At 34.6% G+C, this 243,793-nt stretch overlaps 1 protein-coding gene across 1 annotated transcript; it reads left to right on the top strand.

The window, feature by feature from the left end:
- The first annotated feature begins 2,136 nt into the window (after nt 1–2,136).
- Nucleotides 2,137–187,161, top strand: LOC145668325 (glutamate-gated chloride channel-like). Its single transcript, XM_081736062.1, has 10 exons — nt 2,137–2,252; nt 68,543–68,645; nt 139,635–139,750; nt 146,562–146,632; nt 148,000–148,069; nt 151,479–151,632; nt 162,896–162,978; nt 163,247–163,381; nt 164,278–164,708; nt 178,639–187,161. The coding sequence occupies exons 2-10, from the start codon at nt 68,572–68,574 to the stop codon at nt 178,870–178,872; spliced, it is 1,368 nt and encodes a 455-aa protein (XP_081592188.1). The 5' UTR covers nt 2,137–2,252; nt 68,543–68,571; the 3' UTR covers nt 178,873–187,161.
- Nucleotides 187,162–243,793: the final 56,632 nt, after the last annotated feature.

Genomic DNA, 243,793 nt, shown 5'->3' with positions numbered 1-243,793 from the left:
AAGATCGATAATATGTCTGAAAAAATGTTCCGGTTATTGACTTTCCAAATTAGGCTACGCTGTCCGTAGGCGGAATATGACTTGATTTATTTGTATTTACATTCTTTGTCAGTAGTGAGATTATATAGGATGAGTTCGAAGTAGGATCCGAATCGCTGTAATAAGTTTGATGCTTTCCCACCGTCATCTCGCACACGTCCTAATCACTAGAGAGAAGGGCTGAATGGCACTTTCGTCGTCTTGTATAAATATGCATCTTCCTCATTTCTATGTGTACGCACTTTATGGCCACTATTTAGTCAGGGATAAAAGTGAATCTGAAAAGATAGGGGACGCATAGTTAGATAAACACGGTTGCCATTTCTTTCTTTCTTTCTTTCTTTCTTTCTTTCTTTCTTTCTTTCTTTCTTTCTTTCTTTCTTTCTTTCTTTCTTTCTTTCTTTCTTTCTTTCTTTCTTTCTTTCTTTCTTTCTTTCTTTCTTTCTTTCTTTCTTTCTTTCTCTCTCTCTCTCTGTCTCTCTCTCTCTCTCTCTCTCTCTCTCTCTTCAGTTAATCTACAATTTTCTTTCTTATTGTGTGCATTTTCGTATATCAAAGCATTGCACTGAAAGATAATTACAGGATGTACCAGAGTATAGAAGAAATCACGAAAAAAGGGTATAGAGTTTCCTTAGGAGGGATGGTCAAAATTTAATCCAATAAGCCTGCAAAACTTATCGGGTAGAATATAATAGATGCCACTGGGTCCAAATAGTGTTTTGTTATATCATTTTGTATAATCTGTGTTCAAAACCACTGCATTACTTTTCAGTATGGAGAGATGAATAAAACATAAAATTATATTGAGATATTGAACTCATAGCACCTTGAAATGTTAAGGAATGTCACAATGACAATCGCACACATGAATATTCGAACTCGAATAGTAGACATCCACTACTAAATTTTGCAGTAATGATGTAGAACTGATATTCTGACTGCTTCCTGTTCATCGAGTCTGTCTGAGTTACAAAGTAAGACCAGGTCTCAGAAGCTAGAATCAAACCAGAGTGACTCAAACGAAAATCGTGACTCAAGTGACCCAAGTGACTCGTGACTTGTGCCATCGCTGCCATGCTTGCAGATGGGCCCCAAGATTGAAAAGTACAGATTAAGAAGGTTAGTAACACCTGAGAGACAAACAAAATGTTTATTGAATTCTAACAAGCATACTAGTTTAGTTTCTTTTCTTGTAATCAGTAGGACCAGGGTTTAATTTCCAGATTGTCATCTTTCTATATTAAATTCATTGCGATGTGTTTTCGAATTCATTGATTACATTCTTTGATAAGGATGTAATATCAAAGAAAGTTCTTTTCTCTCCTATCTTTAGCTACGGGTCTTCTTCACTATGTTTGATCAAGTTTAAAATTTTAGTGACTTATACGTATAAGACTGGAAAGTTGAAAAATAAACAATTTAACATAGATAACCTTTACTTTTATTAGTAAAAAAATGGGAATCATCATTATGTCTTTTATTTTAAAGTTCATTGCTAATTATAACATCCTCTCAGATATATTCCTTCTATTAGAGTCAGCTTCATTATAGGTCATCTTAGATCCGACAACCTCAAAATGTTCCCTCTGAAAGGTGATCGCCATTCACTAATAAAAGATGTTCTATTTTTATCAACACCGTTTGACTTTTCTAGAGAATACATGGTGACGTTTATTTTCCTTTGACTCTTAAAAAAAGGGAGGAAAACAAGAAAAACAAAGCCTCATCATCACTCGTAGTAAACAAGATCGATCTCACATTGAGCTGAACTGAAATATTTGGAAAAAGAAGGGAAAAAAGTGCGTGTTTTCTGTTAAGAATAAGGGACATAAATACGTCCCCTTTTATGACATAGTAGAACCCTTCAAACTTGTGGATTTCAAGGTAACTGTGGAAGGTTTTGTAGGATTCCAGGGTTTTTAGGGTGGCGTCATTGGAAAACCGTGCTGCAAGCGGGCGAGACCCCTCTCTCTAACCGAGGTAGGTCTCTCTCTCATAGCGAGCTCCTGCGCGGAAGCTGAGGGAAATGTTGATTGGAGGGGCAAGATGTGACGTCAGGGCCCGTGCGATCGATTCCGGTGATAGGTAAACGGGAATGTGGGGGAGGGTATAGGCAAGCGAGCAGTTTGTTTGTCCGAGTGAAATAGTAATGTCCGGGGATTGTCGATACACCGTACATCTTACACAATCAACATGTAGTTAGTTTATAACCGGTAAGCAGTGCTTTTCTTTAAAAAAAAGTTAATTTTTGTTCAGTAAAATTCTCTGAATGTGTTGTGATACTAGTTGTTTGGTGTATGATTATGTTTACGTAAATTTTTCGTAACAAAATCACATATAGAAAATATACTACAAGGAACTTTTTTTTTATATTGCACTGTTATTATTTTTTGGGACAACCGAACAGGTGGCTAGTAAATTAGAACTCACAATTAACTCTTTCTGCCTAAACAAAGCATTAAGAAGTATTGCAGACTTCAAAGTTTTCCTTCTTTACTTGTTTTCACACGGATAGAAATATTCTAGCTGTGCCTGAATATAAAGTTGTACTACGCTAATAGTCGCTGATACGCACCAATGGTAATGTTGAGTTTCTTGTTAGTAGTTTCTCATGGGCAAAAAGTACTTTAGTTTCTTAATGTGTATAAATTTTGGTTTGTTGAATGATAATAATAAACGGAATTTGAGAGCTTGATTAAAATAGTTTATTATTATTATTATTATTATTATTATTATTATTATTATTATTATTATTATTATTATTATTATTATTATTATTATTATTATTATTATTATTATTATTAAAGAATAAAGATACAGCAGAATCCAAATCCTTAAATTTAATAGAAGAAAAAATATGGAGCAAGCATAATGTTGGATTCTACGTTTGGAATAAACATAACATGATCTCCATACTTTTTTTTCTTTTTAATGGAAACTCATTTCGTAGGAAGTAAATTGTTTTATGGAGAGCATAACGTGTTCAGCGCGGTAACTGTGATGTTCATATATTCCAAAATGCTGTCAAGGGATTTGCGAAAGGCAATTAGAAACAAGGTTCGCTTAGCCTTCTCCCTTCCTCCTCGTAGCATTCTGACGTAAACAGTCGAGGAGATTTACACCCTTGATGGCAAAGGCGGGAAGCCATTTTTCCACGGAGTTTCACTCCATAAATATTCAAAAAATCTTATTTTAAATTCATGCTCAAGAAGAGTGGGGAAAAATAAAGGATAAAAAAATAGGTTAACGTCTGTTCGATTAGTGGAAATGTATCGAAAAATATACCTATGGTCCAGAAGGATAAAATAATATTTGGCATAATTAGTTTATTTTATCAATTATGGTGTTATATACTAGACACGAAACTATTGAACGAATTTGATGTACCGATATCAATCATAGTATTTTATGCTATATTTTATCAGTTGTGAACATAATATTTTGAGTTTTTCTTTTAATCAATGACGTGTTAAGATGGATATTTCAAGAAGAAAATCCATTGGAGCGAAGTGATGAAAATGAAATGAAATCTTTAAATTTTACGTATCATGCTTATGCTGGCTAGGCTAAAGGAGACGTTGATAATGAGAAATGAATGAAATGGTAGAATGAAAAAAAATGGGAGGAAACAGGAGAACCCCGAGAAAACCCACTCACACGGTGTTAGTCCACCACAAAGTCCACTTGGCGCGAGCTGGGATCGAATCAGGGACCTCATGCACCAAAGGTGAACGCTCTACCACTGAGCCACCGCGGCTCCCAAAGTGACTTAACATTTGTAAAGTCTTGTGTTTGAAGTTTATGTATTTTTTTTCAATGCCTTCTAAATTACACAATGATAGTATTATGCATGTTGAACAAACGACTTATTTGTTGGATTTTTTTTCTGGAGAGGAAGATAAACGTGTCGTAGGGTAATATTTTTCTGTACATTATGCAGAAGTTAGGATTTAGATTTCTGGGCTTTTGGCATATATGGCCATGTTAGACAGTCATGTTTGAGGGGTGACGTCCCTCGGTGATCATACTGCCTGCGGAATTGAAGAGGAAGAAAGGATTGGAGAAGGGAGGGAGCGTCCTGGGACCTATAAGTTAGGTACCATCCCGCATTTGCCTGGTGTGAATGAAGAAAACCCAGGGAAACCTCATTCAGCCATCCTGAAAAAGTTTTTCTACACTTTTTTGACCGAGCGTTCCCACGGAGAATCGAACCTGGGACTGCTCGCACCGAAGACTAGAGCGTTAGCGACTACATGTACATTGTGTACAGCCAATCAGAAAAGTTGTATTTCAGTTTCTTTCGCATATATTTCTTCCTTTTAGTTTTTTGTATTTCTTAAGTGTTTCGGTATGTTCTTCATATAGTTATTATGTTTTGTACAATTACATTTAAAAACATTTCCCATATAATGTTTAATTATAATCGACTAATTTATACAATTATTGATAAAGTAAATGTATTATTGTAATGAATGACCTATCTGTCACTTGATCGACTTATATAAAGTAATGATAAAACAGCATGCATTTGTATAACTGTTTCCATGCTGACATACAGTAATAAAAAGCAAAGTTCAAGACCGAGAGTCATTTATTTAAAATTGTAGTTTCAGGAAATTCTACACAAATCTTTAGTTTTTGAAAGTCTTTTATAAAAATAATTATTGATGATGTTTATCGAAACATAATATCTCTCTTCAGCACCGAGGCTAAATGATACATGGACTTATAGTTTGAAGTGGAATCAGAACCAACGTAATGTGTTCAAGTTTTAAAGCTCTCCCATCGGGAATCGAGTCCGGAATCTCGTACATCAAAAGCACGCATCTTAGATATTAGTATAATGGGAGGGAGTTATATAAAAATAATTAGAAAGAATATTTTTTGAACTTGGGTTTATCTTGAAAACTTTGACACCGGGGCACGGTGGCTCAGTAGAAGAGCGCTTACCTCTGGCACGTGAGGTCCTTGGTTCGATCCCCACCCAAGTAAGCTTGTGGTGGACAACATCGTGTACGTGGGTTTTCTCAGGGTATTCCACTTTCCACCCACCAATTCTTCCATCATCATTCACTTGCCTTATTTATCGTCTCTCTTACTCTAAAGGGCATAATTATGGGACGTTAAAATTAAAGATTTCAATTCAAAACTTGAGACAGCTGATGAAAATCTCCGTTGTTTGATTTAATTTCATATATAAATAAAAGGAAGAGCTCTCTTGTAGATGGATAGTAAGCACTAGCACGTTTGATGCAGGCGAGTGTAAAAGTTTTACTATTGCCAGGAGATGGCAGCACACTCTGCTATCCTTTTTTTTTTTTTTTTTTTTAGCTAGTGACAATATTCAAAATAATCCCATCAAATTCAAGAGATGAATATTCAGACTTTGTCCAAAGACAGATTGAATAAATAATCAGAGAACAATCCGTCCAGTTTTTAATTATTTTCTTTTGTTTGTTGATTTAAATATATAAACGGATAATTTTGGGCAAACTTTAAATATTTAACTTTTCAATTTGACTGAATTGTTGCGAATACTATGGCTACCAATTAAATACATTAGAAACATAAGTGCTGCAATCTATTGCTTCTTTAAGTTCAACTGAAGAGAAGGAACTCTGGAAATTTCGATACTGAGCCAGTTTCATGAAGCAATTGATGATGTGCTTGAACCAAGAAACAAGAAAGTCTGGTTTAAAAAGACAGAAATGACAATGACGGAATTGGTGCTGAAAAGGGTTGCCAACTTTGATAAAAAAAAAACATTAACGGAGCAATCTTTAAATCGTCAAAACAAATGAAAAATAATTGTATCTGAAACCCTAAAATAGTACAGTTGAGCCTGATAAAAACATCAGCCAGTTGGCAACCCCAGGTATATTATCTAGTCAGTCATTTATGGCGTGTAATTCCAGGAAGTATTTGAGTAGATAGAGTTTAATTAGAAGCAGAATATTTCGATTTATTACTAAACATAACGTATATAAGTTGGTAAATAAACGTTTGTAGATTATTGTAACTAATTTTATTTTTAAATATTAAAAAACTCTTAAATTCTCTTAGAATTGTTTTTATCATCATCCAAAAAGTAAGTTGTATATATGCTATACACTGTAACTGAAAATCTACCATACACTGATATATCGATCACTGTGGTTTAAAAAATTCAAGTGAAAATTTCTGCCGCTAAAGAGAGAATCCTGAATTAATAATGCTAAGTAGACAAATGAATGGCTTCTCTTTCAGTTGATCGACGTTTATTAACTATGTCAAAACTGCGTGTTTCCATGTTGGAGTCGAGTTTCATTATGTGCGATTCGTGATCTTTATTGCATATCATTCCTTCATTCAAGTGTATCCATTAAACATAATTCATTAAAATGATCATTCGTCATATGTCCAAGTTACATTAGCAGCCTCTTTGACTTATTTATACAAATGTAGAGGATAATACTATTATTATATGGACGTGATCTGAAAATAAGGTGTTATTTTCCAGAACATTACGTACTTCAATCATGTGGTAAGACCCTCCTTATTTAATTTAACCATATCAACTATTGGATTAAGGACAATTTTGCATAACTGAAAATCTACATTAATCGATATTTAATTAATATTAATTAACACTTGAAAGAATTTTCAGCTCCCTGAGGAATGGTGTTATTCATCATCTCAAAAAGTATCACTTGAACATTATGGATAATAAGACAGTATATAGACTCTTATTTCTTTTTACGTAAAATAAACACTAAAGCAAGTTTTTGAAACTGCTCTGGTAGATAAGTTCAATTTTGACCAGCACACTAAAATAATATTGTCTTCGTTAATATCAGTTATTACATTAGTTTCGAAACTTCGGTTTCTACTCTCCTGTCTCCTTCTTCTCCTAAAACCTTTTCCCAGTTAGCTGGAGTCGTCTGGGATCACTGTCCTCCATCTGTTTTTATCTTGTGTCATATCTACTGAGACTCCAAACTGCACCACATCGTTCTTCATACAGTCTGTCCATTTCTTTCTTGGTTGGCCTCGCGCTCGTTTCTCACTCAATTCTATAGCATCCACTCGGCGAACGTGTACCGATGGTGTCTTCTTGTATATCCAAACCACTGAAGTCTACTTTCTCGCTGGCCTCGCCGTTATTGTTGCTCGGATCATTTCATTTTTAATCTTGTCCTTATGCATCACTGCACTCATCCACTGCAACATCTTCATCTCAGCAACATACAACTTTTATTTCTCTATCTTCTTTGTTATCCAACGTTTCGATCTATGTATTCAAGTTGAGAGAGAAGATTCCATTCAAATGATAGCATATTTAATACTTCAAAATTTGTAAGAAAAATGGGGAAAATTGATTATTCTAAATCAAGAAAGATCCTGGCCGTTCAAATAGAGCGCTTTTATCAGCGCAGAATATACTTAAAAATACAAAGGGAGTTCAAAAAGTTTTACACAATGGGCCATAACTCTTTCATGGCTAGCCCTAGAACTTTTTTTTTTTTGCATGTACGTGTATCTTTTATGCTGAAGTTGTATGACACATTTCCCCCCTCTATTTACAGATGTGCTCACATGAAGAATGAAGTAGACAGCCAACGATCGGTCATTGAGTTCCTGTACAAGACCAGTGATTACTCAGCCACATCCATTCGACTCAAATTCCTTTTTCGTGTATAGGGATGAAACATTGGACAACTGTAAACTGGACAAACACGGTACGGCATCCCATCAACTGCAGTAAACAACGTTAACAAAGACCACATTGACAGATATGTAGTCACAAGGCAGCAGGTGTGGCAGACTGTGGATAGAATATAGTCTTTAGGTTACAGGAAACTTTGTTCCCGTTGGGTGCCACACCTGATCACAAAGAAATAGAAACAATCAATTCTGTCAATCACACAGAGCAGAAAATCAGAAATATGGGATATTAAGAGTCCCTCAACTCCACTATGGTCCGGATCTGGCCCCATTCGACTTTATTCTGTTTGGTCGTTTGAAGGCCCAACTTCGTGGTAGACAGTTTGCTAGTGACCAAGATCTCATTGCGTGTGTGAAAGAGTCGTATAATAGTGAGCGTCCGGGGTTTTACCAAAGTCAGTATGGAAAGAGTGGTGGGCTAAATGTGCTATAGCGAGTGGAGGGTAACATACGTATGTACATAAAAGACATAAACACATACACACAGAATTTCATGGTCCTAGTACTACTATTTAAAAAGTTACAGCCCATTGTGCAAAACTTTTTGAGTACCCTTTGTAACGTAAATACGTAAACCCATTTCAATTTTCTCATTGGTTCCAGAAAGAAAAGTTTTCCACATCTACTTACATAAATGGTTGCTACCTTTTGGAAGAAAGCTAGTCAGTTTCGTTTAACATTAAGTTATGTGTTTTAGCTATGATCCAAAATGCTTACCGAGAGCAGGAATGGAGGCCAGACCTTCTCTCGATAATGTGAAGTTTACAAGCAGATAAAGTTGAATTATAAGCCACTAGCAGCGTTCACCCCGTTTCGCTGCGGTCACCCCGGAACGCAATAAACTTTTACTTAGATAATTTTTACTTTTTCGCTTTCAAGTGATATGATAAAAACCATAGAAGATTGCAGTAAATGTTAACATTATATCGCCTGTCATTTATGTTAACCCGCCCCGCTTCGCTGCGGTCACCCCGGAACGCAATAAACGTTGTTACTTAGATAATTTTTACTTTTTCGCTTTCAAGTGATATGATAAAAACCATAGTAGATTGCAGTAAATGTTAACATTATATCGCCTGTCATTTATGTTAACCCGCCGAGTGACACGGTCATGCGGGTTGCATATAAATACGTTTATTTTTACCTATGATGAACTAACAAAGGATTTGTACGTTATGGACACTTGAATGGTCAATTATCTCAAGACACTGGTAATTAAAAATTAAAGTGATATGATAAAAACCATCTAGGGTCCAAATCCTAATAACCCCCCAAAAATGAAAGAAATTGGTTCAGCCGTATTAGCGTGATGAGGGAACAAAGGATTTGTGCGTTCTCTTTTATATATAAGATTTTCAATGTATATTTTATGTGTGTCTAAGACAAAGTTCTCCATTCTGAGCATTTTTCTGATTAGAGCTTTGATGTATTGATTGAAATATATTTTTCTAACACAAATATTAGAATCGTAGTTTTTAATGTCAATGTGATAGAAGCCAGTGTATGAAGTGAGGGTTATTAGATTATCTAATAATTACCGCCACATATACTCCTCTGAGTTAAAAATATCTTTCAATTTTCGTACAGCTGCTTGGTTAGATAATACTTTCGTCATACCACAATTATCATCCAACTCATGATCGCTGTCTCCCTTAGTTTCGGTGCATAATCGTGGGACGTTAAACTCAAACGACTCTGTAGCTTTAAAAGCCGAAGTTCAACGTTGTAAAAGAAAAAAATTCACAAGTAGATTCTGTCTTGAGCTAATTCTATTCAAACTGGAGGACTGTTGTTATCTCTCCACATAACATTTTCTGCTTCCTTATTTATCCAGCAAAACAATATGTGCTTTCTAATAATAAGCTCGTATGTACCAGGTTTCTCGTTTTTAAAAGAAATATTAAAGGAATTCCCTAGCATATGAATGATCAGGTCTTATGATACCGATGTTCAGTCCTCCATAAGAAATATATCTAGGTGTATGTGATGTTTGAATTAAATATTAAATTAAAGGTTCAATTCTCATATAGCCCCTGTACCGAAAAGAAACCTTTAACTCCAAGCGAACAAAAATGTCTTATATAAGGCAGTAGATTATATAGAAAATTCTTTCTCTCCTTCTCTTAATTGATTACTATCTTCAGTACACTATCGAAGGATGTCATCCGTCAAACTAAATAATTTATTTTGCTAGAACTGAAACATAACTGTTAGCCTGAAATGTTGCGAGTTGTAAGGAAACACAGACAATAGGTTCAAGATGAATTAAATGATATGAAATGGAATCTTTCCTTTAGCATCCTACGACTATGTCCTTTTGGCAAAAGAAAGACGGATGAGTTTGAAAGTGAATGATCATGATTAATTTGGCGGAGTAAGAATGTAGAATATAACGGGAGAACACCGAGAAAAACCGCGAACATGGTGTTGTCCACCCCAAACTTGCATGGTCTGAGATCGAATTAGAGACTCCTAGCACCATACATGAGCGCTTGACCACTGAGACACATTGTCCTCCCATAATGGATTAAAGGAGATGACATTGTTTTCATTGGCAAATTTTATATTTAGTGTACAGTGGTTCTAATATTTCATTATCTTTGTTTCATGAACCAATCTTATTTCATAATTGTGTCCTGTAAACTAACAATAACTGACTTGAGTGGAATAATAAGCTGGAATTTTATAAGCACTTGTGTACTTGAAAGGGTGTACGCAAAGGAGCTCTCGGAGTTCAACCCGACATTTTTTCTAACTCATTTACTTTAAAAATAATACAAACAGAAAGTGTCTGGTAACGAGTATATGGAAAATTACTTCTTATTTTTATACAACTTTTGTTTATTTATTTATATGAAACAATGATTCAAAATGCAAGAGAGTAAAAAAAACTCATATAGTATTAAAATTCAAAATTCTATGTACATTGTATATTATTCGGTTTTCACATATTTCCTTTAAAGAGAAATGTGTCGACCACAACCTGCAACCTGCAAATACATCACTGATTACTTACGGAAACCAATCTGCAAGTGCAGAATATTTTTGTTTTAGGAGGAGTTTAGTGACTCACGATGAAATTAGTGGACAGAAAAATCACAATAACCAAACTACCCAATGTGAAAAAGTTTAAATATGTTAACAGAAGATTTTTAAAAAATGCTCTGAAACTAAAATATCGAGCAAAACAATGACTTAAAATCAAAGATCATAAGAGATATCATACCTTAATTCGGAATAATTGCGAATAGAGTACAATAAGAATAATATGTTTTATAAACTTTCTCCCTGTTACCAGACACTACAAAAAGATAAGAAATCTGCTTTGTAGTTAAATCAAACATAAGATGAAAGCAAAGTATAATAAAAAAAAAGGTGCTGCGTGTTGCATAACATGTAGGATATTCAAATTTCATTATAAAATCCAGTTGAGAATGCTTCAAGAGCATTGCCAGAACGAGCTTGAAAAGAATCATTTTTTCTTATTAACTTCTATAGGCTTTATACCAATTGTTCTATGCACTTTATTATTATACTCATTAAACAATTCTTGTAATATATCTATCCATTTATAATTTCTTTGAGTACTAAACTTTCCACACGTTTTGTTTAAGAGTTCTGTTAAAACGTTCTACGATATGTTGCTTTACGAAGATACATGCATAAAGTGAGGGATTTAAACGTAAAAAATTCGCAAAGTATCATCTCTCTATGATTTACGATTCCCGAGATATAGCTTCTTAAATCTCCCGAAATCGGAACCTTTTTGGCCAATATCTCGGGAATGGTAAGAGGAACCGAAAACTTTCATAACTTCTTTTAGATAGTTTTTGATGCCCTATCAAAAAGAGGGCTCAAAATTGAAAAATTCGCAAATAACACACACACACACACACACATAGAAGTCAGTAATGAACTTTTTTAAGTTCGTTGATCACAGATCAGATTCGATTAATCCACATATTCAAGTATTGCTCTGCTTTCACTATATCATGAAGAATAAATGGTCTAACTACTCTCATGGGGCTCATAGCACACCGCATTGTCTCTATATCACTCCTTTGAGGCTTTTGGTTCCATTCATGTAAATCATTCACAGCTCCATATTGTCGTATGACTGTCAAGTGTGGCGTGAATTACATTTTTTCTCTTCATTGCATCAATACAACTGAACAGCCATTTTTGTCCTTTGGTCTAACTGTAAGTTCAAAACTGAAAGCATACTTAAAGTTTAAATGCCGTGTGCGTGGGTTTTCTCGGGGTTCTCCCTCTTCATTCCACCATTTCCTTCATTACTCATCATCACAGTCTCCTTTAGCCTAACCGGCATAACTGTGGGACGTAAAACTCAAAATTTCATTTCATTTTCATTTCATTTAAAGTTTAAATGGTTCTGTATACCAAAGTCAAAACTTAGGGCTAAAATGAAGAATAAAAAGCAAAACCTTATAAGCCACTGATTGTTTTATTGTCTGAACCATTAATGAATGATAATAAACAACAAAGTTATAAGTGCAAGTGGCTAATGTTCTTTGCCTCTATATGTGTGGTCCCAGATTTTATTCCAGGTAGCCTCGGATACGTACCAAAATAATAATTCAGATCCCACTTTAAATGATAGGTTTTCATGTTCTCCCTTTGAGGTTTGCCCTTTTAAAATCGGCGATCCACCATAAGTTCTTATAAACGTGTTACAATTCAAGTAATATTTACATGTATTCAATTACTTGCATATAAATGTAGATTATGTAACCTTTCCTACAACTAAGGCCGTAGGTGCATATGAAGAATGTCAGATTTCCGACTAAGCAAATAAGACAAGCTATCTAGGGCTGCAGAATCAGAGGGGATTTTTTTGTAATTTATAAAGGTAACCAAGAAAGTTCTATCGCTTTTTCCCCCACCACCTTCGAACATCCATATGTCATCTAAGACGTACTTGGAAGATCAAAAATAGTTCCCATCAGCATCGACGATCTTCATCCAACGTTCTGGAAGGCCATGGATTCCATCGCAGTAGAACTTGCTGGACCTTGAAGAGAAGAAGGTATTAAGTGTATTTTGCACCTCTACTAGGGGTTGAACTTTCGTCCTCTAAGGTGATTGTCAAAGGAATGGAACAGGTGATAATCGGAGGGCGTAATGTCCGGGAATATGGCGGATGCAATAGTGTTTCTCATCCAAAGTGTAGAATGATGTCTTGGGTGATCCTAGCTACGTGGGGCTGAGTGTTGTGCTGTAACAGGAGGACGCCTTTGCGATTCAGAAGTGTTAGCTCCAGTGTTTTGAATTTTTATTTAACACGGCTAAACAGCTGACGGTACACAGTTGCATTGATGCTCTGACCAGGTGGTAGAAGTTCCCGATGCATGATGCCGCGAGCAGTCCACCAAACACACTGAAGGACCTTCTTCTGGTGCAGTGCTGGTTTCGGCGGACTTGGAATCGGTTCATGAGATGCTAACCAATGATGACGGCGGCTTGGAGCCTCGTACAGGACCCACTTATCATCACATGTCAACACCCTGTCCAGAAATGGCTCCTTCCTCAGACGAGACTCCAAAGAAACACAGGAGTCTGCTCGCGTGACTTTCTGGCCTGGAGTTAAATCATGTGGGACCAATCGATCTAACTTGTAGTGATCCCCAAGTTGATTGAGGTGTTGCCAAATAGTTTCACACTGAATTATAGTTTCAGTTCTTTACATGTCTAGCCACTTTTCGCTTCAATTGCTGCCTGAAGATCTTTATTTTGTACATGTGTTGATCTTCCGGCACGTGGTGCGTCTTCGAGTGTTTCGTCACCTCCCTTAAACTTGTTAAGCCACCACGGCACTCTCCGCGTAGCCACGACACCCTCACCAAAGGCCGGATATATCTTCCGCCTCTCTGCAGCGGCGTTTGACCCCAGTTTGAACTCGTACAGCATACACGCCCTTATGACGCTGTCTGGAGGTCCCATGTTCACTCTGTCCTTAAGCAAGTTCACGGCGTAACTGAACTGCCACAACCAAGTAGTATGTTGGATATATCCATACCAACAACTGACCTTCGCCTTATCTCCATTCGCATTCAACTCACGGTGTGAGGGCCAATTGAACACAGACCTCTACAAAAAGCGGCAGAACTTTCTTGGTTACCTTTATATTATTGTAACCTTGTATGATTTGTTTGGTTTGGTATATTTTATTATCGCTATAAAATAAATCTAAACTTTGTTGAAACGACTACATACTTAACATTCAACACTGGTCATAACACGTTGCGTGATGTAATCTACTAGACTGCTGCCCCTAAAAAGCAAATGTCCTGTAAAACAATCTGTGCCAATAGCAAAACTGTCAAGGATATGCTAGGACAATTTCATAAGTAGACACCTTACCACGGGGTGGTGTAATGGCGGATGATGGGCCTCCAGCCAAAAGTTGCTTAAGGCCGTAGATACCTAAATTCGCTACTGCATATAAAAATATACGCTGTTTACCTGGATCGTTCTCCCTCTCTCCTTCCTTCCTAAAAAGTTATATTTTCTACAAATATGGGTGCTTCTTATTCGTTTTTTTTTTACGTGTTCATACCCACTAAATATACGTCAATGGAATTTGGGATAACCATACTATAGAACATCTAGGTACACCTAGGTACAGATACCTGTCCGGAGCCTCGTTACAATGTAAAAATTTCATAGATAAATTTACAGAAATATGTGACAATCTGTTTGCCAAGCTTCTTTGTAAATCAATTTACACCTATAAAGTAAAATTACTAATATGAAATTGTATAAAATTACATTTTTATCAATAAAATATATTTTCTTATAAATTTACTGCAAATTTGTTAAAAAAAAAAAAAGACAACAAACTTTGTAATTTAATCTAAGGAAATGTATATCAACTTACAAAATGAAGGTTGAGTTGAGTTGATTTTGAGTTTAACGTCCCTTTCAACAGCAAGGCTATATGAGACAGGACCTACTGATTAACGGGAATCCGAACCACATGAGCTCACGCCAGGAGTCGAACCCGGGAACAAAATGAAGGGTAAATGATTTTACATTGATATTTGGTAATTTAAACTACATTTTTTTTCCAGTGTAGGAATGCCCAGGTTACTGGGAAACTTCGCATGTTTTTCCGATTTCGCCAAATTTATGGATTGAAAGGCATATATGTGGCATCAGTCGACAGTTATATTCTTTATAACGATGACATACGAACCATGAATATAAAGTAACTAGGGTACGAATATAAGCCTCTTAAAGGATAGTTTTATTTTTCACCAATTTCGCACTACATTTTTGGTTCGATTTTTTTTATCTTTATGCCTATTACCCGTACTTGTTTAACTGAACTTTTCTTAGAAAATACCCGAATTTCATGACATGTGAATAATTTAAGAATTACAAAATAGAAAAAAATATACCGAAACAAGGGCCTATTTTTAGTACGTTTCGTGGAGATACTTGCACTGGGTCCTCACTCTAAGGGGCACCGATACAGGTTAAAGGATTTTCATTTTCTTGAAAATTCCCAGATAATGCACTAATTTTGCATCCAGTAGATATGTATTTACTATTATTCAAAATCCTAGTTCATATATACAAATCATGAATTTCAAGTACTTATTTCGATAGAAGCAGAAGCTTCTAAAGTGAATTTTTAAAATTTCCTTTAAAAACCATAAGTTTAAAAGGGTTAAGAATTACGTCTATTGCTCGGAATTAAAATTAATCAAGAGTAAGGGAGTTTCCTTAACTAAAGAAAAAACTGCTTGCTTCGACTGTGCCTGGTGCCGCTAGCGTGGAAGATACTAAAAATAAAAATTCATAAAACCATAACTTCGCCTGTTCTGTTAAATGGATGTAGATGTAGATCGATAAAATCACAGCAAAATATACAAGTTTATACTTGCCAGGTTTCCGAAATTAAAGTCTTATGTAAAACATAATGTGTAGAAAATGTGTTGGAAATAAATGAGTGAATATTGTTAAACTTATACAACGTGGATACACGGAGTTTTCGACAAAAGAAATATGTTTCATTTATAATTTGCACGTAAAGCATGCTATTTTCTTTTGGAGGCGTATTATTGGTAAGGATACTAGAGAAATACTAGGGATAATTAATCTAGAGGTATAAGATAGATGGGACACGTTACTAGAAAGAAAAATATAAATGTGACGAGGTGCGCCCTCTGTTGGTATAAAGGTCCCAGATTTGATTCCCAGTGGAAGAGCATTGAAATTAAACTCATGGTGATTTATATTTCATCTTAAATCGTAAGTTCACATCTCATAGAGCCTCGGTGCTGAAAAGGGACACTAAACACCAACAAACAAATAGAGATTACGTATTTAAAATGATTTCAGAAAGACTTTTTGAGAAGGCCGAGAAGAGATAAGAGAACAATATAAAGTTGGATCTCAGTGAAGTGGGTAATAACAGTAATAATATTTCTAATTGATTATTTTTCCCTCAGAGGATAAGATCTATTAGTGGAGTTTGGTTTCTGTGGTTGCAAGCTTTCTTGTTAACTAAGTCATAGAATTGCTCAGCTACTTAACACTTCCATAGACCAGTGGTTCTCAACTGGCGTATCGCGACACATTGCCATGCCACGTATCTTATAGAGTGTGTCGCGAAATTTTAGTATTAAAAAAAAAATCATGAAGCATTTACAAATGAGTTAAAATCAATTCTGAAAGAGTGTAGTAATCGACACGTTCAGTGTTTAAGTGTAAAACTAGAACTTTAGAGAAACGTATAGTTTTACACTTATATTATTAATAATAAATTAATTAGTTTATGTTATTACTAATAAAAAAATTAAACAAGTGTGTCACGACGTCGTGAGCGCGTTCAGTAAAGTGTGTCGTCAGATAAAACACTCTTGTAAACAACGAAATTAGTTCGCAATCATGCCGTCTTTACAAATACACTAGACGCGTAATCTCCATATATAAAAGAAATCCTGTCCTGACTGACTCACTGATTGATTGATCAACGCCCAAACCAAACCGTTTAAGTTAGAAACATCAAATTTGGACAGGGCATAGGATTTGTGATATATGAACCCACTAAGGAAGGATTTTTGGTAATTCGATTGGTTAAGGGGAAAAGAATGGTGATAATTATTATTTTAAAATTTATATATTGCGGAATCTCCAAAGATTAGATATATGAAAATTAGTATATGGATATTTAACTTAACATAATTAGACAAATTTGACCTACAAGGGAAGAAAAAGGGGTGGGAATTACAATTATTATTATCAGATGTTCGTATCCCGGAATCTCTTTTGGTTAGAGACATGAAAGTCGGTATTTGGACTTACTTAAAACAATTAGACCTATGTTTCAGCGTTTTTTTATATATTTGCCCTAGAAGGGAAGAAAAGTAGTTAGAAGGAAAAAGGGTTGGAAATTACAGTCATTATAATAAGATGTCTCTATTTCGGCATTTATTACGGTTGGAAACATAAAATTTGGTATGTAGAATTTTCATTTAAATATATATTTTATATTTTCCCTGCAAAGGGAAAAGGGATGGGAAGAAAAAAAGAGTCAGGGTTCAAGTTGGCCATATCTCGAAATCCCTTAAGGCTAGACATGAACATTGGCACTTATACTTTCAATTTAAAGTAATTAAAGACATGTAACAGATTCTTTTAAACTTTCCTTAGAAGGAAAGGAAAAGGACAGGAACGAGAATAGGGTGGGAAGTTGTAATTGTAAAATTATAAGGCCATGCCTCAAAATCCCTTAAGAATAGAGACATGTTAACTAAAATAAAAAATGTTTCATCCTTCATTTGATGTTTCCCTTAGGAGGGAAGTAAAAAGGATAAAGTGCAATTGTTATAATAAGATGGCCATGTTTCGAAATCCCTTAGGATTAAATACATATTAGGAATATGAGAAGTGCGAGGCCATAAGCCAAGCAAATTCAGGGATCTGAGGACGAAACCCATCTAGTCGAAGACTAGTATAAAACTTTGATCAACGTATGCTTAGTACTTGGTAAATTAGTCTCTCGTTCTCCCTTCCTTTGCTTGCGTGATCAAGTGTTTCTAGTTCTACTTTTGTTAGAAAAAAAAAACTTTCTTCCGCATCATAAAGGTATTAGCTCGATCCACTTAACACAATCAATTAAATGTAAACAAGAACAAAAGTGATCAAGCATATTGCATTTAACCCACAAGTGTGTGTTATACATTGGTGTGCAAAACTTAAGGACGAAAGTAACTTTCACATTCGATGTCATTCTTAAGTGGCATAGATCGATGAAACTTGAAACCATATATAGAAAGCAGTACTACAGCACGATACAGGAAACAACAGAGATAAACACAAGATTAGAAGAACAAAAAATTGTACTTTTATACATAGACATATACTGAAGGTGCTGTGTCTCATGATCTTCCTGCAACGTATTCTCATGCTGCTCACAAGATTAATATTGAGTTGTTATGATATGGAGTTCCATTTCTCCTTTAGCGCTATGATACTGATGCATCGCAACGTGCTGAAAGATGTCTCCCACACTCATCTCACACGTGATGGATGGGATTGAAGTCGGGGGAACGGACAGGCTAGTTCATTCGTCAAATATCCCGCGCGTTATAGTCTTTAAAGATGAAATCGAGCTGACAGCACCTCTGAGAAGATCCACACGGTGAATGAGTATAGTGTCACAATAACGTAAAGAAATAAGTATATTGCGTTCAAAAAATTGGAGGTCAGTATGCACACGCAACATTTTGTCTTCAACACAAGAACAATTGGACCGCTAAAACTATCATATTACTGGGTTCACTGCATGTTCCCATCTCTTGCCAGAAGAGTGTAGATCCAAAATCATTATTCAGACTGAATCTGATCTCGTCTGAGAAGAGAACGCGATCCACTTCCCTTTCGTCCATTCCTATGTTCTTACAGTCACTGCCAACGGTTCCGCCAATTTGAGATGTCAACAAAACACAACGTAATGGCTATCGGGAAAAGAGATTATCCCCTGTAATCTACGTGCCACTGTAGAGCGTGAGATTGGGCTCCTTGCAATCTTGTTAAATATGTTTACAATTGCACCCACTGTTTTACGTCCTTTCCTTCTTACCTATTACACAATATATTGGTCCTCCACTGCTATAGTTTGCCGTAATCGACCATTACATTTTTTTCACACAGCATGGTCGGTGGTCCTGAATGCTCCTCATGCAGACATGCAGGTGAAACAACGATGTGGATAATATCAAAATTCTGGACCACACGTGTCACACTTAGTCTTTCTTCCAGTTCCCCAATGACTGTCCTCTTTGCGCAACCTCCCAATTTTGTCTCCTGGCCATGTTGTTGTGAGTAACACCACCACCAACTTAACAATTGTCTGACTGACACACTGTCTCGCCCCTTTCATTCAGCTACTTGAAGTTGGGTTAGGAGACCCATTCGGGGCTACGATCACGGTGGTGTTAATCCACATAAACACGTCTTGTTTCCTGTGCTCGTGTGGGAAAACTCTGGCAACATACTTCCCGCTTTCATTCATTTCCAGCAACTACGTAAATATTTTATGCTAGTTTATGTATCTCATCTTTAAGTTTTGCATACCAGTGTATTTTAGTTGCGTGGGTAAACCGAATAAACACACCGACCACAAACTCCAAACGGCGATGCATGTACTTCTTTTAAAGACTTAAAAGAAACGCATAACACTTTTACTTCAACTAATAAAGCTAGCGAAAATCTTTATGTGTTTATTTGAAGCCAACATTTTTCTCATAGGACGGTTGCTATTGAGTACAATGACCACAGTTTGCATTATTGTAATGGTTTATTTGTATAGAGGCTTTCGAAAAGTAGATATATTCTCAAGGGATGCTGACAAAAATAAACTGTCTTATGCACAGTATTAATTTCCCCAAACTATTTATGAACTCCCTTAGGACTACATGGTTAGCGTACGTGCTTTTTGCGCGGGCGATCCGCGTTCAATTCCTTGTGGGAGCTCATGTGGTTCGAATGTCTTGTTCTTAACTTGTAGGTTCATGTCTCACATAGCCTCACTGATGAAAGGGACGCTAAATTCCAATCAACCAAACGACCAACTAAATGTAAAAGATTCCAGATAAAAATGACCGGCCCTTGATATAAAATGTTTCTTTAAAAAAAATCTCATTTACTGAGTAGGTAGATTATATTTCCATTTTTTTCTTGGTCAGGAAAGTCAGGAGCTATTTCAGTCTCATTAAGCAAATTTTCCACGGTAATTCTGTCTCTCTGTCACACTATTTCCTACAACATTATCCAAGACCTCAAATCATCTCTGAGTCACTTGTTGCATAATCATCTATGAGAGACACTTAGATAATAATCTTAATAGACTAGGTGAGGACTTGGGATGAACAAGTAGTGGGTAGAGTAATTCGGGGGGAAGTGAACATAGTAAGCATGAAAGTGAAAAAATCTTACACAGAAATAGTACCACGACGGGTTGACAATTATATATGAATAGGACAGACCTTCTGCATTCTGAAAAACAAGTATCGTTCATATCGTGTCTGAAATAATGTGCACAGAAAGAAATGAATCATACAAGATAATTTATTCACTTCACCCCACACGTGGGGGTGAAGTGAATATACATATAAGGTGAAGTAGTGAGAAGAAATATCCTTGACATAATGTAAATAACAAGATATAAACTGTTGTATAATGAGTATACAGCTAACGAAGAACACCTACATGATGTAAAGGTACATGAGCTATTATTGTAGAAACGCTTAAGAAGCAAATAGACATACCAACCCGAGATCGTGTCCAAAGTAATGTCTTGGGGGCATTGAGTTGTTTGATCTTACAAGAAAAAGTATAATACTTGAGTTCCCAATAGGTCTCGAACCCAGGTTTCTCCTATACGAGACTGTGGTTTGGAGGACAGATAAGAAATAGTTAGATGTAAATATGTTCTTTGGTCCATATTGTATACATGGAATGATTAATGATATATAGGATGACCAACAGGACTATTCACATCACCCCAAAATATGTTAGTCACTTCACCCCATCTCATCGTCTTTTTTTTTTTTAAACATTTTGTATCTTTATGTTCGAAATATATTGAGACATATCTATATACATGGGTACCTAATAACCGCCTGATGCAGCTGTGGAAGTATTGGGTACAACACGATTACTTCAGGAAAGAATTGCCCTAGTTTCTTACTGTTCCATATTACAATAGTAACAAAAGAGCTGCAAATCTATTCACCTTCCCTGCTGACCGTGCTCGCTGCATTCAAAAGTTAGCTTCTTTCCTCTGTACACTACATTCTTCTTCAGCCCCAGACTCAATAGTGAACATACAGGGACTTTGCAAGGTCCGCGCCGATCATACTTTGTTGACACATATCATTAATCTTAACTCTATTCACTTCACTCCTATGATAATTTCCCCGAATTACTCTATTGTCCGAAAATAATTCTGAATCGAGTTAGTTACGATCGATCACATTTTTGAGAAACACTAGACGAAAAGAAAGATTGAAACGTATTCAATCTGCTCATGATTTTATTCTTAGCATGAACAGATTGAATACATCTCCATTCCTACCTTGTTTTTCTAATTGGTTAGAAAGGGTTTAAGCTACTTTAAAAAAAAGTACATAGACATATCACTAAGTAGGGCTCGATCACTCAGCTAAATTTTGCTTATCGAATTCGTTGTTCTCGTGTTTATTATGTTATTATCAAATTAACGCTTTACTTCTAGTTCCCATTTAGAGGCCGGGGTAGCTCAATAATTGAACGTTCACCTCTGGCGTATGGGGTTCTAGGTTCGATCCCAGCCGCACTAAGTGAGCTTTGTGGTGGACAAAAACTGTGCGTGTGGGTTTTCTCGGGTTCTCCCACTTTCTTCACTTCACCATTTCATTCATTTCTCATCATCACCGTTTCCTTTAGCCTAGCTAGCATAACCGTGGCAAGTAACACTTCAAAGATTTCATTTCATTACTAGTTTCCATTTAAAGATAATGTAATAATTGACTAGTTACATTGTATTATAATATGTCATACGATATTAAATAAGGTAAAATTACAAAGTTAAAACCAAAACATCTTAAACTAAACATAGAAATTTAAAACATCTTAAACTAAACACCATTTGTAAACAACATAGTCCATAAAGGATCAAAAAACGAATAAATAGCATACGTTAACTATAGAAATTAGAAATTTAGAAATTGTGCAATAATTTTTAACAAGAGACCTAATCCTCAGGCTTAACACATACTGAGATCCAAGAAACTAAGAATCCATAGAAGGGTCAGTAGTTTCAGAACACTTCACTTCAAACATTGGTAGTACTACGCGTTATGTTTTAAACAACAAAACGACAATAACAATTACGAAACCTTGCTAATTTAATATTAACATTTTCAGTCGTATAGATTACAACATAAATTGATGGTCATAGTTGTGACTCTTTAATTCAATTGAGCTCTCCAGCTGTTGTCGTGGAAACCATGTAGTATCCATGACAACTTTCCACAGTAACTGAATAGCGCTTATCCAGACTACAAGTTAATACGTGAAAAAGCTTAATTTTCGAGTGGCATCAACAAATTATGCTGAATATATATGTCTTCCTTCAACATAGGTCTTCCCCTTAACATTTGAACGTGTTTCTTACGGTCAAAATTAAAATAATATAATACTCTTTACAGAATTTTCTGTCCTGCCATATTAAAAAGACAGAGAAAGAACATATTTTAAAATGACAGATTAAGGATTTTGCATATTACGTATAAAAGTGTGGAATTGGAAATGTAAGACTAGCAACCAAGTGCAATTTATGCAATACAAGACCTTAAATCACATTCATCCACTTCGACTGGTTTTTTCGTCGATTTTATGATAAGAATATTGGATTTACGTTAAAAATCTCAACATAATTAAGAAGTTGCAATAGCTGTTTGTTAGAAAAATATTTCTACCCGACTTATTTAGGATAATTCTGCAGAAATAAATGAAGTTCTTTAATTCAGTGTAAGTATTCACATGGACAAATAAGGCATGTCATTAGTTATTCCTATTCATTTAGTATAATGCTCAAAGGGAAACCAAGAATTGCCTAAGCGTGGACTATGTGTTAGGTTAGTGATAATGAAACATCCACTTTGACGTCTGATGAAAAACTCAGCTCAGCATCACAACACAGGGATGAACTAAGGTCACGCTACAACGTCACAAGATGTGTACATCTCTAGCAAAACTATGCTGGGGTGTCCACACAGTCAGGAGCCAGTGTGTTGTTGCACTGGGTCTTATGGAATTACCTAATGGAGAATGCACAATTGCGAGTGATTCTCTTTACAACTTCAAACTGGGATATTCTGCGCAGCAAGCAAATAAAAAAAAGTACTTTTTTTGCCAGAAATGTCGAATGTATGCACCATTCACCGTTGATTTGTCAAATTTCGTTCCAGTGACATACCATTGCAAAATGAGCCCCATGGGCGCCAATCAAAATCATATTCGGATTAGATTCTCAGGAACCGCGTGGAAGCATACTCTTGGAAAAGTGCTCGTGCCATTGCAGGCGAGTTAAGCTTACATCATACTTTGTCTGTAGGTGAAAAACTTGGACTTATGGATGCAACATGAATTGACATCGGCCAACAAGAATCTGGAGATGTCCAGTTCTCTGAATATAAGAAAATACCCGGTAAAGTTTCCTGTATCGGATTGTCACATCAGGATTTGATGGTAAACCGATCAGAACAATGGTGGGATTGTGATCAACTTTCAGGACGACTTCCTGAACCACCTCCCCACCCACAGAAGATGGTTGCTGGTATGATGGTCTTTGGAGAATATGATCCATCATGTCTCTCTCAAGTGAGGTAAAACTATTAATATAGATTATTATAGTGCCGAATTTCATGAAATGCTCCGCAAACTTGTCCAGAAGAGTCCAGCAGTAGTCAACGAACATAGTGTCCTCATGTCGAACAACACTACTTCCTTGATATGTCGCGCAAAAGAAAATACTAAAATTTTCTTGAGTTCGGATATGATTCTTTCTTCACCCACTGTATTCCCTATATCTTTCCCACTGATTACCACCTCTTCTAGCATCTCAATCAATTTTCATTAAGTAAGACCTTCCCTAATCATTAGACGGTGCCCTTGAGGACTTCTCCACATCGCAGACTCCATACATTTCTCGCCACGGAATCCAATCATCGGTTGAAAGATAATAAATATTTAGTACAAAGTTTTAGTAGAAAATGCGTGGTTGCAGATGGTTACTATTTTAATTAACAATATACTGTAGTTTTCATTTTTTGGCCATTGGAAATGACGCATCTGGAGAGGGTATTTGAATTTAATGCAAACACTTAGTACAAAGTTTTTGTTATATACAAATTAGAGTATACTGCCGTGTAAAACTTTGTACCCGAAATTTAATTTCAATAAATATAGTAAACACGAAAAAGATTGATCAAATACTTAACTTCTAATAGATAACATTTTACCACTTATAGCGGTGAGCAGTATTCAGTATTTCATACCCTGACTTACTGAAAAAAGACGTGTATTAAATGACCATTTTTAATAATGAATATTGAAAATCATGAATTGCTCATCAGTTTTTTTAAACTTAAGTTCCGACAACTCAACAGATATCGTATACATACTGACTTAGGTAATAGGTCTATGTTAGGTACAGCACTAATAAGCTATAACCAAAATAACTTCAAAAAATAAGAAAAACAATATTACATTAATCTTATATTTATGTAGGTATCAACTGAATTACGTGCATGTTAATACAAGAGCTCAAATTATAAATTTCGATTGATCTAAAATTAGAAGAAAAAGAATATGTACGTATATGTATTCATACACTAAATGTACGTATATAATTGAGCAGCTCGGAGGAAGACAATACTACGTCACATTTTCTAATTCTAGTAAACTGGAAAAGAAAATTCAACATTTCTATGCAATGCAATGCAGGCACTTTTCAGAAATTAAACTACCTACATACTATTCTGTGATCAAATTCCAACCCATTCCACCTTACAACTCAATTTCACTGGAAGCGGTGCTTACCAATGTCTTCGAGTAGCTCAATTCTCTATTTGACAAAGTGTTGTATTTGGCTGACTGCTAGTACCAAAGAAGTTCTGTATTATTAATTGCATTTGTTTGTTTATTAAAGTTTACCGTCCCTTTTCCGCACCTAGGCTATATGAGACGTGATTCCGCAGTTTAAGGTGGAATCGACACCACCGTAATGCGTTCAAATTTAAATAGTTTACCACCGGGAATCGAATCCAAGACCACGCGAACTAAAGTCTCATGCTGTAGACACTGAACCAGCGAAAAGGGTTATTATTATTATTATTATTATTATTATTATTATTATTATTATTATTATTATTATTATTATTATTGTTGTTATTTCCTTCTAAATTATTTTTTCAATTCGAATACTTTCCTTTTGTTGTTTCCCTCTATTTTAAAAAAACAGAGAAAACAACATTTCTTTTCTTTCTTTTTTTTTTAAGTAACTTCATCTCTAGACTCAAAAGAAATGCAAGTGTTAAGCCTCTCTTTAAAATTATTTAATTCATGGGTAACTGTAAAATGTATCTGGGTTTTCAAACAAACGTAGGTGTTCTTCCCTTCTTAAAAGAAGAAATGAAATACTATTTTATTAAAATTTCGTTTCTTAAGTGCAATTGTAGGCGGGTTTTTTTCCCCTCACTACACAATCTTGAGCTATACCAATATTGTTATGATGAATGTTCTGTTCGCTTTGTATGATTTGTCGTTGGAAATAGGAGAAAAGGTAATAGTAATAATACATTTCCCTCCGATTCATATTCAGGTTGTCTACCTGTGGAAAACCCCAATGTATTGATTTTTCATCCTCTGGCTTGTTTGGAAGTTTTTCTTTCTTTCTTTTTTAATATTTAAGCACACGCTAAATTTAAGAAAAAAACTCTACAAGAAAGAAAAGGTAGTGAAATGCTAGGGAGAAAAGTGTTGTTGTAAGGTGGAGAGACTCTGCAAAAGTTAGCTGCCTTTGACCTTTTACTTTCGTTCTGCTAAATATATGATTCTCTTTTAGGAAGCAAAAACATCTTCCACTTTTAGGTTATTAAGCGTCCCACCCACACGTTTGAGTTTCTGTATCTTGCTAAAATAGCAAGTACTGAAACATAACCGTCTAGCCTTTACAGAATTCTACTTAGAGGACCAGTCAGTATTTTTGGTTATTTCTCTTTGTAGAGTACTGTATCTTCAAAACACAGTGTAGCTACCTACAAACAATTAGGCCAACTATCCTGAGATATGTTTTCCTGGGTTTTCCACATTTATACTAAATAAATGCCGGGATGGTACCAAACATACAGGTTCTTTCCTTGGATAGTGTAATCGCCGAGAGATGTCATCCGTCATACGTGATGGGTTAACATGGCCATAGATACTAAAAGCCCAGAAATCTAATTACTAATTCCTAACTCTATATTTATACTATTTAATATGTATATAGACAATACTACCTCTGTTACTGGTCGATTTCGTAAACAACAGAAAGGAAAGTAATGTAAATTCCAAATATTTCTTACACCCTGTATACTTCGAACTGTTCATCTTATGCGGTTACACATACCTGCAAGCAATGTCATCAATGTCATCAATCGTCCACTGCTTTCACCGGGACACGCTTCATAATAGCAATGTTAGGGTGTCGACTACACTTTTAACTAAAACTGGTTACCAATTTCGAACACACATGATGATTGTTATCAGAGTTATTATCAGGATTTCGTTCAATGGCTTGACTCAAAATGGAAAAGCTTATGATCGTAGAACCACACTTAACTTTGCTTTGAATATTGGATACTAACTCCTGGTGGGAAACTCAGATCACACATATATACAATAATTGCACTATCAGTTGAAAACAGATACGATGTATATCAGTCAACGATGTGTACAGTAATGATATACAGTAATGTATATCAGTCTGACTACGATGTTCAGAGTTTTTATCTACGCTGAGAAATTTTTCAAGTAGAGTGCATCAGGATTACTCTTCTAGCAGAAAAATCTACTTTGCTTTCTCGGGTATGATCCTTCATTTTTCTACATTGTTGTAACGGTACCTACGCTTAGAGATAGGATACCTTCTCCAAATTTCCTTAGTAGTACCCGTTTCTGTTTATGTGCTTATTTACTTGTTTAAATTTAGCGTTTTTTCACCATCGAGAGTACAAAAGACATGGACTAAACAATTTAAATTGGAATTCAGACCATCATAGTGCATTCAAAATTTTTAATGCTCTTTCTCTCATTGAGAATCGAACCCAAGACCGCGTACACCAAAATTGCACACACTATTCATTTGATCAGCCAGGAGGGCTAACATTTGTTTATAAGATTATAAAGGACGAAATCTATGATTATAACTAGAGTCCGGATTTTTATGTAATCTCAACCCCCTAAACAAACATCGCTTAAAAAAACAAAAATCGCTTAAAATGTAAGAAATATGTAATATTATATAAGAATATGCAATATTACATATTTCACATATTTATGAAAACGTGATATTAACACGCATATGAGTATGCAATATTTAAATGAATTATCAAAATAAAAATGAAAATCTACTACACTTTATCTTGCTTAATCAAGTCCCCCAATGAAGTGAAATGCTTGAACAGCTGAGACAGCCATACGTCACTGACGTGACTGATTGTAGGATAATAAAAATTAGACGCGAATGAAGGAAGATGTGACTCTGCTAGAGAGAAACAAGAAAGCCCCGAGGAAAGCAATGCATACGGCATTTGTACGTCAGAAATCTCATGTGGTGTTGTGTGGTCCCGTTTCAAATCTAGAACCTTTTACACTAAATGCGCATCCGTCACCGCGGCCCAATCTTGAAATGAATTATACGCAATATACAAATTTAAATACTAAAAGCAACTTAAGACGAAATGTATTGTTTTATATATATTTATTTCATGAAGGGAAAAGCAGTCCTATATCTTTTAAACAATACCAGCTGAACTAAGATTGAAGAATATTTCCACTAATGAACATTTTTAATTTGAAATGAAGTACTTACAAAAGATGTGCCTGCAGTTCAATTGTGTGTTGTTGCACAATGGGTAACAATGTACGTTTCCAAATGATCAGAAATAAAATTTTGTCGGCGAAAGGATAAAATATTCTTGTATGCAGAGAATGATCTCTCCACATCACATGAGGTAAAAGGAGCTTATTTCAATAGGGGGGTGTAGTTGGGGGAAGTATCTTCAGGGGGTTCTTGTTTCACCACTGAGAATCTCACACACTGCAAATAGGCTGTCGTAACCCGGGTTTCTTTCCAGCACTGCATTTAGTTTCTTTCGAACTTTTTCTCCTACATCTCCACACTCACCTTGCAATAGTCTCTTTGCATCCTCTATTATTTCCATGGGTTCCGGAAGAGGCCATCCAACAGTCTCTAGCTTTTTAATGCTTGTAGTTAGCCAAAGAAAATTGCTGTCTATGTATGCGATATCACACGCTACTTTTGAGTCATTAAACAGTTTCTGAGCAATGCCAACTAACACAGCAGACTCCGATGGAAATGAATGAACAACAGGCTTATTTTTTTTTTTGAAAATGTTCATTGTAGAAATGTACTACCTGTATTCAAGTGCCCCATCGCGTTAGCGCAGGCTCCGGAGGAAGTGGCACGTCTGGTAGTTGATCTCTGAAAACTTAAACACGTTGTGGCACCTTAACAAACATTTTTTCGTGGAAGAAGCTAGTTGATTTACTTCGCAAAAGTTGTATCTCACCTGTTGCTGAAGAGCATGGGCCATACAGGTGAAATGAACTAAGTGAGGGTAAAGAACTGTAAGTACTCTAGCCACTTTTAACATGTACGCTGCACTGTCCCAAGGACTTTTCTTCCTGAACTCCTCCTAGCCACAACACTTTAAGACCATCGTTTACAAAGCAAGCAATCGTTGAATGATTCGTACGTTCCAGCAATTTACTCGCAATATAGATAGGATTTAGATGGAGCATCTTCACTTAACTTTCCAATCACTAAATTTGCTACATAATGTCCCAAAACGTCTGTTGTTTCGTCCACATAAATCCAAATATATGAACTACCTATTTCTGCCCTAATGGTATCTATAGCTTCCCTATAACAAACTTCGAGATAACACTTCGAAGAGTGGATTCGTCAGGAATTCGACACCCGCAGTACTTCTCTAGAAAAGCACGGTATTTTGGCACTTGGACTTTGTTCCAAGGAATGTTTTTGCTGTTGTCATTGCTTGGCACGAGTCTTTGAAAAACTCACTCACTGAAGTATCTTGATGTATTTGTGTCAAGAGTGCTTGTTTTTTTTTCAGTTCGCAAATTTTTATTTCTTGCATAGAGTGCACTTTGTATATGTTATTCTAACTGAGATTTCATTGAACATCCAATTTTTTTTATCACAGACTTGGCACAACACCACTTTACCGTCCGTAGTAAACGCATCATCGATAGTTACCCACGACCGCAATTTCGCGGATAAAGTTAAGGCAACCGGTGCCATTTCTAACTTCGACGGTCAATACAGAACACGTGCGTTTTGCAACTGCAATACTAGAGTACTGTCCTTCTGTCATTCAGTTGAACAAGCTAAGTTCTTTGAAAGCTTAGGTTACCTTTCAAAGTTTACTATTATTAATAATTCGATTACTGGACTATATAAAGTATTGTGCTTTTCAGAGAAGGTAAATTATAATGTAATTTGTCTGCATATTTATTCATGTGGACCAGAACTAATATTTATGCATCGATAATTACAAAAGAAGGGTAATTTTTGGGTTGACTAGAATCTTAAGTTTCGGAGGAATAAAACACTAGCGACGATTAGTTCTCAACCCGACACGAGATGGCATTGGACGAAAACAAACTTTGCACTATTAAACACGCTTCGTACTCTGACATCGTTAACTATAAGCAATATACTATGTAGTTACGGTACGGAATTACTATGAATTTGCATTGCGAATTAATTTACCCATTTAAACTGACCAAAAGAGATGAATAATTACACAACATACACTGTCCGTAAATAAATAAATCATACTTTCACTCACACATTACTTCTACTATCTACGTTTTTTAATTACAGACACACATACTACATCCCCCATAAACTAAGAAAACAAATATGAATACATATCGCTACACATGTTAATTTATATTATAACACAACTCAATTATACATAAATCAAACAAGCACTAAATTTCACCATCCTAAACCGGCTTTATAAACTGGGAAAAGGAACAGAATAATCAGGCCCCAATGGCCCTTCTATGAACTAAATCATGTTTTCCAATTACAGAATTATATTAATGCCCCGGGAGAGACATATTGAAACTATTAACGAAAAAGAAAGATAGATACCCTTCCTGATGGGAAAAGAACCCTCACTAAAAAGCATTCAACCCATTTCCGTTGGAAGCTTTTGTCAATTCAAGAATAAATGAGAGTCACTGTGCTAACTTACACTGACATTACGAAATTCTACTTAACTATGAAGAAGCTTACAAATACCGCCATGTTAATAATAATTTTAAAAAATCACATATACTACATACAAACACAAAGCTATATAAGGACAGGCCTATCGAACCCTAAAGAAAAATTTAGAAAGTGGAGAGGATATCCTGAACGTCAAGACTAAGTTCGAAAGATTACATAACCCAAAAATTTGATGCACTTCACTGCATCCTTATTTTAGATTTCTTATTTTAGATTTTTTGGCTGTTTTAGAGTGAAATTTCGCTCAGTTGAGACTCTCAAAAGGTTTCCTCACTATCTATTTCGTAGCTAAAACATTTTACCTGGATTTTATTGCTTTTTACCGTCGAGATTCCGAATTTTCCAAGAGTGGAAATAGACGTGGTCTTACGTCAAACGTGTCCCAAGTAGAAAGACATGGAGACGCGCTATAATACTAAGGCGTCAGAAATAAGTCCAATCAAAGCAAAGAATTTTTGCGGCGGAAAATATAAAACGAATGAAAAATAGTAAAAACTGGATGAAACCGGATTTTCGGAAGATATTGGCATCTGAGAGGGACGAAAGGAGTCTAAATTATACTGACAAACATCATATTGGTGGATAATTTTAAGAATTTCTATCGAATTGCGGACCTATGTTTTTGTATCGCATTGAGGTGTCTAAATTCAATAATCATCCATTTGAAATACCCATATACAGAGTTTATAATGAAATAATATATAAATAAAAAAAATCCGCAAAATATGTCTTCCTAGATTATTCCGAAGCTCCCAAATTAATTTTGGTTTAAGTAGAGAACAAATGAAGTTACTACATACACCGAAAATTATATATTGAAAATCTACAGTGCACGGTACGTTCTGAAAGAATTGGGTCCCTCCAAACAAAAATTTCATTACCTTGACTGTAATGGCACATTACAATAATTATAACTATTAGGAGAATTGATGCATCTGCATGTAATGCATAAGGATAACTTTCGAAACGCTAAATCAAGATCGATATAATTGCACTTTATACAACAGTGTCGTTCACCATGCAATTTGCATTGCATGTGAAATGAACTTAAGTATCGATGATGCAATGAAGTTAGGACTTAGACTAGATAGATACATTGTTTGAGCGTTTGTTATTGTTGTTTAGAGAATCGCTTCTTTGTTTTTCTATAGCTTCCATTAGATTTAGAGATAGCTTAACGTATTCAATTTTTTTTCATTTCTTAGTACTTCTGTTCTTTCTTTCCCTTTCTACCTGCAACGATTCTATAGGCTCTCAGCCACGTTTGCAAATGGTAAATTACAGTTTTTGGATATTTGTGAACCGACTATCTGAATATCATCAATGACTTTCTATGTTGGTATTTGAAGAAACTTTACTATCCTGAAGCTTATAATAAACCACGTAGCCTTATATATCCGAATACATAATTTCTGCGTACATGGAAATCGGAATTTCAAGCTTGGTATTCCAAGTTCATTGGCGATTATATTCTATTGTATAGTTAGTACAAATAACGAGAATGGAGAAAAAATGTTTTTAAAATCGACTTTCGAATCTTATATATAAAACATGCTTGTTTGTTTATATACTCCATATACAATACAAGTCACACCGTTGACTTGGCATTCTTCTAAATAACTGTTGAGATGAGACTCTAGACCATTTAGAAATACACATACCAGTTTTAAGTAAGTATATACTAGGTTTTAAGCAATAGAAGTATAATTACGTGAACTATATGTAACCTGGAGCACATTTAAAATCTAAAAAGCCTACAGTCTTTTCTCTACGGTTACCTAAAAGTATGCCAAGCAATCAGTGTGGAATTGTATAAGAACAAACAAATAAACATAAATAAGATTAAAAAGGTATCTGTAGAAAGTGAGCCATTTTGCCTTGCGTAGACAACCCACAGAGTTCTACTGTAAGCCAGATTGTCTACCTTTCATATATTTCAAATACAGTTTTTTCATTAAATTTTACATTCACGTGCGAAGAACAGTTATTTCAACTTGCTCTTTATGTAAATAAAAATGGTCGTTTTTCCTACTTGCCTTAATCAAAAGTTAAATATTAGTAACATCGATACATCATGGTCTTGTTCCCCAAGGAAAGAAAACAGAAACTTAATATGCCAATAGCTGGTATGATTTACATGATTCATCACATAACCCAGTGTTCTAGTTTGCTCCCTCGCCCGTAGCAAAATAGTTTGCGTTTCAACATTTGGTGCGGAACACAGTTGTAAAAATTGATATTTAAATTCCATATTAAGCTGTAGTTCCATATCCCACATAGTCTCGGTGACGCCAAGGCCACTGCAAAATTCCAAGCAAACCAACATAGCATACAAAAAGAAAGTGGAAGTCGTAGAGACAGTTCCGAGAAAATACAAAAGGAAGCCATGATCCATGAAACATGATTAGTTTAGTTTTTTGATCCGTAAACAAAAATAATCATGTTTCATACATCGTGGTCAAGTTGTCTTCCAGGACATATTATCACAAGGACCTATATAAAATACAAGAAAAATATCATAGAAAGTAGAAATATACATTTATTCAAGCGTACTTCGAGAGAAAATGAACCTTTTCAAACATTAGCTAACAAAATTCAAACATTCTACGTAGAACACAAAATTACAAGAGAATGTAAAGAGAGTACGATACGTTTTTAATTGTGAGAATATTACTTTTATGGTTTCTGTGAATACCAATAATTGAAATTTGCATAAGAAAATAGTCTCTTACAGATATCGTTTGGTGATTGGGTTACATTCATAAGTCCTAAACGGCATAAGTCCTAAAAATATAGGCACTAGTCCTAAATTTTAGGGCTTTTGCCTTTTAGGACTAGTACCGTTTAGAACTTGTGCCGCTTAGGTCTTATGCCTCGAAATTATTTTTAAGTCTTGTGCAGTCTAGATCTTATGATGTTTAGGTTTTGTACCTTTTTCATTCACCTGCTTTAGTTCTGAAATTCGCCACCACCACACGAAATTGCGACGATGCAGTAACTAATTGGCAATAATGTTACGAACGTAGCTAATTCCAACGGTAACAACTACATTTGTACTACTAAAATTATTATTATCTGTTCTCCAGTTATACATGAATTACATTATATAACCTATTTCACTCTAAGAAATAATTATATAATTGCTTAAGAAATTCGTTTCTTTCAAATGGAGATACTAGAATCCCATAATAAATTTCTAAAAAAGAATTCAATAATATTACCGAGTATATACATTAAGAACGCATACAGTTACTATATTTCTCAGCGTGTTTTGATAGAGTTGATATATATAAGCAAGAAAAATCAACAAATAACGCTAAATTACTAATGTAATACGCAACACAATACGTTTGAAGAAACCAATACTTAGTCATTTAGGGATGTAGCCTGCTAAGTTTTCTAGGGGAACAGGCTTTTTCGTATTAAAAGTAAACCAAAAGTATATTTCTAAATTACGAAAGCTTAAATAAAACATTAAAAATATACATATAAACATATATATATATATATATAAATTATTATTATATTTTCAGTTTGTTACCTTTTTGAAACCTGAGTCTTGCCAGTGTGTGAATTTAAAAGTACAGATTGTGGGAAATGTACGAATAAGAAATCGGAAACTATTCATGAAAGTCCATTTGTTTGACTGTCTTTATCTTCTGTACTATTATATAACAGACTTCAAATAAGTGACTTTCTGGGTATACTAGTACAAGTAGAATCGTTAAATTTTAATTTTAAAAAATCATTTTCTTACGAACGCATCATATAAGAAATAATTTTTGGAAATGTGTATCGCAAAAAGGGTGGAGGAAGATTTTTTAAAAGAGTAGCGTATCTCGCAAATCTCTGAAGCTAATAAAATGAAACTTGACATTTATAAACTTTCCACTGTAAAGCAAACAAAAAAAACTGAAAATTCAACACATAAACGGGAAAGAACAAAGGGTGTACTTTCTTTAATGTTCGAATTCCACATTACTTATTCAGAAAATATTTATAAAATAAAGAACGATTTGCTTAAGTTGGATGCGTGAAACTCGGTATTTCAACTTTCAACTAAAAGTTATAAAAATATATGTTTTAGTATCTTGAAAATTACATTACTAAGAAGGAAGGAGGGTCAATTTCTATAATATTAAAATTTCCCGCTGCTTATGAGATTTGGGCAGAAAATTCTTTTCCTTTAGGTCTGGGCTCGTCCAGTTAAACAAATGAGAGTACAAAGTGGATGATTAAATAGGTTCTTTTAATTATTTTAACATATTGATGTAGTTTAATTTTTTAAAAAGTGTTTCTTTCACATTTTATTATAAACATTATTAATTTGCTGTAATTATTAAGTAAACTTTGGTGGACTTTTGTCCTACTCTTAATAAAATACACTCCTCGTAGTATATATATTGCAATTCTGAATGCTTGCTTAGTTTCAGAAAAGTCTGGTAAAATATGCCGTTTAAACATTTTTATTAAATTCTTTTTTAGAAATTTGTTATGGGATTCTCGTATCTCAATTTGAAAGAAAAGAATTTCTTAAGCAATTATATAATTAATTCTTAGAATGAAATAGGTTATATAATGTAATTCATGTGAGGGATGTAGATGCAAAAGTGGCAATCTCCACTCGGCCGAATTTTTCAGGACGAGCGATTAATTGATATTTCGTAAACCCCAGAAGATTTTAACGTACAGATTCTTTGGCATAATAGATCGTAGCAATATTAGAGGGTTGAACATAAATTTTCTCCAGAGAAAGTCCCTCATTTTTTGTAATTACTGTTTTAAAATTGGAGATTGCAAGTTTTGAAAATGAACGTGGAGATTTTTTCACAAACATTTCCCTTTTGGGGGAATTTCCTCCCCTCAGATGCACGATAGGGATGTGGACATTATACCGTTCGAAAGGCCGATTCATGCCAAAGAGAACGAGGTACGATGCATGATTTTAGGGTACATAGTGATAATACTGTAGATACTTTACTAAACTCATTGACTTGATGTGTGTAAATAAAGCAAAAATTCAAACATTGGAAAAGTTCCTGGCACATTTCTATTTACTCTAGGATCATGATTTGTATCTCGCTTTGTTCCAAATAAGAGTAGGTTTCCAACGGTACCACTTCTATATGTCTATAAATGTCCATGAAGGGAGAAATTTAGAACAAAAGGCAATTTTCTCCTGCAAAACAAAAAACCCTTTTTCAATTTGGGCGGGGTTTTCCCGCTTCTAGTACATAATAGGGAAATTGGAGTGCTACATTTGAAAACTCTGCTTTATAACGAAACCAACGAGGTACAAACTATGTTTCTACGATTAATAGGGATGCGTGACGAATTTTTTTAAAAAAGCTCTAATATTTACCCTTTTCTACAAACCGCCTTCGTTGTTTGTGACGTCACTGTCCCCAGGCATCGCACACGTGACTGCAAAATACCCATAAAACAATCTTCTTTGATGTTTCCATACTTGAATAAATGCAATAAACCCGGTGTGTAAAGCTTTACTAGAGATTTATAAAGCAAATTCCGAAGGTCGACGCCATGGCCTGTATACAGGCCAAAGAATTTAAAAGTTTTAGTTTTTGCTGTGTTAACAATAGAACAGGTGATAGGCCTACGTGTACAGTCACGAACATTAATAAATGGAGATTGGAACCATAAGAAATAATGCCTTCAGCCTCCATTTATTAATGTTCGTCGCTGTACATTTGTGAAGCAGTGAACTAATACAGACTTGTTGACTCATTACAAACTAGTGAGGTAGTTTGGAACGATTCCAGGCAAGCGACACGGTCTCCATGGCAACGTCTGACGCCAGCGGGCCTCTGATTGGCTAAAGTGGAGATTGTCACTTTTGAACCGCACCGGGTAGTGGAGATTGAAAGTTTTGAAAAAAATCGTGATATTCGCCTTTAGTTTTTACTGGGAAGATGTAGGTTTTGATCCAAACAGACTTCACCGCTCGGTCGGGGACACTTAAAACAATGCAGTCCCACCTCTAACTAAATTTCTCAAAAAAAAAAAAATGGAGATTGCCACTTTTGCATCTATACCCCTCATGTATAACTGGAGAACAGATAATAATAATTTTAGTAGTACAAATATAGCTGTTACCGTTGGAATTAGCTACGTTTGTAACAATATTTCTAATCAGTTAGGCATCGTCGCAATTTCGTGTGGTGGCGGCGAATTTCGGAACTAAAGCAGGTGAATGAAAAAGGCACAAGATCTAAATGGCAAAGTCCTAAACAGCATAAGATCTAGACTGCACAAGACCTAAAAATCATTTTGCGGCACTAGTCCTTTAACGGCAGAGGTCCTAAATGACATAAGACCTAAACTGCACAAGACCTAAAAATCCTTTCGCGGACAAGACCTAAACGGCACTAGTCCTAAAACGCACAAGCCCTAAAATTTAGGAGTAGTGCCTATATTTTTAGGACTTATGCCGTTTAGGTCTTGTGCCGTTTAGGACTTGAGAAAGGTTTATGGGTAACGGAGAGGAATTTGGAATACAGAAGATTGTTATAGGTTTATGGGTAAAGAATTCAGTCGCTAAGTAGCAGCACGCCTGAACATTCCTAAGAAGTTATTCTCGGTTGACTTTTAAGAAGAACGGCTTTTGTGTGTTTGTAAATGGCAGTACAGCTCTAAAAATAGAGTTTTTGGGAGGGAGACATGTGTGCCTTCTCCGATATGGGTTACAGTTATATCCAAAGAAGTAAATAATATATATAAAAAGATTTCAGTTGGTCAGAGAAAAGTGATCAATGCCATGTTGAATCGCAATGAAATGAACACCATGCTGCTACTGGGCCCCCCAATATCTGGCATCGTAAGTATCAGAGACCAGGACGTATTTCCGCTTAGGTGCACAATGTGCTTTCCTTTGTGCTTTGAGGGGCCTCGGGTTCAAACCCTGCTCCCGCCAAGTGCACTTTGTGGTGGACAAACACCGTGTGCGTGGGTTTTCTCGGGGTTCTCCCGTTTCCTCCCCCTTTCTTCATTCCACCATTTTCATTCATAACTCATTATCACCGTCTCCTTTAGCCTAACCGGCATAACCGCGGGACGTAAAACTCAAAATTTCATTTCATTTCATTTCCTTTGTGCTTTGTCTATCGTATATCATGGAGAAGAAGATGAAAAGTCAAAAACTGTACGAATGCAAGATGATAGGGAAATTTACAGTAATGGATGAGGCAGGAATCTGTCTTGTGATAGAAAGAACTTATTTTTCTATCGCTCTCGTGATTTCAGAAATCTTCACTGAGTGCGTAATTGTGCGTAAAGTTTTCAACTTATAGTGGGCAAAAAATATAAAATCAACGCAACTTGGTACCAGACGAACATTTTGAAGCCACTATACCATAATAATATTCTATCCTTATATGCCAGTGACACATCTCGCGTTGTCACTAAGACAAGGTGTTCAATCATGCGGTGAAGTTAAAGTGTCGTACAAGGAGCGGATAGCATATGAAATAAGAATTTATGAAATCCCTTTTACAGACATTCCTGTGAATTCCCCTGATAGATCCCCTGTTGTTGTTGTTGTTGTTTTTTTTTTTTTTTTGTAGCTTCCCCTTTTTAAAATAAACTGTTCGTTCATTAGAAACTGAGATGAAAGACGATTGAGCACATCAGCTGGTGGCATCGCAATATTACTTAAGCTTATAAGGCTGCTAAATTCGTTACTATAAACATGAAACGACCTTCTATGTTTTTCATATTGTCATATAAATATAAAAAATTGGAAGACATGCTCATTTTCAGAAAAATCAAAATATTCTTCAAGTATGTTTGCGTGTTACACACCATAAGAATCATGATACGTATGTATTCTCCTATCAATGGCAGGCTCACTTGCAGCAAACAGAAAAACTTTCGTAGGTCTTAACTAACCTCTTCGTTTTGAAATGAGAGTTATTCACGTAAGTACACTCCGTCAGTAGTAGTCTTCGCCCTCCCTTGTTTTGTTCCATGATATTATCTGCCAAATCTCTCAGATTTTCTTTTATCTCTTTAGAATTACCTTCAATAGTTTTGTTTCCTGTTCTACTACTTCTTTTCATTTGTTTCCGACTCCATCGAATTATTTTCTACATATTTTCCAGTACTCAAATTTGAAAGAACTCTATAGTCGTTTCTCTTTCGCAGTATTCTCCATAGAAGAGAATAATGTTGCACATGAAATTTTTATGTTACTTTTTTAACGTAAGTTTATTTAAAAATGTACAAAATACACTTTTCTTCCTTAAAAATGTATCACTACTTTCTTTTGAAGCATCATATCTTCACTAATATTAGTATCTAAAATTTCTAAACTAATAACTTACTGCATTTTCTTATCTCAACTTCCATAGTTAGAATTCTCTATTTTATTTGTTTGCCATTTCTTTAATAGATTTTCTTCAAATTTTCTAACACTCCATTAACTTTTGTTTCTGTTCCTGTAACAAGAACTATGCGTATGTATATATATCATTTGTTAATTTAAATATTATGATAATTTTAGCATTATAATATCTCCGCCCATCGTATGGAGACTTCCGGTCATATGTTTCTCTTTTGTGCTAGCTGAAGCATGTCTCTTATTTACATCCAGTTCTGTCAGCTACAGTTGATTGATCCATTTGTTTTTTAATTTCTCACCCCTAAACTATACTTAAATACTACAACATTCAACTTCTCATTATAATACGTATGCACTTTCATTTTCTCCATCTGTGATTTATTTTATTTCCTCATAGTTATCTTGCACTTTTGTAATATCTTGATGAGAATGTTGAATCTACAATATTTATGTTTCTTCTCCCTTTATTCTTACCATTCTTACCTGTTGTATCATTTCATTATACAATACAATGGAAATAGTTTCTTGCCTCTGGTCTATAGGTATGCAACCTGCCCGATATTTTTGAAAAGTTGGTTGCATAAAAGTCAAGGGTAATACCGTCCATGGCAAGCTTGTCCAAAATGTCAGTTATATCTATGTATATTCTCCAAATGTGCTGAGTGCCTTGTGAGCAGGCCCGGACTAGCCCAGGTGGCTAGGCGGCGATTGCCGCCCAGACAGGGCCCAAATCAAAAGGGGGCCAAATGAAAATTTTAATAAAGAGAGGAGGTCAGGAGGAAGAGGAACAAATGTGGAAAACATGTGCGACAATTAATATTCTTGTGAACAGTTACAGCAGTAATCTGCATCTCTTTGAGCTTTCCATTAAAATTTTGTTCCAACTCACGTCCTCTATAAAGTAAGAATGGACCATCTCAGCTTGAGTCATGTGGGTGCAAGCAAAAATAGTTAAATTTAACACGTTTCCTATCGCGGAATATAAAAGGGAGCCGAAGGTATAGTGGCCTGACAATTTTATTCTTGAGAGTTTAGTTTGTTGGCTCAGGAAAAATAACAATTTGAAACCGAACAGAAAAAGATCAGAAATCACTTTCGTGATTTATGATATCACGGCGTCGCACCGTCGTCTCTATAACAAAACCCCGTGGTTTTGGCATTGTGGAGTCAGTTATGAGTGTTAGCTTAAAAAGGCTATAGACACACACTTGCATGACCAACATGAATGAAAGATTTGTTTCATCATGCATGTTGGAACAATGTGTTGCCCACACACGTATCAACTTGCTCTCCAACTTACTAGAAGAATGAATCGGAGAAAAGAGTCGCGTGATTCTTAGGCTGTCGTGATTGGCGGACCTAAATATAAAACAATCAATTTACATGAACGAGCACATACACGATAAATATGTGTGAAGAATGGCAAAACCATCATGCATGTTTACAGAAGATTTTGAAAACTTCCAACATGCATGAAAGGCCATACACGTTCAACTTACCAGTGCTTTTATCATTTTCCGTGCATGTTGGAAGGTTTCTTCGTGCATGTATCTGCGTGTATGGGCCCCTATCAGTAGTTGCCAATTTTATCAGCCAAGAAGTCGAGGCGCGGTCAGTTATTCAAAGTTTGTGTTACTGTGAGGTAGTGTATGTCATCGTATCGTTTCGAAAATTACCGTGGGAAGGTAGATTAGTGAACGAGTTCATTATAAATTCTGACTTCTTAAATCTACAGCATTGGTCAGTGAAAAATTATTAAATTCTTCGTACATATATGTTTCTTTTAAATAAAATTGTGTATTCATATACTACAATTGCTATTACAGTAAGAACTGGATTTAAGGATAAAATTACGTAAATCGAAATGAAAATTTATTACACAATTTTCCGGTAACAATATTAAGATTTGCTATTGATATTTTTTCCTTATCTATTATCACGTCGCAACCATAGTAGGTAATTTTATTACGAGCACCGTGTAGGTCTATATATGAACATGATTGGCATAAATCCACCGAGTCTGGGTACTTGACATAGTTCGTGGACCACAAGTGCTTACTGATATTCATGTCCTTACGAGAAGATTTTGTCGAGCATGTTTCAAATCCCCTCCAAAAAATACAACGTATTTCAGGATACTTGCAGGGGGCTCTGTTTTGCACCTTATCGTAGCCCTTGTTCACGAATACTGAAATAGCTAGTGCTGACTTTGAATTAGTTTATCCCTAGTTCTTTATCAACAAATTATAAATTTCAGCCATCCCAAGGCGAGATGAAAAAGATATGCCAGTGATTACTAATTTACTTATATAACATGTTGTTTGGTTTGATAAACTGGACAGTTTTGCACACGGTGACATAACAGAATACGAATTCACATATTAGTTTAGCTGATTAGATATTTATATTTGTATATGAAAAGTTGTTTTCCATTTCGTTCGCGTAGAAAGAGATTTTCATTTCGATTATGACAAGGCAATAGAGATACTGCTGCTAGTTCTAGTAAACTTTCTAGAATGCAGAAGTTATATTTCTGTCTGTGTTATTCTCATAAATATTGTTAATAATACATACCCTGTTTTTATATTGCTTTTATGGCATAATGTGCGATGTGGCTACTAAAGACTAGGGTGCTTTTATTGAGGGAAAACAGTGGGCAGTTGGAATAATGATGGTTGGGGGGATTGAGAATTCGGGGCCAACACGATAAGTCAGCCGCCGAGGCCAACTAGTAGCCAGTTCGGCCCTGCTTGTGAGGCGGTGAAAGTAACATAACACAATCAATAAATAAAAACCATAAAACTTTCAGAACAATATTCTTTTTATAAATTGCTCAAAAAACTTTTAAAAAATTATTTTCGTGAGAAAAACAATGAAGAAATTAAACTGAAGATTAAAGCATTAAGAACTATTCCTTTAGTTTATTGGGGAAGGGCTAAATGATTAAGGATATTAGAGATGATTGTTGAAAATAGAAAAGTAACTTAAACGTTAAATCGCACTCAACACTGCTAGTCTTTGCCTCATATCTTCATTTTACCACACAAAAACACACACACGCAATACCCTTTTAACTCTTATACTGAGATGCATATATCCCATAAAAATAATCCAAATACCGTTGGGATTTTTTTTTAAAATTCCAAAACCACATGTTGTTGTCCTATTGGTTAACATGTAACGAGAGACAATTTAATTTACAAAATTGTCTGCAGAAGTTTGGAATTTTGCAGATCAAGGACTCATATATATCTATATCTATTTATCTATCTATCTATCTACATATATATATATATATATATATATATATATATATATATATATATATATATATATATATATATATATATATATATATATATATATATATATTCATAAAATGATCATTACATTCACAAAACAATAATGGAAATCTAAGGGTTGAATGTGTTTTTTAAAAGTTTTTCTAACTTTTTATTTTTTATTTTTACATTATTTCCTTCACGTGCAAATAAGAAAATACTACTATTGACTATAATTTCAGTTGGTTATTTTATAAATTTTGAGCTACTGTTAGGACTATGTGTTCTGCAAGGAGAAATCAAACAACAATATATACAATTTGAACAGTGCATATTCTTTTATAAGTGGTACGCAAATAAATAAATAATCTATTCCAGCAGAATAAGAACTACCAAATACAACATATTGGGAACGAACGACATACAGAGTGTGTCAAAAATTGGGATCCATAATACAACGCCGTTATTAGTAAAGATATGAAAAATGGAAAGAGAGGAAATTTGTAGGAAATAGAGGTGGTTTTCAATATAAAATGATGTAATTGTTTCAATCACACCAAGTCGTTTGGGCCCTACACTGATAAGGCCCTCTATGTTAAAGGAAAAAAGGAACATTGCAAATTCAGAAGGTTGTTCTCTTAAGCCGTCACCATACCAATAATATAAGATTGTTCAGAAAAGAATTTGATAATGCTCTAGTTATTCTTACAAAATAATATGCACGTTTAATGTGTCATTTTTGCGTGCCTTATGTTCCGTCCGAACAGCCTGGTGAATTGCAAATGTTACTTTTTCATTTAACAAAGAGCGCCTTAAGTTTGTGGAATCCAAACGACTAATGCAATTGGAAAAATTCCACCATTTTAGATTAAAAATCCTTTCCAAGAAATTCTGTTCCTTTTAAATTTTTAATATCTTTACTCATAACAGAGTTGGCCTATGACATTGGACCTTTGAATTGATACAGCCGGTACTTGTTAGAAACAGAAAAAATAGTTTCTCTCGATCTTCTCTAAAATTACACGAGATTTTATTCTCAAATACGAGGGGCGTCTAATAAGTTATCTACCCAGACTGGAAAGAGGGGCGGAACACAATGTCGCCTAACACGCACATCAAGGCTACTGGAAAATCCCGCTGAGCAATTTGAGGTCAGTCAGAGCAAGGCAGAGTGTTTGTATTACGCCGCGTAGCGAATGCTTGTGTGACACCGCGAACAATTGATTTGCAGAAGGTTAGGCACCGCTCGGCAAGACTTGTTAAACTTCTTTGAGGAAGACCAGGACAAACTTCTGGCTCAACTGGTGACAGGGGACGAACCTGTGGGACAGCGAGGTCCAACAGGCTATTTCTCAGTAGTTTGCAGGCCATGACAAAGACTAGTTTTTCTCTAAGATTTTTTCATGCCCACTATGACGACGGTGCATAAACCTACATCGAAAAACAGTGATGACCAGGTCAGCCTATCTGCATTTCTTCCTGTCTAGGTAGATAACTTATTGGACATCCCTCATGTGTCAGTTTGCCCATGCGCCCTATCGATTGATAATATCTTATCCTTGGACAATATTGTTGCTGAACAAAAATGAAAGTTAATTATCATTTATGGCTATATCTCATCAATCTACTGTTGTTCCGCTACTGCCATAGTGAAAAGCTTGATGAGTGGACACTTCAATTACAGATGAGTCATACTTCATAGGTGGCGTAGTTATTGAACAACATCAATTTGTATGTTTACAAAAATTTCCGATTTTTTCGAAACACAAGCACGAGGATTTACAGTCCCCAATTGGTCACTGTGGCACAGCGGTAGAGTGTTCAATAGTGCGTGGGATCCCTGGTTCGATCCAAACTCGAACCAAATGAACTATGTGGTAGACAAACACCGTATGCATGGCTTTCCTCGGGTTCTCCTCACACTTTCTCCATTCCACCATTCCATTCATTTCTCATCATCACCGCCTCCTTTAGCGTACACGCCATAATCGTGGAACATAAAACTGAAAGATTTCATTTCGTTTCTCTACATTCACCAATACCATTTTCTTCAACTCTATGGCATCAATTGATTGGTATATGTCTTATCATTACAGACATTTTTTTCGTTAAGATTTAATAATACATATTGTAGAATAAGTTAAAATGCTGTATATGAAAGTGAGTCAATCAACTTTACGTCAACGTAGTAATACTGTGCTTCTTTTCGTTTAACTCCATAGATACAAATTGTATTGTTTTCTCAATCCTTCAGAAACACAAAAGTAACTGAGTTTCAATAGTATTGACGACGAGATTAGACGAGAAATAAGGTTTCCTCGTCTTGTTTCGTACATTTTGTACAACCCTCGCATCGTCTGTTTTCTCAAAAAATTATTTCTTATTTCGTTTCGATTTTCGAAGAAGTGTTTCTTGCCTCATCTCTATGCCATCATTTTTTCTTAATTTCATCTAAGTTATTCATCTTAAGTTATTTTCTTATGTTACGAGAAGTCCACGAAGAATCTGATGTAACAACATTTAAATCGTATTTATTATAGGAATATATTGTGTATCTGTAATGAATTTTGAATCTTAAAACGTTGATAAATGTTGTTCATTGTGTTTGTACACTCACTTTATCAGTTTATAGTTTTTAACTATGAGTCAACAGTAAAACAGTGTTTCAGGTCTAGTGTTCATTAGACTCGAGAAATTTGTCGTCTTGTCTCGTCTCGAAATTTTATAAAATAATCCTTGTCACATCTCTAATCTTATGTTCGGGGGGCGCGGTGACTCAGTGGTAGAGCGTTCACCTCCTGTGCTTGGGGTCCCTGGTTCGATCCCAGCTCGCGCCGTTGGACTTTGTGGTGGAGAAACACCGTGCTCGTGGGTTTTCTCGGGGTTCTCCCGTTTCCTCACACTTTCTTCATTCCACCATTTCACTCATCTCTCATCATCACCGTCTCCTTTAGCCTAAACGGCATAACCGTGGGACGTAAAACTTAAAGATTTCATTTCATTTTTCTAATCTTATTTTCGAGATGAGAGTAGAAATTTCTTGTATAGTAGGCAACACTAGTTTTCGAGCAGAGTCGACTTACCTGGTCCATTAAGATAGGGGAAAAGTAAGGTGCTTTCACCCAAACTTCAACAGTAGTATTTTTATTTATCTTTTCTCTCGTGTTGTCATTCACACACACACACACACAAAAAAAAATCATTCCAATGTAGGTACTGAAGTGACTCTGTTTGTCAAATTAAGGTATCTAATGTTTACGTATATAAGCACATAAGAAAGAAGGAAAAGAAGGTGCACACAGTAGAAGAAATTATTTTGATAAGAAACAAGTTTTCTGAATGGAAATTCAACGATTAGAGAAGTGTTATACTCTGCATAATACACTAGAGAGAGAGAGAGAGAGAGAGAGAGAGAGAGATGATGATGATGATAATGATGATGATGAAAGAAATCACATCGCTCATTTTTCATTGGTCTTGTGTAACAAGAGCGTGCAGTATGACGCAAACATTTGCAAACTTATCAAACGAGTTAGTAAGTTCAATAAACACACAGACAAAAATAAACCCTCACTGTTCCCCTTCAATTTGACTTCTGACTGTTCAATCCGTTTTGGTTCCACTAATGCATTAGTTTAAATCTCACATCGTGTGAATGTGTGTATTTTTTGCATTTCTTTCACTTTCGTTTCAAGGACAAATATTTTCAACAGACCTCAAAGTGGCTCACTGTTAGGGTGATATTGAAACTCACAAAACTGATCACAAGAAGAAAAAGTCTTGTACACCGCAAAAGGTATTAACTAGCTTTGGACCGATTTTAACACAACATAGTAAATTTGATCTTAAATTAGTGCAATTACTGCTTGCAGTATACCTATGAACTAAAAAATATATTTTCAATGAAAACACTAACCCTATATATAGAATAAATTTATAGTATAGAATAGTTTTATATGGTACATATAAAATAACTTTATATTGTACATGTGTATATTTTAATGGTAGGATAGATTCTTACACCAAACGTTGCCTTAAGTTATGTGCAATTGAACAAAAGGGAAGTCACCGTATATAATAAGCATATACTTTATTTCTGTATGGAACAGATGTATAATGTCTTTCTGCTGTACTTGTGCTGGTCATATTTTTTTATGCGCTGCCAAAAGAAGGATCGCAGAAAGATGAAAGCAGGTAAGTAGCATAAAGCATTAGTAGGAGTAGGAGTAGGTGAATTAGAATATCTTAGGGGAGCGAATAGCGGGGTGTTAAAGTGTGTATACTCTGTGCAGTGCTTTCTCTTACAGACAAGGTTATGATATTGACAGTTATAAATAACTCATTGTTTCTATCTTGTATTTTAGTTGGAGGTACGTCACATGTAAAGTTTTCTTTGCAAAGCAATCAAGTTTAAATTAAAATTGTTCAAATCGTTCTCCTGTTTTTCAATCACATTAATTTCTTGACATACATCACGTTTACACGTAGTCATTTTCTAATTTCTTTTTAGGGAGGGAGGAGTGATACGAGTTTAAGATGAAAGATGATATTTCGTTTTAACATTCTATAAAAATACAGATTCTAAACCAATGTGTACTTGACTTTTGTTTCTCAACTGGCTGTGCCTAAAGACATGGTAGCTTGGTATTAGGAGTCCCTGGTCCTCCGGCCAAGTAAGTTTGTATTGGACAACATAGTATTCATGGGTTTTCTCTGGGTGCTCCCGTTTCGTCCCACATTATCATTCCACCAATTGATTCCATCACCATTCACTTGTTTTTAATCATCGGTATCCATTAGCCTAAAGGAAATAATCGTTGGTCGTTAAACTGAAAGATTTCCTTTCATTTTAAGCTCAGTGATAGACCGTTCAGTTCTGGTGCGAGAGATCCCTGATTCTGGTTTGGTTCAGTTTATGATAGACGATATAGTATCTGTGGATTTTCTCAGGGTTCTCCAATTTCTTTCCACATTCTCATTCCAACAATAATTCATACTATTAACTTTCATTAATCATCCGAATCCTTTAGCCTACAGGGTATTAAAACGGGACGTAAAACTGGTTTCACCTTAATTTCATTTTGTTCAATGAGCTGAGTCATTACACGCACAGAAGTTTAGTTAGATTACTTAAGGTTAAGTACTTATCATTTTAGTTCGCTGTTTTTATCTATAAGATTCCCATCGTTCGAATGGCTAACAATTAGCGCGTATAACTTTAGAGCGCAGAGCTCCGGTTTCAATTCCCGCTGAAATTACACAATTTTCGATTTTGACAGCATTATGAGACATCTGGAAGCTGCTAAAGGTACTAAGTAGGAAATTCCGATCTAAGAAGCCAGTGATGCACAACAACGTCACCGTGGATTTTCTCGGAGCTCTCTCGTCTTCTCCCACATTCTAATTTCGCCATTTCTTTCAATTCATCACTTTATTCTAAAGAGCATGACCATGGGACGTCAAACCAAAAATTTCATTTCATTTTACTACTATTACAATTATTATTACTACTATACTACTATACTACTACTACTACTACTACTACTACTACTACTACTACTACTACTACTACTAATAATAATAATAATAATAATAATAATAATAATAATAATAATAATAATAATAATACACGAAATCTACAATTTGTGACATATTTTACAACATAGGCACATCCACACACCAATCTCTCGTATGTTCCATATATATATAACGGATGGTTGATTTGAAGTTTAGCGTTCCATTGTTCAGTACGTAGACCTAAAGCTTAAAGAAGAAACTAAATAACATGAGATCCCATCGAGAATCAAACTCGTGAGCTCCCTCGTGGCTATATGGTTAGCATACGTGTCCTCGGCACAGAAGACCCGGGTTCGATTACCGACGGGAACTCGTGTGGTTGGCTTCGACGTTAAGCTGTATGTCCACGTTTCATATATCCTCGCTGTTGAAAGGGATGAGCTTTAATGCATGCATGGAGGGAATCGAAGTCCCTCGTTGTTTTATGTTTAGCGTACGTAAGTTTAGCGCGGGATGCCCAGATTTCTTAATTTTAGGTCCTCTGCACTGAGGTGTGCGGAAACGTATAGGTAGAAAATGTAGCATATTTGTGGAGTGTATTTATTTTTTTCACTCATGGCCACATGCTGTAACGGTTTGTATCAATGCAACAAAAGATCTCCATTTCAGTTTCCGAATTATAATTGATTTTTACGTGTAGGATTATTATGCAACATCATAACTGGTGTTATGATGTAAAGTCTTCTAGTTTAACTATACACCAATTGTGTATTAGTATGTACCTCTTCTCCTGATGTAGGAGAACATCATGATCAAGTGCTTCCACATGCTATGAGTAACGCTAATCACCAGCAGAAGATTTTCATTTTATGACGGTTGATTACTCTTGCAGATCTGTGGATATTACAACTTCGTTGCCATCTTTCTTTATGATCAAAATCCAGTATTTTTTATTTTATTTATCACACTTCCACGTACAGTTTGCAAAGTTAATTTACACTAGAATTGTTAATGATCTGCAACAATAGCAACAACAATGGGAAAGAAAGTGGAAGGAAGCCGGCTAGCGCCTATATTAAAAGGCATTGTCTTGGAGTTCGTTGTTTAGAATTAAGGACATCCATAGAGAAACTGTCAGGACAGCCGACCACCGGATTCGAAGCTGGGACTTTTGCTTAAGAAATAAGAATGTATGTCACTAGCCTACGCTCGCTGCAAATGTATTTGTGCAAATGCATACAAGATATTTTAGTTTTCTTAAGGTGGATCATTAGGTGTTCTCAGTGCTATGCTAAACGCTGCTTGAATAGTGCTGCGTTGCCAGGTAGTATCGAGTGCTTACTGGTGCCAGATAATAAAAGAAGTAATCATGGAATTCTGTTTGGATACTTACTGAAGAAATTAATTTTCGATCCTTACCGCAATTCACGGCTAAGTTCCGCTTCTCGAACTGCAACGCTAAAATCCAGGAATTAAACGTTCAAATTTGGCACCAACGCATTATGGCGTTCTGCGCAAGTTTCGTCTCAAAATCTATTTTGTTAAATGTAAATTAATATTTAAATAAAATGTGAAAAATAACACGAAAAACGGTCAAACAATATATCTATCGCGTAAGAAAATCGTTACTTTAAAATAATTTACACATACAAATAAACATTTCATAAAATTGAGCACTTCTAGTAAGATCTAACAGCAAGTGCAATCTTGTGTGCTCATTATGAAACGAATCAAGTATTTTCTTTTATTTGATCCCATTTTTCGATATCAGAAGATACAATTAAATGAATCAGTGTCTTCTGTTGTAGCTGAAACATAACTTTATCTTATAGTACAATATTTATAATATCTAACGTTTCATTGCGCAGTAGTTAACGGAATGAGTTAAAATATGTACTGACTTCCGGGTAGTGATCCACCTTAACTTTCTCAAATATCACATTCTATTATTATCACTCAATTATATTTAGTACTGCCGTTTTTTTTTTAATAGAAAGTGTTATCTCGAAGTTTGTTATAGGGAAGCTATAGATACCATTAGGGCAGAAATAGGTAGTTCATATATATTTGGATTTATGTGGACGAAACAACAGACGTTTTGGGACATTATGTAGCAAATTTAGTGATTTGTAAGTTAAGTGAAGATGCTCCACCTAAATCCTATCTCATTGCGAGTAAATTGTTGGAACGCACAGATCATCCCACGATTGCTCGCTTTGTAAACGATGGTCTTAAAGTGTTGTGGCCGGCAGGAGTTCAGGAAGAAAAAGTCCTTGTTCTCTATACAGACAGTGCAGCGTACATGTTAAAAGCGGCTAGAGCACTTACAGTTTTTTACCCTCACTTAATTCATTTCACCTGTATGGCCCATGCACTTCAGCATGTTGCTGAAGAGGTGAGAGACAACTTTCGCGAAGTAAATCAACTAGTTTCTTCCACGAAAAAATGTTTGTTAAGGCGCCACAACGTGTTCAAGTTTACAGAGATCAACTGCCAGACGTGCCACTTCCTCCGGAGCCTGTGCTAACGCGATGGGGCACTTGAATACAGGTAGTACATTTCTACAATGAACATTTTCAAAAAAAATAAATAATAATAAGCCTGTTGTTCATTCATTTCCATCGGAGTCTGCTGTGTCAGTTGGCATTGCTCAGAAACTGTTTAATGACTCAAAAGTAGCGTGTGATATCGCATACATAGACAACAATTTTGTTTGGCTACCTACAAGCATTAAAAAGCTAGAGACTGTTGGATCGCCTCTTCCGGAATCCATGGAAATCATAGAGGATGCAAAGAGACTACTGCAAGGTGAGTGTGGAGATGTAGGAGAAAAAGTTCGAAAGAAACCAAATGCAGTGCTGGAAAGAAACCCGGGTTACGACAGCCTATTGGCAGTGTGTGAGATTCTCAGTGGTGAAACAAGAACCCCCCTGAAGATATTTTCCCCAACTACATTCCCCTGTTGAAATACGCTCCTTTTACCTCATGTGATGTGGGCAGATCATTCTCTGCATACGAGAATATTTTATCCGATCGCCGACAAAATTTTACTGCTGATCATTTGGAAACGTACATTGTAACCCATTGTGCAACAACACACAGTTGAACTGCAGACACATCTTTTGTAAGTACTTTATTTCAAATTAAAAATGTTCGTTAGTGGAAATATTCTTCAATCTTAGTTCAGCTGGTATTGTTTAAAAGATATAAAAGATGTAGGACTGCTTTTCCCTTCATGAAATAAATATATATAAAACAATACATTTCGTCTTAAGTTGCTTTTAGTATTTAAATTTGTATATCGCGTATAATTCATTTTAAGATTGGGCCGTGGTGGCGGATGCGCATTTAGTGTAAAAGGTTCTAGATTTGAAACGGGACCACACCACACCACATGAGATTTCTCACGTATAAATGCCGTATGCATTGCTTTTCTCGGGGCTTTCTTGTTTTTCTCTAGCCGATTCACATCTTCCTTCATTCGCGTCTGATTTTTATTATCCTGCAATCAATCACGTCAGTGACGTATGGCTGTTTCAGCGTTTCAAGCATTTCACTTCATTGGGGAACTTGATTAAGCAGGATAAAGTGTAGTAGATTTTCCTTTTTATTTTAATAATTCGTTTAAATATTGCATAGTCATACGCGTGTTAATATTACGTTTTCATAAATATGTGAAATATGTAATATTACATATTCTTATATAATATTACATATTTCTTACATTTTTAAGCGATTTTTGTTACATATTTAGGGGATTGATATTTACATAAATATCCGGACCCTAGTAATAATTAATACATTACAGAAACTTATAGTAGTGCTTCTACGCTTGTATTGGATTCTGATATTTATATATTCCTTTCTTTTGATGTCTGAGATCCAAGTTCTACTAAAACTTATTAACTTCACGTCTCGTAAAGCCTTAATGTTGAAATGGACCGTAAAACACTATACATACAAACAGGGGCACATCCACGGGGATCAACCGGGTCCGACTCCGCCCAACTTCCTAAATCAACATATATTTGTATAGTTTTTCATTGAAAAGCTATACCGGTACTTGTTTAACTAGGAAATGTTTGATGTTTCATGAACATTTGATCTTGTACTTCACATAGTTGTATATTTTTTTCTGAAAATATAGGTGGAAGTATTTTACACGGATGCAGAATAATATCCGTTTAATTCTACATATGGCTTGTAGTATTGGACTTTCCCCCTCAAAGCTTGGACCCCTGTAACGAAACTTTTTTGGGGGGGTGCACTCCTGCAAATAAATAGAAACACTTATTTATACTCCGTGTAACTTTAGACTTCGAATTAACAATAATTTTTATGGTCTCATACTGCTTCATACTAATGATATGTCGCTCGCGAACGAATCAGATCCTCTGAACGGCTGTTTTGGATGAGTGAGTGAGTTGTAGTTCATCTCTATGGATTCATGGTTCTTTGGGAGTCATGGTTTTTCGGAAGTCATGATTCTTCAAGAGCATAATGTTCGAAAAACGTGGACCTTGATCTCGTATGTCGCGAACCGCTCTTTTACTTCACGATTTTGGTTCAGTGAATTGTAGTGGTGGTTTCAACGCTTCTTGCCGAGCTGGTCAACGGTTCTGTTCAGTAAGTGTGTTTTGCTGTAGCAAATGTACTGTATATTCCTGACATGAATAAAATAAAAATAATACCAATAAAGTAAATATTTGAGACATTGATGTGGCATTTGGACCCACAGTGATACTTTAGATACAAAACGAAAACTAAATCCGTAAACTTTTCAAGACCAATTATAAATGAATTTACAGAGCGGGGGAGTAGATTCAGAATTAAAAGCCCGTAAAGAGCCGGTCCTTTTCCTTTTCCTCGATCTTCTTTAACCGGACGTAGACGAATCGTTTCAGATATTAAACAACGAAAGCGTACATGTGCAGCAATAAAGAGAACTGATTAATCGCTCAGCGTTTATTCATTCATCCATTTGTTGTGCAACTATTTTTTTTAAATAAAAGTACACTGAGAAAAAAATGTATGTGGCGTACATAAAATCGTATGTTACATTTGTAAATTCTGTAGTTTTTGGACTTAACGTACAGCAAACGTATAACTGAAAATGCATGTTTTATAAACTTTCTGTATACGTGTTCCATCTCTATGTACTTTCCGTATGAAACAAGATAGGCGGTCAGGATCTCACATACAAATGGACGTATATAACATATAACATATAGCTGACGAAGGTAACATACATATATGTATGTAATATAAGGAAGACTGTTAGATATCAGACATCTTGCAACGGCATGCTGTAACACCTAAGGGCAGTGCCTATGTAGCATACGGATAACGTATGCTCCATAGTGATTTCTGTAATAAACAAGAGGAATCCGTATAAATTTTACAACATACCGCTGTCCGAAGAAAGTACTTTTCTCAGTGTACGTATTACAGAATTCATAATGAATTCTATTAAAAGAGTATGTAATTAAATAAACAATAAGAAATAGTTTTAATTATATTTTCTAAGAGAGAATCGATCCTTGCTACGACTTAGTTCATTATTTTCTGTATGGAAAAATAATTCCAGCTTGAATAATGGAAGTCTTCCTAAGGGTATTTTGAGATATTTTGTGTAATACATACAAGAAGTCTTACATTTGGATGTATTGAATTGAAAACGTAATTGCCTTAAGGTGTACGTACAAAGATACCTGAATTTTATGGGGACACACACGGTTGAGATGATTGGAGCCGATGCCCCTATATGACTTTGTGTACTTTTCTATTCTTCAACGCGCAATTGTTAATTTGGAATTGAACATAAAAAATAAACATTTACAGCAACGATGAATGCTATTCTTTGTACTTACTCCTAAGTCCTTTACTTTATAGCCAATCAGTGGCCCAAGGGAAATCCTTCCAAGTTGCAAAATTTTCCCCTCAGTCAAAAATCCATTCATGCTTAATGTGGGTTACTAAACATTGTTCAGCGTAAGCTCTAAACTCCGATAAACAAAACATTTGTATCCTTCCACTTGTCACAAATACGATTGGCTAGTAATGTATCACTCCCACTCACCACGGGAAGGAGCAAATTATACACGTGCATTTTGACAATACTGTCTCGTGTTGTCCAGATACTTACAGCAGCAGCAGAAAAGAAACTCGAAAGATTAAAAAAAAAGTATTTGAATTTCGCTCGTAAACAATTGTTGCTTAGTGAGTAAAGGTTTGCCTTGTTGGTGTTTCACCACAACACTCGCGGAACCGGGATTCATGCCAGTCATCTTTCAGACTTTCAAAGCAGAACACCCGTCCACAGTTGAGTTGGCGCCAAAATTACTGCGCATGCTTAGTATTTATTTCTATTGTTTCATTAGCCACACTCGATTGCAGTATTATTAGATAATCCGTATTATATTTTTGTCATTTATAATATTATAGCAGTTTTATATGAAGCTTCATAGTAAAAGTAATAATGCAATCACATGAACTATTTTGCGGAGGAGTACAAGCGTCGGTAGGACAACAGCAAATCAGCGAGATTTAGTTTCACGTGGCTTTGTTTATCGCAGATTAGTGCTTACGCCGAACAATGTATAGTATATGTGCAGTACTATTTTCACCCCCCAGTCCCGATGTATCAAAATCTCCGGGAGAAAACTAAAATCAGCACTCAGCCCAATGATTCTCCAATTGAGGATACTACTAAAATAAATTAAACCAAACAAGTGAAAGCTAGCTAGCGTTCTGACTTTGCAACCGGGAAGTCCTAGGGCTGAAATGTGGTTACTGGGCATCCTGACTGATTTTTCCAAGATTTTTCTTCAGTTTTCTCAGAAAAATATATAGAAATGAAATGAAATGAAATCTTTGAGTTTTACGTCCCACGGTTAAGCCGGTTAGGCTAAAGGAGACGGTGATTATGAGAAATGAATGAAATGGGAATGAAGAAAGTGGGAGGAAACGGGAGAACCCCGAGAAAACCCACGAGCACGGTGTTTGTCCACCACAAAGTCCACACGGCACGAGCGGGATCGAACCAGAGACCCCAAGCACCGGAGATGAACGCTCTACTACTGAGCCACCGCACCCCCCAAAGAATAAAGAGGATGTTACCTTGGAGGAGAGGATGTTACAGTCATATGTCATTTTCTATTGTTGTTGTGGTTGTTACTAATTATCATGAATATAGTGTTAACTGTTCTCTCAATCTGTATCTGGACATTCTTAATAAATCTAATATTAAATGTAAATGTATTTCTAAACCAATAAAGTGTCTAATATGGAAATGAGGATGTTCATCATAAAAAATAAACAAATAGAAATTATAATTAATAGAAGTGACGTTACAACCGTTAATTATAATTTTTATTAGCCTAAAATTTTAACTGTCTCTTTTATAAATTTGAATTTATTAATAATCTTATGTTTTAGCCTAAAATTGAAATTCTGCTTTTTAAAATTTGTTTTATAAAACGCATTTAATCTGATAATACAACTTTAGTTTTAAAATCGACACCTTTCTACCGGTTGTAAAAATATAACTAAACAGCTCTTTTTAGTAAGCAAACCTTTCATTGGCGTCTGACTGGTGAAACGTGTTGCCCATCGCTGCTTCATGCTATAATTCTACTCTATACATAATTAATTAAGTAAAAGATAATTATTGGATAGTAAAAACAAGTTGACCTGCTTTTGGTCTTTATTAGCGGTGGATGCAATTCATTACGTCATTGTGTCAAGGTATAATAATTGTGTTAGGTTTGGCTAAATATAACACGAAACACATACATTTTATTGACATTGTATTCTGTCCGTCTCTTCTTTAGTTTCGTGTGTATACGTGTTTGCTTTGAATTATTTACACGGAGTCGTATGTGATATAGTGCGTGACATGATATATGTATTGAGGTGTACTTTTGTCTGCATTTCTTCCGCTTAGTGTGACACGATATGTCCTTTACTAGACTACAAAGAATCAAAGTATTGATTTTATGTATACATACCAATGCCTCTTACGTTGATATTTATACCAAATACATTCATGCGTGAATCTAAAAGAAGGACGACATTTTCCACAAAATATCGTACGACAAGAGCAAGCCTATGAAGAGAGAAAATACATTACAGTTGCTTCAGAAAAATAAAAGCTATCTCACCGTCAAACTTATTCTCGTAGTGAGGAAATGAAGCACGAACCAGAAATTATATAGAAACAAGTAGCAGTGTAATAATGTACACCACGGGAACGAATTTGGTTTGTCACAGTTTACAATTACTCCACGTAAAAATTGAAGTATTAAGTTTTGCATGTGCCCTTCACCTTTCATTTCTAACTCAAACCATTTCATTTCAAATTAAATTAATTATACTTTAGTATGAATAAATAATTGAAAATAGAAAATATTTAAATCTTTACATTTGTTGATTAGAAAGTCATTTATTTTCATTTTAGCGTTGTTATTACCATGGTCCATCCTAAGCATCATACTAACCCGAAACATAGCTTCATTGGATTCCGTGTTCTCAAATTAGTATAAAACGTGCAATTTAAAATGTATTCAAGCTTGGGTACTTCCATTATTTACATGAATAGTACTTCTTTTCCACTCTTTTAATCCTATAGATAACTATTTCAATAACGTGCCAATCGTAGCTTAACTATATATAAAGAAAATCTTAAAGTTTGAATTTTCTGCTTATAAAAAAAAATAGGAAAAGAATTGTTTCAAGTGAATGTGTTCTGTTTATGTCACATCAATAAAAACCCTTAAGGAAAAATGGCTATAGATATGCAGTTATTCGTCGCAATGGCCAAACTTTGGAGAAACGTGGCATTCATGCAGTGTAATTCCAGCGTAGCGAGGACATTTACGGAGTTCAACAGTTGTTGCTGGAAGCTCAACGAAGGAGAGGAGAGGAAAGAAAAGCACGTAGAAAAACCCTCGGGAGTCGTATCCCCCTTCTGAAAGCCAATGCAACAACATTTTCTGGCCGTATGTACGTGCTCGTTTCCTCTGTCCAAATGATAGATCTATTTTTCCGTAGCGATTTCGCTTCTTGGATTGCAATCAGACCAGAAACTTTTTGCTCCACACACACTTAATAGAACAGACTCTTCTACCCAGTCCCTCTACACACACAAACTAACAACACAAGAGAGAAAGGGGTTGAGAGACGTGAAGGAAAGAAAGACTGCCCTCGGCCTCTAACTAGCGAACAAGAACCATTTGTACTGATTTTTCTATTTAGATTTAACACACATTCCGTAAGGAAGTTGTGTTGGTGAATTTTAAGAAGTTTCCAAACATAAAATGAAAATATTTCTGGTGACTTATCTTTCTTAAAATTATGTCAACCTGAAATTGGTATTTTTTCTCCTGCATGACCCAGTTCTGATCCTAGCGGTACTCAGGATATTATATTTTCATTAGCTATTTATGAATATTGATAACATAGTGAATCCACTAGGTCTTGGGATGAGTTTTTCGACTGTAATATTCGAAGTTAAGTTCTTTCAAGAGCAAGTACGGTTTTCAATGATTTGTGACAAAAAAAAAAAAAAAAAAAAAAAACATGACATGTGGGTTATCCAAATAAATATCTGTTGGAAAACATGAACTCTTTATCACCCATGAAGACATTTATGTGTCAAGTGAGAAGTATTGTATGCTATAGTGAAATTTAGAGATATATCGGCAGTAGTTCACTACCAGAAGGATCACCTCAGCCGAATTAGTCTAAATTGAATAGACAACTTCAAAAGAACTGTATGTATAAACAACACAGAGTCATAGCCTGTTTCTTCCTCTTCTTCTTTATCATCTAACATATTCTCGTTAAAACTTTCAGCAAACATATAAAACCTTCAACTACATCTACTTCTCCTTTGATCTGAATCAATCACACTTTTCCAACCTCGCAACTATCAAGCAATATTATAACGGTAGCAATACACTCTGCTACTGCTACATTAGACCTACACTACTTCAATAATTCATGTTTGGTCAGATCCCAAACGGCACAACTAATTTGTCGAGCTCCATTCTCAACAACACAATATTTGCTGGTTTGTTCCGTATAAATATCCACACCGGTACCTTGGCATACTTTTAGGTAGATTATTTAGAATGGATGGTAGATTATTTAGAATGTTTCCTGAACGTCGTATACTTGGTACAGGTTAACAATAGATGTACTAATAGAAAATCAATACGTCCTGCCTTTTCAATAAAATCAGCTCTTAGTGCCTTCAAAAATTTTATTTTATTACGATACTGCATTTCTCGGTGTAGATTTACTTTCGTATGACATAATTTCTATGACTATAAATACAATGTTTTCTGTGCAAATTCTGAGAAACTGCAGACTTCTTAGAATCTTTCCTGGACAACGCTGGATACTTCAGCTACTAGTAGAGAATATGTGAAAATTATTTCAGGGAAGTTTAATCACTTCGCTCCAAGAGCTTCCTCGTGATTATATGGTAACGTATGTGGCTTCGATGCAGAAGATCCTGATTCGATTTCCGATGGGAGATCATGTGATTTCGATTCCACGTTAAGCTATGGATCCACTTATCATATATTCTGGTGCTGAAAGGAACGCTAAACTCAATCCAACTCATTGATTGGTTCTAGCTGTAGGCTTTGAAAACCTACATAGCAGACAAGCTTATTCTTGTGCGCACAAGTTCTTGAATGATCAGAAAAGTTGGTGCTTGGGCTAAAGAATATATGAGGCAATGTCAGTTGAGCATTTTACCATAAAACTAAACAGAGAGTTTCGTGCGATGATATTCTATGAACTGAAGAGGGTTTAGACGCAAGTATCGTAATGGGCATGTGGAACTAGCACTTGAGGACTCTGAACATTCGGAAGGACAGAGATTTCGAGACCGCTACAATCTAGTGAATGTAGAATTGTTGGTCTTGTACAGAGTGACTTCTGAAAATTTGTTGCTGTTTATGAAACGATCAAAGAATATCTAAGAACAAAAAATGAGAACTTAGGAGAGGAACTGAAGATTAAATCGACATCATTGATCACAATATCGAATGAAATTTACGTGTAAAAAATTTACCCTCTTTAGTGTTACACTTGTTGACAAAGCTTATGTGGTTCGGATTCCACGTTAATCTCTAGGTCCACGTCATATATAGCCGTGCTGCTGAAAAGGGACGTTAAACTCAAAATCAACAACAATGACGAAAGAAGCAATGATTAGTGCAAGTTCATGTTAGATAGATTTGATGACATATATATATATATATATATATATATATATATTGTCAGAAGTGGCAACAGACGAAACAGAATGTACCACTTTAATCTTTTATTTTTTTTTAAAAAAAAAAGCACCCTGGGTTTTTTAGGAAAACCGAAGATTGATAAAGCTAAAGGTGTAACATTCATTTAAAATTTTAGAATAATGAAATTAACAAAAATTGAGTTATGAGTTGATGTTAAGTTGTACGTTCGGACTATATTATAACAGAAGACACTTTTCCGGCAATAACGTTAGTATGTTACGTGTGTGTTGAGTTTGTGCAGACAATGAGAACCCATGAAAGAGATAGAAGCAGATAATATTCCAGTCAATAATTGAGTGGGCAATAATACTTTAAACAATTGAAGGTAACTACTTTAAGGTAACCACTTTAAACAATTGAATATTCCTGGCAAAGTTAAGAAAGGTTAATGCTGTTAAGTACCAAAATCAACTTGAATTTTCAATCTGTTGGAAATAGATACTTCATACAGGAAAGTATTTTTGTTTTCCTTGAAATGAACAGAAATTTTAATAAAATCTACGTAAAATCTCTTTTTTATTATTATTTGATAGAAGTACATATTTCTAAGGAACGTTAGAAAAGATACGGAACAAGTTTCTAACAAGATTCATAAGGCATTAAAAAACGTATCGGAAAGATTAACAACAATGCAAATATAAACAAAAATTATAAGATGTATTTGCAACAATAGGACCTCCAGTGATGGATCTAGCCGGGGGCTGGGGATCCTAGGCCCGCAGTTTTTTGAGCGACAAATATAATTTAAGGTATTATTTACATACGTTTGAAAGTTTATTGAAAACTCATAATATATTTATCATAGTCTAGGTTCTGGTTACCTCCACTAGTTTTTATCTTCTAGATCGGCCACTGACTCAAGGAAAATTATAGTAGAAATATAACTAACCAATACACCTCAAGTGAATTCATAACAACAAATGTGTTTCAACCAACTCACCAATGGAAAAACAAACCAGGAACAAAATATGATTTTGTTATTTTAAAAATGTGGTAGTTCTTGAGTTAAATATTGCAATGCTTATGCATCCATCCTGGCTGCATGGTTAGCGTACGCCCCTAAGAAAAGCAGACTCAAGTTCAATTTCCGTTAGGAGATAATGTGGTCCAGCTCTCACGTTAAGTTGTAAGCCCGCGCCTTACATAGTCTCGATGATCAGTGCTGAAAGGGACTTAATTAATACGATATGTGGCCACTGTTAGTGAAAAAAAAGGCTCCGATTTCTGGTAAAATTGAGTTTTATAAATCATGAATGGTACTAAAAGACCCTTTTCCTTATATAGTACAATACTCGTTTCGTCAGCAAGAATGGCGAAGAATATCTGCTCTAAAGGCTTCGTACAAAGAAGTTCAATAATATTGAGGTCTGGGGATTGTGCGGGCCGGAAGAGATGTTGTAGTCCATTTTGATATTTATGAAACAACACCTCCAACAGCTCTAGAAATGTGAATTGGCTCATTGTCTTCTTCAAAAATATCAAGATTGGTAGGCAACATCTTGAAACTTTATTAGGTCATTTAAAATGTTCACATAATCACTGGTAGTAATGTGTCCTGTGGACTCATGGACTCACTGAATCATAGGACTCGCAGAACATTTGAAACTTTGAGACCTACAACACCACAGAGCCGCTGACGTATTTCATGATAAGAGGATATATTTCTTTGGGAGTCCCAATATATACGAGTAAATGCGACATTATCTTTAAAATAAGATAAAAGACGGATCTCCGATCGGATAATATTACACATTTCTAATATTGGCAATCTACTTTGTCTATTTGCGGTACTATTTACTTTGGGCTATGATCAGGGATTTAGAATTGCAACCAGCTTATGAAAGTTTAGGTTATGCAAATTGCGTAGAAAGGTGATTTTTGTAATAGACTATTTTAGGAGCTGATTCAATCTGCAACCACTTTGCCGCATTCACTCTAATGTTTTTGGTTACAATCTTCAAAGCTAGGCGATCGTTTTCAATGTGTTTTCTTTGCTGTTCACTATTACTCTTCTATGATGTTTTACCATTTCTGGAGTCCATGATCACCTTATACACTGCTTCTCATAACACCCCGGACAAACTGACCACACACTTGCGCCGACTAACCGCGCAATCACAATTTGACCTCTTCAAAACTTAGAGAGGTCTCCATATTTTGCATTACCACCATCTGCCCGCTTCAACATACGCCATCGGTCTACTCAGCCTGACGTACTACAGACAATCACGTAAGACACCACAGGTTCTGCACGCATATTTCAGTGCTAACATCTCACACATCTTATGTGTTCCAAACTACAAGTGCTTCCATTTTTAATAAACATCTGTGTACCAGTATATACACGCAAGGGCACCGATTTCTATGTAAATTTGGGGAGGCCCATTCAGATTTGTGTTTGATTGCGGAAGGCATATATGAAGATTTTAAGACAAATAGAATTCAAATTATGTCAAATATTGCATATTCATAAATACAATGTGGGGGGACATGAGCATTGGGAGGCCCGGGCCATCCCGGATCCCCAAGATCGGCGTCGTTATATACACGTATGTACTAATTTTCAATTCCATTTTCATTCTGAATGGCACTTGGGAGTGTAAATTTTAAAATCATATTAAGAACATTTAATAGTGTACATATTGAAAACAAAACCTTTGGATGTAGATTTGTACAGTGATTACTGTATAATCAAAGAAACAATTAGTATTCTTTATTAATTATTATATTATATAAGTTATTTCTTTATTTCGTAAAATGAATTCAATATATTGTTTAATAAAAGAATGAATAAAAGCTTATACTCTGTAATTGTCATTCACTTGACTTGATGGTGAACTATTGAGGTGTTTTGAAGTTTAGATTAAATGAATAAAACAGAGCATGACAATCAATGAAAATTAATGTTAGAATTATTGTACTTAGTAAGCAGTGAGAGCAGTGAGAGCATGAAACGGATGAAAACTCTTAAACACTTGCGTGAGAAAGAATTTTAATTTATTGTTACCGCGCCGTTGGGAGCAAGTTAACAATGAGTGCTCTTCCGTCAAAAGAATACAACAGATATCACTTAGCTTAATTGCGTCGGCTTTAATTACTTCATAACTCAATGCTTGCACGCGAAATTTGTTCATTTAATTCGTGTTGTATTTCCACGGAAGTCTCAATTTGCCCATTAGGATGCTGTGGACAAGTTTTAATTTAATTGCATTTCACCTGTTACAAAACACTCATGCATACATTAACATTACACAAAGCATGTAAAAGAGTAATATGCATGTAATACCTATTTTATGTGTGTAATTCATAAAAGAACGAAATGTCGTTAAGAAATAAAGTAGTTTACGGCAGGGATGACCAATTTCTTTAAACTAATGGGGCGCATGATAGAAATTTCTATGCGACAAGGGCCGCAATTTCTATGATCCTTTACTTTATAATATACACTCATGACAACCTAGTCTAGAAATCGTCAAATTTGCGAGTGTCTACATCGACAACCAAAACACCGATATTCAAAATGAAAACAAGGAACCACCGACACTCAAAACGCCGATATAGCGAAACTCATATTTCTAACCTAACCGAACCTAATCTACCTTTACCTAACCTAATTTTATCTAATCTAACCTAAACGACATTTTTGGCGTATAGGTGTTTTCGTGTTTCATGTTTCGTTGTCTGTGTTTTAAGTGTCAGTCTTTTGATTGTCGGCGTATTAAATGCAACCCAAACGTACACAATTCAAGATTTTTCTTAGATAATATTAGTTGAAGAAAGATAACATTTATTCCTACATTTCAACTACAACTACAGTTCTAACCACTTCTGTCTCAATGTGAACGCTGTGGACATTCATGAGAATTTACCAGTTCTCCAAAGTCAATTTTGATACAAGAACACAGTCGTAACGAGTCACAGGGGTGGGTTTCTCTCAGTCGAATTCTTTGAGTATATTTTATTGCTTTCATAGAGAAAAATGCACACTCACACATTTAAGTACTTCCGAACATCGAATCGCTAAACTTGCGGAATTGATCACTTCGCACCAGTTTACAGAACTGTAGACCCATCTTTTGACCTTTTGCCTTGATTGCTGAAATGGATCACTTTGTAGCTCACACAACTCTAATTGAACATTTTCACTTTGTTCGGGAATATCACACCTCATGGTATTGTTAATTAAAGTAAACTGAGACCTCATATTACCGAAATCCATAAATCGGTTTGTAAACTACCGAAGATTTGTCTAGGAATCCACTGCATGATGATATGTTACGGTCTCCAAGTTTCTGCTTCGAAGCATTGATCTAAAGTTTTAAACGACTAACGAACCTGTATAGATGTGCAACTAAGTCTGAAATGCTTTGGTTTTTCGTTCTTATAACTTTAAATTCAGTTCACTGAGGTGTTGCGTAATGTCTGTTAGGAACGCAAGATTGAAATTGAACTCCTGAATCTGTAGTTCGACTAATATAGCCTTGACATCTTTGTTATTGATTTCACCAAGGAATTCGACAACTTCCTTTCTTAAGGGTACAATCGTTTGAGACAATTTCAATTACTCAACCAGCGAACTTCGGTGTACAAAATCAAATAACCATAGTCCGATTCGCTCTTCTAAGAAAGAAAGAAATTTGATGGATCAAGATCGGTTTTCTCCTCTTATGAAACTAGCACACTTTGTTATTATTTTCATAACATTTTCCATTTCTAAATATTTGGCACACACAGCTGGATTGAGCTGGCACACTGAGGTTAATAATACAATGCAGAGCTGGACAGATAAATACCATCTTGACGCATTAAGGAAGCCAATTGAGACACAATTAGATTCCTGCATTGATTTATTGAGATGATAAAAGGCGTAAATACATAATTGTGAAAGAATTATTGGGCTGGAAAGTTAATAGAAAATAAAAATATCTTAGACAACAGTATGATTCGGATTATTATTAAGTTAACTTTGCGACTTAGTCCGGGAATTTGATGCTAATGGGCTTGCTCTATGCGAGGTGATACTTATTTGGCAATTGACAACATCTAATTGGGTCCCGCTTCGTTCGGGACACAGCTAAGCAGATTCTGTCATAAGTAATTTTAGCGTTGCATAAGGACGTAAACGGAAAATCAATTTATCAATCAGCGACTGTTGTTACATGACGATATAAACTGACCAGGGATCTATCCCAAGTGGAAATATCAATTTTTGTATGGAAAACGAAATAGTGATTCCGATTTTACTTTCAGTAAAGATTCTGCTTGAAATAACATCCTCTTCTCAACTAAAAAGAAAAAAATCAATAATCAGTCAAGAAGTTATCTGAAGATCCAACTGGGATGAAAACCTACAGAGAGATTCGTAACTAAGGATTTGAAATTGCTTATTCAACATACGTACAACCTTAATGCTCATAGTCTAGGATTTGATTTTAAATAGATCCTCTACCAACCATATCAGGAGGTCCTCTGTGCTGAAATAAAATTGTCATGCAACAAATATTCTTAGTCTGCCCTTTCAGAGTTAAGTAGCTATTCGTGTGCGTCCTCAGCTAGGTGGGGTACTTGTTACGGATAGAAATTCAATTACTGGTTCGAATCTCTCTTCAAGCAATAAGCCTTGTTTTGATATTTCCTCGACGCTAAAAAAGACTTTAAATTACTCCAATAATAATCAATTAATCAATACTTTTAGTAATAAATTTATGTCTTCGTTATCTTTGGAACATAGGCTTCTTCGTTTGTATGATTGATTGACTGAAGCAGTAATAGTATATGAGATGAAATCTATTGACTAAAATGGGATCAGAACCAATAATCGATTTTCACCCGAGACAACCACCTCTACTAAATATCAAACACGGTACCAGTCGTGAAGAAAGTACACGTGTTAAGTGACTAAGTAAATCTTGTTTTAATGAGCAAGGCCCCTCCCAACTACGCTTATTGAGAGTAAACTATAGAAAAGAAAAAATAACTCACAAGATGTGGACGCATTAATTTGAATACCTTAGAAATGTAATAACATATCTAAAATATGCACTCTTTGTTAAAACACATGATGTCTACGTCTTTCCTTTATACCATTGTACACGTATGTGTTGATATATTATACCTTAGATTGAGCTTCACTGACATTAATTCATATGTTAATACCGGATAGTTTTTGCGTACTCTCCGGTTTACTTTCAGAGAGGAAAAATGTAGAATGAAGTTAATGCCTAACTATAACTTTCTATCGGCTGTAGTATCTACTTATTTAATAATGAAATTTATATCATTGATTATTTTCAGGTTTACTTTTCTTTTTGGTAACTTGGCATAATTCTATGTACTACAATGTGTGTGTGTTTCTATGTTAAAACAATCTTTACTCATTTGCTTTCTATTTGTTCACATTCTAAAGTAGGAATGCTGAACAAGCAAACAGACTGAAAAGAAACGTCGTTGCCAAGAGAAGATGAATTCCTTCCGTGTAAATATATTTAAAAGATAAGGAGAGTTATAAGTTCTGTTGATGTACAGTACGAATTGCTATATGTGCATGCGCCTTTAGAGCCCTGGGTACCGAACTTGATTCCCGGCAAAAAGCCTTGACAAATTTGAATGCATTTCAAGTATCAAATAGACTTGGTACCGAAAATTGACGCTAAAGTTTAACCAACGAATTCATATTAAACAAATTAAGAAGTTTCGGGACCACTGTTCCTCAAGCATGGATTAATGAGAGATTCGTATTCTTTATTCGTAAACTTTGTCATTCTTCGGAGTCTTTGTTCTCAACGTCCATTATCTCTGCACGAAATAGATTTTATCAGTTTACTGTTTTTTTTTAATTCAGGAGTTCTACACTATTTTATTTTCAAAATTCAGGAGTTCTACTCGTAATAAGGTTTAGAATTTAGATTTCTGAGCTTTCGGCATGTATGGGCATGTTAGCCCGTCACATTTGAGGGATGACATACGTGGGCGAGCACAATACCCGGGAAAAGGGAAGAAAGAAAGAAAGCTGTCCAGGGCCGGCTCGTCCATATAGACAACCTAGGCGGCTGCCTAGGGCGAAAATTTTTAGGGGCGGAATGACATACTTTTTCTTTACGTGTGGTTTATCAACATTAGCCAAAACGTAGTGCGCCAGCGCCCTGCATTTAGGAAGAAGAAGTTAATCAAAAGTGGGATCATCCAAGATCAATTACTGCTCACTTATATGGAGCGGGGGAACATCTATCTGGCTATAGCATGATTCCGTGTTCCCACTGTTCATTCTATGACTAAAGATCTGGATTATCTGAATATTCAAATACCGGATGCTTGCAGAAATGTCACTGACCTAAAGTTTCTATATAAGGTAGTCAACGGAAACTTAAGGTCTGAAGCTGTATTTCAAGAATTATCCATTCACATTCCTACCCATGTAGCACCAAATACCCACTTCTTTTATCTTTCTTGCCGTAGACTATTCAAAGGTCCTTCTTTCATAGAACACAAATTTATATAATCAGATAACTGTCGTGGACATTCTTTTAAGCTATTCAGCTTTTGACAGAATAATTACATAAATGCAAAATAACTAAAAATGAATTAAGAAACTTCATCTTTGCTTTGTGTTTTTTTATTATTTTTTCCTTTTGTTAATACATGTTTGTTATGTTTCCCTGTGTAAATGAATGGCATCCGTTATGCTATATCTGAGTATCTGTTGAATTAAATAAACTAGGAATGCAATGGATATACCCGATTGCAATGAAATGAGCTGAGCGAGCTTAAACTACGTAATCAGGAAGCGTTTTTCGGTGATTATTCCTCGATGGTACATCGGATTTTTGATTTCGACCTATGTTGTCACTCAGCACGACATACTCTATCAGCGTGCTAAGTTTGGTTGAGATCGGCCAAACGGTCTAGGAGTAAGCGTTTTTCGGTGATTATTCTTCGATGGTACATCGGATTTTTGATTTCGACCTATGTTGTCACTCAGCACGACATACTCTATCAGCGTGCTAAGTTTGGTTGAGATCGGCCAAACGGTCTAGGAGGAGTTCGCGGACAACCAAACGGCTAACCCGAGTATAAGAGCTTCGCTTCGCTCAGCTCAATGAAACAATAAATACGCGTAGACCCGACAGTCCTAGTGAAAGAGTTTGCAAGTATGAAAGCAAGGAAAGTACCGTTAAGGTTATAAATACTGTTGCTAATTTATCTCAAAAAGTGAGTAGGATACATAAAATATTAAAATGTACTATCCCAACTCACGAATTTTGCTTTTTTTTTTTTTTTTTTTTTTTTTTTTTACACTGGTGCAAACAGAACTGATTTTTCTGTGACATTTGTTGAATGTAGATAAAGCTACTCAATCAAAAATTATAATAGCTTAGACTAATTATCAGCGTATAGATTGTTCAAAACAAAGCTGTTTATAGTATACCTCTTAACTTTTAATTTCCTTAAACAGGCAAAAGTTAAAATTTTGAACACATTGAAGTCACTAATCACGTTTACTCTGGAATATTTTTTAGAAAGAATTACAACCATCTTTTGTTTCATATTTTCAATGGACATCGACATGGTTTACAGTACAATAAAACATTAAATTCCTGTTGCCCTGTGGTTATATTAGTAAAATTTCATTCGAAATGCCACAACAATAAAAATGTTTCTTTAAAAAAATAATTGACTTATAGATTACTTATAAATATCATACAGAGGCATTGGGAGTACGTTTTATTTTATTTAATTCTTAAACAAGTGGTAACAATCTGATGATGTGATGAAAATGTCAGCGGTAACAAGGGTTCACTTTGGTTTTTGTTTGAGGAGAACGAGATTATATGGGGCGCATACTTGTTTTTCGCCTAGGGTGTAAAATATCCTAGAGCCAGCAATGAAGCTGCCTGGGACCTATGTGTTAGGTACCATCCCGGCATTTGCCTGATGTGAATGAGAAAAACCTTATTCAGGATGGTTGGCCTGAGAGAGCTTATTACATTTTTCGACAGAGTGGTTCTACCGGGAATCGAACTCGGGATCGCTCGCACCGAAAGCGAGAGCGTAAGCGACTACCCTACTCCGGGGCCACTCTACTTGTAATAGGGAACGAAACTCGACATGAATACATTGTATAAAAACTTGGTGAACAAATCTTAACACAAATGCGTAACAAGTTTGCTTCGCAAAGGCTAATGATACTTCTCAATACCACAAGGGAAATGCATGGATTTCATAAATTCTCTTCAGATTTCCTTCCAATTCAGTAGTGCTTTATGTGTGAAATGACCTCCGCTGTAAATAAATATTATTATTATAAAATTGGTTTGTGACGCTTACTCTTTTCTATTGGTATTTTCTTTAACTTATTATTTTTAAATTTAGACAATGCCGCCAGTACGTGAAATCGATAAGTAAAACCATTAATCAAATATATATATATATATACAGATATGAAAAAGTAGCAATGTGCTGTTTTTCTTGATATGGACTTTTTTTTATTTATCTCACATAGGTGTCTATGGGAGGAAAAATCCCATAAACCTTTCCCATTTTTGTTCAAGGTCGCTGTTTGGGAAAAAGCCTCACCAAAGAAAATAAAGAATCAATCAAAGTAGAGAAACCAATCAAAAACATTCTGTGTACTTTGGGTAATACTAGATCCAATATTTTCACTCTTTCTCCTTTCTCACCCTCATATTGTTTGTTTGTTCAACAGATTGAAAAGACGCCGTGGAGAGTGTAAGCATGGAGAAGTGCGTCTGGCCCAGTGGTGCCATCTATCAGCTCATTTTTCTTATACTTCTTGCCGGGTTCACAAGGTGAGTACAACTATCTGAAGTTCCTTGCCTCATTAACAGCGATATCACAAGCGTTTTTAGACGTGGTTTAAGCCTCTTGAATCAAACTTTAAGACTCAATCTACAGGAAGATGGTGTTTCTTACATAAGCCATAAGTGACATATTTCTTGAGCTAGCTAATCTTGCTCCGTAGTCTACATCATTTGAGTTAAATCCATAAATAAAAGAATTATCTTGTGTTTTGTCAATAATTAAAGAAAACATAAAGTACTTAATCGTGAAACTTGTTTGGATGTATTAGAATCTTACGCAATAGCGAAAGGATTTTCTCTTCAACAAACATATCTATAAACAAGATACAGAGATATACAGCCAATTTTATAGCCGGTGTGTTTCTCTAGTCATAAGAAAAGATGTGCTGTATTGCCATTCAGTTGATATATGATTATGCTAATTGTTACTCAGAATTGTGCTAGAACTATAAATTACTCTAGAAAATAATAGTCTAATATCTTTATACAGTAAAACCTCCTTTGACGGACACCTCTCAATAGCAGGCATTTCCAAAATAGGAATATATCGTTAAATATATATATATATATATATATATATATATATATATATATATATATATATATATATATATATATATATATCATTACGATACAGAACTCTTCCTTTTACGGACAATCGCAGATACGGACACCGATAATCTTTTCCCCCAAAAGTTTTAGTAACCTTTTCACAACGGGCAGGAATTATTCTCAGCTTATATGTAATTTACACAATTAAAGAAGTTCGTCTTAATCTTTGTAGACAAAGACGCCCTCAAATTGATTCAGCAGTTACAAACAAAATTTCGAACAGAAATTCGTGACCGCAGAATATTAGAAAACTATTACAGACTTTTTTTTTAAGGAATGCATGATTAAGAGTTCTATATACCTTTTCAATATTTTATAATAATGTCGCAAGTACTTGTTGCGTTACTTTTAGAAGTCAGAATGTACAGCCACTTACATACTTGATAAGTACCTGGACCTTTGACTGTTATAATTCCATTACTTGGGGTCCAGGTCATTTGCAGTTGTGAGAACGCCTAGACAGATGCAACCCAATTTACACGTAACTTTTCTCGGCACTGACAGCAGTTGGTAGCACTGAGTCAAGTCTTCATGCAAGTAAAATTGCGAGTAGATGACGCACGAGACATTTCTCCATTCTGAGATTAATGTCTCTGGTTTAGAGCGTGTTGTCTCATGAACATCATATGTTAATCTCAATACCGCTGTGTATGCAATGTATTATTTCGTTATATACTGTATATTCAAAGAAATAAAAACACTGATCACACATGAATCAGGAAATGTTTGAAAGCAGAAGAAAATATCAAATCAAGAACAATTGCTGGAAATAAGTTTGTAAATCACTGTCTCCATTGAAGACCTTCTTCAATTCCCCTTATTCCAGCATCTTTTTCTTTCTAGGAAAGAGAAGATCTTGCTTGTCACACTGACTATGCATTGGAATTAAAATTGAAATTGAAACATAAACACTTGAAAAAGTTTCAGCCTGGCAGGGATTCGAACCCGGATCTACATAATAGAAGCTCAATGCGCTAACCACTCACCTACCGCGTCACTTAACCTTCCAGCCAAACTAATACCTAGTTAAAATGGTTTCATGGAAAAATATAAACAAGATACTAATACTTGTGTGAGTGTCTTAATGACTTACTCGATATTTCCTTGTTTAACTCAAAAACAAGTTATATAGACATTCCTCAGTGAGGAAAATATCACGAAACGTTCGTCAAGTTGAGGCTACGTCATCTGTTGCAGGGATGGTCCCGATTTACATTACTTTTCGTCTTTACCATAACTTCTAGTTTCCAAAAAAGGAAAGACGACAGAAATTATTTTCATATTCTTTGAATTGTATCAACACATGTAGAAATAGACAGTTCTATGTTTATGTTCCATAACTACTAGTTTAGTTTCTTATATTCATATGAGGAATTTGTGGCAAATTGAGCCGGTGGCACTAGCCGAGTGATCTCGAGCGTTCAGCTTGTGATCATGAGGCGCAATTTACTAGGGGTTCGAATTCCTCTGAAGAGCTAGGTCGGAATTTTAACTGTCCTCAGTATCTCTCTGTTCGTGTCCCTGTAGTGTTTGGAATGTGTCGAAAGGACATGAGGTGCCAGTGGCGAAAAATACTCCGGTTGGGGCGCTTTGTTTTTAAAAAATGTAAAAGCAGGAAACTCCCATTACAGCTACGTGGGTTCAAATCCCGTCGTGGCATTGTATGGTCATTGTGTTATTCCTTTATTATTATTATTATTATTATTATTATTATTATTATTATTATTATTATTATGATTATTATTATTAGTAGTAGTAGTAGTAGTAGTAATAGTAGTAGTAGTAGTAGTAGTAATAGTAGTAGTAGTAGTAGTAGTAATATTATTATTATTACCAGTGTGCGAATTGAAAAATTTTCCCAGGGGGGGATGAATTTTCACCCATATGCGCACCGTCCTCCCCCCCACACACATATTATATATATATATATATATATATATATATATATATATATATATATATATATATATATATATATATATATATATATATACTAACAAGTACAAAACAGTTGAGATGTGAGATATTTCATAAATTTTCACTCAAGCAATATTTAGGTTAGCTACGCAAAGTAAGAATTGTTCCCTTTTTCTATCTTCATGTCCATTTAAAAATACTCCAAAGGAAAAAGTTATCCCTGCCGGGGATAAAATTTTCTTCTCCAGGGGAGAAGTTTTTGTCAGGGGGGAAATCCCTGGCATCCCCCCCGCCAATTCGCACCCTGATTATTACCACAGAAGGTAAGAAAAAGTAACATAGTCGAAGGTATTCGTAGGAACACGAAAGGTATACAGTATGTCAGCTGTTTCTTAGGCTTACACATGAACGCAATAATATTATTACGTTTATGGATTTACAGATAGAATTATTATTTTATGACAACAAGAAATGGAATGTAAATATTTGTTAACTGATAAGAGTAATACATTTTGTTTCGGCCTTCTTCTAGGTAAAAAGGTGAGGTGATATCTTAAATAGGATCATTCCCGTGACTAGTGTTGTAAGTTCGATCACTATTTGCAATTTGTGCACAGCTAGTAACAATTCATTGGAACTCATTTTTGGCCCATACAACAACAGTAAGGATGTGTTTAGCCCTTATGTATTCACCAATTCTTGTCCAAACACGTTACTTCCCAGGCAGTTACGAATGGAGCTTGATACGGATGACGTAATTTTGTGTTGTTAGCATTTCCTCTGTGAAGGAAGTCGTCTCAACTCTTACACCTAGAGAAATTGAATATTTTTCTTGTTAGTATACATCAGAAGTACTAGTATTGCAAATTATAAAAATTTCCTGAATTGCCACAACCGGAATCGAACTCGCGTCCTCAATATTATGAAACTAACGCTTAAGCCACTACTCTAAGACATCACTGTTCTGGAAGAAAGAAAAGAACTGGATGAATTCAGTAATTACACACTTTTATGATTCCAGTGTAATAATGCTGAAACTTTTTGATTTCAGTCATGATAAAATAGTAAAGTATTATGCAGAAAAAATAGTCCAGAGAATTCAACTTTAAATTGACAACTCATATGCACGGAGGCGCTGCCATATGCTCTGGCCTCGGGCCCTGATTTTTCACGGCACGGCATTGGACAGATACTCATATTGATTGGAATCTGATGTTTCAGTTCACTGATTATTTTTGTAAAGTTAACTAATTTAACGAACTTTCCTCAGTCCTTGTTTCTTCGACAAGAAGCTTATGTTGTACGTAAATACAGTATACTCATTGTTAACCGACCACCATGGAACCTGGTCTTGGTCGGATAACGAAAAATTCGGTTAAAGCGAAAATCACGATTTCATAGCTCCTAAATTGTGTAGCATCCCTGTAATGGTTAAAGAAAGACTTTTACAGTATTAACAAAATCAGAACTTCCGACCGTAAGCTCTTCAGCGACACTCATTTGAACGAAATACTGTATATTGAATAAAACACACTAAACTTTTACACAGACCTTACACTTACCTATGGCATATGTGTATTAAGAAGAAAAACCAAACCGCAAATATACCATTGAACCTACAAAACTGAGTGAAGTACAGTACTATATTATATTAATATTTTGTGTATGTTTATTATTATTGGGGAGCACCGAGCAGTAGGCGGTTAAACTGACGGGCAATTAAGGACAGGGCGATTAAGAGAGATTCCACTCTATCTGTGTTCGAGAACAATATCACTCCTACGCAACGTATAGCGCCGCGTATCGTAAAGAATCCCAATAGTTGTTCGATTTACTCTTCGAATCAGTCCCCAAAGTTTGCATTGTAGTTCTTTTGCAGCCTATATGAAACTATTATCGTGTTTATTTTGTTTAATCAATTGGAGTGACTAAACTATTAATCTTAGTTTCGTCTGATTAATAATTCCTGAATTAAAAATCATGTGACAAAGTTGTAGTTTTTCAAGACTTACGAGGAAACGGTCTTAAGTGTAAACAACCGATTTGGCTGGGGTCGGGATATGTGTTACGGGAGACCAAAGTAGGAGACAAGTATTTTGGCGTTTGGGCCCATACGCAGAAAAAAATTCCGAAATAGGGCCCCCAAAGTAGCCCTACATGCCATAACTAGGAAGCGAATGACTTTACTTGTACACAACCGATTTGGCTGGGGTCCGGATATGTGTTACGGAAGACCAAAGTACGAGACACGTATTTTAGCGTTCTGGCCCATACGCAGAAATTTCCGAAATACGGGGCCCCAAAGTGGCCCTACATGCTATAACTAGGAAGCGAATGACGTTACTTGTACACAACCGATTTGACTGGGTTCCGGATATGTGTTACGGAAGGCCAAAGTAGGAGATACGTATTTTGGCGTTTGGGCCCATACGCAGAAATTTCCGAAATACGGGGACCCAAAGTGGCCCTACATGCTATAACTAGGAACCGAATGACTTCACTTGTATACAACCGATTTGGCTGGGGTCCGGATATATGTTACAAGAGATCAAAGTAGGAGACACGTATTTTGGCGTTTTTGCCCATACGCAGAAATTTCCGAAATACGGGACCCCAAAGTAGCCTTACATGCTATAACTAGGAAGCGAATGACTTTACTTGTACACAACCGAATTGGCTGGGGTCCGGATATGTGTTACGGAAGACCAAAGTAGGAGACTATTACTTTGGCGTTTGGGCCCATACGCAGAAATTTCCTAAATACGGGGCCCCAAAGTGGCCCTACATGCTATAACTAGAAAGTGAATGACGTTACTTGTACACAACCGATTTGGCTGGGGTCCGGATATGGCTATTATAAGCCCAAGTCGAAGACATGTAGTTTATCTTCCGACAAAACCTGACAGGGCGGCAAACTTTACTTCTGCCACTGTGCCCGGTTTCCTGACAACAAACGCCGTATCGAATAAATATTAATGTTCACTCTCTTGCACAAAAGTGCACCGCCCGGTTTCCACACATCCTATCCATAGAGATACAAGCGAAAAACGCAAACATTATTTCGCTCCGTTGACACCCTCATGGTCAGCAGATCCCCCTCGACGGATCGTGCCAGCTGAATATCTGTTCAGAATTGCATGGGTACCACATACGGCAACTTCATGGCCTTATTGAAAATCTAGCAATATCGGACCCTGTACACTCGAAATTCCTTTTTGTGGGACCTAACAACAAACAGAAGTCTCATACTTTTGGATATATTGTAACATATTCCAACCCAAGCCAACATTCTGTACTAGTAACGTCATTCGCTTCCTAGTTATGGCATGTAGGGCTACTTTGCGGCCCCGTATTTCGGAAATTTCTGCGTATGGGCCCAAACGCGAAATTACGTGTCTCTTACCTTGGTCTCCAGTAACACACATCCGGACTCCAACCAAATCGGTTGTGTACAAGTAACGTCATTCGCCTTCTAGTTATAGCATGTAGGGCCTCGTATTTCGGAAATTTCTGCGTATGGGCCCAAACGCCAAAATACGTATCTCCTACTTTGGTCTCCTGTAACACATATCCGGTCCCCAGCCAAATCGGTTGTTTACACTCAAGACCGTTTTCTCGTTAGTCATCAGGTTAATTATCATACTTTAGGTGGATAGAATTTGGACATTATCAATGTGATATGGAATTTTGAATTTTTATTCTAATAACTAAGTCTAGTATGTAAATAAATCAATCGAATGAACAAACAATTGTTTTAATATTTACTCGAATCAACAATTATTCGAAATATTAGTTGTGAAGTTTTATCCACAATACTCATGCTCTTTAATTGTTAGATGGCACCATTATTTGTTCACTTTTCATTTAAAAGATTCCCATTTCAATCTCATATCATGTGAGTTTGTGCTGAACAAACTTATGTCCATTAATTTCTTCAGATTTTCCCATTTTCTTCCATTCTTTACACTATATGAATTAATTCATAACTTCATTACATGCATTTATCATCAACCTTCGCTTACAGGAAATAATTTTGAGAAATTAAACATTAGAAGTTACGTATTATTATTATTATTATTATTATTGGCAGTTTTTAAAGCAGATATTGAGGATTCGTTTTAATGTTGATGAGGCTTAGCATAGGAATCAGAAAAATTGTTTGGAAAGTTTACAGCTAAGCTCTATTGATTGTAAATGAAAGTTCTGTAGAATTTAATAAATATGTGTGGTGTATTGAAATGTCTATCACAAAAAATAAGGAATATTAATTGGTAATTGGGTTGATCATCAGTTACTAGCACATGCCACTAGCATTAAATTCAGATCATCATGAGTTTTGAAAAACAGTTAAGGCTCTGATATCAGTAACATATGATAATTAACATGACGAAAGGAGATCTGAAGAAGGAAATTTGGTTAAACAAATTTGGTAGAGCGACAGCGATAAAGTACACTTAACAGGGACCAAATAATGTATTGATCCAAGTAATGCGAGAGCCAGGCGAATAAAAAGAAGGAAGTGCCTTTTCTCCTGAGATTGCTGAGAGTAGTATTAAGTGTTATGTTACGAAGTCTGAATTCCTGCCATTCACATCTGCACCTTCGAAATTCTAACTTTGTATGTTATCTCCGTATCTTTGTAGCGTCTATGTCTTATCTTTCCGTAATATATTATAATTAGACAAAAGCTAAAGTTTAAGAGTTAAATATAATTTTGGGCTATACCTCATTTAACTGTGTACTGTCGTCTTACTATGAAACTATACTTCAGCGTCAATTTCTTAATAGATGTCGTGATAATTGTAACGTATCAATTTTTAGACATCTAAAAACTCGATTTTCTAAAAAAAAAAATACCTATTAGGATTTTTGTTTATCTTCACGAGATGTATCAATTGATGTGTGTCTCATTTTTGGACATGTTTATCTTGATAAACGACAATAATATTATAGGAAAGTAGTATTTCACTTTCTGAGCTTCATCTTCTTGTGGTTTTTATTTAATTTAATACTCATCCCATTTTAGACGACTGAACTTAGGTGAACGATGTAAATATTGGCAGAGAAAACAATAAAGCAAGAAAAATGGAACAATCAATAACAATCAGTTCGTAAAGGATATGTTTTGTTTCCTTTGTATTATACTTCACAGCGGAGTTAAAAAGATTTACCTTTCTTACCGGACTATTATTGAAATTCTATTTCCGCTTGTGCATCACGCAAACAAGATTATGATCTTAAACTATTTTTTTCTTCTTCTATCGCTTCAGCAAATCGCCATGCACAACGAGTTTTTATTTCCACATGAAAAAAGTAAAATACAAGTTTTTGTACTTCTTAAACAAATAATTTCCGCCTTCCTTTTTCTTTTTGTAAACATTTTTTTTAAAAAAAAAAAGCAGTGTTAGCTGTAGAACAAGGAATGATAATCGTCTTTTCCTATTTATTTTTTCACAAGTACCTACGAAAAATAATAATAAGCTGATGTTGACTATTCCTAGGAAAATTAATAATTATATTATTTTTTCAATCTTATTTATTGTTTCATTAAAGTAAATTAGTAGCTTTCCTTCATCTTAAAATGTATATCCAGGGTGTTGCAATGTTTCCATTACATATTTCCTCTGTTTCTTATACGTTAGCCAAAGAATGCACGTGAGAGAAAATATTTTTCCTGCGTTACAATGTGTAGGAAAAATAAGCTTTGAGACTATATTGTATGATTTTTTTCTTTAAATTTTAGTTTAGCGTCCCTTTCAGCAGGGATGCTATATGAGACATGTACCTACAGTTTAACGTGGAATCCGAATCACACGAGCTCCCGTATAGAATCGAAATCGGGTCTCCTATGCCAAAATCGCCGACGCTAATCGCTTAACCACGAACAAGCTCTATATTGTGTAATGAATAAGGACTTTTCATAAATAAAATGATAATAGAATATTTTAGAGAAATTCACTTGAGCAAGCTAATACTACTCAATTGAGAACGTTGAGAGTGCTAATTAAGGTTTTTTTTTTTTTTTACAATAGAACACCTCGGATAGATTAGACAAATTATTAAAAATCTCTATCTTCTTTTTAATTGGGTACTATTGGCTATTCCACGTACGACTTTCTCAAATATTTTGTGCGGCACTTCCTCTAAAATGAACAGTGTCTTTGATACATATTTCAAGGCCGGGAGCTCAGCAGAAACAACTTCAATTTCGACTTCTTTTCACATGAATATTTTACCTTGCTTTCCCGAGTAGAACCACTTCGCAAATGTTCGAATCCAAGATATATATACTGTATATAATCCATTTTCTGTGAGTACTTACGCACAACTAAATTTTTTAATCATTCCATACCTTTTTCAATTCAATGTCATAGCCACACATCAAGTATCCACTAATGAACGTCTCCCGGTGGTAACATTTCAGTGCCAATAGTATATACAATACATATAGGTGGTAACCGCCTCTTGCTTACCATTTTTACTCTATAGCGATCACCTTTAAAACCAGAAGTAGTTCATTTTCTTCCACTTACGGTTTTAATACATAGAATGGAAATGAAATATATTCTTGGGGTACTTATCACACAAAATAACTTTCTTCTCGCTATCTATTATCGTTTTTATCCTCTAACGATCAACGTTAAGACTAGAAGTGGTTGATTTCTACCAATTCCGATTTTAGTAATGCTATGAGAGTGGGTCGCTTAATTTGTTACAGAAAACCGCTTTTGCTAGGTATATATGTTAGGTTTTTATTATATTCTTTTAATATCTTATTATTCTTTAATTGCTACAAAACATCAAATTTTATTAGTTAAACCACTGGCTTCAGTATGACGGGAACAAATAGCCTCGTCGCTAAGTCCCTATACCCCCTCCCACACACACACACACACACACACACACAATCAACGAATCAATTTTCGACAAATCTTCAGAAACACTTGATAGAGTATCATTAGTTATTGTACTGTATTTATCGCAAAATGTTAGAGTCTGTCTAGAAATATCCAACTTTTCAGTAAGAGAGAATATGCTTAGTAATGACCTCGTTTCTTATTGGTACAGTGAAAAATCATATGTAATTAAGCATTTAATTGCTTTAATTGACAGTTTTGTATTTTGAACGGCAATAGTAATATCCAAATACAAAATTTTCAGAAATTTTCAAACATTTTTCCTGCAATTATTTCCTAAAACGTTTCTTTTTCTGCTTTTTTTTCTCTAGTGTACAAAAAGAATCGAGAGTGTGAGCCTTTGTTTTGACTCTGGCACTGAATTCGTTGAACTACTAATAAGAAAGAGGGAAATGATAGTAATGTTATATACGCATTAAAAAAACTAGATATAAAATTCTATCACTCATTTCGTGGCCAGTAGTAATTGGTTAACATTATATAAGTTACAATAAGCAATTAAAACAATACTATTCTGCTTAAAGTTCATTCAAACTAAGCTTTCATAAACATTATGAAGGTAAGTCAAATTTCAACATATATTTAATTTTACTGTATTCTTAATTTGGTTGATTTGAAAGTACTCCTTGTAGAAACCAAACAAAAGAGAAAACTTGTTAAATAAATTTCTTTTGCGGGAACTTCAAGTTCTAGTAAATGAGCAAATGCAGTAAGTGGATCTGATGCTTTACCGCGTTTAATCGCCTTACGTGCAGAAACCAAATCAACATGAGAACACGAATTGTTGCATAACATGCAAGGATGAAGACAAATTGCCTGACGTTCCACTTCGGAGACGCACAAACTATGATAATATTTTCTAGGTGGCGGTGTTCGCATGGGAACACTGCACCACTTCACTTATTTGCTTATCTTTAAGAAAAGTAATATTTTATGCATGCTTACATGTCTTATGCTTGTTGTGGAATATATGAAGTCATGAAGAGGTATGCACTCATGAGTCAAGTGAGCTTATCTGCCATGCAAGCTACCGGCCAAATTACATAAAGGAAATGTATGATATTAACTACACGGGATGTGAATATGAAAGATCTTTATTCAGGCTGTCCGTTGGTCCTTTCTAAATGCTAACAACTTAACTTACATCAGCCATCACGATACAATATCACGGAATACGAGTTCACAACGCATCATATCGTCGGAGTTTTTAATTCGTAATTGAGGGATGTCGTCCCTCAGCGAGCACACTATCCGAGGAAGGGGAAGAAATGAAGCGGCCTGGGACCTATAAGTTAGGGACCACCCCGGCATTTGCCTGTTGTGAATAAGAAAAACGTCATTCAGAATGACTTTCCCCGAAAAGGCGTTTTACACAATTCTTTATTATACAAAACGCTTAAACACATCTTTATTTTATAAATATAAATACTACATTTTATATCTCTTATCTTAAAGGATTTCGAGATATTGACATCTGATTACAATAATTGCAACTCCACAACATTTCCTCCCATCTCTTTTATTCTGGTGTAGATTAAATATCAAAGAAAGCTCCAACACTGTTTAATTATTTTGAATAAAAAGTTCAGATAGACACCCTATCAAATTTCGTGTCTCTACCTTAAGGAATTCCAAGATGTAGACACTTTGTTTTTAATATCTCAGCTGCTAATCCCCTTCCACGTCGAACTCCAAAAATCTTTCCTTAGTGATATCTTACGCCACAAATCCTATGCGTCACGGGTGCACCCATGGTCAGTCCAGTGGATGCAGACCCTGTTCAAAACTCCCTAACTCAACATGCATTTGTATACTTCTCTCAATAATACTATACTTATTTAAGAGGGAAATAACTGATGTAGCATGAAAATTTCATCTTACACTTTATCTGTTCTCTTTCTGGTTCTATCACTTTTTTTTTCTGAAAATATAGATAGAAATATTTTACAATTAGTTATCGTCTGTTCGGATGCAGAATAATAGCCATTTAATACTACATAGACGTAGTGGCTTGTAGTATTGGGATACTCTCTCCCAAAGCTTGGACCCCCGAACAGAAATTTCTGGGTGCGTGCTTGGTATGCGCTGTCCAAATTTCAATTTTCTCGCAATCAGGACTTCCTTTACATAGAGAAATTATTTCCTTTCTGCGTCTCAGGGGTAAATGCAAGGTCACGCGATGAGAATTTGTGCCTTTTTAGATTTCATTATGTTAATCGCCGGTTCAGTGTTCTGCTTTAAAAAATGAGTAGTTATCCATTAAAGAAATTAATAAATTTTGTATGCAATTGGTACATACACTACATCACATTCATTTATCGATTACCGTATAACTCGTGAAGTAAAATCTATTGAGAGAAACTTTCAGTGTCTCCACTATTTTAAAGAAAGTTAGGGTACAAAAGGATTAATTTCTAACAAGAATTTAAATATTATTACTATAAACAATAAAACAGAACATATTAATATATAAAATATATTACATTAGCGATAACATGTTCAACATTCTAACAGAGAACATTTTAATAATAAATTGATGGTGTGTTTGTTTTCATTAAACTCCCATATTAGTTTACTCAAAGGTTTCCCGAAACTTGAAAAATGCAATAGAAATTTATAGATTAATGAAACATCACATGACACACGTATTGTATTTGTATGTAGCTAGTATAATATTTTGTAACAAATGTTCTTTGTTCTGCTGCTTTTATGAAAAATAGTTGAACAACGTGTTCAAATAGCCATAGCCTGTTCCAAATCTTTTCAAGATATTGTTGTCTTTGAACGTCGAACAGACTGAAATGTATTATACATCATTGCGATGTGCGTTATGAATTTTCTAAAGAAAACGACATTTTTTTAAATATCGCCTTGTTCCACAATGCGTAATGAGTTCTCTCGTGGCCGAATATTTGCATTCTCGTCTTTCATACCACAGACCAAGTTCGATTCCCGATGGAATCACACATAGTTCATTTTTTACTTTACAATATAGATGCACACTTCATATACCCTTAGTGATGGAAGGGATTGAAATGGCTAAACATTCTCTACGACCTTAACGAGGAAAAAATAAAAATATCGAGTGCCAAAAAATTCTAGATCATTATGCAACCTTTTGACTTACTTAGAGACTGGAAATTGGAGAAAAGGAAATCGTTACTCCATATTGTGCATGTATGTGAGAAAGGCAAGGAATGACTTTAGTAGTAATTTCCTAAATTAATTAAACAAAGGCAGAGGAAGATGCATGGAGAATGATTAATTCGGAAGGAAATGGGTCAAGTGTTGAATGTCTGATTAAATATGTAAACTACATCGGGAGATGGCCTTTGAGAAAGAGATTCCACTGGGAAATAGGAGGCAGAAAATGCATAGTCTCTTAAACCGTAATTGTAGGCAGCGCCTGAGAGGAATTACTTCAATTTATGTTAACAAATTGTAATAACACTTTCCATTGTTGAGAGCCCGTGTTGAATTTATTCTCAAAGATATGTAGAAGCATGCTTCAAACAATAAATTAGATGGGAAAAGTATAATTTCTAAATTTAATTAATTTAACAATATTATTAGCATTAAGTGGGAATTTTTGTCGAAAAAAGATACATATACTAATCAAAGATCGCATTGAGGTGCACAAACTATTATGTGTGAGCAGCGTTGCCAGTCCTAGCTCTGAAGTGGGCTGAAAAATAGTACCAAATTAAAACAAAAAGGGCCGAATCCATTAATTTATACCAGTGTGATATATGGCTCTATAACACAAAACTAAAAGAGGTAAAATTGTAGAATACTTTTCCCCGCCCCCTGTTCTCTTCCAAGAGTCCAAATCAAGAAAGTGCTCTTTTTAAAAATTACTTTTTAAAAACATCCAAACAGGAGGATCCCGAACAACCGTGGAAGTAGATGAAACTTTTCTCGCACGTAGAAAGTATAACAGAATGCACTCTATTACCATTTTGGTGTAGAATCTTTGCCACAACACATAAATTATAGACTTAGTTGAGCACACGCTGGTCTTCTTCAGAATATTCAACACTTGATTCAACGTGTATGTGCTCCGTTTTTTTTTTTTTTTTTCAAGCTAAAATTTCGGGTCTCCTTCATGCGAGACGCAGATGCGCCAATCTAGCGTTGTCTTCCAGTGTAGTTTGAATTACGAATTTTCCAAACAAAGTTTGTAGCGTTATGCGATACAACGTCACTGAATGAATATTCAACAGCATTTTTAAAAGTCCAACACACAGTGTGAGTAACGTGAGAAGTAGGAAAATTCTTACTGACACTTTTGAAAATGTGACAAGTATTTGTTAAATGGTGCTGAGTTGGATAGACTTGTACCAACTTTTTCTCAAAAGGGGCTGAAAATGCCAGCGTGGTACCAACTGGCCGATGAATGACAAAAAGGGCTGAATTTGGTTCAATTGTACCAAGTGTGGCAACACTGTGTGTGAGTGTAGAAAATCGAGAGAAACGGATCTATTTTGTAAGTCTCTTCTATACGATAACCATGTCATCTATGAAAATAAAAGTGATACTGAAATACGTACATCCTCATCAAGGTTTTTTTATTATGCACGGGCCGGGCTAGGCCTGAGGCAAAAGGGAAAACCTGTATATACGAGGTACCTATGTATATACCATTTCCTGTATATACGAGGCAAAAGGAAAAGTCATTTCGTCTTGAAATATTTATACCATACCGCAGATAGAAACACGGTTTCCTGTTCGATATGAGGATATGGTAAAAGTGAAACGGTAAGCATTGTAAAGGCATAAACGTCGTAGAGAAACGCGCCGAATAGATTTTTTTGGTCCCTTCTTTTGTTTATAACATATCTTCATATAACCCGGTGTCAGCAAATGCGTAAGCTAATTTGTCGGAAGTAATACAGTACCTAATTTCCCCCCATGATTGGATAGGCAACTAAGAAAAAATGTGTTCTGCTGATGTGTAGCTATTCACACACAACAATACATGATAAGAATATGTTACATACGCGAATTTATCTCTTTTTGCTCTGTATAAGCCTGGCTAACAGACTTAGATAACAGGTGTTTTATTGTGGAAACTTTAAAACTACAAAACCAAGGGTACTCAGTATGTTTTCAAAAATTACAAATTCTGCTGCTATAAATTCCATACAGCATGAACCTGAAGTCCAATTCTTAGTCATTGGTTCGGTCCTAACTTGCGCCAAGTGGGACTTGAGGTGGATTTTCTCCAGGCTTTCCCGTTTCCTCATACTTCCTTCATTCCACCATTTCACTAATTCTCATCATCACCGTTACCTTTAGCCTACACGGTATTACGGTTAGACTCATAACTGAAAGATTCCATTCAATTTTTTTTTCATGTTTTTACTCCACTGATAAGGCTAGAACTCTCTATAGTGGAACAAGTAAATTAATTACTCGGAATATTCACGCCCTTTAACCTAAAGTAAACCCTAAAATCTGAAAAGTGTTTTGTATTTCCTGATTAATTATTCTAACCTGGACAATTTAGTGAGAAGTTTAAAGCCCCTAAACATCAAGCCTAAGTGCTTGAGTATAGGCTACAGCAAAATTCCATATTAGAATTTCTTTTATTTAAAAACATCGAAGAATTTTGAGGCTACTATGTAGCAGAAAAAATCTTTCTGTACTTGTATAAATATATACGATTTGATGTCGGTACTAGGTTTCCATCACACCCCTGAAGAATGAAGATTATTATTGGCTCTTCTAAACTAAGACTTAAGGAACTATTATTAAACAACAAAAATACTAAATCATCAATACCAGTGGCATATTCTGCAGACATAAGGAAATATATGATAGTATGAATGTATTATTACATATGAATTATTATTACAAGTACTGCTGATACATTTGTGGAAATTTGAAGGTCATTGATATATTAGTAGAATTACAGGGATAATCTAGAAAATACTATTGTCTTCGTTGATTTTGGGATATAGGACAATTCAATCTGACCTCTGCGAATAACGTATACATTATGGCATTATATAGTTAAGTATATTCCTTTAGAAAATAACACAAAGTACTGCTTGTTGCTTCTTATAATACACAATTACGGTAGATCTAATGAAAAAAGTTCGTTAGATTCATGAACACCTAAGCTGCAAATTCACTTCGTACATTCTCACTTAGACTTTTCCTCGAGATCTTGGGAACTGTAAGCGATGAGGAAAGGAAAAGTTCCATAATGGTAATTAGAAAATGGAGCAGAAATATCAAGTAGATGGGCCACTACCACTGATTTTGAATTAGTAGATAAAGTGAAATGCATTACAAGGAAAATAAATACTAATATAAAAAAACATTTGTCATTTTACAAATACTTTGTACAGTAGCTGCATATTTTGGGAACAACATTAATTTTAATTTTTTAATATATATATATATAGGCCTATATATAGTGTGTCACATTTTTGTTCGTGCAGGCGAAAATTTTCAAAAGTCAGCAAGAAATTTCACGTTAAATTTAATTATTTGTTCAAAACGACCTGTATTTTTTTTAAAAAAAAGCACATATCGATATTAACTAATAGTAAACAAAAAACAAAATATGTTTTCCTTCGTGCTAATATTGTGCACTAAACAAATACTTCGTCCATTTTATGTTACATTTTTGTTCGTACACTTGAGAATATAGTATCAAAGGGTATAAAACTAAACCCCAACAACTGAAACTTTAATATTTTGTGGCATATCCTCTCGCATTGATGACCGTTTGACATCTTGCACGCATAGAGTTAACAAGGTCTTTACATGTTTGAGCACTGATTGCCTCCCATTCTTGCATCACTACCCCCTTAAGCTCGTCTTTCGACGAAACCCCGTGTTTTCCCACATTACGCTTTAAAGTAGCCCATAAGTGTTCGATGGGGTTTAAGTCGGGGGACTGAGGAGGTGTTTTCAGCAACTTTGGTACATTCCATACTAACCACATTCTTTGTACACCCATTATGTTTAAACTTATTAATTATATACTGAACTGTGGAATGTGATTTCTTTATCAACTTACCAATCTTTCTCATCGAATACCCCTTTAATGCCAAATTTATGATTACGTCCTTCAACTCACAACTAAGCTCTCTTCTCTTACCCATTTTGATCACAATAGATAGACGATATGGGTGGGAGTACGACCTTGATCACACTATCACAGCACAAGTGAGCTGCTAACATTCCTATCTACTGCCTTCTTCTTCGCATCGACGCGATTTGTATAATCAGTGTTGGGAGTGGAGGTGTAGTGTACGAACAAAAAAGTTGCGTAAATAACGGGAGGTTCTGGAAGAATACTTATTGTATTTCTTTCTTACATACATAAAAGATTTGCAATCCTGCCATTAGCTTGCTTTTATATACATTTTACGAAAAGCATAATATTTTAAACATTTTACAAAAATAGATAGACAGGTTAATGTTCTAAACAAAAAAAAAATGTCATCCATATGAACAAAATTGTGACTAATTGTGTATATATATATATATATATATATATATATATATATATATATATATATATATATAATTAGAGATGTACCAAGCGATAGAATTTATTGAGTGGGACAGAATATGCGTCCGTACAAAATATCGTGCGTGATTTTTGATAGAGCGTTCATCTTTAGTGCGTGGGGACCCTCGTTTGATCCCAGTTCGTGCCAAGTTGACTTTGTGGTGAACAAACACCATGTTCATGGGTTTTCTCGGGGTTCTCCCGTTTCCTCCCACTTTCTTCATTCCACCATTTCATTCATTTCTCATCATCACCATCTCCTTTAGCCTAGCGGACATAAACGTGGGACGTAAAACTCAAAGATTTCATTTCATTTTCATTTTTTTTGAAACATATCCTTATTAAGCGTCTCATTGCGACAGTGGAAGACGACGGTACTAAAACGAAATATATATATATAAACACTTCGCTTTAGCCCTGATTCGTTTTACGTATCTTAAAATCACTATGTCATTATAATAAATATACCAACTATTAATCACTAACCATAAATTGCATCCAGATATCGTCGATTTATTCTTCTGTTTTATACGTACATTAAATATCAACAGCAACCATAGCTTTTGTACATATCTTTCAATTTCGTGCGTTTCCCTGCGTAATGAGCTTTTCCATAGCAACTAATAATCTTGTCAATAACAACATGTCCTATCAATAACAAACTAATAATCTTACTCATGACAACATGTCCTGTCAATAACAGCGTTCTTTCTTTTAATTATATATAAGCTATATGCTTAATTATTGCGCCTCTGATCAATGTTGATAATATAGGTACAGATTAATTATAATAGGGATATATAGGGATATATCGCTGTAAATGTCGCCCAGAACGGGAATTCCGTAACAGTATTACAGTGAAGGAAAGAACCCTGGATATTTTCAAAACATTCACTTTTTGAATAGCCCTCGTACTAATTATTATTACATCAATCCTCGTATTAATTATTATTATTACATCAATATAAATATTTTTCTTTTCTCTTCTTTCTCCATATATATATATCAATTCATTTATAACAACATTTTTCTTTTATTACTAATTACGTATCATAAAACGTCGATTCATTACAAATATCATTTATGGGTCTATTCAAAATTATAACTAATTGATGACTTACGCAGAGTTACTAGTTAGTTGTTCCTCTTTTACATTGAACGATAACATCCATATACAAACAACATTATTTATAATTAAGATCGTCATCTTATCAAAACAACAACAAGATCAGAAGGCAATAATTACATTTAAAGGCTTCAATTTAAAATCAATGTCATAGATTTCAAGTTAACATAATCAAATCTCTTTTGAACATGTAAAGTAAAATAAAGGTAAACATAACATTCGGAGTTAATACAAAGATAAGATAAATTAATCACATGATAACATGTTGCACAAACATAAAGTCCAAATGAAGTATTCACAACACAACTCGTAACATCTGAGAGAATAAATTAAGAATTGTTATCCAAATTTAATTTAGTTAACATATCAGGGTTGAAATTTTAACCAGCTTTAGCCGTTTACCTGCTCCAGCTTTTCATATCTAAATTATATTTATCATCAATATTATTCACAAATAAATTAATAGACGAATTTTGCGTTGAATAACCGTGGGAACCTTCGGCTGGTATGGGATTAACCCCAACCATATCAGCGGGTTTTAGTTTAAATTATGATTAACAAATGGGTCAATCAAAGTACATTGAACACCACAATCTTGGTTATTTTCTCTTGATCCATTTCCCGTTTCATTCATTACTTCGGTCCTATTCCGGCAGTTCCTGCCATCTCGAGATCTCCAATTGGATCTGTTTTGAGTCACACTGGTATGCATCACATTGTTACTGCAATTGCGTCTTCCACGAAAGTTTCTCCCGTTCATCCAACTGTTCCTCGGATTATTATAATTCGTTCCATTTCTACCGCTAGAATTGAATCTTCCATTAGCTCCAGTTCCAGTACGTATAATAGATCTTTCACTAATTCCAATGCCAGTATTGTCACGTGACCTCTCATCGCTGCGAAGATTTTCGGTATTTTCATTAGTTATATTCAGGTTTCTGACAGGAATTGGATTGGATGGATTACGATTACTTCCGCTAGGGTTCGGGAATTGATTCTCGAAGTTCTGGACTAAAATTATCAGATGATTGAAGTTTACGCATTGAGCAGACAACAGAATCTGTTGTAATTTATACGGCAATAAAATGCGTACGGAAGCGATTATTCTGGATTCGGGCTGAAACGGATTGACGAGTTTAAGTTCATTATATGCATTGATTGTAAAATCCGTAAGAGATTTATCGACCCGAGGTGAATAGTGTCGAGTTCGCACCATCGCATCACGGTTAGCTAACAAGAAATCATTTTCGTAATTAGCCAACAAGGCCCGTTTAAATTCTTCGTAGGATTTTATATGGTCGCGAATAGCCTTAAACCACAAGGAACAAGGAGGAAGTAACAGATGTGGTAACAACTTCATAAATTTAGATTGATCTACACCCATAATTTCACACTCTGCTTCAAATTTTTCTAAAAACGAGCTTGCGGTTTCGTCACACTTACCGCTGAATTTAGTCATGGCCTTAATTTCACTGACCTTAACATTTATTTTGCTATAGTTATGTTTTTGTTGGCGTTGATAATGGTCTGGAACCCTTTCGCACTTATTTATCTCCTTTCTCCTTTTGCGATCTGGACTTTGGAATCGCCTACTGTGGTTTTCCACAACTAAACCATCATCAGTAGAACTCTTAGAAGAAGATATCCCGTCAGTTTCTATTAATGGAGTTCTCGGGCGGTGATGCAATGTTTCCTGTTGATGATGCATTGTTTCCTGTTGATTGGGAGTACCCAAAGCCTCCTTATACATAGGATTATTGTAGTCACATTCCCTCTCTTGTAACGATCTGATTTCCTCTTGTATGTTGGATATCAGTATGCTATGTGAATTGACCTGGGCAGTAATATTCACTATCTGATTTTTTTGTTGGGCTGTCGTCGATTCCATGTTTTCAACGACTTTCTTTATCGACTCGGTTTCTAGAGTTAGTTGATCCTGTCTATCTTGCCATTTGTTACTAAATTGTTGAAACCTAGTATCAACTTCTCGCGTCATATCATTTGTAATTTTGATGGTAACTTCATCAGCTAATACTTGCAAATTTTCTTTCAAATTGTACTGCAAGCGATCAAAATTTTCTTGCACACCTTGTACTTTATCTGCAAGAGATTTATGCTGCGCTAGTATCTGTTCTAGCTTTTCATCGTACAATTTTTGTTGTTGGTCAAATTTAGTTTGTTGCTGATCAAATTTCTGTTCTAGCTTTTCATCGTACAATTTTTGTTGTTGATCAAATTTCTGTTCTAGCTTTTCATCTAGTAGTCGACTAAACATATCAATAAGATTAGAATAGGAATGTTCAGACAGAGTTACGGCATTTTCAGATATGGTTTCATTTGAAATACTGGGTACTTCTTCAATCTCGGAATCCTGCATATTAGCAATTCTTTGTATTCTCTTCCCACTTCTCAAAATAGTGAAACTCATAAAAAGGTATATATACGTATGCACATAAACTCAGTTCTTACTATTCTTCGGAACTAAATAGTATAGTATAGTCCCGTGTCTTCGGCACCAGATAAAACGAAATATATATATATAAACACTTCGCTTTAGCCCTGATTCGTTTTACGTATCTTAAAATCACTATGTCATTATAATAAATATACCAACTATTAATCACTAACCATAAATTGCATCCAGATATCGTCGATTTATTCTTCTGTTTTATACGTACATTAAATATCAACAGCAACCATAGCTTTTGTACATATCTTTCAATTTCGTGCGTTTCCCTGCGTAATGAGCTTTTCCATAGCAACTAATAATCTTGTCAATAACAACATGTCCTATCAATAACAAACTAATAATCTTACTCATGACAACATGTCCTGTCAATAACAGCGTTCTTTCTTTTAATTATATATAAGCTATATGCTTAATTATTGCGCCTCTGATCAATGTTGATAATATAGGTACAGATTAATTATAATAGGGATATATAGGGATATATCGCTGTAGTACATAGTAGGGTTAATGAGGTATAGAATATGTTTGATAGATTACATCAAACTAAAGAAGGCAACACGCTTCAGGATAATTTCCCATTGTAGTTCACAAGAAAATCAAATAAAACGAACCTTTGCGGCGCCAGAGACTATGCCATTCGTTGCCAATAATAATTAACAGTTTTTATTTTGCTGGAAGAAATTGTTATTTGTATGAACAAAATTCACTATTAAATACGTAGATAGTTGTTTTACTTCTCTTAACTGTGACACACATACTCTTTACCTAAATACTCCTTGGAAAAATTGAAATATGATCAAAATTATACTCTAAAAACAAGTAGGGTTATCAGAACCATAAAAATATAGTTAAACATGGTATGGCCGTTGTAAACATATTTCTTGTTACATAAACAATATTAACATTACCTCCTATGTTACCAGAATCATGTGAGGAAATTCTTTTATGGTACATAAAACATACCATATTGTTGTTGCTTTTATAATTGCACTCATAATACACATAGTTGCACTCATAATACACATAGATGTGTGAACAATATACAGCTGTATGTGTCATTCCGTGTCACGCATGCGCTGACCAACGTGAAACACGAACAAAGATGCCATTTGCAATTTTAAGAATGAAAATCTTAACAATTGTGAATATGTCCGAAGGAATAGGAAAACAGTTATTAAAATATTGATACTGCATGAATTAATAGAGAAATGTGAAGGAAAGTTTAATTACGGAACTTTATGCATTTTCTGTCATGTAAATGAGGATATTATTACAAGCCATGATTGTAGTACAAATAAGCACATGAGATGGCAGCACTGTTACTCTTGTAAATGCTGTCCAAAAGTTCACTTCATAACATTTCTTTCACAAAGGATTACAAGAAATGTAATACGTTTTATCTTCCGTTGTATAATTAAATATATATATATATATATATATATATATATATATAAAGCTTTGCTTATAACAAAAGAGTACGACCAACTTATGAGATACTTCTGATACGGATACAAGGAGTATTGCAATTTTATAAGTAATTGTGACCTCAGAGGTGTTGTCGCACTGTATTTTTGCTTGTTCTTGCAGCATTACAGGGTGTTTGAAGGGACAATACCAGACTAAAGATACTTTTTGAGTTCTAAGCTTATGGTAAGCGCTGCACCAAATACGTTGTTACAATAGCAAGTAAATACGCTACAGCAGCCATTTGGACATTTTGAGTACGGTAAAAGCAACATGTCTTATATTGTTGGGACAGCCATAATAAATCTTGTGATAGTCTCGACAACCATTCTATATGATATTTCCAACTATATAGCAGCTGTATAGTTGCAAGTACAATAATTAGTATAGTTGTTAATATCATAAATATGTCTAGGACAACCATAATTTTTGTTGACCCAGCTAGAGTTTTTAAACAATACAATATTGTACTACGAATCAGAATTCATGCTGGAGCTATATTAACAGTACTGTATAATTACATTCAACCAATACCGTTTTTAGATGTACAATTTAGAAAAATAACTGTTTTTTTTTTTATTAGAATTCCAATCTATGCTATGCCTAAGTGTCGTAAATCTCATAGGACAGCTATGTTCATCTATCCGTCTATCTGTCGACAGGTATCAAAAAATGAACGGTAAAAGATATTGAGAAGCTGTTTTCGCAATCGATTCAGCGTCTCAATAATGCGCATCATCTCCTTCGTTAACTTTTTATTCACACCGGAAGTGGTAGAAATCAACTATTTCCTGTTTCAACGCTTGTTGCCATAGAACAAAAACTTCAAACCCTGCTCCCGCCAAGTGAACTTTGTGATGGACAAACACCGTGTGTGTGGGTTTTCTCGGGGTTCTCCCGTTTCCTCCCACTTTCTTCATTCCACCATTTCATTCATTACTCATCATCACCGTCTCCTTTAGCCTAACCGGCATAACCGTGGGACGTAAAACTCAAAATTTCATTTCATTTCATTTCAGAACAAAAACTGTGATAGTACCCACAAGCTGTTTTTTGTGAATTAATTCAGTATCTCAACAGAATAAGGTACTTGCATCAAATAAGGCCTGGAAGGAAATAAGACCCAATGCAAAATTTCATAGGTTAGAATCACTGTAGAAGAAATCTGACAACGTCACAAGTAGCGATTACTCGCACAATGCCTGCTTGAGAGAGTTCGTCTTCTTGTGCATGGTTAGACGGAACATCGGCAGTGTTGAAGCATCGAGAAGCCAGTTTCCACGTGTTGATACAACTTAGGGGGGCAAAGTAGGTTCATTTTTTTTTCTGTGTAGAATAAAGCATCCCGAAATATCTTGTATATTTGTGAGGATCATAGTGTTTAGTATTTGGGTAATTTAGTAATTTAGCAGGTACTTCGTTTTAGTTTAGAACATGTTAGTAGATTATGATTTATAAAATGATGCGTACATGGTCGGTAAATAAGGCCCATCAAAGATCTACTGGTCCTCAATACCCTACAAAACGTGTATTCATTGCTAAACACTTAGAAACTGGCAACTTCAATGTGTGTTTCTTTGTTATTCTTTCTTGGCCAATACCAGCCTGTGCAGTAGGGCGATCTGTCGTGTTCGTGCCTACTTGTTGACTATGGGGTTCGCAGCTTCGAGTTCTGCGTTGCTGTCTTTCATAATGAAAATCTCAATTTTTAATGCATGCGAATGACTCATACTACTGTTTTTGGGTATGTTCTAAGCACGTTTTCGTGCGGCTCTGAGAGTTCGAGGTATCATTCATTATGCGACAAAGAATGGATAGGTGACATGCGAAGCTGTAACGGGTGCGGTGTATGGTACACGATGAATGCATTGGTTTGGTCGAGACCGATGATGAAGAATTAATTTCCTAACGCGTTATCAAGGTAAACATCATTGAAACTTTGTGTGAAATCTGTTTCCAATAGTGGTTTGTTATTATGTGTCCAAGCTTATTCTTTAGAATTCAGTTAGTTGCTACGACATAACTAACCACTGCATAACACAAGGGAGATTACCTCTATCCTTAATATTTCATATCCATATTGTTACTAAATATCGTTTTATTATTAATGTTTGAAGTGCTGTAAAAATGTTAGTTGTTAAATGAGTTTCTGTGGTCTCTCAGGTCGTAAAATTTTACTTTTCAAACGGTGGGCCTTATTTACCTATTGTGCGAGTAATAAGGCCATTTTGTATGTTTCAAGACGTTTTTAAAACATTTAGCTCCATGTTTAAGTTAAAATTAAAATACCATAAGATAGATAAAACTGACAAATAAAATACATATAATTGTTTGTCTATTACATCATATGTATTTAAGTAATAAAGCATTTACACTTAGGTGGACCTTCTTTGCCGCAAGTACCTTATTTATTATCACCACTCGCAATATTCTAGTAAAACCCGAAGTAATTGAAATTTATTAACACTTCCGGTTCCAATATTGATTTCCATAGATCGAAAACGGTAAAACATATAGGGAAACAGTTTCTTGCAACCGGTTCAACGTCCCAAGAAAAACTTCCATTTTCTCCGTTAATCCTATATTTAAATTGAAAGTGATTAAAATCGACCATTTCCGATTCTAATACTGATCGCCATGGCAAGCAGAAATAGATAGCAACAAGCTGTTATTTGAAATCGATTTAACATCATAAGAATAGGTTTCATCTTCTCCGTTAACCATATATCCAAACAGGAAATATTAAAAGTCAATCATTTCCAGTTTCAATGTTGCTCGCCATAGAACAAAAATGGTAATAGATAGCGGTAAGCGGTTTTTGCAATCAACTCGGCGTCTCAAGACAACATACCATTACCACCCACGACATTCTTCCAAAATCAGAAGTGGTTGAAATTACTGGAATCGAAATTGATTTCCATAAAGCAAAAATTGTAATACAGAGTGAGACAAAAGTTCAGCATTACCCTTTTATTTTTGAAACTACTTGAGGAAAAATGACGAAATTTTGGATGTGGATAAATTGGAGTGGGGGCGCATCAGACGATGACACTTGGCATCATGGTGGCCTTATTGAAGTCCGCCATTTTGAGTTCAGGCCGAATATTTTAAGTAGGAAAGGGGGCATGCGACACACAATTTTAGGCTAAAATTTTACCAGAAATACAAATCTGAAATTATTTTTTTCTAACTTTAATCAATAATGAAATTTTGTGAAATAAACATTGCACGTGGGATCCTACAAGTTATGCTCTATCTGTTCTCCGTTGTGTGCGACACATAATCCAATATGTTTTCCCAGTTCTGACGGACACTAATAATACTTTTGGCGTCTCAAGCGTGACTGATTCTTTGTTCGAGATGTCGAAGATCAGTAACATTTTGTAGATAAGCAAATGCTTTGAGATACTCACAGATAAAAGTCTAAGGGTATCAAGGTCGGGCGAACGAGGTGGTCACTCAATTGGCCTCCGACGACCAATCCAGTAGCCCGGGAATTGTGCATCCAACTACATCCTGACACATAATGCATAGTGATGAGGCACGCCATCTTGTTGAAAGAAGGCAGGGAAGTCATCTTCTGAGTTCAGCAGTGATAAAAATACCTGTTCCTGCAGCATGCCAAGATATCTGTTTCTATGTAGATTCCCATTGATAAAGAGAGACCCGATGATACGAGTGTTTCATATCCCAACACATCATCACCTTTTTCTCACCAATTACTCTCGAGGCATCTATCCATGCTGAGTTTGTGTCCGATCAATAACGGTGATTCTGTTTTGACCTCACCCTTCACATGAAACAGAGCCTCGTGACTGAACAACACACTAAGAGGAAACGTGGGATCCTCATTACACTTCGTCACAGCTCATTCTGGAATTTGAATTCTCTTATCTGGGTCATCCTTCGTTGGATATTGATGTACTTGGATTTTGTATGGATGGCATTTGTTCGTGTGCAATACACGGAGTATCGATCTCCGACTTACACCTGAAACTCCAGCTAAAAGTCTGGTTCTGCGTTTTGGGCTTTTCAGCAAGGATGCTACTTACGTTTTTGTTGCCTCATGCATTGCAGTTCTCGGGCGTCCACTGCATTGTTTGTCGTGTGTTGAAATTTCTGACACGACACTGTGGTATGTGTAATGTTGTCGTTCTTTGAATGCCGAGCAAAGAAGTCATCAGCAATGGTCATGTTACATCACCTGAAAAGACAAATCAAAACCCATTACATAAATAAAGCAATATTCAATTTTACTTCACAAAATTTTATTATTGATTAAAGTTAGCTAAAAGTAACTTCAATTTCGTATTTCTGGTGAAATTTTAGTTTAAAATCATGTGTTGCATGCCGCCTTCCCATTTAAAATATTGGACCTGAATTCAAAATAGAGAATTTCAATATGGCCGTCATGATGTCAAATGGCAAAAACTGATGGGCCCGTACCGCAATTACCCACATCCAAAGTTTCGTCATCTTTCAACAAGCCGTTCCAAAAATAATAGGGTAGTGCTGGACTTTTGCCTCAACCTTAGGTATTGATAAGTGTTTCTTTTTCTTTCTTTCTTTTTCGCAATCGATTCTATGTATTCCTTACGTCTGTGAAGTTGTCCCGCCCACCTAACGAATTTTTCTTTTTCTTATCTACATCGTTACTTTATTGTTAGTTTACGTTAATTTTGCTTAAATTATCGTTAGTTTCGAAAAATAAAATTTTTGTTCAAAAAATAAATGGTAAGGCCAACTTCACGGTTCCCCACCCACAAACGAATTTCAAAATTTTTTCACATCGCATCGTTAGTTTACGTTAGTTTTGCTTAAACTATCGTTAGTTTCGCAAAAATAACGATTTTATTCTAGAAATAAAGTTTCCCGCCAACAATGAATTACCCCGCCCATATTGAATTCTCATAAACTTCCAATTCATATCGTTAGTTTATCGTTAGTTTTGCTAATATTAACGTTTGTTTTGCTTAAATTATCGTTAGTTTCGAAAAATAAAATTTTTGTTCAAAAAATAAATGGGCAGGCCAACTTCACGGTTCCCCACCCACAACGAATTTAAACATTTTTTCACATCGCATCGTTAGTTTACGTTAGTTTTGCTTAAACTATCGTTAGTTTCGCAAAAATTACGATTTTATTCTAGAAATAAAGTTTCCCGCCAACTGTGAATTAGCCCGCCCATATTGAATTCTCATAAACTTCCAACTCATATCGTTAGCTTACGTTAGTTTTGCTAATATTAACGTTTGTTTTGCAAAAATAAAGATTTTATTCGAGAAATAAAGGTTCCCGCCAAATGTAAAGTTAGCCCGCCCAAAAGAATTATCATAAATTTCCATCTCACATCGTTAGTTTTACTAAAACTATTGTTAACTAGCAGCGTTCACCCCGCTTCGCTGCGGTCACCCCGGAACGCAATAAACTTTGTTACTTAGATAATTTTTACTTTTTCGCTTTCAAGTGATATGATAAAAACCATAGAAGATTGCAGTAAATCTTAACATTATATCGCCTGTCATTTATGTTAACCCGCCCCGCTTCGCTGCGGTCATCCCGGTGCTGGCATATTGTAAAAGTGTCTGTAAAAATAAGCAAATCAATTAAAAAATTTTAAACAGAAGATTCAAGCTATTTTCCGCTGTATATCGCCTGTCATTTATGTTAACCCGCCGAGTGACACGGTCATGCGGGTTGCATATAAATACGTTTATTTTTACCTATGATGAACTAATAACAAAGGATTTGTACGTTATGGACACTTGAATGGTCAATTATCTCAAGACACTGGTAATTAAAAATTAAAGTGATATGATAAAAACCATCTAGGGTCCAAATCCTAATAACCCCCCAAAAATGAAAGAAATTGGTTCAGCCGTATTAGCGTGATGAGCGGACAAAGGATTTTGTACGTTCTCTTTTATATATATAGAATAGATTACGCAAAAATAACGATTTTATTTGAGAAATAAATAGGCAGGCCAACATCACGGTTCCCCATCCGCAGGCCTGCCCATCTTATCTTCAAAATTAATTCATTTGTTTAATCAGATTCCGCAGTCAAATAAGTATATTAGAGACTTAATTAAAATCGTGTAGTATCAAAATTAATTAATTCATAGTTCTCGGTAAAAGACATTTCGCTTCTGTCCCACAAAACGTTACGTGTTAGGAGCTTTTTATTATTTTTATTATTTATTTTGTATTCCGGAGTGTTGATTTAGTTAAATTGACCTACTTTCGTGCATTGGTAGACAAAATGTTTAAATTTATTGGCTAGTGTAACATTTTAAGATTCTTGCTTTGTAAAGGGATTAAAGAGAGTTTCCGGAGTACCCAACACCTCGAAAAACTCACTATCCGTTTACACGTCTACCTACTTTAAATTTTTCAAATACTTCAGAAAAAAGAAGGAAGCCTGATCATATCTATCTATCTATCTACTAATCTATATATAATCTGAGTATGTACAAATTTCATAGGGATATGATTATCATCTTTGAAGCTAGACCATGAAATATCTCAAAGAGTACAGTGAAGTCGCTTAATATTTTATTACAAAAAAGTTCTATCTTGCCAAATTTGCTGTAATCTCTCTATACTGTGTTTCCTAGGCAGTTAATTTTTCTACCACTATCAATTACATATGCTACATTGTCTTCTTGCACAAATTACTCCCAATCTACAATTTGTTCACCAATGCTATTCCTTATTGATCCTTTGTGCAGATTCCATATATGACATAACATTTCGGAAATTCTAAGAATGAAATCTTTAAGTTTTACATCCCACGGTTATGCCGGTTAGGCTAAAGGAGATGGTGATGATGAGAGATGAATGAAATGGTGGAATGAAGAAAGTGGGGGGAAACGGGAGAACAACGAGAAAACCCACGAGCAAGGTGGATTGCTTATCAAGAACCATAACTTAGCTCCGATTATTGACTCTGTCTTCTACTTATTCGCAATCTTTGCGTGCTCTATATCTCTCGTCTCGTTGCTCCAAGTCTACACTAATCAGTAAATACTGTTGATTCTGCTCATACTTCCATATTTGGTGACAATTTTTTTTACATCATACAATCTGTTTCAGTAGATCGCTTTCCATTCTAAATTTGGTAATATACTTTCAAAATGAAAGGAAAAATTGGAAATTCCTTCCCGATCTAAACACTCCACCTTACCTATATCTGGAAAACATAGGCTATTTTTTTAGTTTTCTTTGATATTCTTCTACTAAACCATATTGCAGTATTAAAGTTTACCGAATTCATGAATTCACTTAATCTTATGCGTATAAGCAGGAGCGGATTAAGGGCGGAGCCAATGGGGCCCAGGTTCCGGGGCCACAGCCTCAGTGAGACCCCAAAACATCCTTCTCTTTAATACTAAAATATTGCAATCAACTTATTATAGGCTCCAGACCCATGCTATTTTTTTCCCACTCCCTACGCTCGCGGTATCGCTAGAGTTAATTCTTCTTCCACCAGCGTCTTCACGATGCTTATTTTGTGAGGAAGTGAGCTATTTTGGGCCTCTATTACAAACTAGATTATTAGCTTATGATGACAATTTCTTTGAAATATCTCTGTCATTTCAATGTCGTTTAATGACATAATAGAATCCTTTGCAGAGCACAACTGTAGGAAGAAAACTTTTCTAACAATGTAGCCTTGTACAGCTTTACCTATTTGTATATGCTTTTTCTCCTTTTACTCTATTAGTACTTTTGCAGGGACTGTTGACCATTTGGCTTGTATTTGGCATTTCTGTGTTCACTGCAGTATATGAGCATTTAACTGTTAGTAATGAATGTAATTAAACTAATTATTGTAAACTTGGAGCGCGTGTTTCGATAAGCCAATGAGGCTGTGGAAGACAGCAAAGAAAATTTATGCGCTGAAATTATTCGTAATAGGACCCCTTGAAATAGTCGGCTCCAAGGCCCCAAAATTCTTAACCTCCCCCCCGCCCCCTGCGTATAAGTGATCCTTCCTCAACGTTAACCGAAGAAAATGCTAAAAAGTAAACACCTTGTTGTATTTACATTGTGACCGATAACATACCATTCACTATTAACTTTGTTTTAGTTTGACCACTATTATGAACGAAGGCTCAAGGAGTTGAGTTGAGTTGATTCTGAGTTTAACGTCCCGTTCAGCAGCGAGGCTATATGAGACGTGGACCTACTGATTAACGTGGAATCCGAACCACATGAGCTCCCGCCGGGAATCGAACCCGGGTCTCCCACGCCAAAGGCGCGTACGCTAACCGCTTAGCCACGGAGGGGCTCTGGAGGTTAAAGGAGACGCGATGATAAGGTGGATGATGATAGTAGAATGAACAAGGTGGTAGGAACTGGGAGAACCCTAAGAAAATATTTGCGGTGTTCTGTGATAGAGCGGTCACCTCTGTAGCGATGCGTTCCAGACAATATGGTCTTGTGGTAGATAACATTGTGACCGTGGGTTTCTCTGGGTTCTCTCATTTCCTCCCACATCCTTATTCCACCAACTCTGTTATAATCATTCACGTTCATTAGTCATCCCTCTTTTTAACCTAAAGGGCATAATCGTGGAACGTCAAATTACAATTTTCATTTTCTTTACATTTGTTTTGACTGAAACTTAAAGAAAATGGTACCGTAGAATCAGTTTATACATTTAAATCAATTTTCGACTATATATCGATATAATAGTAACAAGTGTTTTGTTGTCAGTAGGGGCTTTGGTTTGAAATCTTTTATGACAGGTGGCCTAATGTTTGTTAAATATTTTATTAGATTTATTACAAACATGTGTTTATTTTTAAGTGTTGACTAATTTTTCAATCACAAAATTTGTCTCCTCTGCAGTTTAATAATGTGTTTCAAATAACTGTAATACATTATGTTTCAGTATGAAAACAAGGAGATATCTAAGCTATACTGTGTAATGTGGCAGATAATAGTGATTGATCTTCAAATATTTTTTTCTTTTTCCATTTGGGTTTCATTGGCTATCATTGAGGACAATTTTAATTCATATTGGCTTCGCATATATCCAACTTTCGGTTACAAGACTCCATATTCTTTAAGTGAAAGAGTTTATTACCTTATATTTCTTAAGATGGTATGAGAATTACAAATGAATAATAGTAGTTGAAAGCAATTGAAATTTATTTCCTTCTTTATTATTGCATATTTTAAAACTTTTCCACTTTTCTTCCTTTCCTTTTATAAAAAATATAATAGAACTATTTGTTTCTTCAAGTTTTAAGTCCCTATAACTTCTAGTTTAAGGTGAAGTTTGAACCACTGTAGTGCGTTCAAATTTTAATGCTCTAGTATAAAGAATTAAACCTGGAACCACGTGTATCGAAGTCGCGCACCCGTTAATCAGAGGCGGATCTAGAAAGTAAAAACTGGTGGGGTCATCAGAACCCAAACTATGATATGTAATATCACGAGTTTACTATAAACTATCAAAAACATATAAGTAATAGCTTCAATCATTTTTGTAACTCAATATATCCGTCTCTGCCGTTAATCATAAACCAGAGGTAAGAAACAAAACTTTAATAGTAGTAGCCAGGTTTGAAAGCTACAGCAACTTATTATCATTTCACAAATTATTTAACTTGTATTTATCATAATCTTATTACGATCACATAACATAAGTTGTTAAACATGTTATAAATTCCACTTAATTTCAAATTGTGGACGACAATAATGGAGTCACTGGAGCACATCTGTTTACATTCTAAAATTAACTCTCCAAACGTGTTGATACAGTAAAGTGTTCTTCTCAATGAAGACCGAGAAAATATTACGTGTTCTCTTTCAATTATCTCTTCGAAGCTTTCCACATATTGTATGTCCTCTTGAAAAGGAGAGAGAGAGAAAACTAAGATTGGCACGAGTAAAAGGAAGCGAGCGAATTGAGCAACAGTCTCACTGGCACTGTTCCAACTTCGCTCTTTCTATCTTTCTCTCACACGCTCATTATGTCGCTTACTCCTGTGGATATGCATTGCGTTCATTCCAGCAACAAATTGTGCCCTGAACTCTCTGCGCTCAACACAGACAATTTTCTAAACCTCACAACACCATTAACACCTCCCTTTTATTCTTGGAACTCTGTTTTTTTATGAATGTGACTTCTCATCGCTGACGTGTTTCTGTGTAGAAAAGACAGAAAGGGAAATGACTTTTCAAACTACTTGAAACGTCAATGATGTTCTCCAAAAATCCTCTTCAGTTGCTACTGGCTTTAAGGGATATACAGAAAAAAAAGAGCAGATTTCACGAGAGAAAGAAATAACAGTAACAGGGTTATTTTAATGATCTCTCTTCCTTATACAAAATGTTCTTTTCAAGTATTCATGTATTATCTAACCAATAGTACGCAATAAAATTACATTCGTGTCTATAACAATTGTAAAACCGATTTATATCCTGCCGTTGGTTTATACCCTGTAAATATGATTGTGTTTTAACTATAAAAAATGGAAACATCGTTAAAAATTATTTGCGTAAGAGATGTTTTATCAAAAGAAAATAGATTTAGTCTTTGTCACTACAGATATCACTTATCAAGCATTTACATTTGTCATAAACTATAAAAATGAATTAGAAACCATTTTTAATAAAATAGCTTAACTGTTTAAAACACTGTAATATGAAAAAACTTGTTGTGCAGAACTATTTCCTGCATTTACGTATCTTGATACTATAAAACATTCTAACAAAATATTGTAAAGAAGTAAGTGAAGTAAAGAAATTATGGAAAACAGGAGTATATCACAAAAACTAATGTACAATAGTATATGTGATATCTCATGTCACCAGCAATCCCAGTAAATAGCGTTTCCTTGATGAGATTGGTAGTCTTAATCTATCATACAACGATTTTTCTAAGATATTTAAACTCCCTGTTTGAAATCAGGATTGTTTGTAATTAGCGGTTAAGTTTACGAGTTATGACAATGTATACGTAACTTCAGGAATGCAGTTGTAATAACAAGCACAATTCTTTAAAAGTACTGCACATTCCAAGATGCACATAGAAATGGTTTCAGCCAGTGTTTCTGTTTCTGGAGAGAAATCTAGAGCTCTTTTCACCCTTTATTGATTTTTTTTCTGAAAAATCAAGGACACTATATATCTTACGAGCTCAACCAAACTCACTCTACGAACATTAAACTTGGTACGGTGATAGATCTTGACCTTCTATATAAAATGATGAAATACTATGGTGAACACGCTTTTGGTTCCCGAGTTATGGCCATCTAATTTTGAGCTCTGACTTAATACAATTTTCGCAAGATAATTTTAATAAAATTGGTTTAGAAAAACAATGAAGGAGGATTTTTTTTCCCGCAACATAGATACTAATACTGGTTCTTGCTTCCGTAATACTCGCGTTTCCTTATTGCATTATATTGGATGTTAGGAATGTCAGAAAAAAAATATACATCTTTCAAGTGCAGTTTTTAAAATGTGGAACTCCAGAAATCACGGGGAGTTAAGCCTAGGGAATAAAGAAAATGATATAACTTTATAATCAATTTAGTGCTCTGAAAACTTCTCAAAATTAGCTCAATATGGTAATTGGTTAGTTAGGTTTACGCCAGTGTTGACATCAGTTCTTTGTTGGGTTTGAAAGACGAAACTAAAAAGATGGTCTACCACTTTTATGTTTACTCATGAATTACCTAACGTAAGTTCCAATACGATTAGCCACTTCCTTCCAACCAAATTATCATAGGCAATAGTATCTGATGCTATTAATTTATTGCATCCCGCATTGGCATACAATAACAGTTAATAATCAATTATATTGTTCTAATTACTGTTAACAACATGGTAAAAACAATTTCTGTTTAGTCGGTCTATATTTACATAAGATCAGTATTTAAATGAACGAACTAATAAACCCGAGTATCATGCATTAAAAGAACAAAAATCTTTAACTTGAAATAGAATAATCAATTTATTAGGCAATAATTCAATCTTTTTTCAAAGAAAAGATTCTAAGTTTTATGGCGTTGATGCTAATGTAACTTCTACCCTAGATCCGTCATTTCCAAAGATCAAAATATGAAAACTAAAAACTAAAAACTAAAAAAATAAAAAAAAAACTCGTTAATCAAAATGTCGCCGCATGCATTTGCATACCTTTGAAATCGTTCAACCAAAGCTGGATTTCGTGGCAAAAGAAGTCTGGAGCCTGAGATGCGAAGAAGTCCTCAAAAACGTGGTAGTCAGTGGGAGAGATATCGGAAAATACAGTAGGTGAGAAAGGTCTTCATACTGCAACTAATGGAAAGCCTGCACTGTACTTTGCGGAACATGTGAGAGAGCATTGCCGTCCAATTGCATTGATAGTTACTGGATACTTACGAACAAGTTTGAAAAGCACTGAATGTATTGGGCACTGTAATGATCTGCATTGATAGTTTCACCTTCCTTGATAAAGACATGATCAAAAAACCATCATAGCAGCAACCATCTTCTATGAGTGGAGAGGTGGTTCACTCATCACGATCCAACCACTGTCCTGACCATTTACCGTTCTCATAAGAGATCCATTTTTCACTTGATGTGATAATCCAGTGCAGAAATCTTTCCCAGCTTTCCTTAAATTCAGAGAACTGAAACCTCCTGACACTATTTTTTTTGTTTGTTAGTGTCAACTCATGTGGCACCCATGACTTCAACTTTTTCAGCTTACCGGTTGCACGTCGCCGCCAAACGACAGTAGTATGGTTTATGTCTAACATGTTTGCAATGACAGGCACTTTCCCAAGAGTTTGTTTCTACGATGTTCTTCAGGAGTTCATCCGAACATGTTGTTCGTCAAGTGACCACAGGGTTCATTTTGCAATACATGTCACTGGAAGGAAATTTGACAAACCAACAGCGAATGGTGCATTCTTTCACCCTTCTTTGCCGAAATGCACTGCTAATGTTTTTGTATGTAGCTGTAAAGAATGTTCCTGCTTGAATTCATGAAGAAAAATCACTCGTAGTTATGTCTTCTTGGTGGCGCACTTTTATATGATCCTGTTCAACAACGTACCACCTGCTGATTGTCTTGCTAAAGTAAGTTTGATGCCAAATGTCAAAATGGACATTTCATTCGCACCATCCTAATTGTTACTTCGTTAATAGTTTCTAATACAGAAATATTTTTATTTGGATTATGACGTATATGTTGTGGAAATGGTAATATTGTGAACATATCTATAAACCCTTGAAATTATTATTAAAAATCATGTTATGTAGTCCACCTTGTTTTTCTTGCCCTTCTAGAGAACATCGCAAGGGAGCATTACAAGTATTGTAAGTGTAGTCAGAATGCGAAATCCTAAGAGGGTTAGGAAGAATTCTCCTAACTTCATATTTTTTGGAAGGAAATTCCCTCTACTAATAACTAACTTATGGATGAGTAAAGTGACACTATTATCAGGAGTTTGGAAATTAATTACAGTAATTCATGTAAAATTAATGAGTGAAATAGTGTTAGCTGTATTCCTAATTTTAATGGTGCATGGTTTATTAATTATGGATGTTCAAATACGTGAACTCTCTAAGTCGAAAAATTCCAGGGCGAAGAATTTGCATTTTTATCACTCTTGTCTCTCCCCTCTCCAAGCACACATACTTGAAATGTTATGATGTAACAGTTGTGACGCACTCTGGGTTTACTTAGTCTCAAAATAATGTTAAACAGAAATTATTGCCGTAAATCCGTTCGGACAAAGTGTCATCGCAATTAATATTCTAACGATTCCTTGTTTTGACTGTTACCTTACAAAATATATTCAGCTCTAATTTGAGCAATAAATATCCTTTTCAAATTTAACCATTATGAAAAATCTTCATTTTGTATAAAAAAAAATGAACTCCAGAATTCCTGGTTAAAAAACTTTTACTGCACTGACACCTAATAAATAAATTATAAACGAATATTAACTTTTAATTTTCTATTTGTAAATTTAAGTTTTCATATCTTATGATACTCTTGTATTTTAATGGCAGGATCATATTCAGTTATAATTTTATTTTCAACGAACTTAAAATGTTCTTTACTGGATTCTCTATGTCTGTCTGTCTGTTATTTGTGATTTTGTTTTAAATTTTGAGCCCTCCATTCGATACAGCATCAAAACCTATCTGAGAAAGTGATGGAATTTTTCACATCACTCTTACCGTTCCCAAGATATTGGCCAAAAACGGCCGATTTCCGGAGATTTAAGGAGCCATAAACTATGGAGACATGATATTGGTGTTGATCAATACCTAAGAGGATGGTAAATGTTTTCGTACCAAGTAGTAACCGGTGGCCACTGTCCAACTGGCCACTGGTTTGACCAATGGTCACCAGTTAATATCAGTACCAAAATGTTTACAATCCTCTTATTTATTGGGTAACATCAGTATCATCTCTCTTTCCTTACCGTTCCCGAAATATTAGCCAAAAAAATAGTTCCGATTTCCGTAGATTTAAGAAGCCATATCTCGGGAACCGTAAGTCATAGAGAGATGATATTGGTGTTGATCAATACCCAAGAGGATAGTGAACATTTTGGTGCCAAATAGTAACCAGTATCCACTGGCCAACTGGCCACCGTTTCCCAGATATATGCCAAAAAATTGAATTTCGGGAGATTTCAGGTGCCATACTTCGGGAACCGTAAATCATAGAGAGATGATATTTTGCAAAATTTTGCGAGAAACAGAAGAGTTGCCGATAAAAAGATTTACTTCTACATGTAGGAGCAATCACAGTTATCCTTTTTGCTCCATCTCTCCTTCTTTTTAAGTTCGTTCCTGGCAATGCTCTTGGAGCATTCTCAACTGTTTTTTTTTTAATTCTAAGCTCTAAACGTATTTTAGTATTACAAACTATTTATTTTGTAAATAGTTGATAGTTTTCTTTTTCTTTAAAAAGGCACAATCCACACTAAAAGACAGGAATATATTGCTGAAAGTGATACAAGAATGTTACATGAAGTTAATTATATTTTAAAAGTACAACCTATAAGCACACAGAATTAAAACAAGAAATGTTATGCTGTCTACAATCAACAAAAAATAAAGAACTATAAATCAAATGGAGTAGGTGTCTGGTGGAGCGGTTTTTACGCATTGTTCTGTGTTTCCGTCACCAACGTTTTTCTTTAGCATTTTTTACTGCACTGAGGCGTTGTGACATCAAAATATCACAAACATTCTGTAATATGTATATTTTTATACGTAACACTAAAAACGGAAAACCTTAAAAACTTATCAAAATCGCAAGTTTTTTTCCTGCATGCAGCACAACTGTACTTTATGAAGAGAATATACTGTATTTACATCCTCAGTTTTTAAGGCAATATATTTTTATTATAATGCACAGTGAGTGCAATTATGCATTGCTCTTATCAGTATGTGTTTGGGTTTTCGGCTTCGTTCTTGTTTTGATTTCTCCCTCGTAGCTGAGTAGTTAGCGTTCGCGCTTTTGGCGTGGGAGACACGGGTTCGTTTCCCGGCGGGAGCTGGTGTTCGGATTCCACGTTGAGCGGCAGATCTACGTTTCATATACCCTTGCTGCTAAAAGGGACTCTAAACTGAAAATCTAATCAATTCAAAATTAAATCCATTATGACAAAATCTTGCTGTCAATATGGAGCACCTGTTCTCTGTTTTTATATGCAACCCAATAATTATAAGTGCGTGTTGGGTTGCCTATCTAGTTAGGGATTTGATGTAATATGATTTTAATGGAGAGAAAAGAATCTAATGTATCTTGTAGAAATAATACTATGTGGTCTGTAGAAGCACCGGTTGCAATATCAAAGGTATGTAGGTACGCGCAAGTGTTCCCCTCCCCCAGAGTTCTTGAGTCTTATCCAGAATATATTCAGGAAATATGAAGAGGAAAGTCTCTTCAAGATCCATTTGTATATACATTTATACTATATAAGCTATTTCCCCCTTTGTTTTAAACAACCACTATCAATATATTTTTATATAGTATTTATATACAAAACTTCTATACTCATGTTATTGAACAAGAGATAAATCGAATATATACAGGGTGTTAATGAACTATACCGACAAACTTTAAGAGGTGGTTCCTCACATCAAAATAAGACATAAAGATCATATGGACAAAAGTGCATAGTTTGAGAGCTAGGGCTGTCCAAAATCGCAAAAAGAAAAAACTAAATTTTAAGAGACCCTGTTTCGAATTCGAGACTGTGGATGGTGCTTCTTATCAGCATAAAGGAAGTCACGCATAGGCAATCCAAAAATGCATATTTCATTAATGTTCAATGGGTGTACAGATTATTCCCTGCAAGGTGAAATTCTCAGACATGCCATCAACCGAATCTTGAGATATGCTCTGACTTTATGACTGGTCCAAAGTAGGCAAACGATAAGCCTTGATAGTAGTGAACACGGAATCCTTTGGCGCGATGTCGGAAGTGTTATGGATCGTCAGCAGCACGGTTTCTCGTAGTCGGGAAAATGCATGGTGCTATGTTTTCTTTCACGCATGGTGCGATGTATGAATATAAGGGACAAAAGGTCTATTTTCAGTAACCACCAATTTTTGGCTGCTGTTCTACAATAAAGAAGCATGAAATCTAAGATTTCTTTCCTTAGAAAATGAAAACAAAGTAGTTTAACATTCCAGCAAATTAGGCTAATGAAGACAGGTTATTAATGAAAGTAAGTGATTTTGAGATTAATCTTTTATGCTCTCCGCCGGAAATCGAACACGGGATCATGTGCACGAGCTAGGTATTAGACTAGTGGTAGGACTTTTTCTCCTTCGAGACATGATGTGCTAAATATTAGACTAGTATTTGGAATGATTTTTCAGTTTTCAATCAATGGGAATTAACTGTAAAATCGAAACCACTGAATTTGATGCTGAAAATACCCTGAATATAGAATTTCTTTTTCGGGAGTGGTAGGAGTATATTTCAAAGTAGAAAAAGGAACGAACTGTGACTGTAAGCACTAGTTATTTCTGCTATTATCAATGTTCGTTTGACTTTATTTGGTTTACTATTCATTCTGTACATCATATTATATGTATGTTTGACTATTGAGTCTTCTTTATTTCAGTTCTTAACCATAACGATGTTTTAAATTGGAGAAATTTTGTGAAAACAAAATCAAGCAACCTTTTAAGCACAAAAAGAATAGGTATACTTCTGTGCATAGTAAGATTATTATTCTCTCAGTGTCATAAATTGTTTCCTAGATTCCAAATTACTTGGAGTCCCTGGTTCGATCCCAGGCTGCGTCAAGTGGGTCTTGTCTTGAACGAACACCGTGTACGTATGTTTTCTCGGGGTTACCTTGTTTCCTCCCACTTTCTTCATTCCAACATTTTATTCATTCTCATCATCTCCTTTAGCATATGGCCATAAAAATATTGATGAGAGATTAATTACAAATTACTTAACTGGGTGGAGTTGGAAGAAGTATCATAAATATTAAGTTATCTATCTATATATATAAAAGAGAACGTACAAAATCCTTTGTCCGCTCATCACGCTAATACGGCTGAACCAATTTCTTTCATTTTTGGGGGGTTATTAGGATTTGGACCCTAGATGGTTTTTATCATGTCACTTTAATTTTTAATTACCAGTGTCTTGAGATAATTGACCATTCAAGTGTCCATAACGTACAAATCCTTTGTTATTAGTTCATCATAGGTAAAAATAAACGTATTTATATGCAACCCGCATGACCGTGTCACTCGGCGGGTTAACATAAATGACAGGCGATATACAGCGGAAAATAGCTTGAATCTTCTGTTTAAAATTTTTTAATTGATTTGCTTATTTTTACAGACACTTTTACAATATGCCAGCACCGGGATGACCGCAGCGAAGCGGGGCGGGTTAACATAAATGACAGGCGATATAATGTTAAGATTTACTGCAATCTTCTATGGTTTTTATCATATCACTTGAAAGCGAAAAAGTAAAAATTATCTAAGTAACAAAGTTTATTGCGTTCCGGGGTGACCGCAGCGAAGCGGGGTGAACGCTGCTAGTTATAAATATTGACTGCATTTATACTTCAGTTTTTCATTAGACAAATTTCCTGGTGTCCCATGTTGGAATTTCCTGATTTCATGGCTGGTAATATGACAATACAAAAAAAAGAGAGAGAGAGAGAGAGAGAGAGAGAAAGAAAAGAAAGAAAGAAAGAAAAAGTAAAATATCTTGCTTGAAAGAGAACCGATACTAGACAGTTCTTGAGGCAGTAAACATTCCTAAAAGCTGCACCAAGATGAGCATAAAATTAAAATACGGAATTCTTTTATATTTTGATAATTCCTCTGTTTTAATCATAATGAATATTTAGGACAACAAACGCTCGCAGGATTTTTCCCCACCCGCAAGTTGGGGAGAGTTAAAAGACCGATACAGGGGGAAGCATCGAATATACATACCTTCATGCAATTGTCTTCATGTAATCAGTGGTAAAAGTGGATCTGAAAAGGTAAGGGGATGAATGACGTCACACGGTCCCCTGTACCTATCTTTGCCCATTGTAATTTTTTAGAAAGTGGAGGGGTGCGATAGATTTTTTTTGGAAGTGGGTTTACGAAATACCCCCGTTTCCCCCTTACTTTTACCCCTGTGTGTAATACAATAATTATTGACGCATATCTCATAACTCATAACTCTATTAACTATATAGTAAATATATTAATTACTGTAGTGAGTGAGTAAGCAAATCTAAAATGTTTGAACATGAATTTCGGAAAACCGAATCTCTTTCGAAAATCCAGGGGTGCATTGGCCCCTTGTTGTTGGTGTCTACGCTTAATACTTTACTATAAAACCATGTAATACATAATCTCGCTTCTCTCAATCAGAAAGAGATACATCTGTGGGCCATTACACCATGTCAAGCCTGCTTGCATTGTTGGTACTAAAGCTACGCCACTGCTTTTATTTTATTTTATTTTATTTATTTATTTTTACTACTACTACTTCCTTCCAGAAACTTTTGTCCGGGAACAGTATCAAAAGGGGCTAGAGTGGATAACAATTCAATTTTCTTAGCTTCGGGGGTAACGCTATCCAACTTTGGGAGGACAAAACTACCACAATATTATGCCTTTAAGAAACTCTACTACCACCTGACGCGAATTTATTCTTTGCTAGTTTGTGTTTTGTGAATAACTTCTTCCTTGCAAGCTTCAATATCTCATTCTCCCTATCAATTGAGCGCTGCCAAGCGGAGGAATTCGTAATTATTACAGAAGCTGACCAGTGAAGCCATATCTAGCATCTTGGTGCTAGACCTAGCATAATTCACATGCATTTAGCACCTAGCATCTTGACTTTAGCATCCTGGCCAAATCTAGCATAATTTCATTCTTCCCTCTGGAGAACAGAAAAAGAGCGAAAATATAGATGGTTCAAGGACCGTCGGGAATTATTCTTTTTAGTTGAAGCAATGGTTGGAGCAATGAAAGCCAGTCAGTATTTCCACAGTTGTAATTTATTGTTGAATTCAGAGAAATGTTCAAAAATAGCAAAATGTGACCCTGAAAAACATATTTACTTACCCATAGTTTTATTACTGTCAACTGAAACATGAATGTGTGGCTATCTGGGATATTTCTGTCCCTTTCAATTTACAGCTTGAGAGAGGGAGGGATATGAGCATTAGGGGACAGCTAGTAATACACTAAAAGAAATGCTTCAGGGCTGTGTCGGAAGCGGCATGTTGTGTATATTTTTCTTAAAATGTCATCCATTCATAAAATATAAATTCGACCATCCTCCCCTCTAACGTGCCATTTACCATTATTACTGACAGTGTCATATTAGCTTTGTATATGAATACAGTTAAAACACTTCGTTAAAATAATGAAGATAAGTAGGGGCGGGGCTTTAAAATTAATTAGGAAAGATAATTTGAAAATCTGGCATAATTTACTAAAATCTAGCATAATTCAGACCCGTGTTTGGCATCATCGCGAGTCTCGAGTGTGGCAACCCTGAAGCTGACTATTTAAAAAAAAAAAAAAACATACCAGTTGCCGTTCAAGGTGGAACTGGAAGTATACAGTAAGGGAAGATAGCAACGATGCAAGGATAAATCCACTTCCCCCATGTTAAGAGATAGTAGCCCGCTGGCGTATTTTCGAAATACACTGAACTCTAGCCATAAGGCATTGTGAACGGGGTTACGCTTAGCAACAATGTAGGAAAAATGAATGACGTTTATATCGCGATCACGAGTCATGACCTACATATAGCGCAAAATAAACGCCAACTGCTGTCGGCCCTGGTAGCCGCGTGAGCTAGCACAGCATGCTAGTAAGGAAAATCGTTGTTAGCGTGGGTTCAAATCCTGCGTTAGGAAAGTTTTTCTTACTATTTTAATTTTTTTATATAATACTTCCTTTGTTATAATAAGATTAAAATAATATTCAAAAACTGATTTAACGATTATTTTTTAAAATTTTCATTAAACTTCTTTCATTAAAATAAGTTTGCCCTTGTACTTTTACAGATCCATAGCAAAAGAAGTAGTAGTAGTAGTAGTAGTAGTAGTAGTAGTAGTAGTAGTAGTAGTAGTAGTAGTAGTAGTAGTAGTAGTAATAATAATAATAATAATAATAATAATAATAATAATAATAATAATAATAATAATAATAATAATAATAATAGTAAGAACGGGTTAGAATGCAATTCAGCATTCGTTTCCGGGCGATGTTGCCAAACCTAATGCCTTCTGGCTAGGGCTTAGTGTATTTCGAAAATATGCAGCGCGCTGCCATATGCTCAATGTTACTGCTTCCAGTGGCAACACTCGCTGCAACTGGAAAGGTAAATCTCTCTCTTTCTTTCAATTTTTTAAATTGATTTTTTTTTAAAGAAATGCATCAATACTGTCTTGTGCTCAAGAGCAAAGGTTTATGTTTTACTGATACACTACTTTAATACTTAAAAAATATATTTAGTATTAAAAAATATCCGGCTGCACAACCATGCAACATATAGTACCAGCTGCCGCTGCTGTATATACGATCACTACTTCAGAAGAATGAATTACGCTATTATTGTATAAGCTGCAAATTAAAGTTCATTTAATAACTGAAGTTAATTAACAAATACTCCTAAAATTATAAATAAAAGTTCTTTCAAGTAACTTTCAATATCCCAGACAGCACATATCATTCCTCGAATGTCGTACGAGATGATAATTATGAATGTGGGAAATAGATATTGATGGCAAAAATATTAAATGTTATTGCCTAACAATATTAACCCTTTCGGGATCCTATGGTACAATTTGTACCATATGCCCTTTTCATGGTACATTGCGTTATTTCTCTTCTATTTGAGCTTTTTCGTCCGGGTTTTTTTTTTTTTTGTTTTCCAAGTCTAGAGTCCTTGTAGAAGACATTACATATGGTTTCAGACCGTCCTGCGTCCAGACATAGGTGGTGATGACGTCATAAGTCAAAAATTTCTCTTCTCATTTTTTAAGCCTATGTTCAATATTTTTTGGCGGACTCATTTTTGAACGTAGAAGATTGAAATTTTGCACAAACATTCAGTCCACCGAGTACTATTTACCCGATTTTTTGTTCCGATGTCAGTGCTAAAACAGGGGGGAACCAGAGGAGAAAAGAGGTAAAAATAGGGATTTTTTTACCCCCAAAATCCCGTTTCTCGTCATTTTCCCGCCTCACATACATGATAGGTCCACGTGAGTCATACCGTCTGAAAGGCCGTTCCATTCTTAAAAGAACGACGGTCGAATTATTATTCTAGGGTAATTAGGGACGTCTCAGGGATTTTTTGAAAAATATACTTCTATATAGGGAAATATGGGGCATTGTCGGTATATATATATTTTTGGCGGGCTTATTTTTGAACGTAGAAGATTGAAATTTTGCACAAACATTCAGTCCACCGAGTACTATTTACCCGATTTTTTGTTCCGATGTCAGTGCTAAAACAGGGGGGGAACCAGAGGGGCAAAAGGGTAAAAATAGGGATTTTTTACTCCAAAAATCCCGTATTATCTAATTTTCCCGCCAAAAAACATGATAGGACCACGCGAGTCATACCGTCTGAAAGGCCGTTCCATTCTGAAAAGAACGACGGTCGAATTATTATTCTAGGGTAATTAGGGCCGTCTCAGTGAATTTTTATCCAAATATACTTCTGTATAGGGTAAAAGTGGGGCATGGTAGGGAAATTTTTTCTGACGGGCCTATTTTTTCACGTAGAAGATTGAAATTTTGCACAAACATTTAGTCCACCGAGTAGTATTTAACAGAAGTTTTTTTCCGATTTCTGCGTAAAAACAGGGGGGTCCAGAGGGGCAAAAGTTGAAAAACGGGAAATTTTGCCCCAAAAAATGCCTTTTTTCAGGAATTTCCCGCCTTAGATACATGATGGAGACATATGAATGGTACCGCCTGAAAGGCAGTTCTATTCTGAAGAGAATGATGGGCGAAACATGACTCTAGGGTAATTAGGGATGTCTCAGGAATTTTTTCCCCTGAGATCATAGTGTTTTATGGTACTTTGGGGCACTGTGGGAATTTTTGATAAAAATTCTCCCGCCCTTACTATTCAAGATAGAAACTTGAAATCTGGCACACACATTCAGTATACTATGTGCTATTTATCAGATTTTTTTTTTAGATGGCTACGATCACACAGGGGGGGTCCAGGTGGGGCCAAAGTTCGAGAAAAAAAAATTTCCCTCCGAAATTTTCACTTTGACATTTTTTCCCGCTTCTGGTATATGGTATGAGCACGCAGGTTGTACCATTTGAAATCCAGCTCTATTCTGAAGAGAATGAGGTATGAACCATGATCCTAGGATAAATAGTGACGATACAGTAGCTGCTTGACTGAAAGTCTAAAAAATGGCCCAAAAAGCCAGGATCCGGAAAGGGTTAAAGTATTTAACTCATAATTTATTGTTAAGGAGTTGAGAGTATAGTCTGTGAAAACAGTTTTTAGAGTTGAGATGACAAAGGAAATTGATTTCATACGCCATCTTTCATTATTTACATCAATTTTTACACTAAAATCACAACATCACAAAACAATCCTTAATAACAAAACGTCAGTGATGAGATCTAGGTTTGTACCTCAATATATGACATTTAATAAAGAAAGAAAAAGAAAAATGAAATGAAATCTTTCTTTACGTCCCACGTTATGCTAAATTAGACGGTGATTATGAGAAATGAATGAAATGGTGGAGTGAAGAAAGTGGGAGGAAACGGGAGAACCTTGAGAAAACCCACGAGTACGGTGTTTGTCCACCACAGTCCCCACGGCGCGGGCTGGGATCGAACCAGGAACCCCAAGCACCGGAGGTGAACGCTCTACCACTAAACCATCGCGCTCTACCATGTTAGCAGTGTATTTTCTGTTAGAAGTTGAGCTTCTAAAGTGATTATTGAACAGCTTGCATTTCACAGTCGATTTCTTCGACTTCGAGTAATTCAAACGAGTCAGAAGGCGAATCTATTGTTTATAACTACACAACTACTCTACCAACAATTACTCATTCTTGCGCCGATTTATTGGACAAATATAGTTTTTTCTTCTTTTTAAACAGTGTTGCCAATTCAACGCGATTTCGTCAAATATTTTAGCAACAAAATTTGGTTCATTTACAATTTTTAGAATAGGGATTTAGAGATTTAAATCGAAACAGAAGTTTGACGGATATGTTTAATAACTACTTTTGTGAGTTTTTTTGTCGCTTATTGTTCTTGTATATCTTTCCTTTTCTTAAATTATAACAAAACACGAATGATCCTTAACCAACAGAATATTATGTTTCCATTTTTCTTTGCTTTTTAAATGGTCTTTTTCATTCATTCTTTCTTTCCTTTGTTTTTTAAATGGTCTTTATCCTTTTACGCGCGAAACTGCAAAAACAACAGAAACAATGCACGAATTAGCTTCTTTAGCCAGAGAAAGAGTATTATGCGTGATGTAATATACATATTTACGTACTGTAACACAGTAGTTTCAGGTCAGGGAGGGGTTTATTAATAAAATAGATTTGCTAAAGGGAGATACGCAGTAGTAGAAGGGGAAAATAAATGACATATAAAAATAGAAGAACCGACTTCAACTTACCATTTTGTGCCCCCCATGGAGGGATCCACATGAGCCTTGGGGGCCTGGGCCCCCCAGTATCGGCGCCCTTGCCCGAACGTACCTAGGCCCGGCCCAGCCCGGGCCCGAAAAGTTTTGGAGATTTTCGGCTCGAGCCCGGCCCGGGCCCGATAAATTTTTAAAGTTTTTGGCCCGACTCCGGCCCGATATTTTTTTTAAAAAAATTAGCTCGAGCCCTAATCTTTCTCAAAATTTAGTATTAAACTTGACCAAACCCTCAGAAACATTTTCTAAACTCTGGTTCACAACCTGACGCTTACCTCCCGAATGGTACCATTGCCTCCTAGAACTTTGCCTGTCATCGAGAGAACAAAACTCCATTTCCTGTAACAAAAATGTAAATTAATTGATTTTTAGCATAAAGTAAAGATGGCAATATTGTTTAGCGACAGGCAAAACTTTCCCACCCCTTCTTGTCATATTTTGGGTTCAGTGAATGTCGAGGTCAGAGCTCAATTTACCGCGCAATGCCTGCAATCCTCTATAGTGAAAGTGGAGCCGCTAAGCAACACAAACTGTAAATAGCTATTGCATTCTTTGTAACATTTTTCACGGGCACACTTCTTCAACGTTTGGCTTTATTCCAATTATCGTTTAACGAAAGTCAATAATTATTAAAGAATTGCAATTAATTGGCCCCAGCCCGGCCCGACCTGAAGAGAAATCAGTGTCGCCCCACCCAAGCCGAGCCCGTGCAGGTCTCTAGTCTGAAGATGTAAAATATGTATTGGTGGATTGAAGGGTTCTGAGTAAACTTTAAAGTAGAAGAATTGAAAATATAGTACATGAAGAAGAAGCTGGTGTGTTTCATATAATACGAGTACTTATAGTTGACGTTCTAGCATTAATAAGTTTTTTTTTTCTACCTGCACTTTTGCAACAACCTCCGCAATTACCCTTAAAAATATAGGTGATTTTTAGAAAATAACAATGTTTACGAACGTTCTGAGAATATTTATTTAAAATTGAAATCTTGTTTCAAAAGTGATTAGACAGAAATATTTGTGTTGTATTTTTCAGTTATAATTAAAGTAAACATTATCTTGAACCATATAACTTTCTTCTCTAGCCTGTTTATCCTCTCTCTCTCTCTCTCTTTGGCTTTATTGTTTATATAACTATACAAATCCCGTTTCAATTCAATTACAATGTTCAGAATTACAATAAGAATGGAGCGTTGATTGAAAAGTAAAAATATAATTTAGTCATTGAACGACATGAACAAGCTATCCACTTGGATCAACGACATAAAAGTTTCAACATGTCACACATATTTTAAAGATTTGGATGCCAGCTCCAACTATCCAGAATAATTCACAACTACTATTTATATATCTTATGACTGTTCCAGTCAATTGTTCAATTTACTCACTTGACATCATCGATCAATATACTAAGCTAATACCAGAGAACTTTAAGGATAGACAAGGAAGAAGCCTTGGAATCAAACCAAGATATCATCTACATAGAGGAGGCGTTTCTTCTTATGAAGAGCCGCCTCCAGGTCCTACAACTTGAACTTAGAACACAAACTTCAATGAAATTTTTATGTTTTCATTTAAAGATTGTGTATCTGTCTGTGTGTGTGTTTATGTGTGTAATGAATTTGACTACAATTGAAGGCCTGAATTGCATAACATCCCAAGTCCACTCTGTTTCTTCGTATTTTGCGTTTTTTGTCTTTTATGTTAGCATCTATGTTTTAAGGGCTATTCACTTGCATAATAAGTAAGTTCAAATCAAAACCTTTTCTTTTTTAAAAAAATACAAAGTAACTTCAGCTTAACAGAATAGCATGCCAAGTATAATCTTCTTGTCTTTCTTCTTCTAAAAATAAAAAAAAGTACTCCGGTGAACTTGGGATGTTCCTCAATTCAGGTCTTCAAATTATTATTATTATTATTATTATTATTATTATTATTATTATTATTATTATTATTATTATTATTATTATTATTATTATTATTATTATTATTATTATTTTGGTGGCCAGCTGCGTTCACAGAACTGGAGAAATAATTGAAAATTTGACTTTCTTCAAGTTACTTTATCTCTCGAAAAATCGTGTAAATAAGTGTCATATCAAATCATGTATATGGTTTCAAATAGACATAAAGATCATAATGCTGTTGACAGCAATTTGATAACTAAAACTACTCGGGGGATGTGAAAAGAATGGTAAAATTTGATATATTACATATTTCTGAGGAACTTTCCAAAACAATTTTTGATTTACTTTGTTTCTATAGCATCAAAAAAAAATACGTTTTGGTAGCTGTAATTACAATAAGTTTTTGTATTTATAATATTAAACAGTATTGCAAACTTTAATAATTTTTACTATATCTCCAAGACGGTTTGAAATGTCAAATTACTGTAAACGCCAATGTAATCTTCACATCAATTAAAAACTAACTATATAATTGAATGAGGTATTTTTCTAAGCTGCTTTCTAAATAAATGCTTTTTTAAAAAAAGTCAAATTTTCAATTCTTTGTAGCTTTGCTCGTATTCATTCGGAATCTGTCATATCATGATCATAATATTAGGGATGAAAGTATTTTGTATGGGCATTCCCTCGTTGGTCTTATTTGCGTTATTATTCTGTAGAAGCCACTGAAATTCGGATATTTGTAACGCCCTTAGTTTGCAACACTGAAAAATAAATGTAACATTCGAAGCTTTTGTTTAATATGTAGATATGAAATATATAATGACTTGACGTAATTCCATTTGAAAAAAGGTAACTTCATGTTAAATTGGTAACATTGTTGAGCTTATGATATCACAAAGTATGCCAAACAATGTCCCCCTGCGATATTTGCATAGTACAAAATGTTAGCATTTTTGACCATTAGTTTAAAAGTTGCAAGGGCGTATTAGAACAAATAGTCCACTGTATAGCTATAGGTTTGTTATATATATAAATGCTAAATATCATATATTTTTTTTTTTTGCGCTGAAAAGTCTGGCAACGCTTCTCAAAAGATTAGAGCAGTAATTTTCAAATGACCGTCGGATCGAGTTTTTAAAGTCTACGAAATCGTAGTGAGAAACACGTTGAGCAAAGGAGGGGAGGGTATCAAGTAGAATGCAGAAGCAAGTGTCGGCAGCGTACGCGTAGCATATGGCTAATATATCTAAAAAACCATCTACTACATTATAGATGTTCATGTTTGCTGTCGACTCTCTTTTATCAATCTGTAGCTTCCAGCCTGCTTCTTCCCCTCTCCGTATGGTTTACTACGAAGAAGAGCAACAAAATGTGACGTCATAAAGCATCCAGTTAGAGAACGATTGCGTTGGAGGGAAATATTTTTCCCCAGTTCGCTCACTGTGGCATACTCGAAAATAACTACATTATAAAATATTTCTTAGTATTCTGAGTTTCATGAAAGTGCCCAACAATTCACTATTGGGGAAGAGGCTTCAAGATAAGCTTGTGATGTTAGCAGTAAGTGCAAATTCTTTGTTATTTAATATGTCTAAATCTATTTTTCTTTCTGTTAGTATTTTTCTCATTGCTTTTACTTGCAAGAATATATTCTTAAATTATATATAGAATATTTTACATTTCTGAATATCTTGTCTATAGCAGGAAAATACAAGAAACAAATTTAATCCCTATTCGCAAACAAAAAAGAAGAAGAAAGAAATATATCACAAAAGCCATACAGAGATAAACTATGTACTACTATAATGCTAAATAATACTCATTGTATTTCTTTCTGATGTGAGTTATGAGAGAATTACGCAATCCTGTTCCAATCAAGAATTTAGAAGTAAGAAGGAGAATCGTAGAAAGGTGTATTTTTCGTTTCGCTGGTTGAAATTGAAATGGGTCCCCTATTGTCAGGAGCCTTTTTTTTTTTCAAATAGCTTTTATAGAACGATTTTGAATCCTTCGTATATGTATGTGTTTCGTTTTTCGGGGAGGGAGTATCGATTTGAGAAAGACGAGAGAAAGAGAGATCGCATGCCTACTTTTAAAGATCTGTGCTTGCAACAGAAGCACGAAACGAAGGAGGAGAGACAGCTTTACTATTTCCGGTTCTTCTCTTCTCACTTTCTGCTATTCTGTTCGTGCATGCTTTTATTCAACAGCAAGACAAAACAGAGATGATACACACACATAAAGGAAAAGAAACAAATCTGTATTTCTGAATCGGTTAATGTAGGCAGCGGCACTGACGATAATGTTGCTCGTGTTATACCTACATCTCTTTGAAGAACGTTTGCATACAAGCTGTAATAATAATTGCATGTCATATACATGTATGTTATTAAGATAATGTAACAGAGATTTGTGTGCTGGGCATATTGACTTATTATGTAATTGTAAGAAAATAATACAGTTTTTTGTAACAATAATAATGTCACGATAATAATATGATGTCACGAAATGATAAGTTACCGAAAAACTCAGAATTAATTATTGTTTGCGTCGAAATATATAATTTTAGAATATATGTTCTTTTTACTTATTTTTAGCTACAATCCATCTAAATTGACGCTAGTTATTTTCCTTTGTTTCATTATACAAAATTCCAAAGTAAGTATATACAGGGTAGTTCAAAAGTGCGGAAACATCCAAGTAAAAGGCAGAATTTCAAAAGAATTGCAAAGGTAACACTGTAAGTTGGTAGTACAGTTGAGGAAAACTTTAAGACATGTGATGTATATGGCCGCCATCTTGAAATTCGCCATTTTGAATTCACTTTCATTTTCTTAAATGGAAATTATATGTGTAATATCTTATTCTCATCTGAAATTTTCTAAAAAATTCAATGCTATGTTTGGTTTTGCTTTATCACTTACCATAACGAAGTTATGGCTGTTCTTTAGTTTTCACAATGTTAGTCGCATACCACATATTTCTCCCCATTAGAGGATATGTTCGATGTGTTGTCCATTCCGCTGAATTGTCAGTCATTATCTTTTCATTCATCCAAAATCTTGGTCAAGGTGTTTTTAGGTATGCTTGCACGTGCGTTTGTTAAGGGTTCCTTTAGGTTGTCAAGATTTCGAATTTTCAATGAATAAACAATAAACTTGAGATGTCTCTAAAGATAAAAATATAGGGGCTGAGGTCAGGGGAACGTGGTGGCCACTCCACAGTACCACGCCTACCAATTCATGAGATGGGAAACTGCACATCCAAATATTCACGAACACAATTTACATAATGCTGAGTTACACCATTGTGTTGGTAGAAGACACTTCAGATAAGTAAGATGGCAAGATATCTTGTTCCAACACTCGACGAGACTCAATTGCTGTTTAAGTACCGTTGATTAAAATAACAACACGGGTCCCCCACACACCACACCATACTATTACTCTTTCAGGAATGGAAGCAAATGTCTCACACCAATATATCGCCAATGGTAACAGTCGTATTCAACACAAATTTGAGCATTTACGCGATGTATTATAAAGTACATTGGGTAGTGATATTGTTTATTTACCTTCATTACTTTGTAAGGCTTCAGAGTTCGATTCCAAAAGTGCAGGTGAAAGTTTGGAATTTTGAAATTTGGAATTCTTTTCCCGAATGAAAGGGTAACTAATGTTGTACCGTTTAAAAGTATATTTTCTTTCCTACTTGTTAGTTTTTAAATGACGCGAATGTCTTCATTATTAACGGATATACAGTATATATCCATCTCCAAAATATTACTCTTTTCTCCTGAGACCTCCTGTATATATACTGTCCCCTGACAATAGGGGACCCATTTCAATTTCAACCAGCGAAACGAAAAATACACCTTTCTACGATTCTCCTTCTTATTTCTAAATTCTTGATTGGAACAGGATTGCGTAATTCTCTCATAACTCACATCAGAAAGAAATACAATAAGTATTATTTAGCATTATAGTAGTACATAGTTTGTCTCTGTATGGCTTTTGTGATATATTTCTTTCTTCTTCTTTTTTGTTTGCGAATAGGGATTGAATTTGTTTCTTGTATTTTCCTGCTATAGACAAGATATTCAGAAATGTAAAGTGTTCTATATATAATTTAAGAATATATTCTTGCAAGTAAAAGCAATGAGAAAAATACTAACAGAAAGAAAAATAGATTTAGAGATATTAAATAACAAAGAATTTGCACTTACTGCTAACATCACAAGCTTATCTTGAAGCCTCTTCCCTAATAGTGAATTGTTGGGCACCTTCATGAAATTAAGAATACTAAGAAATATGTTTATAATGTAGTAATTTTCGAATATGCCAGTGAGCGAACTGGAAAAAATATTTCCCTCCAACGCAATCGTTCTCTAACTGGATGCTTTATGACGTCACAGTTTGTTGCTCTTCTTCGTAGTAAACCATACGGAGAGGGGAAGAAGCAGGCTGGAAGCGACAGATTGATAAAAGACAGCTTACAGCAGACATGAACATCTATAATGTAGTAGAATTTTTTCAGATATATTAGCCATATATTATTGACTGTAAATGTAAAAATTTGACTAAAAAGTAAAAAACAATCTATTGTGTGTGTGTGTGTGTGTGTGTATGTGTGTATGTGTGTGTGTGTGTGTATGTGTATGTGTACAATAGACTTTTTTACTACTACCCTAAAATGTGGCTGGTACCGAATTGATTCCGAAACGGACGAGTTGATTTCCATCTGATGAGTGCGTATATACCCTTAGCGTACGAGTTGATTCCCATACCGTGCGATTCCGATTTCGCATACCGTACCGATTCACGTGTGCCAATCACATCTTTCCTGCTTGTGAAGTTGTAGTTAAGCAAACTATCCTAAATAATTCCAACTTTCAACTTTTGAATAACTCACTTGACAGATGCAAGTTGCAATATAAATTTGAGAAATTTTATACAGTGAACAAACTACAGAAAAAGAAGAAAATAACTTTTGACTCACCATTTCCGCTACTTGGAAGATGCTGGAGTACGTATATGAACTTCATTTGCATCACTAAGCACACCACTAAAATATTTTCAATCACTGAACTCAGTCATTCACTAAACACAGTAAGGGAACATAATTACTAGCAAAGATGCCGCGGGCAACCTATTAAAAAACGCTCATTTTTATTATTACTCTCATAATTCTCGTGCTAAGTTGCAACTGTCAAGCATAAGTAATGAAATTATGTACATGGGAGAAACTTGTAGCAGATTTTTTCGAAGATATTCATAACGGGTAATGGTAGACTCTTAGTTTAATCATTTGTTCTTCTATATAGTTCTGTTTGTCCCGCATTTTGTGGGAGGGGGAGTGGTCTTCTTCTCGCTTCTCATTTTAACAGAAGTTTCAGTCTGAGTTCCTATCAGGTGGAAAATGTTTGGATGGGGAGAGTAAAATTGAGTGTTCAGTTTAGAGTGAAATGCTTCGCAACAGTTAGTAGTACGTTCAGAACTACTATTAAAGTCGGCCCACATTAAGGGTGGGAAGTCGTTGTTTGCGAGAATACAGGTCTCAAGTAAATAATCAAAAAAATCATCCACTTTTTCATGTGTAGGTTTGCAGAAGACTGTAGCAGTCTTCAATTTGATCTGGTGGGAGAAGATGCAGTCCAAACAAGGTTTTGAGAAGTGCTCCTAGTTCAGAGTCTTTTGATTTAGTATCATTTGACAGTCCCAAGGATTGAATTTTTCTCCACCATAACTGACCGAGATGAAATCTGCATTCCTTTATAGTCGTTTGGGGCCAAACGTAAGCAATTGCTTACGGTCTCAAAGTCAACGTATATAATGTCTGGATTGGCGATATTTTTAATTAAGCACAAAATTTGTAACCATCTATCACCAACAGTTGCTTGCCCCTTCATAGGTTTAAATTTCAGCGCTGGTCGTAAACTTCTCGAAGTCGGAAGGCCCAGAAACAATCAGATCCATGACTCATCAGAGCCACTAACTTGGACACAATTATAATGATCCAGATTGACCCATGACCCGAAGTGACACAGATAGACCTATCACCCGGAGACGACGAGACATTGCCGTACACATGGGGAGAATGTGTGACTCTGCTAATATAATTCTCACAAAAAAGATTCTCTCTGTTGTTTCTCTCGAGGGAACATTTTGGTGGGGTAACCAAACATGGTGAAATTGGTGCTCCGTGGCGTCCTGACAGTGGGGAATAAAAGAATTGTGCACTTAAGTACTTTCTAGGAAGACCAACTTTATCTTAAACATGAATTTTTTGTCAATTACCTGGAGTACATATTGTATACGCATTCTCAATTGCTACTTGCAATAGTATAGTGGTACAGATAGCAGACAACGTCAGATCAGAGGTCTATCCACTTACAAACTAAAATGTGTTAAAAGTAATTCATTCTAGATTCGTTTATAGATCACAGCGTTAGTTTCCTTTCGTTGTGTTTTCAATTAAAAGCACAGTATAGAGTGAACAGTAAATATTCTCAAATTCTTAAATACTGAAGCAACTGGCAGCACAAACTTTCATACAAAATTAGACTTTGTCTGTACAGAAGGTATTTCTGTTCGATAATGTTTGATTTGTAGTATTGCATCATGTACAAAAGAATGGCCAAAAGTTCTAGTACAAACTGCGGATACACCTTTGACATTGTGTTCAACAACACCGAATGACAAGGATACTTTGATAGAATAATTTGTTGATTACAAACCAGAATATCATCGCTTATGTCATCAAGTAAAGGTAGAGGGGTGATGGGAGTACTCTCCTAGTCTATTAGTTCCATGTAGGTAGTAGCATTTAGATTGATTTTTAATCAAAGCAGCGTACTTGCACACTGCTCGAAGTCTTCTTTCTTATACTTGCCTCTTCATCAGCAACACTAGCAAGCAACAGGTTCTCAGGATGACAAAAATGAGTTATATAAGAGGACGGAGAGAATTATGATCTGGTCCTCAGGAAGAGGTTTTTGATACAGTTATACCATGAGGTAATAATTCTTTGCACCATTTTGACAGTATGGATGAGAGCGGATATAGAACCATATAGGAGCATAGAAATTTAGTATGGATCGTACTAAACATTTCACTTTCTCTGAAGGAAATTCGTCTGAACTACACAATCGAAGTAGCCGATTAGCTTTAGTTAGACATCGTGCATGGCTTAAGGCACTTGCCTGTGTAGTTTTCAAGTATTGCAGAATACTAGGATTTGAATTTTGCGCCTCTTCCTCAATTAATACGCCTATCCTTACTAAGTACAACTAATCAGAACTTTGACCTTTCGTTAATGGTTCAGGAACATCAATTACAGAGACTGAAATAGGTTGAAACATAGTAATGGGCTTGGTCTGAGGATCAAATAACAGCAGTTTTTTTTTAATACGTCCTTCATGTGTCGCTGGACCAGTTGTTCTTCCATCAAGCACACAAATCATTCTACCAAAGTATCTGTGCTATTCGGTCGATGTTGAACGGAATGTCAAAGATGTATCCGCTGTTTGTACTAGAGCCTTTGGTCATTCTTCTCGACATGGTGCAATACTACAAACCAAACATTCTCGAACAGAAAAATACCTTTTGTGCAGACCAGGCATGTAGCCAAGGGGGGTCCGGGCGGTCAGGACACCCCCTTCGAGACCACAAATGAAAAAAATAAGGAAGGATGAAACAAAATGAAATGAGAAAAAGAAGGATCAACGTTAAAAATAAACTACAGGAAGCTTTTAGTTAATCTTTTTTTATGAGGAGATTTGTATTATTTGCAATACATGCTGGCGAGGTAAGCGAGATATCCTGGAAGAGTCAGGGAATTTGAAATTTCTAGAAAAGTTACGGAATTCTCAGAATTTCTGCTACTACGTAGTCAGGGAGATTTCAAGCTTTCGAAAGCAATAGTGCTTTTCGTCATCACATCCTTGCAGTATCAAACATGTTATTTCAAAAACAATTTTCTACTGTTCCTTTAATCTGTCATTTGGAACAGTCAGTAGTTGACGGAATAATAAAAACAAAAGTTTATGTGCATAGAAAGTTCTGTTAACATTTGATTCAACAGAGAAAAGAACGCAGATATTGAAAAATATTTTACAAGACATTATTGAGTATGTACTTTTTATAATAGTGGATAGTACGTACTTTTTTTTATAATAATTGAGGTCATAATAAAGGAAAATTGTTATATTTGAATAAACAGACGAAGGGCGTAAATATTGTATAATCTTTTTCAATGTTGTTTTCTTAATATTTTACTCGAGATTTCTTCGTAGTTTGTTAATAAAATTCTTATCTACATATCCACATTTTATTGTCCCAACAAGGCAATATATGTTGATTGTAAAGTAGTTTAGATTGATCGAGCTCCTGGGCCTTTAGAATTTCATGTCACCCTTCTTCTCCCCCCCCCCCCCGTTGCGAAATCTTGGCTAAACGAACCAATATATGTTCCAGTAAAATAATTTAGAATGATCGAGCCCCTCGTGCGATGACCATAGTATTTCATTTCACGGACCCCCCCTTCACGAAATTCTGGCTACGTGCCTGTGCAGACAAAGTATAATTTTGTATGAGAGTTTGGGCTGCCTGTTGCTTTAGCATGTAAAAATTTGAGAATATTTACTGTTCACTCTACACTGTGATTGTAATTAAAAATACAACAAAAGCAAGCTAACGTTGTGATCTACAAACGAATCTGGAATGAATTACTTTTAACACATTAAAGTTTGTAAGTGGATAGACCTCTGATCTGACGTTGTCTGCTATCTGTACCACTATACTATTGCACGAGCAGTTTAGAATGCGTATACAATATGTACTCTATATCTGGCTGTAATTGACATAAAATCCATCCGTTAAAAATAAAGTTGCCCCCCCTAGACAGTACTTAAATGCACAATTCTTTTATTCCCCACTGTCAGGACGTCACGGAGCACCAATATCCCATGTTTGGTTTCCGCACCAAAATGTTACCCAAATTCAACCCACCCTAATTATACAGAGTGGCCTAAAAGTAGGTATACAGATCTGCATCGATCAAGTATGACATTTCAATTGATTAAGTTAATGAATTTATTTGCTTTGATTTTTTCTGAGCTTAAAGTATAAGTGAAAAGAAATTAAGAACAAATAATGAAGAAACTATAATGAAGAAACTGAGTTAACTTGTATGGATAAAAAAATAAGTAAATGATATAAAATGCCATGAGCCGATCACTACGGGATTGTATACCTACTTTTGGGCCACGCTGTATATATCATGAAGAACGTGAATCAAAATGCCAATTCTATGTCAATACTTAAACGCTTATGGTTATGAAATCTTGTGCAGAATGTTTCGTTTGTCACGTTTACAAACTCACACCGTTGGCTTGACAGACTTCTAGGTAGCTGTTTACACGAGACTAGGCTATGTATAGTTATCAGTGACTTAGGCAACCCTCAGAGCTCTGCTACGTTTTAGGTTGCCTATCGTTCAGAAGTTTCAAATATTTTTGCCACAAACTTTATGCTTCCAGTGCAAGGAACGGACAGTCTACTAGTTACAAAAACAAGTTATTCCTTCAAGCCTTCGACTTGCCTGCAAATTACCTGCCCGCTAGCGACATCTCTTGGCGTCAGGTATGAGGCCAACGCAGCTAGCGCCTCACTGACAACTGAGACATCTTGCGTTTATAATAAGGATTAAGAATGTAAAAACATTTTCACCTAGATGTTTATGCAAACCTTAAAGTTTGAATGTTAGCGTTACTTACAGATTGATATGTTTCTGAATAATTAGGATTGTATTTGTCTTTACTTTTATAATACTGATACTTGTCAATGTTATAAAATTCCACGAACTTTCATCTTAAACTTAACAATAGCAAAACACGGAAAGTATTACAAAATGTTGGATCATTGTCACTTAACCTAACTTTTGAAAGTAGATCTAAAAGTTGATTCATGAAGCAATTAAATGAACACTTTCACCTTCATTTGAACATAGATGAAAAGTTATTTTACTGTCAGATCGGTGAATAAGAAATAGTTTAAATAAAAATAAATCTGAATGTTTCAAAGTAATTCCCTTAATTACCTCCGTTTTGCATGTCAAAATTTGAAAAAGAAAAATGAAAGCTCGTGTTTGGCGTGATTTAGAGAAAAATGTGCTCAGAATTGGCGTGATAACTCCAATGAGTAATAATGGGAAAAGCCTTAAAAGAAACTACCTTCCAAACTTGTATTGGCATGCAAACTCTTTTCCAAGTTACAGGGTGTTCCTTCTTTTAATGATGTTCTTGTTAATGACTCATTGTCATCGCCATAAATATTCTTCCAGTAGTGGCAAGTTGCTACATGTGTACTAAGATGTTCCCATGCTCTTAACGGTAGCCTCTTACCCTTGACAAAAATTAGTCTTCTCAATCTAAGCAGAACCAAAGTCCTTGTCCTTCCTTAAATTATAGATATCTTCTTAAAGAGCCTTGCTGCTGGTAAAGGACGTAAATACATACATACACACAGAGATGTAATTGGCATACACGAGTCTATACAGAGTATAGTCACCCAAATTTTTTATAGTCCAGTGTATGCTGACCTTAACTTTGCGAAAGAACGAGCGTATATGGGAGAGGTTAAACGCTATATTTTTGTACCATAAAAAAAGTCCAGAATGAGTGAGGGAGTGAGTAACTGACACACATCCAGGGCAGAATAGCGCATAACTATTTGTGATGTAAAGTACCGCTAAGGAAAGAGTTTTGGAAATTCAGCGTAGAAGCGAAAAATAGGAGTGGCGATTATTATATTAAAATGTCCATATCTCGGAATCTCTGGAGGCTAATGACTTGAAATTTGGAATTTAGACTTCTCATTTAAAATTAATTAGAAACGTGTTTGAGTGATTGTTGTTTTTTAATATTTCTCCTAGAATGAAAGAAAAGAGAGAATGAGGATGAAAAGAGTAAGTATTACCATTATTATAATATGTCCATATCTCGGTATCTGTTAAGGTTAGAGCCATGAAATTCATTAATAGGACTCCTCATTTAAGACATTTAGACACGTGTATCAGTCTTTTTTCTTATATTTGACCAAGGAGGAGAGAAACAGATTGAGAAGGAAAAAGTGGCGATGATTAGAATTATTATAACTATAGTCCATTACTCTGACAATAATATATGTGTGCAAAAATTATAGAATATATTTTCTAGGAATATCCTCCCACAATTTCATTCCACCAATTCTTCCATCAACATTCACTTGCCTTAATTACCCGTCTCCCTTAACCCTAAAGAACATAATCGTGGGACGTTAAATTGATAATTTTCATTTCATTTTTCAAGCTTCTCTGTTTTCTTCTTGATTAAATTAGATTTTTTGTAAGAAAAAATTATACATTAGGCAAGTTTTCGTTTTTCTCCTTTTGCTTAAGAGGGACGATAGGAGAAAAAAGGAATGGCGATCATAGAAAAATCAAATTCGAGATTTTAACGATTTACACCTTTCGTGTCCCCTACATGCCGAAAAATTGCTTTTAGAATGTCCGTCTGTCTGTTCTTTCGTCATAATGTATATATTTGTCTAGAAGTGATATTGTTTAACGTATCCCAAACAAATTTAAAACGTTAGGTTCATATAAGATTTCCCAAGAGAATCTTTCGCATTTTCTTCGTATCCCAAAAATAATGGTAGTTTACTCAAGCATGTAAATAAAAGAAATTGTGATTATCTCAAAAACGGTTCTAATAATTTTGTTTATGTTTCATACATGAATATTTCATTAACAACCCTAAACTGTATATAAGCCATTTTTCTGGGAAAAGTGCATAGGTCCTCTTGTGGATGAGTTACTTTTGGGAGATTTTGTCAAAAAGGCGATTTTGTTGATATTTCATAAATAAATATTTAATACAAATATAAATTAATAATCTGACAATGTGGCAACTCATTTTTCCTGAAAAAAATCCATAATTGGTAGTATATTGGGGATGAGTTTCTTCAAGACGATTTTCTCAAAAATGACTGAAGCCATTTTGTTCATATTTCATAAATTATACAATATTATTAGAGTTTAACGAAAACGAAATGTCTAAAGACGAGACATATATCAATCGAAATATTTCATTGAACTGAAGAAAATAATATGCACGAGTGAAAAATTAATTTCGTTTTTTCGGAGAAAATGAAGAAAATTGATTAATTATTAAATCTAAAAATTATGATGCCGTATGAGAACCATTTCACTTATTGAAGTGAAACTGATAGTGAATTCTATTCTCATTGAGGTCTTCATTATGATACTAGGAAGACAACTCAACAATATGATTATTAAGATATAGCCTAAAATTATCATAAAATTAGAAATTATAATTTCTGTTAAACTGAAGCATTATCCAAATATTAAGGATAGGCTATACAGTAGATAGATCACACAAGACAACATACTCGAGAGTAAATTCTAATGTGTAGGTTTCGAGAAAAGAGAAAAAGTAACTTTTGTGGCGCTAAGAGATGTCATTCGTTTCTAATAATAATTAAGAAATTGTTTTACTAAAAGAAATTGTTATATAATTCTGTTTGTGTACCGTATATGTAAATGTTAACTATCAAATTCTTGTGTTTTTCTAATGATAACATATATACTATTTACGCATATACTACGAGTATTTGTAAACGTTTCACTATAATATGACCTAACTTTCTTTTTCTGAAAAGGTAATAAGGAATAATTAACTCTTGGGAGTGAGTTTTCCAGGGTAATTTTCTCAAAACGAATCAGACAATTTTGGTTATACTTTACAAATAAGTATTTCAATAATAACTCGCATAAAGATGCCTAATAGAATGTTTATTATATCTATACACACGTTTTATTTCTCTTTTTCTATTTTTAACATGGATCTACCCTTGTTAATAGGAATATTAACTATAACGGAAATTTTTGAGAGTCCCGTTCGATTCTGCTACAGATAGATTTTACTTTATTTAATTAATATTCCTTTAAACATGAATTTATTTTATCCTAATTTCACTTGAGTCTAAACTTGATTTTATTTGCAGAGTGTATACCTGTATCGGATCAATTTTGTCATTTAAAGTAGATTCTTAGTTGCGGTATCTTTAACTCGATCTATTTACCAAATTTGAATTATTACCAAGTACTCGTGTGTTTCATATATATATTTTTTCTGAACACATTAATATCGGAGCCCATTACTGTAAAATGAAGATGTAATGTAATTAGTATTGTGATAATCGCTTGCTGTTGTAAATGATATTCTTCCACTTTGTGAATAGGGACAACTACAGCGAATGATTAATCGCCTGTCATGCGAACAGCAGAAGTTCATAGACCCTGTGGGAGAAAGGATTACAAGAAACCACACAGCAACTAAGGTCGTATACACACTTATCGATCAGCCGGATATACAGACCGATTAAATGCATAAAGAGAATTTTGTAATCTTTTCTATCTAGAGTTCTGTAATACATTAATACGTACTTACCGAACTACAAAATATTCAAAACAATTTCCCAAAGCTTCAACTCTTTTCAATTCTATAAACTGTTGGCATATCAGTTACCTATGACTAACAGACCAAAAAGTATTGAAGGACCTGTGAATAAGGTATACAATTACATTTATCTCTCATAATGTTAATAATTTGAGCCTATGCTCATCTTAGCTGAATTATTTGGTTTGTATATATATTTGTCTTATATAAATACACACCATTAACTTAGTTGGATAGAGTTTAATCTCTCTTTCAGCTGCGAGGCTATATGAGACGTGGACCTGCAGTTTAACGTGAGATCCGAACCACATGAGCTCCCACCAGGTGTCGAATCCGGGTCTTCCACGTTAAAGACACGCACGTTAACCCAGGGTTGTAAACGCTCACTTCTGAAGCAAGCTTAGCTCAGCTCAAACTCAAAGAGTAAAAAGTGAGTTAACTCAATCTCAAACTCACGGTTTCTAAAAGGAGCGCTCTCAGCTCACGCTAAATTTTTATTTGAGCTAGCTCAACTGGACGCTCACCATAAGGAAAATTACAAATAAAAGTGTCCAATGATTTAATAATTAAAAATATTTATAATAGTGGATATTGAGAACTACCCAGCATACAAATCCAAAAGCAATACGTACAGTTAACCTCCTTTATTTTGTTGATTCATTCCCATTTCAAATACATATTTGCAATGATATTCTCAAGGTCGCGGAAGGGTTATTGAGAGAGGAATGAAGAGTCTATTATATTTGTACCTTGTGCATATGGTGAGATCGTGGAAAGAATGCCGCTCTCTTTAATCGTACTGCGTGGTGCTTAATATAATGTATATTGAAAAGCTAAATTTCCGTACATTTTATCTCATATTTGTAAAATCTCCCTTTTCCCTTTTTAAAAAATATTTCCTAAAAGTCCCTGCGCCGCGGGAAAGTTTCTTGAAACTAGCATCTCTTGTGATTATAGCACTGACACCAATTGATCTTCAAGTCCATTTCAATTGTAAAAGAGGTGTTTTACAGCAAATATTTGTCTTTTTGGTGTATTTTGTTTGTGTCTCAGTTTGTACAATATCTATTTGAAGCTATTTTTAAAATTTTCATCATAACATTTTCTCTAATAAATATTCACGTTTAAAGCATAAAATTCATTTTCCAGTTTGACGCCCTCTTCACCTGGTGCCTCTCGCAGGATTCAAGATCCGGCCCTGTTGTAACCCGATCTTTCTATTTATTGTTTATACATTACAACTTTCTGAAAGCACCAAGATATCTCCACCCATGCAGCACTGTACTCTAGTGGACAAATAGTGAACCTCCTCATTAAAAGCGTGTATTTTGGAGCGCTTCCCCTCCTCGCCCAAAAGAATCCATCGTTTCGGAGGCGGGGAAACTGTTTATATATATGTCTAGGACATTACCAAAATATGTTTCTTCTTTTCAACCATGTAGTCAAAATTCAAATCTTTTTTGCTTCTTCATTTTCCATGTGTGTATTATACGCTTCAGAATTTTAATAAAAGAATTGGACACAATACAATACCATAATATTCGAAATCATTATAAGATTCTGCCCAAGGCGCCCATGTTGTGGTTTCCAAGGGGGGCAAGTATAAACGATATTTCAAATATAGTTTCAAATTTTGCTGTAACTAATGTAAAAATTCTATTGGGTTTTCGATATTCCCAAGTAAAATTTCCTATAGGGCGAGCGCCCCACCTTACCCCCCCTGATAAGCGCCCTTGATTCTGCCATCATTTAGCTGCAAACTCAAACCCTTAATGGTACTCAGCTAAGCTCTTTACTATCATTATTAGAAATACCACAAAGCATATCAGAAATAAGTTAATAAAATTATATATGTTATTTAAAATCTCAATATGACAATATATATTCATTTTTGAAATCTGTGATACGGAGATTATTTTCGAAACAGAAAGTTTACAGCTTACAACAATGCTTTCATTTTTCTTCGTTTCCTTAAACGTGAAGTTTCTATTACAAACAAATGAAATCTTTCAGTTTTACGTTCCACATTTATGCCGGTTAGGCTAAAGGAGACGGTAATAATGAGTAATGAATGAAATGGTGGAATGAAGCAAGTGGGAGGAAACGAGAGAATCCCGAGGAGAGAATCCCACGCACACGGTGTTTGTCCACCACAAGGTTCACTTGGCGGAGGCTGGGATCGAACCCGGGACCCCAAGCACCAGAGGTGAGCGCTCTACCACTGAGCCACCGCGGCCTCCATTATTATAAACAAGCCAAGGTATTTCTTCTCTCTTTTGATCACACAGAATTATCATGTTTCTGCACAAACGTGACACAAACACATCAATTTCTTGATAAATGCTATCTAAACGAGATTCCAAAATGTACTCCTGTTGCCTTGAGGAGCTATTCTTCCTGACCGTATGTTACATGTTTAATGACACTATTAGAATATCAAGTCTCTTCTCAGAGATTGGACAAGAATAAACTTACATATGGCCGATTACAATATTCTGCGAAAATAATAATCTGAATTGAGCGTAGCTTTTGCTCAAACTCACCTATATTTCGAATTAAACTCAACTCAACGCTCACATTTTCAAAAGGAGTTAGCTCATGACAAAACTCACGAAAAACGAGTGCGCTCTAGTGAGCTAGCTCAAATGAGCGCGCTCATTTACAACCCTGCGTTAACCATATAACCACAAAGAAGCTCAATATTGGCTTTGAATGTAGGGAAGAAAATGTAGACTATATAGGTTTTTTAAAAATGCGTATCCTAAGCAAGAGAGAAAGTTCAAATTTTATGTCAATAATAGAGTATGCTAAAGCCTCCAAAATTAGGTAAATGAAACTTGGTATACAAACTCCTTAAATATAAGTTGACACATGCTCAAGCGTTTATAATTATAACATGATTCAAGTACTCGTACGTATCGTAAGCGATAAGGAGGTTTAATTTTTATCGAAATAACATTATTAATAATAACGTCTGCACCATTTTAAATGAATTTAAGAACATATTAGACTAATGGGAATGAACTGTCTGCCCCATGTGCCTCATTTTCAAAGGACAAAAAAGAAAAATTGAACTAAAATTAAAACTATAATACCTCGTTAACCAAAACTGTAGCAATCACACATTTTTGCTATTGTTCAGTAAATTATTGGATTCCGTGGCAAAAAATGTCTTTGAGTTTGGAATGTGAAGACATTCCTAATTGCACAATGTATTATGCAATCATCAGGGAAGGTCTTCCCTCCCTAAATTGGTCGATATGCCGGAAAAACAGGTAGGCAGTGGAAAAAAAAATCCTGGAATATATGGTGGGTGAGAACGACTCATGGAGATCTTTACAATTCTTTGCGTGACATGTGAGCGAGCAGTGCTGTCCAACATGAGAACATGTCTATTTATGCTGGGTGCTTGCGAACAAGTTTGTGGTGCATCCATCAATGATCAACAGCACTTCTCTCAATACTTTTTTCTGGATTGGGAGTTTGAAATCGGGACTATATACACAAAACAAATTCAGTTTTGTTGACCTGACACCAATGTTATGAAAGACGGTGGTACTACTAATGTGGACGTTGAACCATGACTGAAACTTAAACTATTAATCTTCTGTAGCTGGTGATTGCCTTTCACCACCATGCAAGATCAACTCTCGCAGTATTTGGAGTTCCCCCCTTGACTATAGCTTTCGGTAAAAGGGTGAAGGACAGTAAGGCTAACACGTTGTTGGCTATTTTGCTACTTCTAGATGATGAAGAAATGAAATGTATAAAAGCGAGTTGCAGTTTTAGTTATTTGTTAGCTGAACTATCACCAATACTAGATAGTAGATACATTTAACAACTAAAATTCTTCTGGATTTGTATATCTTTGTGTTGTATTTAGATGTTGCTGGGCTGTCTGATTGGCCGCAAGCTATAAGGGTGGTAAACTAAGCACATTTTGATCGCTTCCTCAAAGAAACTAAGTGAAGCATCTTAAATCATGCAATAACTTATGTATAACTAGATAATGTATATTTGTGTATGTATAATAATTCTGTATACGACACTATAACTGGGCATTAAGCCTGTTGTGTTGTCCTTATGAAATAAATAAATAAATAAATAATTTTTTTAAAAAATGAACAAGTTTTCAAATTTCACTGGTTTTAGTACTTCCAAGTAATTTAAATCTTCTACCAGAATTGAAAGATGGAAACTGTTCCCTTATGGTTTCTTATTTTATATTCATATCTACTACAATATGCACATTATTTATCCCTTGTTTTCACCGTCGTCCAGTTTAAGTATTTTATTATGCCTATAGTTGTTACATGCAATCGTATCCTTATCCAGTCCAATTCATCGTCGGAGGTGAACTTGGATGGCGATGTTATTCTAACTAGGTTTAATGAAGTCATGTATGGATTTGCAAAAGTCTTTCAAAGCTACACAGATTCACATTTACATTCGGTAAGTTGTTGTTGTTGGATTAGAGTTTAGTATTCTTCCAGCACCGAGGTTATATAGTATGCAGACCTACACTTTATGATGGAATGCGAACCACCGTTAAAGGTTTAAATTTCAATTATCTCCCATCGGGGATTGAATCCGAGATCCAGTGCACCAAAACCTCTCATGTTAGCCACTAGATTAGAATGGAGGGTTACATTCGGAAAGTAGGTGCAAGTATTTCAGTTAATATACAGTTAATTTAGTTTTTGTGGTTAAGTTTATCGATTTATTAAATTTCTTGCTGTGTTTGTTGTTGTGTGTTGAGGGGCAGGCGTCATTGCCTTATTTTCAGTCATTGCACCATATCAGAGCTCTGTGTTGTTGGGTCTCATTTTATTCCCCCTATAGCAAGAACCGAATTCGCATACTAACTGGAAACTCTTGTATCTGGATCACTTTGTCTGTTTGACTAGAAACTTTATTGGTCTACTGAAAGGAAAAAATGAATCTATCCTTGCATTTAGTAATAGAATAAATGGGTCTAGTAAGACTCAAACGTCATTGGATGAAACTAAACAAGGAACGTAGGAACAGACATCATTACATTTATTCCGCTCTTTTGTTTCTCTGTGTTGTCCAAACTGATAGAAGATGTCGTAAGGTTTCACCTCATAAATTGATTGGCTTAATTTTTTGCGCATCCCTCTTAGATAACGTGTTCGCCAATGGTTTAATACATCAGACATCTAACAACCCAAGAATTTAGAGCCAGACAAGACGATGAGTGCATATTTTTCCGGAATCAAACCCAAAACCTCTCATCCAAAGCGAGTATGTTATTCTACCAAACTCATTAATTGCATATCAATCATAATTGCATTCCTCAAGTTAAAAAAATGTATATATTTAGTAATTGTTAATCTTTTTTTTTAAAACATCACCCCATGTAAAGAATATGGGGTGAAATAAATCTTAGAATGTCATTGTGATTGGAACGAGTGGCCGGTGTCAAATATAAAAATAGAAAGGGAGAAAATAAAACAATTGACTAGTTTTCGATATGTTGTTAGTATTTTATTGCTAACATGAAGTTCGAACGTAAAATAAAAGCAAGGATAGGAATGGTGAAAGAAGATTTAAGAGGAAAAAAATAAATTTCGTGGGTACTTGAAGAGAGTTGTGAAAAAGACCCATAAAATGCTTCGTGTGGAATATTGTACTGTATGGTTCAGAAACACGGACATTTCACAAAAGCGATGAAAAACCTAGAAACCTTCGAAATGTGTGTGTGGAGCAGAATGGAGAAAATTAGCTACGTCGAGCAGAAAGCAAATAAGAAGATGTTAGAAACAGTGGTAGAGAAAAGAACAATTTTAGATGTAATTGAAAATAGGAAGAAAAAATGGTTGAGGCATTAACTGAGAAGGAATGAGAGACGTGCTTGAAGGCACGGTAGCAGGAAAGAGAGAGAGGAGACGAAGGAACTTATAACTGATGATCGGTATCAAAACAGAAAAATCGTACGTGAAAACAAAAAGCTTGCTGAAACTGTGGTGAATGGAAGTTTCTCAGTTGCGGCAAGTGACCTGCCAATAATGGCAGAATACTTATAATGAGGATGATGAATAATTCTTGTTTCGTAACAAAATGATAATATTTCAAAATATCGTTTTCCATTTTCTCTTTTTAATACATCCATTCTCAGTACAAAAAGTGTGTAAGACATTATCAGGAAACTATCGTTAAAAAAAAAGGTACTATCCAAAACAAGTCTCTTGCTGCTATAAATTCAATGTGTTAGTGTAAAATTTATAGGTACAGTCATCTCCTTCGATGTTTGCAGCGACATAAATTGTAAATAAAGTAATTCCTGACTTAATAATGTGTAAATTGATCATTTTATAGTATATTACACTTTGATTTTAGGAGAAGATATGACCATATAATACTAGGTCAGTCAAATTTCATAAATAAAAAACTTGGAACATCTGACTGCAGCCATATATTGCATTTATGGAAAAGATAGAGTGAACTTAGGAAGTCGGTGAATTGGTACAACGTGTTGCGGGAGATTCGAGCAACGAAAATCGATTACCGTCCGTACCCGGCTCTGAGTATGCGTGCCTGCTTGCTTTGCTGTAAAGTTCGTGGTTCATGACAGATTTCTCAGCTTGAAAATATGACGCTTTAACCCCTCTTACAACACAACCCTCCTCGATAAGCGGGTTTTCGCGATGTGCATGAGAGAGGAAGAGAGAGAAAAAACAAGAGACATTTTTTATATATATCATTTGAAGAGAAATTATGTTCTAGGGCTGTTGTGTTCATTTGATCACGCCATGCTATGTTTCATGAACTTTGTGACGTGCGTTCCTTGATTATATATATTAGATGCGAGGATTGTTAATGTGTAGTTTGAGATAACTTTTTTATGTAAATTTACGATGTAGATTAGGAACCTTTTTTTTTTTTTTTTTTTTTTTACGGAAAAGAAAGTTCATACTCTAATTATATCCCGATTCTATGCAAAGTGGACCATTTATCTAGAAACGCCATCGAAAATTTCAACCAATACTGTAGATTGAAAAAACGCTGACACTTTTGAACGATGCAAATATCGACAGGATGCAAGAGTGAGAGTTTGCAACTGTTTTAACAATTATCATTATGAATGCAAAATGATGATTGTCTTTTATTGTCTAATAAAGAGAATATATTGTTTATGTGAACTATGATAAATATATATTCTGAATAATCTGAAGTACGTACTTTTTCATGAGTTAATATTAAGAAATATAAATGAACTACATGAATTTGTTTTGCAACCTGAAAATAAACGTAACTTTGTTATTCCAACACAAAATTAGAATTGTTGCTAATTTAGCTTTTTTAAATTCTATTAACAAAATGATAAGTTTACTTGCTTTTATAGAGAGATTATGGTATTGCATGCTGCAGTCACTGCTAAAGATTTATTATCAGGATTAAAAAAAAAAGTTTACATAAAATTGAAATTATGTTTCTTTTTTCTTATCTTGTCTTTCTTTTTTAATATTGATGTCATAAAACAAATGAAGGTTTTGTGTATGCAAACTATAAATTATTGAAAGGAACTGTGAAAATGTTTTTTTTTTTTTAAAAAAAATAAGTACTTTATACAAAGAATGAATTACTTTGAATAGACTTCGATGTCGTACACAAATAATATCATAACTTGAAAAGTATAACTAGAGAAACATCCTTGACTAAGAAACCTCATTTTGTAATTTTCGATACACGAAAATATATAAATTATCAAAAGATTCGAACATCTACTAAATTATTTGTACCTCTCGATATATTTTTCCTCTCATATACCTCTCTAATGATCACTAATTTATTAATCATTTCAGTTTCGTTGTTTCTTTATATCTTCTATCAATCGAACTCGTTGTAGTGTACCATACTAATATCGACATATTATTATTATTTTAAAGAGAGTTATAAATATGATACAAATTACAATAAGTATGTAATCTGAGCTCCTAACTTTTAGCACACAGTGACACTCATTTTTATTATTCTTTATTTTTTAATGAGTCAAGGCTTCCATCAATGGCTTCTGTGAAAAATAAAGAAGCACTAGCATTAAATTGTATTCTAGCAGTGTTTTATTTTTTTTTTTAAGATTTTGTCTTCTATCTCGTTTTATTATTATTATTATTATTATTATTATTATTATTATTATTATTATTATTATTATTATTATTATTATTATTGCCAAGCTATTGACTTCTGGATTGCTCGAAGTGAAGGAAGAGCATGAACATGCCCTCACTTTGTGCCATGGCGTGGGAGGTGTTAACATCTCTCATTCTATTCTGTTTCACTATCTACTTTTAATTATTTTATATGTAATACACTTTATGGTATTTATTCCGAAATTGGTCGTCCACCTAGTTTTTGGCAAAAAGTGTAATAATTGGTTCCTTTCTGTACCAAAGTTAAATATTTAATTCGCATTGTATTGACGAGCGAGCGTTAGCGAGTGAAAGTGGGTTAGAACCTCGCAGGGCATGTTGTTTTCTGTCTTTATTACAACTAAATGAGAAGGGGAATCTATGTGTTCTTGAACTTTGCCGCCATCTTGGTTATGTTACCGTTATATTGAAAAATATTTCTCCACTTTTCTTTACAGTTATTTGCTTACCGCATTTTCTACAATTTATTTTTAGATTTATTAAGCCATGACTTTCACTTACTTTTAATAGATTTTCCTAATTATCATCAGCCATGTTTACAAAACAAATGCTCATTATATTCCCATAATCTTACCATGAAGTAAACTTGCGTCAAGTAGTTCCCTCCGTTTGCCAAATAGTACCATGTTTAGATAAGAAAATAAACACAACGTTCGCTCTCCTGAAACATTATCAAGCACACGAACAAGAAAATTATTAATTTCTTCCCAGTAAATTTTCAAAATTTTGCTAGAAACGGACGACCAACTTTGGAACTTAACTCCATTTTATTAATTATTATACGTTTAATACACTTATTTCTTACCTGGGGCATTAAAGCGCTGAAGAAGAAGATGCCCTGCAACTTCTTAAAATGTTGTAATCTGGTTCCTCACCTCTTGGAGGTAGCTTGATAAGGAAAACATTTAGCGTCATGATATCACTTCTTCAAGGAAACAAAAACTGCAGCAATATTCTATCCCAATTTATCTGTCCCACTTCGAACACTGAAGCAGTCCTACCTCAATAAAGAATTCGACTATGCTCAAATTCAAAGCAGAATGTGATACAAATCTCTCTTCATGTAAGACAATGGTTTGAGTTATTAAGATTAGGCAAATATTAATGTAATTATTAACTCAGTATATAAGAGAGCAAATTCATTTATATTGAATTAATTACATTTCAGGGCTGCAGGCCAATCGAAAAGCAACTACAGGGAAATAGAAAAGAAAGTATTGGACCAAATTCTTGGACAGGGTCGTTATGAAGTTACAATACGACCTTCAGGATTCAATGGAACAGGTATGTGCATAAAGAAATAAGTAATATTTAAAAATATGTTTAAGGAATTTTGGTAGAAAAGATTCCCTAATTAAATCTATTCTTTGCAATAATTATGTACGAACTCATGTACGGCTCTGAAAAAATGCAATGTTGTCAATTCAATAATACAAGGTGAGGGAAAAGTCTTTTAACACCATTTTATTTTGAAACCTGAGAGGGGTAATAGAAGGGGATTCGCAACTTATAGGGTAATTGGTGGCCATGGTCGTCATCTTGAATACAAAATCGAAGTGGTGGCCATTCCGTTTATTGCACAACTGCAGTCACTGTATGCACTCCGACTGTTCGCGCAGGAAAATGTCCGGTGAGATATGGTCACACACGTACTAAATATGTTCCTACGGGTGCTCTACATCACGAAGTTTCTCAGCATATATGAGTATAATCTGTTTCAGATAGAACTCAAGGAGTAGGAGGTCAGACCAGGTGATATGGGCGGCCATTCCACAGGACAATGGCCACCAATCCACTTTCCTGGGATCTATCCGTTGTACATCTAGCCGTTGACACACACTAGCATCATAATGGGAAGGGCCCTATCGTGTTAAAAGCAATAAGGAAAGTTGCCTGATGATCTTGCAGAAGCCGCCGCAGGAACTGTTACGCCGTTAAGGTAGTGTCGATGAAAAATAGACTACTGATGCGGATGTCATCCGATATGCCATATCACACCGTTACCGTTACAGGATTGGGTTCCATACTCTGATTAAACCACTTCGAATTACTCTCAGACTAGCACAGACGACTGACTTCCCCATCCAAACAGAAATAGTCCTCATTGCTCAACAGTATGCCATACATATATAAACGAAGAGCTAAGTTCGTGTTGGTTAGCAGTCCGCATACAGAACTTTACCAACCAATCTTGGTCATCTTCATTTAGTTTATGTTACATGTGCAGCTTATGAGGATGCCAATAATTTGTACGCAATATCCAGACAATGGAGGGCTGGTTGATACCACTTTCCAGTGAGGGACAAATACTATGTTTGGACTCTTCGCAAACATGCTAAAACCGTCTTTCTCGTATCCTCATTGGTGGCAGTCTTGTCTTCTACTACGTGTGACAGTTTCTCGGAAATTGGCGGTCACGCACGCAACCATGCTGTGCGATACTGGATGTCTGTGTGGCTGCTGTCTGTTGTAGTCCTCTGCAATGTCACTGGAACTGCATTTCTAAGATATTATGAAGATTTTTTTGGTTCCATTTCTGTGGTATCTTAGAGCCCCTGCAGCAATAAGAGATTCTGTCAGAACAATGAGACTCTTCAAAATTTTAGTGTTCATAATGTGCAAACCATAATGAAGTAAACAATTACAGCTTTGAATTCCTGGGCTCACGCCAGTGTTACTTGATATGCGACACATCCCACTTCTCATTTGAAATTTCGATTTTGTATTCCAGATGCAGCCATAGTTGCCATGTACCCAATAAGTTGCGGCCCCCTATATACTCATTTCCCATTAAGAGATTTCTCATTTTTCTCTCATTTTTCAAATCAAAGGGTGTCCAAAGACTGTTGAGTCCTCTGTAGTAGTATTTTATTCACACCGTTTGGACACTGAGTTATATGAGCAACATTTTGTAGAGGCACTTTAGGTGTTATCTGTGTTAAGTGAGATAAGGAAAGAAACGTAGAATTATCCTACTCAAGGGCTTGACAAAAGCGTAGAATTTGACAATTACTAAGGAATAACACTTCATAAGTTCAGTGTCACCATTGTGAAAAGAAAGCCATTGTCCCCTATCGAAACTTCATTTTTGTGAATGATTCTCTTATTCCTAATCATGAAAGTTTTCTGCGTTTTTCTTTCTCGCAGAGGAATTTGATTAAAGGAAATTATTCAGTCATACTAATTGTTTGGGCTACCGTGTGCCTACGAAGTTCCTAGTAGATCTTGTTGTGGGTGTAATGTTTGCTCTTTTTTCCATCGCACCAGGCTTCAGACAGTTTTCCAATCTACATACTATATTACCAACTTTAATTATCGAGAAGATACACCTTTGAAAAATGTATAAGATTTTTGCTAATTCAGAATCATCGTCCAAAATTCAGGAGCAGGTTTCCTAATATAGTTTTAATCTGAATAAAATTCAAAGTTCGATGTATAACAGTCATATTTATATTTCCAAATTAAATTGTTATTGTTAGAAAAATGAAGATGGATGGTTCAGTGACAGACTCAATTTCTTACTGTATTCGTACGTTTTATCGGAGCAGTTTCGTTTCTTGCCACTTGATCACTCAACTAATTATTCACTTGTATGTTCTCGATTTTCTGCGTGCAGGGTTTTGCGGCTTTATATGTAATACGATAGTATTTTAACGCAAGTTAGAGTAGTGTTTCTAATTAAGTAGCTTAATATTTCTGTGTAGCTCCTTTATCGAGACGAATTCTTGAATTTTATTATCGGATCTTGTGTGTAAGTTCTATCATACAGTACTCTCTCTTCGCAGAAGTTCAAAACTGAAAGTATCATATAGGAATAAGTAAGTTAATTAATAAGTTTGTTGTTTATTGAAGTTTCACGATCCTTGTTAGCAATAAAGCTAAATGAAGCGAGAATTTACAGTGTAAGGGGAATCCGAGCTACCCAATACGTTCAGATTTTAATATTCTTCCACCAGGAATCGAACCCGATACTACGTGAACTAAAAGTGCACACACTAAACCAGCAGAGATGGAGGGAATTAATAAGTTTAGCATCAAAATCTAACTTATAAACTGGTATTACATATTATCATACGGTGTTTTCTGCATAGGTAATTTAAGCACACACAATTTCCATATGATAGTGGATCATGGACGCCCGCAGGATTTTTTCCAAGGTGGGGCAAGACACACACTCTCTCTCTCACACACACACAAATATATATATATATATATATATATATATATATATATATATATATATATATATATATAGATATAGATATAGATAGATAGATAGATAGATAGATAGATAGATAGATAGATAGATAGATAGATAGATAGATAGATAGATAGATAGATAGATAGATAGATAGATATAGATATAGATATATATGGGGTCGGTCGTCATTTAGCGAGATATCGACACTCAGGAGATCTCGACACTTTTAAGGTCTGGCAAAGCTAGTGGTCATATATAGAAACATTCAGTATTTGGAAGGTGAGTGTCGGTTCTCAAAAAAGTTGTATATGTAGAGAAATTAATTTTGCCTGCTGCAACGGAAGCAGAAGCCTCTAAAATAGTAAGTAAAGCTTTATTTAAGAAAATATATCCATGTTATAAGTTTCAGTAAGTCAAAAATAAGGTATAGCGGTAATATATGTTGATGAAAGGAGGCAAGGGATCGGTATTATGATAGAGTATACGGTACCCTCTGTATGCATATGTGTCAGGTTGACACACATTGCTTGTTACAATGACAACTCGTGCCAGCTTTTGTTAATCAATACATTTAGGGAATAAATCGATAGTGATTGTAGAGAGATTTCGACATGTAGTTCCTTTGTCATAAGGAAAGTCATCAGACAAACGGACTATCGTCTGGTTCATCTTGGTGTATACATCATAGGTTTAGGTTATATAACAAACAGGCTTTCTCAGCCTCTGGTCATTTAGTCCGGTATAAGCCTAATGGTAAAGGACTTTTGGTTTTAGATGAGCACAGTGCACATGTCAAAGATCCTGATATATTGAAGAAAGCCCCTAATGCTGGTATAGAAATGTTGTCTCTCATTAAACAATACTGGTATTCAAAATGTTAATCCTTAATACATTCTCACGCAGTTTGAAAAACAATTTCAGCTTATGGGAACTTTGTTCGTAGGAACCCTGACAAAATGTGAAAGAAGACTATGAGAAAGTCAGTTTCAGTTGGAAGAAATCAGCCTCTGTTGGATTCTTCCCATATGGATTCCAAAAATGATTGTGTTATATTATGATTTTCGATTATTGATTACTATGGGTAGCAAATACTGAAAACAGTATGTTAGAAAACAGGTGTAAAACAAAGTTCGTTTTTAACGAGCTTTCATTGTTTCAGTGTTCCTCTTGTATTTCAACTCAGGTTCTTGTGAATCGCAACAAAGTTTACAAATAAGCCATATATAGATAATAGCAACTTTACATCTTGTACTTCATTGCGTTTTATGTTTCTTGTACCCCAAAGATGTGAAGGATTTCATTGTTTATGTAGTGTTGACATTTTCCATAGTAATGTTAAGTGTCGATTTTTCCCGCAAGATTTCTAAAACCTACCAATCCACAGCAATCCGTTTATGTGTTCTTGTACTTTGAAATACTACATTTCAGAGGAAGGTTTTGTGTTTCCGAGCTAGGGCAAGGATTACTGTCAAGCATTATCGCTTTTGCGGAATAAAATTATCGTAAGGTTCAGAGTAGTATCAACTTGTCAAAATGTCCCTAAATGGCCATATATTCCTCTCTCTCTCTCTCTCTCTCTCTCTCTCTCTCTCTCTCTCTCTCTCTCTCTCAGAATCACCTTAAGAGACGTGTGCACATAATTCTTCATGTCAAACTGATCAATTATTTTAGTATATAGTATAACTTTATTATTTTAGCACATAGTGTAACTTCACGCCTGCAAAAGAAACAACAAAGAGTGAAATTATCTTTTCAATTCAACTGACGGATACTATCATTCAAGATACTTTGCCATTGCATTCATCAGGCTGAATATAATCATTACTGAAAAAATATAAAACATCGCACGGAGGAGAGAGGTAGGTAAAAATCTTGGGGATTGGTTCGACTAAATTTTGTTATTCCTAATCATTTATTTGAATATTGATTTTAAAAGCAAACTTTCGTCGCCAGAAGAGCCTATAAAAGTTAAAATCTTTCGAAAATCCAGGGAGGGGCAATTGCCCCCTCTTGCCCCTCTGTGGGCGCCCATGTAGGGTATTCTGTATGAAAGTTCACCATATAATAGGTTGAATGGCTCTCTGTTCTTAACTTAGAAATACAGAAAGCTTGAATTATCACAGAATACTTCAGAAAATAATAACCATATTTCTCAATTTAAGGCTTAATATTTCTAGATTTTCGTCCAAAATTAGAAACTGGTCTTGTTATAACATCTATGAGTCTTTGTCCATGTTCTGGCTGTAAACTTCATCTTACTGGCTTTTCTACATATTTTAGGCTGCCAATGACTTGTGTAAGGTGCAAGTATTAGGTGAAAGAAACTTTGACTCTTGTAAAATTATCATTCCAAAATACACTTACTCTTCGAATGTTCAAGAATTAAAATCTGTTCACGGGAGTTACTTTCTTGGAAACAAAAACAAGAATTATGATTACTGAAACATCGATCCTATAGTAAAAATCAACACATTTCCTTCACTAGATATGTTCTTTATTGTATCTTCTTTAAGCATCCTCGGCGACTTTCATATATTGAATCGCAATTGGCGGCAATAACCCCCAGAATTCACTATTGTAGATTTATCTTTTGTGTTCAGATCTTGGTACGCGTTTCGCAGATTTTCTGGGTATAACAGTTCTTTACAAGCTTCTATAATGATCTTATTGAGCAATTTGTCAACAGAAATTTTCTTTAGAGACATAGAAAGGATTACCATGACCAGATATATAGTTTCAAGGTTCTAGTGTACGTAAATAGAAGGAAGATTATGGAATATCTTCGATACCGAAAGTGCTTATATATATATTACTGGAGCTTGCCTTGACATTACTAGTTATATGTGTATGAAATGAACTAATAAACTCTATTTTCTTTTAAGAATATTAAAAAATGGCACTTTTAAATTTTGACGATAAAAATTGGAGGTAAAATATAGACTGACAAAAATACTTTCCCTGATCATTTTATCGTGTTTTTTTCAGAACAAATTGATCAGCAAATTGGGAAACACTTAAAAGTCCACCGTTATAAATTCAATCGATCAATCCATTCATCAATAAGAGTATAATGTTCTATCAAACGATATGATTTTTTTCAGGAAATAAACTGTTTTTATATTATTAGAATATAACTGAATGCTATGAATATCTTAACGCTGAATTCTTATCTACAGAAATTAAGAAGCTTGTATCTGAAAATCATGTTAATGGGCTCTTCAAAAAAAAAAAAAAAAAAAAAAAAAAAAACGTTTCCTTATCTTGATCCGATTTTTGTTAAGAAAACATTAGGAGGTATCTAACATGCTTTCGGAAATCGATAATATATGGATAAAAATATTTTGTTCAGCTGAAAATTCTGCAGTTACCTTCCTTACATTTGGGAATTAAAACGAGGTAAATACATTTAGTTTTAAGTTGAATCGTTTTTAACTTCTCTGATGTCTTCACTTTGAATCATACCTAGTATTTATTAATAAAAGAAAATCTTCTGTATGAAAACATATTCCTGAAATATTGGACTGAATTATTGGTACAAGTTGATCTATGTATAGAGAAGTAAGAAGAAAAAAATCGAAAACATATAGGATATAAAGAGTCTCTAGAGCTAGAGCCCACGAAGGACTCTGAAAGGGCAGAACTCCATAACTCATTCTGCAAATATTGTACGTAAGCTTTCCTTTGGGATACGAAGACCGAGTGCATGGAAACTTTTGATTTAATGATAGTACTTAATGATGGTGATAGTTATGGTAAAACAGAGAACTATAATACCTTTACAAATAAAAGTTTTTTAGACACTAAAATTTTAATGATTTTCCTCTTTAGTTTCAAACTACAATTTATGATTCCATTTCCATCATAGTGAAATTTCTTTTTTCTTACTTCCTCTAGTGGATTCTCCAACAATAGTAACAGTGAACATTTACCTTCGCTCAATCAGCAAAATAGACGATTATAAAATGGTAAGTATTGGTTACATAACCATTTGTTATTCCTTTTATAAAATTCTCTTAAGTACAATATCTTCCTCAGCTAGAAGCCATAAAGATAAAGCGCTGTCAGGTCACTTGAAATACATGCTAAAAATGTATTTTTAAAAAAGAAAAACAAACCGTTTATTTGTATATTAAATATTTTGTATTCAACAGTTTAGAACTGATTAAAAGTTCTTCATGTGTCTGTTTCCATTATTAGATTAAAAACTAGAAAAACATCCATATTGAAAGAAGATCCAAATTTGAGACATTCTAATGAAACAAAATGCGTTTCAAGTAATTTCTAACGGTTATAAACACATTAATTATTAAGAAATTTATCTAGATAATTCACAGAGGAAAGAGTGAGTTTTGTATATTTACGATTTTCACAACGGATGAAATAAAATTAATATAAGTTTGCATAAAAGAAACGTTCAATTTTAGATCACACAATATTCAACACAAATACAGTATTTCTTTATAAAACAAAATTGATAATTCAAAGAAGTATTACTACACGTTAATTCTTTCAAATAACTTGATTACATATTTCTATTGTTTAAGAGAATATTTATGTAAATTTAATTTTGTTCGCTTTAGAACAAAGATTTATATTTTGAAGTTAAAAATTATTATATGAAATAGTTCCAAAATACTTTATTTTAAATATTTTCTGGAAGTGCTGATTTTCTGAATAGATTACTCATATCAATTTATGCCTATTTCAAACTAATAAATTACGGCTATTTTTTACTCAATTTTTTCGTACGTTCTTCACAGCAGTTTCTTTGAATTTAGATTATATTGAATTAATTCATTTATACATCAATATACTTCAAAAACTGAAATACAAACAAAACATTATTATGTAGAATATTAATTTGGCATTTTAGTTTGTTTACTGTGAATACAAATACGTCAAAGATTTCAGAATAGTTATTTATTTTCTCATTGTTTTGAAAATTAATATTCCACAGTATAATGATATTCAGTCTTTTATCGTTAAATGTACATTATTGTTATATTCTAACATCGTTTCTTCTATCTTCATAAAAAAATGCACTATGGTTTGACAAGATTAATGTGAAAAATTATATTCCTTATATTAGTTTCAAACTATAAAAAGTACAAATATTTACAACTATTAATACAAAATGCGTTAATCAAAACTATAACTAAAAAAAAAAGGTTCGAATGTCTTTTTAGCTTCTGTCCTTTATGCTATAAAGTAGTCTAGGCAAGGTGAAATTGTGACTAGAGAATTTTTTATCCTTCATATTCTTTCTGTAATTAGAAACAGATAAATTAATAAATAAGTCATCAAATCATCAAATGACGTAATCTGATTTCAGGAGTACAGTGTGCAGCTCACCTTCAGAGAACAGTGGATAGATGAGAGGCTTGAATTCAATGATTTTGGAGGTGAAAAACTCACATTTGTTAATGTTTGTGATAATGGTTTATTTTTCTTTATTTCTTTAAGTAATCCAGTGAATTAATGTTGTCTATCTTATTTCACACATGACCATGCCATTTCTGTAAATACGTATATTCCATCATTTTGTACAGCTTACTGTTTTCAATTTGTTTCCAAGTAAGAAAGCATTATATTTCAGTATTCTTTTCATATTTTTCTTCTAGAATTATTGTTTCCAATTATGTTAATATACATTTACGCTTAATTATATTTAGTTTAATTGTTTTGATCATCACGCTCGCATGTGTTAAGAAGAATAAGTAAATATTTGTTTTTGATAAGGAAGTATACATTATATTTTCTAGACACAAGAAATCCATGGTGCCTATAACACATTCTTCTCAAGTATCAGTAGTTTCTTGTCTAAAAATATTTTAAGTTTACTTTTATATTAGTGCAAAATAACAAAACTATAACAGCATAAATTATGAATTTTAGGCCATTGAAAAAAATATTAATTGGAAGGAGCATAAAAGAATTCCACGAGTATGGGAAATCATGAAATAGAAACTTTACGAACGGTAATAAAGTTAGTAAATACCTACACAATTTCAATATGTATTCAATATTTTGTACTTAAATAAAAAATGAAATACAAACTGCATGAGCTTCTCTAAGGAATTTGATCAAGACTTGTACGTAATTATCAGATGAACTATAAACAGATAATCTTTATAGAACAGCAATGTTCATACTTTGAAAGTACTTACAACCGAAAAATATTTGACTTTGAATTCTGCTGCGAGTAGTTCCATTATATACAAGATAGAATAATTTCAAATTAAATTAAGTCTACTCACTTCCTCTTAAATTAAACATAAATAATTATCAATTCTTGCATGCACAATTAAGGTATATAATTTTTGCAATACTTTGCAAGTGATGCCAATAAAAATATCAAAACTAATTGCATTAACAGAGGTCACAGATTTACTGTTATATGTGTTTGAAACTTCATGACGTCTTATAGAGAAGATTCAACATGGTGATACTTACAGAGTTAGTCAGGAAAGTAATGAGACTGGATGACTGACTTCCAGGAAATAAAATTTAATGATCCGATTGATACAACTTCTTAAAATTCTTCGAAGTATTTGATTATCGACACACCGCTGCCAGCGCGATTTTCATACAGCGAACGCCTCCTGGAAGTCAGTTTCTGACAATACCTTCACAACGCCTGTCGTTGCTGCTTGGATGGTCAAACTATCGTCAAAACGGCTACATTTCAAGCTTTTTAAAGCTTGATGAATAGAATAAAAGTTCACTCGGCTCACTTCGGGACTTTACGGTAGCTGCAACAATGTAGCAACGCCGATTCTAGCTAGTAATAACGTCATAACGAATACTATGTAACTTTGGCACGTTATCGTGATGGAAAAAATGAAATGAAATCTTTGAGTTTTACGTCCCACGGTTATGCCGGTTAGGCTAAAGGAGACGGTGATTATGAGAAATGAATGAAATGGTGGAATGAAGAAAGTGGGAGGAAACGGGAGAACCCCGAGAAAACCTACGCACACGGTGTTTGTCCACCACAAAGTTCACTTGGCGGGGGCTGGGATGGAACCCGGGACCCCAAGCACCAGAGGTGAACGGGTGGTTATCGTGATGGAGAATCCAAGATTTGGCAATTTCCAGTCGGACCCAATTGAATCTATCTAATAGGCTTTTGAAGACTTCAACATAGTAACCCAGGTTGACAATTTTCCCTTGAGTCAAAAATTCTTCGTGTACCACCCTTTTCTTGTCAAAAAGATAATGAGCATTGTTTTGATTTGGACATTCTTGCCCTTTTGGAGCATGGGGACTCCTTGGTGTCCCACTCCGAATTTTGGTGCATGCTTTCAGAGTCATATTGGAACACTCATGTTTAGTAGCCTGTTATTACGTTGACCACAAAGTCCAGTACACTTTTCATTTGTTCCAACATTTGACGAGAAATATCAAATCGTTTTTCCTTTTGTCTACCATTCCACAGTTTTGGCACCAACTTCGCACAAATCTTTCGCATGTTCAAGTTTTCGCCAACGACTTCGTGCACCAGTGTTTTAGGTTAGATTCAGTTATTCGGATATCATTATCACGCTCAAACGACGATCGTATTCGAAGAGTTCCTTCACTTTGTCGAAATTTTCGTCCATATCTTTCGTCGAAGGGCATCCAAAATATTCGTCGTCCTCCACCTTTTCCCTTCCGTTCTCGAAATCTCCATGCCAACAGAAAATGTGAGCTCTTGACAGGGCTTGGTCCTGATAGGGCTCCTTAATCATGGCGAACGTTTCTGAAGCAGTTTTTTCAAGCTTGAAACAAAACTTAATTGCTTATAGTTGCTCAAGCGAACACTGCATTTTAAGCTTCCAAAAATCTCGACGTCGTTTTTAAACATAGTTTGCAGGATAAGCGATCTTACTCTACCAGAGCTCGGAAGCGACTGATCCGGGTAGCGTTGGTTAGTTAAGACCCATCACCACCAGTCCTGCTCGTGGCGGACGCACTGTTGACTGAACCACCATGCGAGAACTAGTCTCATTACTTTTCGAACAAAGCCTGTACTTATTGCATGGTTACCAGTACTTCCTTTTTGTAACCGGAATTTTCTAGTTCTTAATTCAAGTTATCCCCCAATTGTTTCAAGATATTGAATCAACACCAAAATTTTTGTCCCTTACTGGAAATCGAGCTTGGAATAATTCACTAAAAGTTATGCTATACGAAAAACTCATTTTGCACAATTTTCATTAATATCATTGTGTGACAAATTTTGTTATCATTACAAAACTGTGTATTTTGACCCATACTCAGTAACATTTAGATATCTATTTAAAAATTGTATTCATTAAAAGTTGCTTTGGATTTATCATAAACAAATTTCAAATGTATACCTTACTTCACGCATTTGTTTTAAGCTAATTTTATTTCAAAATATCCTGTACAATCTTTGGCTTGTAGATTGTGAAACTAGCCGTGTATGTCAGTTTTTCCTTTTCAAGGTAGAAAATAAGTTATTTTCTTTAAAACAAAATTCTGCGTAAATTTATTTTTGAGTTTCCAAACAATAATAACACTTCAATGTCTGTACTAAATCGATCAAATTTGCCTCGAATTTCTGCAATTCATTCATACGTAATATTTCTTCTTCATTGCAAAATAAATGTTACAATCATATTTTTTTATATATAATTTAGATGCACTGAAAATATTAGTTCATAGTGTTCCATGATTTATTGCTCTAACTTATAATAATACTCTAACACCATTGCAGTTGATTTGTTTTTCAAAGTTCTGAATATATATTCTTTATTTTATTTATTTATTTATTTATTTATTTATTTATTTTTCGTTTTCTTTTAGGAAAGTTGAAGTACTTGACACTTACAGACGCAAGGAAAGTTTGGATGCCTGACCTTTTCTTCTCAAATGAGAAGGAAGGGCATTTTCATAATATAATAATGCCTAATGTTTACATTAGAATTTTCCCTAATGGATCTGTACTATACAGTATAAGGTTTGTATCTACAACGAGAATATTCGAATAATTAAATAAATTTTTATGCTAAGTTTTGTTGATTTATAGAGACTTCCTTACCCTATTGTTACTATAAAGACTTACAATAATTAGAAGGGGGATATTAAATAGAGCAGAATTTTGTATACACGAAGTTGAAAACATGATGTAGCCAGAATGAACTTTATATACTGGATGCTGAAATAATGGCGTAACGAAAGTTGCCATATTGAAGAAGGCATCGAAACAAGCAAAAACTCTTCAGTAAACATAGGGCGGAAAATACCTCCTTCCACAGTTATAAGGTGCCGAAAAAGACGGAAAATAGACTTGAAACCTATACAGCTCGAGAACTATGGGCCTATCGTAATCGGGTCAAGGAATTACAAAGAAACTAGTATACGTTTTATCTAAATATTCATGTTTTAGAATCCTGAGGTAAAGGCGCAACGAATTGTATATAGGAAGTTGGAGTTCGTGAAGTCACATTAAGTACCAATTAAGCATAAATAGCAAAGTTCACGCAAATGCCATTTAAATATTATTTCATTTCTCTGTTAGTAATCGAAAATGAATAAGATATCTTTTTCCTTTAATGTAATAACAACATTATTTTCAGGAGTTATGTAACCACACACAACATATTTTTAACTATAAAAGAATTTCATAATAAAGTGGAATCAAATTTTGATATTAAAATATAGTTGGTAATATTTGAAAAACGTATTTACTAACTTGCTCTTGCTTAAGAACAAAAATGACTGAAATATCATTAGAGTTACACAATCATTTCCATATGTAAATGTACGTATTTCTTTCGTAAGAGCTACGGATTGTAATCTAGTTGGTACTTAAAAAGTACAAATGTATGAAAGAATGCCGTCTTACTCTTGAACTGGCAGAAAATTGAACCATGTCTCAGATTTTCCGATTCTTGCATTACCACTGAATTATCTTTTTTTTAACAGTGCTTCAGAGCATTGTTTGAAAACTAAATAATTTAAATAATTTGAAGTGTATTCTTTCTACATGTTTACACAAACCAAATCCTTTTGAAATGTTTCCAAAATAGTTTGCTGTGTGTGGAAAATAATTCCGAGACTTGCTAGGTTAACGGTTGTTTATGGAATGGCAACTGACATGGAGGCTTACGGAAGTGTCACTCATCGATCTGAATGAAACTTTGCATACTTGTAGAACATCGAAAATAATCAACACGTATTTTTTTATTTGTGCAATGGTACAGGTTTAAGGGTAGAAACCACTCTTTGAACGGTGGGGCTGGTCTCCAAGCATAGACAGAAAACAATCATTTAATGTTGAAGAAAACTGGGTAGGACAGCTGATGCACAAACTGACGTCAAAATTATAAAATTCAAAATGGCGGATCCAATATAGCGATTATTTAAAAAGTCTGCTGGTTTGAAATGTTCTGTAGTTAGACAAGAACAATCATAGTTGGCAGTGGTTACTGAGAGAAGGTTGCAGACCCATTTGAAACCCCATTCTGTAGGTACTTTAACTGGATGCTTGATTAAAGTGTGTGTCTGCACCTCTCACTTTTAGGGGTGCTTATTTATAGTGAGCCCCTCGTCTCTCACAATTCAGGGTGCTTATTGAAAGTGAGTCCCTTCTCCTCTCACTAGTCGGGTTGTTTTTTAAAGTGAGTCCCCTCGCCTTTCACTACGTCAGAACTTCATATATCCTCAATTGTTATAATTATAAATTTATCTAGAAAATGTTTTACAGTAATAATGTTCAGCAACAACAACAACAAAAAAAAAAAAAAGTGTGTGATGTTTAAACATCGTTTACACCACCACTTATTACGGAAATAACTGTAAACAAATCACAAAATACTGCAGAATCATTCAAAAAATATTACGGGATTTTCAAACGCATGTTTTTTTCTTTCGAAATAACCGCTTTTGTACCACGAATATCTAACAACATTTGCAAATTTGGGAGAAGAAAACTGGTTATAAATCAGCGATTGGATCTTAATTATATTATTACGGAGATCTAAATTAATGTTATATTTCTAAAGAAGAACAATATCAGAAAAATGTCTCAAGAATCTTTTCCACGGCCAAAAGAAGAACACATTAAGAGGTTGAATCCTACCAGTTGTTTCTGCAAAAAGGGATTTTATTTTGGATACTCGTTTGTTCTTAAAATAGGTTCAAAAGTTAATGAATTGTTATCGCTCCATGAATCAAATAACAAAATGGACTTTGCATTAGATGCTGGGAGGAAAACTTTTTGAAATCATGATCTCACAAGACTGAATGTTAATTTTCCTTAATTTGATGCTTCACAAGCACATTTTCAGATTTAAAGAAGTTGTTGTTTTGGACCATAGTCAGAGGCGAGAGGACTTTCTTTCAATAAGCACCCCGGATAGTGAGAGGAGAGAGGTGTCACTTTAAATAAGCACCCCTAATAGTGAGAGGTGCAGAGACACACTTTAATCAAGCATCCCGTTAAAATACATACAGAATTGGGTTTCAAATCTGTTTGCCACCTTCTTGCAGTAACCCCTGTCAACTATGACTGTTCTTACCTAACTACAGAACATTTCAAACCAGCAGACTTATTTAATTGTAATTGTCATATTGGATCCGTCATTTCGAATTTCACAATCTTGACGTCAGATTCTGTATCATCTGTCCTATCCCCTGGCAGTACGTTTTCTTCTACATTAAATGATTTTTTCTGTTTATGCTTGGAGACATCCCTATCGTTCAAAGGGTGGTTTCTACCCTTAAACCCGCACCATTGCCGAAATAAAACAAAATAGATGTGGATTATTTTTCGATGTTCTACAAGTATGCAAAGTTTTATTCAAATCGGTGAGTGACACTTCTGTAAGTCTCCTTGTGAGATGTGGCCATGGTGAGAAGGAAAGAAAGACGGGATCTCAGCTTCCCACAAGATTTCTTCCCCTGCATATCTTATATGTTTATTAATCGTGTTTAATGTTTGAATATTTATATCAAATGATGAAGTTTATTTTAGGTTGGTGCGAATAAATGTCCACCCAGGTGCGTCATTTCCAGAGGTCAGAAAATGTAAACTAATATCTGGTTAATGAAAATTGTCCCCATTTTCAATCACACACTTTTGCCATTGCTTACCCAACGACTGAATTTCATGCTGAAAGAAGTCTGGAGTCTGTGATTCAAAGAAGTCCTCAAACTCACGTTGCACCATTCAATATTCAAGGAAGTTCTTCCCTCCAGAGAAGTAGTCGAGATACCGGAAGAGGCGTTATAGTGAGAGAGATATCAGGGGAATAGGAGTAATGACTGCACTATCCATTGATCGACACCATTGTCGTGCAACAAAAGAGCACCATGTGTCTGTTGACCATTGCTGGATGCTTGTGAACAAGTTTACGGTGCATTTCATGGAGTTGAGGACTGTAACAATCTGCAGTGATGGTTTCACCTCTCGTGAGAAATACATGATAGATCATCCCACTATAGATCACCATGTTAGCAACAAAACGTTCTAGGATGGAGGTATTGTTTGGGAAACCATCCTGAACGTTGATCACGATCGAACCTTGTCCTGACTGTTTACTATTTTCATGGTGGATCCATTTTTTATCTGAAGTAACAATATAATCCAGAAAACTATTCCGGTTATTTCTTATACTCAGAGAAATGCAGACTTCCATACGGCGATTCTTGTTGGCAGGTGTCAAGTCATGTTTCATCCAACTCAATTTAACTTTTATCACTCTACCAATCGCACAGAGCGGCCGAATGACAGTGGTATGGTGCATAACTAATTAATTTGCAGTGGTACCAATACTTTTCCGAGGGTCCACTTTCACGGTGTACCTGAGAAAATATCTGAATATGGTGTTCGTCGGTATCCATGGGGTTCACTATATAATGCTGTCACAAACAAAATTTGACAAACCAACATCGAATGGTTTATGCATTCGTCATTTCTAGTCCAAATGCACTGTTAATATATTTTAGGTATTGCTATGTAGAACGTCTAAGTTTCAATTCGTAAAGAAAATGCGTGTTTTTCATTGTCCAGTTTAATACGATCTGTTCACCAACACTTACCTCGTGACTGTCTGGGTATCCTAGCCTGTTTACTGGACCGTACTGAGTTTGATCGTTTGATATGTGACCTTAGTCCATCCCTGTGTTGTGCTGCCGAAGTGAGTTGCCCATCAGACTCTGAATGCAGACATTTCACTCACACCAACCTACTAATAGAAGCTGAAACATATTTTTTAAAAAATGAAACCACATCAATATGAAATAAATCTTCTGGGCTACAAGACTGATGTTTGCAGATTCACTTTCAATATTGACACGCATCCTCGCGTTATATATGTTCTGTGTTACATAGGTGGAAGGCGAGCTAAACTCTACTTGGATTTGAAATGAAATATTACAAAATACTTCTTTAGATAACTTTCTGAATAAAATATATCAAAAAAATTCAAGGAAGTTAGTACAAATTGCAACTATTTTGAGTAACTTGTGAAAAAAGTATTCGAATATTCCAAGTAATGATTAGTGCAATATTGATTGATCATACACTGTGCTTCTCTCAAATGCCAAGCTGGATGCACATAGTTGCAAATTTATTGCGAGAAAAGAATCGATATTTAAAAAAAAAGAAAAAGAAAAAAGAAAATCGTAGAAAAAGAAATTTATTGTGACTGATATACATGTACATACTTCGGCTACTTTTGGACGTTATCACCATGAACCTCCAGACATTTCTAGTAGTGTGGCACAAGCTTCCGTATACTTTCTGTGTAAAAATCTGCCGCGTGAGATTACAGCCAGTCTAGAACTGATGTCGAGCACTTTATTGTCACTGAAATGGTTCGATGGAAGCCACTTTTTCAGATGGAAAAAAGAGAAAGAAATTCGAGGGGGAAAGTCGAGGCTGTAAAGGAGATGATGGAATAATTTCCATTGAAATCTTTGAATTGTTTCACCGATACGAGCAGCTCTGTATAGGCGGGCGTTGTCATGGGTCAGAAGAACTTTAAATCGTAGCACTCCTCGCAGATTATTCAGTGTTTAGTAATACACATCTGTTGTAATTGTTCGTCCTGGCTCCAAGAATTATACACGAATCACACCCTTTTGGTTCCAAAACACGATTACCATGATTTTGTGACCTGATGCTGTTTGAATTTCTTCGCTTTAGGAAAACCAAGGTGCCACCATTGCATTGACTGCAGACTCGACTTCCTAGTCGCGTACGATATCCAGATCTCATCCCCCGTCACTATGTGAGACAAGAGGTCATCCCCATCCTCCCAATAACAGACCAAAAAATCACGTGCAGTTGTATTTCTGTGCACTTTGTGAACATCAGTCAGCATTTCAGGCACTCACCAATTAGTTACAATATGATGCATTGTTTTTGCAGACACTTCTGAAAACTTGGCGAGTTCAGTTATTGTCAGCGATTGGATGGCACTTCCTCGTTAACAAGTTCTACCAGATCGTCCGTTTGAACACTAGGTCTTCCGCTATGCTCATTGTCATGGGCATTTGAATACCCTTCCCGAAACTCTGTGCACGATTGCTTGACCTTCCTTTCACTCATTATTGTCGGTCCGTAAACAGCACACAATTCCCGATGAATGTCAGCTGCGTTCTTCCATTCGTATAACAATCTCACTTCACATTTGGCGAGATTTTGTTCTACTGCTGCCCTTTCACCTTACTGCTATTCTCACGTACGCCAGTCTACTCGGATGATTCTATCTCTGTGGCAAAGACAGAATATTACGGCATGCTCCTGCGCATGCTCAACTACATCAGTCTTGTCAACCCAGTGTAAAAAATTATCTGCCCTTTTTCTTTTGACGTATGCCTCGTACATTATTATTGTATAAAAGTGAATTTTATGTAATTTTTCTTCATTGTTTTTAACTATGTCAATTACATTCATATAAATTCAGTGTCAAACAAATAAACTTCCGTAAACATTTTTTGTTTCCTTATGGATAGTTTATTGATGCATTTCATACAATTTGTGATTCTAGTATCTCACACTGCCAAGATTTATGTTTTTTTTTCTTTTTTTTTTTAATATTAAGTTGAAGCTATTTCTTAGTGATATCTAGTTTCTGAAGTTCAAGTTTATTAAGTGCTTCCAGGATTCTAATTGAATAATATTAACTGGACTTCTAAAAATGTAAAAATTCAATTTGTTTTATTTAATCAGATTAAAATTATACTAATAACTACTTATATACTAAAGTATCTCCTTTTCGCGTAGTACAGTGCACATGGAATAATACTGTGAAGTGCAGAAAAATCTAATAGATGGAATGAAAACGAATCGAATTCCTGTCTTTCACGTGTCAGAGTTACGTCAGTGAACAAGAGACCCGAGTTAATGTGGTTTTCATCCCTGGTTAAGATGTAAATCCACATCTCATGTAGCTTCGGTGCTGACAGGGGTCTTGAACTGCAATCCAACCTGATTAACGAAAGTGAATAGTTATGAAATTAAAATTTTTGTGTTTTCACACAGGAATCGAACCTGGGATCAACTGAGCCAAAGGAACACGCGCTAGCCACTAGACTAGCGGGAAGTACTGACCACATAGTACAAAATACATGAAATAAGAGTTAACTTTCTGAATGGAGCCATTGTAAGGTAGAATTTAAGAAATGAGCATAGATTATGTGGTCATGGTTCCGTGCGTTTCTGTCACCACGTCATGGCGCGTCCTCAGCTTGCGGATCGAGGAGAGGGCCTCTAGATATAGAGGTTATCTGCGAATATACTGAATAAGCAGTCGCGGACAGACGACTAGGAGTGGTCCTCTAGCTTGGGGGTTCGGGTAAGGCTAACAACCTCATCCTGTAAAAAAAAGCACTTGTTCAGAAACATTCACAAAAGCCTCGGACAAGGACTGATACCTTGGCATGACCTCAGCAAAAGAAAATGGACATGAGATTTGGAACATGGAATATTAGAAGTCTTTATAGGGCAGGCGCGTTAAAATCCGTAATGAGTGAGTTACAGAAATACAGGATGGACCTAGTAGGAGTTCAGGAAGTTAGGTGGGAAGGAAATGGAGCTGTGAATTCCGGAAACTTTGCGTTCTTTTACTGGGAAGGAAATAAAAATTACCAGTTAGGAACAGGGTTTTTCGTTCACAAACGAATATTACCAGCAATTAAACGAGTTTAATTTGTTACTGAAAGACTTTCTTTTATTACTCTTAAGGGACGGTGGTGTGATATTATAGTTTTAAATTTACATGCCCCAACTGAAGATAAGGATGACGATATAAAAGACAGTTTTTACGAAGAAGTGGAACGGATATTTGACCAGCTCCCGCGATACCATATGAAAATTCTATTAGAGGATTTCAATGCGAAGGTAGGACGAGAGGATATTTTCAAACCGATTATAGGGAACGAAAGTCTGCATAAGGAAAGTAATGACAACAGTGTTAGACTCGTGAACTTTGCAACATCCAGAAACCTAATCGTGAAGAGTACAACATTCCTACATCGCGACGTCCGTAAATACACTTGGACATCATCAGACGGAAAAACACATAATCAAATTGATCACGTTTTAGTAGATAGAAGGCAATCTAGCACAATTGATGTCCGGTCGTTTAGAGGGGCTGATTGTGACACTGATCACTACCTGGTAGCAGCGATAATACGAGAGAGATTATCGTTGAATAAAGGTAGTATTCAATGTCCGAAAACGGAGAGATTTAATTTAAAGAAATTAGAAGAGAGCCAGCTAAGAGAGGAATACCAGATTGAAGCTTCGAATAGATTCTCGGTTTTAGAAGATTCGGAGTGCACTAGTGTTGAGGATACTTGGATTGAAATTAGAGATAACATTAAAAGTTTAGCAAAAGAAAAATCGGGACACGCAGAAATACGTAGGAACAAACCATGGTTCGACCAGGAATGCATTAAACTAGCAGAGAAGAGAAAACAGGCAAAATTACGCTGGCTACAAAATTTCGCAGATATCAGGCGGGAAACTTTCAAAACTTTTAGAATAAAGAAACGCGATTTTTTGAAAGCTAAAATTAAGGAACTTGAACATAATAGTAAAAATAAAAATATTCGGGACATGTATAAGGGGATCAGCGAATTTAAGAAAGGCTATCAACCTCGTGCTTATATGTTAAAGAAAGCTGACGGAATAGTTCTCACTGATATGGATAGCATCTTAATAAAAGGGGAAAGATTTCTTTGACGATTTGCTGAACACACAGCCAAAAACTAATGTGCATGGAGTAAAGGAGATACACACCGCAGAACCGTATATTCCAGAATCCAACCGAATAGAAGTAGAAATCGCTATAAAGAAATGAAAGAAACACAAATCTCCGGGTGTAGATGAAATTCCGGCTGAGTTAATTTTAGCTGGAGGCGAAAAGTTGTGAACAAGATACACAAACTCATTCTCCTTATCTGGAACAAGGAAGAATTGCCACAAGAGCGGAAAGAATCAATCATTGTTCCAATTCACAAGAAAGGCGACAAAACTAACTGTAATAATTATCGAGGCATTTCTCTTCTGTCAACATCCTATAAAATCCTTTCAAATATTCTATTAGCAAGACTGATCCCATACGCAGATAAAATTATTGGAAATTATCAGTGCGAATTAGACAAAATCGATCAACTATCGACCAAATATTTACCATTCGCCAATCTTCGAAAAAAGTGGGAATACAATACCCCGGTACATCAACTATTTATTGATTTTAGAAAGGCTTACGACTCGGTTTGGAGAGAAACATTATGCGATTTGCGATTGCTTTAATTTCTATTTATTATATTTGACAATAATGATGATGATAATGCGAATATTGCCTGAATCTAAGTATAGGCCACTTGACGTTAAACATTAGATAATGGAAATGTCTGAGTTTAGAATTATGTAAATAAGTTTAATAAGTAATGTGAATCTACACGTGACTGTCAAAAAGTTGCATTTCAAAAAAAAAAAAAAAAAAATAGACGTTATTAAACTGTCAACATAAGTGATGTTTTTTCTTTTACTAAATTTCTGTAATATAGAGAATATAGCAATAAGGCATGTAGCATGTCTCTTTGTTTTCTTTTTGTTTTTGTTTTATAAGAAGAAAGAAATTAAGAAGCAAAATAATATCAGTTTAAGTCATGTCTTCTATTTACTCTACTCTACAGCATGCACAACTCAAAAAACACTAAAATTTAGAATGTTCGGAGGGATATTAGTGATTAAAAACATACTACGCACTTTGAACTAAATAAACAGTTAATGTCGGTTTTTTAAATCACTTCTGAAACTTTAAGAACTAAAGTGCGTATGCTAATGTTTACTACTTTAATAATACTAATATAAACCCAATAAACGTATAATTATATTTGCTTTATGAATGATATACATTGTTTATCAGGCACCAACTTTTGTTCATAAATGTAATATTGTATACAATACAATACATAAATATAAACGAGGAGAAATCAGAAAGTAAGGCTTCCTAATGCAGATCTTTTGTACTATACCAGGTAGAAATTTGCTACTTGACAAAGACGAAATTCAAATCTTGATTGTGGGAGCAGGCTCAAGTTTCAGTGCCTCGAACATCCTGAATAAGACGTACACAAAATGATTACTAAGCCCTCTGTGACTAGAGGAGGTGCGTTTCTGTTATTCAATTTTTGTGCGCAAAAGGGACAGAACCAACTCAAATTCATAATCAATTGTTGCAAGTATAATGACAGTGCAACATATGTGTGAATTGTGTCGGGAGTGGTGGTCGCGTTACGACACCAGAGCTCCTCCCTGCAGTTGAAGAGGCTGTACAGACCAATCGCCAAGTGTCCTGACAAAGTTGGAAGTATAGTTTAATCTTTCACATGGTAAAATGTGGGATATTGTCCACAAACGTTTAGGATATAAAAGATCTTGCAGCAGGTAGTTCAGTGACAACTGACAGACGACCACCAGAAACACCGTACGGGTCCATTCTTCTCACATTTCCTCAGCTGTAATGAGTATGGGGAGGGTTTCTTGTACCAAATCATTTCTGGGGACGAAATGCGGGTGTACAGCCGAAAGCTAAAGCTGGAGCCAAAAGCGCGATCAATCCAGCGCAATTAATCAAGTGCAATCAATGGAGTATTCATGATCTCGAACAGTCAAAGAGTTCAAGACATTACCAACACGGGCAAACTGATGGCAATGGTCTTTTAGGATACTCATGGTGTTCTTTTGGTGGGATTTGTGCCCGTAATCACATAGTGAATGTTGCAGCGTATCAGGCAACACTGAGGAAACTAAAGAGATCTGTTCCACGCAGAAGCCTACAACTGTTTACAATAACAATGCACGCCCGCATATAGCTCATGCATCAGTGAATATTTCGCAATGGTGTATCTGTGAAAGTCTCCCACACCTAAAATACAGCCCGGATTTATACCCGTCTGATTTCCAATTTTTCCAAAATAAAAGAATATATACATGGCAAATGATTTACATCACATAGTTACGTCAAGCATGAGGTACCAGCATGGCTTCGTGGTCAGGATCCCATCTGTTATCGCCAAGATTTGACAAGATATTTCACCTAGACAAGTGTCTGAACAGAGAAGGAGACTATGTCGAAAAATAGCGGAAGAATGTATCTTCATTCAACATGTAAGTGTTTACCTTTATATCTAGTACCAACCTGATGGACCTGAGGCGGGAACCGTACTTTCTGACTTTGATATATTCCAAGAAATTACCTTCCGTATAAGAAACTATAAACACCACACTGCAGCTATATTTCATGTACAAGGTGTTTCAAAACAAACCGACAACGTTTGGGAGGTGATTCTTAACATCAAGATAAGACAAAAAGTATAGAACAACCTGGGTACACAAATACTTCCTTTCGGAGTTATAGGCTGAAAAAAATGAAAAAATGAACTTTAAAGGTTCATAGCTCCAAAACTATAGGATCTACCGTAGTCTGGTCAAGATTTCACTTAGGAACTAGTATGTGCCCTATCCAAATATCCAAGTTTCAGAATCCTGTGGTACTTCCGCAACAATGGTAGGATATAGGTTATTTTAAAATACAAAATTTATTAAACAGATAGACCTAATCTTCTATGTTCTAATTTTCTGTATGTTTTTTTTTATGTTCTATAAGTATTAATATAAAAATAGAAATAATGAAGCATATTATACTCGTATCTTAAGAAAATATCGCTAACTAATTTCTTTTCATTTTCTTTCTTAGAATATCTCTTACACTTTCTTGCCCAATGAATCTCAAGCTCTATCCTTTGGATCAACAAACATGTTCTCTTCGAATGGCTAGCTGTAAGTTTCTATTTTCTTTCTTATGAGTATGCTACATATTTTCACAAATTCAAGCAAAATAGATATTAAAATGTGTAGATTTTTGTTATACCAATTCTTAGTATTTGTCACAAACAAATAATTGCATCATATGAAGACTGAGCATTACTAAAGTATATTAATTTACAATAATTCAGTTACATTTTGCAACATATACAATACATACAGAAATCATACATATTGTTTAGAATTACCAATTCTTTTTCTAATATTTCTTATATACGTTTAGATGGATGGACCACTGATGACTTAGTGTTCTTGTGGAAATCTGGTGATCCTGTCCAAGTTGTTAAGAATTTACATTTGCCACGCTTCACTCTCGAAAGGTTCACCACCGATTATTGCAATAGCAAGACAAATACAGGTAACTAAACTTTTTCCTTAAAAATACATACAAATAAAGTGTTTAAGCTATATTTGAGACATGTATGAGAACGTTAGCATTGCACTAATGTTTAATATATTTTTTTAACTTTATGTTTCTTTATTCTGAGATTGTAATGCCCTTCTTGTTAAAAATATAGATGTTTTAACATACAAGTTTGCTCAAAGTATTATGAACTACATTTCAACAAAATTTAACATTTTAAGTGGTAGTTTTGTACTAAATCAGGAGAAATTGCAGAAAGTATGTTATTTCTTCTTATCATTTTCAAACTAACCAATCCAAAAAACAATATTAACCCGCCGTCGCACGCGCCGCGGAGTCACACTCCGCGAATAGAGAAATTTTAGTTTTCTTAGAACTGTTTAAAGAGTTCACGCTGTAAACTATACGTGGGCAATTATCAAAAACGTTGCAAAGAAAATATTAAACAATTTAATATCGCTTCAGAACAAAATACACATTAAAATTAAGATAGATAAATATTGCGGAGTGAGACTGTGCGCGCGTGCCTTGACGTTACAATTGATCACGCGGGCTATGGAGGGTTAAAATGTGGAAGTTAAAGCACTTGGAAAATGTTAGAGCTTAGCTCACGAATCTCAACCGCGATTGACGCGAACGAAGAATTAGAATCGCGGCAGAGATTCGTGAGCTAAGCTATATGAAATAATATTTCAAGCACACTGATCATAACATGACATTTTGCCAATTAGATTACTATGATCACTATGATTACTATGATCACGGATTGTCTATTGTACTGTGCTTTTCCATTATGTTGAAAAATGTAACAAATAAATATCATGTTTAAACATAACAAAAAAAGAAACCAATTTTATGTAATTTTGTATTTCTTTCCCTTTCTTTTACAGGCGAATACAGTTGCCTGCGAGTTGACTTGTTGTTCAAGCGAGAGTTCAGCTACTACTTGATCCAGATTTACATTCCCTGTTGTATGTTGGTCATTGTCTCATGGGTGTCTTTCTGGCTCGATCAGAATGCCATTCCTGCACGAGTGTCACTTGGCGTCACTACCCTCCTTACTATGGCCACTCAGACATCAGGGATTAACGCCTCCTTACCCCCTGTCTCCTATACAAAAGCCATTGATATCTGGACTGGAGTTTGCCTAACGTTTGTGTTTGGTGCATTGCTGGAGTTTGCACTCGTAAATTATGCAACTCGCTCAGATATGCATCGCGATAACATGTTGAAACAGCGACGTCAATGGGAACTTGAGCGTGCTGCTTCATTTGAAGCGGCCCTTGACCATTTGGAAGATGGTGCAGCAACTTTTGCAATGGTGAGCTTATTCTGGTATAAATATGTATATTTGCACTGTGATTTATTGAAATTATCCACTGCGTAAATCTTATTTCTTACTCACAAACTTAATTAAAATATAATTATTGAACGCGAAAGGAAATATTAAATAAGATTCACACAGAAGAAAGTAGTACATGCTACAAAGTGGTATAGTGATCTTCTAACATGCAAGAAACCTTCAACCAACGAAGTGGATTAATTATATCATTTTGTTATCCAAATCTTAATTCGTACACTTCTTAATTGCTAATAAATTATGCATATAAACAAAGTATTTACCGGTGCCCATTTGGTAGAGGTTGTTTAAACTCGAAGCCACACCTCCACTCAGGGCCTTGTAAATTACCTACAAAAACTAACGTGTGATTTTGAAGAAGATAACGTGTGATTTTGAAGAAGATAACGTATGATTTGGTGATACTTTACTTAAAGCGGTACATTTTCCAGTTATGCCATAATATGAATGAGACTCTAAAAGCTATCATTACTGTTCGAAGAGCATGCGTTATTTCTATTGAACTAAAAATAATAATTTGAAATAAAACATCTATTTAAAAAAAATAATCTCTTAAGTCTAACTTTTATGACTCTACAAATACTTAACTCCTCTACTCGATTTGAAGAACAAATTTGCGATATTTGATCCTCGAAGTTAACTTGCGTACAAAAAGAAATTATTTCAACCAACGATATAACGTATAGCATTATAGCTTTTAAAAAAAGCATTATCATATGTAAAATTGCTTATAATTGTACCAAGCGGATATAACATTAAACAACAATGCGTAAATTTCATTTACACATAAAAAGGTAGGTGCGTTACCTTGAATTACCCACAAAAAATACAATAGTGAATAGTTTATTTCAATGCACTTGTACAGTCTGTGTCAAAAGTAGTTTCCTTTGTATGGAAACTACGTTACAAAGTTGCACAATTCGTTGTTATTTCTCTTCGATGTTCTGGAATTATGTAAACAAAAAAAAATCGAATTATTCCAAGCCAGATTTTCTTTAATGTGCTATCACATTTCAAGTTCAATATTTGGCACCGATTGTACGCACAAAATACTCCAAACATGCACTCATACTTAAATATATCCCTCCATTACCTGTGTTTTAGTCGACACTTGTGTGGAAACGGCTTTCTTTTAGGGCTAAGTTTCTGCTTATAACTTGCAGCTTCTCGGTCCAGGGGCACTGCCCCTCCACCTAGAGGCAAGGCTTTACACCCTTGAGTAATCTATACCCTTACTTTTCCTCCATTTAAATCCTCATCATGCTCTCAATGGAATTATGTAAGTATTATAGTACTATTACTTCTTTTCAAAGACTCAAAGAAGGAAGACTACAACTGATAAGTTTGGATCAGTTATATTTTAAATGAGATTGAGGAGTCCGAAAGGAAAAAATAGGGTTGAAAAGTGCTGGAATTGAAAGAGCTTGAAATTTCTGTTAACACCGTTTGACCTAAATTCTGTGTTCCTTACGCTAATAACTGTGAATTTTCAGTGTTATCGCAACCTGTTGATTAATATAATTTCATGCGATTTAAAGTGCTGCCATTTCAGTTTTCACCAAAAGTGAACCTTCATAGTTTTTTTTCAGGACTCTTCAATTATAAGTGTATATTAGTAATATGTCGCTTTTCTTAGGTTGAAATACTATTAAATTATTTACATTCACTATTTTCAAATTGAAATATCATCAACAAACTAAGTGTTAGGCACAAGAAATTATGATGTAAGAACTAAAATTTTTGATTTAGGGTTAGATTTGCTATGTAAATATTCGCATAAAGAATTATAAGTTTGGATCAGTGATCATAAGCGGCGCCACAGTGGGTGCAGCTGCACCCACATTAACTTCGATTTTCAGATTTTCTACAATAATCCTTTCTATTTTGTTTATTTACTGTTTCCTGTGTTTGGATATATTTAAGTGACTTCTTAAATCTCTCATAAGTTACTTGCTATCATACAGTGTTTTGTGTGTGTGTGTGTATGTGTGTGTAAAACTTAGGGATTATTTTTGAGATCTTAAGGCTCAATAGTGCAGAGCGTTCTGGCAACAATGTTAGGATGTGTTGGCAGAACGTCTTTGGCGAACAGTGCAATGTAATTGCTAGTTGATTGTTATTGTATGTTCGCACGTCGGCATGTTAATTTGCCCTTGAAGTGTTTAAATCAAACCAACAAGGAACTTTACTTGGGTGGATAAAAACCACATCTTCAACCAAAGCTCTTGTAATTGATGCCATTGCAAAAAAAGAAAAGTACCCCTGTACACTTAAAAATAAAAATTCTAATATTTCTTTGATGGATTCATAACTCACATACACATGTATCCATGTATGAAGTTTCTTTAACTATGCACATAAATGTTTTTATTTCGTACCATAATATTTTTTGCTATGTCTTATCCCTAAGCAGCCTGCACGTACATTACCAAAGTCCTGACGCCGCCTATGTCAGTGATGTAATATGTTCAATTAGGAATGTTAAAACAATAACACTTCTTCTAAACTACTCATTATTAGCATTCTTACTTTAACTCATTACTTAATTAAAATATATGGAATGTTGTTTATATTTTCTTATTTATTTATTTGTATGGTAATATAATGACTATGCGAGTACTCTGAAGAACAACTACCATAAAAGTTAAGAAACATTAGGATCAAACAGATTTCAAATTTTACCATCACATTGACCTCAATATAGGTAACTACGGAGTGTGTGATTGCACATTCTAACGAAATAATTTCGTTCTTTTTTTCTTCAATTGTGATCCATTTTAAAATTTAGTATTTATTTGTATTCTTTGTTAACCGAAATAACGTTTTAAATAATTTTAAATACATTTAAAACCTAATAAAATGAGTACATGATAATATTATGGTGATAGTGATATAGATAGGAGGTCTTTAGTTACTTTTGTGTATACCCATATAAAAATTTCTGGCTACACCTATGGACTAAATCGAAAAAATTAAGAGCAATAGTTGCATTCCAATTATCCAAAGTGATAGAAGTTCTAACACAAATTTTCAAAATTCAACCTAGGAATTTACACCTTAAATTCAGTGTCAGAGTCCAGGCTATACACAAATCTATTGAGTGGAATGTTTTCTACTCTTATTTTAATCGTAAAGTACAAACATTCTTATTAGTACTACCTTCAAATCACTAGCAGCATTCCCTCTACAGAAAAGCATTACGACTAGCAGCCTGCCCTACGCTAGCCAATGATCTGGAAGTTCGATTTGAATTGATATACCCTCTACAAACACATTGTATGATGCTAATTTTGTTCGAATCGGATAATATATATATAAGGTGTCTTTAACTGTTTCAACTGCACTAAATAAATTCAATAAATTAGATTTTAATGAAAAGCATTTATACGAACACCTGACTTTAGTTTGCTGTTTCTTTAACATACCGGTAGTAATTTATTTCCAATTTGACTCCTAAAGATACTTTTTTTTTTTAATATACTGTGTTACATTTCTTAAAATTCTACCAATATTAAGCATCCGTGTTGTATCTGTGTTTCAAACCAGTTGTCGAATTTTATTTTTTTAAGTTATAACAATAGATGTATTTACGCTAAAAAGTTTTGATTTTAGCGACAATAATCGGATTTATTACTTTAACTTTCATTGCTAATAAATAATAAAATAATAGGCATTATTTCTTACCATAATCTTAAATAACTCTCTGATAAAACGTTTTCAGTAATTATTCTGCTCATAAGCAACCTTTCTTGACAATTTGTAATAGATATAAGATTTCATCTTGCGTACGTGTTTTGATAATATTAATCTTTTCTTTTATGATTGCTTTGGAAAATGATGTAATTATTATTTAATAAAACGCATACACTAAGACTCTATACTTTGGTAACTTTTAGTAACGTTCAGAAGCTAATTCTAATGGGTAAATTTTAATTTAACACAAAATATTGCTGACTTCGAAAGTTAAAATCAATTTACTGTTAGAACCATATACAATGCTATATTCAATGTATCATGCTGGAACTCTAAGCAAATGGAATGACAACGTAATATTATTCTTCAACTAAGGAGAACAAAATACTAGGTCATTCTGGTTATCCCAACCTACAGAGCACGCATTAACATAAATATCTAACGCAATCATAGGCAGTCAGACTTTCAACTGTCGACAGATTTCTGATCTAGAGGAAAAGGATTTCCTTTGGTCCTTCCCAAAACTGTATGACTTGCTCCTAGTGAACACTTAATAGCCATTTTTTTTCAAAAAAAGTAAAGAAAGTCAAAAGTCAGATAGAATACCATAAAACTAAGAATAAAATAAAATTAAAATAAACATTATAGACAAGCTACAGCTTAAAACGCAATTGAAATAAGAAAAACAGGTTAAAAATACTTATTACTCACAGCAATTAGCAAAAATAACACTATTGAAGCTCAGATAATTGACTCACGCTATGTTCTGAATACCTTTTCAATGTAAATGATATTGATTCCGGTCTGTGGAAAGCAAAGACGCTCAGAGTAAAGAAAAATGAAAATTCCGAGAGCATCATGCAAGCAATATTATCCAAAAGATCAATATGGAACATTTAATACACATGCTGTTATTATTAATCATCCTGATTAACAAAAATTGGAAAATTATTTCCTAAATAGCTTGAAAATTTTCCAGAGGCTCTTTTATTGTTACAAATCCTCCGGCGAAAATTCATTAAAATTGAAGAAGAAGCTAGTGGTGATGAACACTAATTTTTCTTCCAGCTTGGTCTTGATTTTAATATTTTTTAAATTCCTATTTGTATCGATTCATGTATTAAATATAATGTTTCACTTCATTATTTACAAGTAGTATGTGCATCATTATTAGGAGTAGATGTGTAACCGTTAAAAGAAGATAAATAATAAATGCAAACCGCTTTTAACACAACATTTTTTCACATATTCAGTTCATAAATAAATGAATAATCTGTTTTGGTAGAATAAAAACCATCAATTACTGTTGATCTTTTTACTGCCATGAGAATTCGTTCTTCTTGAAAGATTCACATGAGATTTTATTCTCAAGCAAGTCATTTTGTTGAGCTCGGTGTCATCTATCGATTCATACATATCTCATATTTCCACTATATTATAGTTAAACGGAAATTAAAGCTTAAGAGTTAATCAGAATTAGGGTTATATTTAATGACATACAGTGCATTGTCACCTTGCTAGTGCTATAATTAGGGCCCGGAAGTTGGGGAAAAATCCTCTTTTTTACGAGTGCCCGAAGACGAGACTTAACATGATATATGTTCATTTTGGGTCATTGTAGGCCAGAAAAATGGTGGATTTTAATTGTCTTTTTTTTTTTTTTTTTTTTTGCCTTTTTCGACATTTTTTCTTTTTTTCTTTTTCTTTTTTTTATTGGTCTTTTTAAAAGCTTTTTATAGGTCTTAACGTCTTTTTTTGCATTTCATCTCTCGACAATAAATTTACTGGTCATTAACTCGAATCGCCACACCTCTTCAATATCTTTTCATTAGTAAAGAAAATTCAAAAGATAAGACATTGTTCAGCGACTGGACTGATAGGACCAGATCTGCAACAGTCACAAGTAAAATAAGGAGGCGTAACAATGTCCTCCAGCAGGGGAGCGAGAGTAGGGAAGTTTTCGTATTTTAGTTTGGATTTCAATTTATGCAAGAAGGACAGGCCGTTAACATGCCTAAAATTAAACCTAAGAAAACTTCCTTTTTGCGACAGTTTGTGTCTAAATTTGGAGCAGAAGTTTTTTTTCTACCAATGGAAATATTTTTTTCTGCAAATATTGCAAAATGAAAGTGAGTGCAGAAAAAAATGATTCCATGTCTAATAGCACTTTGGACGTGAAAGCAGCTTCTCAGGCCGCAGAGAAAAAGGAAAAAGAGCTTCTGTTAGGACAAAGTATTAGTGGACATACTAAGTCGTCTCCGTTTTACAAATATCTTTGCAGTGCCTTAATTGGAGCAAATATCCCGTTGGTAAAGATAAACAATGAAACTTTCAAAATATTTTTGGAGCAGTATACAAATCAGAAGATTCCTGACGAGTCGAACCTCCGAAAGGAGTATGTGCACAGCTCCACCGTTTCTTTCAACTGTATATTGTATACTACCAGAATCTTGTATTTCTTGAGCATTATATTCATTAAATATGTAATTATAATTACATTGAGTCGTATTTTTATGTCCTTTTTTCCATTTTAGGTCCTTTTTTTTTTTAGATATTTTTAGGTCTTTTTATAGATCCTTTTTGGTCAATTTTTAGGTCTTCAATTTCCGAACCCTAGTCATAATGAAAAGTCTTATGAGGGTATACGTCAGTATTACTTTTATCTTAACAAGTGACTTGGTAATTGTAGTGAATCATTATTTTAGGTTTACAGTTTGACTTTTCTCTCAATTTTCTCAAAAACTATTCATGAAGATTTGAGCTTATCCATATCATTTTGTTCAACTCAATGAAATCTGTATATTGGTATCTTATCTTTGGGCCGTTTATATATATACCAATAATATTGTAGAATTTTGTTCAATTAAACTTGTGAAATAGATCGCTGTGCAACAAGAGTTCCCTCCTTTCCCATTCGTGACATTCATCGTGCTTCGCATGATCTTCACGCTCCTGTCACCCAGTCTATATTATAGATATCAACATAATTTTTATTTAGTCATTGATTTGTTTAGTTCCATAGGATACTTCGTTTTAAATTGACTGATGAGTGCATATAATGTTTACTATATTGACTAACTATATGTACAAGAAGGCACAAACTAAACATCTTTCGCTAAATACTTCATCAGATAGGAAGGAAAGCAGTAGAGAGGAAAGAAAGGAAAATTAAAGAACATAACAATAGCTGTGAAGAGTCCAAGTGGGCTGTATTTTGAAAAAACAAAGTTACGTTATGTTGTTGTTATTATTATTCATACATTTTTACTATTTTTATTTTATAATAACTTCGTCACGAATTTATAATTTTATTTTTCAGTTTTCTTCCAATATTATTCCATCTCCGTTTGCCTGTTCCACTATTATTCATTCGCTCTGCTGCACTATTATTGAACCACTGTTTCATCAGTTTTACTTTCCTTCTCTAAACTCAACCTATTTTTAGTCTGGCAATATATTGCCACAAACATAGGCAAACTGAACATCTGGCATAATACAAAATTAACGTTACTAACTAGTTTGCAGATTACCTCATTATTTATATAATTGATCATGAAAAGTTAAATATAGTTATGAATATGGTCTGGAAATTTCAATATAGTCTGACAAAATACTTTACTGATTAAAACGTGCTCTTATAAAGATGTGTGAAATGATTTGTTTATTGATTCCATTAACCATCAATCTTACTTCAAACTCTTATTAATGAATAATCCTTGGAATGTCAAACTTTCAACTCTCTCCAGCAACCTTGTTCACAAAGAATAACAGGCGTAAGAGAACTAAATAATACATCAATGAAATATAAAGGAATGGTCTTATCGACGAAGAGCACTGAAGGATGTTGGTACAATTACTCGAAAAGTGGCAGTGCGGACGCTGTGAAATGATGAAGTAAAATTCTGAAAGACAATGTTGCAAACTCGTGTTTGTGTTCTTATTTTTTATTGTGCCAGTATTCGAATATATATTGTAATCACAGTTTCCCATTCGGTTTTCAAGGAATTCTTTTCTAAATTTTGTTGTTTTAAAAGAATAAACAAATTTTAAAAAATTTAAAAAGTATTGAAGATTCATTGTTGACTCCAAATAATATTCTTGAATCTACAATATTGTGTTGAAAGAACATAAACCAGGAGATATGTTTTTACATCTCTAAGATGTTATTTGAAAGGTACGCTTTAATTTCTTTTAGTCATACCATTGTAACCCTCCATCAATTCATTTTGCATCGTAGCCACCACAATATTTCCTTCCTGATTTTATTGGGATTCGTGTAATAGTTCTTAAATTGGATAATAATTTGGTCGAAGTTTTGAAATGTTTCAATGTAACGCGGTTGCCAACCTGGGCGCACAGATATTCCAAACCATTTCTTAACTGCAATGTCAGATTCATTTTTCCTCGATATTTGTTTTGGTAACTGATGATTGTGCGAGTATATACTGAATACACTGTATACCCTCAGTGGGAATACAAGTGGCAAACTTGTTATTGTGTCGTTTAATGTTAAGAATTAACATAAATTGATAACCTTACCCTCGCGTTCGTATTGCGTGTAAATTTTAAGCTAAGATGAACGTAATTTAATTTGCTGATTAATAAGTCCAAATGCTTTTTTTTTTAAGTAGAAGAACAGTAGGTAATCTATTCACGTATAGTCGTGCACAGTATCTAATTTTTAAATATTAATGATTTTACGATTAAAAGTGTGAAGAACCAGTCTGGTCGAGAAATATTCAAGAAGATAAGAAATTGCCTCTGACTAATCCATCCATGTGATGGAATACATTATTCTCAAGGCAAAAATATTGTGTTTTATATCATTCAAGTAATTTTAGTACATCATTAACTTAGGTAGCAGCATGTGAAAGTAAATTAATAACATTTCAATGTCCAATTATTAGAACCATGAGCTACTTGAGATGTGTAAATGTTCCTTTTCGTTTCTAAAAAATACTTCTCTAATCAAATTATATTATTCTTCAATCAATAAAAAAATTAAATATGTTATTCTTCCAACAAAATATAATAAATATGCAGATTCTCCAATCTAAAATTCACAAGTCTTCAGACTACGTGTTAAACTAATGCTATTCTCAAATATAATTCTCAAAGGTTAATATCTATACTGTAAAGTAAACAAAAGGTCTTTAGGTTAAGCGTAGATATTTATTTACATTAAATTTCTTTAATTTAGATTTTACGGATAAAAAATGACTCGCCTTCATCGAGAACCTTAAATACCACTCCTCGAAATTCATCATCATGCTCACTTTCTCCGACATTGATAGCGAGGGCAAGGAGCTCAATTTGTTTATTCGTTCCTATAATTTCTCTTTCATTTTCAACTCTTAATTCTTAGAGGTTCTGCTAACATACGGGAAGTCAGTTCTCTCTCTTACTCTGATTCCGCATTCCATTTTAAAGATTATTTCATTTACTCAAGAAACAATCTGGCCTACACTGCTTGGAAACTCAGCATCAAGAGACTTTTAGTAATAGGAAACTAATTCCAAGAATAGGTAAGGTATTACAGTAGGAAAACAGCCTTCTCTCCTGGCTCTGTTATACAATTACCTTGCACTCAAGGTACTTTATACTCCAATTGGGTCAATCCATCTGAAGTGGTCCAAAGATGGTGAAAATGGTTGCTCGATCATCTCCAAAACTTATAAAAATTGGACTGTGACGAACTGAGTGTATCAGAAGGTCAATAACATCATTCGCTTTGTCGTATGTACAAGTGTTCCTGAATGGCGACCATCTTTGTTGTCGGTGGAGTGCCAATTTTTTCATTTGCAAGGCGTTTACGAAAACTACAGTTGCTCAGGAAGTACGAATCAGCCGAACACCAAAGAAAACGAATGTTTACAGGAGAAACTGGGGTACACGAAAAATATAAACTTTTGCTTCAAAATAAATATACAGGGTTGCAAACAATACATGAAATCACCAGAAAAAGTGCAGAAAATTAAACTTTTAAAGGAGCTGTATTTTGGAATGGTATAAAGTTAGGGGTTCGTAAGGTTTGTGCTGAATACTATTGCATGTAAAGAATCTGTAGAAATATCCACAGCTATGATACTACTAACAACGTAGATTTAAGGGGATTTGAAAGTTGAAGTTTGTGATTTTGATGCCATTTTTGGGGCATAATATCTCCGGAGGGCAAAGTGCTAAAAATTGCTGTTTAGGTCACAAACTGTTGCAAAAAAAAATAAATAAATAAATAAATAAATAAAATAAATAAAAAAAATAAAATAAAATAAATAAAATAATGATTGATATTAAATGGAGAAAAAGGTGAAGATATGGTAAAAACGCGAAGAAAGTACCTCCGTGACGGTCGTAGCCCGGAAATATTTAAGTGTTTGTATATGTTTCATGCTAGATCTCAAAAACTACGCATGGTGCAGCAATTAAGCCCGCTTTTGTTTGTGTTCAGTTGTGCAAAAGCTTGCGAGTAGCTTTTGTTCCGTGTTGGCTTTTGCGGCCTAAGCAGCAATTTTTAGCACTTTGCCCTCCGGAGATATTATGCCCCAAAAAATGGCATCAAAATCACAAACTTCAACTTTCGGATCCCCATAAATCTCATAGTATCATAGCTGTGGATATTTCTGCAGACTCTTTACATGCAATAGTATTCAACACAAAACTTATGAATCCTCTAACTTTATGCCATTCCAAAATACAGCCCCTTTAAAAGTGTAATTTTCTGTACTTTTACTGGTGATTTCATGTATTGGTTTGCAGCCCTGCATATTATGTAGAAGCAAAAGTTTATATTTTTCATGTATCTCAGTTTCTCCTGTAAACATTCGTTTTGTTTGGTGTTTGGCTGATTCGTACGACCTGACCAACTGTAGTTTTCGTAAATGCTTGCAAATGCAAAAATTGGCACTCCGCCGACAACAAAGATGGCCACCACTCAGGAACACTTGTACATACGACAACGTAAATAATGTTATTAAAATTCTCATACACAACGTTCATCACAGTCCAATTTCTATAATTTTCGGAGATGGTCGAGCAACCTGCTCTGGACCACTTCAGATGTATTGACCCAATTTACTAACAGATTCGCATCTTCTCATGCCCACAGTCTAAGTGGAATCGAAACCAGTGCCAATAGATTCGTAATATTCCTTCTCTAAAGATTCAAAATGTAACCTGGGAAAGCAGAATTCACTCATTTCCTGGCTGTCCCTGAAGATTGCTTGTCTTGACCACTGACTGCTTGTATAAAAACCAATCAGATCTACTTGCAGTCTATTAGAACATAGGATCTTGAATAATGCTTTCATATTGTTCTATTCAGTTGTTCCTACCTGATGACTAGCGTTCACTTACTGCTAATGGGAAATACAGATGCTCCAGACTTACTTATCCAAAGTCATTTAATTATAAATCTGAGGAGAAATCTCTTAGACTCAATTCACTCAGTCCATGGTCTCAAGAAACCGACCTGCTTTATCCTAACCAAGAAGGGATTAAGCTACTGCATCAACAACAGACCTCCAGTATTCCAAGGGCTCTCTTTTCATAGTCCTGAAGCAACTGCAAAAGTTTTAAAAAATCTGTTGAACAACCAATGCTTACAAAACACAGAGTTACAGAAGGGTACTCAGAACAATGCACTGGAATTCTTTCAACTACTTCTAAGCCAGATCTTAGTAAAACTTCATAAAAAAGAAGGTTAGAACTGCAAGCTAAAGCTATATTTGAGAGAGAAAAAATATACGTTAATATCAATATAGGAAGTTCTCTAATTTATACACTATCAATTACAATTAAAATATCAAATGAAGTTCTTAAAACTAATATATTCTTAAAACTACTTTTTAAAACTCTCTCAAATATATAATTATATTTGATAATTAATATATAATACTATAAATATGTACTTCAACACTGGAACAATAAAAATAATAACAGCAACACGAGTTTGCAACTTTGTCTTTAAGAGCTTAACCTCTTCATTTCATAGAGTTCGCATTGCCACTTATCAAGTAATTGCACCAACAGATGGGACAAGATATATCTTATTGTTCTTCGTCAGCGAGTTCATTCTTAATATTTCGTTATGTACTATTTAGTTCTCTCACTTCTATTTTATTCTCTGCGAACAAGGTTGGCGGGGGAAGGCCGAAATCTTGAAACAAAAAGTATTATCCAGTAATAATAATTTGAAAGTGAAATGATTTTTAATATTTCTGAACGTATTATCGTAAGCCGTTTGAAGTGTAAACAACTATGAGTTTGGTCAGATATTCACTACAAATAATAATGATAATAAATTTTGGTTAATATAAACTGATGCTAAACTTAACATCCCATCATGCAATAAATCTAACTCAGATTCTTATCGAAGAGAGCTAAAGGACAACGCTAAATCTTTCAAACCAGTTATCATTATTCAGATTTTTATATAATAAAAACCAATGCATTCTCCACACATAGTAATACGGTACATTTTTTAATCTATTGGTAACCTATGTAGTTAGGTTTCAGAATTGAGTTTTAAACAGGAAGAGAAAAATGGTGGGATATCCCTAACATTAGCTCAAATTCAGGTTCATATAAACCATTTAACAGGTTATTTACGCTTTAAGGAAAAAGAATTACAATGCACAATTCATAACTAAATCAGAAGTTGGCCTATAGTTGATTCATCATTTAGAAAATTATATCACAGCATCATTATTAAGTTCATTTACTAGGCTGCCACAAGTTCTTTAAGTAGGTTTGAAATAATATTACCTTAGAATTCCACACAGAATTGCGTTACTTGGTTTTCTAAATGTGTGTGAAGTAACCTAAAAGATTACAGTTACATTTAAAAATCAGCTTAATCAAACATTTCTAATGACGGAAGTAGTGTAATCATGTGTCTCCATAAAAGAATAAAAACAAGAAATCAAACCCCTTACTTAATCAAGTGTCTCTAGTGGCGCTGACTAGACCTTAATCAAGTTATTTTGTTTACTTGTCTTCATCATGTATTGCGTTAAATATTCTATTCTTAAACTAGAAAATGATTCCACCAGAGAGACTGAATATAATGATAGAATGAAACAATAAGAGGTGTATCAACACAATTTTATAATTTTCAACTTTAAAGTAGCTGTAAAAGCCTTCGAAGTTAAAGTTGAGCTTCATATTTATATATGATACATTGAATAACATCTCTGATATACCTGGTAAGAGAGATGAACATATGAAAACTGATTATTTTCATATATTCATTTATAACAAGCAATTTAGAGTTCTTAAATATACATAATGGTTCATTTAGTACCTAACTTTGTTCCATGATTTAATATTCAACTTTAAACTAAGTATGTATACAAATGAGGGGCAACAAAAATGAAAATTAAAGGAAAGTATTTTGAAAGTTATATTACACCCAAAAAATATAATAAGATTTCATATATTCTCTTATATCTCATAAAATGAGCAATGAAAAACAAAAAAAGGCTATTAACATTTCGTCGCATGAGAACCAGAGGAACATAACTCCATTTTCGTAGGTTTATAGGCGAGAGAACAAAAATATTATTTTCTTAGAAACATGTGTTTTTAATAAGATGGCAATTGACCTACATTACAACAGATGATCGACAAGGAGAACAGATGACGCTACGTTCCATTTACGCCAAATGGGGCTTTGAAAATTATGTCCAAACGTGAAGAAAACGAAAACCGCATTTTTGGAGTTACGTTTATCTGGTTCTCATGCGACGATTTCACACAACGGTAATTGAAGAAAAATTCGGTCTGAAATACACAAGAGAAATCATATAGTTCAACGTATATCCAATTAATAAACCTCAATTACATAAGCTAATTGGTAATACGAATCAAATACATGTGAACTACAAATGTAACCTAAGATCCGTAGGTATACTTAATATGTGTTCACTGTTAATTGATTTATTTTAAATTCAAAACTGCCAAAGCAATTGCTTATTTCAATCTTAAATAAACGACTAAACTCCTTAAATAATTTCTTGTTTAATTATTCAGATAAAGGATTGAAATATTTATATATTCATTTGGGTATATATCGCCATAATTTTTAAGAGTTACTAATGATCAATTTTGAAATTAAACTTCTTTAATCGCTACTTAGTACGTATGTTCTTCATGGTTATCTTCTTTTTCTGTACTTCTAATATCCAAATTCTACTTTCAGAGGCCTCTCGTAAGGCAACCAACAGAAGCCATGACTATTGACAAAGCAAGACCATGTGAAATTCACATGCAGGCGCACAGGAGTAGAAATTACAAGAGTTGGATAAGTAAATTTCCAACACGCTCAAAAAGAATTGATGTTATAGCTCGAATCATTTTCCCACTTGTGTTTGCACTTTTCAACGTCGTATACTGGTCAACTTATTTGTTTATAGAAGACGAACCGAAAAAGTAACATTCTCATTATCCGATACTATTAAGAGCATACACATTACGCAAATCTCATAAAAATACTCACACATGGCCATCGGCGCCACATTTTTTATTCGTCCATGTGAAAAGAAAAAACACGAGAGGATGCTAATATTTGGTTCCTCATTACTGACATTCATGGACAAACAAAGGGACTCGTAACAGCCCAAAACTTTCATGAAATAATATTTTTCATGAGTGGTGGGTATTTATTACCACAGCCTTCCACGACAGACTGCTATTCATTTACACCAACATTTTATAACACTTGGAATAAGCAATAACAAGACTTAAAAAAAAGAGGTAAACAGGGTCCCATTTCTTAGGTAAATAGCAAGAGATTTCAGGGTGTATACAGCTCATGTAAAACACAATTATATGCTCATGGAATTTTTTTGTCTAAATGATATTAACAATATTTTGACTTAATATTTTATATTGATCAATAGTGGAACGATGTTATGAATTCTAACAAAATCATGGTAGGCATATTTGCTCTTTACATGAGACAAATTCCTAGAAATAAAACCTCACGTCGAGATGTTTAATTTTGGGTAAGAAATTTCTTCGGTTATTTCGAAAACTATTAAGACATTGTAAAAAGAAATGTTTCAACGTAAAACTGCGGCATTCTCTAAGTTTTTTCCTCTTTTAAATACAATAAGAAACAAAAACACTCAACTATATGAAATTAATCCAATACTCCATTTAAAGAAACAAAGTATGAAATATATTTATTTGCTTTCCTTTAGTTCACTTATCTTGATAACTTATATTATAATTATTGCTCTGAATTTTCAAATCCCTTATTTGATCGTAATGTCTTGACCTGAAGATGCATTCCGGTAAAATTTTTCAATACTTTTACCTTTTAGTCTTTATTAGATAACCTAAATTTAGTCAAAAATAAAAAATAATAAAAAAATATATAATGTATAAGAAGGAATTTGATACAAATACAAAAAATTATGACTTTCAAATTTCATCAGAGGATTGAAATAAAAATAGTAATATATCTAATAATTATATTCAAACATGTTTATATTTACTTTTTTAATTCTCTTTTAAATTATTTGTTCTTCAATTTCTTAAATTACTTTATATATTTTCTCATTTTACTAGCTCGATTTACTGTATAATAACTAAAGAAGATACAACCTGTGATGACTCTGACATAATACCTTTTTTTGTTTGTTTGTTTCAAAAGGTTACACTCAAATTTTGAGACACTGATCCCTATTGAGAACTTGGAAACAGACAACTTAAGATAGATGTAGTTAAAATAAGGAAATATCTAAACTGAACCATTTAGTTTGAAAATTTTATGTACGTTTATTACCTGTAGTAGGTTTTACAGAACTGATTTCAGTACCACTTGACTTGTTACCATTCGAAGGAAATGCAAAATGGACATTAAGATAGTGGACAATATTGAGTATAATAAGTAATATCTATCCTACAACTATTCTCAGCACTTGTGATTATTTGACGCGGCTAGACTTTTGGAGATACTTTGACTTTATCGACTCAAAATTATCTATCTCAAAATCCTTAATTAGACATAAGGATTCGACTATAAAAGATTCTTCGTAACTATTTGAGGCACTTTGTGCATATATATAATCCTATGAGAGAGAGAATGCTGCAGTTCTGCGTTACTTTCATTACAAATTATTGTTAAAATAATTCAGAAATAACGAAGTCCATCATTCTTGATGGAAACCAAAGATAATTTTCAAAATAGTAATTTTACATACGTTTGGATTTACTTGTAACTTTCTTTTGTTTTCTACTCTTCTACATCAATGTCAAATATGTTACCTTCATCTCTTTTATTATATGTAATTTCTTTTAAAGAACTTATTTTCCATGATCTGTAGACACTAAATTATAATTTGTTCTCCCACGCATTGAGAAAAAATACTTAACTCATTTTATACAAGAAATGATGCTATTTTTAACAAATAAAATAATTTTAAAAAATTACACTGTTCACTGTTACCAAGAATGTAAACGCATATATTATACATATATAAATTTGTTTTTATATACAGAACTATATATATACATATAGTATATTATTCGACTTTCATGGATGCCCATTGAAATGTTTATGTGCCACGCAATGTTTGAGTGTTCTGTAACCATTAATCATTGACGTTCATTTGTTGTTCGCAGATGAATTACAAACAAGTTTTAAAATATGGACAAACAAGAGAAAATTTGTTGTTATTATTATCTACGACTGACAGAAAACACATATTGCATATCAAATTTCACTTCCTGTATTACTTCCACTCGCGGTCACGTTTTATCAAATTTCTAATTCAAATTATATATCTCGATAAACAATAGTCATGCTGGAAAAATAACATTTTCAGAGAACTTATTTATTTAGTCAATTTTTAATACATAGCAGAAATGAGAATAATAAAGTTTTTTCTTTACAAAATATTTATATTATACATTTTATAAACTATACAATTTGAAAACCATATGGTGGCACAGATGTAAAACAAAATAAATAATATCATTATTTTTGAGAATCAAATTATGTCTCGAACTTTATTCCCACGCCAAGAAGTTTCACGATATAAAGAAAAGTCGATAAAATAAATTTGAAACACTCATTTAATAGAGTGAAATTGAGTAAAATAACAGTTATTAAGAAGAAAATCTGATCATGGCATAGAGTCGTTGTAAAAATCCACATATAAATGATAAAATATGATATTATAAAATATATAAAAGTAAAATAATGCTGATAATTCATAAAGATACAGTTTTTCAGGGAATAACGAAATGAAAAATATAGAGTAGCTAGTAATCGAAATATTTTCTTGTTATTTGTCCAAGAAACAGAAATCTTAATTACAGTAAGATATCCAAATTAATTGAATTTCAGTGAAGTTGAATACAGAGTTCTCATTCTTTTCTATAGAATCTTATTTCTTTAACGTTGAATACAGAATATTACATTACGAATAAAAACATGGAAAACGAATTTATTCCAACGAAGTATAATACTACTTTCAAAATACATTTACAACTTAAATAAATCTTCTTTACCATTGACGTAAACGAATAAAATATTCACTAAACAGTTTTTTATCTACAGATTATTTTTTAAAGAGAAAAGATTCTTCAAATTTTAGGATCTTTACACTCCACTGAAAATAGAACATAAAATATGTATTCACACTTTTTCATGTCATTTTAAGGTTCTATCTGTAATGAGATATAAATAATTATAGAGCTCTATCCATAATTAGATACACATTTTTATTTTTTCTGTTAGACTATTACCTTAAAACAAACAATCAACAAGACTCATTTTTTTTAACAATTTTGGCACGTTATTGTGTAGAATTGGATCTTTATCTACAAAAGAATATTTATTTTAGTCAAACAAAACTATAAATATGTTATTTAGGACAACAATTTTTTAGATTCTTTACGTGATTAAATTTCTAACTTGTAAATGGAAAGAATTTTGACAATCGTATATTTGTGTGTTTGCAACTATTGTATATAGATGAAACGAACCCATAATAAAAGTCAGTATGATCATTCCTCGCGCAAAAGCAGCAAATATATCTACATGATAAATTGTAATGTACAAATTTCAATAAGGGAGCTACTCATGTACGAATACTTCATAAAATCAGTATAATTTGAAGAAAATAATTTATTATGAAAAGGTTTGTGATTTTATCATATAGAATGTTGTTTTTAGTTACTATAGACCTTATGCTGAGCCGTTTAGAGGTATGATTTGCGTCATACTAAAGGCCTGTCTACTGCAGGGAACATATATTAGTCTAACTCTTTAGAATGTCACTAATCACGCGTCAGAACGACTCTGCATAAGGCCCTATATGTTTAGTAATCCATATGCTTAGGTATATACCAAAGTAAGTTTGTAAATACAATTTTATGTCAGGTGGCAAGATGTGACAGTAAGGGGAATAATGATGCTACCGGTCTCAATATGTTAAACCAATATAGTATTATAGTTATATATATATATATATATATATATATATAATCTTACTTCTCTATTACACAAAATTTCAGATGTTGGAACTGTAACATATTTGGGTAATGCCTTTTAGATTACAATTTCGTTTAAAACATCTGTCAAGAAACTATTATTGAAATTCCCTCCATCCATCCAAAAATAAAAGGAACTTGTTAATACTGTCAAAGTAATTTTGTTTTGATGTAATAAAGGTTTGCGTTTTCGCCCTTCGAGTGAGAGACCCAGGTTTAATCCCTGGTGAAAATATATGTGGTTCGGATTTTACGTTAAACTGTAGGAGTATATCTTATAGGCTTAGTGCAAAGGGACGTCAAAATCTAAAAACAGACAATTATCAAATAAGCAAAAAGTAATTTTAAAATCCGCAGAAAATATTCTTGCATTGCAGGGAAACATGACAATCATGTACTAACGATTTACTTACACATAAAAAACATTCCAAGTGGTGTAATATAATAGAAGTATGTCGTATTTTACTTCTGAGTTAGTTTTTGGGTCCAATGGTGCTTTTATTAAAAGAAAACAAAAAATGAACACGAAGGGATGAGCAGAACTACAGTGCAGTTGGGAAAGATTAAATTCTCCCGTTTTTACTAAAATATATTTTCATACCAAATTTTTAAAATGACTTAATTTGCAGGAATAAATCTGAGTTTGTATTTAACGATTAACTGAATGTATACATAAAATTTTAACTTTATACTTTACCTTATACTTGTTTTACATCACTCCTCTTTTCCCTATTATTTACGTTTCAAACAGAAAGAAAGAAAATATTTTTGGTATGTCAATAATTTTGATATTAAATAATTCTCAACACAAATGATCACAAAATTCAAACAGATACTTGAAATGCAGAAGAGCTGATTTGACCTTTTTCTTAAATATAAATATTTTATTAAAGAAGCATTCAAAGGAACGATCTTCTATTATATATTTGAGATACTAAAACTAAGATATTATTTGTTTATATCATGTCATAGGTATCAACTAAATACTTACCAATAATAAGAAAAGTAAAGTATAAAAACACATATCCTCATTGAAACAGATGTTTCATACATACTATTTAAGGATTTTCAATGTCCTTACGTTAAAGATGTGCGAGTATTCGTAAAAAGCAGTAGAAGTAAATGTAGTTATTGCTTATGAGTATAAAACTGAATGGTTTATCATATGACATTTTCAGTTATATGCTAACGCTGAAGGTTCATTCTGAAGTAATTTGGAAAAAGAAATATGCCCAAAAAAAAAAAAAAAAAAATTCAGGTAGTTGATAGATAGCATGGTAACAATGTTTGAATTGGCAAATTGTATCTTCTTTCTTCTTACTTTTGTACAGCGTCTAAGACATAAATGAGAGTTCAGAGTGAAATTAATACTTTCAAATTTGGTTTATGGTCAAATTTTATTGCAAAAAACGAATTTATTTGGTCATGTAAAATACTCCAAGTGATGTAATATAATGAAAGAGTGCCATAATTTGTCTTTGTATTATTATTATTATTGGTAGCATACTTGAAGTATGTAGTATTTTCTAAACTAAGCTAAAATCTAAACCTAGTATCAAATTCATACTATCCTACAAATTGCTAAGAAGCAAGATGGTATTAAAGCCTTGACTGTTGGAATTTATAGAGTTTTTTTTTTCTTTCTTATATTTTGTAATGTAATTGCAAAATGTAATTGCACATTTCAGTGAAATTTTGTTCTTGACAGTAGTGTGTTAGGGCTAAAATAGCAATCTGGTATAACGATCTTCTCCAAATATTCTACAAAAGGTAGCAATATTCTTTAAGAAATATACAGTACTAAAAAAATAAATATTTACTTTAGCTCTATATCCTTTTAAGCCTTATACCGTAAGCAGAATTGCAGCAAACAATTGTGCCTTTTTTGTTCGTGTTTATGCTTATTTTAAAATAGAGCTTTCTAAAAAGAAGGTAAGTGTTTAAATATTTTCTGAATGTAAGTTGAATCATTTCACATACACATTCATTTAATTTACATATTTCAATACTATCTTTACTAATATACCATTCAATTAATATCTTACCCAAACTTTCAATATTACAATTCAAGCTATAAGAATTTCATTGGTCAAGAACATTCACTAGCTGTTAAAATAAAAACGTAAAATATTTAAGAACCATATGAAAGAATATTTTTATTACCAACGTCTTTAAGGACACAGTTCTGTAGTGTTTAAATCAAATGCATTATCTTTTTTTAAACATATGAATTATTGAAAAAAATCTACTGATTTAAGAGAAAACAGCAGTGATAGAAAATACATTATTGGCGATCATGCGATAATAGTGGTTCTATGTGTATAATCACAATTGACAGTTTACAATATATTTACAAAATATACAATCATAATTGTACTATATTATTAGTCTATGTTCCAACGTCACTCTCATTTCTGCAATCCAAATGTGAGAGAAGGAGATACAATTAGAAATATTTTCGCTAGTTTAAATATAATCGTAAGAATATTATCAAAGAAAGGAATTAGCATTGAGTGGACAAATTTTGAGTGCGGCGATACTTCCAGCAGAGAAAAATATTGAAAATCTTACGCAAAGTATGAGTGCATATTAATGCATACAACTTATGAAGAACACAAGAATGGTGTTGAATATACATATAAACAAAGATATAGAATAAATTAAATCAGTAAACTTTGATTGTGAATGGAACCAACTGATGAACATACAGTAAAGACATAATGTGTTCATATTCACAATCATTTTGCAGTATAGCAGAGTAAATAAATATTGCTAATTAACTAATTAATATATAAAATAAACGATTTTGCCCAAAAAGTTCCTATTGCAATATTATGCTTCGTGCAGGAACAATAACGATTTATATGATTCATTTCTAACGATGTAACCTTAATTTCGCTAACCACAAAAAAAGTACTTTATATTTCCATTTAATATACTAGATTTCTGCTACAGTTGAAACTTTTGAAATGTAATATTCCTTTTTCTTTTTATATCCGAAAAAAATATTGCCTTAAGATAAGACTGCTCAAACGAAATAGAGGTAAATTACAACAGTAAACTTTAAATTTGATGACTTAAAGCTTGATAGTGAAAATAAAGAAACACTTTATAATGTTTATATAGATAGAAGCAGCACAATTTAAAGGCTCGCGAATTATTACCATTGAATTTTCCCCATTAGGCATTCCCTGAGTATGGAAATTAATGAATCAAAGAAATACTGCCCTGAACCTTTCCTTCGCCGAATATGTCAGTTGTATATAATAATTACGATATAAAATATTATTTTGTATTAGTTATGACGTTAACTCAGCAAAGCATATCAATAAATATTTCATATGTTATTTTAAGCAACTGAAATCTAAATTTTCTACATTTCCTCTATTCTTTCGATATCCTATCACGACGAAAACAAATATTATGTATATATATATCTGAAAAGTGGAAAGGATTTTTTGATTGTATATATTGTCAATAACTCCTTGTGCTATTTCCAACACAACTGATAGAAAAACTGTGCCACCATCTTGGAGATTGCTTAAAACTTCAATACTTTGAGGTTTATTTTTTCAAATATATTTATTTAACTGAAATTTTTCTGTTAACTCTACTATATTAAATGAAATAAAATCATTTGTAAGACGGATATGCTTCCAATATGCTTATATAAGGAAGAGGAAAAATAGAATTTTTACATTAATTGCTTCTATGGCTATATTTTTAAGCATAATTTTGACAAAATTAAAAATAGAAATATATTTGCTTTCGGATATTTGAATGTCATTTTCGCAAAAATGAATGAAACTTAAGAATAACATGATGTAAAAAAAATGTTGTTAATGTGAATTAAGAAAAGTAGAATATTTATAGAAGGCAACTTTTACAAAACAAAACATATATATATATATATATACAAATGTGAAACTTATCATATACTCTTGTTTGGTGTTACGTTGTATAAAACTAATATTAAATAATTTATTGCAGAATTGTTTGGTTCTGGGGCCATAAGTGAAAAAATACGCAGTTTTAAAGGCAGTAAGTAAGTTACTGCAGAATGATAGGTTAGAATTAAGATAAACCCTTGTATTATTTTCCCTATGTCCTTTCAAAAGGAATCTGTTGAATGTAATGTCAATGAATTGAAACAATCATATGTATTGTATATATAATATGAAATAATAATAATAATAATAATAATAAAAATGAAAGAAGACATATGACTTTTATTAATCCAAAACTACTGTCATTCTTTTTGAATTCATTTATTGTACAGAAAAGAATAATGGCATTAAGAAGTCGTGAACATAAGTTAATGTTCTCTCCTCAAGTTTCTTAGAGAAAAGGGTTCGGTAAGGACTTAATATAATTTGTATTTAAAGAGGCTCACTATGATATGTAGTAACAAGAATAAACCCTTGGATATTTACATTATTTTATCAAACAAAAAATAATTAAATATTTCGCAGTGCGACTAAACTATACCTCAAATATAAGTTGCTATAAATACTCTCTTTCAATTTAATAACAAAAAGAAAGAATTAAAACAAAGAGTTGCATCTTAATTAAACTATTAAATAAGTCATCCTTAAACATCATCTACCGTTTCTTTACCTTTTTGTATTTATTTTATTTTATTTTATTTTATTTTACTGGAAGATCAGTTTTCGAACGGTAAGGCAATGTGATGTGAGACTCCAGCTGTGTTCATGTTAGTAATTTCTGAAGTCCTATATGGTCCTCATAAATTGCTGATACAGTAATAAGGGAAGAGCCAGTACTAAAGACATATAGATTTTTTAAATAGAAAAGGAACTACTGGTTCACCAAGTAGTGGGCCAGATAGAATTCTCATTACAGTGCAATGTTATAAGTAAATGAAGTATCTTCGTTGAATACTTGATTTTAGTAATATACACTTCTTTGTGTGTCAGGCAACTTAACCACTCAGCGTACTGTGACTCTATATTATAGTAAAAATACATAGTTGATGTTCATCAATGAATTGATATTACCATAATCAAAATTGAGTAATTATAAATATAAAGCTTATAGCATCGAAAGTTAACCACGTGCTGTGATTCGTGTACTTCCTACACTACACACGACTACACGTACCTTCTTCCTTTAAAATTATAATTTTGTTTTCATGAGAAATTAATTATTGCAAACCGAAAAGTATTCTGCGCATTTTATCTACATTAGTACGAGTACTTGCAACGATAACGTTTATATAATAGTAGTGTATATCCGGCTTTAGAGCAAAAAGCGTTACATCATCTAGAAGAAGAAGAAAAAGAAAGTCAGTTAAAAGCTGTATAGATTTAATATAGATTTGTTGATTAATTATAGCAAGTTTGTATGTTGATTTGGTCGTCATGGCAACGAAACACGGTAGCTAGGATACTTATTTATTTATTTATTATAAGAAAAATATAACGACTTAGAACGACATAATACAAGGAAGCTATATATATATATATATATATATATATATATATATATATATATATATATATATATATATATTGAAGATTTAAGTAAAGGCAACTAATGTGTTTAGTAAATAGAGAGTATTAATAATCCATAAAAGTGAAAAATAATCGTACTGTGTGACCAAATATATCGTTCTATACTTTATGCTCAAACTGCAATTCAATTACTTTACATATTACTCTTCATATAATACAAAAAACACCTTAAAATGTCGACACATAACAAGGCATTGCATCATTTTTGTACAGTTTCGTTGATCTGTAATGTTATATCATAGGTAATCTCGATAAATAGGATATACGTTGATTTAATTAAACTTTATCCTGGATGATCTTAGGATCTGAAAGTTATACACTTCAGCTTCATTATAAACTGTAAAAGATAGGAACTGCTGAACTTAACATCATTTTAGAGAAGAACACCATTATCAAGCTTCAAAGCAAAACATATGATAATCAAATTTCCTTTTCAACACCGTAAACATTACCACTTTAATGTATTGAAAGTATCATATCAAGAAGGTAGATGCAAACGATTATTTATTCCCAACGTCATAATCAAAAGTTCCTAGTATCATTTACCTTTAGTGATGTTTTTCCTATACTTACATTTATTATTTTTAATATATTTTGGATCAATGCCTTGGGCTGAAATCTGATTAATTTCCTTTATCAACGTTAAATAAATAGCAAATTGGAACGCCACAAGCAATTTTCCTAAGGGAAAATTAAATAAAGCGCATTTGTAAGTGATAATAGCATGATTATCTTTTGGTTGATGACTAAATCTAACTGGTTTTATCTCAAAGTGGGTAGGTAATAGAATAAATTTAACTTTTTCCAACGATTTTCAAATATGAGAATAAAGTCGAGTAAAGAAAATATTTTCTATCTTATGAGAAAAGAAATTAGCCTCATTTGTATCAAAACAGATGGATTTATATGAATATGGATGGATTTATGGATGGACAGGGCCGGATCCAGGATTTTCTAACGGAGAGTGCACCAATAACTACTATTATATTTTAATTAAATTTGATTTTTTAACACCTTTAGGCATTTGTGATGTAAAAGAGGATTTGGTTAGTGACTCCTTTTCCTTCAACACTCTGAAAATCGACTTAAACTATTGTTTTTGCACCGTTTTCTTTTAAGTTCCAAATGGAAATATGACAGCAGAAAGTTTCGGAAAGTGTTGCTATTTTCAGTGCTAGCTTCTCATTTTAGATAGTGTATATTTACAAGAAAGGGAGGGTGCGCATGCACCAGTGCACTCCTCTAAATCCGGCCATATATATACCTTCTGATGTTATAGTTCAGTCTAGATCACATTTATGTTGTGCGCACGATCACAGAGATTATTGCAGTGAGCGTTTGCTGTGAGAATATACCATGTTCTTTTATTACTTTCATTTTTTCATTTCTCTAATTATTTCGTTAAGCTCGCAGTAAAATGCTTCAAAGCGGAATATGTATGTGTTCTTCGTTATTAATTTGATAGTGTCTCCTACAAACTTTATAATTAGGGAATAATAAAAAATGTTAGGGAATTTTGGTTAATACTGTAGACCAATCATTTCCATTTCTCCAGTGTACGACGTAAAAACAGATTTTACGATTAGAGGCAGGAGAAAGAAAAAAAGTTGAGTAAAAAAGGGGGAACTAGTTAGCTGGAATGGAATAAAAAAACAAAGTTGCCAGTATTCGATTAATCATGAACCCACGAACAGTTGTATCTGCATAAACCATGGACTGCGTCTTGTTTCTTATTATCATTACCTTCTATTAACAGTAGGCTTGCTGCCTTCTCCTTGCTCTCTGTAAGTGGTTTACTGAAAATTCTGACAGAGAACTGTAACGTCATGGAGCATTCAGTTGGAAACGATTGCTGTAGATGCTTTAATGTGGCTCTGCCATGGATTTATGTCAGTGATGTAAAAATTTACCTTTACTATAACCAGTTGGACAAGTATTGATTTTAATAACATACAATCTTGTTCAAAACACATGGCTATCCATCTTTCTTTAGAAAGTTTTATTTCCACAATCATAGGTACAAAACTTTAGTACTTTAGACTAGAAATAAAGATTTCAATTAAATAAAGAAAGATGGGTTGGGAGAGACTAATGAAGATCTAAATTATTTGATTTAATTCCACACATTGACAGAGTACAGAACTTCCTAAAGACAAGTGAGTGGCTAAATTGCTTTTAAAAAGATTGTATGTATAGATATCTATACATAATATATTCATTTTAGATACAATGAACTTATTTAACTATCATGTAGAGTCACTACATACTCGTAATAAATCATGTGCGAGTCTTTATAACAGTCACGAGGTTCGATTCCTGTGATGATGAAACTGCTAGTAACGGTTTAGGGTATTTGTTAGACTTTAACGGTCCAAAAAGGTACGGGTCGCTGGATGTAATGAAACTATAGTCACTAAATACCTGTAGGAACACCTTTTTTTTGTGTAAGTACAAGCTAGTAACCAAGAAGTTAAAACGTTATACCTGCACAACGCTAAACACAGCAACAAAATAGTTATACGTTAACTAGATATTTCACATAACAATTATGACCTTGGGGAGCTGTAAAGAATATAATATCATTGATAAGCATTTACTAAATATATAAAAGATTGTGTTATTACTGAAATATAGTATGCAACTTACCAAATATTATACATAAATACAACAACACTAACACATAAAAATACTTTGATTATTTCATATATTTTGATTATTGATTATTTCATATATTATCATTTTAATTATTTTTCTCTTTTTAATTTATTGTTAGCCCCTTAATTTATAAGTTCGCGTCACGAATGCGAGATTTATTTTCCGGCACTATGTAAACGTAAACGACAAATATTGATCCAATTACGGCACTTTTATTAAGCTACACTGATTTTTCGTTGCATTTTAGAAGAAACACCTTCCACTAATTGATGAATGAAAAAGTACTTCAGTATACACCATGATGAGGAAACTGCGTATATCAAGCTATGCTTATCCTTATTCAGTCGCTACTAACATATTTCGGTTTGTAGTTGATTTTAACTGCAAACTAAGTACATATTGATTATTCTAAACGATATATTTCCACTGTACTTATTTTATAACAACAAAGCCAACTATATAAAATGAAGCTTAAACCCAAATTGAAAACGCATAGTACAACTACATCGGTAGTCTCCTGTTGTAAATTCTGCACTGTCTTTGTTCTTCTCTCCTCCTGACTTCCTCGTCTCCCACCAACTGCACAGTACACAACGGGGGAGAAGAAGGGTGAGGTATTATGTTATTAACAAAGAAAATTACATTTATTCACTTTTCACTGTTTTAAGCGTATTCATAATTTGGGATACGATTAACTGTAACCTTTCGTACTTTTATTATAATTTTATAATAACTAAAACACTGGAAAACTCACTTTGAAGCACTGTTTGTTTTGGACCCATCGGAAGAATCCTGAAGCGTTTTATTTACTCTGCTGTGATGAGAATGGAAAAGAAAGAAGTTATTTTTAGAAATGATCTAATTATAGGATATCATTAGAAACTTTTAATGATGGAATCACACGAGGTTGGTCAAGATGTTGCTTTTTTTTTGTATATTGATTTTTTTTATAGCACAGCCAACGTGCTTCTTATGGAAATCATTTATGTCGGGTTGAGGAAATAAGTTTTTGCAATTTGCGTCTAATTCCTGTTCACTTAATGCAGTAAAGAGTGATTGTAAATTATTTATCGGGTTTGGAAGGTGCTGTATTAAAAATTTATAACACATACAATAACGAATGATGCATGAAAATATACTGTAAAACTTTGTCTCATATAGGCTATAGGTAGAGCATTTAATAAAAAGATCGTCCGGAATTGATTCCCACTACCAGTTTTTTTATAAAATCTTCCACTATAAAAGTATTGGGGCTGGTGGATGTTCACCTTTTTGGTAATCACCCTGTAAATCTACTTCTAGAACCTTCTCTTCAACATATGCAATTGGGGTGTTCTTTACTAATGTTACCGGCCTACTAGTAGGATTTGATATTAATAAAATGAAATTATTCTTAGGTATTTTAGTAGGCAACGTTTGTAGTCCGTATTTGTCCAGCAAATTTTCTAATGGAGAGAGAAAAAAAATATTCATTATATTTTTGTCGATTCTTGACATTAATTGGTAAAAAGAAATGTGACCTGGATGGTATGGTAACCTTTCGAGTTGTAAAAACATCAGCCGACTTGTATTGTTTTATTGTATGCATAGCGCTAGCAGACAATTTTTCTTGAGTGTCAACTTCAATTGGATACTGCGGAGGCCGTGGTTTCTTGTATACCGACAACATGTTATTCTCTAAGTCAATTTTGGTCTGTAATCGATTTAGAATGTCTTCACCGAATAAAGGCAAAAAATCTCCATGCTCTAAAATTCTGAAATAATGAGAAAATGTTGAGCCAATCCTGAACTTAATCAAAGCTATATAACGTAAATTTACGACGGAATTCTCAATTCCTCGTAGATTAGTGCTAAAAGGAGTCAATTTTATTTTTTTATTTATTTATTTAACAATCATCAGATACAGCTCCGAGGCCATTTTACACTGGATATCCAACAACAACAATAACAATGGAAAGCAGTTGGGAAGGTATCGGCCAGGGCCTGTTTAGTAGGTACCATCCCGGCATTTGCCTGATAGGACTGAGGGAAACTCTGGAAAACCGCAGTCAGGATGGTCGGCAGCGGGATTCGAACCCACGACCTCCCGAATGCGAAGCCAACGCTCTACCACTTGAGCTACTTCGCTCGGTGGAGGAAGCCAATTTTTGTTTGGAGGAAGCCAATTTTTGGGCCATAGACTCAATGAACTGCCAGTGTCAATGATTACAGGATATTTTTCTTTATTAATTGTTACATTTATTAATAATTTATGTTCCTGATTTAACATTTTAATGTTCTCCCTTCTATCTGATAACAGAGCCACTGCATAAAGTGATGTATTTGCCAATTTTTGTTGTTCACTTCTTTCCTGATTTTCGGCCCTCAGAACATGTTCTTGAGAGGGTTTATCCTGGGGTCCTCCTAGGCGTTTCCCTGCTGATTGTTCTTATAGCATGTACTGGAAGAATGACCTTTTTTATAGCATGTGCCGCATACTGTAACTGTTTCCAGCCTAGGATTACTATTATTATTTTTAGAACTGTTCTTATTTCCATTTCTCTACCGATTTTGATTACCATTATTTGTATTTTTCGACCTATAATTGTTACGGCCACCTCTCCTAAATTGTGAGTTCTTTATAGCACTTTGAGCTACAAGAAGGGATAGTTCACCCATTTGATTTGCTAATTTAGTGAACTCGAATGAATTCTTTGTGCTAGTATTACTAGATGTGCTAGTCGCGGGGGGTTCGAGAGAGGGATTCGGATTAGCAACTTGGGGGGAAGGATTTGGAGGTATCTGATTTTGTGATGCAACGTGTAGCTGTGGTGCTGGAGGTGTAGGAAAGATTGGGGCTGGTTGCTGGTATTGATTCTAATTAGATGCTGGATTACATAATGGATAAGTCAGTTGTTTTTTATGTACAGGGAAGGAAGCGCCAGCGATTGTTGATGAGTGCAAATTGCTGACTGGTGAATTATGATCACAGAGTGAATATATTGCCTGTTGTAATTTCACGTAATCACGTCTCTTCATTAGGTCATTTGCTTTCTCCAGATTATGTAGATGTGTTCATAAGGCGTGAACAGTTGTAAATGTTTCTAACGCTATCTTTTGCAAAAAAAAAAAAAATCTTTAAACCTAAGGATAAACAATTTATTTTCTGCTCCTCGGTGGCCTAAGGCAAAACTTGACGAATAACTCTCAGTTTCCTAAGAAAATACGCATTATTGGCTCATTTTCACCTTGTTAGACTTGCAAAATTTTAAACTCCGCCCGATATGCCGGTAATTTTGGTCTACTCAAGTCAACTAATTTATCCTTTAATTGTTCGTAATTAAGTGCATCTAATTGGTTCTGGACCTTTAATTGTAGCACTAAATCGAATGCTACGTCTTGTAAGTACATTGGTAACAGTTCTTTCTTTTTCTGCTCATTCCACGAATGCAATAATGCAAGATGGTCGAAAAGCATAAAAAAATATATCGGGGTCCTCCGTAACATGTCTCGAACACTTAGTGAGTTGTGGTATATTAAAAGAAGGATGCGAATTCTGCTCCATATTTGTACCATCCTCCGGGAAAGTGTTCTTTCTTGTTCTTGTTTGAGGCATGCACTAAATAAAGTCAAGTTCGATTCACTAATTGTACACTTAAGAAAATCACATACCTTAAAAAAGAGTTCACTTTCAAGTTAACAAATATTCTGTCCGGTAGGGGAGAATTCAGACAAAAATTGAGCTGGTCAAAGCCTCTACCATGTAAAACTTTGTCTCATATAGGTTATTGGTAGAACATTTAATAAAAAGAGCGTCCGGAATCGACTCCCACGACCTACTTTTATTATAAAATCTTCCACTATAAAAATATTTTTACAAAATACTATACAAAGTAATCTCCCTAATATGAAAGGTTAGAGATAGGTAGTCTTTGACCGTAAGGTCGCAGACAGGATCTTCACAGAGCCCCGTAGCAGGCTAAGCAGAGGTGAATTAAGGAACCAATGCTCCGTAGCAAGCAGAGGCGGGTTAAGTGGCCAACAGAGCCCCGTAGCAGGCTAAGCGGCTGAGGTTAGGATTCCCAGACAGAGCCCCGTAGCAGGCTAAGCCAGGAGATAGGATAGGTATAGTCCCGTAGCAGACTAGAGGCCTGGGGTTAGGTTACTCCAAAAGTCCCGTAGCTGACTAGAGGAGGGTAACCAGACAACTGGTATCGAATTGTCTTCGTCCAGCAAATATATAGATTTCCTTGGGAGACTTTGGCGCTGCTGCTCCGATGTCGTCTTCTGCTCCGTGAAAGGGGCCAGAAGCCGTCGTCTGCATGTGACTGTAGATCCATCTGGTGGGAGATCCTCTTGCCAAACCACGTGGTGGTGTTTGTAAACACTGATGAGTGGAATTGTTTGTTTACAACATCACATAGGATATTGCAATACAGAAACTGTCATAGCTTGAGACATACTGTTCGATATCACCACACTGACACATGTATGCGGTAGTCTACTTCGCTCCACACACTCGAGCATATTTCTACTAATGGTCGTAAATGAAGCTGTATTCCAATCCTGGAGTACTCTCAAAGTTGTTGCTAACGAAAGTATATACACTGTCTTTGACGCGCATCCTAAAAGGAAAAAAATGTTAGATAAGGAGATTTAGGATACCATGGGGAAAGCGCTATCTTCACCACATCCAATCCACTGGCATGAGAGTTCTTCAGATAGCATATAGGTGTGTGTCGTGTGACAAAAGAAAGCCACATCAAACATTTGTAACAGTACGTCTGAAACCTAGATAGTTCATTTGTATTTTAATGTATTAGTCGTTATTGAATGTGTTACACATTTTTAATACAACCCTTTCAAATCCCATGAATAATTTATAACTAGCCTGTATTTTTTCATTCCTTCTTAATCTAATAAACATACTCCATGGTTCTGGATAATTCATCACTATTTCCGCTAAAACTGGACTCAGCTTAGAACAAGTGGGAGAAAAAAGTGACAAAAGAAGCAAAGGGAAAGTTAATCTTCTTTAGCAGGTATGTAGATGATTGTTTAGGCATATGGACAGGGAGTAGAGATCAACTGGAGAAATATGTCGAAATCATAGAAGACGAAGAAAAAGGTATAAGGTTAGAATTAGAAGTAGAAGAAAACAAATCTATAAATTTTATGGATATAAAGATAGAGAAGCAAGGTGAGATAGTAATTACCAGTTGGTATCAAACAACGTGTTGGGCAGGTATTTATTGTCACTGGAGAAGTGATGTAGACAAAGCAACTAAGAAGAACTTCATTAGTAACATGGAAAAGAGGATAGAGAACATCAATAGTGAAGATGAGGGAAGGAAGTTCTATAAAAAAAGATTTGGAAAAGTTCTATAAACAACTTAAAAGTAATGGATATAAGATAGAACAGATAAAAGGAAAGAGAACAGATATAAGAAATTATAAAAAAGAAAGAAGAAGAAGAAGAAAATAAGAAGTGGTATGGAATCCAGAGCATAGGAGAAAAGACGAAAGTAATAAAGAAGTTATTAAGAGAAGGAGGTATTAAGACGTATAGAAAAGGAGGAGAAACGTTGTTGAAGTGTATAAGGAAGAAAAAGAACAGGAGGGAAAGCAATATAGAGGAGGAAGAAGAAGGAGTTATATGAAGTGAAATGTAGTGAGCGTAACATGAAATACATAGGGGAGACGGGAAAAAGACTTATGGACAGATTAAAACAACATAAAGATGATGTTCGAATGAAAAGAGAAAATAACGCTATTTACAAACATGTGAAAGAGACATAGGATAGATTGAGAAGGGGCTAGAGGTTTAGAAAGAGAAAAGAGAAAGATTATTAGGAAGTGGAAGGAAGCGAGAAGAATAAAGAAAGAACAAGAGAAGAACTTAATGAACTGGACAAAGTGGTATAAATATACATGAACAATGGGAGAAATTATTAGAAGTTATAGAAAAGTAAAAAGAAAAGTACATAAAGAATATTAGTGCAATTTGAATAAATCCAAATTTCTGTTATATTACGCGTATTTTATATAAAGATCAATATAATTATAAAATTGCATTGACAATTAACATGTATTAACAATATATTTATATGATATTGTTACATATTATAAATTTAAATTTTTATATAAAAACAACAATATAAATGAATATGCTAACTAACGGCTGAGGAAGATGTATGATTTGCTGTCATCTGTCTTTTCTAAATGTCTGATGGAGAGGGCGTTAGGTCCTTGAAACTGTAACAAAAAACGTATAGTTATTAATATAATTCATTTTGTTCTGGTCAGAACTGTGTTTTAAATGTTCTTAATCTAATAAGCAGTTTTACAGTCAAGCCAATAATCTTAGTTGTGAATCTATACACTGTCACATGGTGAAAAAATGTTACGAATAAGAGTAACATATATTCCAACAACTAACGATTTATATAATAAGATCCTTGAAAGAAATTTTACTTAACACACACACACATTTCAAATTTAATAAGAATTTAATGAATGCTAATATCAATTTCACTTTATAGTGTGTACCTCAAAACACTTATTTCTAGCTAAATATACTCTTTAATTTCAAGATTAATATTTTATTAATGAAACTACAATGTCGAGAAAACATCCTTATATCCTGAATGAAAAACTTTAATAACATTTTTTACATTCACAAATAGGGAGAAATAACTTTCAAAATAATGTGGAAGCATTAAAGTGACAGAAATCAACACTGCCAGTCTAATACATCTGTTGACGAAAAGTTTAATGACGCTTACATTTCTTTCAAAGTCAAATTACACATCCAATTTATCAACATCATAAGTATTCTGCATTATTGGCAAGTCATTCGCAGCAACTAAGAAGCTTCCATGCACCATAGTCTTCAGCTAACTTTTTTTGTCTCATTTATTTTTTTTATACCATCCATCAGCTGTAATCTCATTCGTTTTCTCCTCTTTCTTGTCACTACACCATCTAGCAAGTCCTTCATGATACAATCCCTTCTTAGCCAGTGTCCCATCCAATTTCTCTTCCTCTTTACAATTAAATTACATTGGAAAAGAACCGTCAATCGACCATAGCATCGAATGACGGAAAGTCGCAGAATGACCAAGAAATAACCAAGAAGCATAGCGCTACGTGGAGAATGACCACGGAATGGCCTAACCCAAGATGATCAAGATCGTACTTCCTCGATTGCTTTTGATCCGACTGTCCCTCTGGCATCACGAATGTAAAGATCCGGAAAGAACACCCACATATCGACCTAGTCACATGGAGATAGTCAATTACTCCAAATTGACATAGACAAAGTCCCTAGGCCTCTTATAGCTGACCAAACATCAAGCAGTCAGACTTCGAAACCAAGCTGCTAGCGTTGCTATATGACGAATTCCAGAATCCAGGGAGACGAACTCATTGAAGTCAAAGTACTTACAATAATCAATACTTCCTTGTTGTTGCGTCGTGAAACAGGTAAACAATGGTAGCGAATTATGTCTTGGTGATGATATTGAAACCGGAAATGACACAAATTAACTATTTCCGATTTTCACGTTGATCACTAAAGAGCAAACAGACAGCAAGAATCGTTTTCCTGCAATCGATTAAGTGTCCCAAGAATCCATATTATGTGCTTCCTTAACTCACTAGTAAAACCGGAAATGATAGAAATCCACTACAACTTGAGATTTCAATATTGAACTATATAGAGTAAATTAACTGTAAGAGATAGCGAGAAGCTTTTTTTAAATCGATCAATAAAGTTTATCTGAGTAGTTTGCATTATTATAAAATATTGGTTTCTACATTGCAAAATAATCCTCCGACAATGAAATTTAATACCATGCACATTCCTCGTTTTGTTACTGTAAAATTACCTTATAAGATAATAGGTACAGCAATATTACACCGGAACTCGGTTTTCTCCCAAAACCTTATTATACAATTCCTCTTACATACAATATAACACAAAGCCACTGTAAGTGTGGTCCTTGGACCAATACAAAGTTCATTATGTAGTTTGGTGTAAAAATAGGAGTCCTTTGGTCCAGGCAAGTTAAGCGGAGGTGATTTAGAAATTCTCAGGGGTGCAGGCAAACTAGGCGGAAGTGGTTTAGAAATTCTCACAAAAAAAAAAAAAACGGACATGAATGTGTCATCCGAACATCCAAATTAAACATAGTCCATTCGATAAACGTAACAAAGATATGTTCATGCCAAAAAAATCAGGTGCCACGGATTACGGAGTAAGTTCCTGGGGCCCATTAATCCTGTTAGTATAAACAAAATCGTAGACTCGCAGTGAAATAGCTATTGCATCAATACTGTTCGTTGGAAAGTCATGGCTTATAGTTCACTCTCTTTAGCATAAAACAAGCTTTATAGAGAGGCTATGTATTGGGGGTTCCTAACGTACTTGAACAGAGAAAATTGGGAGAATGTCGAGAAAAATTCCCTCCAGAAATCTCTCCCATCAGATTTGGGCCCCTCTGGAGTGGCCCCGGGTAAAAGCACACAACCCAAATGTATCTCGAAAAATATCATAGGGGATAAGAAGTGTGTGTACCAAGTTTTGAATTGATAGACGGAAAAGATATGAGGGAAAACCTTGTATATCAATACACTCTTTCTCCTCTACCTACTCCGTCTATCAATACAAAATTTGGTAACTAATGGGGTTAATGAGCCCCAGGGACTTACTCCGTTCTCCATGGCACCTGATTTTTTGTGCATGAACATATCTTTGTTACGTTTATCGAATTGACTTGGTTTGATTCGGATGTCCGGATGACACTTCATGTCCGTCCCTTGTCAGTGCTCCAGGCCAGCTAGGCGGGCAGGAAAACCACAAATCTCTAGGCAAGCTAAAAGGGTAGTTGAGTTGAGCTCCCACAAAGCTCCAGACAAGCTAGGTGGACAAGAGACCTAGAGCGCCAGGTAAGCTAAGAGAGGGGATATGACCAACCGAAACTGATGTCGATTAAGACGTTATATGGTGTTTCATACTTTCTTCTGGACAGCGGTGGCGCTGATATTCCTCTTCTGTCACATAACGATGATGCCGAGGATGCCTGTTATCTGCTTCTTGTAGTAATTCAAATAGAAGAGCAGGTGGTTTTCTTTATAAATAAGACGCACGAGTTGGTGCTTACAAATATAAATCACGTGTAGGATATAACAATATGCGTTTCTCATTTTAATGATAAAATTAACATTTTTAAGATGGACTATTCTTGATCAGCACCAAAAATACTTTTAGATATGTCATATTCCACTTTAAAAAATGTTCAGGTATGGAGCTACTACAAACGATCGAAAATTAACAACATTTTGGTCCTGCTGAAAATACCAAATCAATTTTTCGTTCTTTTTCTGCTTTTTCTAGTCTTCCTTTTAAGGCTTGCAAAGAAAAAAGAAAACGTAGAATTCCTCTGGGACAAAATGTAAAATTCCTTGTTAATCCTATCCAAACCGGGACAGTTGGAAACCCTATTCTAATTCCTTCATTCCATACTTTTAACTGGTTCATTTTATCTATTATTTTAGTACTTACTTAATACATCCCTAATTTTCTCCTTACCAAACTCTGATTTGACTATGTTATAATTCACATGTATATTACAGATTTCCTTTTTACAACAGTTTCAAAAGCTGAAAAATTCCGTTTTAAACTTTTGGGATTTTCAACACAATATAGTGGAAACTACCCTTACAAGTTGTTATCACAGCTCAGTTGTTGTTGCAGTCAGTGATGCCAACTAGAGGAAAATTTTCCATATAGAGGAAGAATCAACTCATTGTCTTTCTTTAAAGGGGAAAACGAAATAAACCTTTAAAAAAAGTGGAAATCAATGTTTTGGAAGAAAAATATATACTTTGATTCCAAAACAATAATATGATAATCTCAATAACATTACAGGAATCGTTACAGAAATCTGACGCATGTCATATACAGTAGTATAGATTTAGTATCGTGACCGTAAAAGAGATGCGACAGTTGATAAGAGATAGTTTATCGCTTGTTTAAGTAAGGATAAGGGGAGTATCGAAGGAGGTGATGAAATAGGGTCAGGTTTTTTTTTTTCCTGGAGATAGATGACGAAAGGAAAGGTTGAATGACCACTACGAAGGTCACAGTGGATGGTCCCTACCGCATGGTCCCTGGTTTGCAGGACCACAATGGATGACCCCTGGAAATGGCCCCCAGGACCCATAGCCCCTATGCAGGACCCATGGCCCCTACGCTTCATTAGAAGCTACCTATTAAAAAATGTGAGAATATTTTAATGTTTTGTATAGCAAGCTATATTCATACACTATGTGTGTGAACAGATAAAAGGAAATGGTTCCCAGGACTACAGTGAATGACCCCTGGAAATGACCCCCAGGACCCATAGCCCCTATGCAGGACCCATACGAACAGTATGTGAGAAGTGAAAAATATAGCAAGCCATACTCCTTGCTAAAAAGGTGGGAGCAGATAAAAGGAAATGGTCCCTGGTTCCCAGGACTACAGTGGATGACCCCTGGAAATGACCCCCAGGACCCATTGCCCCCCTGTGCAGGACCCATCGCCCCTACGCTTCATTAGAAGCTACCTGTTAAAAAGATGTGAGCATCCCTTGACTTGAACAACGTGAAAAGTTAAAAATAAGCCCCTCCCCCTCCTACAAGTATACTATGAAAAGGGTAATATTTATTAAAACATTATTCTTACTTGAGAGTTGAAGAGTAAGTGGCATATACATCCTTCCTTGAGAGCCGTTGAAATTGAAATGAACGAGCGAAAAGCCGTTTGGCTTGGCTTTAGTGATGTCAAGATTAACTTTGTACCGTATCAGAATGATAAAACTGATTGACCTATATGATTAAGCTAGACTTTACTTATTTACACGAAAGAGAGATTAATTGCAATCATCTACAAACATTTGTATGATTTGAACTTAATCAGAACTCTGAATAACAATCACGTGCAAGGTTAAAAACCTTTATTATTGACAACCATGAGTGATATCTAACAGAGTTAATCACAGATGGATCACGAGTTTATGTGTACGAGTTTAATTGATATTGACGATAGAAAAAAATAAACCGATAATCACGAGAACTGATGGGTTATTGAACGCTTGATTGCAATCATTTACAAACATTTGTATGATTTGAACTTAATCAGAACTGAATAACAATCACGTGCAAGGTTAAAAACCTTTATTATTGACAACCATGAATGATATCTAACAGAGTTAATCACAGATGGATCACGAGTTTATGTGTCCGAGTTTAAATGATATTGACGATAGAAAAAAATAAACCGATAATGACGAGAACTGATGGGTTATTGAACGCTTACCCTATTACAAACTGAACTTGTATTTGTAAATATATATAAACAATTTGGAAACGTTATTACTTAGAGATAACCAGAGAACGGCAAAAACATTTATTTTGTTATTACAATCTAATACGAGAAAATAAACTGCAACTTTAGAGATTAATGCCCCGAACTGAACAATTATTATTGTATGGATTCAATGTCCACAGTGAGAACATTGACCATGCCCCACCTATATGCAATAAAGCATATGGACTTATGGGAAAAAAATGGTTCCGCCTATACTAAATAAAGTACTTATATATAAATCCCTTTGCTCCCTTTTTCTATATATTATAATTGTTGCTACTGAGAGTGTGTTTTATAGTAATTAATTGTGTGATTTTACGTGTGTGTCTTTGCGATTTTTAAAAAGTTTGGACGAGCAGCGAAAATTGTAAGTTATTATTGTAGTTGATGTATATATTCACACATATTCACTGATGCGCCTTTTGTACATTAATATTTAAACCTAGGGCTAACGAACAAATGTAAAATTGTAATTCACTTTAAAAGTATAACACATAATCGTTAACGTGCCACCACAGGCATTTACATTGAAATGTGAGAAAAAAGTGATTATTTGTAAAACATTTTGGCATTAATGCTACGCGTTTGTTTGAAATGCTATTTATGTTGTGCGCTTACACAAAGATTTATTTTTTTAATTATAGCAAACATTTACGGAAATAATTTTAAAATACCATTCACCATAACACATGTTGGTTACGCCTTTGTTATAATTGCACTTACGCGAAAGCGAAATAAAAATCAGTGTGTTCACCTAACACATGTCGGTTGTACTTTTTAAAATTGCACTAACCCGAAAGCGAAATAAAAATTACTGTGTTCACCTAACACATGTTGGTTGTACTTTTTAAAATTGCACGTACGCGAACATAAAATAAAAATTACTGTGTGCACCTAGCACATATTGGTTGCACTTTTTACAATTGCACTAACGCGAAAGCGAAATAAAAAATTACTGTGTACACCTAGCACATATTGGTTGCACTTTTTAAAATTGTATGTACGCTAATACGGCCACCAGCTTACATTTAAGAACGCATTATAAAATAGTTTGTGTTATATATAACTTCCGCGAACAAATTAGTTGCCTAGCACAAAATTTAAATTGCCTATCTATTATTAAGCTAAGCTAAGATGGCTATACTTGCTAACGCGCCTTTACTTGAAAACCACATGTTTTTTACTAAGCTAACCTAAGATGTTTATATTTGCTAATGTGCCTTAGTGGAAAACCACATTTTTTTACTAAGCTATTGTAACGCGCCTTTACTGGAAAACCATATGGTTCTTTACTAAACTAACCTAAACTGGTTATACCTGCTAACGCCACCTATGGTATCGTGACCGTCGGTAACGCGCCTTTACCGTATAACCTAACTTAACGCAGCATTGTTCACCTTTGATAATAATGTATAAAATAATTATTATTTTGTTTTAACTTGTTGCTACGCGTTTGCTAATACTGAATAAATGCTTGGAAATGCACACCGGCTTTGCCCTACCCTGAACCACTTGTTTGCGCGGTGGTTTTACCCTGCCCTGAACCACATGGTTGCGCGACGGTTTTACCCTGCCCTAAACCACGTGGTTGCGCGACGGTTTTACCCTGCCCTGCCCTGCACACTTGTTGCCGCGGATGTTTTTTTTCATATAAATGGACATTGACTGCCACGGCTTTAAAAACTAATTAATGTAATTATTGTACGCATGCTTCCGTATAAATGCAGGCACGTTTTTTTTTCACGAATGGACTTGCACTGCTACGCATTAATATTAATAAATGTATGAATGCTTCCGTATAAATGTACGCACGTTTTTTTTCACGAATGGACTTTTACTGCCACGGCTTTAAAAACTAATTAATGTAATTAATGGACGCATGCTTCCGTATAATTACATGCACGTTTTTCCACATGGAAATCGACTGTTACGCATTAACATTAATAAAGGTATGACTGCTTCCGTATAAATGCACGCACGCATGGGCACCAATTGCCACGCTTTTAAAATTAATCACTGCTATATTTTTATGCATTTACATTAAGAAATACGCGATATAATTGATTTTAAAACACGGAAAACAAGAACAACCTGCAATCGGCTAACATTCACATGGGTGAAATAGCTTTAAATAGTGTAACCTAATATCATTTGCTTAACGCACATAACAACGAATATATTTTAATAATAATAAATTAAGCACACGTAAAACATAAATATCAAATAAATTTACGAACAAAAAAGGTTTACCTGTTAAAAAAAACCTAACTTTAATTCATTTTTAGCTGGAACATGTACCATTATTATTCAAACAAGATAGTGGATGTTTATAATTACACCCACTAGGAGGCACCACTAATGACGCGTTGCGATACCGTATCTATCTTTTTGCGATTTGCAAGTGTCCTTAGTATTTGAAATAACTTATTAATAATTGAAATAACTTATTATTAATTGTGTTTTTACTAAGAAATGGTAATTTTTATATTATAATTTTAGTATATGTAGAAAAAAAGTATATGTCTTGCCTAGTTTGTAAAATAAAAATAAATGAAAATGCTTTAGGTCATTTTGTATTGTAGCCTATAGGAATATGACCCGATTCACTACCCTTTATGATATTTAGACTGCAAAACACAGACTATAATGTAACACATTTGCTTATTTTATGGATTATTTACGCAAACTAGAATGCGAAGACTATGTAGTAAGACACAATGTGTTAGTAACAGAGAAAAAAGGGGGCAAACTAAGAATAGTTAATGTCTATTTAGGTGGTAATCAGGGGTTAGTTACGGAATACTAAAGATGGTCAGCGACTATTTAGGGGCTAATTAGAGTATACTAAAGATAATCAAGGGGTAGTTACGGAATACTAAAGATGGTCAGCGACTATTTAGGGGATAATCAAAGGCTAGTTAGCCCATAGTAAGGTTAATCAAGGAATAATTAGGGGATATTAAGAATGCTTAAAGGGTAGGTAGCCCATAGTAAGAATATTAAAGGAATAATCAGGGGATATCAAGAATAATTAAAGGGTAGTTAGCCCTTACTAAAAATATTCAAGGACTATTAGGGGATACTTAAAGGGTAGCTAGCCCATACTAAGGATATTTAAGGACTATTAGGGGATACTAAAGGTAGTCAAGGGGGTATATTAAGGATATTTAAGGACTATTAGGGGATAATTAAAGGGTAGTTATTCCAAACTAAGGATATTTAAGGACTATTAGGGTATATTTAAAGGGTAGTTATCCCATAGTAAGGATAATTAATCAGTATTTAGGGGATATTAAGAATGCTTAAAGGGTAGCTAGCCCATACTAAGAATATTCACGGACTATTTAGGGGGAAGCTTAATTATAGAGTGCGGAATGAGGACTTTTTTTGCGATACTTAGTTTGAGAATAAATATTGCGGTGACGCGCAGTACAGAATGAGGGCCTTTTGTTTTGGTATATTTAGTTTGAGAATAAATATTGCGATGGACAGAATGGGTCTTAGGATATTTTGCAATTGGAACAATACCACAATGGGAAATGGAAAAAAAATGCACAGAGACGTGTTGTTTTATGAACCCGTTTGCAGACGACTTAATACTATACTGAATGCTTTTGAATAAGGCCGCTAGGTGGCAATACTTACCACATGATTACGTCAAAACATGCGCAAACTTGTTTAATGTAATGACATATATAATAATATAATATTTTGTTTTAATATCATTTTATTGTACGCCGTTGGACGTAACGCGTTGTTTATCCTTGACTTATTTTAAAATAATTATTACTAGTGCTAATAGTAGTATTGAATTTAGTAAAAATATTATTACTGTTTTACAGTGTGTGGACCCTGCAGTTGCAATATACAAAAATTAGCGAGGCCATTTTTAACAAGAACAACTAAGAATTAGAAGGTGAGTGTATTTCATAATAATAATTAATATATTTAATGAACAATTGTTTAGCTAATGTTGTTTTTAACCATTAATTACACAGGCCTACAGAAAAAAATTTTTTCTTGGTGCCTAAAATTTTAGAGCTGATTTTAACTATGTGTGGGGCGCTGAATCCAATAATGTAAGCAGTTTTTTTCTATCAGCTCTACTTTGGTAGATACAGGCTACTGTACCAGTAGTGTTATTTACGTTACAATGTATGTGGAAGAAATATTACAATCCAAAATAAATATGTAAATTATAAATGATGTAACCACTATTTCTGCATGCTTCTTGCAATAGTATACAAAATAAGCAAAAGAAATACAAATATTCTCGTAATAACAAGTTTGAATATGATCTTATAAACTCTGCAACTCAAATAAATCCTACTGTGCTCTATAGAGATTTCTATTTGGAAGAACGGCGCTCTTTTCTCATTAGTGCTGCTATCTGTCGGTACTAAACGGAAACTAGTCATATAGTAGTTCCAGGAACGTCCACTAGATTGCATTGGTATTCTACTTGGCTAGTGGATCGTAGTTGTTGTCTTGCAGGTGGAGTGACATGTTGGAACATGTGAGTTTTGTTCTGAAATCATAACTTGTATCGCGTATACTAAGGCTTTATATTTAACATCCGTGTTAGTGGCCTGAACATAAAATGAGTTCAAGTCGAAGAAGTTGTGTTAACCATCCTGATGTGTTTTGCTACATATGTGGTGAGTACACATTTAAAGACAATAGAAAACATATCAGTGACTTTGTAAAAAAAGCATATCATGCATATTTTGGTGTACGCCTAGGGGACCAAGATAAAACGTGGGCTCCACATATTGTGTGTAAAATGTGTACTGAACACTTGCGACAGTGGACAACTGGAAAAAGAAAAAGTCTTAAGTTTGGTGTTCCAATGGTTTGGAGGGAACCCACAAACCATGTTGATGACTGTTATTTCTGCCTGGTAAATGTTACGGGTATGAATAGAAATAACCGGAACAAGTGGACATATCCTGATCTGCCTTCAGCAAGACGTCCAGTTGTTCATTCCGATGAAATACCAATCCCAACGTTTCACCACTTGCCAGAGCTTTGTGAGACTGAAAACGAACGTAGTGAACATTCTTGTGACATGGATGATGGAAGTGACAGTGATTATGAGGGAATGTCAACAATTCCTCAACAGTTTAATCAAGATGAGCTAAATGATCTAGTTAGGGACCTTAATCTTTCAAAAGAATCGTCTGAATTACTTGCTTCCAGATTGAAGGAGAAAAACGTACTAGAACAAGGAACTAAAATCACATTCTACCGAACAAGGGAAAAGGAGTTTTTACCATTTTTCACTGAAGACACAAATCTCGTATTCTGTCACGATGTTAGAGGTCTCCTAGAACACATGGGTCTTCCAGAATACAATCCAGATGATTGGCGCCTGTTTATTGATAGCTCCAAGCGAAGTTTAAAATGCGTCCTTCTACACAATGGCAATAAATATGGCTCAATTCCAATCGCTCATTCAACACGACTGAAAGAAGAATATGAAGCAATTGCTTTAGTTATCGAAAAAATTAAATATCAGGACCATCAGTGGGTGATTTGTGTGGATTTAAAGATGGTGAACTTTCTTCTTGGACAGCAAAGTGGCTACACAAAATATCCTTGTTTTCTATGTCTGTGGGATAGCAGAGACAAAGCAAACCATTGGTCAAAAAAAGAGTGGCCGCAGAGAGACCACATGGTTGTTGGTAAGAAAAATATTATTAACATGCCTATTGTTGAGTGTGACAAAATCATTTTGCCACCTCTACATCTCAAGGCCGTGCTTTGCTTACATGGGAAACAAGCTACCTCAGATCAGCACAGAAAAATTAAAAGCTGGAATATTTGATGGTCCCCAAATAAGACAACTCATGAAAGATCCGGCTTTCGTGGAGTCCATGAATGAGACTGAACGTAGAGCTTGGACCTCATTTGTAGAAGTTATCAAGAATTTCCTTGGCAATAATAAAGCTGATAACTATGTTGAGCTAGTGAACCAGATGCTTAATGCATTCCAAAAACTTGGATGTAATATGAGTATCAAAATTCATTACCTGCACAGCCATTTGGACCGTTTCCCAGACAACGTAGGCAGTCTGAGTGAAGAACAAGGTGAGAGATTTCACCAAGATATTAAAACAATGGAGGACCGCTACCAAGGAAGATGGGATGCCCATATGATGGCAGATTACTGCTGGAACCTAAAAAGAGACTGTGCAAAGAAACATTCAAGGATGTCACGAAAACGAAGCTTCCGAAGTGTTGAATAGATCGTTTTGAACAAATTATTTGATTTTTTATTCATAAAAACTATTATAAAATGTAGTTACAGAGTTATTATGTACTTGATGTTTGTGTTTATATGGTTTTCATTATTTTCAAAGTGCTCCAAATAACAGATTTAAATGTCATAGTTTTCTTTTCACTTACAGTAAAACAGCACCTATGCAATTTTCAACGTTGTAGCAGGTCAGTCTTGCAATTCCTATATCTCAAAAACTAAAGCTGTAAGGGGAAAACTAACGCCATATTTGGATTCAGCGTCCCAATTCTACTTCAAATCAGCTAAGAAACACCCGGCACCAAAACCACTGTAAGCCAGTGTTATTTAACCAACACTTAGTAAACAAGACTTTTTAAAACCAAGTTCTTGAACATTTCTTTAGTTGAGCTTGTTTTTTTAACCAGTAATTAATAAACAAGTTTTTTTACAGTTTTTTCAAAGCAAGTTATTGATTATTGCCTGTTTTGCTAGATTTTTTTATTACATAGAACTCAAAATCTTTTCTTTTTTTGTTTTAGATGGATTTCCTGTGTTCAACTGGTGAGTTCAATATGATTGATGAACTTTTCCTGCATGAAGTTTTACGCGGGCTTGATGACTATTCTCGTGTCTTCAGTACGTGGAAGGCGATAATGGAGCTGCAGCGATTAGGTCATCGAGCCAGTGTAAGATGTGAGGCTTTACTACACGCTCTTCGTGCTTTAGAAGGTAATGACCTTATACTTTTAAATCATTGCGTTTCAGCCGCCGATGTGCTTGAGTTATTTGTACATGGATTTTTTCGTAATAAGGAGTTTTACAATTATGCTCAAGACAGATTTATGTATTTAATGGCGTGCGGAGAAGGGCAAATAGATAGAATAAATAATACAGAGTTATCCAACTTTTTTGATTTTGGTTCGCGATTTGTTTTGAATGAATCTTTAATTCCATTTGAATCACCCATAACTGTGACCCCTCAAGAAAATTATAACTTGAGTGATGAAGACTTGGCATTTTTAGATGGAGTAAATCTAAATTCCGATGAAGAACAAGAAGTGAGGAGATTGGTTAAAAATGTGGACGATGCTGTGGTTAAACCCACGCAACAAGTCCAGGGACAAAATCCTGTATACAATCACCCTTGTGTACAGGATAATCATGGTTATGGGGACCAATCTGATCCTCAACCTGGACCCTCACATGCTCCTGACCCCGTGTTTGTTGGATATGGGAGCAATAATGGGAAAAGTACAAATAGTACTGATTGTAGTACTAGTGGTAGTATTAGTAGTAGTGGTAGTGGAAATAATAATGAGGGGGAAAATCAGAGTAATAATAACTTCGAAGTAGTAAGAGAGAGCAGAAAACGGTTTCGTAAGTTTCATCTTACGGGCCATGAAATCGCGGTTAGACCTGTGGATAATGAAAGACGTATTGATAATCCACAGGCCTATATTGAAAGCTTATTTAATTTTGCATTAGAACATGTCTTATCTAATGCTCGCCCCACAGATTATATTGGACTGTACATTGATAGTAGCAATAGTAGAAATAACAAGTCTGTATATGTTCCATTTAGAAGAAAACCCGATTTTTCTGCTCAAACTGTCCTTTCCTCAGTTGAACGAGTTTTAAATTCAAATGAGGATTTCCTTTTGGGGCATGAGGTATTGTTTCGCTTCCATGTAGCGGAGAGTATGCACGGAAACGGAAGAAATGCAGCAAGTGCTGTTGAAAAGTATTCCAAACATCAAGATTATTTGGAAAAGCGTTTAATACGCATAGAAAACAATAATATGTACTGCCTACCCATGGCAATTGTATGGTGGATTACGAAGCACACCGCAAGTAAGGAAAGTTTATATAAATTAAAAACAAGAGATTATGATACATGGGTACTTAAAGCAGAAGTTCTCTGCGAAATGGCAGGAGTTGACGTTAAAGCAAAGGGTGGATGTGATTTTAAGGATCTGGATTTGATACAATCATATTTAAGTGGTGAGTATCAAATTGTGGTGTATGAGGAAGATGAAAATAATGACCGGGAATATATAGTACGTTACCCGGGAGAGTATGCAGAGAATAAAATCTTTATTTTTTATAGAAGAGGTGACACTGTTGGCCATTTTGAACCCATTCCATACATTAAAAAATTACTTGGTAAATTGAAGTATTGCTATTATTGTTTGCAAGCATATAATGGGTTACCATATAAACATAAGTGTGAAACTCACTGTTCTCTTTGTGAATGCAAACACGTACGAAATTATGATAGTGATAAAATTAAATGTAATGCGTGCAATAGAGAGTTTGCTGAGGGTACATGTTTTCAGAATCATAAGAAATGTAATAAAGGCGGGAAATCTGTGTGTGATAATGTTAAGATCTGCAATAATTGCGGTATTATCTTTGATAACAGGCGTCGAAAATCAAACCATGTGTGTGGTGAACATTTTTGCACGACTTGTCGTAAGCATGTTGATATTACTCACACATGTTTTGTACAACGACAAGAGCCTGTACATACTGATAGCTTTATGTACATTGCATATGATATAGAAACGATGTTAAAGGCACCAAATGCGCGCGGTGAAAGGGAACATGTGGTAGTACTTGTATGCTGTAAGCATATTTGCCACAACTGTATGAATAAAGGTATCGATGAGTCCTGTAAAACATGTGGTGATAATAATGGAAATCGTTCGTTTTCTTTTAAGACAATGACGGACTTTATTAACCATGTATTGGCAGACCGACCTGACTTTAGACGTATAATTTGTATTGCACATAATGGTAGCAGATATGATGGTCTTTTCTGCCTTAGAAATCTAATAGAAGAGCAGCATCTTATTCCTAATGTGGTAATTCAGGGTCAGAAAATTTTTAATATTAATATTGGTAATCGTATTTTCTTTAAAGATTTTTATTTATTTATTGGATGTAAATTATCTAGACTTCCCAAAACTTTAGGCCTGCGCGGAAATTTAAGAAAGGGAGATTTCCCATATTTATTTAACACCGAGGAAAATCAAAATTATGTTGGTCCCTATCCCCCACTTGAATTCTATGACCCTGAAGGACGAAGCACCGAAGAAAAACAAGAATTAATAGCCTGGCACCAAGAACGTGCGGCAAGTGGCGAGGAGTTTAACCTCGAAAAGGAAATGCTGTCTTATTGCGAAAACGATGTTAGAATTCTAGCAGAAGCGATCATCAAATTTAGTGACATTATCGAGGAGAAAACGAATGGTTTGCAATGTTTCATGACATCATCCACCATTGCAGGTCTTGCAATGCGTACATATCGTACTTTGTACTTACCTGAAAATACTATTCCCGTAATTCCCGCGTTGGGTTTCCATCATAAGACAAAGTATAGTACTAAAGCTATGCAATGGCTTATGTATATGTAAAAACAATTAGGGATAGAAATCCAGCATGCTAGGAGAGGTGGGGAAAAGTATATTGGTAGGTACCAAGTTGATGGATGGCATGAGGGACTCAACGCTGCCTTCGAATTTTATGGTTGTTACTGGCATTCGTGCCCGCGTTGTTACCCTTTTAACCGTAACGACATTTTACATGACGCTCAAGACTCATCCAATACAATGGAAAAAAGATATGAACAAACAATGCTCCGCCGGAAGTACCTAAAACGTTTAGGTATAAACCTATACGAAATCTGGGAATGTTCTTGGGATGAAAAGGTAAAGACGGATAAGGACGTACAAAGGTTTATTAAAGAACGTTGTACTAGCCTGCCTGGTTTCCTTATTCCCAAGAATTGTTACAACGGCGGACGCACTGAAGTGTTCAAATCTTTTGTGAATTGTACGGGTAATGAGAAGTTATGTTACGCCGATATAACTTCGTTATATCCATATGTGATGTCACGTAAGCCTATGCCTGTTAAATCACCTAAGATACATACGGGGCCGGACTTTCCAGATGTGGAAAGTATTCATGGTGTAGTAAAATGCACTATTTTGCCCCCGAAAAACTTGTATTTTCCCATTATTCCGTATGTGGCTGGAGGCCGATTACTTTTTGGTTTATGCCGGACATGTATGGAAGAGGAAAACACTGATGATTGTACTCATAGTGACAATGAGTGTGCTATTACAGGTACGTTTTGTACTCCAGAGTTACACCTGGCTCTTGAAAAAGGGTACAAAATACTCGATATACACGAAATATGGGAATTCGAACTCATGGATCCTGAAGAGGGGAATTCAGGTGGTTTGTTCGGAACTTATGTGAATTCCTTCCTTCAGATGAAGCAGGAAGCCTCTGGTTTTCCTGCTTATTGTAAAAATGAAGGAGACAAGCAAAAATATATCGAGGACTATTATGCCCATGAAGGCATACAGTTAAATTATGATAACATCAGGACGAACCCGGGATTGAGGCAATGTGCAAAACTTTACCTCAATTCATTATATGGTAAATGGGGACAGCGCACTGATATGTCACATAGTGTAATCGTTAGTGACGAAGTTACGTTCCTTAGGTATTTAACGTCGGCAAGGTATGAAATTCAAAGTGTGGTCCCAATTAATGATGATCACTTAATTATCACATATAGAGATAATGAAACTGAAAATGTCCCACTGGAATTTTCAAACGTTATATTAGCTGCCTTTATTACTTCGTGGGCTAGACTTGAACTATATAAATTACTAACGACTGTAGGACCAGACAGAGCCATTTACTGTGACACTGACAGTATTATGTATATACAGAAAAAAGATGAGGAACCTTTGTTACCACTTGGAAACTATCTGGGTGATCTAACAGATGAAATTCCAGAAGGTTGGGAATTTACAACCTTCTACGGTCTAGGTGCGAAAAATTATTGTTATAGGCTAATTAATGCCAAAGAAGATGTTCGGCACATACTCAAAATTAGGGGGATAACACTAAACGATAGGACCTCTCAAAAAATTAACTTTGAGAGTTTCTATAAATTAGTGTCTGGACAATTAGAGTCCACAGTAATAGAAAACCCAAATAGTATTGTGCGTAAACCAGGGTTCCGTATCTTTAGTCGTACAGAGACTAAGACACACCGTGAGGTAAATAAAAAACGTAAACGTGTTGACGAAGATGACGTGACTGACGATATACCAATAACAAAACGGGCGACTTTACCTTACGGTTATAGGCCCACGAACGAGTAAATGTGACTTGTGTGAATGTTTTTTTCTTTTTAACCAGTTCGTTTCTTATAGAAATTCCGCTTTTACATTCTTTCGTTTCTTTGGAAACTCCCTGTTAAAATTGAATGTGATTATATTAAAATTTCCAGTGGAAAGTCGTTAATTATTTGTTGGATTGCTTCTTATAGAAGCTCATTCTTAAAATTTCCTAAGTCGTTAATTATTTGTTGGATCGCTTCTTATAGAAGCTCATTGTTAAAATTTTCTATGAGTGTAAATAATTTATTTTAACTTAAAAGCTTTAACATTTTTTTCTTTCGCTTCATTAGAAGCTCAGAACAATCGTAGATTGTTTTCTTAGAAACCTTTATCTTTTTCTTTTTAATTGTGTGAGTGTATATAAAGCAAAAGCTCTATTGTATGCATTCATTTGAGTACAACATGTTAAAGTTTCAACATCCCTCTACCATTTTAATTGCGGGTCCATCAAGGGCAGGAAAAACATGTTTTGTAAATCGATTACTTAATGAACGTGATCAAATGTTTAGTATAAAATTTAATGATATTGTTTGGTGTTATGGTGCAGTAATACCAAACCTGGATGCACATGCAAAAATACGTTTTGTAGAAGGAATACCTGACATGAATAATTTTGAAATTAAAGAAAATTCATTATTAATACTTGATGATTTAATGTCAGAAACTAATGGCGATGTTGCTAATTTATTTACAAAGTATGCACATCATAAAAAGTTCACTGTTATATTTATTATTCAAAATTTATTGCCAAAAGGAAAACATGCACGTGATATTAGTTTAAATGCACATTACATTATAGTATTTAAAAATCCTCGTGATAAATTACAAATACAATATTTAGCAAGGCAAATTATGCCTCGATATAGTAAGGAAATTGTGAATGTATTCGAAGAGGTAACACGTGAGCCTCACACTTATTTGTTATTTGACCTAACCCAAAAAACAAACGATGCATTGCGAATACGTACAAATATTTTTCCTAATGAAATTATGCATGTATACGCCAACATAAAAGACATGCATACAGAAATTTTTATTTAGTTGCTATCAAGATGTTGAAGGTAAAACAACACTACAACACGCTCCGTGCTCTGTGCAAATGCAAAAATACAAAACGAAAACAAATTTTACAAAATGCTTCAGGGGATTTAATAAGAACAATTTCTCAAGTAGCTAAAAACACAATAAAAGGAAACATCCCTTTAAATCCTCGTCAGAAGCAACGATTACGTAGACATAAAAAGATCTTGCGCGCTTTATCTCAGCAGCGTACTGCATTAAAGAAAAAGAAGAGGTTGTTACTACAAAAAGGTGGTGCACTTTTACCATTAATTTTGGGACCACTTTTAGCAGCAGTAGGCAGTAGTATTTTTAGTCGATAATTATGTCAGAATTACGTAAAATGATTTTAGTTCCTGAAAATGCAATACATGAAATTCAGTCCAATCTTAAATCTATAGATTCACATCAATCACGATTAGATGAAGAAATGAATAATATTTTAAAACATGATATTAGTGTACAACAAAAATGGAAATTATATCAACAAGCTTTGCATCGTTACTTACAGTATACTTCTTCTTCTTCACATAAACCTATTACATTCCCTGTTATTCAGGATGAACAAAAAGAAGAAGAAAAATTATCATCACTTGCTTTGCAACAGGATAACAATACTTCTATTTTACCATTTGTATCAGACATTTTACAATCAGTACCAAAAACACTACGTAAGAAAACAGATCTATTATTAAAGCAGTTAACAAATTCTGATAAAATTCAGTGGGATAAGTCTGGCATAGTACGTATTCAAGGAAAAACAATACCTGGTTCAAATATTATAGATTTAGTAAATGATGTTGTTCGTACAAGAAAATATTCAAGAAATCCTATAGGTATTCATGAATTTAAAAATTTATTAGAAGATCTTAATGTTCCTAAAGAATTTATTGGCACACCAGCATCAAAACTGAATAGTAGTAGTAGTAGACAACGTATTCGTAAAATAAGAAAATCATCCAGTCCTAAAGCAGTATCTAATTTATTTAAACATTGGAAAGAATATAGTATGTAAAAAAAATGACAAAGTTATCAAAAATATATTATGATTATTCAAATCCTAATTCTTTATCAAGTATACAAACATTACATCGTAAAACAAAATTATCTAAAAAGAAAATTAAAAATTGGTTAGCTTCTCAAGATGCATATACATTGCATGCACCAATTCGTAAAATTTTTCAACGGAAAAAGTATTATGTTAGTGCACCAAATGAAACATTACAAATGGATTTGGCAGATATGCAAAACATTGTAAAGTATAATAATAATTATAAGTATATATTATGTTGTATTGATATTTTTTCACGTTATGCATATTGTGTCCCCTTAAAAACAAAGAAAGGTCCTGAAATGGTAAAAGCAATAAGAAAAATTTTAAAAAATTTCAAGTTACCCGTGTTTAATGTCCAAACCGATTTAGGTACAGAATTTTATAATCGTCATGTAAAACAATTGTTTAAAGAATATGAAATTAATCATTATAGTGTTCATTCCGAAATTAAATGTGCTTTAGCAGAACGTTTTATAAGAACGATAAAAGAAAAATTGTATCGTTACTTTACTGCAAAAAATACTTATCGATATATTAATGTCTTAGATCAAATTGTTAATAATTATAACCATTCATATCATTCAAGTATTAAAATGGCGCCTGCAGAAGTAAATGATTCCAATGTGAATCAAGTGTGGGAAACATTATACGGATATATAATAAATAAAAAGAATACAAGTTGTAAATTTAGTCCGGGTGATTATGTTCGTGTTAGTAAGTATAAACATGTATTGAAAAAAGGATATTTACCTAAATGGTCACAAGAAATATTTATTGTCGATAAATGTATTAAATCTAATCCTGTGACTTATAAATTAAAAGATTGGAATGGAGAAGAAATTAAAGGAATATTTTATGCACAAGAATTACAAAAAGTAATTATAAATTCAAAAAAACTTATCTTATTGAAAAAGTATTAAAACGTAAAAATGGGTGGATGTATGTAAAATGGTTGGGATATCCGTCAAGTATGAATTCATGGATTAGATCCGATTCTATTCAGTCTTCAAAATGAATTCAAACCTTACACATGACTTTTACGTTACTCTTCCTTCAAATGCCAGTAGTAAACTTTTTAATAATAATACAACAGCTTCATTTCGCGTTAAATTAGCACAACCTATTGATTTAAGTGATGGGGAATGGGGTGTTGCATTAACACAAATTAATATTCCGTGGAGTTTTTATAATGTTGGTGAAAATGAAGAAATAATAATTACTACTGTTATCAATGATAAAGTTGAACGCCATCATGTTCGTGTAACACCGGGATATTATTCGTCTATCGAATCTATTCTTGAGTTAATTCCTGAAAATGTTCGTATGTTACAATATTTACAAAATAAAAATCAAATTGTAATTAAACATTCTTTAAAATTAGAAGATCAGTGTATGATTGGTATTACACCAGGATTACAACATATTTTTGGATTTATTAATGAAAATACACACGATATTAAAAATGTAGTATACACAAAAATTAGAAATGTTGATTTATTATTATCACGGGGTAAATTTCCATGTAATTTAGATTATAATATTCCCAATTCAATTAATGTATGTGTTGATATTGTAAAACATCAACAAAATATTGGACCGTTAATTCGAAAACTTAGTGTATATAATGTACAACACGGTAATGTAAAATCTTTTGTGTTTCATACACCCCATTATGTTAAAGTTGAAAAGAAATATTTTGATACAATAGAAGTAAACTTAAAAGATGAACACGGTTTAAAATTACCATTTCGTTTCGGGACTTCAAACTTGACACTTCACTTTAAACGAAAATGATTTCTGAAAGTATTGATGATAGTTTTTACATTACATTAGTTTCAAATGCTAGTACAAATGTATATCCTACAAATAATCCAACACATTTTATTAATCAGTTGAAAAATAATATACGATTATCAGAATCCGATTGGTACGTAGGGTTAAGTGAAGTACATATTCCATTAACATGTTATAACGTCACCGAAGGTGAAAATGTTGTATGGTACAAATTTAAAAATGCAGACCCTATGAAAAATAAAGTTGTTGTTGGATATTATCCATCCATTCATCATTTAATAGATGAATTAAATACAATATCAAGATTTATACGGTTTAGCTTTTCAAATATTGTACGTGTTGAATGCGATGAACGTGTAGAATCTGTTACATTGTCACCTACATTAGCTTTACAATTAGGTTTTTCTGAAAAATCAGATCTTGTAAAAGAACGTCGTGGATTCAAACAGCCATACGTAGATATTGGATATCCACATCAAATTTTTATTTATACCGACATTATACAATATCAATTTTTAGGTGATACAAAAGCTCCGTTACTACGTATAGCAACAATTTCAGATATTAAATATGGAAAAGTTCAAACAATTACCTTTGAAGATATTCATTATATGCCACTTGCAAAATTTTGTTTTAATACAATTGAAATACTATTAAAAGATCATGCAGGGCGAAATTTGCCATTCCGATCTGGGACACTGACCGTAACACTTCATTTTAAACGCTCTCCTGTTAAATAATAATAATAAAATGAGATCTAGACGTGTTACTTTACATCGTGGACGTGGAATACCATATTTTTCAGGACCTGTATATCAAAGGGGACATGGTATAGGGAGTTTCTTTAAAGGGTTATTTCGTTTTGCATTACCATTTCTTAAACAAGGTGCAAAAACTGTAGGACGTCAAGCATTGCAAACCGGTATACAAGTTGCGGGTGATGTATTGGAAAATAAACCATTTAAAGAAGCGGTTCGTGCACGTATAAAAGAAGCTGGTAATAATTTAAAGACAAAAGCTATTAATAAAGTTGGACAGTTGCTAACTGGTAGTGGTAAGAGACGGTCACGCAAAAGAAAGGCTCCTGCAATTGTAAATTTTGGACCACCAACAAAACGTAAACATATAAACGATATCTTTTCATAATGTCGCTCCTAAATTCCGATAGTTCTGAATGCTGTACCAATGAATTTGATTTCTTTTCAATACCAATGACACAAACAGCTATTGAAGCAACTATAAATGCTGAATATCGACCTATTTATACATTAACATCAGAAGGACCAATTGAATTTGTTATTCCTGGAGAAACAGGAGAATTTATTCATCCAGCATATCTATATCTTTATGTACGTTGTAAAATTACAAAAGATGATGGTAAAAATTTAGTTAATGATGATGTTGTTGCACCAGTAAATAATTTCCTACATTCATTATTTAGTCAAATTGATATTTCGTTAAATGATAAATTAATTAGTTCTTCATCAGGATCTTATCCTTATCGTGCATACATTGAAACTTTATTAAATTATTCTCATGATGCTTCTCAAACACATTTAGCATGTGCTATGTGGCATAAAGATACTGCAAAAAATTTTAATAAATTAGACAATACAAATGATGGTTTTCAAAAGCGTGCCAATAAAATAAAAAATAGTAAATCTTTTGAAATGTACGGACGTCTTCATACTGATATTGTAAGTTTAGATCGTATGCTTCCTAATAAAGTAAGTTTACGTGTAAAATTACATCGTAGTAAAGATAACTTTTGTTTAATGTCTCCTGAAAATACAAGTTACAAAGTTGCACTTGAGGAAGTTATTCTACATGTACGTCGTATTGATGTTGCTGCAGATTTAGCTATGCAATTAAATACACGAATGGTTTCAGAAACGGCCAAGTTACCTCTCACAAGAGTAGAAACAAGATCTTATACTATTCCTGCACAAGTCAAGTCATATAACCTTGATAATCTCTTTCTGGGTAATGTTCCTAAAGGTCTGGTTATTGGTTTCGTTTCCAACACAGCCTTCAATGGTAAATCACATCTTAATCCATATGAGTTCCGAAACTTTAACGTTAACAAACTGCAATTACATGTTGGATCAAAATCATTCCCTCCCAACCCCCTTACGCCTGATTTTAATAATGATTTATACCTTCTAAGTTACTATACTCTGATATCAGGTACTGGTATATATTATCAAAATTATTCACATACTGTTACTCTTGAAGAATATCCTAATGGATATACTCTGTACGCATTTATTCTATCTCCAACTGGAACTTTAGATGACAACACTAGGGATGTAGTTCGTGATTCTCCTGTAAATTTAAAAGTATCATTTTCAGAAACTTTAACTGAACCAATTACATGTATTGTCTATGCGCAATTTGATTCGTTAGCACAAATAGACAAAGATAGAAATATTTATACTGATAACACCTTCTAATTTATTCAGTTGAATAGAATGAGGGTTGTTGTACACTTCTCCGCATTCCATAATAATGATGAGGAATTTATTGTAAAGGAACTAGCAATTGTAAATCCTGACGTTCCGTTTTTACAAAATTGGATATTTAAACCACCATATCCATTAAATAAGCTGTCTGAGCCAATCATAAATACAAACAAATATCTAAGTGAAAATGTATATGGCATTACCTGGCACGAAGGCGATGTAGAGTATTCACTTCTTAAGGAAATAATTCAATCATATTGTTCAAATACCACCAGTATTTACACGTATGGATTAACTAGAAAGTGTTTTCTTGAAGAAATTCTGCAAAGAAATGTTACAAATTAGGAAGAAATAGACTGTCCAAAGTATACTGCATTAAGTTTTCACGTTCACAAGTGTGCACATAATAAACATCGTTTTGGACAATATAGGTGCAGTATTCATGAAGCATTACTATATAGTGAATATGTAAAAGTGTATTATTATGTTTTACATGTGAAAAACAGTGATAATTACATACCTACTATAATTAAGAAAAATAATAATCATGTATAGTGACGAATTGTTAAAAGTGTTAGTGACTGATAAAGTGACTGGTGCAAGTGTTATTGGGATTTATCCTATTGATAAACTTCCTGTAATGGTAGAACCACCTGCAGCACTTGTAATTAATCTTGATACATCCAATTCAAGTGGATCACACTGGGTAGCAGTGTACATTAATGAGAAAAAACATGGATTCTATTTTGACAGTCTTGCTATGGACATTCCCAAGGAAATAAAAAACTTTTTATCCAAAAATACTAAATTATATTTTACAAACAGTGAACAATATCAGCACGATGATTCTGTGTTATGCGGATACTTTGTATTATATTTTTTGCATCATATTATTCGCACTCAATCATTTGAAAAGTGTTTAAAATTGTTTAACAACAAAAATTTAAAAAAGAATGATGATATTGTTTATAAACATGTAAACAACATTTTAAAAAGAAAACACAAGTAATTTTTTATTTTTTATTATTGTATATATATTTTTTACAATAAAAATTTTTAAACTATATTCATGCATTTAATTTACAAATCCTCGTTACAATCTTGATAATGCATTAGTTAATGCTGTTGATCTTTCATATTTCCACCAGTAATTCAACTGTTGTGCGTTACGATATGCACATCCTGATTTCTTTACAACATTTTTGTGAAAAGAACAATATTCATTAAATGTGTTTCCACACAAATCATTTAATGCTGGACATTCTTTCGTTTCTAAATCAATAACATTATCTAATGCAAATATTCTCTTAATCCAAAGAGATTTTTCTAAACCTTTACAATAAAAGGTTGAATTCATTGTACATAATTGATATACAAGGTTACGTATGAATGATACAGTATATCCTGTTTTACTATCCCAGTTCAAACCGTGTAAATTCAATGTCAGCCAATCAATTTGTTTTTGGCAACCTAATGACAATAAGTTATATTCTATTGGTGATTTTACCAAGCAATGAAAATTTACTGTATCATCACATGGGCTAAGACAAAACTCACGAATAATAAATTCGTTATCAGACATTTTAAAACCTTGAATATCAATAATGTATTGATTTACGGAAGGTGAAATTTCATTTGTGCGCTGAATGAAATATGGTATAATTTGTCCAACAAATTCTGTATTTTTTAAAAGATCACAAGTTTTAAAAGATCACAAAGCATATAAATGAGATTTCACTATGTTCTTGTTCATACAATTCAAAAAGTTCACCAAGAGTTTTATCAAGAGATAAATACTTTGCTGCAAATGATCCAATATCATGAAGAGTACTTGATTTGCAATCCAGCGGATTATTCTCACGTAAGTATACATTTATTGTTTTTAATACACAATTCACATTAATATTTTTAGCACTACATAACACACATAAAACACTCACACTATTCGGATACATTTTTCCTTCTGTCTTTTCTTAATAGAACCTCTAGTAATTCCGGAAAATAGTCTATATCATTTAATAGTTCCAAATATGCTTCATAAAATTTTTCTCTTGTTAGTATTCCAATAATGTGGGTGTTGGCATACAGGTAAAACACATCATCTTCAACACTAGGGCTTGCTATAACACTCCAAGCACGGACTTCCAATGATTTTGGGGGTAGATTCATACAATCATGCGCATACACATGATACGATCCTTCTCTACAACCATCACATATTAACGTGTCGTTAAATTTCCATTTTTCAATAGCTTTCTTTATACATTCTCGGTCCACATTTTGACTATTACAAGAACAGTCTAAACTCCAAAATCTTGATGGTGATGATGCTGGGGTTTCTGAAACTGTTAATGCTGATGAATCTATTTCATCAATATCAAATTCTTCATCTGAAGATGATTCATATATTTCTGTTTCAGCATCAGATAATGATGCTTCAATATCGCAGTGGTCCTTCTTCTCATACGACTGCATTGTGTGTCTTTATATATTTTCTCTCTTAGAACTTGTATTTAAAGTACTTTCAGATTTATCACGTGTTCATCTTATGCCTAATCAATGTGGTTACTCATCAATCACATGTTACTTAATCATACTGTTGTAGCCCCAAATTACTTATCACATGATGTTTAGTCATGTATCAACGGTCAAAATTACTCATCGTCACATGATGTTTCGTCGTTCAACAAGTTTATCTAATCGTACAAAGGTCAATTCATCCGGGTTTTCAAAGCGCGCAAAACCTCAGTTCATGTCTTAAGTTCTTCGGTGATGGATGTACAAGAACAAGACTCCGTCTTTAGTACGAACACCAAGTATGGCTAAATAATGCAATAAAATAAAATAAAGTTATTTCCTATTTTCCCGAATTCAATTCCTGTGTCCACATAAATATAATTTCATATTTTTTAAAATTCATTAAACAGGGGCAGGGTGTACCTATACAGGGGTCATTTCCTTTTATCTGCTCACGTGCTGTTCGTATGGATCCTGTATAGGGGCTATGGGTCCTGGGGGCCATTTCCAGGGGTCATCCATTGTGGTCCTGCAAACCAGGGACCATGCGGTAGGGACCATCCACTGTGACCTTCGTAGTGGTCATTCAACCTTTCCTTTCGTCATCTATCTCCAGGAAAAAAAAACCTGACCCTATTTCATCACCTCCTTCGATACTCCCCTTATCCTTAATTAAACAAGCGATAAACTATCTCTTATCAACTGTCGCATCTCTTTTACGGTCACGATACTAAATCTATACTACTATATACTCTTTAGTTAACACATTTAACCTTAAGATTTTGGAGAAAAAAATCCAGCAATTGAATTCTTTTCTTTGCGACGAAGTATCCTTTTATTTAAAAAAAAATTGACACACGCGGAAATACGTAGGAACAAACTATGGTTCGAACTACCAGAGAAGATAAAACAGGCAAAATTACGTTGGCTACAAAATCCGAATAACTACATAAAATTTCGCAGATATCAGGCGGGAAACTTCCAAAACTTTTAGAACAAAAAACGCGATTTTTTGAAAGCTAAAATTTAGGAACTTGAAGATAATACCGGTAGTAAAAATAAAAACAATCGGCACATGCATAAAGGGATCAACGAATTTCTCGTGTTTATGTTAAAGAAAGCTGATGGAACAGTTCTCACTGATACAGATAGCATTCTAAATAGATTGGAAAGATTCCTTTGACGATTTGCTTAACACGCAGCCAAAAACTAATGTGCGAAAGGGAGATAAACAACTCAGAACCGTATATTCCAGAACCCAACCGAATAGAAGTAGAAATCGCTATAAAGAAATTAAAGAAACACAAATCCCCGGGTGTAAACGAAATTCCGGCTGAGTTAATTTTAGCTAGAGGCAAAAAATTGTGGAACAAGATACACAAACTCATTCTCCTTATCTACAACAAGGAATTGCCACAAGAGTGGAAAGAATCAATCATTGTTCCAATCCACAAGAAAGGCGACGAAACTGACTGTAATAATTATCGAGGCATCTCTCTTCTGTCAACATCCTATAAAATCCTTTCAAACATTCTATTTGCAAGATTGACCCCATACGCAGATGAAATTATTGGAGATTATCAGTGTGGATTTAGACGAAATCGATCAACTATCGATCAAATATTTACCATTCGCCAAATACTCCAAAAGAAGTGGGAATACAGTAGTACGGTACATCAAGTATTTATTGATTTTAGAAAGTCTTACGGCTCGGTTAGGACAGAAACATTGTAGAACGTTCTTACAGAATTTGGAATACCGAAAAAGCTAATTAGATCAATTAAGCTATGTTTAAATGGATCCCAAAGTAAAGTCCGAGTAGGATTTTTTTTTTTTTTAACACGAGCTTTCACTTCGAGAATGGCCTGAAACAAGGAGATGCTTTGTCGCCATTATTATTCAACTTTGTCCTGGAATATGCTATAAGGAAAATCAAAGATAGCAACCAGGGCCTAGAGCTGAACGGTGTCCACCAGGTTATGCGTAGGCTGATGATGTAAATTTAATAGTGGATGATAGGAGAACAATAGAAAGAAATGTGGAGGTCTTATTAAACGCTTGCAGGGGCAAGGGTTTAGAAGTAAATGCAGAGAAAACTAAATATATGGAAGTGCATCGGAACCGTAGTACGGAAAAATTATGAATGCGTTAAAATATTAAATAATACTTTTGATAAAGAGGATACTTTCAAATATCTAGGATTAATATTAACAGACGAAAATCATATTCACGAAGAAATTAAATGTCGACTAAAAACAGGGAATTCGTGTTATTATTCAGTTCAAAATCTCTTGTCGTCGCGAATTCTGTCGAGGAATTTGAAGCTTAAAATATATAAAACGATAATCATATCTGTTGTTCTGTATGGTTGCGAAACATGGTCGGCTACTCTGAGGGAAGAACATAGACTGAAAGTATTTGAGAACAAGATGCTCAGACGAATATTCGGACCCAAGAGGAACGGGAATGGGAAATGGCGGAAATTTCATAACGAGGAACTAGCTAAATTATACGGCTTACCAAACATTGTTAGGGTCATCAAGTCTAGGAGGCTTAGGTGGGCAGGACATATAGTCATGATGGAAGAAAGTAGAAACGCTTTCAAAGTGTTAGCGGTAAGACCAAACGGAAAACGACCATTAGGAAGACCTAGGCGCATATGGGAAAACAATATTAAAATGGATCTCGCAGAGATTGGAATACAAAGTAGAAACTGGTAGAAGTCAGTGGAGAGCTTTTATGAACGCGGCATTGAATTTCCAGGTTCCATAGGCTATAGAGTTAGTTAGCTTACGAAGCATGAGTAGATGCCTAGGCTGATACTACAGATAGATTAAATGCGCATTTACTGAAAAGATGGGTTCTACTGACATTGGGTAGTCTATATACTCTTCGTGTGCTAGGGCCTAGGGGAGAGGAGGAGATAAGATTCCATATCAGGTTACGTCACGCACAGTCGCACCCCTTCATTTTCATTAAAAATTTAAAAGCCAAGAGAAACAAATTTCATCTCACTTTCGTTTGTGCCAGTCGGATACAAATCATCACACTTATCTGCAAAAAGCACTTTTCAAATCGGATTATTGGGAGAGCCTCCAGTTCCAATATTGGGGGGGGACGTCTCTCCATTTCCCCGGAATTTGTGCCCGTACCTAGAGCTGTGACAACTTTCCAGCATGAGGAGAGGGGCATATCCTCCTCTGGCATTTATTGCAATTTGTTCCCAAGTAGCGGAAGTGGAATTAATACATATAGATGAGACTACTAAACGCATTACAGCACAAAGTTCAGTTTGAAATACTACAGAATACGATTCTTTTTAAAAAGCCAAGAGAAATAAATTTCCTCTCACATTCCTTTGTGGCAGTTGGACACAAATCATAACACATATTCCAAAAAGCACTTTTTAAGTCAGATTATTGGGGGGACAGTCCCCCCAGGTCCAACATTGGAAGGACATGTCCCCCTCGCCCCCCTCCCGGGATTTGCGCCAGTGCGTAAGAATACGACAATAAATATTTGTAATAGATCTGTGTGTTCCTAGTTTTCGGTTGATGATAGCACATTTCTCTGTGGAGATAGCGATATAGTCGTTGCTGTTGGAGTTACACTCTACAGCACAAGACAGCTGTACTGGAGCTCGAGTGTGCGGGTATAGCGGTTTGGGTCTACGCAACACAAAATCTCTGTTTTAATCTACAATACCAAGCATAGCAGCTATACATAATTGATTTTTACAAGTTTTGCATTGCGTATAGTTACCTTCCGCAATTTTGCGAAGGCTGGTACGAAATAATGAACCTGAACTGCTTTGCATTCCATTTCATGATCACCAATGACAACACTAGAAGGAGATTGAAGTAGAGATGCAAGGGCTCGGAAAAAAACCGGCTTTTTTGGAAAAAAACTCGGTTTTTTCTGCTTTGCTTTTTTGCTTGGGAAATTTTGGGCTTTTTTCAAAATTCTGCTTTAAATCGATAAAGCAGACTTTGTTTCGCTTCTCCATAACACAGAAAGTCATTTAATTAATGGTTGATGCCGATAATAATATAAAACCTCGAAAGTAAACCATGAATTTCGAAAAGATATTTTAAACAATTTTACTTCAACATTTTTACATTATGAATTCCAAAGGATCAAACAATGTATATAATAAACACATTTTAACCTCCTATATACAAAAGTAAGCAGAGTTGACAAGAACCATGGTTGTTTCCGAAAATGCCAAAAACCCGTTTTGGGGGGGCAGTTTAAACCAGGCTTTTTTGGGGTTTAATCCAGGTTTTTTGATTTAGATATTTTGCTTTATGTATTTATATTACATATTCACAGAAATAAGTTTGTTTCGCCTTGGTGTTATTATTCAACCACGGAGTTGTGCTGGAAGAGGTCCCATAAGCTTAAAGAAGTCCGGTCAGTAAATTTCTTAAATTGAGAAACTCCCGCCCTAGCCATCGGGAAAATCCCGTCATTCTTTTAAATGTAAAACAATAACGGGAAAATCCTGTAAAATTTAGTTTGCATGTAAAATTTAAAGGTCAACGTATTATAATCAGTACGCTAAAACTGAGTGACACACAATCATAGTCAACGTCTTACGAATAAAATCAGAAAAATAAACACATTGCTGAACAAGACTGCACTTATTTAATATAAAAACACATTTACACGTGACGTTTCGATCTTCTATCCAAGATCCTCATCAGACGTGAGTGTACGTCTGATGAGGATCTTGGATAGAAGATCGAAACGTCACGTGTAAATGTGTTTTTATATTAAATAAGTGCAGTCTTGTTCAGCAGTGTGTTTATTTTTCTAAAACTGAGGTATTAAATTACAAATTAAGTATGTAGGTATCATTGAAAGTCCAATCCAAGCTAATGTTGGAAGCTAAGTAGGCAATCGATAAATTTTACCAATTTTAATCAATATATTTAAGCAACCTTCGCTTCTTTATAAAACAACAGGCATGCAGAAATATATAATTTGGTTTCGTTTTGTATGTTTAGACTTAACATCCTTACGTAATACCGAGGTTATCAAGGAGAAGACTTTCGCTTAAAGTGACATCCGAAAGAGTACTTGGTTTACACATGAAAGAAGGGTTGTGGTTCGACCGAGAATTGAACATGGGACACCTTGATTAAAAGGTGAAAAGGAAATAAGACTAATGCAGATGGTTTGACATGTGAAACGTCACCATGAAGTTCACATGATTCGCATTTTTGTACTTTTAATTTTTTTTAGTTTAAACCAGTTATTTAAAAAAAAAACAGCTGGTGTAAACGAGCCAACCCTAAGAGTAAAAACTTCTTTCAAAAAATACACAAATAACTAGCAAAATTGTATGTAGTATTTTTACTTCAAAATATTCCATACCCTCTTTTTGAAACAAAATAAAATTAAAATAAAACATAAGAGAAATACTTAGAGTTGTATGATATAATTAAAGGCTGCACATGGTTCTGTATATTCTTGAAATTCTACAGTCAAGTTTTTATAACCACCATCAAGGGCGCCCATCAGGGGGGTTAAGGGGGCGCTTGCCCCTCCTAGAGGAAAATGTACTTCAGAATATTGAAAATCCAATAGGATTTTTACATTAGTTACAGCAAAATTTGAAACTATTTTTGAAACGTCGCTTATACTTGCCCCTCCTTGGAAACCACAACATGGGCGCCCTTGACCACCATCATGGTTTACCCAGTCCTCAAGTTTTCTGAATTTTTAACAAGAGGGATTCAACATATCATTACGGAACAAAAAAAAAGACTACGGAATATATTTAAGTTAAGCTAAATACAACTGCACAACAAACGTGACTGAGTGGTTGGCTTTTGCGCTTCTATCGGGAAGTCCGGGATTCAACCCAGCATTCGACCATTCTGACAAAGCCTTCCTTCATTCCATCTGAGAATGTAGAAATAGTGCGTGTACTGGCCGACTAGGAGTGTAGGAGTTGGCCGACTACCTTTCTTATTGTTTTTAAATCGTTATTATTACTAATTACCAGCAGTGACCGTTTTGCGAAGGTTAGAGGATCGGTCTTTCGGACTGAAGCCTGTTCTCCAAAGTTGTGGAATGTCTAAAACGAACGAAATATCTATTAGTTATGCCTTTACTCATAAACTTTAAGCTCCCGTCAAATAAAAATTACGAATGTTTAGAAAAACTAAACATTAGTAGTAAGAAAACCCCTCCCAAAACACTTTCTAAAATTCGCCACTGATTCTCAGTATAAGATGATCTTCAAGGTTGTATCCGGAAGATTATTGCTAAACATATAAACGAAACGAAATATTAGTTATGCCTGTACTCATAAACTTCAAGCTGCTCCCAAATAAAATTAGGACTTTTTAGAAAACGAAACAATCAGAGAAACCCCTCCCAAAGTACTTTTCTAAATCCGCTATTGATTATTTGTATAAATTGGAATTCAAGGTTGTATCTGGAAAATTATTGCTAAATCATTGCACAACTACAGTATAACAGAAATGTGGAAATACGGTTTGACGGACATATTGAAAAACGTATGCTTTGACGGATATATAGAAAAACGCAAGTTTAACTTTCGTGCTAGAAGCTGGAGTACTAAGCTCTTAGAAATGAAACACGGATGACAAACTAAAATGATCTAGAGAAGGAAAAAAAATGTCGATAACTCAAAAGTTAAAATAAAGTTAAATAACCTGTAAAATTGCCCTCAAATACTACATTCTTCATGTTAGCTTTAATTCGTAAAATATGTGCTCCATCCATCTTGATGGTGAATTACAGAGCTAAATATGGCATTCAGGTCGTGGAAATCTTATCTAACTATAGAATATACTATAAGAAAGCTATTTGGATAGAAAAATCATGAAAATGAAAAAAGCCAAAATTTCCAAAATTCTCGGTTTTTCCCCAAAAAAGCCGGCTTTTTATGTGAAAAAAACTATCGATTCAAAAAAGCCGGCTTTTTTGCATCTCTAGATTGAAGAGAGCAAGAGGGGAGCGGGAGCAAGTGGCATGGTCTGCCTCCCACAAATGGTGTATTGTAATTTACGTAAAATTATCTTTGATGCACAAAAAAGTAGCTGACCCCCCATATACCTTTGTGGCTACGCTTGTCCCCAAGAAATTGAAGCTGGCCTCGTCACTGATTGTCACTTAAAGGTATGTGTTTTTCTTTTATATGAGATGCATTCAAATTTCGATAATGATTTTTTTTTTAATGTGGAAAGTGTGCAACGAACTTTCTTTTTAGTTTGACGTGCCAAGATTATGCACTGAGGCAAAGGCGAACGGCGCACATAAGGCCGAAAAACGAAATTACGGCGCCAAAAATAAAAAAAAATTGTGATGAAACAGTTCAGAAGTGCCTTCAAAACAGTCCCTATACAGCAGTCCATGATGTACCGTAAGAATTTGTTTTGTTAATGCAACACAGTAGCCAGCGTATGCGCGCAAAGTTGGAGTTTATTTCGAACGGTCAACATCAGTTAGTTGTGCCTGAGTTCTGACGAAGAAACAGCTTGTGCTAAATTTCCCCAAAGTGACAGTAACAAGGTTGCAATACGAATATTGAAGAGTTAGATATATAGTAGGGTGGAGTGAAAAAGAGGCCAAAAATTTTTTTTTCGAAATTCGATTTTGGATAGGGGGCAAAAGTTGCAACATATCGTAGTACTTTACCATGCAAAATTTCAATTCTCTAAAATAATTTTTAGCCGGGGCGCAATGGGCCTTAAGTTTGATATATTTTATAAATGAGTAAAAAGAGTCCAAATTTTTATTTTTTTTAAAATTGGAATTCGGATATAGGGCAAAAGTTGCATCATATTGTAGCACTTTACCACCGGAAATTTTAATTCTCTAAAATATTCTTTAGCAGGAGTGCAATGGGCCTTAAGTTTGATTGATTTTGTAAATAAATACACGCTTATTGTTCATTTGTGTAATTATTAGGCAGCTCTTCGCTTGAAGGAGAGTGTAATTTCAAGGTATTATGATTTGTTGTCGTGTCTAGATGGATTTCTAAAGCTATCGAAGTTCATATTCTATGTTACAGGCTATATCAACCCAGAACTCACCACATGGAGGTGGCTGCCGTCGAGTTCCGTCCCACTTACCCACCAGTATTAGATTGAATGTTCCATAAATTTCATTCACGTCTTCAAGCAAAATACTGCGACTTTATCAGAAAAGTAGTCGTGTATTTTCTTAAGTCAAATTTGGAACGAATAAAGAAATCTCTCCTGGCTCACATACCGATGAAGACCTCTCACTAACAAGTAAGAGACCATACGGTTGTCGCGCAAATCAGATGCAGACATACGCCATCTGATTGAGCATGAAAAGATATGAAGAACACAGAAATTTAAGGTGCTAAGGGCCATACGGAGCGGAGCGAGGAAAGAGGAAACATTGAATGTCGGCAAAATTGAAGAAAGTCAGGAATGACGGGAAAAGTTAATTTCGTGCAAACAGGAAAAGAAAGTCAAGCAAAAGAAAGAAACTAAACATAACAAGGGCATCAAGGACGAAGAAAGATCATAATCAGGGTTGTCATCCAGACCGCAGTGTTGCCAGCTCTGCATAACATTGATATTGGAACATATAGCACAGTATAGCAATTCATGCACAAGAAAAAATATTAGTAACACAAAAGACAATTTAAAAGACTCTGTACACGTACGTAAAAAGATTTAACGTTGTCGTGAGTGAATATTACACCTGCGTGAATACAAATGGAGGAAAATAGAGAACAGTACGCACCATTTGTAGTTTAATTGCAGTTACGTGAAGATCACGAATGAATGCGTGGTCAACACACATACATTTCTCGCAGTGAGCACAGCGGATAAAAGCAAGCTGGTCACACGCGTCTCCGCAGCATTCCTCTGCGAGTCCTTTTTCAAAGCAATATGCGGAAGGTGTTTCAAACTGTCCAGGATGTTCATTGGAGTAGCCACATTTGAAAAACGCAAAGCGTGTCATCTTTTGGAATCGCCTAGAGGAAAACTGGTAATGAACAAATGACTGAAGGCGGAGAAAGTTTTCACGTTGCCACACATTAATACTGGAGAACACTAACGTATCTGTGATGAACTTCACCATGTTTTTGAATGGACGAGAGAAGAACACATTAGCAGGTTGTATAAGGCCTGTACATTTCGAAGGAGTCAGGTTTTTGTAGAACTGAACACTGTCATTAACTGTCATGTTGTAAAGAGTGTCATCCTTGTTTGGAGTCCTGGAGTCAACCAAAAGCAAAACACGATCCTTACCCTGAAGATCAGGCCACAAAACTTCTTCCAGGAAGATTTGCAAATCCCGTTTGGTTATATTCGCTGATCTGCTTGCATATGCTTTCACATTGGGGAATTCAGCGACCATGCGCGCTGGAAAGTTACTACTGGGTTCCGAAACAAGAACATACATGTGTGGGAGCAATGTACCGTCCATCCCAATTACCGGCATAATCATGTAGGAATGCGTCGTTGCGGTACCTGAACGATGCTCCCAAACACTTTCGTTTCTGTGTTATCATGTGTACCCCCTTCACTTTCACGTCTATATTTGTCCTCCCTCATGTACATTATTCACTCACGACTAGGCTATCGTTAAACCCTTTTTACGCACGTGTACAGAGTCTTTTAAATTGTCTTTTGTGTTACTAATATTTTTCCTTGTGCATGAATTGCTATACTGTGCTATACCTTCCATATCAATGTTATGCAGAGGTGGCAACACTGCGGTCCGGATGGCAACCCCGATTATGTTCTTTCTTCGTCCTTGATGCCCTTGTTATGTTTAGTTTCTTTCTTTTGGTTGACTTTCTTTCCCTGTTTGCAAGAAATTAACTTTTCCCGTCATTCCTGACTTTCTCCAATTTTACCGACATTCAATGTTTCCTCTTTCCTCGCTCCGCTCCGTATGGCCCTTAGCACCTTAAATTTCTGTGTTCTTCATATCTTTTCATGCTCAATCAGATGGCGTATGTCTGCATCTGATTTGCGCGACAACCATATGGTCCCTTACTTGTAAGTATTTTCACTAATATTTCCACTGCTTGCGTATAACATGGAAACTCAGAGGTATCAATACTTGTACTTTCTCAAGAACAAATTTCTCGCAATTTGTCATCTGTAATATGAGTCACTATTGGCGGTTCTGTTGTTACACCCATTTTAGTTTATCATTTCTGTGTAGTTACTAGCCTCGAAGTTTAACACTGGCACTTGGAAGGAACGAGTTTCACAACGTTTACATTGTTTTCTGGATTGGAGGATTTTATCGGTAGCAAGGATTCGCGTAGCTGATCTGTAGTCACCAATCATGCAATAAGAATATTTTCAGAATTCGCATAGAATGCATTTCTGGAAATTACTTTATTGACAAAAGTCTTGTATAGTTCATGCAAACATCTCGAAAGTCTTATGGTCAAGAACAAATGTTTAGCTCCGTATTTGGGAAGAGGTTTCAGTTTTATTCTGAACCACACTGGTACATATACTTTTACTACGAACTTTACGAGAGTTTAGAGCTCCTCTGAAGAATTTGGCATTGATATATATATATATATATATATATATATATATATATATATATATATATATATATATATATATATATATGTAGACGCGAAAGTCTGCAAGCCATTGTTAACCAGCTAGTATGCGCAAGTTTCTTAGGTTTCTTATCTGCTAGGTTTTTATCACAGCTTCCTCTTACGACAGATTGACATATTTCATACAAATATCTTTGATCATAACTGAGATGACGCACGTTTAGGTATGTAGGGAGTTCTGAAGAAATCTTTCCGAAGCTGAACACTGGATTCGTCTCAAAATTCACCAATGATTTATCAATAGGACTAGACAAAGTACCAGTAGTCACATCATCGATTTATTTCAGTAAATGATGAAGTAGTAGTTCAATGATGTGCAATAAACGTATGCATCATTGCAAAGGCCTCTCTAAATGGTTTTCGAGCACTCTAATGATCATCCTTTTAACTCAACATTAGTATTAGTACCATCGCAGCCGATAGCTACCATATCTCATAGGTCCACATTATTTTCTTGTAATTCCAGGCAGATGGAACTATCAGTATTCTTTGCTAATGCTGAAACGGTCAAAGAAGCATGGCTGAGAAATTTATTACCCGGTTCTTCAAGGACACAATAATGTTCTTTCCTCTTCATATCTCTATGACTTCCGGAGCCGGACACTGCGAGTATTTGGTCTTTCTTCCCATCAAAATAGATGGTACGAGGTTTCTCTTTATTAACAGTCACTTTAGTTCTTACACTTTCACGATTTTTCGCAATCTGTTTTGCAGCTGCTCTGGACTCACAATATTAAAATCTTCCAAACCTTCAGTAGCAATGGCTGCAAATTTTCTTCCAGCCATGCCGGTTTTCTCCTTCACTTTTGCTAATGTTGGGAGGAATTTTCTCATTTCTATGCATCTAATCTGTGATTGCTTTCTTGTCTTTAAAGAATACTTCCAACTGAAATCAGGATCTCCTCCAGCTTTTGCGTGTTCTTTATTGCCTTTGTTTTTGTTTCCAAAGATGACGAGGACTATAAAGATTCAATAATGTAACTGGTACTGTTTTGGTTAAAAGTTTGACCGCTAGTTGCTTTTCGGCTTTCCTTTCTTCTCTTTCTTTGTCCAAGTAACATCAATACCACCGATTACCATTTTCTACTTATCCTTTGGTCTGATAAAACACTCTCCGATTCAGGCATTTCAAGTGTCCTGTACAACGACACACCGTGAAATCTAAATACTTGAAGCTGCTATATCAAATGGTTTATTGTCCTGCTTCTTCAATTCTTGTAATTTATTTCTTCTTTCATGCTCCCTGTTACTGTCAATTTTAAAAGTATTTTCAGTTTCCTGTGGTAACTGTTGATCACTATTGATACACAGCCGAGCGAAACAACAGGAATTGAAACACACGTTACCAAATGTCTTCCACCTTTTCTGCTACCTTCGTGGAAACCAAATTCTCTGCTGGTTCTTTACTTCCGCCCCCTTCAGCTGCTGAAGCGTAAATAAATAACATGCCATAACGTCTTCGTAAGTTGGAAGCGTTCTCCAGTCGCGACCTTTGGCACTACGAAACATCTCTTCTGCTCTTGATATATTCTACCTGGTTGATTTTGCCATCTTTCTTCTTCTTTGTAGCACAAAACAAAAACACCAAATGTTAGGCTGTAATACAGTGGTAGATAATAAACCCATCAGTAACTACAAAAGCGCAAAACTAATCAAATCACTAACGTAGCAACACACCCGCTAACCAGACACGTATCCGGAGCACTCGTACAACACACTAATAACAATTGTCAAGCTGCCAAACAGTTGCACAAAACTTTAGCACCTGCACGAGCGCTCCCTGATATCGTTCTGCACCCTCTTATCTCCATCCACCAAACTATTATACTAGTGACTTAGTACTGCCAACAAGTTCATTATACCAGAAAAAGACTGTTACTAAATAGCAAAATACTTCTTTATGGCAAACTAGCAAATTGCTTATAGTTGGTCACTTTCCGTCTAATTATTCCCAAACTTCAGGTCCCTTGCGCCCCGGCTAAAAATTATTTCAGAGAGCTGAAATTTTCTACGGTAAAGTATTATGATATGATGCAACTTTTGCCCCCTATCCAAATTCGCATTTCGAAAAAAAAATTTTCGCTCCACCCCAATATATAAAATTAGTATACATCTGAAATGTACCTAACAAGTGACTGTACCTAAATGACTGTGAACCTAACAAGTGAGCCTAGTGTAAATATAGTACAGGCGGTATGAAGGACTAGTTCGGTGTCGAAACAAGGAAGAAATATTTACTATACATAGAGTTATAAAAAAGGTTCCAAAGAGTACCGCGACTATTCTTGGCCACTTCGACAATATATCTTATATCGAACATAGAACAGGAAAACACACGTCCCCGCTTTTCCCTCTTTCCTGATTGGAGCGTATTGTTTACACGCAGTTATGGCAACGTGCTGTGAAGAACATGAAAACTAAGAGAAGAGAACTCTTTATAGTGTTATTTAAAGAGCATTTTTACAATAGGTCTTCATTAAAATATAATGAACAATTACTAGTATATATTAAACAAGTGTGGTGTCAGTGAACTTGCTGAACAATGTGAAAATAAACTGAAAACTGTAGTGAAAGTATTTGTGTCAAAGCTTCTGGCAAAATGGCGGGCATGTAATTACATGTTTAGAAATAAGAATGTGGAGTGGCTTGATCAAGGCGTAACACTTCCGGTAATACAACCATCACAGCGTCCCTCAACATCACGGCTTTCGGAGCAAATGAGAAGAGGAAGACCAAAGTGTTCAAAGAGAGTTCGCAACGAAGTAAGAAAAGATATGAGAGGGAAATTGTAAATACCAGTTCCGAAAAGCTGTGCTTGGCTGCAGAATCAAGTTTGGTGAAATCTGGCAAAAGTACTGCAGCCGAAGTTGTGAAATTAGGGATCCAGTCTTCGCCTAAGAGACTGAAAAAATATGAAAGCGATCCATGACACATAATCTGCTATTATACGTCCGTACAGCCCTGACGAAGCTTTAGGCCTTCTAGTGGATCTTAGCTTGACAAAGGAAGATTATAAGAGGATGAGACTTGGAGCAAAAGAAAGAGGAGCAGATATTTATCCTTCATATAATGTGCTAGCAGAGACGAAGAAGTGTTATCCTGCAAATATTACGATAACTGAAAACGAGGCTGTGGTGCCACTGAAAGATCTGCTCAACCATACTACACAGCGTTCAGTACACGTACAGAGAGATGTAATACTGCACAACATTTCGGAGGACTGTGATACTATCGACATTTATTATAAATGGGGCCTAGATGGTAGCGGTGGCCACAGCGTATATAAATTTCGCGAATAATTTCCAATATGTTGATTCCAACATACTTTTATGTACCATTGTGTCATTCCACGTGTGTGAATCTAATTGTAAAAACAATATTTTGGAAGAACATGACTCCATTATCGACAAGATAGTGCCGACCAGTTGCCCTAAGATAGAAAGGAAACGATTCACAATGTGAAATCAGAGTATGAAGAAGTACAAACACAAATATTGCAGTTGCAGCCAACAATAATCGTTCTCGGCAATAAGACAATAAAATTTAATCATATTTCCCATATAGGCATACAGACGTAGTCATCTCATGAGGATTTCTGAGCAGGATATCCAATAAAATCAACTTTTTTAATTTTTAGCGCCGTAACTCGATACTTCGGCCCTATGTGCGGCGATAATAAGATAGATAATAATGACAGCATGACGAAAGTAGGAGGAAACGGGAGAACTTTGAGAAAACCCACGCACACAGTGTTTGTCCACCACAAAGGCCACTTGAAAAGCTGGATCGAACCAGATTCCATTGGACCCATGCGCTAGAGGTGAGCACTCTACCACTGAGCCACCGCCCCTAACAGCACGGGATGTGCTAGACATGTGCTATTTAGGTGCCCAAGCTACCTTTTAGGTACCCGACACTTGGCACATATGATAATCATGTGCTAAGTATGTACTACCATGAGCAAAATAAATGACGCGTCTCTTTATTTTGAATTTTTTTGAAAATATCTCCGTTTTCTTTATATGTTCGAAATTTCGGAAGGTTTCCCCAGCAGGACAGGTTAATAACAAACCCGTTTTTAATATTTGTGTTAGATATTAGCTTAAAATAAAGAAATTAGAAGCAAAAAACATTAAATCGACAGAAATCTCGAGAATTACCAACTCTGCTAAAGTGGGAAATTTTCAAGAACGCGAGGGAATTCTGCAGTTCAACACAAAGCAGCGACATCTATGTCATTGAGAGATGCGTGGATTAGATCTACAAACGAAAATTTTAACGAAATATTTCTAGTATGTCTTATTATATGCATTATCAGCGAACTCCAAATATATGAATCTATGCTAAGTATTAACGTATAGATAGTGCAAATAGTGGAAATTACCTATGGAAAAAGACGAATTGTTAGCCCAATCGTAATGAAAAATCGTCTTTACTGTAGAACAGGTTCAGCTTACGTAAGAGAGCTAATAGCTCAGTTAGGTAAAGCAACGAGTTTGTATACCGAAGGTAGACGGTTCGAATCCCGTGGAAGTACTGTTGTCATTTTTATCACTAAGGTTATTTTATTTCTTTTTTATTTGGGAAAGAATCAAATTGTAACATATGTGTAAAACTCATGACGATACCAAAAAAAAAAAAAAAAAAAAAAAAAGAGAGAGAGAAAATATCGTCGCATTTGCATTAGTGTCTCTAATTTTTGTTTGCAAACAGATTCGTAATTATTTCCTCTGTGCTCACTGATGCATAATGCATAACGAATGTTTTCCAGTAAATGTTAATTCTAATTTGGAGAATTTTATAGTTTCACAATGTTTCTCACTACATAGTCTTCTATCTACGTGTTTGGATATTTTGATAACAGATTTCCCTATTAAATGTTTAATTTTCTCTATAAATATTTGTCTTAAATTGAAATTGTTTTGAATTTACTACATAAGCAAAGTTGCCCGAAGGAGGGGAGCTCAAGTAATAGATATTCTACGTAAAAGCAACCTATTGTAGAATGATGATGCTTCTTACCTTCAGCACATAATCTTTACGTTAGAGAGTCAGAGAGAGAAAAATCCTGTTTTTCCTCCTCTATGACCACCCATCTTAAACCTCTACATATCACTGTTCGTCTCACATAATTTCGGCTCTCCAAAGACATTCATATTTATTATTATTATTATTATTATTATTATTATTATTATTATTATTATTATTATTATTATTATTATTATTATTATTATTATTATTATTATTATTATTATTATTAATGAATATGCCACCCTTACATAATGTTGTAACTTTACACATCTTAGTTTAAAGTGCTTTCTTTAGTAATAATTTGAGCAACCACGTCACAAAATTTAACATGTATGAGGGGGCACGACGTTTTATTTCCCCTCCTCTCTTTTCAGCACCCTCCAACAGAAGGTATATAATTTCTGAGAAGCAGGGCAGACAAAATGAATAAGAAATATATTTAGAGCATCCTTTCCTCCTTCGTGAATGTAATATCACGTAGCATTTTTTATTCTACTGAAGACGACCCTAGGCCGTTATGGTTAGGTAACAAAAGAAATACCTAATATATTTATAGCGCCCCTTATCTGTAATATTACCTCTTCTTTATTTGTTCGAGGCTTCCTTACACAACCAAGGGTGACAAAAAGAATAGGAAAAGTGTCTAAAGATTACAAAAGACTTTATATTTTGTCAGAAACAAGGCAGTATATACACAACATTGCTTTCGTTAACAAGTGTTTCACCCTTGAGTCGCTTATAAAATTATGCAGAATAACTTTTGCCGATCATTGTTCTAGAGGGATTTGTCCAGGATGGTTTGGTGTCGAGCTAATAACGATAAGTATATTTATTTACATCACTGTTAAAGAAATAGCAAACTTTCTGAAAGGGACTTACTTAGGAAACAGATCTTCCTTCTACTTAGCCAGAGCCCACTCTGAAAAATTGCATCTGGCATTCTGAGTGAAAGTTCTATGGGACTATTAGAAAAATATATTCCCGTTTTCACGCTGATGGTAGAATTTCTTAAACAGTTATTGAATTACGTTCGAAGGGTAGGCGTAAATAGCGCCCCCGCAACAATGTGGCGTGGGGACCGCACAAGCTGCAAGGCCAAAAAATATACAGAAAGTACGCTGGGGCGGAGCAGGCCAAATTTTCACACGGGCAAAGTGACTTTTTGGCGCCCTTCCCCTAGTAGTAGCCTATATTTTACATTTTATCATAGTGTTTTTAATAGTTTAAACCAGGAGCGTCATTTCAGATTTTGCTTTGGGGGGGGGGGCAAGACCTCTTGATATAAGTAAAATTTCGCGTTTTTCACTGATTTACTACTATTCTAATGATAAAATCTACATACATCTCAAACCCACGGGGGGCAAATGCCCCTCCCTGCCCTCCCTAAATGACGCCCCTGTTTTAAACCCATTTTCAAAAAGAAATCCATTACCTAGGAAAAGTTCACAAAGAATATAGCCCGCTATAAACAATACCAACTCCACCCCCCCTGGTCTAGTGGCTAGCACGCCTGCCTTCTGTGGTACCGGGTCCAATTCCCGGTGGATTACTGTTGAACGATAAAAGTGGTTCGGATTCCACTATAATTAGTATCCACATCTCCCTTGCCCATTAAGGCATAACCGTGGAACGCTAAACTCAAGCAAACAAACAAACAATACTTAATTCCCGGCACTCTTTATTCTACATGCCATCTCTCAATTTTTCGATACAGCCCCCTTAGTACTATTAAACTCTCTTCTTCCATAGTGAAATGGAAAAAGATCATATAATTGCCACTACTTTACAAGAATATAAACCAAAAACGTCAGTAGAAAGCACATTATAAAATTTACTTTTTGAGGCTCGTTTTGGTGCCCCTCTTTCTCTGGCGCCCCGGGCAGTCGCCCGGCCCTTAGCCCGCCCTTGAAAGTACGGACGCATAACTAAGGACTGCGGAGGAGAGGTTAACCTTCATGTTATGCCACTGGTTTGACGTGTTTGAAATGTTCAGTAAGTGATCAGTTGGTGAAATAATTTCGACGGTTACTGATGTTTAAAGTTTAGCTAAGACAAAGCTACCTAATCAAATACATTTGATATCGCGATGTCACAATTTGATTTTTCCTCACATAAAAAAGATAAAAACAATAGTAATAAAAACCCTTACTCGTACTGGGCTCCTAACTAACTAACAACCTAATTCTTACAGACTAGTTGCTCTGACCAACTGAGTTTCGATTTCTTACGCGAAAGAAGTCTGTTATATTAAGAGGCATGCTTTTCATTATCAAAACTGTTCGAAGCAATACGAACATGGCTTAAGAACAGGGACGGAACTGAATTACCACTCGATTGACCTTGAGGGCAAATCACCAAAGCGTAACTATAAACGTAAGTTCAGCATGCATTTCTCTGGAGTTTTGTTCAGTATTCCTATCTGCCAGTCATGCTTGTTCGTAGGAGTAATATGTTACAAACCTAACCTTTCGATAGAGCACAATGACAGAGAATCAAAATTAATGAATTCTTGCCCTTGTGAACTTGGGATACCACCATGTGCAATAAAACTGTCGCGTCTTCTGAAGTGATATTTTATCGAAAATAACTCGTTTTCCTTTATATATCCGAAGTTTTTGAGGGTTTCAAAATGAGGAAACGTTACTGACAAACAAGGACGCATTTAGGGGTGGGTCCAGGTGGTCCGGACTCCCCTCTGAAATCCCACCTTCTCTGTAAATTTAGCCTAAATTTACGGATTATCTTTTAAATTTTATTATAATTTATCCTAATATTGAAGTCGGACTTCTCCCGAAATAATTTACTGCATACGTGCCTGCTGACAATTAGGGATGCGTTCGAGTCGAGTCGAGACAGAATTTTCCTGGCAAAATTCGAGTCGAGACACAGCTCTTCCAATAGAAAAATATATATTTTTCGAGTCGAGACATCACTTTTACAGCACATTTTCGAGTCGAGACAGTCTCAAATCTTGTCTCGTGCGCATCCCTACTGACAATTTTCAATATATTCCTTAAATAAGTAAAATAACTAAATTAGGAGCAAAAAGCTTCAACACGGGCTAACTTTTGTCCACTGCCAATATTGTTAGAAGGGATATTAATAGCAAAAACTGCTAGGCAATGCTGAACCTTGGAACTTCACTCCGAACAGCAAGCTTATTATTGAGAACTACATATGAAACATTTTATCAAAACTTATCTAGCTTTTACCTGGCATGAAATTATTATATACACCAAAATTCACTCTCCTAAAATGTGTATCTAAACATTGCTCTAGGTATCTACGAAGCAATGAAAATTATTTATCGAAATATGTGAGCAGGGAATTCTAACAGCCAGCCATTTTATTTAAATCGTAGTAAACCCTGTAACCGGGCGTTAACGTGAAGACAAAGCTTGATCCATTGGTAAAGTGTTGGAAGAATATAAACTCAATGTTCGTAGGTTTGAATCTATCCACTCACCATAACATTTTGTTCTTATGTGTAACGATGAAATAAGAAAGAAAAAATGTATAACCGTTAAGACAAAACTTCAACCAAGTCTGAAGAGAACAATACTAAAATAGTAATACAATGACGTCAACCAAAAATTATTTCATGTAGCGTTTGGACGAAATTACAGCTGTTAACAATTGCAGAAATAAAAACAGGCTGTAATGCAGTCTAGACTTCTGAATGCATTCACTTCCTGAAAACTTCCGTCTCGTCATTGGTATGCCGTTAATCATTGTAAAACCTTTCAATTGGAAGTGAAATGACACAAGCTAAAACAGTTTTAAATCAATAAATGTCTATGTGTAAAAGTAGGTGTCTTTTATCTGTAGTTCTGAGTTCCTTTTACTTTGAAGTGACAAATGAGAGAAGAAAGTATGGTGTTCGAAAAAAAAATCAAATTTGAGATTTCAACGAATTTACACGTATTATAGCCCCTAACACCGAAAAAGTTATTTTTCGATACATGTCCATCAGTTCGTCCGTCCGTTCGCTACACTTTTCTGTGCACTCGCCTAGAAGCCATACCTGAAGCCATACCTCGCCTAGAAGCCATACTTGAACATACCGTAAATTAGTTGAAAAATTTACGGTATGTTCAACTTATCTGCACCAAATTTTAGTTTAAGATTTTCATAGTATTTCCTATAGTTTTTTTTATTTCCCTCCTACTCCCAAAACAAGGGTAGTTTCCTGTACGATGAAAATAAAAAAAAAGATATTTTCTCATAACTGGCTCTAACGATCTTGTTTTCTTTCTTTTTTTATAAATCAATATTTAATTAGCAACCCTATTTTGTGGTATAAGGCATTTATCTGAGAAAAATCTACAAGGGGTAGTTTATACTAAGGGGGTGATATTTTTTCTCAGTGATTTTCTCAAAATGGACTCAAATGTTTTCGTTCATATTTCATAAATAAAGATTTCATTAATAACTTATCAATATGGCATAACTCGTTTGTCCTAAAAAAAAATGCGAGGGGTAGTTTATTCTTGGTGGAGTATTGTCTGGGCGATTTTCTCAAAAACGACTCAAAAGAGTTTATTCATATTTCAAAAATAAATATTTCGTTAATAACCGAACAATATGGCAAAACTCGTTTGTCCTGAAAAAATATGCGAGGGGTAGTTTACTCTTGGGGGTGTTTTTCCTCCACGGTTTTCTCAAAAATGAGTCAAGCAATTTTGTTCGTACTCAGAAATAAATATTTCATTAAAAACCTAGTAATACGGAATAACTCGCTTACCCTGAAAGAATCCTCAAGAGATAGTTTATTCGGGGAGTTATTTTTCCCTCACGATTTTCTCAAAAATTACTCGGACAATTTTATTGATAATTCATAAATAAGTATTTCATTAATAACCCTATATTTTAGTATAAGTCATTTCTATGAAAAACAATTACAACGGATAGTTCATTTTTGGGGTCAAGGTTTTTTCCCCGACAATTTTCTCGAACGACAGGCGATTTTGTTCAAATTTCGCAAATAAATATTTCATTAATAACCAAAAGTATATCTTAACTCATTGTTCGAAACAATTCACAAGAGGTAGGTTACTCCTAACGTGTTCTTTTTGAACGACTTTCCCAAAGTGACTCATTTGATTTTTTTCATATTTCATAAACAATGATTGCATTAATTGGTCTATTATATGTCTAATGAAAATGTGCTCAAAGTGTGAGTTAGTTTTGTAGTATGGATTTTCTTCAATCGAAGTTTTTTATTCGATAATCTGACATTCGATGTATTTGAATAATACGATAATTTTATTCGTATTATCCAAATACACACTTCAGTAAC

This window comes from Thermobia domestica, chromosome 13, assembly GCF_964235325.1.
Source record: "Thermobia domestica chromosome 13, izTheDome1.hap1.1, whole genome shotgun sequence".
Lineage (NCBI taxonomy): Eukaryota > Metazoa > Arthropoda > Insecta > Zygentoma > Lepismatidae > Thermobia > Thermobia domestica.
This window is presented reverse-complemented; position numbering and strand designations above follow the sequence as displayed.

What these genes read in the sequence shown, in the direction of transcription:
- LOC145668325 (XM_081736062.1), top strand. Translation starts at nt 68,572, where the DNA reads ATGGAGAAGTGCGTCTGGCCCAGTGGTGCCATCTATCAGCTCATTTTT. An exon ending in TCTGTACTATACAGTATAAG is followed by an intron (nt 151,633 to 162,895) that starts GTTTGTATCTAC and finishes TTTCTTTCTTAG; the next exon opens with AATATCTCTTACACTTTCTT. An exon ending in TTCTCTTCGAATGGCTAGCT is followed by an intron (nt 162,979 to 163,246) that starts GTAAGTTTCTAT and finishes ATATACGTTTAG; the next exon opens with ATGGATGGACCACTGATGAC.